This window comes from Drosophila hydei, unplaced genomic scaffold (assembly GCF_003285905.1).
Source record: "Drosophila hydei strain 15085-1641.00,03,60 unplaced genomic scaffold, DhydRS2 tig00000060-arrow-pilon, whole genome shotgun sequence".
Lineage (NCBI taxonomy): Eukaryota > Metazoa > Arthropoda > Insecta > Diptera > Drosophilidae > Drosophila > Drosophila hydei.
In genome coordinates, this window is record NW_022045656.1 from 4,058,311 (window position 1) to 4,331,506 (window position 273,196).

At 39.8% G+C, this 273,196-nt stretch overlaps 27 protein-coding genes and 1 long non-coding RNA gene across 38 annotated transcripts; 14 read left to right on the top strand and 14 right to left on the bottom strand.

Moving 5' to 3' along the window:
- Nucleotides 1–8,170: 8,170 nt before the first annotated feature.
- On the top strand, nucleotides 8,171–79,949 carry LOC111594729 (putative polypeptide N-acetylgalactosaminyltransferase 9). Of its 4 annotated transcripts, none has more exons than XM_023308164.2 (12): nucleotides 8,172–8,314; nucleotides 29,538–29,599; nucleotides 40,503–41,459; nucleotides 47,857–48,225; nucleotides 48,289–48,453; nucleotides 50,298–50,491; nucleotides 70,904–71,122; nucleotides 72,909–73,051; nucleotides 73,365–73,455; nucleotides 73,651–73,761; nucleotides 77,947–78,054; nucleotides 78,116–79,949. In XM_023308164.2, the coding sequence occupies exons 3-12, from the start codon at nucleotides 41,003–41,005 to the stop codon at nucleotides 78,275–78,277; spliced, it is 2,019 nt and encodes a 672-aa protein (XP_023163932.2). In that variant the 5' UTR covers nucleotides 8,172–8,314; nucleotides 29,538–29,599; nucleotides 40,503–41,002; the 3' UTR covers nucleotides 78,278–79,949. The 4 variants fall into 4 exon arrangements, with proteins under 4 accessions (XP_023163958.2, XP_023163932.2, XP_023163949.2 ...); XM_023308181.2 differs by lacking the exon at nucleotides 73,651–73,761 and adding an exon at nucleotides 74,173–74,271; XM_023308173.2 differs by lacking the exons at nucleotides 8,172–8,314; nucleotides 29,538–29,599 and adding an exon at nucleotides 39,461–39,537.
- Nucleotides 55,307–57,416, bottom strand: LOC111594751 (imaginal disk growth factor 6). The gene is made up of 3 exons (XM_023308203.2): nucleotides 57,188–57,416; nucleotides 56,109–56,684; nucleotides 55,307–56,044 (listed from the first exon to the last, which is right to left on the bottom strand). Exons 1-3 carry the CDS (start codon nucleotides 57,327–57,329, stop codon nucleotides 55,392–55,394), a joined length of 1,371 nt encoding a protein of 456 aa, XP_023163971.2. The 5' UTR covers nucleotides 57,330–57,416; the 3' UTR covers nucleotides 55,307–55,391.
- Nucleotides 79,950–80,446: 497 nt separating the features above from the next.
- Nucleotides 80,447–81,217, bottom strand: LOC111594935 (trypsin-1). Its single transcript, XM_023308430.2, has one exon. It carries the CDS (start codon nucleotides 81,215–81,217, stop codon nucleotides 80,447–80,449), a length of 771 nt encoding a protein of 256 aa, XP_023164198.2.
- Nucleotides 81,218–81,705: 488 nt separating this feature from the next.
- On the bottom strand, nucleotides 81,706–83,106 carry LOC111593776 (cilia- and flagella-associated protein 161). Its single transcript, XM_023306798.2, has 4 exons — nucleotides 82,883–83,106; nucleotides 82,304–82,819; nucleotides 82,136–82,240; nucleotides 81,706–82,069 (listed from the first exon to the last, which is right to left on the bottom strand). The coding sequence occupies exons 1-4, from the start codon at nucleotides 82,976–82,978 to the stop codon at nucleotides 81,875–81,877; spliced, it is 912 nt and encodes a 303-aa protein (XP_023162566.1). The 5' UTR covers nucleotides 82,979–83,106; the 3' UTR covers nucleotides 81,706–81,874.
- Nucleotides 83,107–92,822: 9,716 nt separating this feature from the next.
- Nucleotides 92,823–103,160, top strand: LOC111593252 (putative inorganic phosphate cotransporter). Of its 2 annotated transcripts, none has more exons than XM_030226159.1 (5): nucleotides 92,823–93,389; nucleotides 101,055–101,227; nucleotides 101,303–101,866; nucleotides 101,928–102,452; nucleotides 102,516–103,160. In XM_030226159.1, exons 1-5 carry the CDS (start codon nucleotides 93,326–93,328, stop codon nucleotides 102,750–102,752), a joined length of 1,563 nt encoding a protein of 520 aa, XP_030082019.1. In that variant the 5' UTR covers nucleotides 92,823–93,325; the 3' UTR covers nucleotides 102,753–103,160. The 2 variants fall into 2 exon arrangements, with proteins under 2 accessions (XP_030082019.1, XP_023161684.2); XM_023305916.2 differs by lacking the exon at nucleotides 92,823–93,389 and adding an exon at nucleotides 98,722–99,267.
- Nucleotides 103,161–103,993: 833 nt separating this feature from the next.
- On the top strand, nucleotides 103,994–105,846 carry LOC111594924 (sodium channel protein Nach). The gene is made up of 6 exons (XM_023308421.2): nucleotides 103,994–104,355; nucleotides 104,418–104,708; nucleotides 104,763–105,211; nucleotides 105,270–105,396; nucleotides 105,463–105,566; nucleotides 105,626–105,846. The coding sequence occupies exons 1-6, from the start codon at nucleotides 103,994–103,996 to the stop codon at nucleotides 105,844–105,846; spliced, it is 1,554 nt and encodes a 517-aa protein (XP_023164189.2).
- Nucleotides 105,847–106,805: 959 nt separating this feature from the next.
- LOC111592557 (alpha-amylase-related protein) lies at nucleotides 106,806–108,482 on the top strand. The gene is made up of 2 exons (XM_023304853.2): nucleotides 106,806–107,475; nucleotides 107,526–108,482. Exons 1-2 carry the CDS (start codon nucleotides 106,831–106,833, stop codon nucleotides 108,351–108,353), a joined length of 1,473 nt encoding a protein of 490 aa, XP_023160621.1. The 5' UTR covers nucleotides 106,806–106,830; the 3' UTR covers nucleotides 108,354–108,482.
- A 1,819-nt stretch (nucleotides 108,483–110,301) lies between these two features.
- Nucleotides 110,302–116,519, bottom strand: LOC111592564 (serine-enriched protein). Of its 2 annotated transcripts, XM_023304873.2 has the most exons (8): nucleotides 116,108–116,519; nucleotides 115,814–115,972; nucleotides 115,420–115,458; nucleotides 114,564–114,681; nucleotides 114,174–114,505; nucleotides 113,976–114,116; nucleotides 113,716–113,766; nucleotides 110,302–113,541 (listed from the first exon to the last, which is right to left on the bottom strand). In XM_023304873.2, exons 1-8 carry the CDS (start codon nucleotides 116,276–116,278, stop codon nucleotides 110,584–110,586), a joined length of 3,969 nt encoding a protein of 1,322 aa, XP_023160641.1. In that variant the 5' UTR covers nucleotides 116,279–116,519; the 3' UTR covers nucleotides 110,302–110,583. The 2 variants fall into 2 exon arrangements, with proteins under 2 accessions (XP_023160641.1, XP_023160651.1); XM_023304883.2 differs by lacking the exon at nucleotides 115,420–115,458.
- Nucleotides 116,520–120,741: 4,222 nt separating this feature from the next.
- Nucleotides 120,742–128,600, top strand: LOC111594431. Of its 2 annotated transcripts, XR_002751130.2 has the most exons (3): nucleotides 123,257–123,376; nucleotides 123,462–123,545; nucleotides 128,565–128,600. It is a non-coding gene; the product is annotated as an uncharacterized LOC111594431 (long non-coding RNA). The 2 variants fall into 2 exon arrangements; XR_002751131.2 differs by lacking the exons at nucleotides 123,257–123,376; nucleotides 123,462–123,545 and adding an exon at nucleotides 120,742–120,982 and having other exon boundaries at nucleotides 128,565–128,584.
- A 50-nt stretch (nucleotides 128,601–128,650) lies between these two features.
- LOC111593842 (ALK tyrosine kinase receptor) lies at nucleotides 128,651–135,610 on the top strand. Its single transcript, XM_023306891.2, has 8 exons — nucleotides 128,651–129,832; nucleotides 129,895–130,591; nucleotides 130,663–131,155; nucleotides 131,219–131,406; nucleotides 132,065–132,242; nucleotides 132,303–133,336; nucleotides 133,403–133,610; nucleotides 133,672–135,610. Exons 1-8 carry the CDS (start codon nucleotides 128,981–128,983, stop codon nucleotides 135,323–135,325), a joined length of 5,304 nt encoding a protein of 1,767 aa, XP_023162659.2. The 5' UTR covers nucleotides 128,651–128,980; the 3' UTR covers nucleotides 135,326–135,610.
- Nucleotides 135,611–141,114: 5,504 nt separating this feature from the next.
- Nucleotides 141,115–158,332, bottom strand: LOC111592648 (putative fatty acyl-CoA reductase CG5065). Its single transcript, XM_023304998.2, has 12 exons — nucleotides 158,091–158,332; nucleotides 145,999–146,685; nucleotides 145,539–145,887; nucleotides 143,444–143,560; nucleotides 143,267–143,371; nucleotides 143,056–143,199; nucleotides 142,863–142,997; nucleotides 142,682–142,802; nucleotides 142,319–142,618; nucleotides 142,123–142,255; nucleotides 141,802–142,059; nucleotides 141,115–141,725 (listed from the first exon to the last, which is right to left on the bottom strand). Exons 2-12 carry the CDS (start codon nucleotides 146,100–146,102, stop codon nucleotides 141,578–141,580), a joined length of 1,914 nt encoding a protein of 637 aa, XP_023160766.1. The 5' UTR covers nucleotides 146,103–146,685; nucleotides 158,091–158,332; the 3' UTR covers nucleotides 141,115–141,577.
- Nucleotides 158,333–164,007: 5,675 nt separating this feature from the next.
- LOC111593519 (putative fatty acyl-CoA reductase CG8303) lies at nucleotides 164,008–174,297 on the top strand. The gene is made up of 6 exons (XM_023306311.2): nucleotides 164,008–164,176; nucleotides 170,912–171,289; nucleotides 172,309–172,813; nucleotides 172,869–173,310; nucleotides 173,395–173,652; nucleotides 173,789–174,297. Exons 2-6 carry the CDS (start codon nucleotides 170,975–170,977, stop codon nucleotides 173,919–173,921), a joined length of 1,653 nt encoding a protein of 550 aa, XP_023162079.1. The 5' UTR covers nucleotides 164,008–164,176; nucleotides 170,912–170,974; the 3' UTR covers nucleotides 173,922–174,297.
- Nucleotides 168,777–170,510, bottom strand: LOC111593526 (stress response protein nst1). Its single transcript, XM_023306323.2, has one exon. The coding sequence runs from the start codon at nucleotides 170,347–170,349 to the stop codon at nucleotides 168,916–168,918; it is 1,434 nt and encodes a 477-aa protein (XP_023162091.1). The 5' UTR covers nucleotides 170,350–170,510; the 3' UTR covers nucleotides 168,777–168,915.
- Nucleotides 174,298–175,148: 851 nt separating the features above from the next.
- LOC111594621 (putative fatty acyl-CoA reductase CG8306) lies at nucleotides 175,149–180,834 on the top strand. Its single transcript, XM_023308015.2, has 7 exons — nucleotides 175,149–175,535; nucleotides 178,760–179,344; nucleotides 179,404–179,513; nucleotides 179,567–179,759; nucleotides 179,813–180,070; nucleotides 180,190–180,447; nucleotides 180,506–180,834. The coding sequence occupies exons 1-7, from the start codon at nucleotides 175,528–175,530 to the stop codon at nucleotides 180,642–180,644; spliced, it is 1,551 nt and encodes a 516-aa protein (XP_023163783.2). The 5' UTR covers nucleotides 175,149–175,527; the 3' UTR covers nucleotides 180,645–180,834.
- Nucleotides 180,835–181,208: 374 nt separating this feature from the next.
- Nucleotides 181,209–195,625, top strand: LOC111594609 (AF4/FMR2 family member 4). Its single transcript, XM_023307989.2, is given in 8 exon segments — nucleotides 181,209–181,528; nucleotides 189,080–190,838; nucleotides 193,843–194,037; nucleotides 194,099–194,433; nucleotides 194,435–194,503; nucleotides 194,506–194,671; nucleotides 195,425–195,478; nucleotides 195,540–195,625. Coding segments are annotated over 7 exon segments (2,577 nt in total). The 5' UTR covers nucleotides 181,209–181,528; nucleotides 189,080–189,109; the 3' UTR covers nucleotides 195,569–195,625.
- Nucleotides 195,626–195,897: 272 nt separating this feature from the next.
- On the top strand, nucleotides 195,898–199,179 carry LOC111594613 (F-box/LRR-repeat protein 7-like). Its single transcript, XM_023308003.2, has 4 exons — nucleotides 195,898–196,622; nucleotides 196,680–196,849; nucleotides 196,905–198,533; nucleotides 198,598–199,179. Coding segments are annotated over exons 1-4 (1,965 nt in total). The 5' UTR covers nucleotides 195,898–196,457; the 3' UTR covers nucleotides 198,599–199,179.
- A 507-nt stretch (nucleotides 199,180–199,686) lies between these two features.
- On the bottom strand, nucleotides 199,687–202,442 carry LOC111593188 (endophilin-B1). Of its 4 annotated transcripts, none has more exons than XM_023305810.2 (7): nucleotides 202,261–202,442; nucleotides 201,675–202,108; nucleotides 201,552–201,615; nucleotides 201,391–201,426; nucleotides 201,094–201,284; nucleotides 200,055–200,280; nucleotides 199,687–199,984 (listed from the first exon to the last, which is right to left on the bottom strand). In XM_023305810.2, exons 1-7 carry the CDS (start codon nucleotides 202,336–202,338, stop codon nucleotides 199,856–199,858), a joined length of 1,158 nt encoding a protein of 385 aa, XP_023161578.2. In that variant the 5' UTR covers nucleotides 202,339–202,442; the 3' UTR covers nucleotides 199,687–199,855. The 4 variants fall into 4 exon arrangements, with proteins under 4 accessions (XP_023161578.2, XP_023161594.2, XP_023161586.2 ...); XM_023305826.2 differs by lacking the exon at nucleotides 200,055–200,280 and adding an exon at nucleotides 200,581–200,842; XM_023305818.2 differs by lacking the exon at nucleotides 201,391–201,426.
- A 157-nt stretch (nucleotides 202,443–202,599) lies between these two features.
- LOC111593205 (mediator of RNA polymerase II transcription subunit 16) lies at nucleotides 202,600–205,199 on the bottom strand. Its single transcript, XM_023305851.2, has 2 exons — nucleotides 204,385–205,199; nucleotides 202,600–204,320 (listed from the first exon to the last, which is right to left on the bottom strand). The coding sequence occupies exons 1-2, from the start codon at nucleotides 205,159–205,161 to the stop codon at nucleotides 202,668–202,670; spliced, it is 2,430 nt and encodes an 809-aa protein (XP_023161619.2). The 5' UTR covers nucleotides 205,162–205,199; the 3' UTR covers nucleotides 202,600–202,667.
- Nucleotides 205,200–205,699: 500 nt separating this feature from the next.
- LOC111593175 lies at nucleotides 205,700–208,847 on the bottom strand. Its single transcript, XM_023305785.2, has 2 exons — nucleotides 208,278–208,847; nucleotides 205,700–207,016 (listed from the first exon to the last, which is right to left on the bottom strand). The coding sequence occupies exon 2, from the start codon at nucleotides 207,014–207,016 to the stop codon at nucleotides 205,796–205,798; it is 1,221 nt and encodes a 406-aa protein (XP_023161553.1). The 5' UTR covers nucleotides 208,278–208,847; the 3' UTR covers nucleotides 205,700–205,795.
- A 677-nt stretch (nucleotides 208,848–209,524) lies between these two features.
- Nucleotides 209,525–212,522, bottom strand: LOC111593123 (F-box only protein 42). Its single transcript, XM_023305728.2, has 3 exons — nucleotides 212,055–212,522; nucleotides 210,586–211,997; nucleotides 209,525–210,530 (listed from the first exon to the last, which is right to left on the bottom strand). The coding sequence occupies exons 1-3, from the start codon at nucleotides 212,254–212,256 to the stop codon at nucleotides 210,087–210,089; spliced, it is 2,058 nt and encodes a 685-aa protein (XP_023161496.2). The 5' UTR covers nucleotides 212,257–212,522; the 3' UTR covers nucleotides 209,525–210,086.
- A 1,873-nt stretch (nucleotides 212,523–214,395) lies between these two features.
- On the top strand, nucleotides 214,396–216,066 carry LOC111593133 (tektin-B1-like). The gene is made up of 3 exons (XM_023305737.2): nucleotides 214,396–214,680; nucleotides 214,740–215,171; nucleotides 215,223–216,066. Exons 1-3 carry the CDS (start codon nucleotides 214,469–214,471, stop codon nucleotides 215,878–215,880), a joined length of 1,302 nt encoding a protein of 433 aa, XP_023161505.2. The 5' UTR covers nucleotides 214,396–214,468; the 3' UTR covers nucleotides 215,881–216,066.
- Nucleotides 216,067–216,270: 204 nt separating this feature from the next.
- Nucleotides 216,271–217,864, top strand: LOC111593927 (tektin-2). The gene is made up of 3 exons (XM_023307006.2): nucleotides 216,271–216,601; nucleotides 216,663–217,094; nucleotides 217,153–217,864. Exons 1-3 carry the CDS (start codon nucleotides 216,390–216,392, stop codon nucleotides 217,808–217,810), a joined length of 1,302 nt encoding a protein of 433 aa, XP_023162774.1. The 5' UTR covers nucleotides 216,271–216,389; the 3' UTR covers nucleotides 217,811–217,864.
- On the bottom strand, nucleotides 217,815–220,238 carry LOC111593911 (protein arginine N-methyltransferase 7). Of its 2 annotated transcripts, XM_023306994.2 has the most exons (4): nucleotides 220,209–220,238; nucleotides 218,420–220,126; nucleotides 218,209–218,360; nucleotides 217,815–218,147 (listed from the first exon to the last, which is right to left on the bottom strand). In XM_023306994.2, the coding sequence occupies exons 2-4, from the start codon at nucleotides 220,085–220,087 to the stop codon at nucleotides 217,880–217,882; spliced, it is 2,088 nt and encodes a 695-aa protein (XP_023162762.2). In that variant the 5' UTR covers nucleotides 220,088–220,126; nucleotides 220,209–220,238; the 3' UTR covers nucleotides 217,815–217,879. The 2 variants fall into 2 exon arrangements, with proteins under 2 accessions (XP_023162762.2, XP_023162754.2); XM_023306986.2 differs by having other exon boundaries at nucleotides 218,420–220,226.
- Nucleotides 220,239–221,776: 1,538 nt separating this feature from the next.
- Nucleotides 221,777–222,929, top strand: LOC111594107 (ficolin-1-like). The gene is made up of 3 exons (XM_023307265.2): nucleotides 221,777–221,973; nucleotides 222,040–222,639; nucleotides 222,732–222,929. The coding sequence occupies exons 1-3, from the start codon at nucleotides 221,801–221,803 to the stop codon at nucleotides 222,847–222,849; spliced, it is 891 nt and encodes a 296-aa protein (XP_023163033.2). The 5' UTR covers nucleotides 221,777–221,800; the 3' UTR covers nucleotides 222,850–222,929.
- A 10,095-nt stretch (nucleotides 222,930–233,024) lies between these two features.
- Nucleotides 233,025–238,087, bottom strand: LOC111594058 (paired mesoderm homeobox protein 2A). The gene is made up of 4 exons (XM_023307182.2): nucleotides 237,835–238,087; nucleotides 237,576–237,774; nucleotides 233,417–233,634; nucleotides 233,025–233,359 (listed from the first exon to the last, which is right to left on the bottom strand). Exons 1-4 carry the CDS (start codon nucleotides 237,916–237,918, stop codon nucleotides 233,036–233,038), a joined length of 825 nt encoding a protein of 274 aa, XP_023162950.1. The 5' UTR covers nucleotides 237,919–238,087; the 3' UTR covers nucleotides 233,025–233,035.
- Nucleotides 238,088–247,638: 9,551 nt separating this feature from the next.
- LOC111594919 (putative gustatory receptor 59d) lies at nucleotides 247,639–248,870 on the bottom strand. Its single transcript, XM_023308410.2, has 2 exons — nucleotides 247,854–248,870; nucleotides 247,639–247,791 (listed from the first exon to the last, which is right to left on the bottom strand). Exons 1-2 carry the CDS (start codon nucleotides 248,868–248,870, stop codon nucleotides 247,639–247,641), a joined length of 1,170 nt encoding a protein of 389 aa, XP_023164178.2.
- A 187-nt stretch (nucleotides 248,871–249,057) lies between these two features.
- Nucleotides 249,058–250,291, bottom strand: LOC111594909 (putative gustatory receptor 59d). The gene is given in 3 exon segments (XM_023308399.2): nucleotides 249,058–249,220; nucleotides 249,279–249,662; nucleotides 249,665–250,291. Coding segments are annotated over 3 exon segments (1,173 nt in total). The 3' UTR covers nucleotide 249,058.
- A 6,117-nt stretch (nucleotides 250,292–256,408) lies between these two features.
- LOC111592694 (kinesin-like protein Klp59C) lies at nucleotides 256,409–258,583 on the top strand. Its single transcript, XM_023305067.2, has one exon. The coding sequence runs from the start codon at nucleotides 256,586–256,588 to the stop codon at nucleotides 258,437–258,439; it is 1,854 nt and encodes a 617-aa protein (XP_023160835.2). The 5' UTR covers nucleotides 256,409–256,585; the 3' UTR covers nucleotides 258,440–258,583.
- Nucleotides 258,584–273,196: the final 14,613 nt, after the last annotated feature.

Consider the following 273,196-nt stretch of genomic DNA (forward strand, 5'->3'; position numbering starts at 1 on the left):
AACCAGTTAAAAATAATTTATATATTTCATATGTTATAACAAGAGTTTTGTATTATTTTAACTCTGAAATAAAAAATAAATATTAATTGAATTTCAAATCTATTGCGAGTATCAAAAAATAAGGCACTTCAAACACGTTTTATGTCGCTTTGATAGAGTAAGAAGTTCTGTTAACCTATTCCAAACTTCTTAAGTCTTTACTATGCTGCCCCAGTCGTAACCCGTTCTATTCCATTGGACTTTTCATTCTCAATCAAAACAAAAGAAAGAAAAATGATAACAAACTCGATTGCCATAAATTTGCGTCGTCTTCAGCTGCAGTTGACGTTCAGCGTTTGTTTCCGTTCTTTTTTTCTTGGAAGCTGCTTCTTTGACACCTTACCCAATCCGCATTTACCGCAAAACACCTGTCCGGCGACGCCTCTTGCCATGTCCTGTGTGTCACATTTGTCACAAGCCATTTGGGCCACCCTACTGCACATTAGGGTAGGGTGTAGCAAACACACAAATAGAAATAGAATTTGCTGCCAAGCCATGTCATTGCCTGCTTCTGCCTCTCTCGCACTCTCTTGATAGCAGCTGCTCATATGCAAATCCTTTCGTGACTCTGCGCCAGCTACGTGTCCTGGCAGCGCATATCCTTGCGTTTACTCCTCATCCGCCTTCACATTCGCATCCGTCGCGACTTATTTACTGTTTTTCAAATTGCGCTTTGCAACTTTTTGGCTGCCAGTTTTAGCTTGTCTGTCGGTGTGTATGTGTATGTACTATTTATCTATATGATATGTATGTGTGTACCTGTATGTGTGTGTGCTCAGCGAACGTTTCCCGCTTCCGTTATCCATGGCAGCATGTGTTTATGGTTTCTTAATTGTCTGCAAAAGTTTTGCTTTTTTTTCTTCTATGGAAATCTGACAACTTTTTCTGTTCGCTTTTTGTTTTTTTTTTTTTTTTTTATGGCGTTTGCCAGCTCGTTGCGGCTGCTTTGCGGCTTTTATATATACACATTTTTTATATTTATATACATGCATTACATATTGTTTCTCTAATAATATGTATTGATGAACATATTTTCTGGTTTTTGTTATTTTAATTTTTTTTTTATAAATTTAATCAAATTAATTTGAAGTTCTTTCATCTCAAGAGCCTTTCAGCAGTTGTTGTTTTCTTTTTTAAATATTTTATGTACACAAAATATGCTGCATAATTAAGCCGCTTAATTGATTATGCACTCAGTCGAGTGCATTGATAAATCGTTAAACATTCAAGTATAACTTTTATTGAGACGCCTTTATACTCTAGCATAGCTTAAGGAAATTTGAATCTAATGGTGTATTAATAAACTCGTAATGGCTTACAGCAATCTGCAGTTACAGTAATATTAAAATACGAACGGTGCATATTCCAGTGTTGTGGGGCTACTTCTAAAACTGGAAGAGAATGTTACATTTGAAGCATATAAAATAATGGCTATTGAAGTTGAAAACTTATTCAAACTTTTCCTGTAAAATTAGCTGAATGTTGTTAAAAATTTATTAGTCTCACTATGAAAAAGTTAGGATACAAATTAATATAAAAAAGAACTGAAAGCTGGGTTTAAGTCGTAATCGTATATCTATATATATATATATAGTTAAAAAGATATTTCTGAATATACCAAAATAAATTAAATTTTACTTATTTATAATTTATATTAAAAATATAATTTTTAAGAGCTTACACTATTTTATATTCTATTCGTATATATATATTCTATATATTCTATTTATATTCTATTTTTATTTTTAAAAATAAATAATATTTAAAAAATAAATATAAATAATTATTTAAACTTCATTTTACTTTTAATTAATTTTGGTTATTTTATAGATATAATCTCAATAATAAAATACATTTATATTGCCAAAATATTTAATAGATAAGATAAAAATATTCTTGTTAGTAAAGGAAATTGACTGATAACGTTATTAAAGTGTTGAAAAAGAAAAGAGAAGTGATTTTTTGTTTTCTCGAAAAAATACCAAAGTCAAAAGCCAATATTATTTTTAATAAAATTAACAAATTAGTGTCACAAACAGCTTAACGTCGCTCAAGAGCTTCCCTCTGCTAGGGCAATAAATGAAAAATCAACAACTGTTGAAATATGGTGATGAATGTAAATGTTAAAATCAATATTCGAGCAGTGCAGTATTAACTGCACAGTAATTTGCCATCCAAACTTTTAACACACAAACACACGCATACACACGCTTACATTCACAGCCTGATGTTAGCAAATTGACTAGTGAAATTTTCTTGCTCACAAAAGTATGCTACGAAATTCTTGTTGTGTGCGTTCTGCGCCTGTGAGTGTATTAGTTATGTTCGTCTATTTGTGTGTGTGTGTGCACGAGTGTGAGTGATTGTATGAGAATATAGAGAATCTAATTGGATTTGTGCACGTTCAATGAACTGAACACTAAAAGTATTTTATATTGTTATTGCACTTGAGCAATGCCAAAAACGTAGCAAGAAACGACACTCAATGAGTGTGATACCCTGCATGAAATGTCAGTGGAATATGTTGAATTTGCATTTGGCAGACGTTGTTCATTGAGCAAGAATATTGTAATTTATATTAATAATACAAATAATACAATTAGCCAGATTGCAGCTATGCAAGCTGGCTGCTAATACATTGTTTAATTAATGTGTTATAACTTTGGCTATATTATTGAATCAAGTTTCAGGTGAACGATATTTATTCATCTGAACGATAAATATTCATCATAAGCTTAATAAACTTTTGCTTAACTACAGAAACTTTTAACAAATTTCATAAGTTATAAGTTAAATTAGAGAAAGCTTCTGCGTGCAGTATATTATATTATGTTATTATATAAGTATATTAATTTTGTTAATTTTGTAAGCTTTGGGTCCTGTGATTATTGATTATTACCAATCGATAAATAAATAAGGCTTAACACACAAAATATGAAGAATTTGTCCGTAAAGAATATACATTTCTATCACCTATACACCTATAGAGAGCTAACAATAATATCAATATTTGCTCATGATAGTGGGGTCGTCTTATTTCTCTCTCTCTATACAAGGCTGACAGGGTATTCGTTAGTCTAAAACTTACGTTAGCAATCTGCTGGCGTTGAACACTTTATTGCTTTCGCTACAGTTGATTCACACAATTCTAGAAGCTATGCAAAGAGCAACAGCAACAAGAACTACTTCGATGGCCATCAACAAAGAACTGATGCTGCAATAAGCGCTGCTAATGCCACGACTTCCTCTCTGACACGCCTACCCTCTGCCCTGGCACCCCTGTGTTGCGTCCTCTACGTGCAACATTTGTAGGCGACACGCCTGCAATTAGGTGCAAAAACACGTACCAAAACGTGGTTGTCATTGTTGTTGTTGTTGTTGCTGCTGCTTATAGCCGCTTCAATTCTGCTGCTTTCCGTTTATGATAGACAATCCTGTAGCTTGCAGGACCTCAAAGCTCGCTTAATCTCGCTCGACTCCTTTATTTCGTTGGCCTAAATTGTGGCCCGCAGGCAGCAAACTTTAATGAGACGGAAAAAGCGGGCGCCAATCGCTGCAATTAAAATTAATTACAGTATTTGTCAGCTTTGTGGCCTAACTGGCCACCACAGGGCGGGCAGGTAGCGGGGGCGGTGGCGGGGAGGCGTGGCAAGGCGCGTTGCATTGATTGCAATCGCGATCGTTAATTAAATGTCGAAAGGAATGTTGTTGTTGTCGTTGTTGTAGTTGCTTGTTGCTGTTGCTTGTTGCTGTTGCTGTAGCTTGTTGTTTTTGCTGCTGCGTAAAGATCAGCCAGCTGGGATAAGACCAAGCTGCTGTTGGTTGTTTGTTGTTTGCTGCCCGCTGCTATTTATAGCCGCTGCTGTGGCACGCAACGCGCTGCAATGCGCCGGGCCGCGCCGCGCCGCGCTCTTTATTATCGCCCTTGATCTTGGCTAAATCGAAATCGCCTGCATTGCGTGAAGTGTTGCAAATGAGTTTTTGGTCCGGGGCGTGCATTGCATTTTCAATTGGCCAGCAAATTGGCAGAGCACCAAATCAGGTAGTCCAACCAGCCGTTGCGACGCAGCTGGCCAAAAGCGCATAAAAAATAAATTCATTTAATATGCATGAACTCTTTAAATCGAAAATAAAAATGAAAATGTGTTGCCGCTGATAAGATGAAAAGCAGTCGTATATCGATATGTTATCGATGCAACCATATTTTATTAATGAATATACATATATTCATATATTCATTTCAGATGTATTAAATATCAGAATATTATATGTAAATTTTCAAGAAAAATCGGGAAGCTCGTTCTCTGCTTACCGGAAAATAACCATTTCAGATCTTAGCTATCTAATCATGATCGTGGAATCTAATAGCTTGACAAATAATGATGATTCATTGATCTGCGTTAATTTAGCGGATGCTTAAATACTTTCCTACCCAAACTTAATTACAACTTGAGACTCAAGTTTCCAACTCTTCGTTAACAAATTTATGATTCAAATATTTTTGAAAAGAAGAGTAAAAGCAATTGCGTTTTATAGATTTAAAAATATCTTAAAGTCCAATAAGAGCAAAAATTATGTACAAACTGGTGATGATCACTGATGATGAAAGTTAGTCTGAAAAATAGTTATGTAAAAGAAGAATGGATCTAAGAAGAGATAAATGTATTTAGAAATAGCCATTCTATAGTATTAGTTGATATTTAAAAAATGATCAAATATAAGTTATAGTCGATATGTTATCGAGAGATAACTTAGCGTAATCAAAGTTTCTTATCAAATTCTATAGAATTATATCCATCAATATCTTTCTTTAAATATGATATGATATAATGCGAAAAGTATATATAACAACAAATCATTTACTTGTTATCTATATATATATATATTGCTATATATAGCTCCAATAAAGCACGTAGTCAACGAAAACCAATCTGCATTTTTAACAGAAAGTTTTTGTAAAATGTTTTGTGGGCAAAAAGTAAATATGTGAAATCCATTTTGAAATCCCTTGGCTTCTTCGCTTTAGACTTAATTGAAAACCTCAAACTGAGTTCAGTCACAAAGTTTTGGTTTAGATACAATTGAAGTCTGGTGAAACTCGAGTCAAACGAGGTTTCACTTGGCTAGTTGGCAACCAGGGAACATCTTCATATGCACTTTTGACGTCGACTCTGGTCGCGAGTTAGCACAATTTCTAAACAAAGGCGGCAATTGTCGCTAGGGAGCCGGTAGGGTTGGGAAGGCCGGGAGAGGGCTGTGTTTGCCAAATAAAATGCACTTGTGCATACGAAGTCAAGTTTATCAATAGACGGCAGGGCAAACAGTGGAAACTTTGTGAACTCGTTTCGAGCCAACTTCTGTTTCAGTTGTGCAAAAACGAGAAAAGAAAAACTTCGAGTGAAATAAGAAAAGAGAAAAAAGCGAACGGCAGCGAAGTTGATTGCGATTCTTGTCCTTTTCAAATGAAAATGCAAACAGAAATGAAAAGTGCAACTGCCGTTAACTGGAAAAGCGATCCGGGAAAGCGTCGGAAATTGCTGCAATCCAAATGCAGTTTCGATGGCGTCAAAAATTGTCAATTTGCGGCCCAGTCGAGCCAATTGCCAAGTGCTTAAAATCGATTTGTATATTATCTGAAGAAGTGCATCGACCATCTGCCATTGGCTATTGGCCATTGGCCACAGCAGCAGCTGTGCAATCAAATGAAATCTCAGGAATTTCCATCTATTTTTTAATAAAGATTAATTCGTTTCGTTTACTGTGCACAAATGAAAGTTTCGATGGGCACTAGCTTAGCGACGAGTTCTAATTGGCTGAAAAAGTATTAAGTTTTTAATGTGCTTTAAAAGCTATTTTCTAATTAATTTAATTTGCTGTAACCTGAACTGACAAAGTCTAAATAGACTGAAATCACATAAAGTCGCACTAAAAGCTTTTTAATGTGCTTTTAAAGGTGCTGCGAACATTAAAAGGGTGATAATTTCTGCACAATCTAAATATCTAACTTATTCGATTTTAAGGAATACTAGGTTTCTTTGTTCTCAATATATATAAAATATCAAAGCTTTTTATATATTTGAAAGCATTAAAGCAGCCTCTGACTGAGTGCCCATTGTAAAATCTTACAGAGCTACATTATTGTAAAAATAGTTATATTATAAATATATGTGAATAAAAATATATTCTTATCTATAAAGTTTTTAATCGAAACGCTTTATTAATTGTTAATATTCAATCAAAAATTTCACCTGCATAAATATTTTCAATTCGAACCGATAAATTTACCGCAATTCCCAACTTTTACTAGCCCGCCCCATTGCCCACCCTTTAGCCCCTGTGGCCAATACACAACAAAACACAACCGCAAATTCAAATGAGCCACGTGCATTCGACGCAGCGTCAAGTGCTTTACATGCAACATGTTCGACGCATCTTGAATGCCGGCTACGTTTATTGTTTGCTGTGTGCTTGTTGTGTCAGAGATGCGCTGCTCAGAGCCAACATGTTCGATGCGGTTGCCACCACTTGACAACAGGTTAGAAGTCAATGCTACAAGTTGGCAGTGCTGTAAATATAATAAATAATATAATTTCAAAATTAATTAATATGTAGTAAATATAAAAAAATATTGAATAATGCGATATCTTTGTAATAGATACTGACTTTAAAATCAAAAGAACACTTAGAAATATATAATAAAGTATTGAAAGTTCTAAAACTTAATATTTGTAATAGAAATAAAAAAAATATTCTCAAGAAGCTAATTTACTTCCGACAATTATCTGAAATTTTTATGCTTTTTAAATAACTTTAAATTTGTGCTTATTTCACTTTTTAGTATACCTCAATGTCGCCTTATCTGTTACTGTTATTAGTCACAAAAGGAATGAACCTCACTTAAGCCACAATCAAACAATTTATGCAACTTTTCGGTAGTATGTGAGTTCTGATAAGTGAAAATTCCAAATTAGATTTATGGCCCATTGGACCAGACTTATTAAAGATATTGCTAAGTGGCCATTCATGAACCTTACGATAATTGCATTTCCTTAGTACACAGTAAAAAAATTTGGTGATTTATATTGCAACCGATAAGAAAATTGGTAAAAATTAAAATGTTTTTTTTTTTTAAAGGAAACCGCAATGACACACTGATTTATGATTGAAAAATAAAATTAAATAAAAAAATTAAACAGTTAAATATTTATTTTTATATTTAAATATTATAAAATAAAAAAAAATGAAGTAAATGTAATAAATAAATAGAAAAACTACATAAATAAAAGAAAATGAAAGAATTTATTAAAAATAATTTCATCAGAAATCTGAGGGCTCACGCTCAAAAGGTGAGTTCTTAGCACTCAGTTACTCATGCCCCGACAACTTAAAAATTTATGTTAAGTTAAGAAAAAAAAAATAAATAAATTCAACATATAATGAGAAATTTAAACCCAGAGCTAGTTTTTTACAGTGCATCCTCGGGTACCGTGTAAAGATAAATTAAAATTTGCTTCAATCGTTAAGAATTTACTGAAGTAGCTAAAATTGGTCTTTGTTTTTGCTTTACTTACTATTTATAGATACAAATATCAGATTGGGGTATGCGGGTCAAAAAGTAAAAAATATGTTGCCCGCAGAGCGTGGCGGCCTTTTATCGCTCAAGGCTTATCCCAAACTGACCCGCACACACATACAGTCACTCCCACGTCGAACATGTTGCGTGGCCAACCAACGGTTAGCCGGCGCAAGGCAAACCGTTTCGCTGCACACACAAGTTTGAGTCGTATGCGCTGGGTTGGCTTTATAGACAGTCGATTTTTGAACGTTGAAGCAGTTGGAAGTGGGGCGCGTGCGAAGCCTAACGTTAAATTTCATAAATTTCTTCGACAATTCTCGCACACAGGTGCAAGCGTTCTGTGTGTACGTGTGTCTGCGTGCGTGTGTATGTGTGCCAGGGCGCGTGAAAAATCCCACTAAAATCGGCAAAGCTAAGCAAAGCAAACACAGTCAACTGCTGAGTGAAAATTATATATAATAAGCATAAAATAAATTATTGGGGTGAATATTTACAAGTTGTATAAATTTTAAAATAAATAAAAATTTTAAAAAATTACAACATAGTGCAGTGAGTGTGATTTTTTTTTACCGTAAAGCCGCAGAGGCGTTTGTTTGCTGTTGCTTTTGTAAGCGGCGCAGCCAACGTTTTGACAGCCAAATCAAAGTAACAGCAGAGACAGAGGCGGGAGCAGAGGCTCATCAGTAGCGAGGAACGCTGGTAAGTCAGTCGAATTGAACGTCAAGTGTCGCTGCCACGCGACCAGGAGCTAAGCAACAACAAAAACTTAACGAACTGACGGACAGACATGTCGGAGCGCAACGAAATGGTTGGCATAGAACCTCGGCGGCAGGTGCCGCTGTCTGTTGTCTGTTTGTTGTTGCTGCCTGGCGCTGCACAACAAAACATTTCTTTTGTCATTGTTGTTGTTATTGTTGTTGCGTGTGTGTTCCGCGTGGCTCCGTTAACTTGAGCTGACATTTACAACACTCCACCCCCCCTCAAGCATTCTCCTGTCCTTCTACACCACCCTTTGCGTGCTTAGCTAGGCGCATTGTTGTTGCTGCTGTCTGCTTTGCTTGTTCTTGTCTTTGCGTGCGGCTTCTTCGTCTTCTTCTTCTTGTTCATTGCTTTTATTTTGGCGTGCATTGACATTGTTTTTGCCAGTTTTGTTTTTGGCACTGGTTCGCCTCGCTTCGTTTCGCTGTGCTTTGTTTTGCTTTGTTTTTGTTTGCAAATTATTTTTATTGGCCACTTCCTTGACTTTGTTTCTGCGCGCTGGCAAATAAGAAAAATCAATATATTCTTATTTGATTTTCATGCCCAAGCGAAACCAGCTGCTGCCTTTTCTTTTGTTTTGTTTTGTTTGGTACTGGCCCGTTGCCACCCTTTTGCAATGCAACCCTGTGTCTGCCTGTTCCACTGGCGCGCTTTCCCGCCTCTGCCACTGCCGCTGCCTCTGTCTGGTTGCGTTTAGCCGGTTTGTTTGGGTTCGTGTTTTATACAATTTTCTATTGGCCTAGAATCGAGCCAAAATTTTATTAATTATCATTGGGGCAATTCATGAGAGACAAGCCGACGAACCGTTAGCTGACACACTTTTGGCCAGGAGAGCGGCGGCAAATATACAACCAGCACATATGTAGATGAAATGCCAGATAAAGACTCTTGTCTCTTAGAATACGCTAATTAGACTAAATTTTTATGCTAATCTGCATAATTCAATTCGATGTAGAAACTAAATTTTGATTGTTTCCAAACATAAAACCCTTTAATTTAGTTTTTATGGGTTGTTAACGTTATCTGAAAATCTGAACTGCGTTTGTCTTCCTCTTTTTATTTGCTTTTTAAATTAGTCGAAAGGTGTTCCAAATTCAATGTTTGCTAATTCTAGTTTTTTATAATTATTTGCAATCTATTTTAGACTTTTTTAACATATTTATGATTTTTTAGCACCTCCTTCTTGGAGCTTGAAAGAGTGTTGGTTTATGAATATGCGAAAAGTTGGCTTGTTGAGTGTTTCTGTGTCAATTTTCTCAGAGATGTACTTTGAAGCGGTAATTCCCTTTGAGATACATCATTTACTTGTATGTAGAAGTTGAAGAAGAAGAGGAATACATGTGTTTTTTTTTTTTTTAATTTAAGCGGAATACATTAGCTTTTAGCTCTGTAATTGTGAAATTCTCGCTGAAATTCTCGCTGAAATTCTTCTCTGAAATTCTTTCCTTCTTTTGCTTTCATAAAATTTGCAACATTTCTAGCTTTCATTTTTTGTTTTTATTTTTACTTCAACTACTCTGTTCATGTTTCTTTTTCCTTGAGTTTTCTTCACACTCCTTTCTAACTCTTTTTTGTAAATTTTTATAATTATAAATAAATTCTGCTCCTAACTTTCGTATGTGCTTAAAATTTTCTTTTTAATATATGAAAATCTGATAAAATTATTATTAATAGCAACTTGTAAAGTAACATTTAGTAAAACGTGCTAATAAATCTAATCGCTTGAAAACATTTGCTTGTACTTAAAATAAGTGCTCTATGAATACAATTCCCTATATATAGATAAAGTTTTTATTTGCTCCCCTTAAGTATTATATTTTTGCATTTTTATTGGTAATGTTTGCATTTTATTCTGTTCTTGATGGCATTGTTTCCCCTCTGTGATAATTTAAAATGTGGTTAAAAAGTTCTGCGTCAATTTCTTGACTTTCCTCTCGCATTTTTGTTGTTTTTTGCATTCGTAGGATTTTATTTCTTTATATATGTATATATGTACACATATTTCCTTTCGACTTGTCGCAAATTCTCAAATTTCGTTGATGAAACCTTTCGTGGCCAATTCACATTTTGGCTACGAGTAAGAGCTAATGTGTTTGTCCGTCTGCCCGTCAGTCCGTGTGGCCCTCTGCTACACACATACATCATTATTTACTCTTTCATTCATAATTATTTATTTAATAAAATGCCACATTCATTTACGTTGAAAACGGGTTTCATTCCCTCAGCTCTCTAGTCGGGATACCTTTTATTTCTGTTGCTTGTGGACTGCATCATTAAGAAGCAGCAGAGGTAATTAAATTTAATTATAAATGTTGGCCGAAAAAGCTGCCAGTCTCTGTGCCCGGGTCTGTGTACAAGTTAAAGCTGTTGCCATTTATGTTAATTTCAATAAATTAATCACAATGATATTACAGCTCTTACATCATGGCTTGATCACTCTCTTGATTTATGAGATGACCAGGTGTGAGATAACACAACGCAAAAACACGAAAAAACAAGTCGAAAAATAGTTTAATTGAATGCTAATCTACAAAACATTTCGCACGTTCAACACGTTCTTTATGAAATAGAGAGCAACTGCATTTTATCGACTGAACACCTGAATAAAAGAATATAAATTACAATATATATATATATAGAAGTCCATTTTGTCTCGAGTTTCAGCTTCTTCTTTCTTGCACACGTTTCGCGAGACGATCGAGAGGAATTTGCATAGATAGCTACGACGCTTTGTAGATCTCTTTTAGCTTGCTGCTGTAATCTAATGTCGTCCCAAAAGACTGAAGGCACGTATGTGTTGTGTTTTGTGTGTGTTTGACTATAACTGTATTTGCCACTGGATAACTGTAGCACTTCGAATGGCAGCTGAAAGCGGAAACTGCAGTTGGATCAGGGAAGCTGCAAGCCGTGAGGGGAGCTTCAGCTCAGTTCAGCTCACGTAGTGTCCGATTGCCAACCAAGTTTGTTTATGCAAGACTTAACCTCAACTCGTGTCTCTAGTTGCGAAAGAACTTTGTGTAACTTAAGAAGAGTGTCTCTCTAACTTGGCACAGTTGCCAACATAAGTATGTGAACACGCGTTCATGCTTGTCCAGCTGGTGTAAAGTGAATTTATGCATATAGAAAGGTAAATGATTATTCTTGACTCGATATGTTATCGATAACAATATTCTCAAATAAAACATTTTTTTAGGTATTTGTTTCCTCATCAATTTAATTATTAAAGACTTAAGTTTTATTTTTGCAAGTGCTTGATACATTTTAGAGTATATAACACTTATCGACTTTTAATAAGTATTCGATTAATTTATTACTATTTTAAACTTAATCTGTGAATAGTGCTTTAATGCTTTTGGGCGTTTAACTATGCGTGTTTCTCACATATCTAAGTGTATAACGGACTCAATATGTTATCGATAACAATTACTTAAATAAATACTTTATTATAATACTTAACGTTAATTTTTTTTATGTTTTAGTTTACATTTCGCACGCGCTTCGTATATTGTGGAGTTTATAACGCTTGTTGAATTATAGTCAGTAATCGATTTAATCGATAACTATAGAAATTCAGTTCTTTGAATAGTTTTTAATAGTTCTGAATTGCACAATTGTTATCGATTTAATGTTTATACATCAAAACTTGTTAGTTTATAGATTAAGCCATGATTAAATCTATTTTTAAATTTATTTTAAAGACTTTCCATAATTTACTGTCGAGTGATTGTAGTACAAAGTTTCTAAACAAATTTAATGACAAACTCATAATTTCTTAAGCAAATGTTGAACTTTCTCATGGATCTCCAAAGAAGCTAGGAGTTATCTTAATTGTGGTGCATCTTTATTAAGCTGCCAACAGATTTTAAAGACCTTAAATGATGGCTATTAATACTTAAATAGCCAGCTCTTGTGGCCATAAATTGTTACTCTGTGTGTCTGCATTTTAATTATAACTTGGCCACGATTTCGGCATGAGAGGCAAAAATGCGTTAGAGAAGAGTTGAGAGAAGCAGCGGCTAGCCAATGATGAACCGGCCGAAGCAGCTGAGAATGCAGCCAAACGTAGCCGAGTTGAAGTTCGCAGCTAATTGCCCAAAGCATGAAAGGGAATAATCGGGGGGATGCGGTCGAGAAGTGGATGTTGTGAATTTGAGGCTGTGCAGCAGAAGGGTCTGCAAACTGCAATGACAAGACAAATGTTACTACAACCTGCAGCTACAAGTGAACAACTGCAACAACTGCGACAACAACTACAGCAACAACAATTGCTGCTGATGTTGTTCTTGGCAGGCATAAAAATTCGTAGCCAAACCAATTCGAAACCAATTTCCTGGCCTTAGAGTCCACTGCAGCGGGTGGGCAGGCAGACGGACAGGCGGGCATTTGCATAACTAGGAGGAAGATAGGCCTCCATTTTAAGTGTCTATATGGTATATACCTTTATATATATATATATATATATATATTATATATATATATATATATATATATATATATACATATATATATATATATATATATATGTGTAAACGTTTAAGCTACATGTGTTTGTTGGAGCTGCTGCTTAGCTGGCTTAGAAGTCGAAGTGAAGACGAGTTCATTGAATTCTTTGCTGCTTTATTCGCCAAACTCGTAAATTTTCAACCAAATACACATAAAATTCAAACCAAACTGGTTCCTGCAGCACAGCCACAAACAACAATAACAACAACAACAACAAGAGCATTAACAGCGATTTATACCAGACCAAAGCCATATAGTCTTTGGGTCTCTTTTTAAAGGTTTTTGTTTTTGGTTTTTTTCGGGGCCTGCATCTTTTGGAATGCGGCAGTCATCTTCAGTCGCAGCTCTGCAACTGCAAATGCAACTGAAGCCTCATCTTTTGCTTTACATACCCTGTAGTAAACAGCAAAATGGCATGACCACTTCAGTAGGTAAATATGTATTTTCATGTGAATCCATCTAGATGTATACATTTCGTTATCTTCATTACTATACATCAAATTTATTAAATGAATTAATCGATCATTTCTTTCGATTAAGTAAATATCGTTAATTATCGAATCTTGCCTTAAAATGTAATTGACTTATCTTTAGAATGCTATGAGAAACTACTGCTAATACTAATATAGATATATTTGATCGATTACTTAAAAATCTATACATGTCGAAGATAACCTCAACTCTAATTTTTTTACTTTATTTATTAACAATTACGTTCCATAAGTTATAATTGATAATAATAATAAATAAAATTATTAATATAGAAAGATATAGTTGCCATATATATCAGCTGTTGTAAGGCATATGATCAAGTCTTAGTAGTAGTCATATTTTTACAGGGTATCCGCTAGTAGTTGACTCGTCTGGCTTTGCCTTCACGAGTACTTAACGAAAATGTCGGCCAAGTCATCCTTATATCATTTGCTCTTTTAGCATTGCATTTCACTTTGCTCTCGGTCGGATTCGTTGCGGCTACTTCGATTGAGTAGCTGTCCGCATTTGTATCTGCATTTGTTGCCGGACAACTGTCTGCCTGTATGTCTGTGTGTGTGTATATCTGTGTGTTTCTGTGAAGCTGATTTGGTGCTTCTGCATCTCTGTGCGAGTGCAGCTTTTGTGGTGAAAGCGCAACGCATTCGGCTTTTGGCCTGCCCATAAACCCGGCGCGACTCGATTCGAACGACCCACATCCACATCCAGTTTTTGGGTGTCGAAGAACCAGCTGCACCTTATCAGAGATCGTATCAATGTCAAGTGTCGGCTCACACACACACAAAGACTGGGACACACATACAAACGCGCAAACAAAAGTGTCCAGAATTGAGAGCCGAAAACTAAGTAGCTCAAATATTTGGACAATTTCGTACACTAATTGGACCCATCAGCATGAGACTTGATGGCTAAGATCTGAGACCTGCGCCTAATCGCTGTTGGGCACAAAACAAATATGGAAATCTAACAAACACGCAGCCAGCACACACAGGCAGCCGCTTAGACATTAAGACGAGACGAGGCTCAGACGTGAGGCAGGCCCAAACAATGCCAAAAAAAATTAAATGAAACGAAAGATACACATCTGTATCCGTAGCTCAGACTGTGTATCTGCGGCTGTGGCTGTGGCTGTGGCTACTGGACCAAACTGAACAAAAGACAGCTCAATTGTAGCTAGGGATCAGCATTGCGCTGGCTACCTGTCAAATAAAAGATATATGTATACACTGTAGAAAAGAGCTTATGAACTATGCCAAAAATCTATTGAAATATTTATATAAATATATTTAACCATATTATTTAACTGTAATTATTCTTAAAGAAACCTTTATTTTCAATATAATTTTGATTTCATTTTAATTTGATTAAGACTCCAAAGTATTTTTTGCTGTGCATACGCCATGCATTATATGGATTGTTTGCCCCGACTCGCCATCAATCATAAATTTGAAGATCTGAGCCTAATAGGAATTGTGAGTTAGCAGCGGAAATGAAGTTGAGCTTTGGCCGCTTAACGTTAACTGTAATTACGCACGCAGTAATACGGATAGAAAGACAGCTGTATCTACAATAGATACTCAGCTATATTTACAGATATATTTGTATCTCGTGACGCACAAACTAGTTGTATGCAGCCGCAGCGGCAGCAAATGGCCACAAATAGCCGCATAATGACCTTGTTACTCAACTGTCAACTGTCAACACACGCAGCAATAACAACAACAACAAGAACAACAATCAATACCTAGCCACAATTTATAGTTGTCGTATCTTTGGCCATAAATTGGAGCGCCTGGCACATGTCACGCAGTCAAAAGGCAGCCCAAAGACAGCCCACAAGAATGTTGACCAAATGGGGCAAAAGCCATCGCCCTATAAAGCAAGGATCAAGAAATAAAAAGTAAAAAACAATATAAGAACCATTTATTGTTGTTTGTGTCAGCAAATCTATATGCAGCTATCTCGAAATGGAGTTGTTTAAGTTTTGCATACGAAAAAGACGAGGATAGGATAGTTACTTCAGGTTTCCGTTTACCAAAACATCTACAGACTGAGAAATTGCTTAGTAATGTTTTATTCATCATTCAGTTAAGTCACCTTTTGCAAAAACTATGTACATAATATTCACTTATAGAAAACACAAAACGTTTTATGGATATTAATGTCTTCAAAGATTGAATTTATTTTAAAAAGTTCTGCATCACTTTACGCTTTAACGCAAGAATGTATTACTTAATATATAAAAAAAAATTTAATTCATATTCTACCTTTAACATTAGCACTTATAGAATAGACCTCTTTTTTATATTAATACCATACAGCAACGACTTTTCTTATGTAGGTAAGCTCGAATCATTGTCTAACTTCATTTACTTCATGTTGCTTCCCAGCAGTTTTCCATGATTAAATTTAATAAGCCATTTTGAAGTAATTTCTACATTTTGGAGTTGGGTTAATTTGACAGTCACTAATGTGACTAACTGAACCATTTCCGCAACTTAACACAGTTGTCACTTGGTTTCACTCATTTAATTCATTATTCACCTCAATGTCATGGTAACTTTAATGATTATTTCGCACCTTCACAGCTTTTTAACTCTTCGGCCGTCACTTGAGCAAACCAAAAACTCATTTTATAAGCTGTCACTGAATGTTAGTCATTTTATTTATTACCAGCCCATCCAGCAGGAGCACCTCTTCGCCAAGTACCCAATGCTTACACCAGCCCTCGCACTCTCACTCTCTAATGTGATTTGCTCAAAAAGCAAGTCACTTTATTACTTAGCCATTAATTTGATGAGTTTTGTTTGCTTCTACTAGCCTCCATGGTCACTTTAATGACAACTTCTAGTCTCACACTCTTAATTTTCTATAGTGAAGGCGAATTTGTTAATGTGATTAATTGCAGCTAGCGTCACATCTTATCTCGCTTCTCACTTTATTTTACTCACGTTCAAAGTCCACGTGTCGTCCTCTACTGTCAAATTAATGCGCCTTCAAGCGGTGCATTCCGTGGCTATGTTTACGAGTACCTCGCAATCCCACTTGTTGCAGACGCTGCGCTGCTGCCACATGTGGCAGCCCCTTCGTTTCGTGATGTGCCTTGGGTCAGTTTTGAGTACTTGGTGGTTGGCGGAGAGTTTCGAGTGCTGCATAAAAACTCTTATCGCGCTGAATATTTTGTTGTATTGTTTACGCGGCGGGGGCCATAAAATATGACCAACAACAGCAACAACAACTCGGCAAACACAAATAGTTGGCGCGATATCTGACGGATACACACAGGCGGCGACTTCCTCGTTGTTGCTAGCTTGCTTATTGTTTTATTTCATGTTCTTCCTTTCTTTATTTATTTATTTTTTTTTTTTGAGTTGAGTTTAAGCATACAATGGCCGGCAGCCAGAATAAGAAGAATCTTAACATGTAATGAATTACGCGAGAAGGAGCTTGCCCCGAAAAACATAAGTATATATTATATATGCATGTACTCCATGGAGAGTGGATATCTGAAATACACAATAAGAAAAAGTGGGCTAATCATTAGAGAAAAAGAAACAGATAGAGTCAGAGATATTCAAACAAAGATACAGTTATAGATGCAATAATATAGTTATAGATTGAAATGAAGAGATATAGACACAATAAAAATATATGAATATATATATTTTGATTAACTTCATGTATATTGATACATAGATATTTGCATGATCCTTACACATGTTTAGCTATATAAATATTAAGATACTTTTGTACAATAGATATGAAACCATAGATACATAGATACATTCTTGCATAGATACACAGATTATTTAGAGTTACAGGTAGACAGAGATAACGTACGAAATGTAGTGGGAGATAAACATAAGTAGAGAATGTGAATGAGTCATCTTCAACTCAATTTCAATGAATTACCACAGTGAGTGGCTTCAAAAATTATTATTATTTTTTTAATTTTATTGTTGTAAATATTTATTTAGAATTCTTAAATTATTTCATAGCAGGCTTAAGCACTTCATTCACACTACAAACATTCTTGCAGTGCACGAAAGCATAAAAGAGCTCTCAAAAAGTTTTGTTGTATTGTATGCGAATTAGTTGTTGTTATCAGGATGAGCATAGAGGAAGCTGTGTTAGTTGGGAGTATAAAACATAATTCTAAGGCAAGTTTTGACAAAAGGTCGACGTGCTTGTTCTCGTCGTTGTTGTGGGTTGCTAGTTGTTATTTGCTAAGTCGACAGCATTGTGCGATAGTCGAGCAAAGTTTCTCTTGTTGTAGATGTAATAGTTGCGCATTTCGCAAAAAATATTTAAGTTTTTGCTTTTAAATAGTTTTTCTCATAAAAAGCAATTGGTTTGTATGAAAAAATATTTATAATAGATGCATAAAGATGAACGTTTCTAATGACGCAAACTAACCTTCAGTCACAAATCAAGTTGGTCGGGCAAAGAGACAGCTGGCAACAACAACAACAACAACAAAAGCGTCAACAACAATCAAGCAGATGATTTAATAAGGCAAGAGGCCAGTCAAGCAAACCTGTTGCAATGTTTTTGGCGCTCACTGTATGCGCCCGCTTGACTAGTTTTTAGTCTCGTATATATATATATTATATTCATAATGTCCATGCATATACCCAACTCTATGACTCTGAACATGGCTCTATGGCTGTATATCTATGCTTGTAGCTGTCTTTTTTCTGTTGTGGCATTAGCAATGAATGGTTATTAAACCGTAACCGCAGCAGCACCAACAACTTGGCCAGGAAAATGCCAATGCGAATATGGCTATAGCCAACTGTGTGTCGTGTGGTGTGTGCTTTTTCTTCTTTTTTACCATTTGACCAGTGACATTTTGATGAGCTGATAAAAAAAATGCGAGTTACAAACAAAATAAGCTCGAGATGAGAAGATGATGGGAATTATTATTATTATTATAATGATGGAATATAGTTAAAAGCTACCAAGCTGATATTTTTTTAATGACAGTGAATACGATGGCCTTCGGCAAAGACAATTCAAAAAGCTGTAGCTGAATGGGATTTGCAATCGAAATGGTATTCAGTATGAAATAAGATTAAGATTAATCTGAAATGTGAATGTCAGACAAATGCGTGAATTTAAAAGCCGGATATAAACCTTAGATTGAATTCCTTATTTTATTATACAAAAGTTTGGATAAAAATTGAAATAAAATAAAGTTAACTAAAATGAGCCTAGCTGAGGCATTTTGCTCAATGCTGTAATATTATTTATTGCATAAAATTATTTGTTATCTGAAGAAAAAACTAAAGCAAATATTATTTGAATCAAAAATAGCTCCAAAAAAATCAAAAAAAGGAGAAGCTTACTTTCAATGTGGTTCACGCTCTGACGCTAAATCTTAAAGTCCACACTCGAGCCACACAATGTAAATGCCAAGTTTGGCGTTCATGATGAATTCATTATACCCTATGCTGTGTGTGTGGGTGGGGGTTGGAGAGGAGACGGGCATTGCAACACTTTAGAAGCAAAGCGTATTGACGTATTGACGCATTTGCGGCCTTCGGGCATTAAACTTTGCCGCTGTGCGCCACGGGCGATGTTTTTTTCTTCAACGATTGTGGCAAATGTTGCATCATCATTAACACATACACACGTACTCAGACATACACACACACACCTCTGTTCAATTGTTCAATTTGTTGCTGCATTCAATAGAAAACGCATCAAATGCAAAGTCATCAACCATTGCTGCTGCTGCTGCTGCTGCAGCTGCTTCTTCTTCTTTCGCTTCGACTCACCTTTTGGCTTTGGCATTTTTCTCATTTACAAATGTTAATGCTTAATACACTGTAACGAGCCCTGTGCAGATGAGGCCACAGGCTTGCCGTTGAGCCAGGGTGCAGGCCATGAGTCAGCTAACCAAAAATGTCAGCGACAAAACGTTAACGTTTGCAGAGAGCTGTTAAAATGGGCTGTAGGCATTATTGTTATTGCATTGGTATACCCTGTAAATTGGGAAAATGATTTATGATCAGCGGAAGCTAGTGAATGCAACAGCCTAAAGCATATTTGCTTTTTGAGTAGTCTCGTTTGTAATGCCCGCTATGTCCAAATTGTACAGGTTATAATCTTGGCAGAGTGTCTTCATTACGAACAGAAAGTGTGAAATAATTTTGCTTTTAATTAGTCACTTTTATTAGGAAACAAGTTATGTGAAGGTAAGTTAATTAAAGTATTTCACATAATTTCATAGCTGCTTACAGGGTAACTGCTGGGTGCGGCACTTCCAAGCACGGCACTCTTACTTGTCATTGTTGTTGTAGCTGTTGATGCCTGCAATTTATCACATGTTGCTGCAACAGTCGGCCGCATAAAAATTTGTAAAATGCATTCAGGTGCCGCCAAATATTTGTGGCATGCCGCGCAGTTGCAGCTAGCCTGTGCATCTGCTGCTGCTGCTGCTGGTGCTGCTGTAGTGTTGGCTTTACTTTCAGTAAGTCATTAACTTGCAGTTAGGTAACCAGGCAACAATCCCTGCAGCTGGGTGCATGGGAGTAGAGATGTTGTCGAGAGATGTTGTCTGCCACAGTCGGTTGATTGAGCCGTAATTAGGCAGCTCGCAATGAGCTGCCGGCTGCTCTTTGGGCCAACAGCTTGGCCAGCTATGTGGGTCGGCGTTGTAAATTAATGCCCCGAAAATGTAACACACAAAAAACCCATTTATATATATATATATGTATATCGGTATGTATGCTAAATAAACGAAAAGCTAGAAAGCAAATCAGAACGCAACGTGCGCAGTCAATTGGCATGGAAATGGGCGGCTGGAAATTCTTGGCACGTTGAAAATTAACCAAAAAAAAGAAGAAAGAAGAAAAAACTGAAGAGAATGACAGCTACAACAACTATTCGAACTGGGCACGGCCCAAAAGGTTGACCAAGAAACGACGTGAAGCGCGTCGTCCGAGTCGCAGGTGAACAACCGTCTGATTGCCTTTTGAAGATTTTTACAGCTATTTATTTACACAAGCCCCATAGTAACTCTTTCTCTCACTTTCCCTCTCTCTTTTTCTCTCTGTGTCTCTGTCGCGTTTATTTGTTATGTGCTTGCTGCTGACACCTGGTTTGTTTTGCAAGCTTCTGTTGACTGAGCGCTCTTATTATATTTGACCATTTGTTTATAAACAAATGCAAAAGAAATGAAGAAATACTAAAATCAACAAGAAAATGTGAAAACAAAAGGAAAAGCAGAAAATCCATTTGCCAAATGAAAATGGCTACATTTTCGACAAAGAAAAATTTGAAGTATTAGAGAAACAAACTAGAAATAACGACTTTGATAAATGTGTTGAAAGAGAAACTAAATTTATCTCTTTATTTTATATTCTTATATATGGAGTAAAAAATAAACTTTTAAAGAATGATTTATTTCAGTTAAATTTCTTTATAAAAATAATATCATTAAGAGCAGTATATATTCATGAATATATACAGACAAATAAGGATTGGAGAAATGTTAATTCATAAATTTATTAATTTTAGATTACCCTAATGAAGTAAGTTTTTAATAAGGTAATAAAAGTTTATATATATAAACTAATATAAACTAAAACTATGCAAAAATCCAGATCTGTTTGTGTTGTGCTAGATTCATATTAAGATATATATCATATTAAGATATACCGTGTAGAATCGAATACAGAAATGATTATAATTAGACTATACTATATGAATATAATATAATATATTACATATAGTAATATTTTTATATATTTTATATATATATATTTTATATATATTATATATCAACATTACTCCGCATTTCTAAAATATTTACAAACAAACTTTGAAAGCCAGAAAACAATCTTTGTAGCTCGTAGAATATGAAAATACATATATTATGTCATATGATATTTTAAGATAACAAATGGTCTTTGAACCGGATTCGCTTATTTATTCCTTTCGCTCTTAGTTTTTGCTTTTCTTTTCTACAAATTCTTAGACAAAGCATTAATCTTGGTCCCTAAGCTTCATTGTATTTCTTGACATTGAAATTCTAAAGCTTTCGTTTTTAAATATTTACGCTTAGCTACTACTCAGATTAGCATGCAGCTAAATATCAATTTTTAATGTATCTATAATTAAACATTATTATTTTTGGTCTGCTTCATTCAAATCTCGCTGTTTTTATCTTAACTTACGTAAAGGCCATTATTCCCGTTTCGTTATGCTGGCCCCAAAGCAAAGCAGCTGAATTCCCCAGCTAAAAAGCCCTAACTTAATATTGAAAAAATATTTTTACGTAAAACATCGTCTTTGCGAGAGGGTCAAACGTGGAGAAATAAAAGAAAAAGTTTTGCTAAAATAATAAAAGAAATAAATATAAGTTTTGACTTGGCAATTTGTTGGCTTATGCAATGCCAATGTCTTCATCAATGAAACTGAATGCTTCGTGTGATTTTTACAAAGTTGCCTTAGTCATCGTCATTATCATCATCATCTGCTGCTGCTGCTGCTGCTGCTACTGCTTCTTCTTCTTGATTATTAGCTGGAGCATCCAAAAGCACTTTCACTAACTGCTTCGCTCTGCCCTCGGGGCGCTCTATCGGGACTTTGGCTTGATTATGATTGTTATTGTAGCTGTTTTTGTTGTTGTATAATATGTTTTGGAAGAAACTTTATATGCATTATGCTGACCACAAACATATTAAATGCCAGTTGATATCATCAATGCACAAAAACAATAAATGTTTACATACGTCTAAATACATATGCGTTCGCCCATAGCGATTACAATGTGTATATGTATATATCCATATATATGTATTTTATTTATTTTTTATTTAAATAGTTTGTTATCTGGCTGCAAAGCGGAAATACCCATTCATTTCTATATATCTATATACGGGTTTGTGTGTGTATTATTATTATTATTATTATTTAGTTCAGTTTGCCTATTCAGAGCTTCAGAGATTGAATTTTGAGCGTATGAAATACAAACCATTCCATAACTAATACAAATTAAAATGCAAATAATGAAAAATTCTACAAAATATTTGTCATGTCACATCAAGTAACAACAAAAACGACATCAACAGCAACATCAACAATATCACTCAAATTTTTTGGCATCGAAAGGGCAAATATTTGTTAACAAAATGTATAAATAATAATGCAAAAGAAGCAGCAAGCGCAACTTGCACAATTTCGTGCCATATGCAATGTATTTAAATAGACTCGTTTGTATTTATAAAATACCCTGTACAAATTTAAAATTTAATTATTGGGTATATTGAGTTATTCAATTAACTTCTAGCGCGCAAATTAACTTTGGCAAGCTATTTGATTCAGTGAAAGATTGATTAAATGAGAGATTGATTGATTGATTGATTGATTGATTGACTAATTGACTGATTGACTGATTGACTGATTGATGATTGATTGATGGATTGACTGATTGACTAATTTATGATTGACTGATTGATTGATTTATTGATTGATTGATCGACTGAATGATTGTCTACGTCTTGTCTATTAGCTTTTCAATCATAATATATGTGTTTATAGTTACTGGCTGATAGATGCAGTGACTGATTGATTGATTGACAGATTGTGGATTGACTTGCAGATAAAGTGTTGTCTATTGATACCAATTACTTCTTATTTCTTGGCATATAATTGACTGATTGATAGTGCGAGTAATATATTGACAGACTGTTCGATTGACGCTAACATACCTTGAGGTCTATTCATATTAGAGTTGTTGTAAGCTGTTTGACTGACTGAATAATAGACTGTTTTTGTATAGATAATAAAGTGATTGATTGATAAAATGTAATAAATTGCCAGTCAGTACAGGGCGTCACCTAGTCAATCAGCCTCACACCCTGTCACATACCTTTTAGTTACAACTGAACGCATTCATTATTAAACATTCATTTGTTGATTATTCATGTATTGAGCTTAAAAACACACATTATTTATATAAATATTTACCTGAATTAATGATGACAGTTGGGCTTGTGGCTATTTAGTTGCTGACTGCTGTTAACACTCGCCAACAAAGTTTAGTCACTCTTAATGCGTGGCTATTAATAAATAAAGGCAGATGTTTTTTATAAATTGATATTCAATTGAGAGCTTTGGCAGTTTCCATGGGTAATATTAGTTAGTTAAGTTCTCAGAAGCATTGAGCCTAAAAATGTTTGCCAAAAAGTCTCAGTTCGCACAAATTTCATTTCAGTTCTTATGAAATGTTCGAAAAAATTCCTCTAGAAATCATCAAGTAAATAGTTTAAAATTTGTGCTAATTTATGCCAGGAATTTGTCCAACTGTTAAGAATGCACTGCAAAGGTTTTTAACTTGGCTTTCTCAGATATGCAATTCATTTGAATAAACTTGTCGGGCTGCCAACTAAAAATACATCCGACTCTCACCAAATGCAGCTGGCGTCTGCAAATGCTTTCTTGTCTGGGCCTTTTTAATAAAAGTATCTAACGAATACAGAACGGGCACACGCATTCTTGAGATACGAGTTTGGTGCTGACTTTGAAACGAGTGGGCAGTGACTTTGTAAACAGCCGTAGCCAGCCTTGTCTGTGGCTCTTTGTTGGGCGTCTGGGGCTTGAAGACGTTGTGCACGTCTCGCTGAAAGTTTTACAATCGCAACTAATTAGCAAATGCATGCTAATTTCCTGTTTTCAGTTGAAACCAATAGAATTACAAAGTGCTGCACGTATCGCTTTATGCAATTAGCTGCAACTGACATATGTTAACAACCAAAAAGCAGAAAAAGCCTTTGTCTACGGTCTGCCAAAGTTAAAATACACTTGCAGAAAATATGTTTGTTACAGATGATGATGAGCAGATATAAGCAAATTTATCACATTTAACTACAGGTATAGGTTCAAACTCATCGAAAACTTATTGAAACCCCTTTGGTATCCTGGTCTGTGCCTAGCTGAAACCTACCTAAGAATATTTCTTTTAATCAGGAACTGCATTGGAATCTGGTCGCCTTGTCCAAGGCTAGTTAAGCAACTGCTTTGGCAAGTGTATAAATAAGCGCATTCGCATATTTCATAATGAAGTTGTTGTGGAACAAACGCCCCGAACAAAAGGATGGCTTACAAAGGGCGCTCGGCGCTCGTTTATCACATCAGCCCATGCCCCCACAATATGTTGGTAGCCCTGGTATAATTACTAGTCTTATGCAGCTACAGCCAGAGGTCGAGGCTAGGCAATTGCACTTGTATTTAGCTTTTACCCTGCTGCAGCTCCTGCAATCGATTTGAGTTATTGATTGTTACGACGACGACGACGACGACGTTGACTCCTCTATGCTATGATTAATTTAACGTTGAGTCAGGCTTTTGGTTTGGCCTGGCTTTTGATTTGAAAAATTAGTGCATGAAAAAATAATAAAAAAAGAAAAAAAGAGGAGCGCAGGAATTGCCAACTGCAAATGAACATAAATCAAACAGTTGGCTGATTGCATTCGAAGTGCTCACAAATTGCATGATTTGCAATTTCTGTGCTGCAGCAGCAGCAGCATCAGCATCTGAGAGGGACTCCAGTTGCAGCATTCCCCGGATGCTGACACGACTTGTCCGTGCTTCGTGTGTTGCACTTGGCTGCGGACCTCACGTTGTATTTACGTTGCGCAAATAATTCGCATTTTTGTTGCAAGTCGCGACTCTTTGCGACTGCACATAAAATTATTGCCTGGCATTTTTATTTGCCTTTTTATTGTTTGCCGTCCATTGTCCTGCCTGACAACGTTTATTGTTTTGTAATTAAATTTTTTGGACAAGCAGCAACAACGTCGCTTGCAGCATGCCTCGCAATGTGGCAAAGCCATTGTCCAGCTCACTAAATCTTCATTTGCTTCGAGTGCCGTCTAAGCCAAAGACAAATTACTTGATACGGTCCAACTTCTGTTTGACGCTTGCAAAAACCAGATGCGAAATGGCCCCAAAAAAAATTATGGTCTATAAATTAAGACCCACCATTTGCTACAGGTTCTGTTCGCATATAGAATAGTATCTGTCTTAAATTTAACAATTCTTATTTGTATATAATTAAAGTGATCAACCATAAAGGGGAATGCACGATATTCTATATACAAATATGTAAATACATAGACATATTTCTGTATATTTTAAAATTCGTTAATCTTCTGCGCTGATCTCATTCTCATGCAAGTTCAATAGGCTTAAATAGCTTTTTTCACTGTCTCGCTCTGTTTTTATCTCTCTTTCGAATCACATTTTTTCTTTCTAATTAAATTCTTGTGTCTCTTAGTAAGTTTTTAAAGTAAGCTAAGTGTTTTGTCAAGCTTTTTGCCATCTTTGCTGAAAGGTTTTATAAGAAGCCTTAAGCTAATTTTACTTTTTCTTATTACCCTCACTATCTTGCCTTCCTCTCTGTATCTTTATTTTTGTAGCGCATCTCTAAACAGCATTAAGTTGTTCAATTTCTTTTCTATGCGTCATTCTTGAAGGTCTTAACAGCTGTTTTCATCTAAATGCCAAATGTTTATATACTCTTGGGACTCTTGGCATGGCAATGGGCTTTAGTTAGCTAGGCAGTCGTTAAATCCAAGTCCATAAGCCAGGCCCAAAGTACATGGCGCTAACCAAAATCAATAAACATAAAGGTCTGGCAAATTATACGCTTGTGGAGAGAGCACAAAAGAGAGCGCGCGAGAGAGAGAGGGAAGCGTGCGAGGCAGAGAGAAAGAGTGTGAGACAGTCACAATTCAAAACAGGTTAACCGGCTATGTAAATTTGTATTAATATTCAAAAGATGCGATTGCGTGTACAATATCAACAACAACTAGTATTAATATGCATATGACCTTCGCCTCGGATGATGGACAGCCGAACGTTGCGAGAGCAAAGGGTATACGGTATACGTATATATATTGGTTAAGTTATATACTATATGCATGTAAATTGTGTTTTATTGAGTTATTGGTCCCGTGGCGAGTATGCGTCCTCCAATCAGTTGCAAGGGCCATAAATTGGAATTAAAATCGGCAATTGCAGCAATTAATTGCGCTTAATCAAGACGTTGAATATGGCAAACGATGAGGCAGCAACAAAAATTACTATTTGAGCGAAACAAAAGCACATAGAGAGAGAGAGAGAGAGGCAGTCCGGCGGAGAAGTAAATAATATTATGGCCATATCGAAGCTATTTTAATGGCCATCGTCGTTCGAAGGCATGAAACAGAATGAAATGCCTCGAGCCAAACAAAATACACAAACAAAAAATACGTGTGCAGAAAAAGAAGAAAAAAATTAAAAGAGCAGAATTTAAACCAAACGAAAATATGGCCAAGAGGCATTTTGTTTATGTACATTTAAGAGTGTTTATGATCAGCAACATTTTGTGATCATTAGTAAATAATTTACGCCATTTACAGGCTGAGAAAAAAATCTAAGCTGGAAATTATTTATTTTTAGGATTTATAAAATTGTCAAATACTCTACTTTGAAATTATTTTATTAAATTGTTAATTGTTGAACCTTAATATTACATATAGACAAATTATTTATTCATTTATAATTAATGTTAACATTTTGCTTAATTATTCAAATAATTTTTTTTATAATTTAAACTATGGAAACTATGGAAATACTGGAAATGAAAATATTGTAAATGAAAGCAGAAAATTCTTGTTTTTTTTTTTAATTCTTTGTTTATTTAATCCTGAAAATTAAACAGAGTTCTCCAGATAATATACTTTTTCTCAATATTAAAAAATAAATCTTAATATAATTTCCCATGTGAACATATATATATATATAATGACATATAATGAAATTGAAAATGAATGAAGCAGAAACTCCAATTCTTTATATCCCTGTAGCTCATAAGAGTTCAGAGCTATAGGACAGAGAAAAGAAAAGTTTAGTAAAAATGTTTAAATGTTAAATTTGTCAAAAGAAAATATAATAATTGGCATCAGTAAAAAGTTTTGGTGAATTCGTATTGCAGCTGCTTGTCCTCTTCAAAATTACTTTAAAATACACGTACCTCTGTTTTAATAGGGTATCATTAAAGAGAATTTCGCAATGATAAAGCGCGCACCCTTTTTGTGGATCTGTTCATGTAAGCTGCTTTTGCTTATTGGGCCCAACATACATTTAATGAACTGCCAAGGCGCAAATCTTCCAACAATGTTGTTGCTCTTATTGTTGTTGATGTTGCTGCTGCTGCTATTATTGTCGCTGTTGGTGGGCGCCGTAGAGCGTGCGAAATTTGTTTTAAAGCCTCTTAAAGGCAGCAGCTCACAGCACTTGAAAACAGAAGCTATCGCCATAGCCATCGATGTTGCTGTTTTTGGGGCCAGCAGCATTTGTCAATTGAACTGAAATTAAATTAATTATGGTCAACAGAATTTGGTCAGAATCATTAATTAGTTTGGCCTTTGTGCTACAGACAGAGCCAGAGAAAGAGAGAGCGAGAGAGAGGGAGATGGAGAGATTGAGCGCTGTAATCAAATTAATTAATTAAGTTTAGGCACAGGCGTTTATTAATTATATTATACGCTGTTTGGTTGTCGATTTCAGTTATAGTCGCCACGCCTAGTTCGACAACGCCCCTTCTCAAGCGTTGCTAATTAGACTAACCTGATTAGCTATTGCTAAAAAAATGTATAAACTTGTGTGTGAGAGTGTGTGAGAATTTGTGAGTGTCTGTGAGACTGTGTGAGACTGCGTGAGACTGTGTGCAACTGTGTGAGTGTGTCTCGGTCATCGAGAATACGTGTCCAGGCTACTCACACGTACGCACAACAGCAACTACAACACCCACACATTGTTGCTGGCCTCTTGAAGCTGCTATCGTCATGCGATTTTTATCAGCCGCTCACTACGGACAAGTATTAAAGTTGTTGTGGCTGCTGTTGTCAAGACACAACACCTTGAAGCTGTTGCACATTACAGCCAACACGTAACCGGTTGGGCAGCCGCCAAGGTGTTGAAACTGATAAGCTGATTGGCTGTATAGGTAAAAATAAAGGAATCATGGGGAAAAGCAGAAACAGTTACAAGAAAAACTATAAAAAATGCAATAATTTTTTAAAACTTAAAAGATGACTTTTTAAGATATCTTATGATAATCTTATGTAAGGATCTAATATTATAATACCATGGAATAAATAAATGACTGGGTCGAAGATCTCAGTAACTTTCAGTGGTCTTTAGGATCAAAGATCTTCCAGATATTTCCGTATTCATTATTAAGAAATTGTACTCCAATTACAAGCAAAAATAATAGTTTATTCTTCAATATGTATTTAGTGCTAAGATCTAAATTCTCTTCAGATACAAAGCTTTCTGCAGCGAAAATAAATAACAATAAAAATTGAAATGTTGTTCGGCTCGCTTATTTATTTATATATTATTCATGAAGTTTGTGGCCAACGTGTTATTCTATGAATTTATTTGGATTTTCGCATTAAAAAATCAAAGCTTTACATTAACACATTATTTATTTTTATACAGTTTCAATGTAAATGTAATTAATTTTCTAAAACTTTCATACCTTCAGAACGGAATCGATTCTTTTGAAACTTTTTTGACCCAAATATTAATATAATTTAATTGCATAAAATAATTTTACTAAAATTATTGTAGAATATATCAATTATAAACATATAAGCGGGCTCGATAGGTGTCGATCTATTAAGCTTTATAAACAAATTATATAAAAACTAATCTAATTTATGGCAAAATAATTTGCACTAATTTAAAGCCAACGAATACAATTAGAATAAATATTTATGTATTTGCGTGCACATCATAAATAATTATGCAAAATATGTTGCAAGCACACACCTTTGCAGCGGGTGGCAAGAACAGAAAACAATTGCATTTTAATTATAATAAATTAAGTTTTAGCCACGCATTTGCATAGCAAAATAACATAAAAAACTGTGAAATATTTATAAAATGTAATATGCAGAAGTGAATTTATTATGCTTTTGGGTTAAAACGTATTGCACTGCTTGTCCATAAATTATGGCAAAAAGTTAATTAAATGGAAAAAACTATCAGGCAGCAGCTTTATCAGCTATCGGCTGATAATAAAAGCTTATCAAACTGTTACATATACTATAGTTAACTGCATATCTGATAATTTATGTTATTCACACATTTCTTTCTTACTTTGCAGATAAGAATTGCTGAAGCCATTGAAAATACATTTATTTAAAAATAAATAAATTATTGATGGAGGTGAGTTCCGAAAAACGAAATAATCTGGAATCGAAATTGCCATTCTCCCCATTTTGGAGCTCAACAAATTTTTGCCAATGTCAATTTGTAGCAGGGAAAAATAGAAATATAATAAAAATAATAATAATAAAAAAAACAAGTTCATTGTTTTGGACTCAAACTAATAAGCGCCGAATAAGGCCAGCAATTTAGCGAACTCTCGACTGCAGTTGCCGTTTGCCGTTGCCGTTGCCATTGCCGTTGCCGTTGCAGTTGCAGTTGCCAGTTGGCTGACTGTCTGCCTCTCGAGATGCTCCCAAGTAGCTTAACATTGTATGGCATTGTCTTTGCTGCTCACTGCGCGCTTCTCGCTTCTCGTTATTGTGCCAAATGGCCATAAAAGGTTAATTGGGTCCTTAGCAACTTGGCCGACAACAAAAACAAATGATGCCAACATTCCACGCTGCTTACCTCAACCTCTGCCTCTGCCTTTGTCTTTGTCTGTCTCTGTTGCTGTGGATGTGTTTACTACTGCTGCCTTTGCTGCTGCTGATGCTGCTGCAATATAGAAAAATCTTAATTAGTTAATTAAAACAACAAACAAAGGCGAGTTCGAGCCTCAGGTCCAGACAGTGTCCACTGCAACTAGTTCAGTTGGGCTACTGCATAATTCATGCGCCTTTAATGACAACCACAAATCGAGCAGGACACCAAAGTCAAAGCCACAGTCTAACCCGAAGTTGTAGCTACACAACGAGAAAATTTACGGAATTTTTAACTCAAATTAAGTACAAATGTTCTCCAAGTCGAAATATGTTAGACATCAAATGAAATTGAAGCAGTGCCGAAATTCCGCAACTCGCTTCGCTACAGTAGTCCCTCGAAGAAGAGTCTGTTTCCTTTACAGAAAATCAATAAAGCTGAGTTTAACTATATCGTTTTTAATACAATTAATTTGTATTTAAGCGAAGTATCTTTTTATAATTTCAAAATATAATTTACGCTCACTTAGAGATTATTAAGGACAAAAAAAGTCAATGTTTTCAGTATGAGTATATGAATGAGTATAGTGAATTCTTTTACTTTAAACTATTACTATAACCTCCAACAGGATGCCATGTACAAGAAGGTTACACCCTATATAGAAAAATCTTAGTTATAAAAGATATTTTTACTGATCGCTTTCTTATATTTTGTAATATTGAAATAAGAGTTCCTTGACAATTTGTAACCAATCAAAAGATACTGATCACAAAAACCTATATGAAAACATCCCTTTTTCTTTTAGTGTAATTGGTTAGTGCCCAGTTGTTGGCACTTTGATGTTGGCTGTGCTTGTTCTTCTACTTGATGCTGTTGTTGTTGTTGTTGCAGCAGCAGCAACAGCAGCCTTACGATAGAGACACGTTGTCTGCTATAGATCCCCTGTGTTTGCCTGCGCACGTTTGTGTGTGTTTATGTTGACTCAAATCCCCGGAGGTGACATTAAACTATGAAAGGCATTTAGTTTAGCGATTTATATAGGCGACTTTTTGACAGTTTTATGTCTCTCGCTGTCCACAGGGCGGCGTTCAAGGTGCAGATTGAGGATAACGAGCTGAAAACCTATAAAAACAACAACAAGAGCAGGAGCAGGAGCAAGAGCAAGAGCAACTGCAGCCTGCTTGGTTTATGCTTCATTAAATAGCCAGGCAATGTTTATATTTCAGTGGCTAAGGACCTCGTTATCCGCCTCAATCAATGCAATTGCGCGGAAGCGATTTATGGGTGCCAACCACTTGAAGCCCTTTACAGCCATTACAATTGCAACATTTTGCTAGCCAAGTGGACTGAGAAATTCGCAATGTAATACAACAAAAAACTATAAAAGAATACGTGAAGATGTGTAAAAATGGAAAATATGGCAATACATTTGGCTTCAGCTGGAAGCTTTACGATTGCTAGAGCACAGAATTGCATATTCTAAGCCATACGAAAGGAGAGCGAGTATTGAAATATATATTTATGGAGCAGTCAATTGAAAACGAAGTTGTCTTTTAATGTAGTAGCCAGCTTTTAAATTCCCAAATAAAAGCGAACGGAAAAGGCGATGATAAAATAAAATGACAAGAGAGGTCAGCTTGTTAGAGAAAAGGAAAAGGCGAAAACAGAGAGAAACGGGGCAAAGTTTTATGAGTCCTTAAAAATAATATTTTCAGCTTATATTTGAAAATTGTAACAAGTTCTTGAAGCATTTGAAATGTATTAACAATGTATCATTAGGTAAGCGAAAAGATCTTAAAACTTCAGAAGACTTTCTTAGTATAAACAAAAATTTGTTCCTATGCCAGCTATTCAGTCCTCTAGTTCAGCCCAGCCAATTTCTATATAAAAGTCTTTTAACAAAAGTTAATTTCATTCATGAGAAATTTTATTTCTATAATTACTGAGCTCTAAAACTTAATAATCCACAACAACTTCCATTTATGATTAATGTTCTGATCTATTACCCTTTTTATTCATACCTATTCATATCGTATGCCATTTTGCTACGATTTAATTAAGCCTAAGCACATCAACATTTGACCTGAAATCAATGCCAGGCACCAGTTCAAGTTCAATTCAAGGTTAAAGAAACGAAAAAAAAGAAATATTTACCATGCGTAGCGCTTGTTTAACTAAAGGTTTAACCTCTTGACTTTGCAGATTCACACAAATTGTTTGGCTTTTAGTTAACCCTTACAGAGAAAACAAAAGCTCCAATCGTGCGATACCATTACGGCCACAGCACTAGGGAAAACCCCACCAATGAATGTGTTTATCCACGTTTATATATATACATATATATGTATATAACTATATATGTATATGTATTTATATATGTATATATCTGTGTGTAGGGGAGTCTGATCGGGTCTCTATCACGCAACCCAAAGTTATTTGTTTTTTTTTTGACTATTTTTTGTGCCGGTCATAAAAAATGACCAACTGCCATTAGGGGCACAAAAATGAAACCATTTTTGTCATTTGACAGGCAATTTTCGAGCGTTACATTTTTCGATTTCTCTTTCGTAGCCCCCGTTACTAGACCGCCCCTCTCTAATTTGTGGTGCCAACGCACAACAAAATTACTCGACCCGCAGCTAGTACCAAGAGATATGAGAGTGTGACTGTGTCATATGTGTGTATGTGTGTGTGCGTATGTGTGTTATGTGTGGATTCTGTCAGTTGCGCCCACAGAATGGTTGCTGGCCATAATGTGTAGACCGTTCTTTGCCTTGCCTCTCTCTACTCCGGGCAAAAATCTGTGGATAGTTTATCTAGAGCTGAAAGCATTTTTCCAGCCCATGCACATTTCACATGAATCCTTAGGCATTTCCTCGGTGTCTCTCTCTCTTTATTTGGCATACTTAATCGAGTTGCGACATTGAAATATATTGACTTTATTATCCAAGCGCTTGTGCGAAATTGTGTGTGTGTGTGTAGGTAAGGACTATCATTTGATTAAATCTAAATCTGTTTATGAACCCAAGTTTTCTCTCGCCGGGCCCTCTTATTAATTTTAACAAGAAAGCTGCATAAACAAAATTAACGCTGATAACTTTTTGCAGATTTATTGCGCTAGTTGGCCAAATAGTTGGCGAATTAGTTTTCATCTTTTTATTCTTATTTCCCTTTTATTCAATTTGCAAAGAGTTGGGCAGCCAGTTGGCCAAGGTCCAAGCCAGAGGAAAATGCAACTTTAAGCGCAGACGGCTAAGGCGAAATGCTGGAATAAAAAACAAAGTGAAGTGAAAAACGTGAAAAACTGCAAGTTGTAGTTGTTGCTGCTGCTGCTGTTGTTGTTGGGGGCAACTGTTTGCAATAAGCCTGAATAACCGAATGAATGCCTGAATGGTTGAATGAGCGCTCGAGTGGTAGACAAACGAATAAATATGGGGGTCGCGCCATATAGCAGCCAACAGTTCCGCTCAGTTCAACTGACCTGGCCAAGAGCGTAGCTGCCCATTTGTAGTCAAAGGCGGCCTGCCTGTTGGTATTTGTAGAAATTTCCTGCATATGCAAATGTAGAATTGATTTCTGTGTTGGCAGTTGCCGTTTTTATGCGATATTTTTCCTTTGCATGACCCTCGATTTCGTTGCCCATTTTCTTGCTTTTGTGGATGACCTTGTGCTTAGTCAAGTGCAAGGTTGGAGCCAGTTCGACCAGAGACAAGTTTTTCGCTAATCAGTTTTCAGTATTCAATTAAGTAATTTGTTGCAAACTTTCAACGAGTTTTTCTCGAGACTTTTCACAACTTTTTTCCTCTCCTAGTCTGCGCATAGCTTAGCTAATCCATTGACAGCGTGTCTCAATTAATCAAGCTGAAAACTGAATGAGTGGCAAAAAAAAAGTACTTGGGGCCACATGTTTTGCCTGTAATTTCGTGCAATCATTTAATTGCGATTTAATAGCGCGCTCATCCTGTAATTTGCTTTTTTCTTCACATAATGAGAATCGCATCGAGCGGCGTTAGGTAAAAGCATTGTAAATTGTGGAAAACCCGAACCAGGAGCAAACGCGTACGTGTGCAGACAAAAACATTTAATTACATTTGTGAGCATAGACAGTCATGACTCTGACAGGAATCTATATAATGGATACCCGAGAAAAAGAGAAAGAGTGTGTGAAAAGAGAAGGAGAGAGGGTGAGAGAGAGAGAGCGGGAGAGAGTGCTATTCGTGTGTGTAGCAAATTAAAGGCTATAAAGCATGCGTGGCATGCTGCATTGGCTGAGGATGCAGTTGCTATTGAACTGGACAAAATGGGGAGATCCAACTGTTGTTGGTCTCAACAAATTAACAGTTAAGCGCCAACGGTAAATAATTGTCAAAGACAACGACAACAGTAACAGCAACAGCAACAACAAGCTAAAGTGGTTGCTGCTCCAAAACGCTATTCGTGCCCCATTTGAGAAGATGTTTTTGCCCCCGAATGAGGTTTGACTGGTTTCTCTTGTGGCACATGCACCAAATAACCAAAAGGAGCCGCAATTTTCAAATCTGAGACTGGGAAGACCTGGAAGACCTGTTGTCTGCAGATTCTGTTGCCGTTGCCGTTGTTGTTGCTGCCTTCATAGCTAACTGGCCAGGCTTTCTGGTAATTCTAGTCGTCGTCTCGCTTCTCGCTTGGCGGATGTGCAAATATTTTGATTAAATTTTCTCCGTGGCAACTTTCTTTGCACCAATGTGTGGCAGCTCCTGTGTTCTCTGTGTGCACTGTGCGTGTGTGTTGCAGCTGCCGGTTTTCAGTTGCAAGCAACACATTTCCTGCTTCTGCTGAAAACACGTTTTAGCTTTAGCTTCTTCATCTACATTATCATCCTCATCATCATGGTCATCATTATTTATATCATCATCATCATTACTTGTAGCTGCGGCTTGATGCACGTCTTCGCCCAGTTGCGCTGACCTTTTGCTGACACGGCTCACAATACAAAATCAAAGCCAACATTGTTTCCAATTTTAACGTTTTGCCATTAATAAAACTTGGCTTTTCCATGGCATTGATGGAGTTTCCTTTTTGAGTGTTTATTTTTAATACAATCAATTTATTTCTTTCTTTTATTTCAATTTTCAGCGTATTGTCTGTAGTTTTGAAGTACCTCAAAGTGTTCTTAACTCATCTTTGTGAATAGTTTTTGCTCTGTAGCCAAAGAATTCAATTTAAAGTATTTATGCTTTGCGACCTAATATACATATAATTCTTGGTTTGGATTTCTATTTGTACATTTTGTTCATAAGCTCACATTTGTCTCTTATTTAATTTAAAGTCACTGTCTGTATCCAATTCAATAAGCTAAAGACATGTTGAGAACTTTATATAAGTTTTTCAAAAACTTTTACTAAGAACTTGGCACCACTTACCCCACTTTTTCGGCAAGTGCACAGCTGCGATTTGAGTCGAATTTTACTCCCATTTTCCCCTAAGCTAAAAACTGTCTAAAATTGTAATTGGCCGGAGGCAAAGTTCTATTGCTGTCGCACGTAACTCATTAGCAACTAGAAATTTGGCTGGCAAAAGTTTTCTTTCTTTTTTTGTGAGCCGAAATGCAAATGAATATTAAACGCAGACTGCGGCTGCGTTTTAATAACTGCGGATTAAGTCTGCATAAATAATAATCATAATAAACTGTGTGGCAGCAATGAAAACGCGCATCAGGGCGTAACAGGGACGCCGCCACGCCCAGTCCCTCTACCCGTTTCTCTTCCGGAATCTGGGCAAAAACTTTTTGCATAAGAAAATGACAAATGATCGGAGTGGAACTTCTGTTGGGTGGTTCGAGTATTAGCTGGAAAAGTTACAGTGATGGCTTGAAAGGGAGAGAGAGAGGAAGAGAGTGCGAGAGAGACGGCCATGAAAAGCGCGACAATGAGGTTTTCCTTTGTTGGGGTAGAAAAATTCTTGGACTTTGTTTCGCGCAATTTGCGATTCTTTTTCTTTCGCTCTTCTTTTGCGTAATATTTCACTGGGCTTAAATGGCAGGCGATGCTCGCAATTTTTCTCATTTCTTACAAAATAGTTGGCTCTTTGGTTTTAATATCCCGGCTAAATGTGCGTCTAATTATGCCAACAATTAAATGCGAACTTTGATAAATGAGCAGGAACTCGCAGGAGGAACTTCATTGACGGCGGATCATCCTGAAGCAAGAATTTACATGCCAACGGCGTGCCTGACTTAACATGCAATTCAATTAATTTTTATCTTATCTGCAGAAGAACACTGAAGAGAAAGGCAAATGAAAAAAGTCTTCCAAGAACAACGCACAAATTACTGCTACGCTTATCAGTCAATTAGCCGAGAGATAAGGCAAACAAGCGACGTGAACATAGCGCAATTCCGAGGGTAAAAAACTGGGCTCTCGACTCTCATGGGGATTGACAGTAAAACATGTCAGCCCGCAGGCCTCGGCCGAAATGTGGGTAACAATGCCACCACGTTCGCTTATCGAGTTGCGCTGTCAACGCATATCTTTTAATTTCAAGTGTTTTCCTGCTCAACTTCTATCTGCCTGTCTGCCTTTGACTCAAAGCTCAAGTAAATTGTTTCCATCTATGACAGAATTTGTGGCAATAACAATCGGATTGTCTTGGCACAAATGAGTAATGAAAGCTACTGTTGCTGCCTGCAAATATTATTTCTGTAAGATATATATATATATATCTAGACTCAATTTCTGTTGAAACCGCAGCTCATTTAACCAAGCAACACGCAAAATTGTAAATACGTTGTACGCATTAAATTTGATGGTGAAATTAATTTGAAGATTCGAAAACTACATTTTATAGTTAACTCAATATTTGAAATGAGCTGACTGTGTGATAAGTTGTTTAGTCATACGAGGCCTTAGCAGCTTACCCGCTTAGTCGCAAATAAACATTTATAAATGGCAAATGTGATTGCTTGAATATACGATCTACAAATAGAATCTTACTTAGTAAAATATTTATACACGCTTAATTGGAGTTTGTTTGCAACTTTGTTAAAGGTGTACGCTAGCATTTATCGCTCACTCATTAATTGGAACAAATTTAGTCAGTAAAACATTTTGATCTATGAGACGGGATGATACTTTTTTGATGGTGCTTCCTCAGGCTGCAGCTTATCAAAGTGGTATTGATGTATTTGCTAATAATAATGAGTCAATGAAACATTTAAAAATTAAGCTAAAAGAGATTTGAATGTTGGGGTTATGGAACAATGAGACTCTTATGCTGCAAAGCGAAGGTGATAACAAGAATCTTTGCAGATCGAGGACGAGAGTCAGGCAGAGGCAGGGAGAGATATTTACGCTAAAGAATATGACACATAACATACCCCGTAAAGATACCACATATGCGCTTGCTAATAATGAAAGAAAATGCTATCTCAAATAATAATAATAAAGCAAATGCTGTCACTCATTGTTCTTTCTTCACATGCTTTAACAATTTGGGCGTGTGAATATTTGTTGTTGGCTCATAAAATTAATTTTGTGTTGCCTGTTGCCCTATCTGAGTTTCCTGTTATCTCAAGCATTAAACTTGAAGCCCTGACATAATTTAAAAAATACGCTTGACAATACCTGATGCGACCCCGTTGTCAGATACTTATCTCTCGATTACGTACACTTTACTTTCCATTTCAATTGGATCTCAGGTGGGTAAACCATTTGCCCTCGCTAATCAAATGAAATTGATAATTCAGTATTAAAGTTTAACTGGAAAATAAATAGATATATATGTGCATTTGCTTATGTGAAATGAATATAGTTTTATTTGAACGGCAGCACATTGCGTGCATTGCGCATACGCCACGTGGCCCAGCGAGACGTGAATTTTAATTAACAAAAGCATTTAAATGGAAATCGCTAGCACCGCAGGCAACAACAAGGACCATTTGAATGGCCAGCAGCTGCAATCCGTTCCCAAATAGCGAATTTGCGTCATTGTAAATCGGAAAAATTCAAAAATACAAATAAAATACCAAACGAGCTCTGTGCATTGCATGACATCTCATCAATTATAGATTGTCTGATCCAAATAATTGTGTATGTGATTGCTCTTGAAGTAGTTTGCAAAATAATTTGACCAATAGCTGCAAATGACACGAGTCCAAATCCCTGATTATACGCGCCACCAACTGTCAAACAAATTAGTTGCAAATCCCCGGTTACGAATATAAAAAGACTGTACATGCATGTGGACAGCAATTGTTGTTAGTTTGCGATGTTATTCTAATGCTTATTTCAACTGTAAGCCACTCGTTCGCTCTTCTACTTTCGCTGGCCATAAATTTTTCGCTGTGGCTGGCAACTCTAATCGCTCCACTTTTTGCAGAAACTTTTACAGCTGAGTGAGGACATGACATGTGCTCCCTCTTGCTCTCTCTCATTCTCTCTTGCATTTTGCTGCTCTCTTTTGCTCTGCTTTTCAATTTATTTACACACACAGACAACGGAAATTGCCAACTGTGGTGCAGGGTGGTGCTGTGGTTGGCTGGTTGGTTGGCTGGCTGGTTGGAGGGCTCTGCCAGGTCGGCGATGCCACTTGAACCCAACGAGCCATAACAAAAGGCACACGAAGTAATTAACTTGTATTTATTGTATGCACACATCAGAGTGAAGGGGGCAGGGCGCCCTCTCTCTAGTGTGCGTGTGTGTGTGTGTGTGCGTCTGTCTCTGGCATGGCTGGCTTTTCTAATTGATAAGCTGGCCCTGGCTCTAAGCTCAGCATGTTCATTCAATTACTTGGCCTAGACCCAAGGCTGCATTTGACCAGCTAACTGCAACCGATCTGCTGCGCGCATTACGCGGCCCAGCTAGTACTTAATGTTTATTACATTTTCCATTTAAACATCAGGAGAGGAAGAGACGCAGTACCTCAAGGAAAAAATGTTGAAACATAAAAGTAAACAAGTACTCTTTTTCCTGCTCTTCAAATTCACATTTCAATCAACAACAAAAATTAAAAATATACAACATACATTACATTTAATAAAGAAACGGATATTGAACTGAATTGAGTACTTGTGTATTTTAGGCAAACTTTAAATATACCGCTACAGGTAGCATTTAATCTGAAGTAAAGATAAGGAGTTCACTTATTATCGAGCAGTATATCTGTGTTGCTATAAATAAGTATTGATAATTTAAAATTGGCCCCGGCAAGTATCGAATATTTTGCATTAAAGAAAATCTATTGATAAGAATTGATTGAAAAAATTGAAATTAAAAATTAAAGATTAAAAACGATTTTTGCGATTTCGTACGAAATTTTCAATTTAAATTCAGATATTAATTGATATAATTAAAAAATTTTGTAAGCTTTTACGAGTAACTTTAAATATTATAAATATTTTAATGAATTTTTAAATTGAATTGAAAAAGCATTGTGGAAAACCAGAGGAAAAAGGTTTTTATAAAATTCATAAACAAGCTTGAGGGTGTGTGAAGGTGAAGGTGTGTAAAGCAAAACGTGTGAATTGTTTTTATTAAAAATAGTTCCACATTGAAAACAATAATAAAATTACAGCACATTGAAATCAGACATAAAATTGCTTTGAATTAATTATTATTTAAGGCAAACAAGCAGAAGTATTGAATTAAAATGTTGTTTCTTTTTTCTACGTTATTAGAATAAACCAGCAAAAACTTATAACTGAAAGTCTAAGCCGGATTTGTATGTTCTTAAAAAGGATTAAGTAGTAATCCTTGGATAAATTGATTACTTGTTTAATATTTTAAATACTACTTATTTAATTTTTATAAGGAACAGCTTATAAACTGTGAAAATCTCTATCAATCTCGCCCTCCCACTACGACTTCATGCCAAAATTAGTTGCCAAGTTGTGTGGTTAAAGCGTATTTCAAGTTCGTTAGAGCTGCGGCTGGATTCTCATAGTAGTTGTTATTATCTTTTGGCTTGATGCAACAACGTGGCACGCAACTTCTCGCTGTGGGGCATCCACTTGTCGAAGACACCGGCACTGAGCTTGGCGATTGCACTGAGGGGCAGAAGCTCAAGTGGCGTGTCATTTACCTGGCGACCGCCAGAGAGATAGAAAGACTTTGCAACTTGCGAGGGCCTTAGCGATGCTATTCCAAGTTGTGCAATTATATAATATTGACATTAGTTGCATGTTGCTGTGTATTTAATTGCGGTGCGAGAAGCTATAAAAAAAAAAAACAAAAATGTGGAAAATCAATATTGCTCGAATAAATGGCAATCATTTGATTTGCGTTTCAATTTAATGGCTTAATGTGCAGCTGGCTTAAACGTGTGCAGATTGGACTAAGTAAAGACAGCAAACTAAACTCAATTCCACTCAACTCGATTCTTAATCTGAAACACTCACTATTTCTCATTCACTTTATGTCTAATGCTCTCTCTCTCTTTTTCTCTTTTTGTTTTGGTTCATTTGCAGGCTGAGTGCACAAGGAGACTGTTAAATTGACTTAACCAAACGTGTGGCGTACGGAAAGGACACAACGTCGCATCTTGTCCATTGCTTCCTCTTCATATCCAACATTCAGACTGATTCAACTGATTGTGAGAGAGTGTGTAGAAAACTTGGAAACTATAGCAAAAGGCATTTCAAGTGGAATGGCAACAAATTGAAATACGTGTCCTGCAGCAGACGTGCGGCAACAACAACAACAACAACGACAACACCAACAACTGCAGTAGATAACAACTAGAACATATCAGCCTGCCAAAAATTGTGCAGCAAATCAGCTGGCATTCGTTTTTGGTGCCACATATCCGGGCATTGATTAATGTTACGTATACGTCGCGTACGACAATCGCCCTTTAACTGTGACCACTCCACAATTTCCACAGGCCATTAACAACTGCAACCGGAATTGCGGCCATACATACAGCTGTCGCATATACACAGAAGAGCTTCCACCAAAAACTTTCATCATGGCATTCATTTGGCGACGTCGCTCCACAACAATTGTAAAGCTGGTAGCATTGATGCTGGCCATTTGGTTCTGCATCGCATTTGTCATATACACGGATGACACGCGTCGGCGAGCGTCCGTTCAGGAGAGCAGCGGCTTTGGTGCCAGCGGCAACAATGGCCTGAATGCTGGCGGTGGAGGCGGCGACCCTGTTGCACTCGCTTTAAAGAACGGGCCCATTTCCGAGGAGGAGGAAGCAGCAGCCTTCGATGCCTTCGCTGGCAATCGCAATGAACTAGAGGATGTCGCCGATCGCGCCGCTCCACAGGAGGCGGATGTGCCGCCCACTGCAAAACATAAGCGTGTCAAGGTGATACCACGGCAGCAGGCCGTCGACTCCTTGCACCGCAATGTTGCTGCCGTTGTCCCTGTGGAGGACAAAACGGCCCATAAGCAGCCACCATCCAAGGAAGACGGTAAGCTAAGCCGGCATATTAATTAATATTTAATGCCCCAGCCATATTTCACATTGCATAATTGAACTGTGCGCAGAATAATGCTATAAGTAATGATATTTTGCATTAATTCTGACCGACCAAGGCAGAAATATAATTATCGTAATGCTTAGCAAGCCATTAAGATAGATTAAATATTGAATTCAAATTTATTTCTAGCCTAAGTTATGTATTTGGTAAGCATTTAAACCTTGAGCAGCAGATATCTAAGGTTTTATTTAAATATTTGATTTGACTGACTAACAGCTTTATGAGCGGCGCATGCACTATATACACTGAACCGATTATAATGAATTGGACTTTAAAGCATAATTGTTTTTTCGAGTCGATTTAGATTTGTTCATCTATGTTTATACGAAAGTAGAGACTAGAGTATTAAAATAGATATCATATATTACAGTCGGGCACTGCTGATTTCAATTAAAATACAATTACTTGATTATTGAGCTGTTTGCTGCGATTTCTTGTCTGATTTATGAAAATTGACTAGACCAAACCGTAGTACTCAGCTTTATATTATATATATATATATACATTTACAAAATATATTTTTGATTGAAGCATCAAATCCTTACATCTCTTGGTGATCTGACTAATTGACTAACTGATCTATCTAAGGCTCACAACCCAAAGAGATATTAAAGTCTAACAGACTATTTTTTTCTATAAGAATAGTGTACAACAAGTTTGACTGAGAAATGCTTATTTTAACCCAATGATAAACATATATAAACATAGATTATCTGATAAAGATAATTTTTGCATTATTCTTGTCTTAAAGCTAGAGTTGAAATTAAAAATTAGTTGTTTGCTTTTTAGATATTTATGATTGTAACCTGCTTTAAGAAATATCAATTTAGAATCAGAATAGAATACACCGTGAGAATTCTTGAGAACTTAAGAGTAGCTATAAATTCTTTAGCAATGCTGACATAATTTATAGCCTCATCAGAGCACAATTTTGTGATTTGCTAACAGGCCCCTATACACTCCCATTGCTCAGCCCCAAGTCTGGAATTGTCTGTTTCTCCATCTCGACCAAGTTTATATTTTTGATCCCAATAAATTTGCTGCTGCTGCTGCTGTTGGTGCTGTTGCTTTTGCTGCTGCTGTTGCTGTCACGTTTCTGCCGACATGGCATTCGACTTACAAATGTGCAACATTAATATTTATATTGAAATCAGTTCCAGATTAACCACATTTCTCGCTACATCCATCACAGTTAGTGGCAGCCGCAGCTCGCACCGGATTCAACTTGTTTTTGCTTCATATTTTACCTGATTCTTTATTTTTCTTTTATTTTTTTTCCATACCCACTTCGTATTCCTGTAATCAGTTTTTGCTAATCTCGACTCTGTCTGCGTTCCCATTCAGCCGGTTCGCACTTCATTTTCACGCAATCGCTGGCTCTCTCTCTTAGTCGGTCTTTTCTCTATCTCCCGTCTCTTTCGTGCTTGGACTTGCATTTTAGGTCAAGCAGTCCGAAATCGAACTTAGTCTATGGATAATTCCACATATGGCTGTGGCAGAGGCACAGCTTCCGCCTCCTGGTGTCCCCCTTGTTGTTGCGTGCCTTTAAGAAAATTTCTAACAAGTTTTACAACAATGTTAAAGATGCCAACGGCGACAACTGCAACGAGGCGGAGAAGCTGCACTTAACAACTTGCAATTGTTGCCAAACAGCATTTTCAATGGCATTCAGGCTAACAGGGTGTATGTGAGAGGGGGAAATGAAATTGACTTTTGGAGTGGTAAATAGAGAGACCAATGCCTCATGCCTCATGCCTCACGCTGTCAGGCAAGGCATTCGCATTAAGCATATTAAAGCAACAGCAACAACTCTGCCACTAATCAGGCACAAAACTCTCAATAGAGCGCCCTTAGGTTTTGCTCAATGGATTGAATGACTGCCTGTCTGACGGACTGGGGCTCGGCTGGCTTTGTGTGCTGGTCAAATCAATGAAGCAGTCAGCCGTAGCTTGAAAGAGCGCTAGTGGCTAAGACGCCGCTTGCATGTGGTACACGCATTTAAGATTGCATCTGTTTCCGACTTGGCTTTAAGCTGCAGTTGCCTGCGTGTCTGTCTTAACTATCGTGACACGAATACGCCTAAGTCAACGCGACGTGTTTGCGATAGTAAAAATATAATTTCGTGTCACAATATGCAGTTTCCAGTCAACTCAGCATTTTAATGATTGACTCAACTTGGCAATATATGAATATGTTTATAAATATGTTTGCAATGCTTTATATGAATTAGATTACATATACGAGAGTCGAATGCATAACCTAATTGATTGACTGATTGAGGAGGAAGACATTGATGCAATCCTAACTTGCCTACATATATAACTTGATATGTTTGTTTAGAATGAATAAATAGAGTGATGTCAAAAATGTAGTTTAATCGATTGATTGATAATCAATATTCAGGTTGAAGCTGTTTGCTTTAGGTTAATAGATCGACTTTGGAAAAACTGTAAATTGGAATTAAGATTAATGGAGTTTGTTGTCACTGCATGCGCAATGGTAAAAGGCAGAAGAAACGTAACAAATTTAGTTTGAAAGAAAAGGAAAACAAGCAATTTCTGTGATAATTAGAGGTCTCTTGTATCTGCACTAGCAACCGTGCTTGAACGTATTTCGTGTCGTGTTTTGTTTTATATGAGTTCGTTCGCTGTCATCTCTGGGCTTCAGCATGGGTTTATTGCCTGGCGGATCCACACAATGCACGTATTTGCAATTTCGCATATCATGTTTGCATCTCTTGCGAGGCCTCATCAGCGACAGAGGTGGCAAAGCTACAAGTTGTTGCAGTTGCAATTGTCTTTGTTGTTGTTGTTATTGTTGTTGTTGTTGTTGGCTTGCTATTTGCTGATCCTGTCGTGCAGCAGTCGCCCCGTGGCGTCAAAATTGTGTGCAAGCCTACAACGTTTACCAACACTCGACCACGCATATGAGACTGAAGTCCAGGGCATCTTCTGTTTTTGGTTTGCTGGTTCCTGTTAACCGACCACGGCCCCATTGTCTGTCTGTGCTTTGTGCCCTGTGTGTTCGTAGCTGGTAATTAGTGTTGTTGTACTTATTGCCTGGCCTTGGGGCGCTTACCACCAAAAGACGTGGCCAACACGACGTTTATCGCGCGCACGCATCAACCAGGCAGAGCCACAGGAGAGCCCAGTCAGTCAGCCAGTCAGTCAGACTACCAGCCAGCCAGCCAGTCAGTCAGTCAGCTAGTCGCCGTCAAAGTGCCTGCTGGCCATGTCTTTAATACGCGCTCTATCTTGATCTTGGGCTGGTTCTCGTATGCTTTCGCCTTGCTCTGCTCTGCTCTGCTCTGTTTAGTGCCTCTTATGCGGCTGGTGGCTGATGGCTGGTGGCTGCTTGTACTTGTTATTTTTTTACAATTTAGCAGCGATAATGATTTTGTACATACAATGCAAGTGCCACGCCCATCCGCTCGAAGAGAAACAAGCGTAACGCCTCTGGGAACAGCTGCTGCCACACTGGATTGATTGCGCGCGTCCAGTTTTGCCCCATTTTTAATCAATGCTAATCCCCCTTGCACTGTTCATAATAACATAACGCTGATTTAAGTGCGTATGTGTGTGTCTTCCTGTCTATTGTCCTTGTTTGGCGTCCCCGGGCAAGCCACCTCCCCAGTTTCCAGTTCTCAGTTCCCAGCTCCCAGCTGCTAGGTCCCCAGCTATACATTGCGCAAATAACGCTACTTTAGCATATTATGTTCCTTTTATGCTTTATGTCGGAGCATGCCAGGCCCGGCTTGCGTAGGCACCTCGCAGGCATTTGTCTGGGCTACACATTGGTCCCGCTCCACCTCCTCCATACAGCTCCACCCACAGCGACGCTCCCTCTTTTGTCTCATGCAGCTCGCATAACGGACGTTTTATAGCTTCCTGTCACGCTCAGGCGTGTCCCTGGAGCGCTCCTTCTGTATCCTTTTCGCTACCTAGCTGCCTGCTATACTCTCGGCTCTCTCTTCGACTTCTGGTTATGTCCATAAACTGCCAATAGATATGAAAATTATATAGATGGCTAAAACATACGCAGCCGTCGTATTTTATTTGCCTATACAGTGGATGCTCACTAAATGTGGCCTGGGTAAGGCAGATATAGCTCAAATGGAATTTGATAGATAGACATATGTTTAGCTATAAATTCTAATAGAAAAGAAAATGTATAAGAAATCAGTTTCGTAAGTTTTTTAAAAGGTTTCCACATCACCGACCTGCCATAGTTCCCTAGGGATCTGTAAGACTCATTCTCTTCTTCTGCTATAGTGGCTTTGACAAAGTACATACTTCTTCATCTCACATTAAAACTATTAAATTCCTCTCTGGAATCTTCAGTAAAACCTTTTCTATCTTACATTCAAGATAATTTTAATAAACTTGCCATAAACTGACTTTTATAACTCCAGACTCTTCGCTAACCTTGCCTTTTTTTATTACTTCTGTTCTCAAGTAAACTTTTCGCTTAGTTCGAGCTTTCACTGTACAGTCTGAAATGGGTTCCATATCATTTTCGAAGAGTTTCTATATATCGATATGCTATAATTGGATTGTGCTCAGGTGGCTACATTTGAATAGCAATGCGCTGTCGGAGTTCTTGCTTTAATATTCCATGCTCCGCTATAAATAAGTGAATCAATAAAACACATAAAAACCCAAAGACTTGGGCCTCCATTTGCTACCTCGGTATGCGTCTGCCTCCACCTCCACCTCCACCTCCACCTCCACCTCGTGCTCCTGCATAGAACTTCCTTTTGCGTTTCGGTTTTATTGTTTTTTATTATGATGCGTGTGCGCGCGCACAGCATGCAAAATGTTCATTACAACAAACAGGCGAGTGTGTAGCTTAGTCCTTGCTAGGAACCAGCCTCTATCCCTTCCTTCCTCCGCCAAGCTCTTGCATTTCCCGCAATGAAGTTGTAACTGCGACAAATCATAAAATTTATGTGCGAATCCCTCCTTTTTTACTCTATGCCCAGTTTCTTTTTTAATGGCTTTTGTTGTGCGACCAAAAATTTATCGCCGCCTGATTGGCCTCTCCGTTCCAACTGCCACAACATTATGTGGCTAACACGAAGCGGGACTGGGCTCTGGGACTTGGGACTGGGAGTGGAACTTAGACTGGGCTTTGCTTTTATCGCTTTTTATTTTGCAGCCAGCTTTTTATGTTTATTGAAATGATTGTGGTAATTGAAATGTTTTTCATTGTGCGACACACACACACATACACACATTTGTCGACTCACACAGCTCATACGATGAGCGCCAATAAGTGTCACTTCTGGCTGACAAATCTCATAAAAAGCAGCAACTGGCAGCCGGAACAGAATCATATTTCCATGCAAATGCAAATAACAAGATAATATAATGCACACACAGTGAGCACGCCAACTCACACACACACACAGAGAGACGCTCACGCCAAGCAGAAGAACTCATTGAGCTTGTGCAAGATGGCACAGACAACACGTATACGCACCGTCGCACACTGATGCAAAAGTCAACAAAGAGACGTTATAGTTGATCAATTTAATCAGCAATTATCATCAATGTCATCTGAGCAATAATTTCATATTATTTTCTTATCTACTAATAAAACATATTTTTACATTTTGATTCCAAATTTATACAACTTTCTATATAATTTTCTTTAAATATTTCTAAATATGTCTTCTATGATTTTTAATATATTTAAAGTCAAAACAATAAATTAATCTATCTTAACATGCTGATATAATTCGTGTTTCATGACTTTTCTTTATATTTTTTGGGTTTATTTTATGTATAATATTTCTTCAGTGGTTGCTTTTTTACTCATATAATTTGTTAAAATATATTATGTAAAAGTGCACAAAAATTGAATCTAATTCTCGCCAGCTAAGACTCATTTTCTCTATATTACAATAATCCCTTAATTATTTGGCTAAACTTTAAAATTACTTTATATACACTTTTAAGTTTAACTCTCTTTTTAATATTAGTATAGTATATGTTATGTATAAACTTTTAAAGTATACTTTATAAGTAAAAAGTGGAAATTGTTTTTATCCCACTGTGCGCTTGACTAGCAAATTTGCAAGCCAAAGCATTTTTCATTCACGACGCTGATGATGACAACTTTTCATGTCAAATGCATTTGCGATTTATCTTCGCCGAGTGTCGCATGTTGTGCCAGTCGTAAATTTCATGCACAACAAAGCAGGGGCAGCAGCAGCAGCCGTCGCCTCCGCCTTATCCGTCCAACCAAAAACAAACCCTTGCAATTTTCAGGCACATTTAGCAACAACTTTTCACTCAACATCTTTCTGTGTCTTCTTCTTTTTTAGATAAAAGTTTTTTGGATGCACCAGTGGCTAATCTAGAGGATAATCCTGGAGAGATGGGAAAGCCTGTCAACCTACCCAAGGACATGCCGCCGGATATGAAGAAGGCCGTGGATGATGGCTGGTCGAAGAACGCCTTTAATCAATATGTTTCCGATTTAATATCCGTACATCGTTCGCTACCTGATCCGCGCGATGCCTGGTGCAAGGACTCCGCGATGTATCTGAGCAATCTGCCCAAGACAGATGTCATCATTTGCTTCCACAACGAGGCGTGGTCCGTGCTGATACGTACGGTTCACTCCGTGCTGGATCGATCACCGCCAGAGCTAATTGGTGAAATTATTCTGGTTGATGACTACAGCGATATGCGTGAGTGTTAATATTCTAATTGTGTCAAGTCCTATTCTAATCATTTCCTCTTCACTCATGCAGCACATCTCAAGAGGCAGCTGGAAGACTACTTCGCCTCCTATTCTATGGTAAAGATTGTGCGTGGACCGCAGCGCGAGGGCTTGATACGCGCTCGTCTGCTGGGCGCCAAATATGCCAAGTCACCTGTGATTACCTATCTAGACTCGCATTGCGAGTGTGCAGAGGGTAAGTGGAAACGTTTCGATACCCTCTAAAAATCATAGACACTAACAGATGCGTGCCTGCCTACTGGTATGCAATGCTTTCTTGCTCGTAGCTCACTCATTGCGAGGGAAGTTAAAGACTTGTTTAGTTATTAAAATATAAATATATATATTTATGTATATATTCCCAAGCACATACAGTATGTGCTTTGCTTTTCGGGTAATTCCGCTTCGAATCTCCGGATCGATTCTCTCCTCAAAATTGTTTGTACTGCCTAAAAGTATGCAATCGGGTTTGCCCCTTTTAATTGTTAGCTTATGTTTAATGCAATATTTGAAAACTGTTGGCAAAACGCACTAATTGACTGGCAAATGGTTGGCGTTGTTTTCATTGGTCTAGCCGTGTTAACGGTAAATTAATTATTTAATTAGACCACAAATGGTGCACAGACTATTCTCGAAAATGTTCGGGCTTCAAATACAATCAATATTTGTTGCCGTAAGAGGCGAAAAACAATAGCGTAAAATAAAACTATTATATTTTTGGTTTGCTGTTTGCTGTTTGATGTTTGCTTTAGGCGTATTTCGCAAATCCTCAAAGTGCTTTAAACGTGGCTATCAATTGTGTTGTTACATTTGATAGCCCAAAGATGAGATTCGGTGACAAAAAGCAAAAATAAAAACAACGTTGGCAATAAAACAAAGCCAACTAGTAAATCACTTAATCTTCCGTTTTGTTTGGGCCGCACTCGAGCGTTGATAGCGCTGATTGCTTTGCACTCGGCTCTCTTTTTGGCCAAAATTTCATTTTGTCTAAGGGCAAATGATGGAAGGGCCAACACACAATCAATTTTGTTTATTGCACACGAAATGAAGAGTAGGAGATATATAGACAAAGAGAGAAGAGCAGAGGCAAAAAATAGTATCGGAAAAATTTGATTCAAAAAATGTTCATGCAGAAAAACTTTCAACTCAAAGAACACGTGTGCGTGCGTGTGTATGTGTGTGTTTGTGTGTGCTAAAGTTGTTGAAGGAAAACAATTTTTGGTCTTCCCATTTTATTTTGACGTTGTCATCGTTGTCGTCAACGCCGATGATGGATGACACGAGCTGGGCACGAAAGGCACTTGGCAAAAGCAATTAAATCAAACTACAAACAACTGCACTTATAAAGGATCTACTACACTGAGAAAAAGTTGGCTAATAAATGTTGCAGAATATTTGTTTATATTAACTATGTAATAAATAAAAGTTAAAGTTAGGATGACAGAAAACATAACTCTTTATTTATACTGAAAGAGACGTTGTTCTCAAGTTCTTTAATAAATTAAAACAAGTTTATTTGTTAACTGAGAAAAATTCAGCAACATACATACAGTGAGGAAGGCAAAAAACATAATTCCCTTAATTATATTGAAAAAGACTTTGTTACCTTTTTTTTTAATAAACAAATCAAACAATTTATTTGTTAAACTGAAAGGAGCATAAACATCTCCGCTTATTATTTTCAACTTACATATTTCTATTTTATTTTTAAAGCCAATAGTTTCCATCTTAAGTTACCAGCTTATTACCAAAAACTTACCAAGCCAATCTATCATATATGTATGCATATAGTTACTACAATCAGCAATCAATCACACGCTTTACACTTTCCTTAAAGCACGATACATCCTCATTTTTTCTTCTTGTACTCGAACATATTTCATATTTTCACAGGTCGCAATGATACTCTCCGCATATAAATCTCCTCCTATTTCTTCGCCCTTCCATTTATTAATCAAACTTAAGCCAATCTCTGTCTCCCTTTCTTTCTCTCTCTCTCTCTACTCAGCACTAAAGCCATTTGTTGTTTTCCCTTTGCAGGTTGGTTGGAGCCGCTTTTGGATCGCATTGCGCGCAACTCGACCACAGTCGTCTGTCCCGTTATAGATGTTATCGATGATACGACCCTCGAGTTCCACTATCGCGACTCCAGCGGGGTCAATGTGGGCGGCTTCGATTGGAATTTACAATTCAGCTGGCATTCGGTGCCGGAACGTGAGAAAAAGCGCCATAACGTAAGTCCAAGCTTATTAAGTTTACTCCCCCTCACTCAAAATTCAAATGGATTATTATATAAATATATATATATATATATACACATATACATATATATATATAAATATATATATATATATATATATAAACCTCAGACAGCGACCACATCGAAAATTTACAAACAGTTCAACTTTGGGTGGGCTCTGTTTGGTTTTGGGTGTTGGCTTAAGCACATGCCATTATCCTGCTGTGCGTGCTTGTGTGTGTGTGTATTATATTTGCTTTAGCCACGGTTAGGTTAGCAGAACTAACCCCAACCTTTGCGTGGTATACCAAAAATCCGTTTTGCAAAATTCGCGCACACCATGGAATACATGAAGCCCGCTTAAAGCTCGAACGTGACTGTGAAATCCGAGTGTTTGCCATGAAGTGAATGTGGCCATCAAAGCAAACACCCTCTCACACACACTCACACACGCACACCCACACACAATCAGCGAGGACTCTGGTGGTTATGATATGGCTTCGTCGCAGATTCATTTGGGAATTTTCTATTCTGTTCTGTTTTTTTTTTTAACGCATCAAAAATGAGCTGAGATAAAAGAGAATCAATTACCTATGCAAAGAATATTTAACAGCTTTAAGCTGAATAAAATGGTTTATAGCGTTTGCTAATTAAAAGTTTATTCTATTGAGCATAAAATGTAAAAGAAAATTCACTGAAAGCCTAAGAGAAACTTAAAATGGAAATTGAATATTTATTAATGAAATTGAAATTGAAAAATTAAATGAATATTTATATATATATATATATCTATATATATATATATATATTTATATATATATATTTATATATATATATATATATATATATATATATATATATATATATATATATATATATATATATATATATATATATATATCTTACTTGAAAAATCAATTTAGTTGTGCCATATATAGCATATATACTATTTACTATATATTATGCAAAACTAAAAACATTGAGAAACTTGCATTTGTAGACAGACAAAACTTGTTAGTTTTAGATGCCACACTAGAATCGCAATCATATTTATTTTACAGATCAACTTGGCTTATGCAGTTAGTCTAAGTGGCATTTGTTCTAGACTGAAAGTTTATGTTGTGTGCAAAGAACTTGTTGATATTAAAATTTTCTAACAACCTGACCAACTTTGAGAGGTGCTTGTTTTAAGCAAACCAACAGAAATGTTGGCAAAATATTTATCGGGCTTGTCATAAAAAGTTCGTTGGCTGTGTGCTGAGTGCCAACATAAACAGAGAGCAGTCCCAAAGACCCGCTTGGCATGGAAACGCATAAATTTGAATTACCTGTTTATATACGCTCGACACCTGCAGCTGAGGCTGAGGTGCTGCAATATGCGTGGATAATATTTGGCGTGGATAAATGCGAATATGAAATGTGAATGGTTTGTCAAGCACTCGAAACGCAATTCTAGTGGTTGCCATCCAAACATCCAAACAAACACACAAAGAGGAACACACACACACACAAGCTCACACACTGTACTGGCCAAACGTAAATGCTAGTTTAACAAGATTATAGCATTTCCAAAATTATCCAGCAGCTAGCTGAAAGGCTTTACTTGCTCTTTTGCTGGCTGGCAGCTGAATGTTTTTGTTTAAATATGTTGCCTTAACATTTTAATTAAACAATTCGCATTCGTTCTTAATTACACGATTTGTCGTATAATTGCGAGCAGAGGCATGTAAGCGATATTACGCATACGACGCGTTAAACCGGCTGAAATAATGTGAGGAAATTGCAGAGCAGATGGCAAGAAGAGTCGCAGTGTCAAAGTGCAGAATGAAAAGCCAAAAACTGTTAACAGCAAAAATTCTCAGCGGCTGCTGCGACTGTTGTTGCAGTTGCAACAGCGTCGACTGTGGCGTAAATATCTGGCATAATTGTTTTTACAAGCGCCAAGGGAATTTATGAGAACATTGTTGCCGAAAATCCATGCCACATTTGTGGACAGGCGGCGCTGGGGTTAAGAGATGCGACGGGGTATACGCTATATATTTTGAGAGCTATTGTTTTTGCTGTTGCTACTGCTGTTGTTGCTGCTGCTCCTGTTGCCACTTGCCGCCTGCAGCTGCACTTAGCAGCTAAATCAAGTAAAGCATTTCCTGAGCTCCACATTGGCAATTTGCCGGCAACGAAATGGGAATGAGCCATAAATGTTGCCTATGGCTACGGGCGAGTGTACGTGTGTTTGTGTGTGAGTATGTATATATAGACAATGATAATGGATGCCAGAACTAGGCGAATAGAATCTATGTAGCACACAGAAAATACAAGAAAAATTCCACGCAGCTGCGACAAAATGCAATAAATGACAGTCGAAAAGTTTCCGCTGCTGCCGTGACATAAATTGAAAAGCTCTTTTATACCCTGTAGCCAGTTCCAAGAGGGGTAATAAACAAGGTCAACTGCAGTGGACGAACACACCCAAGTTGTTTGTATCTGGGTCTCGAACTTCTTTGAAATTTATAAGCATATTAACTATGTATGCAAGAGTATCAATAATTATCGGTTTTTTGTGAATAGTCTAACTCATTAAATATGATTAAACAGGTCAAATATAATATGCCAACTTTACATCAGTTGAAATATATTTATTTTTGTATATTTCTTACAGAAAAGATTTTTCTAATTATCGATGGCATCTAGATTTCAGTATATGGAAATATGTTCGTTTACAGAAACACACATGTGACATCTTACAGAGCAGCCACAAGTCTAGCATCGTTAAACTGAAGCTTATTTTCAATATACATAAAATACTCGCATGTACTGCTTACAGCTTGACAAGCCAAAGAAGAAGCAGCAGCCGCAACAAACAGCGTGGATCCGTGCTGTTGGGTTACCTTCAGGCAGCTGTTGACAGTCTTAAAGCCCTGCTCTTAACTTTTGCTGTGTGTCCAAAAAGTTGCTCAACTTGTAATGACAGCAGCAACAACCACAACAACAGCAGCAGCAATAAACATCGCATGGAGTATCAAAAATATATATTCCGTAGCCAGGACTATTCGTTGATGTTTGTGTTTTAGAGTTGTTGTTGTTGTTGTTGTTGTTTACGATCGATATGTTTGAAAAGCTTACGAGCTAAAATGTGCGTGAGCGTGTGCATGTGTGGGTGTATGTGTGTGTTCAGGTATCAAGACATGATTGTCGAGCGAGTTTCGCAGCTCTCTGATTACACGTGAGCGCAGCAGCCAGCGCTAACGGCTAATGGATTTGGCATTAAGCTTGGCAGCTGCCATCCGCTTGGCTGCCCAGCCCAGAGTCCTCCCTTTCTTTCTCATCGCCTCCCAATCAGCAAAATTTGGCAAAATGCTCAGTTTTTACCATCGAATCTGCGCTGCTTAAGTTTTTGGTCCTAGGGGGCATAAATCAAGCTCTGGGCAAATTGTGAGCTTCGCATTGAGATGACTTTAATGCCACCTCGTAAATAATATTTAAACAATGCAAGCGCAGAACTCGAAGCAAACTCTCGCAGCGCACAGCGAATTTTTTTTCAGATTTCTATAACAATTTTATTGCCATTCTTGCCAGCTGGCGCATTTCGACACGCAGTTACCTGCCACTTGCCTGCCACCTGCTATACGTTTTCTACTTATTTTACCTTTTAACTTGGTTTGCTGACTGACTTTTTCATGATTCATTTTACTCTAGCAGCTCTTGGGGCTGTTCTACTGTGCATAAGGAAAATATTAGGGAAAGTTAAGCGAAATATTTCTTACTCTTTGCTTTGCTTTGCAAGTGCTATCTCAGATTGCTTTCATTAAAAATCATTATCTCTGATTACCTTAAATATTATAAGATGTCCAAGACTTTATTAAAAATATTAAATTTCCTTTATTGAAAATCTTCTTCTGCTCATGCAATTAGTTAAAAGCAGTTGCTGGTTCGGTTTCGTAGTCCAAATTTTCTTTTATTCTACTCACATTTATTTGCACATTTTTGCTTGCTTTCTGCTCGTTTTGCTAAAGCATACTTCTGGGCGCAACAAATGGCCTACAAATCGTGAGTTGGGAAAATATGCAAAAGCTTTGCATTTCAACTGCTGCAACAAAATTTGCTGCAGAAAATTTTTCGAAGCGCAAACTAACTAAAAATAATGGAAATTCTAGAGCTGCTGGAGCAGCCAACTAATCCGCTCGCGCTTGTTAGTTTATTGTTGGCCAAAATCCAGACAAATATACAAAAAGTACACACACCCACACGCACGCACTGAAATCTCAAATAACCCAAAGCTTAACCACACACACATAAACAAACAAACACAACGAAATTTCATAAAAATTCCAGAAACGTGAACATGTGTTTGAGTCAGGTAGCATTTAGTGGGCGGAGTTGTGTGTTTCAGCAGACAAATACTAATCCAATTATTTGGGAAAAAATAAGTTAGGTATGGGCCACTGTGGCGTATACGCAATAATGCCATAAACGCAATAGAGACTATAGAATAGAGGCCATACAACTAAACACTTTATGCAAGGCCACAAACAAGCATTGAGTTAGGGAATTAGAGAGCAAGAGAGTAGGAAATATAGAAAAAGAGAGAGGCAGCAAGAGAGAATGAGTGAGAGAGAGATACATCTACAAGTTCTTTAGTCTGCATGATTATCTTAAATAACCCTTAAAATAAGTAAAGACAGAGCGATATTAATAGATAAGGCTTGAGTAAATGATGTTTAGGCTGTAAGAAAGAAAAAGAAAGAGTGTAGAAGAGCCTAGCATCTCAGACAGCTACTACTTCATTAGACTGCTCAGCCAACTGCTTCGAGTTCATATGACTTTCATCTTTAATGTTTCCTCTCAAAGTTAAATTTTATAGATAGATGAGAAAAGTAAATAAAATTGCGCAAAGTCTAGTTAACCAGGCGGTATTTAACAGCCCTCAGAATGGGGTACTTGTCGTTGGTGCAGAGTCCTCGGAAGTCATCTAGAGACAAATCGTATAGAGCCACGCCGCCCAAATTGTTGCTGCGCACATAGCCGGCCTTGTCGGCTGCGGTGTCGGGATCTTCAAAGCTCACCCAGATGCCATTGTCGCCCTTCTTGTCAGCTGCACGATAGGCATACGAACCGTATCGCTTGGCGGGGTCTGTGACCCGGGTAAGCGGCGCATTGGCGCCCTTGGAGTAGGCATTGTTCTGGTTGGGCAGCAGGGCACAAGTCTCGGGCCAGCTGTAGATGCCGTGCAGCTGCGTGTTGCTGCCCACAGGCGCCTCATCGACCACCTTTGCCACAGGCGGCAGACCGGTATCGCCTGAATCATCAGTCATTTTCCAGGGCCTGCCGTAGGTAGCCACGCCCACATTGATCTTGCTAGACGGGCAACTGTTGCGCAGCCAAAACTTAACCTGAGCGTCCACATTGAACTCGGGATTGCGTTCGCTCAGATCATAGATGGGCGCCGTGTAATCAGCTAACTCTGGGTTGCGCTGCGGGGTGAAGAAGTCAAAGGCGGCAAGGTTCACAAAGTCCAAATAGTTGATAACAGCGGGCACATCAAAGAAAACTAAAGAGGGGCAAGCCTTTTAAACAATATGTTCTAGAAAGATCTGAGGCCTTAAGAAACCTACGTGAGGAGTTTACGTTGGGCAACACGGTTGTAGATAAAAGCAGGTTGTCCGGACGGAAGGCGTTCTTCACATCGCGCAGCAGAGCAGTGAACTGTTCCTTATGCTCCTCGGAGCGCTCATCCACAACGAAGTCGCTGCTAAAGACCTTCTTGAAGCTCTTCCACACGCTACCCAAGCCGCTGTGCACCTTCTTTGGCTTGTTCTTGGGGAACTGCCAGGCAATGTCCAAGCCATCAAAGCCGTAGGTCTTCACCAATGAGTAGACGGTGTTCACAAAGCGTGTGCGACCCGTGGGATTCTCCAGCAGCTCCAAGTACTTGTTGGGCAAGTCCTTGGCATCCTCGCCAGTCTCAATGTCCTTATCGCCACCCACGCTGAGCAGAACACGCAGATTGGGATACTTGCGCTTCAAACGTGTCACAGTGCGGTACAGACCCTTGCCCAGATCCAAATCCAGCTGCTGGTTAAGACTCACTGCTTTATGCGAGTCACGCTCGATGCCCGCATAGCCATAGATCAGATAATCGCAGAACTGTAGTGCGGGCTCCAGATCATCAATCACCAGTTTACCAAGGCCTGAATACAAAGCAAAGTTTCTTATACAGTGAAAGAAATGATAGGGCTATTGTAAAGCTAAATGAGTGTGGGGCACTTTTAGGTATAAATAGAATCTAAGTTACAGATTGATTACTAATCATATACAAAACTAGTATTTAAATTGTCAAAACAGTTTTCATTTTATTTTTTTTTTAATTATCTCTTCTTTAAGTTCACCCTTTTTAGCGCAGTGTAGTCGAGGGGAATTATTTAATTATTGGGTCTATTCGTTATCGCCCACTCTCGCGCACTCGCGAGAAAAACAAACAACTAAACCTAATTTCCAAAACTCGCTGATAAGCCGTACTTTGTTTCCAAGCTGTTCGACTTAATGCACAGATTTCAGTTTCTTTTTCTTTATATATGCCACATAAGTATTTATGTCCAATTATCAAGTGTCTCTCAGCTCTGCGAGTGTCTCTAGGGATTACGTAAGCACTTTGTCTGGCCCTCGTTGTCTGCAATTTGCACTCCGCACTCACCTTCCTTCACAAAACTCGCCGAGTCATAGTAGCAGACCAGGTGTCGCTGTGGTCCCAACTGCTGCTGTCCCACCTTGCCAGCCTTGGCGCTGGCCAGGCACAGGCACAGGCAGAGCGCCAGAAATGCCACAGTTCTCATCATTAATTCTCAAGAGTGTCGCGCTGTCTCGAACTGAAACCGTGTAGAGTAGTGTTTGCCGCTTGGCCGCCGAATTGAAACTGAAACTTGTGCCGATCGGAGCGACGATCAAAGCTGTGAAGGTTGAGATGCTGTTGTTGGTGTTGTTGTTGTTCGACTGAGTCAATATATAAAGTGGCTGCGGACGACGGTCGTCAATAAAAAGCTCAGCTCGTTAAAGTAAATACAGTGAGCGCTTGCTTTAACGAAATTTGTATTTACATATTTATAACTTTTGATTTAGCATGTTAAATGAGCAAACGATCGCTTATGCTAACTAATTTGTATATATACTAAATTGAAGCTTAAACAGCAAGTTTCATAAAGACGTTAGTTTGATTATATTTTATAGTCAGTTAGGGCTACATGGAGAGGTCGTTTTGTCTATGGGTGCATTCATTACTAATAAAAGTATTTAGCGAAGATAATAAAACCAAATGCCACAGTCGCGTTATATAGACAAAGAAACGTACATACGCCACGTTGGCCAGTCCTTCAAGTAAAGAGCGAACCGACGCACAAACAAGTGCAAACCGACAGAGAGAAAGAGAGCAGAGTAAAGAAGGAGACAGCCAAGTTGCTCGTCACACCAACACACATACAGCACTTGCTGTTTATACGCCCAAAGTGTTGTTGATACGCCAAGCCGCCCGTCCTTTCAGTCTGGTCCACAGTAAAAAAGGGAAGGAAAGGTAAAGTTTACCTATAAAAATTGTTTTGGCTGTCGTCGTCTCTTATCCTTATGTGCATGTGTAATGGGCCTGTGTGGATAAGTAAATGGTTTCTAATACCTTACACACACACACACACACACACAAATGGCACACACACATTGCACGTTTCATTTCATTTCTTGCGCTTTAGGTTTATGCTATTCTGATTGCCTATGCGTGCGTTTTGAGAGCCTTTTTCCAGTTTTACTTTTACGTTTACGTTTACGTTGTTGTTGTCATTTTTGTTGTCGCTGCTATTGTTGTTGTAGTTGTTGCTGTGAAATCGTGCATAACATGAAGCTAGAGCATTTTTGCCTCGTTGCGTCGAGTGGTTTGTGAGCTCTGTAATACGCTGCGTATGCGAAATTTTCTGCCTTGCGCCCCAATGACAAATGTTGAGCAGTCAATTTACAAAGCATCCTGACTGAGAGTGTATTTGCCTGCGTGAGTGTGTGTGTGTGTGTAATGTGGGCTGAATGTGCCGGCTCTTTAATATTAAAGGCGATTACGCCATTATGTCAAAGTCAATGGGATTTTTGCATCCATCAGGGCACAAGCCACACAACGCGATTCCGTATGTAAGCCAGTAATTTGATTAATAAACTAAGTCCACTCATTTAATATTAAATATTCTTTACATGAATTATTCCTTTAATATAATTTTCCGATTTCTTTTACAATGCTTATTATTCAAGCATTTATCGAAGCTGTTATGCCAATTGTTGTTAGCCAACTTCTTGGCACCTTATCGAGCAAACTTCCCTTTTAATTTTCCAAGTTTCTTTTGGTCCCTTGTTCTGTTTACAGTTACGCACAGTGCGCACTGTAAAGTTTTCCATCATTGCCAGCTGCCAAAGCTTGAGCAATAAATCTGAAACGAATTTGGAGCAGGTTTTTTACACAATAGTTTTTAGTGTACCGATTTTGCAACATACATACACTTATATATACGTATTTGCTTTGGGTCTGAAATCCCATTTAAATGCTGATTTCTTTCTCTCTAGTTTCGCATTTAGTCCTGAGCCTAAGCCTAAAAGGCCTTTGTTATCAGATAGCGTGGTTGAGGCAATTTTTTAAATAATCTGCAGAGGGTATAACAAGGTATCATGGTTTGAGACTTAGCAGTTTCAAGCACATTCGAGCAAATATTCTTGTACTGTAATTGATTCCAAATAAATCGAAATTGAAATTGCGTTTTAATCATAGCTTAAAGACTATAAGTTCTGTATTTTATTTTATTCAGTATTTTATTTATTAAGAATAAAATAGATTATAGTATTTTGTATTCTATACCTCAGCTTAGCTTATGTAAAAGAAAGCTAGACAATTTCATTATATATAGCCAAGTACACCCGCCTGAAACTGACTCTGTGTTATGCGCTTTGCTCGGTCTGAAAGTGTTTTACACAATCGCTTTTCGATCCACTTTCTCTCTGTGTTTCTCTATTTCTGTCTTCTATCAGCGCTCGATTATGTTTCATATTTCATCGGGTGGGCCATCAGTTTCATTTATTTACTTTTAGCTTCTGCCCTCTCTGATCTACATGCCCTCCAAACACATGTGATGGCTGTTTAGGTATTCATGGGCATGGCTACAATGTGTGTGAGTGGAAGAGCGTGTGCAAGCGGGATAGCTAGATTTAAAACGTAGCTCTCGACCCTTATCTCCGACACCGGAAGGGAAGGTAAAATAGAAGTTGCTCCAGAGCCAGTTGGCAGTTTCCGATGTATTTACATAAAATGTTTGTCGATTGTCGATTTCAGTAAAACGCAGCGACGCTTCCTACGCTCCAATTTTTTTTTATTATTTGCTTCTGTTGATTGTTGTTTGGTTTTATTTTGATGTCACACACAAAATTTGCATCTCTGAATAAAATTTGTTTTGCTGTTTGTTACACTCATTGCAGAGCATTTGTTTGCTATTTTCGTGTCTGCCAATTATCACCTATTTATGGCGTATCTCGTTTCATTGCAAAATTAAAGGCAATTCGTGGGCGGGGCGTGGCGCGTGGGCGGCTAATTGTAATTGCTGCTGGCTGGCACTTTGAGCATTTACATAAACGAAAAGAGCAAACATTTGGCTTGAATTAAATGCTCTTCTTGTCTGAAACCCACAGAAAAATTTATGCTTAAGCCAGCTGAGCATATACTCAACAAGAAAACACAGACGTCGGTGGGGAACGACTAGAAGGTACCTGAACCGCCTCTCCGTCAAGCCGATAGGACATGCCTTGATGCTTACTTTTAGGGATTAGGGTGTTCACAAAGCAAAACAATCTTTCAACTGCAAATACGTTACCAAATATTATATCGATTTTACCAAATATTATATCGATTAGTCTTAGATTGTTATTGATTTTAAAGAAATGTGTAGTAACCATTCTCTCTGCCCACAAGCAGGCTTAGGAATAATTATCCTTTATATATTTATGGCTTTCTCGTGGCTGTTATCTGAGCAGATAACCATTACACCTCATTCATCCATTTTCGATGAGTGTGTAACGGCTTTTACTGGCTAACGACAATCGCAGCAGCTGAAATTGAATTTAGTTTGGAAATTGGGCAACCCAATGCTGACGCAGAAAAAAACCCTAAAGCCTCTTTTGCCCCACAAATCCCAATTGCGCAGCTTTTGGCTTTAGAACTTTTTTGCAGGCTTTTTTGTTTTAATTAATGCGAGGCCAGTTTTGGGTCTGGCGCAACAAACCCTTTCGGCTAACCTTTTTTTTTGATCTTGTGGGCTTTTCTGTTTTTTATTTTTATTTTGCAAATTAATTTGGCTCAAGTAGAGCGCAGCGGACAGTGTTATTACTTACACATTTCCTGGAAATTACATGCAGTTTAACTTTTAATTGAAATGTTGTAACAAGCGGTGGGCAAGCAAAAAAACTGGGATCCACAAGCCGCCCTGGCATAAAGCTTAGCCTCTCTCTATATATGTATAAGTTATGTATACATTTTCCGGGCTCTGTTTAATTAAACGTGCAACCGACACTGAAAATCTGTGGCTATATTTTACACTCGCCTGAAAGTCTGCTGCACATTTGTTTGGAATGTGGCACAAGTGGCACGGAGCATGCAGCATGGAGCACGGCACACGTTGCACGGTGCTTGTTGCCCCGCTTCTGAGGGCTTTTGTGGCGCTTGTGGTGTGGCCCGTTAATAATGGCGAAATTATGTTATTCCAAATTATAAAATGGCCGCCAATTTAATGCGCTTAACTGGCACTTGACGCTGCGACGATTGAGATGGTCCCGTGATGCGATAGTCAAGTGATGCGATAGGCACGCACTGTTGGTATTGTAAATCAATTGTTCGAAAAGTGTTGTAGGCATATATTATGTATATAAAGTTAACCTAAGACAATCATTTATTAAACAGTTTTATACGCACAAGAAAAAATATAGGTAACAAAACATTCAAAATTAATTTCATTAATGAAACATATTAGAAATTGTATAAAATTTCTAGCTTGACGGCAAATATAGGGAAATAATTTTTACTTACTAAAATTTTAAGTAAATAAAATTTATGACAAAAGTTCTTTACTGAACTTTGTATATAACATGTTTAAATAATTGGAATATTATTTATTTTATTATTTTTTATTTATCTAATTTTATCCCATTTATTTTGTGTTTCGTATATCTATTTACTATGTGGAATTATAAAAACTAAATTATTAATATTAATATAATTTATAATATTTATTGCAATACATTTGGCTCAAAATGTCTTTTTAATTTAAATTGTTCAATAATCAAATAATTTGAAATCTGAATATAATATATTTCCTTGACAAGAATTTTAATATGTTCAAACATATATTATAATAACAAAGCTATGTGTATTAGAGACTTCCAGGCTAACTCCAAATGAAACAGCAATATTATTGAAGCCATCTCCAGGTCTGCCTGGCCGAAGGCTGTTTGAAGTTAGTAGAGCCCTAATAGGGAGAGCGGAAACTGGAGCTAGAGGCAGGGCTCAGTCTCTCATAGCTTTGCATATTAAGCCGTGCAGTGGAAGCACTCGAAAATATTGTTGGCAGCTCGCAGCGATTGTTGTTGCGCTCGTTGTTGCTGCTGTTATTATTACTGGTGCTGGAGCACCGAAAACCGCAGTAAGTGGTGGTTGGGCTGGTTGGCTGGCTAGGGCGCACAATAACAAGATCACGCTGCAATCCCAATAGGGCTCGCAAGTGTATTAATTTGCACCCAGGCAAAGAGCCCGAAACGAGCCTGTGAACAGACGATTTCTGCGTGTATGTGTGTGTGGGGGAGGATACTTGTGTGTGTATGTTCGCATGAAAAGCGTTGCGTTGCTGATGCTGGACAGCAGCTGGACGCAACAGTGGGCGCTGTGGGCGTGTCCAAGCCATTGCCCCAATGTGATTTGTGTGCTGGACCATTTTTTGCAGCTGCATCAACAGCAACAGCAACAGCAGCAGCGGCAACATATGCAAATCACTCACTCAAGCGAGAAGAAGGGTAGCCAAATACTAGCCCCACATCCACACACATCCACACACACACATCAGACTCGTAGTGTTTTTGGCTGTGTATGAAAGTCTGCTTACGTGGCGCATGATTTATTAAAAAGCGCTCGTAAAAATGCACAACACAGACGAAAAGAAAAAAGAAGTGGAAAAACAGCAAACATTTAAGTGTGGTATGCGTGACTATCAAATACCCGAACTACTTGCCACATGCCGCATGCCATATGGCACATGCACAATGAGCTCTGAGTAAAGCGAAACTATCTTAAATATTTAAATTTAATTTTTTCGCTCGAAGTACTTCTGCTAGAAGCTTTTGCCAAGAGATAAATGGGCAGGTAAATGAATATGGGTACTTAAAGTTGGGGCGATGAAGTGAGGAAAAGACATAGAGCAACAGATTGATGGATAAAAAGATATCTGGACTGCAGGATATCTGAATAGTTGGATAGCTAAATAAATCAAAAGACAGAAAATAAATATGACTACAAATATATAGATATATGAATAAGTATAAGGATGCTTCCAGATAGATTACATTTATCAAATGAAAATCATGCTTCACTTCACTGCATACTAGTTTCTTATGTTTTATTAAGCATGCAGCAGCTCTCAAGAAACTTTTGTCTAGACCATTAGTATGCTCATCTAAATATATTTCAGCTCCAGTAAGCACATCTCTTGCCTGTCTGAAGCGCTGTGGTACGGGTATAAACTACGACAAACATGATAGTGTGTGTGCATATATCACTAAAAGTGTAGTGTGTGTGTGCTCAGCAAAAATGCATGAGAAAGCGCTATGGAAATAAGCAACACTAGCGCCAGCACTAGCACCAGCAACAGCAGCAGCAGCAGCAACTACTAAAAGTAGATATGAAATTTTTAAAGTCTCGTTATTCTTTCTGCGTCGCATGCACTTCAAACAAACACATTTTGATGTTCAGTCTGAATGCCGCTCCCCAGCCACCCCTTCTTCTCCAGCAACTGCTGCTTAGGCCAAGGGGGCATGGCCGGAGCGGCAAGTGGCCCCACTTTGCGAGCCCATCCATCAACTGCCAGCAGTCGGTTCATTTTTAAGCAATTTTCGCAACCGATATTTTGTGCATGGCAGACAACATTGTGGCGCTAACCCACAGCTCCATCTGCAAACCCTTTATCACCCCAGCAACCATGACATGCAGATAGATGACTATATATATATAGCTATAGCTTTGGCATTTTTGCATGGCAAAGCAGCTCAGAGTTGGCCGGCGTCTCTGTGCCTCTCTCCCACGACATTGGCTCCTGCATCATCATCATCATCAGCAGCATCAGCAGCATCAGCAGCATCAGCAGCATCAGCATCAACATCAGCCCCCTCTCCAGTCTGCTGGCTACCAAAAAGTGTAGCAAATGTTTGAGTTGCCTGCACATCGACGCGTCTGCCTTCAGGTTGGCTTTATTAATTGGCCAACAAATGCATATTTTGAATAGTTCAGGCGCCAACTGCCAAAAAGCCTCAGCCCTATCCAAACTTTGAAGCGTTTGATTTTGATGCATTTGCCGTAAAGTAACTTTTAAATAGACAAGTTGTTAATATACTTTACGTAGTTACAATCGATGGGGCATACGTTTATCTCTCTCAGACTTCAAATTGTGTTCAAATACAGTTTGGAACTATTAAAGTTTATATATATAGTATATATATAATTATCTATATACGCAATATAGGTATACAGTCTTGAAAGTTTCTCGATTTTCCACTGGTTAATGTGGAATTAAAGTTCTCAAATTTGGCAACACAAGTTCGGGCAAACTTATAAAGTCCTCATCTATTTTTGTAATGCCTCTTATCGATTCGGACCAAACTTGTGTAATTAATGTGCTGCTTATGGCCTGGTTCAATGGAGCTCACTTATCATCATGTGCGCCATAAACTAGTAATAGTCACGTACTTAAAGGCAGTTTCCGTAACTCTTCGCTCCGTTTGGAGCCCTCCCTTTCTGGCCTGCCTCTCTCATGCAAATCGAGTGCGCGCTGCGCATAATCAAAAACTTCATTTTCAGCAATTTTGGAGAGCTGCCATCGGCTGAAGATGCGGGTGAGTGGGTCCAGCTTACGAATTTCAGCCCACAGATGGCCCGTGTTTCATGCACACGTGCGCAGCGGCATCGCCCCCTCTCACTGAATTGTAATTATATTATGTCCAGCTCCATCTGCTGTTTTACTTTAAGTTTGAATAACTGCGCGGCAAATTAAATAAGCGGCTAACTTGACACGACCCTGCTCATTTCCGGTCTGGGGCAGGTCGCTCTCTGCCGCTTTGCGGCACGTGATGTTGTCGCCATTTTTGACGACGTTATTTAGTATTTGCTGCCCGAGACAGACGACGAGAGCGTCTTTTCTTTTAATTTTCATAAATTTTACTACATGTACTTCATCTCTCTTTCTCTCTCGCTCTCGTTGTCCTTTTTTGCCTCCTTTACTTTTGTGTGTTTTGGCGTTTTGCACGTGCGCGCGTTTTACTGCTTAATACGCAGCGTTGCACTTTACTTTTATTGCACTTTTAGGACGCGCTGCGTGTAAAAACGAACAAAGTTTTCCACGCGCTCGAATCTCTGCTGCGTTTTATGAGCTTAGCAGAGACGTCGCTCCAAAGGGGGCTTCACTCAGCCTTATTTGCTTTTACTTTAAAAGTTCTTTAAAAACGCATGAAAAAGGATAAAAACTTTTTAAAATTTCTCTTTTTTTTTATTATGTAATATAAAATTTACAGCAAGTCTGTGCAATAAAAATTTGATAGAGCGCAGTTCTGGTTAGATGAGCTAGTTAAATCACTTAATGAGCTATGGATATATTCTATTACATTATATATTGATAATTGGTAATTATAAAGTAATTATTTATTTTCATTTAAAATTATACTTAACACACTGCTTTACCTGAAAACTCTTTAATATTTAGATAATTACTTTTATATTTTAATTATTCCTGCTACGAATTGTACTTTTTGGAATACGAATCTTGTGTTAGAGGCGGCTTTAATTAGGCAGACACTCGATTGTATGGCCGAATATATCACATTTCATTCATTTGATTTAGCTGGAAATGTTCACAATCTCATCGTAGTCGGTGTCTCATATCCAACGACCCCATTTTTGGTTGTCCTGACGACGCCCTGGCCTCGAGCTGAGTAGCAGACAGTCGAGAAGCTGTTGCTTGGGCTTAGCTGTGCTGGGTTATGGTTTAGTGTGTGGGATACTGATGCTGCTCCCTCATCTGCTGCGCCAGCTTCAGCTGCTGCTGGTGAACGTTAAGCACTCGCTAACGGTCCAGTGAACCGGTAATCAAAGCAAAATCACCAAAGCAGCGCAGAACTTTTTATGCTAATTTGATGCGTTTCATGTAACAGTTGCCTGCCGGTCAACGATTGTGGGTGTTTGCGTGTGTGTGTGTGTGTGTGCAACATTAAACATTTTAATAAGCTTTTTAAGAGCTCGCCTTACTTTAAGCGTGGCTAAGCGGGTTAAGCCGCAGCAGCAGCACCACTTCGGCCTCTAGCCGAATTTGTAGATGCTTTGCTTTGGCTTCCCTACAGATCTCAAGTTGTACTTAAAACTTATACAAATGTTAACTTTCTTCTGAGCGTGGCGACATTTTAGCGCTCGTGCGCCGTGTCTCATGCAAATGCGATGCAAAGGAGCATGAAAACTCTCAAGTAGGCGCCTGCCACGCCCACCCGCTGAGCGACACTTTAAGCTGCAGACAACAACTGTATATGTGCGTGTGTGTTGAGGGGACGGGGGCGTGTCTACGAGCACTTGTCAAAAGTCAACTTCACATTATGTCAAGCAGCGTTTTCCTTCCTGCGAGCTTTTCTTCATATATTTTCTTAAGCATTTCTGTTGCTGCAGGCAGCCGCTGGCAGGCGTCGGCCCGCAGGCACTTTGTGCCCTTGCCTCCACGGAGGAGCCCGAAGGGAGGCGGGACCTGCGAGCTATCTGCGCTGTGCTGCGCGCCTTGCCCGCTCGCTCGCGTCTTTACCACATAATGCGAGGTTGACATTTACGATATTCCTGGGCATATTTTTTTGGCGCCTCCTGCTGCTTTTCGTGACTGTTTTATTTGATATTAATGTGGTTGCTGTTGTTGTTGTTGGCAGCCCGCAGGTTAGCACATTATTTCCATAGCACTCATTGCGGCGCCTGTTTATCACACACACAAACACACACGCAACTGGGCCACTTCCTCGTTTTCGCCTGCTTAATTTGCGGTTGCCTACGGCGAAGGATTCCGCGAGGATTTTCTAGTAAAGCACTCTCACCATCCCCTACTCTCTTATGTCCCCGTCTCTCCCTCCCTCTCTCGCTCTGGTCTGGCCGCTCTGCACTTGACGAATGGCTTTGGTGGCCAAAGGACCCGTCATTTTTCAGCGAAAATTGTGTCACTGTCTGGCATAATAAATGCCGCTAGATTTATTTGATATCTAAATAGGCTGTCGTTGCGCGACGCATTGAAGCCATGTGAGAAATGTGGACCACTTAACATACCCAGCAGACAGCGTCTCCAACGGGTAGCCCAAGCAGAGGCGGATGCCTGCCTGTGGTCGGCAGCAGCCTGAGAAATTTCGGTATAACAAATCATCGGAACATCTTAAAAGCCATTAATTCAGTGGAACATTATAGAAACCGCTTGTATTATGTAGGAAAGCGAGAGCCATATAATTTGATATATATATCTTGGTATAAGAAATCATCGGCTTATCTGTAAAGCCATTAATTCAATTATTGACTACAGAGATATACATTTGATATATAGAAACTTGACAATTTAATGGGACCAAGTTTTAAATAATGTTCAAGCATTAAAGAGCTCCAATGTTTCTGAAATGAAAGATATATGCAAATAATTTCTCTAAAATAAAAATATTTATAAGCAAAAAAAAAAAAATATATATATATATAGAAAAATAAAAGCATTTCAATATTCAAATTCCAATATATAAACTCTAAGGATATTTAGGCTTTCTTTAATGACGATATCTCTTAGTCAGTCACTTCATATTTTGCTTGCCTGCCTAAGTTAAAGCTCTTTTCTGATTGCCTATGCTAAGACAGAGGTCTTTGTTTGGGCAAATCTACACAAAAATTGATTGATTGGTTTATAAATCAAGTAAATTTGATCGCAAGTGTCGAGAGGAAGCCTTGGGCTTTATGCCTTGGGCCTGGTGAATCCTTTGAGCCTTTGAGCCTTTGGGCATAAACTTCTTGCAGCCGCAAACAAACTCATTTCATATGCCGCATGCCTCATGCCGCAGGCTGCACTCTGCCTGATTTGTTTGCTGCTTCCACACACACACACTCAGACGCTCTCTCACACACACACTGACGTCAGAAAAAAGTGGCCATATTTATCCGTTGTTGAATCATTTAAGCCGCATTATATGCGAACGTTGACGACGTATGGCAAAAGCGAAAAGTTATGCGACTTTGTTTGCGCAGCAAGAATAAAACAGCAACTGCAACTGCAACTGCGACTGGCAGTGCAACAGTAGCATGCCACATGCCACAGAGAATGCCACAGTGAGTGCCACACAGAGTGCAACTGCAATTTTTCTCATCTTTTTGGTGTTTATTTATTTATTCAGCGCTGAATTTTATTTCATTTCAGTTTATTTTCGCAAGAAACTTATTTTCGTTTTTACTTCAATTTCCCGTGCGCATGAAACAAAACCAAATGCCTAGCAGACAACAGTGTGAACGAACTTTGAATACTCTGCACTAGTACAAAATTGTATTTTGACACAACTGAGAGTGAGAGTAGCTAATATAGACCTGAATATACTCTTTTATATACTCAGCTCAAATACTCTTTTATTAAATATATCGTATATTTATATATCATACCCTTTAAAATTCTAGAAAAAAAGCGATATACACACGAATATGTATGTATAACAAGGATGTTGAGCATACAAAAAAACGCAACTATAACAATAAAATCCTTTACATACACATGCATACATAACACACACACACACACACACACTCAGCTGAAGGCTGCGTTTTTGTTGCTGCTGCTTTTCACTTTTGCCATTTGTTCTGTCACTTCCGGCGGCAGCAACAAAAAAATGTATATAAAATGGAAAACAACAACAAAATGGCCGCCCGCACGCTGCTTCCGTTGGTCTCTCATAGCCTATACCTCTCTCGCTCTCGACTTATATTTGCCTACAACATTGTTGTTTTTATTGTTATTTTTACCCCTTTCTATACCACCCTCTCTCTCTATCTCACTGTGTCTCTCCCTCTCTCGCTCTTTCTTTCATTGTTGTCTTGCGCCAGCAGCGTTTATTAAATGTCACACTGCGAATTTGCCAACGGCCGCCAAAGGCATTGCTTTAGCCAGCTCCATCTCCCCTGGCCGCTGCACTCTACTCATTCCTATCTGCAGCTCTTCGCTTGCCTTGACTATCTGACATCCGTCTGGCATTCCGGCCTGGCCATGACGCGCACACACACACACAATGGCACTTGTCGCGTTTGGAGATTTCACTCAGTATTCGCTCGATGTTTGCTTGTTTGTGCCTCGTGCCTCGTGTCCTGTGCGACGCTTTTGTTTTTTGTTGCTGCTGCATTTTCTATTGTCGCTGCCTTTAAGTAACATATTTTTAGTTGCTTAGCGATACGACTCGCCCGCGCCTGCTGCCGCCCTTGCGCTCGCACTCACTACAGCTGAGGCACTGCTGACAACTCCCCAGGCAGCCAGTCGGTGACAATTTCATTTATTTTACGCTTCCTTTTGCCTGGGTCTTTTTAAAAACAAAATCAAACTTTGTCGACTTTTTGGATTTTTGTTAGCTCTGTCCACATGCCGCCTGCATGTGGAGTGTTTTCAGCTGAAACTTGATTATAAATGAACAGGCTATACCCTAACAAAAGTCAGCTCAGCTGCTTTAACTGAGCTTTAAGTTATCTCATTGCCTGAGTCGCCTACAATTCTGTTGATCGATGGGTTTTACTGATATATCTCAATAGTTTACAAGTAAGCTATTGAGTTTTAGACTTGTTCGCAAGATTGTGTAACTTGAGAGCTTAAGCTATATCTTTAAGTAAACATTAAGCATTGCTTAAGCCTTAGCTGAACATAAAGTAAAGTGTTTCTAACTGAACTTTTGGTTATATCCTTAAGATAGTCCTTTCTTAAACATATACACTTTAAGTAGTTGAAGTTTCATGTAAGCTTTAAGCTTGCTCAATCGCTTTTTACCAAACTAAGCGCAGATTTCTTTAGCTTTGCCTTGGAACTAAACTTAATTTAATCAAGCTTTAGGTAGAATATTAAGAATTCTGTCTTTTGTCACGTTGCTCACTTTGCTTTGTAATTTTGAATTCGTTTTCATGTGAACGTTGTGCTTTTTGCTTTTGTCGATTTACATTTCTTTTATGCCCGCCGTCTGCTGCATATCACATTGCGTATACGCAATGTTGTGTGTGATTTTCATTGCCTTGGGCCGATGTCTGTTTTGCATATTGAAATCGTTATAAGAACGTTCAAAAAATTTGTTAAAAGCGATACGCAAGAGCAATTAACTCATGTTTATTAAAATTGTTTTTTCCTTTTTATAAATTATTGGCGTTTGTGAAGTTGTTGTTTACTACTCATTTATGTGCGGCAAATGCACAGAGAAAAAAATTTGATATTTATTTTCAATTATTCGGCATGACTGAAACTGCAACTGAAATGCAATGCTGCAAGCAGCTGTTGCTTGTTGGCTGCTGCAAAACAAGCAAAAATTGTAATTAAATTGCAATGAAAACGAAATGCAATTCTCCAATTAAATGCAAAATGTGGCACAAGATGTGCTGCAGCAGAGTAAATGGCATGCCAGCTGGTCAGAAGGCAGTAGCAGTAACAGCAAAGTAAATATACAGTGCAAAATATTCAATTACAAGCAAAATTTGTGGAAATCCAAAACAAGAAAGCAAAGAGATAGAGGATGAGACATGGAGCTGGTGCGAAACAACATGGGAATATATGTACCAAATAAAATGTAGCCTCAAGAGTTTCAAGCTGTTGAAAGTATCCGAAACACAGAATTCCACAGATGCTGTTTAGAGAGGGAAGCCCGCAGCGAACGGGATGGCTGGGGCTGGTTTTAGAAGTTTGCTTAGGTGTTGGCCACTTGAGATGCCAAACGAGCCAACGTATAACTCGCTCCAGCTTTCAGTTAGTGGAATTAAATGTGCTTATACGACTGCACTTGGCCAGCAGAGTTTTTAGATATTTGTTCGTTAGTTTGGTCAGCAGATTGTTTATACTTAAATCTTTCATTTTTCATTTATTTGCAGAGCACATCGGAGCCCGTCTACTCGCCGACAATGGCTGGAGGTCTGTTTTCGATAGACCGCAAGTTCTTCGAACGACTGGGCACTTACGACTCGGGCTTCGATATCTGGGGCGGCGAGAATCTGGAGCTGTCCTTCAAGACCTGGATGTGCGGCGGCACTCTCGAGATTGTGCCCTGCTCCCATGTGGGCCACATATTCCGCAAGCGTTCGCCCTACAAGGTAAGTGTCCAGACCAGGCCTCTCATTAACGCAACAGCACAATACGATAGCAAACCATTTGAGAATTAAAAACTTATACATGCAGCCAGCTACGATGAGTGTGCGTGTGAGTGTGTGTGTTTTTGTGTGCTGTATTCTGTTTGTTGTGTGTCGTGTGTGGCTCGAGGTCCGTGTTTGGTCAGCAGTGGCCCAACGGTGGCTCCCTCTGTGCACATGTCGCACATGCCAACCGCAGCAAGCAGCTGAAACTGCTGCAGGACATAAACACGAAACCAGAACTTCGACATGGACTGAAACTAGGAGCAAGGACATGGGCTAGGCACTGCGGCCGCTGTGCCACAGTCTTTGGCTGCTGCCTCAATTATCAACGGTTTACGCTTGACAAAAGTTTGGCAACTGTTGTGTATGGCATGCATTAAGCTGCAACGAACTGTATAGATACCTGCCACATGCCACATGCCGCATGCCGCATGCCACATGCATACGACTCGCAATAGAAACGGCCAATAAGCTGCCGAAAATGACATCAACTCTGGGTGGAGGCACCCTATGCACCCCATAGAGGATCTCATAAAAGCAACTTCACTTTGTGGGCAAATAGGCCATTAGCGCGCATCATCAGCTCTCCATGTTTTCTGCATTCGACAAACTTTGTGGGCAAAATTCCAATTGAACTTCAGCAATTTGACTCCATCAATAAGTGCGAAACTAGCTACCGGCGCTTTAACTTTGAGCCTCGAACTTTGACAGTTATGAATATGTTCAATAGCATATATCGATGACCTGATTATCGATATATATTCACAACTTGATATGAGTCTTTTTCAAAGTGTATTATAAAGACTTTATTAGATATAGATAAGGATAGATAGCTAGGCTATTATACATATGCCTTGCTTGGCCAACAGCTTTTTGCCTATGAAATCAAACTTTTTTGTAATCGATAACTCTTCGATATCAAGTTAACCTTCTTATATGACTAAGCAGTTAAGTTTTGGTGCAGTAAAACAACTTACTATAAGCATACAAATATTGTATCGACAGCAGATAGATGCCTTAATAGACAGATAGATGCAGCTGAAATACTCTTGAATGAAATATATTTATAATGGTTAAGTTACGTTATTAGTTTGAAAATATTTACCTTTGTCAATGCATCAATATAACTAAAAAATCGATAAGTTTTTAAAGAACTTATTGTCAGTGAAGCGAGTCTTTAAGCTGCCTCTGGCACAAGCTACTGCATATTAGCCACAAGTCTCCACAAAGCTGGCAAGGGCAACAAGCATAGGCACACACGCACACAGGCAGACACTTTCAGACCCACACACGCACAGACATAAACAAGCACAATACACAGTTGGCAAACATAGGGCAAGAGGCAGACAATACGTAGAGAGGGCGAAACTGTGGTTGGTGAAGACAGATAACCACAGAGACGCACCGCAACAGCCACCGGCAACAGTAGCAGCAGCGGCAGCGGCAGGAGCAAGCGGACAACCAGCAGAAGTTGGTACACATGACAGAAACGGACTCATTCAGGTAATTAGGCTGCCTGGCCCCGCCCACCTGGCCCACAAGAGGCATTACGTTAAGCTGCAGCGCCAGATTCAGATTCAACTCCATTGTATAAGAGCCGATTGTTTGTTTGCCAAATATTTTCTGTGGCTTTTGGCGCCGCGCACTTTGCTGTTGTTTTTGTTCTCATTTGTCAGTTGCAGCCCAATTGTTGCTATGTAAATACAGCTATCCTTATCTCTGCGCTTCGCATCTCCTTCTCTTTCAGTGGCGCACTGGCGTGAATGTGCTGAAAAAGAACTCGGTTCGTCTGGCTGAAGTCTGGATGGATGATTACGCCAAATACTACTATCAGCGCATTGGCATGGATAAAGGCGACTTTGGTGACATTAGCGAGCGCCAGAAGCTGCGGTAAGTAGAGTGAAAAATTCAATAAAGACCTTTAATAGATTGTATAGCCAATTGATGCTAGCAAAGGAACTTTTGTCAACAGCCTGGGCGAACAAAAGTTAAAGAAAGCTTAGTTAAGCAGATAAACAGAGATAAATTAGTTGTGAGCTGAACAAGCAGACATCATGAAGTGATTATATCAAGCCAATATAAAATCAAAAATGTCCACAATTCAGCACCGCAAAACTTATTTAGTGATAGCTCAATATAACTCCAGTATATATACCAAAGTCTTACACGCTAATTAACTTCTTTCCGTACTCACTATCTGCAGCGAGGACCTGCAGTGCAAGTCCTTCCAGTGGTATTTGGACAACATATATCCGGAGCTCTTTATACCCGGCGATGCAGTGGCCAACGGCGAGGTAAGTTGCACAGTTTACGTTTGGACAAAAGAAACACGCAGCTATTGTTCAGCATGTGGCATGTGGAGAATGGCTATATAACTGAGATATGGCCCCCAGACCTACCCCGCTCGTTCCTTCCGACACTCAAACAACTAACCCATTAATGTGCCAATTTTATGGATACACATACACGTTATGTTTCCCATTTCACAGATAAGGAACTTAGGTTATGGCGGTCGCACCTGCTTGGACTCGCCCTCGGGCAAGCGCAACCTGAAGAAGCCCGTCGGCCTATATCCTTGCCATCGGCAGGGTGGCAATCAGGTTTGTTACCACTGGCAACAGCAACAGCAACAGCACAAAGCAACAAAGCACTGCGACCGCCACAAACTCCGTTGAAGCACAAAACCGTTAAGATACAACTATATATATACCCCTCTCTCTCTCTCGCTCTCTCTGTCTGTCTTTTGACTGTGAGCTCGTGTACAGATTGTTTAACTCGAATTCCCCTTCAAAAAACATTTACTAATTTGACTAAAATGTACATTTTTGGCACAAAGGGCGATACTTTTTAATACCTCGATAACAGATTGCAATAACGATAACGATAACGATAACGATAACCCTGCTGCTACCCGTTTTCTAATATTATTGTCAACCATCAATCGTTATTGTCTCTGTCTCTTTCTCTCGCTATCTCTCTCGCACATATGACAAATCAAACTTAATTTACAGATAAGAAGCATTAATACGAACATGTGCATCGATGCTCCAAAGACCGGGGACGAAGAGCCTGTCAGTGTCTACGAGTGCCACGGCCAAGGAGGACATCAGGTATCCAACTCAACATCCATCATTGCCACGCCCCCACCGTACATCGTTACGCATTATTGCTTGGGATCTATCATATATATATTTATGTATATATATTATACTATTGTTGCATTGGTTTCGGCTATATATATAAATATATATGGGTCTCTCTCTCTCTCTCTCTTGCGACTGCTTCGACCACCTTCTGCTTGTAGTTAGACATGCGTTCGCTTGCTTGATTAACCTTTGGACTTAAGTTAACACTAAACTGCTACCGATATTTGTAAATATATAAATACATATATTTATGGACTAAAGTGACTAACATTTTGATTATACACTGATATAAAATACAACAGATCCTCTTCGTTGCACTCTCAGACTTTTGTGGCTGAGTTATGTTTGAGTTAATTGATGATGAAGCCCGTTAAAATTATATTTTGTGAATTGAGAAAGATTTACACCTAACTCAAAATGTCTTTGAAGTCACACACAATTTCTTCAAGAGAATCACGTATTCAGATAATTTAGGCAACGCCAAATATCGGACGTGCATTGCAAAACAAATTATTTTTTTCGTATGGCTCTAATTTTTTTTTCATTTTGTGTCTTTACAAAATAAATAAATATGCATTTATTTAATATGTATTGTATATTTATTTATTTTATATATATATTTATTTTTTCTTTTGTATTGCATAGTTTTTTATTAACATTTTTTTATAGTTTTTTTTTCCATTGAAATTAATACCTATTTTTATTTTATATTCCATAAATCAGCTAAATTATTAATTGTTAATTTAAGTTTTTAATTTTTTGGTTTTCCCTTTTTTCTATTTCGACTGTCAAGATTAATGTCTAACTACTTTGCAGCTGTCCTAAACTGATCTATTTTTAGAATTAAAGGTTTATTCTATATAAGAACTAAAAACACTTTCAGTCCCTTTTTAAGGCTGCTCTCGCTGTCTTCTGTCAGAAAGTGCTTTGGTTAATCTGTTCTAAGCCTAACCCGATTTTGAACTAACAAATTCGTTTTTTAGAGTCTGTTCTACATGTGCTCTGTATATAATACAAGTTTGAATTTTGATTGTGGTTCTCCCTAAAGCGTTCTACGATTCTGGCCCTGGGACCTTTTCAAAATTTTGTTGATTTTTGAACCAATGTATCCCAACGTATCCTCCTCTAATCTGCAACAAATTTTTGATAGTCCTGCGGTTTTGAGCACTAATTTCACGGAGTTTGTGGTTTAAGCAAATGTTGTTTTGTTTTGTTTTTATTTTATTTTCTTTTGCGTTAACCTTCTCTTCAAGTTTTTGACACTTAACGCATTCGCCTTCTAGCCGTAGCCTGAACGTAATTGTCAAGAAATTCAAAGAAAATGTTGCCAAAATGGCGTGCAAACTGCATTGACTGTAATACAGGAAACGACACACTCATACACACAACACACACACCACACACACACATATATACGCACACACACACACATAGTCACACGGAATGGGAATTGAGATTTATGCCACGTTGCAAAATTAATTAAATCGCAATCATAAATAAAATGACAAAAATGATAAATCATTTCCATGGCTTTGCTTTTGCCAGCTTCGTGTTGTGTCTGTCTGTTTGTCTGTCTGTGTGTGTGTGAACATTTTACACAACCTGCAACAACAGCAACAAATGCAACAGCAAAAACTGTGACAATTTTACGAACATTTAATAACAAGCATTTCGACAACAAAAACTGCATACGAATCAACTATCCACACACAGACACCCAGACACACTCTAAGCATACACACACACACACACTTATATATATACAAACACACAGATGCATTTTGCGGTGGGTTCTATGTTGTTTATTCAACATTAAATAGAAAGTGTTGACCTCGTTGCACGTCGTCGTGCAGCGCACAAAAAACGCATGAAAAATCGCCAGGCGGCTGTTTCGCCACGCCTTGGCAAGCACCCGCCGCCCCTGCCCCACGCCAAGCAGCAACAGTATGTGGCACCTTCGACGGCCTCCAGCCCACTCCTGCGCTCTGCTCGCACAGCATTGCAACAAAACGCTGTAAAGACATGAAACAAGTAGCAAAGGCGAACGACTCCAAAGGTGCCGACTACATAAATACCCTGTAAAACGAAGCTACAGCTATTCAGGCATGCAGATGAAACTGTCAAGCTAGCTAATATGCCCCACTTCAGACAGTTCAAGGGTATTTAAAGGCAGCTCGGCTCGCGACTGAATAAAATAATCAACATTTGCCAGCGTAGAGGACACACTAAAATGTGTGGGCGTGGCAAATTTTAATTTCGCTTGCAATGCAAAGAAAAAAGAAAAGGAGGGCGGTTGGGTGTTGTGGGAGTGGCGCCAGCCATTGCACAATTCTTTTGACTAGTCAAAGGATCTCCCAGCAACAACAACAACAACAAGGAAAGAAAAACCCGCGCAATATAATGAAAAAATTTCCATTTTAATTTTGGTTTTTTGCGAACGAGGCTAGCAAAAAAATGTTTTGCTGAGCGCTTATAAAATACTAAAAGTTGGCGAATGCATATTTAAAAAATACCAAAAAAATACAAACATCAGAGGAGGCGAGCTTAAATGTAAATGGAAAAGATACACACATAATTAAAAATGTAACACGCTGCAGTAGCAAATAAAAAAGGGAAAGAAGAAGAGGAGGGGAAGAGGAAAAGAGTTACCAAAAGAAAAGCCTTGGAATGGGCTTTTAAGAAGGAAAATGCATGTTAAGCTGAGCAAATGAAGGGCACAAAGTATGGGCAAGCGAGGGGCATGAGCAGATGGAGGAACATATGCGGTAAACGAGTAAAAATGTAAAATGTAAATATACAGTGAAGCCTGAGTCTAAGCGAACAGCGAGCGTAAAACCGTCAGAATTTTAGTTGGCAATTTAATCCACAAGTATTTTCCTTAAAATATTAATATGAGGAGAGCAAAGAGCTCATATAATGAAAATAGTTTATAAAGATATAAAAGTTAGTTAATAGAGTTAAGCATTTTACTGTAGCAGCCAGCAGCAAGCTGATTTCTTGTTCTGATTTTGTAAGAGAATAACTTTATTGAACATCATTTTCTATTAGAGTCCGACTTTATGAGGGTATTTTTTAGCTTGCCCTAAGCTGCAGCTACAACTTTTGCTCTTAACCAATTTCCGCAAATGGCATTTGAGTTTGGTTTGGCGAGGGGCTGGAGCAAATGTCGGCGCAACGAAATAATGTTGCAACATTATAAATGTGTGCAACCAAGGCACAATAAACAAGCCGAAACGGCATTCACGTGGCCAACATCATCAGCGTGGTCAGCGGCAACGGCGGTGACGGCGGCAAAGCGGAAGCGGAAATGCTAACACACAACAAAATGGCGGCCGTGCAGGCCACGGCCAGAACAAAGGCCAGGCCAGCAGCTGGCAACGGCAACGGCAACGGCAACGTGGCTCAAATTATAAAAAATCATGGCAAAACCACAGACAAAACACAGACCAACACACACACAGACACGGACAGTCGACTGGTAGCAGCTTTTGGCATTTAATTTAATATTAAATAATACTAAGTAATGCGGCTACTTGGCTTAAACGTTATGCAACAATTTCTGGCACTTGCCGTCACAATTTGTTTTAATAACACTGTTTCTCTCTCCTCGCCCTGTGCCCCGCCCTTTCACTCCTCTAGTACTGGATGCTTAGCAAAACGGGCGAAATACGCCGCGATCAGGCCTGCCTGGACTATGCGGGCAAGGATGTGATACTCTTTGGCTGTCACGGCTCCAAGGGCAACCAGGTGAGTATGGAGTATATCCGATATATAGTCTATATAATTCACTGAACTCTCTCGTGTTTAGTTCTGGACATATCGTGAGAGCTCGAAGCTGCTGCATCACGGCTCTTCGGGCAAGTGCCTGGCCATAAATGAGGCCAAGGACAAGCTCGTCATGGAGGAGTGCGATGCGTCGCATCTGCGCCAGCATTGGATGATGGAGAACTACGACAGCAGTAAATTGTGAGGCTACTTTTATGCAAAGGGCACCGTCCTGGTGGACAGCAGGAGCAGCAGTAGCAGTAGCAGCAGCAGCAGCATTAGCAGCAGTAGCAGCAACAGCAACAGCAGCAGCAGCCGAAGAAGGAGGACCAGCAGCAGCAGTAGACGTATTCATAGTTTTTAAGCGAAGGTCACGGCCCGCGAGAGTTGTGCAATAAGCATTAGCAGAGTATTTGCCATGGCTTTTATCTGAAGCATCAACATGAACGAACACGCACGCACATGCACACACCCAGATATAGTTGGAGATACAGTAATGTTGCACATACTACCAATTATTTATATTAAAATTCATTTCATATGTCTCAATGTGAATTGAAGCATGCGATAAACTTAGCGAAATTAGTTTGTAAGCGCACAAGCACGAAAGAGAACGACTGTTGTACAGTAGATCCTAAGTTTTCTAAGCATAGCACATTAATTATTGTATTTATATATATATACTATATAGTTCTTTAGCGATTTAAGCTATAGAGTTCAACTGGCAAGTCGTAGCGCAATTTTTGCATTTACAAGTTAAAAACTTTTTAGCACAATTTTTTTATTCAAAGCAAACTTTGTGTGTGTGTGCGTGTGTGTGTGTGTGTATGTATTTGACAGGCCAATAGCTGAGTTGTGCATGCATAAGTATGCATACATATATGTACCAGATATATTTATCTTGTACTATTTATGCATTCTCCAGACATCTAAATGGCTTTGCAAAAGTCAAATTCCAAATATGTTTTAGTCAGTAAGTCTTGCTTTAAGTCTATTGTTGTTGTAGTTTATTTTTTGGAAAGCATTTGGTGATTTTGCCCCTCTCCGCCCCTCGCCCCTTGCCACTCGCCCCTTGTCCCTTTTTATCATAGCATTCCCAACCGCCTACAAGTGTGTACTTATCTGGCACATCAGTTGCTCTTATTTATTTTGTTTTTTTAAGCTCGATGTTCGTTTCGAAATTATGAGAGAAGACAAGCAGAAACCTATGCCAAATTATGTTTACGAGGGTTCACATATATATTGCATATATGCATTACAACTTATATATATACATACATACATATTCATTTGCATTTTGTTATGAACTCGACAAGGACTACATATCCCGTTTGTTAGACAACGCCAGCTTACACAGTAGATACATTTCGTATGTAGCGTATATCAGCAGCAGTTCAGACAGACTTATGGATATCACTAAAGTATAGAGCTAGGTACTTAATCTTAAGACACAAATATGCAATAGTGCCTTCTACTTTTTACTGACATATTAATGCTAACGTACTAAAACTAAACGACTATAGAATTGTTCGCGCCCCCAGCTCTAATGGGTCGTCTTTTAAGTCACAAACAGAGCCGACTGTAAATACCTACATATATATATAATATAAAAGTGTACAATTTTATAGCGCAAATGTAAATAATCAAACAGTTAATAATCCTGCATACATATATACATATATCAAGCTATTGTTGTCATGTCATGCCATGTTTGATTTGCGATCGTAGGCACGTTTACATTTAGCGTACAAACCAAAAGCCATAAGTGTGGTTAAGAAACTTTTGATAATGATTCAATAATACCCTAAGCGCGTAGTGAATGTCTAGTACTTAAGCGATTACACAAGTTGTACAAGGACACACAAATAAAGTTACAAATAAACAAAAAAAACTGTGTTTAAATAAAAAAAGGCAATGACATAAATTGTTGTTCAAAAATTGTGTAAATCCGTTCAAATGAAGCTTTCTGTTGTTAATGTCTTGTGAATCATTTATTTTGTGATTTCACTCAATACACAATATGAAATAAATTTGATTTAGAGTTTATAGTGACTCTTTGCCATAAAAGGTTTGAGTATAAGATAAGACTGTACTAAAATTCGACTTCGAATTGATTTGACACAAATCACCTTTCGTAATCAGGTTTGTGTGCTGGATAAGCACCTAAGCAAGAAAAACTGCAGCATACTTTTAGGGCTAACTGAAAAAGAAATCCAATTTGATTGGAAGTTTCACTAATATATAATATATTTTCATTGTTTCGAATAAAGCTTATTTATTTCACTTACATTTAAATTAAAGAAATAATATTTTGATAATAATAAATACTTTATTGGTTTTCGCATCAGGTCTATATCGAAGTATATCAGTTTGGCTAAACATTTGCGTTTTGCCTGATCCAGGACCTTAGGGCGCCGACATACGTATACATGGCTGGGCGACCCTTGGCGCCGCATCCGAATCCCCAGGATACGACACCAAAAAGCTTGCCATCCACAGTCAGTGGGCCACCGGAGTCGCCCTGACAAGAGCTGATCTGTCCACTGGGATGTCCTGCGCACACCATACGATCCGTGAGTCCTGGTATGTTCTGGGCGTTGCAGAAGTCACGACTCCAGAGCTGCACCTGGGCAAACTTGAGGCGATTGGGCAGCTGCAGATTCTGATTGACTGCACCAAATCCGCTAATAGTGGCCAAGGTGTCGGCCGCATAGTTGGAGTCTGCGTTGGCCAGCTGAATGGTCTGAATGGCGCCGCCCAACTTTACAGGGCTGCTAAGCCGTATGAGCGACATGTCAAAGTCCTGGCTCTGCGCATTGTACTGCGGATGTATGATCAGCTGAGCGATGTCAACAGTCTGACCATTGCCAGCGCCCAGATCGTTCGTGCCCACCACCGCCTTCATCTGGCTGGGGCTCTGGCCAATGGTGCAGTGCGCCGCCGTTACGATCATCGTGTCGGATATCAAGGAGCCGCCGCAATGATGACGTCCCCTCAGCTGCAGCGACACTTGGTGCGGAAATTGGCCCGGCGCTGCAAACTGGCCGCCAATGATGCGGGACACCTCCGCACACCTGACTGGAAGGCAGGCCATGCTGAGTAGGAGAAGCCAAAGAGGAGTTAGTTGCTTGTAGCCCAAAGACATTGTAGAATCTGAGTGTGTTGGCTGTGTGCCAAAGCTGATGGTTTTATACCTGCCGGAGCACGCTGTGGGGACTCTTTGGCCTTATCGGCCTAGCTGCGGGAGCTCGGCCGACCCAGTTCCGTGTGCGAAATCGTGCAGTGACCCTGCCAAAAACAAGGTCAAACTATGTCGTCAGCTAGAATAGTTTTCTAAATGATAGGGCTTAAATATGCTGCTTAACAATTTAGTCAAGATCTTAACGTAGGTTTATAGACATGCAATAAAAAAGTGTCATGCGTGAGAATATGGAAGATTATCTATGACTAGATAAGTAAACTGTGTAATTATCATAATTCATAGATGCCAAATTTATTTTTGCATAATATTCTGCTATGTTATATAAATGAAAGTACCAGATTATCAACTTGAAAGGAATTTTATTTAATTGAATTCTGCTTAAATTTCAAACATTTATCCAAGAGTTTCTATGATTTATGTTGCTTATAGCTAACATATTGGGACAGCTCTAATAAATTGTTAAAAACAGAGTCCAATTCAGCCAACTTATCACAGCGGGAACCTGGAATAACCCTGTTCCTATTGCGAAATTGATAAATAATATTAAATGTTGTTGCCATGGCCTTCCGCGTTTATTGGTTTAGGCAAAGCACGAGTAATTTATACGTGTTTTGCAAGTGTGTGATGGCCATTGCTAATCATCCAGACGTTCTTCCAAATTTCGCGCTTGAAAACATTGCGATAATTCTGAACAGAAACCAGAAACTCGGGACCAAAAAGGGTTTGAGTCACAACATTCTCTGCGGCCAGGTTGCGATTCGTGGCGCTATGGACAATGACCAGCGGTGCGTTGCTCTAAAGGAAGAGTATTAAAGAGCATTAAAGAAGAGTATTCTGTAAATATATCGCTGCGCTACTCACGGGCACAGTTTCGCCCTCGCTCTCGAAGCGTTTGCATGGATCCACATGCATGCAGAACCAGTTGGTAAACGCCGAGGGTATGTCGCCATCGGGGCACAATACTTTCTGCAAGAATTAAATACTCTACAGTTAACAGAGTCTATATGCATATGTGTGTGTGTTACATACACTGCGATGCACCAGACCCAAGGGCAAATTGATTTCGCCGTACTTGCTCGAGTTGAAGGTCGTGTTGATCGCCTGCGAGAGGTTGTTGCGCTTGGGCGCGCTATAGAGCAGAATGGGATCGTCCGATGGGGCGATGCACTCCAGTCTAAAGCGCTGTCCATACTTCAGCTTCTCGCCCGAGCGATCCTGGTCATCCCCGCTGACAATGCGAAACGAGTTGCGCACGCAGGGCCGCTCCGACGGTGCGACAGTGAGCTCGCAGTCCTCGTTGATGGTCTGACAGAAGCGTATGGCGTACTCATTGATGACCACCGACAGAGCGGGCTGCAGCTCGGACGTGTCCATGTCTTGTATGTTCATATAGATGGGCATCAGCTGAATGGTCGCCCCGATGGTTATGTCGTGCTTGGGCGCCGCCAACTGCACCTCCTTCTGAAAGTTGTCGAAGAGCGTGCGCGCCTTCTCCACCAGCAGCTCGCCACGATCCCGCATCTTCCGAAAGCTGACCATTTTGTCCTGAAATCGAATTCATTTGCGATCATTTAACGACTATAAATGCATTGAACAACTGCGACGCACCAGCTCCAAGCAGTTGTCCTCGAACCAATTGCCAATGCGCACATTGGGACGATATCGATTGGAGCCCGACTCGAAATTGGACACTGAGCAAGGCATCGCGTCTTTTCTATTCTATTGGAGAAACAGTTAATTACATACAAAATTTATAAAGAAAAATATATATATGAATTGACAGAGATTTAACGTTTTATGGAAATTATTTTCAGAGCTGTTGTGGCTGCGAGAATTTGTTTATTACGAATACTTCGAAAACTATGAATAATGTGAATGAAAACTTATTTTGACAGTTTAGACAAAGCAGAGTATCTAGAGTTGAATAATGTATCTGTAAGTTACTATTTCTTATCGATGAGATGTTCAATCAGGTGTCTTTGAGGTTCTCATTTGGATTATCTTATTGATGCTTACTTTACTTTATGCAGAGCGAGGTTTATTTTATAGTTACTTTCTATGCTCTATCTGAGCATTGTATACTTTTAGACATTATCTATAAATATGCAACTTGTTTTACGTGGCGTATGCGTGATGTGAAGTGAGTAATAATTCTATAAATATTTAACAACAAAATCATTTTTCTGCATTTACTTAGTAAGTTTTTAAGAAGATTTGAATTGAGATAAGCAGCTGACTAATTACTTGATAGATGCAGAGTAGAACAAGAAGAACAATAGACAAGAAATATAAAACATTTCAGTAGACAAATTTAGATAAGATGCATTTAAATTTTTTGCTGCTTTTTGTCTTAGACTCTACAGCATTTACATCTTAAATCTATACTTATTTATTGCTTTCTACAATATTTCAATTTTATCTGATGTCCTGGCGGTCCAGAGAATGTAATCTCAGCCTTTGCCTGCTGTCATTCATAGACAGATTAGATGCGGGCTGCTTTGGATAGAAAGACAAAAAACTTTTGCATACTTTAGGCCGTTTTAGTTAAATAAAAACATAGGCCGGCGTGGCGTATGCGTAATGCGAATTATGTATTAGCCAGCGCTATAAATATTTAATGATTAAATTATTTGTGGGTTCGTCTGAAAGGCTATTTGCAATTACTGAGCAAATATTTAAGAGCATTTGCCTTAGATAGCGAGTGACTGGCTAACAGCCTCCGTGGCACTGTGTGGAAATGTCGTCTGGTGTAATACTTTGACACGAGTGATAAATAGGTAACGGTAAACAAGCAATAATATAAACAACAATAAATATAAATATCACAGCGATTAAGTAGTGCAGGGATGTGGGGCAGGCTGAGTGCTGAGTGCCGTTGCCTGGTTAGATATAACTCACGAGATAAGCGCTGTGTGTGAGGAACACAGGTTTCACTTGGTGCTTTTGCCCCGGCTGCTATCTGTATAGGCACGGCGTGCACTTCACGTGAACGTGATCGAGTCGCTCGGCCGATTCAGAGCACGTTCCTTATCAAACGGCAGACTGAAGCAATGGGCTGTCACTCAATTAGACTGGGAGAGATTTATGGCCGCCATTCCGCCTTTGCCAGCTTTATGGCGGAGTCATATTTGCCTGGCCATTATATCACCATTAGTATGCCATTATTATTATCGGCTATCAGCGCCAGCTCCAGCTCCAGCTCCACACGGCTCCACATTTTTGACTCTCATCATTTTCCCTTTATCGAAGCGATCTCTGATAATCTTTAAATGTATTATGATCCAACAAAGTCAGAGCACTGACAACAACAGTTGACAGCTCAGCAGGCAAAAAATAATTTGCTTTTCGTGATTTCACCATTTGGGAATTTGCCAACGCCATAAGTTAACACAAATGTTTTTTCTTTCAACTTTTGTATATGAATCTCAATGAGTGTCCAACGTATGAAAGCTTGAAGAGAAAGAAATGTTATGTCGACTTACTTAAGGCTTTGCTTGGTGCGTTTCCTCTACATCATACAGCTAAGGGCTTTATTTCTTGACTGAAGCTTAAAAGCTTTGCTTTTACGTTCTTCCTTTCTTTCTGCTCACTTAACGTCTACAAGTTCAGCAGCTCGAGTTCGCTGCTTTGAGTCTCCGTTTACTTCTCTTGTTATAAGAAGCTTAAAGCTCAAATGTGCTTAAAGCTTCTATCCTGCATTACATCCACTTGCTCCAGTTCCTCTTCCTTCATTTCCCACTCTTTAGATGATATTTTTGTAATTATGATTGGTTCGTTCTCTTAAAATTGCAATCTTCTATATATTTATTCACTCGTTAAGCTCTTGGAAGTCGGCATCTTCAGCCATCTATAGTATATACATATATCTAATCAGCAGCAGATAGAATGGGCTCCAAATTGCGTTGTTCTATTAGCTAATATATCTATTCTATCAATGTCAACTCTCGCTCTATGGTTTTTAAACATTGCTAATTAGTTTTCTGCTGCTCCACAACAGTTTATAAAGCCTTCTTGTGGCTTGAAACTATTTGTACTTAACTCTGCTAATTATCAACTCTTACGGCACTTAATGATAGCTAATTCCATTCGACACGTTGGCTATATCAAAGTTTTCCTTTAATCTGTGCTGTAATATAACTACGCAATCATTTGATGATTTGCCTTGTGTTGCCTGCTTTACTGTAGCTCTTAAAGCGCTGTAATACCTTCGTAACGCCATACGCCGATAATCTGGGAAACAGGGTGCCTCAAAACATGCTCGACCGATGTGAAGAGCTTTCATATCTATAAATAAAACTGATTCTTTAATAAATTATTGGCTGTCGGCCATTGTTTTACAATATTTGTTGAGCTGATAATTTGCGGTATTCACTTCAAGTGGAACCAATCAATGTGGGATATAAATCTCTGTTGATAAAGCTGCGTCCTCTTTAAAAAATTACCTTATCCCAAACACACGCCTTTTTTTCAAAATTAATAAGTAAAATTGTTGCAATCGAGCGTGAACGACTACCTAATACCGGGTCACGTTCCGAAAACAGTTAACTTTATTCCGGATTTCCTTCAGTTCACTTGGTGAATCATATAATTTACAGAATATTTTGGCTAAGATCGTCAAATATTAATGTATTAATAATATATTAATATATTAATAATAATAATGCGTCTATGCATTATTATTATTAATATATTAATATATTATTAATACATTAATATTTGACGATCTTAGCCAAAATAGTCTGAACTATATAGTTTTAACTATTGTCACTCACCAGAAGGCATAGATATCGATCTTGAAAGGGGTTAAGGGGTTAATAGTTAACTATCATATCTTAGGTCAAGAGAAAGACAATTATGAAATTTGAATTTTATACCTCAAATACTGAAGAATATATTATAGCTTCAATAGCGGCAAGACGAACATTGCACAAAACCAATAAACCCATTTCACTTCATGAACGAGCATAAAAATCGCTGTTTACTTTATCAATAGGCCGGAGACATCGAAACAGCAACGAAATTAATTGCGTCAAGCGACGGGCCCATTGGATGATTAAATCGTCATTACGACTATTCAAAAATAAAATGTCTATAGGCATCTAAGAGTGGGCCGCAGTTCTACGTGCGTACATATAGGCCCAATGCATGATTACAAGTTGCCATAACTTGATTTCATTTTAATTCAATGTCGTCACCAGGAGGAGACAGCCCCGTGCCCCAACTTATAGCCAATTAAACTTATCGTATTTGACACAAATATTATAAAGCTGTTTTCATCGGGCAAACAACTTAACTAACTGCGAAGTTACCTTCAAGAAGGCCACTTAAGCGGGATATCTGCGAATATTCCCTAGTGCGTAGGTCCAACAAATGACTAGAAATTATCGTAACATATGTATATATAAAATAAAATGATATATAAAATAAAATTTGTTATACACAAATAATAAAGTAAAACGCCTCAATATGTGGGCTAACTTAAATCTAATTTTAGACTAAAAGATCTTTAATTGTTGATGAGATGTTGGCTCTATATCCAAATCCTAACTAGCATAAGACTTGAACTACTTTAACAGATATTAAATTTGATATGTTTTCCATAACTTTAGATTTAAGATGCAACTTGACTTTTACTTGTATAGCTCTTCATGGATCTATTGAAACACTAAATCTCGCAAAAAGCTCAAATGGAGCTTTTTCTTTTGATAGCCTAATCCTAATCTAGATCAACTCGTTTGACATGGGCAAGGGCCGATTATATTTCTGTGAAATACGAGACTCAATAAATAATTACTACCTGTGCGATAATATTCACATTGATTTAGTTAAGTAGCCAAAGAGTTATATATAATATTTGCACTTCTGACTGTATACCCCATCCTCTAACGGTTCTTGAGATTGCCAGACAGCTTATAGTCGATGCAGCCTTGTTGCCTGGCAAAAATGTTTCGCCTGGAAGTAGATGTGGCAGGCAGCTTAATACGATTGCACAATAAAAGAATCACGTGACTCTACTCGTGTCCATTCATGAAGTCCAAATCGGGAGTTCAATTTTTAACAGCTCTGCTACTATTTGGAAATTACGCGTTTTTATTGCACGTTTATGGCGCTAAATCCGTTTTATATTATCTTTAAATAGGTGCAAGTTTCGCTCAATGCCAACCTACCTACGGTCAGCTTGTTTTGCCTTTTATTGACCTGAAAGCTTATCGCTTGTCGCTTTATAACTGTAAATACCAAAGATGTTGTACATACGTCTCAAGAATGCTATACGTGGATCATGTCGTTTAATTGTAGCGTGCAATTCGGTTGGCCGTCAATATGCGAATTTACTATGTAAATGTGTTTACAGTTAACTGTAAATATTGTAAAAGATGTCATACAAAAGGCTTAACCTTGCTTATCAGACGGGATGCGCACGCAGTTGCGTAGTCTCCCCCGCTGTCGGCAGACGTTCAACGAACGTTCTCAACTTTAGAATGTGCTCGTACGAGCACGTGACATCTACCAAGGCGGAGAGAAGGAAAGCGAATTCGGGAGAGAGCAAACCGAGTTGAAGCTTGCATGCAACCGGTTCAGCTTCAGTTGTTTTTCTTTCACACTTACATTTGCAAACGAAGTCATACCAAAGCAACAGCAAGAGTAAGCTAAGCTCACGTGCAATTCGCCTTAAGCTGGAGTCTGAGCGTGCGACAGAGTCAGAGATAGAGAGACAGTGAGAGAGAAGCAGAGACGTGGACAGCGTGAATGGTGACAGTTAAAGCTTCGTTTGCGGCAATCGTCGTAGGCACTAAAAACATCATTTAATAGTTTATAACGCGACCGCCAATAAACACTGTCATTATCACCATAACTGCTATCCGCAAACACGAAGTGCTTTCGTTAGCTGTTCGGTCGAGTTCGGGTGGCTGCGCTGATGAATCAAGCTAACACAGCGACGTCTTTTTTTGATAGCCACCTCCCACCTGCGCCTCTGTTTTAATGCGACCGAAAGGCAAACAGAAACAGAATTATAAAAACGTTCAATTAGCTCAGGTAGTAAGTCATTACAGCGCTTGTGCTCGGCCAGGCCGGTTCTCTCTGTCATTAACGGCAACAGCGACGCAGCTGCAGCAACTCCCAATCAGTCCCCGGCAAATAAGAAAGTTATAGCGTAAGCGCGTGATCTCGAAATATATTTTACAATTACAAAAAGTTTATTGTGCTGCCTGTTGGAAACCCAAAAATCGTGAGTGACACTTTTTCTATAAGTTTAAAATAAAAACCGAGAACTAAATTGTTTACACATACACATTTCTGCAACGTAGCAAACGCTATTTGCATTGTTTTTTACGAAGTTTTAGTTCGGTCTCTGTTTTTGTCCGCTAATTCGCTGCGGCCAACTCTAATTCGCCGCCTGCGCAGCGCAGCGTATAAGAAATATGAAAAGTAAATGAAAAGCACAAGATAAAAACAAAAAATGAAACAGCTGATGCTGAACTGATTTAAATAGTTGATTTGTTTGGCACGTATCGCAAAAGGTGAGCGAGTTTTTAAGCTCCAATTCACATTATTTGCAATTAACTAATTACGTACATTATGCAAATTCGCGGAATTTTTAGATAGCAGACGAAATGCCAAGAACAGCTGAGCAACTGTTAAATAACATTGGCGAATGTTAAATAACATTGAACTGCAATTAAGCCGAGTCTTCGTAGTAGTCGCCTTCGCTCTTGCTCCCGCCTGCTATCTTATGCCGCGCATGTTAAAGAGCTCATCAAGTCCTTTGCATGGTTATCAATAATTAATGTTAATCGTATGCAATTAATTGCCCAGTTCCTGGCAGTCAGTTAATTAATGTCCATTTGTAAGCCTCATTCAAGTGAAAAACAATTCAACTGGTTTTAGGCCATATACCAAGTCAAGTGCAATGCGCTGGAATCTCAATGTAAGAGCATTGGCTCAGAAAACGTTAACAAGTCGATTCCGCTCGATAAGCTAATCAAATACGCACACTCCAAAGTCAAAAAGTTCCCACTGTGCTAAGAAAACAAATAGCAATATAACAAAAGAAATGTACTCGCACAATCAACACTCCACAATACCCTATCGCACAATGGGTCGCATCTAGAGCCAGTCAGTCGAGACGAATGTGTTCTCCCTCGGCCTTTAACTGTGTGTGTCTCTCTCCCTCTGGCGCTCTTAACGCTTGAACTTCAAAGCTGGCGCCATCTCAAACAACCTCACATAGTGAAATAGAAAACGAGCATAGCAAAAAGTGCGCGCAATTATCGTGCGAATAAGTTGCGAGAATTCAAATAAAATAGAAATTTGACTCATTTACATTTAAGATTAGCTGACAGTGACACTCGACAGAGAGAGTGAGCGAGATAGGTATTGCAAATTGCTGCACGTGAAGCGCATTTTGATGCGAAATTCAGTTTTTTTTATATTTTGAAGCACATGTGGAAAATTTTGAAGTTTTATAAACAGGGGCCATAAGCATTAACGGTTATTGACAGTCTGACGTATATAAATGACGAGTTGACGCAGCACAAAAATTTACACTAGTATAAGAAATAAAACTGGAAGACCCGTTTATAGGGTTGCGATAAATCTTGATGGGTTTATAATACGAAAGAAACAGCCTCGTAAAATATACTGTGCACACTTTATGAGCTGAATTAGGGAAATTTTTTATCAGATTTGAAATTTAGTAGGAACCTCAATTAAGGCGAGAATTTGATTTTGAAATTAAAGAGAAAATGAACGTTTATTAAAAGAGAGCAAAAAATGTTAGAATATAAATTTCGCAAAATTATGATCAAATGAAAGAATAAATAATTTGCAATTCTAATATAATCTGGAAAATGCATATATTTATATAAATATAATATATTCATTGAAAATCAGTTATATCAGACATGCATATTCTATAAGTTCTTTGAATTTCCCAAGTGTTACACGATTGCCAAGTGGGAAAACAGTGAAGTTCTTACATCCGTTGGGTAGTGCTCGTGCTTAATTTCGAGGCACGAGTGCGTCAGTTCAATTCAGATAAGTGCGTTTAATTTACGACCAGTTGATAGGGCAGCACTGCGCCTTGACAACTTCCATTATTAATAATATTAAGATTAGGTAATATTTTAGCAGTTCATTTTTTTTTTTTTTTTGGTTATTGAACAGATTGTAACGTGTCTATAAATCCATCAGAGGGTTATTCGCAATATGTTTCTAGTACCTGGCAACTGGTCAGCTATCACTCTTAATAACAAAAAATAGCACTCATAAATATTTTTATGATGGTTCCTATCTATAAAAAAGAAAGAATAAGAAAAATATTGAAACGAATTCAAAACACTTCAGGCACACGCTCTTCAGCTTTGACAAAGTTGTTCAATTGTTTCCTATTGGCCATAAATTGAATAAAACAATTTCTTTCAAATGCTTCAACGTTTTATTGAGTGGCTTACTGTTAAAGCAATAACTTTTATTTATCACCTGCAAACGATTACAGGTTCCGCACTTCGTTTTACATATATAGAAAAGCGCGCTGATTGCTGCCTACAGCTGCCTTATATTCATTATACGAACTCGTGTACTTATTTCTAGCTATTTTCTATTTTCAAGCCCGTTTTTTCGATGCATATCAAGGGCTTATTAAATAAATACACATTATACAAAGCCCAAGTCCGACTGTCAACTAAATTACACTGGACTGCAAAAAGCGTCATCTATTAACATGTCATAGCTCTTGAGTAAACCCTATTTTGAAATCAATTATGAACACAATATATTAATAATTGGACTGTTTCTCAAAAAACCAGTTGCAATTAGCTATAGAGTTTATGATAAACTAAAAGTTGACCTCCACAGCTCGAGTGATAATTGCCTCGTAAATTGAAAAGGTGTGAACCATATAGTATATACATATGTAAATATTTTAAATATTGTAAAACAGTTTAACGAAATGCTTTAAAGTTCTCCTTGTTTTACTCCAAAGAGAAACTAGTTGACAAATCTTCGAGTAGCTGCGCTTCAAATAGACTTATTTACGGTCCGAGTGTTATATTCATCATCGGCGTTTAACAGCTTCGAAATATGCAAAATCATTCGACATCTGATTTTATTTTGATTTATTTTAAGATCAACAGCGAAATACGCTAATTGCTCTAACTGACAACTATTTTGTTGACAAAAAAGTCGGTACAATTCAAATACTATTGGCTTATAATAAGTAGATGGTCCCGCAAAATGGAAATATATAATCAAATATTAAAAAAGATGTTGATTTTAATAGGATTATCTAATCTAATGATCATATGTAAGAGAAGAAGTGAGTGAAGTTGTTGAAGAAATTTTGAAACCGATCTTTAGAGAATCGAAATGCCAAAGAAGAAATCAGAAGAACACAAATCGAAATATTGAAGAACAAATGTTTTCTTTTATGAACTGAAACATTGTTGAAAGAGCAGATCTGTAGAATGAAAATCGGGGATTTTGAGGTTAGCCAGTATTATGGTTGATTTCAAGCGATATTGCGAGACGCTTTTGCTTTGTATTTTATCAATATTCTTGGAAATCTTTTGCTGAAAAACAATAACCACAACGAGGTAAACAAATCATGAAACAAACAAACAAACAAAGCACTGTTCAGGTTTCAGTCGCCGAACTCAAACCTTCGGCTCAAACTCAGCTTCATTTGACTTGCGATACTTTCTAAAATCCAATTTCGAGCTGTTGTGAGGCGAAAAAAAATACTAATTGAAATTCCAATCGAGATTCCACTCAATATAATTCCATAGAATTGGACACCTACAGAAGTCGCATGATAATTGATTTACCTAATGAAATTTGTGCAAAATCGTAACCAGTTTATATTTGTTTATATATGTAAATCATTATATCGTTTGTGTTTTTTTGGGCCTACAGAGAAATTCGTTGTAATGAGTTATGGAGCGATCAACAAATTACATCATCAGCTGGGGATTGTAGTTCGAAAGCACGAAAACAGCTGAGTTAATGACTTATTATTTGGCATATATATATATATATAAATATATATATGTATATATATGAGTTGTAAGAGATAGACAAACTGGAGCTATATACATCAAATAATAATGTAAATTTACCAGAGTTTTTGATCGTTGGCTAGACTCGAGCAAATATTGAGTCAGCTGACAATTAGATATAGAATTTATTAGATGCACAACTGTACCACAGAAAATCGAAAATTCTATAAGAGTTGAATTCAATGTCGCATATTTATCTATCTAAGCTATTTAAATAATAAAAAAGACCCCCACGCAGCAATTTTTGGCAACTCATTGCAAATATTTGACAGAGAAAAATATATTTGTGAAGCTCATCAAAAATATAGAAACGTGCGTAGGGAGATCTGAAATCGTGCGGCTGCTTTTCGCGTTTACTCGAGCAATTAATGCCAATGATTCGCAATCGACAATTTATCGAACTAATTTGCTATGTTTGCTCTGATCTACACTGCTTACAGATTAACGTGTCTGGATCACTGGATCGGCCGACGAGACGCATGCGCAGACAATAACCACAACCAAACAACACAATACAAAACAAAAATTAAACGTGCAAACAGACGTAGAGACATCTCACTCACTATCTCTGCTCTCTTTCTCTGCTTCTCTGTCGCTGTCTCTGTCTCTGGCTTTGACTCTGTCCCCATCTCCGGCTCTGACTGCGGCTCATTTAAAGGCAACGCGTCTTGCCGTTAATCGTTCAGAACATTTCAAGCTGCGCGAGTGAACGAACTAGCTAAATTAACCGCAAAAGTAACAATAACAAAAACAAGTCCAAAAACAACGACAATAAAAGTAATAATATTATTAAGTGCCTTACGAAAATGTCTTAAAAAACAAGCCAAGCGACGTGCTTGACCAGAGCTAAAACACTGTTCTACTTTTGCAACGCTCTCGACTGCATTTTTCAGTGCAAGTCGCGTCAAAACCGCCAAGAGACTGTACTAGATTAACATAAATAAAATATATATATATTTAGTAAATATATATATATTAAGTAATATACAAACACACAATGTCTGCATCGAAGGAAGCCATTTGCTCGAGCTCCGAAAAGGAGCCCGAAAAGCCACAGCTGGGTAAGTTTCACATGATATTCCGTGTATAATTAAGATTAGATACCATCTCGACGTCTATTAACTGAAACTGTTTCTTAAGTATAATAATCAGAGATAATATAAGTATTACTGTATTCTTAATTTCTGGCTTGTAGTGTCGCAAGTAGAGCTGAGTTGACTTGATTCAAGTGCTAAAATCTACTTCTACACATTCAGTGTGAAACCTTTGTCAGTTACAGCAAATTTAGCTTGGCCCACTTTCAGAGAGGTTCTCTTTTTTATATTGATATCCTAGGAGCCTTTATAAATCACAGCTAAAAATCATTTTGTTAGTGTTTTGGAATGCCAAAGTTTCACGAAGGCCTTAAAGCATATGTAAAGCAATACAATTTGAATTTGACTCGAAAAACTTTCTTTTATTAAATTTTATATAACAAGATATAAAGTATAAATATTTAATACATATATATAAATTTATATATATATAATATAAGTATTATATAAGAGTCTAACTTATTATATCCTCTAGACTTATCTCAACTTGCGAAGTTATTTTTTGCGGTGTAGTCATGTGTGCAGTTACTAGTAGTTCAATTCCTCATAGAAGTGCCCATCAGATCTTATAAATAATGTTAATAGATTATAACTTTGAGGGAGAAAAAAAGTCCCCGCAGATGAGTTGATAGTCAGGCATAAGTGAGAACGCCGCGCAATTGTTATATAAAGTTAAATGTTTATTAAGATGGGCTTAGGGCGCAATTCTTGATCAACTGAGTCGTGCCAGAGGGAATTGTAATGTGAATGTGAATGTGAATGTGAATTAAGCGCACTTGAGGCTGATTAAATTAGATAGGCTCTTCAGCTTCAGCTAATTCCGTCTGATTTGCATAATACAATCAGCCCCGGCTCGTCTCTCCGGGTGCTCCACGAAACGGAAGTTATTTGTTATGCAGTGCCTCGCACATTTTTTTAAGATTCACAAAAATAAGTATACAAATAAATAAATTGTCACAACGAGACGAGGCTTTATTGCTGCCGCCAACGCGTGAGCCAAATTCACAATTCACAATGAACGTGAGGCGGGGGAGTACGTAACCCAAGCGGTATTCAAAAAGTGAAGCCCCAAATAGTTGTTGACACAAAATGTGAGCCTCAGCTGTTTGTCTCAATTTCCCCCATTTGTTTGTCTGCTTATGGTCTGCGCTCGATTGTCTTCCTACATCGCCATAGCTGCGATGCGCGATCTTTTGACACAGTTTATAGATCAGTTCCCCCTTATCCATTTTTGGCGAGGGGAGCTCAATGGCTGTCCGTGGAAACCGGTTACCGGCAATGCGCTTCGATCTGCCCAAAAAAAAAATAAAAACAAAAATAAACGTTTATACGTGATATTAAAGATATGCAAATGAATTGCAGCAGCAATGAAATGAGCAAAATATCAACAATTAATGAAACTAGTTTCTTTTAAGCGCAAACCAGTCAAGTGTTAAGGTCAAGATCAATTGAGGAAATTTGCTAAGCAGTGTCAAGAACCTTGGCATTCCCCAACGCTCTTAAGAGCTCTTTTTGCTCACTTTCATTTGCCAGAGTGAAAGGGGGCGTTGCGATTAGCTAACAGCTAAATTGATCCACTGCCTGACTAAGCGATACCCTGTAGAACGTGGTGACTGTCAACGCCAAAGCCAAGTGTTTTCATGCAAATCAGTTCTCTTCTTAAGTGTTTCTCATTAATCATTGTACATTTATTTTAATTAATTAACGCACAAGTATTTCACTATTTTTAAGCACTTGCTCTGCGACCACAAACTTAGCTATCAACAAAAATGCAGCTGTTTACCTCTTATAGCTCCTAAGGCACGTTCATTACTGATCAATTAAGCAGTCAGCAGAGTAAAGAAATGAATTAAGCTATTTATTTACTTGCTCCTATTGAAAATTCATTGATTCTTCTATTTATCTACATGAAGTTGATTGCAATTGATCAAGCGAAAAGTGAAAGCACATTAATTAAAAGTAAAAGTTAGTGAGATGCACTATATATAATACTAACTGTTATATCTGTGCAGCGTGTGGGTTGGAAAAGAATGTGTCGACCCAGCACAGCCGTCGTACAGGGTATATTTTGGTGCATTTTCTTCTTTGACCGCAGAGCGTGGCGTTTGGCAGCTTGACAAACTTCGAGATGATGTCGCGAGCTTTTTGGCCCCGGCACTCGACATTGCATTTTGATCAGATTTTCTTGATCAGTTGAATTCGTCATTTCGCATGTCGACTTTCATTATATGATTCGTATTGAAATAGGGCAGGTTTCTGGGAGCCGTTGCAACGGCGCTCGCAAGTGCGCGTTAATTATCACACTCGCCCACACGGTAATACATATATTTATGTATATATATTACCCACATATTTGTATTTGTACAGTGCCTGGATAAACTGTTGCACTATATTGTGCAATTCTTGACGATTGTTCTTAACGAGCGTCTTTGTAATGCAATCTACGGCTGAGGCATTCCACTTAAATTGAAAAATTGTCGCTTAAAGATTTTACGACTGAGCTGTCACGTTCAATCGAATTGAAGCGGGCGGGGAAAGACAAAAAGTCACTTAACATAACTTAACTTTTATTTTATGATTATAAAATCGAGCAGCTTTTTCGACTCTTTCGGCGAAAATTAGTCATGTTCCTGATATTTATATACACAAATATATATAATTACATGTAAGTTCAATTTAGCAAAGCCGCAAATAGCGCAAAAGGCATTGAATGAATGAAGCGACACACCTGATAAATCGAAATTACTTAAGCGTAGAACAATTTTTTTGGCGTCCACTGTAGTTCAGCTAAAACGGAAACAATTGAAACGATACAAAGCACAGATATAGCCCCTCTATGATGAACGAATTGGAATTAATTTTGAGCTTTTCACTAATTATTTTATTTTATTTTTTTGCTGTCAGATGAGATCATCAAATTGGCCTGCTTAGGCCACAAAGGGCGCCACACAAGTCAGCTAAGTGTGCCTGGCCTCTGTAAGCTCGTCTTAAGTATTTGCAAATATATAATATAAATATATATAAAAATATATATTTGCCCAACATTTTTGCACCTGTCACGAAAACCTATGCTTGACACCAGTTGTTAATTTCAGTTTATGACATTCAAAAAACTCATATAAACAAGTTGCCCAAACAATATAAAATATTAAAAACAAATAACAAAGCTAATGTGTTGTCGCGCAAAAGTTCCCCAGACGATCATTCCATTTCATTGTTGTATAAAAATACTTAACTTCAAAAAGTCGCAAATCTGAACAGATTGTCATATAATTGCGGCGAGAATCAATAATATCACAATATCAAATGAAGCAGAGTAAACATATGGAAACATTACAGATAAACGAGACGATAAGCCTACGTTAAAAGCTTACGTAATTCGGCGATTACGTTCCAGCCATTACATCAACCGCCGTAAAGTATGCAACAGCTTTTGGGTAGAGAACTGGCTCGAAAGCTTTAAGCTTTTGGCTCTATTTCATGGTTCACGTGCTGCTTACTCTTAATGACTGTTATTAAATAATTGTGCTCACAATTTCTGTTGTTGTCAGTTGCTGTCGCATGCTTTGTTAATGACACGGAAGTAGAACAAATGCAGCTGCTATTTTTATGATTTTCGCGTTTGTGCTCTTTTTGACTAATTGTTTATTGCTTGACTGTACCTGCCAACAAATATTTCCATTTGAGGTTTTGCCAAAAAAGAAAAAGAAATAAAAAAAGCTGACATCACATGAGCATCGCGTGTCAAGGTTCTTCTATCTTTCTCTTTCTCTCGCTCACTCTTTCTACATCTCTCTCGACTTGTTGCCTGTGCCATGAAGACAATAACAATAACAATAACAATTGCCCACATTTCCAGTTTGTGCACAATCGAGACGAATTTTTATTGGGCTACACCAACCTGACCATAGTCCAGTTGAACTGAGCAGCTCATTCGGTAGTCGACTTGAGCCGCTCTCTTGCTCTTGGCTTCACATTCTCTCTCTCTATCCCTCTTTTTCGCTTGAGGCGAAACGTTCGAGAATCAGGCGACAAACACGTGCACTCGCCGCATGCCGGCAAAGTTTCTCGTCTACCGCTTGAAGCTGACTCGAGACTTCGAAAACAACATGTGGTTTGGATTTTTTATGACTTGGCTGTGTATAAGCGTGTTTGAGTGAGTGTGCGGTCGTGCCATGACTGTTCGTTTAATGGGGTATATGCACTAACAGATAAATATACTTTTGTTAAAATTTATTGCAGGTAAATAGTAAAAAATAGATAAAGGAAATGTTACATAAGAAATTCAAGAGAAAAAGATAAATTTGAAACTGATTTCATAATTTAAATAAGATAAATTTTATGAGTTTTAGCAATCATTTAAGCATATTCTTGATATAAGTGCACTTTTTTCTTCATTTAATATAAATAAATATTTAGTTACATACAAATTTTGAATAAGATTCTAGAAACATATTGTCAACAGTTTATCAACGATCATAAAATTGAATTCTTGAATTTCACACTGAATTCGTTTGTCGTTGCAAGCTGTTTTAGTAAACGTTTTAGTTTTTAGCTTAACTATTTTTTTGCGCATTTCTCCAAATTAGCAAGCACCTGACAATGAATGCAATGAATTGTGATTTTATAATGGGTACACGGAGCGCCTAATAGGCGATTAGAGAGGGGAAAGCAAGGGCACTGCTGTGGGTACCATTTAGCGGCACTTAGCACACACCCTGTAAAAACACAAAAACCAATCCCCCTTCTTGACACTTGGCGCCAGTAGCTGCCCCCAAGTCGCATGCCGCTGCCTTGCTGCGGCTCTTATTTCTAAGGTTTCCATACTTGAAGCATTTTTCCCAATAATTTCTTACTACATACGTGTATGTATATGCGTATATATACATCTATTATGTATGTCCAAAGTCTGGTCGCGCATTTGGCAAATAACATTTGGTTTTGGCATAACTCGAGTTAGTTCTTGTCGAGTTTTGCTTCAGGCATCACGAGATGCTGACGTCTAGCAGTTAAAAATAGATCTTCTTGGCGTATTATATATAAAGCAATTGACATCAATCGAGTTAGGTTCAACAGCTGATGATTCAGTTTTAGGCTGACATATGCTTGGACCATACCTCCCTTAGCAAATGGTTGATGTAATCGTGGCGCCTCTCTCCCACTCTCACACTCTCTCCCTCTCTCTCTCTCTCTCTCTCTCTCTTTCCCTGTCTTTCACTCATTCTCTCAATCTGAGACGCTTGCGCCTCGGGCGTTCGGCGATTTCGGCCCCGTTTATTATATAGTCGGATAGCGCAACAGTTGGCGCTCAGTTGCCGCAAAGGCGCCCACAGAGTCAAGAGCCACGAGCCAAGAGCCAACAGCTGAACGCGAGCGCCGATTCCAAATTGGATTTGAACACTTCTGCCTGAGCTACAGCTCAGTCGCGTGTATACCTTCAGTCGAGTGCAACGCGCGTATCGCAAAAAGTTCATTTTTAATAAGCTCCATTTGTAATATCTTGACCCGCGACATGTTCAGGCCCGGCCCACTGCACAGATAGACAATGAAATGGTTTAAACGAGTGCGCAAAAAGTCTAAGGAAAACTAAAAAATCATTTGCAACAGCAGAAGCAACGGCAATAACAATTCGCGAATTTCGTTGAGAATTTTCGTCCAACACATCGCGAACTCGATTCGAATTTAGTTTAGTTTACATTAATTTATTTTTACAACTCGAAAACCTCAAGAGGCGGGCACAGGCAGACGGACGAGATGCCCTTTCGACGCAGCAAGCTCAATCATCGCCATCGCGATGGCCATGTCCTTGTCTGGGATCAAAATAATCTGCATGATAGACCCAAGGGTAAGCCTCAAGTTGCAATGTACAAAGTGCCATTTAAGTCACTTTGACACTAAGTATATTGGAAATTTGATTTACACCAACTAAAAGGCTTTCTCTACTTATTTTTTTACTTAGATTGAAAGAATAATAGTCGAAAACACGTCTAGGTATGGATGAAGTTGCAGATTTTTATTTAATTTACAATGAATGCATAGCCCTGAAAATATCTGAATAGATAGAATATATATATATATATATATATATCTGTTCTGTCTATAATATACAATGTTAATGTATTTAAGTATCGAAAAATGCTTAAAAATATATACAAGAAAATTAGTATAACTTAAGCAAGTAAATAAGAGAATATGTAAGGTTTCCTATCATTAAAGGGTATGCAAATGCGATGTACATACTCTTCCATTCCCCTGCTCTCGCGCTCTCTGCCAGCCGCACTCTCGCCGACTGCTAAGATCCGCACACGCAGCGTATGCGTTATATTTATAGCTAAAAGCTTATTCATTTCGCCCATTTTAGAGCATGTATCGGGAATAGTCGGGGCATGCACGAGTCGCTGGTTGCCCTGTGCTGACGCGCGACTCACACGTGCTGCATATACCGTACTGATTGTGCAACATGCGAGAGAGAGAGAGAGAGTGAGAGGTTGGGCAGAGACTGTTTTGACAAATCGCGCGATTTAACGCTGCGTGCGCACAAAAAAAAACGCAAACGAATACAATTATTTTCTTTATAGACTCTGCTTATTTTTGCTTTTTCCGATTCAGCAAATGTGTAGCTCGAATTTTCCACAGTACTCTATATCATATTTTGTGGAAAAATGTTGTTGGGTGGAAATAAACGCAACACAGAACAATTCGAAACATAAGCACAAACTTATCGGTCTGTTGAGCTAGCTACAAACAAAAGCGGGGAAAAAAACTGAATGGCTGAAAGTTCAAATTCCATTTGCCAAGCTGGTTGAGCATTTAGGAAATACAGTTGTGCCTTCCAAACTCAACTTGAACTCTAGAATGTACAATAGGAAACGATTTGTGATAAGTCCCAACGGCCAAGCGACCAAAAGTTTGCTTAGCCAGGAAATTAAGTATCACGTGTTGTCCGCCCGTGCGAGGCGACAATCGGCTCTGTTGTCGTATGACACTGCAAAAGTAAACAGGCAATCAGTTCTATGTATATTTAGTATCGGAAAACAACAACAGTAACAGAAATAACAATAATAATTATGAATCGCTCGGGCCAGGTCTACAAATAGCTCGCAGCAACGTCTCGAATTTCGAAAGGTTTTTTTTATAGCTGGAAACGTGAGGTAATTAAAACGGTCCAGCAGTCTGCGACACATCTGCTTGGCATTGAGTCATGGATATACTATATGCAATCTTATCTGATCTGTATGCTACTTATCTCATTATTATCTCATAGCTGAGACCTCGTTTTCAAACTGTTTATACCCTGTGTACATGTTTAACTATGGGCTTAATAGAATCGTTCTGACTTTGCGGCAATAATTGAAATAGCTATATGATAATCTATATAAAAATTAGCATTTTACAGGTCATCTTTAAGTCGATCATTCTTTTTTTTGTGACGCATTTCTATTAATCTGAGAATTTAGTATTTGTGTTTATTTGCTTTGTTTACTCATATCCGTTGCAAGTTCGTTAAGATCTTTGCACAAACAAGTGCCGACAGACTTTGCGATTTAATTGGCCGTAATTAAACGTTTATTCGGATGAATCGAATGACTCTCTTAGAGGTTTACTATATGTTGGCTCTCTTATACTTTGCAGGCTGGGCAACCACTCGCTACTTTGTTACATTCATGCTCTTCCTGGGCATGGCCAATGCGTACGTGATGCGAACCAACATGTCGGTGGCTATTGTGGCTATGGTGAACCACACGGCTATTCAGAAGGGTGAAGAGGTGCTGGACGATGAGTGCGGCGATCGTGAATTGGAAGTTGTAAGTTGATCGACTATAATGCTATAACTAGTTTGCTAAGCTCTCTTTTCCTCTTCTTCTCCCTTACTCCCTCAGGACAATGGTGAAGACGGAGAGTTCGTATGGAGCTCCAGCCTGCAGGGCTACATACTGTCCTCCTTCTTCTATGGCTATGTGATCACACAGATTCCTTTTGGCATATTGGCCAAGAAATATGGTGCTATGCGCTTCCTCGGCTGGGGCATGCTCATCAACTCAGTGTTTGCCTTCCTGGTGCCTGTGGCTGCTCGCGAGGGCGGCGTCTATGGCTTGTGCGCTGTGCGCTTCATCCAGGGTCTGGGCGAGGGTCCCATTGTGCCCTGCACTCACGCTCTGCTAGCCAAGTGGATACCGCCCAATGAACGCTCTCGCATGGGAGCTGCGGTCTACGCAGGCGCTCAATTTGGTACGATTATCTCGATGCCGTTGTCTGGTCTGCTGGCTGAATATGGCTTCTCCGGCGGCTGGCCGTCAATCTTCTATGTGTTTGGCGTGGTGGGCACACTGTGGTCTATTGCCTTTCTCATTCTTGTCTTTGAGGATCCCACGTCGCATCCACGCATCGATGAACGTGAGAAGCGCTACATCAACGATTCCCTATGGGGCACGGATGTGATCAAGGTACGCGACGGCTTTAGCCAGCCAATTCAAGCAGGTAGCTAACGTGTTTTCTCCACTTCAGAGCCCGCCCATTCCGTTCAAGTCCATCATGAAGTCGCTGCCCTTCTACGCGATTCTCTTCGCTCACATGGGCCACAACTATGGCTACGAGACACTGATGACGGAGCTGCCCACCTACATGAAGCAGGTGCTGCGTTTCTCTTTGAAGTCCAACGGTTTGCTCAGCTCTCTGCCCTACCTGGCCATGTGGCTCTTCTCCATGTTCATTTCGGTGATTGCGGACTGGTTGATCAGCACGAACCGCTTCTCGCTGACGGCCACGAGAAAGATCATCAACAGCATTGGCCAGTACGGACCTGGCCTGGCTCTAATTGCCGCGTCCTACACGGGCTGTGATCGTGCCTTGACTCTGGCTATACTCACAATTGGCGTTGGTCTTAATGGCGGCATCTACTCGGGCTTCAAGATCAATCACTTGGATCTGACGCCACGCTTCGCGGGCTTCCTCATGGCCATCACGAACTGCTTAGCTAATCTGGCGGGTCTGCTGGCCCCTATAGCTGCGGGCAATCTGATCAATGATAAGGTGAGTAAATAAAACTTCAATTTATAAGAATTCGAATAACTCTGAGCTCTGCTCCCTGCTTAGCCTACGATGGGACAGTGGCAGATTGTCTTCTTCATTGCCGCGTTTGTTTACATCATTTGCGGCACCTTCTACAACATCTTTGGCTCCGGCGAGCGTCAGTTCTGGGACAATCCCGACAACGATGAGCAGAAACCAAGCCTGGGCAGCAGCAGCCCGAACCCTGCAACGACTATCGGAAGGCTGAGCAATGGCAATTCAGCGCCGCTGGCCATTACTGCCAGCGAGTCAAGGCAGTAATTACCATTACACTACACTACACTACACTACACACCAGCTAGTTTAAGTCATTATTTTAGTTAATTATACTCTAAGCCAAAAGTTGTTGTTACCGCATTAGAATTGCCCTAAGCCTTAGAGTCCAAGCAGCGGCGTATAGAAAGACAATAACCATCAGTTGTCCACAAAATTTAAATACAATTTCAAATCTGAGCACAAAGTAATTCAAGTCACATTTCGTTTGTAAACAATTTTTGGCAGTGCAGTGCCTGAGACGGGTATTCAGTTGTCTACCATTTAAAATGCGTAGTTTTCTTATTGTGATAGCAAAGAGTTAAGTTTTTCTTTTTGTAAAATGTCAATTCAATTGAAGTGAGTTAAGTAAACAAATATTGTTAAACCATGAATAATGTACTATATACTTTTCTACACATCTATATATATATATATATATATATATATATATATATAAATATATATATATATATATATATATATATATTTATATATATATATATATATATGAGTCTGTATATGCAAACGATTCAACGTACAAGAAAAAAGACATTAAAAGTTTGCAAATAAAATTTACGACTGCTAAAAACCAAGCTAAAACTGTTTAGTATATTGATTGCAATCAGAGCCTGTAAATGCTCTGGTCATATTTCAAATCTGTTTCTTCCAATCAGCAGGAATAAAAAATAGAAGTGTCTCTAGAGGAGTTGTGATGGAAAGGTAAGTTCCACGAAAGTTAAAGCTTCTTAAAGGGCAGACAAAAGGGAAAAGAGTAAAAGAGAAGAGGCGAGAAGAGAATATAAAAAGTGGGAAAGTAGAGAAGAAAAGTAATAAGCTAAATACTAAATGGCTACAAAAATAAAGAAAAAAGAAGAGAACACAGAAAGAGTATGATGAGAGAAGAGAAGATAAGACGGGCACTAGCGAGGGTTCTAAAGACAGTGCAAGCTGCTTTTAAAGAGTATAAGTTGTTCGCAGACTTAAAGAGATCCCCTGGCGAATCGTCTAAAGAGTATTTAAAGCTGACTGCACCAGTCTTAGCAAGGATTCCCCAACATGTGTCCATATCGCTCGCACAGCGTTGCCAGCTTAGACACCTTTACCCACTGCAGAGCCACGCCCTACACTAATTCGATATTAATAATCAGTTGCTCCCATGTCAAATGCCTGCCACGCCCACACAAGCAGCATATAAAAGCGCGCACGTCGCTTGAAGTACACGAAGTACAGCTATTGCCAGTGCAACAATGGGCCACGAGGAGCAGCTAAGTCCGGAGCAAATCGATCCAAAGATTTCCGCCTTGCGTGGAGCCCTGAAGCGCACCTGGTGTGATTTCTGTGCGACGAGCAGCATACATGGCTTAAAGTACACACGTGATAAAGACACCAATCGTGTGGTGCACCTCATGTGGAAACTCATCTCAGTCGTGATGTTCATTTGCGCCATTGTCATGACGCATACCTTCTATGCGGACTATCGCAGCAGTCCGACTCGCATGAATGTGGAGAACGATCACACGCCCGTCAGCAAGCTCTACTTTCCGCCAATAACCATCTGTCCCGAGGTATTGTTCAACATGGACAAGTCCAAGGCGTACATCGAGTCGCTGTGGGTAAACCCATACGATACACTGCTTCTTTCATATAGATGGATATATTCTCCTGCTTTAGGAAGCTGCCGCAGGGTGTGCGAGCGTCGGACGTATTGGAGCACCTTCACATCTTTAGCGGTTTCATGCTGGACGATGCTCGCTTTTCTGCGACGGAGATTGAGCTAATGGAGTCCGTGCTGCTGCAGAATAATTTGAGCATGGTTCAGTTCGTGGAACAACTGCGCTGGGACTGCCACGAGATATTGCATCGTTGCCGCTATCATGGAGACATTATGAACTGCACGCGTTTGTTTCAGCTATCGAAAACGTTCTTTGGACACTGTTGCTCCTTTAACCTGCGACAGGACGGGTAGGTCCACAACATATATCCATGTGTCATATCTGTATTCTACCTGCCCATCAGGCTCAATTTCACTGCCCAAGCGGCCGCTGGGGGTCTGGACAATGGCCTATCCTTAATCCTGCGCTACAAGGACGAAAACTACGATGCCCTGAAATCCTATTCGCTTGGTTTCAAGCTGCTGATCCAGGAGACGGACGCCTTTCCCAGCGCCCATGCCGATTGCAAATTTCTGGGCCTCAACACCGAATCATTTGCCACGCTGCGCGTCGTGGAGACATTTTGCTCCGATGCTGTCAAGGCTCTACCCATAGCGCAGAGAAATTGCATCTTCAGACATGAGTTTGAGCTGCGCTACTTCCCCAACTATGTCTATCCCAACTGTGAGCTCAACTGTCGAGTCAACAACATGGACAGGCTGTGCGGCTGCCACACATATTTCTTCGAGTTCAACCGCACCAAGGACCGGGTATGCACATTTCGGGACATACCCTGCCTGGTCGATAATTTTCGTATGTATATGGATTACTCGCTTACATGGCTTATATATCTCATTCTATATCCATAAAGCCGACATCATAACACGCAAGAAGAAAACGCAGTGTCCGTGCCCTTTGACCTGTGAGCACTTTGACTACGATGTGCAAATCTCAAACTTTGAACTTATGCTCAATATGCCTGTTGTGGATCCCTTCTAGTAAGATTCTAGTATTCGCTTGATTGTCTGCCTGATCCTATGCTGACTATATATTTGCCTTTACAGCACGGGAATCGAGAAAAATGATGCTATTATTCATATATTCCTCAACTCTCAGGTCTATCGACGTGTGCGCGTCGACTTGCTATCAAATATGGTCACCCTAGTCTGTGAGTTAAGTTATCGATATCAGGTTAATGGGCTGAATTCTGAAGCCTTTCTATTTCAGCTAATCTGGGCAGTGCTTTTAGTTTGTTTGTGGGCATGAGCATGTTGTCTTTGGTGGAGATTATTTACTACTTCACAGTTATACTGCGCAAGAACTATATTCAGGAATGTCATGCACGTCAGAAGTTACAAAGCTGGCACAAGCGTCCAAACTTTGCCTGGCCACCTCACAAAAATAACATTCAGCAGAAATCTGTTTTTTATATCTCAGGTCGTAACTAATAAGCGTGCGATTGATAAGCGCTTCAAACCTCAGCCATATATTACAAGCCTTAAATAAAGCGTAATACAGAAGTGCAAATACTCTTTAGCAACTTATTTCAAAGCAACATTTTTTGGCTTCACATCATTTGACACGACTTAGCCACAATGTCGCTAGCTACACTTGGTGCACTGTTATCTAAATAATTCCAAAATGTCTAGCAACATTTGAGGTTAGCATCATTAGCTAAATGTTGAGCATTGCAACATTTAAGCTTTGCAGTAATTGTTAATCAGCTACATTTTAACCTTTGCAACATTTAGCTGAGCTTGGTAGCAATTGCCATATTGAGCTTTTTAGTGTTCCGCTGAGCTTTGCAACAACCGCCAGTCAGCTACACTTTCAGCCCTGGTTTTAGAACAACATCCACAAGGTGCCTATAAAAATGACAGTCTGAGCTCCAGCAATAACATTTAAGATTATACTAGTAAGAAGTTAGCAACATTTCATTTTCCTTTGAAACATTTCTTGTAGCGCAGCAACATGTTGATATAGTATTGTGATCTGACTGAGGACGCAGAACTACTGAATATCAGTCACTGAAAATGGATAATTGAGACTAATTAAAGATAAATTGAAATTGTGTGTTGATTGACGGCAATCACAGCTTTGAATAGAGTATATTCATTTTAACGTTGGCCGTGTCAAACTCAATAGATTGTAAATATAAATACAGTTAGCGTCGCTTCCCTGTCACGCATATCAGTATTTGTTATCTTTGCACATATTTTGGTTGCTTTTGACTCATGCCATTGGTCTAAGCCTATTACCATAGGTCAACATGACAGTTAGCTGCGGCCCTCATAAATTTGCGTAAAATTCGCCAATCGCCGGGCTGTAAATTGGCTCCACACGAAGCTTGCAAATCCCTGGTCAAGTGTTGATTAGATTAGGTTGCCTATATAAGAGGGGATCGTCGTGGCTTTTAGTAACAGTTATTGGCCATGCTTAAGTTGACATTAGTCTCCCTGTTGGCCACTTTGGCGCTGGCCCAGCACAACCCTCAGTGGTGGGGCAATCGCAACACCATCGTCCATCTCTTTGAATGGAAGTGGGCGGACATTGCGCAGGAGTGCGAGGACTTTCTCGCTCCCCATGGCTATGCCGGCGTGCAGGTGAGCCCCGTGGCCGAGAACATCATATCCGAGGGTCGGCCGTGGTGGGAACGCTACCAGCCCATTTCCTACAAGCTGATCACACGCTCCGGCAACGAGCTCGAGTTCGCCGACATGGTGCGTCGCTGCAACGACGTGGGCGTCCGTATCTATGTAGACGTGCTGCTCAATCACATGTCCGGCGATTGGGTAGGCACTGCCCGTGGCACAGGCGGCTCGGTGGCTGAACCCAGCCGCAAGTCCTTCCCGGGCGTGCCCTACACAGAGAAGGATTTCCATCCCAGCTGCGAGATCTACGACTGGAACGATCGCTTCCAAGTGCAGCAATGCGAGCTGGTTGGCCTCAAGGATCTGGATCAGAGCAGCGACTACGTGAGGAAGCAGCTCATTGAGGTGCTCGATCATCTGATCACACTCGGCGTCGCCGGCTTCCGCGTGGATGCGGCCAAGCACATGGCTGCCACGGACCTGGACGTAAGACTTAGCGTAATGGAGGCAGTGTCCAGGCCTAACTTGCCTTTCAGTATATTTACAGCAACACGCGCAACCTGAACACAGACCATGGCTTCCCCAACAATGCACGTCCCTTCATCTACCAGGAGGTCATCGATCATGGCCACGAGACTGTCTCGCGTGATGAGTATACGCCACTGGGAGCCGTCACCGAGTTCCGTTTCTCGGAGGAAATCGGCAAGGCTTTCCGCGGCAACAACGCGCTGAAATGGCTTTCGAGCTGGGGCACCGACTGGGGATTCCTGCCCTCCGATGAGGCGCTCACCTTTGTGGACAACCACGACAATCAGCGCGACGGCGGCCAGGAGCTCAACTACAAGTCGCCCAAGCAGTACAAAATGGCCACCGCCTTCCATTTGGCCTATCCCTACGGCATCAGCCAGGTGATGAGCTCCTTTGGCTTCGACGACCGCGACCAGGCGCCGCCCCAGGATGCCCAGGAGCGCATCATCTCGCCGCAGTTTGATGCCGATGGCGCTTGCACCAATGGCTGGATCTGTGAGCATCGCTGGCGACAGATCTACAACATGGTGGCCTTCAAGAACGCCGTCAGGGGCACCCAGATGAACAACTGGTGGGACAATGGCGACAACCAGATTGCCTTCTGTCGCGGCTCCAAGGGCTTTGTGGCCTTCAACAATAATCTCTACGATCTGTCGCAGAATTTGCAAACCTGCTTGCCCGCCGGCGAGTACTGTGACGTCATCTCCGGCAACCTGGTGAATGGCGCCTGTACAGGCAAATCAGTGACGGTGGATGGCAGTGGCTACGGCTACATTCACATTGGCGCCGAGGACTTCGACGGCGTCCTAGCCCTGCACACAGATGCGCGTTTGTAAGAGCCGCATAAATAAAAAGGATATTCCAAAAAGCTGTTAATTTTCTTGTTTTCAAATAACGACATTGAATCGGGATTTATTTCTCAATTGTTACAATAAAACGCACATAAACTATAATTTTGGCTAAACGAATGCCCGCACAAACACATATATATATATAATACTTATGATAAGTTCGATAGTTCGATAACTGCAACGATAACGATAGAAACGGTACAAAGTATAGACTTGAACTGTATAGAACACGTTTCCAACTGCAATTGGACAACTCACACACTCTCTCTCTCTCTCTCTCTCTCTCTCTGCCTCCCTCCCTCCCTCTTTCACAATCAATATTCATTTATAATTATTTGTGATAAAAATGCTTATAGCCACGCCCGCGCACTCCACATCCAATAAATCCGCTAGGTTAAATGTCTGTAAATAGAAGAAAGTCGCATTTGTGAAATTTGTAGTTGGCTGCTTTCGCCCTCTCTCACTCTCTCGCATACACAGGCAAATCAAAATTGATGTCTTATCGCTCTGGAGTACTACGAATTGTTGTCAAGCGTTTCGGTTTAGTTTTTAAAAACAAGCAACTACAAATTAAAATATGGCAACATTTCAACTACTTGCATTCATGTTAGTTATACGAACAAAATTGTTTAGATTGGCATAGCAAGGTATGTCACATACATACACAAACAGATGTGCATCTATGATCTTATGCAGATGTGGCTCATGTTGTTGTTGTTGTTGTTGTTGTTGTCAATGTCGTGTAAGTACAATATATATATAGTATATAGAATTAAATGCTTTATATGCGTAAATACCTGTAAAATGTTGATATCTTTTTCTTTTCATTTCATTTCTGAATTTTTTGCTTTTATAAATTATGCTGACAGTTGATCTTAGTTAATAAACTTATGATTTTCTTAGACACCACATAGATTGCTTAAGTTTAGTTTCCTTTTTTTTTTGTCACAAACAAACATGAAGTCCAAAAAAGTGCTCGAACAACATGAAATATTATTTTATCCCAAATTGTTTTTTTTTTTGGCTCATTTTAAATATAAATTTTAAATTTTTAAAATATTATTTTTCGGCACAAAAGTTTTGCTTTTAAGATTTAAGTACGGCCCCAAATCCAGCTTTAGATTTACCTAAGCATATATAGCATATGCTTAATTTAATTTTAATCTGATTTAACGTTTCTTTCTTTAATTTAGTTTAGTTTAGTTTAGTTTAGTTTAGTCTTAAGTTTAAACAATAAACGTTATCCCTTGCAATAGCAGATTTTCATACATAAAGAATTGATCATTTAACAATATTTTATTTATATATAATAGCTAGTCCATCAAAAATTTGTAATACATATTTATTTATATATATATGCGTGTATATATCTATATAACAGGAACCACGTAAAATGCGCACATACTCGTAATATTTGTTCACAATATACCACAAACATTACAACATTTAGTTATTAACATTAATGCAGTTATGTATATATAGATAATCATTTACCTTATACATATATATATATATAAATGTTTTCTATTGTTTAATTAGTAATCAGGTAAATCGTGGGAGGAATTATTGTTTCACATATATTTTGTAGATTTTTTAGAATTTATTTGTTTTTTTTTGTTTTGGTTTTTTTTTTGAGATTTTGCAAGCAGCCAGCAACAAATTTATAGTGTAAATTTTCATTTGTACCTCGCAAGCATGAACCGAGTATTATCCTTGAAGACGATAAAGTGTTAATGCATAGTGCTAGCCTACATGTAAAAATGATCTAACTTAGCCTATATATTATATATATAAATAGATTTATTCAAGGACTTCTCATTCACAATTACAAATACTTATCATCGAGTTTTGAAACGGCCTAAAAACCAGAACCATTTTATAAAGTTTGATCTCCGCACTGAGTTTTTTAAGAACTTACGACTAGGGTTTCCGCGGGAGTTGCTTGTGGCGAATCCTTGGATTGAATAACACTTAGATTGTCGAAAAAAATTGTGTGCCTGCTGACAAAAATATCGTCGCACAGTGCACACACAGATTGCTGCCTGGGATTAGGTAGTTGATCCAAAGATACAAATGTGTCTTTGCTTCAGTTGAGGAACGAACATTGATGCAAATTTAAGAAACGTTTCTGACTATATCGATCTCTATGACTAGGCACACAAACAGTAGAGTTGTATCTTAGTATATATTATTGATTCGTGCCCTCGATCGCCGTTTAGAAACTCTTGCCCGCATCGTGGATGCGCTTGCGGCGACTGTCCCGGCGCCGATAGCGATCGATGATGCGCGAACGATGCCGCTCCGGGCACAGCGCCTCCGGGGAGCTGTCAACTTTCTTCATCACTATGCGGAATGTAAATGTGTGCTTGGGCGAGGCGCTGGCCGCCCGACGCGGTGAAGGCGGCTCGAATTCGCTGCCACTGGAAAAGCCACAGGATCCCAGCGAGGCATTGGCCGGGGCTATGCCAATGCCAACCGGAATGCCCACTCCAACGCCAACGCCAATGGCGGGCATAGCAGCCATGCCACCCAGAGCACTTGGGATGCGTGGTGCATTGGTATAGCCGGAGACGGAAGCGGAGGCGGAGGGCGTGGACATGGAGCCCGTGGAGAGCTGCTGAGTGAGCACCGAGCTGGGCCTCGGCTCGAAGATCGAGGCACAACGCAGATCGGTGCACAGAAATGTTTTGACCTCCTCCTCCCGCTGCTTGATGGTCAGCGGAAAGTGCTTTTTGCTGGGATCAGCATAGGGGCTGCGCTGCGGCTCATGGCCATGGGGATAGGAGGAGCTGGAATCGTAGCTGTCACGCGAGCTGTAGTTGGAGGAGGTCTGCTGTGAGAGCGGGCTGCGTGCCCGCGAGAAGGCACTGAAGGGCGAGATGTGTAGCTGGCGAAAATGCTCCGCCTTCTGCTTCTTGGTCATGGGAAAATTGGGAGAACGAGCCGGCGTAATGCCACTCGTCTCCGAAGGCGTGTAGTCGAAGTGTGTCTCCAGGGAAGACTTGCGACCACATGAGGAGCCGGAACGTTGGAAGGTTTCCGCATCGACTAGCTCAATTGAGCTCTTGCGCAGATCAATGTGTCGACGACGATCGTCCGTGTCGACGATCTCAAAGCTAGAGGTCTGATCCTCGTAGCTAGTGGACTGATATCGCGATATGGACACATCGAAGCTGGTGTCACGCGAGGAGTAGGGACAATCGAAACTAGATTCGGCTCGACTAGACTTGCGATCGCCGTCGACCATCTCGAAACTGTCGCCGCCGGAGTCCAGGCGCTGCAAATTGATCAGATCTGTGTCCGTATCGACGCCCGGACTGCGTAGCTGTTCCAAGAACGGCGAGCGCGGCGGATCGAAGGACGAACGACGCGATGGCGGCTCAAACTCAATAGTAGGACACTGCAGCGGCAGCTTCTCTGGCGCTGGCGGTGCCGCTACAGCTGCCGCTGCCACACTGGCTGCTGCCTCTGCAACGGCACGAGCCACCGCCTCGGCCTCCTCGGTTTCGCGCCGCAGTGCCTGCAGATTAACATAAACTGGCTCTGGTGCATAGGCTTTCAAAATCTCCGTAAGCTCCGCGCGCAGCTCCTCGGGTATGATGAGATCATTCGAATCGGACTCATGCTCTTCGCTGATGCGCGGCTCAATGGGCTCGCGGCTCTCCGAACGACGCGTGAAATGATGAACGGCCGGTGTCCCATTCTCGCCATTGAGTGCGACCACCTTTAGGGAGTTGGTCACATCCTCGACAAACTGTGCCATGGCAGCATCCGCTTGCTCCGGTTCGCCTTCCTCGGGCTCGTCTTCCACCTCCAGCTCGGGCTCGACCAGTTCGCGGAGTCGCTCATGCTTGATATAGGACTCACCTACCTTCTCAAAGTGCACATTCGCCAGCTCGAATGGCAGCTCCTCCTCTGCTCCGCTTGCACCTACCTGATCCTGTACGTTGCCCGCATTCGAGTCCGTGCTGGCACGCTTCGAGCCGGACGCCGAGCTGACTGCCGATGACTTTTGCTGCTGCTGCTGCTGCTGTTTCTCCTCCTCCTCCCGACGAGCCAGGCGACGCAGCTTCAGCGACATCTTTGTGTAATGTGCAAACTTCAGTGACATCTTCGGCTCGAAGCCCACCTCGGACATCTGCTTCTGCACGGCACTCTTGGCGGCCGTCGACGAGGCAGCCGGGCTGGCCGAGAATGTGCTCTGACGTATAAGCGGGCCACTGGAAGAGCCAGACTCGGCCCGCGTGAACGCATTGGCAAAGCGATTGGTGCGCGTCGTCAAGTGCTTCGATGGCTTGCGCACAAAGGCGAGAATCTCACGCATTACGCTCTTCTTTTCGGGCTGCGGCTGTGCCTGGGCGGCTTCCTTTTCTTTCTCCCGAGCTGCTGCCTCGGCGGCTTCACGTTCGCGCTCTGCACTCTTGTATGTCTCGGCGGGATTGGACACTGTAATGGGCGGTATGGGACCCATGGGACTTCGCTTCTCGCTGGCAAAATACATCGGCGTGAAGAGACTTATCGAGTTGCGCTTCAGCCCAATGAAGCCGGTCTCCTCTGGCTCCGTGGCCATGTCCTGCACGTGCACAGTGGATGTGGGACTGCGTCGAGTGTTCGATGGCCCCGCCTGGCAACTGAAGTCCGAGGGTGCGACTGCGCCCAGGGGCGAGCGACGCTCCTGCGTATGGATCTGTATGCTGAAGGTTGGACTGCGTCGCTGTGAATCACCTGTGGGACTACGCGCCGTCGGACTAGGCTGCTCATTCGGGGATCTCAGGCCGCTGCTCGGAAACAGCGGGCTCCGACGGCCCTGCGGACTACGATCGTTGAGGCCTGCTGGGCTGCGCCGGCCCTGGCTCTGGGCGCCCAGAGTAATGGATAACTGGCCGCTGTTCTTCCGTCGACTGGAGGCGCGCAGGGTGCCCTGTCGCGAGAGCGTGGTGGGCGTCTTCTGTGAGCTGCTGCCTGGACTCTTGGATTCTGGCTGTGGCAGCACCGGACTTTTAGGTGTCAGCGGGCTGCGTTTCTTCTCGCTATTGGCAGCGTTTGTGTTCAGGGTGAGAGTGGGAGCATTGGGACTACGTCGTTCGGAGGGGCTGCGACGTGTGCGGAACGATTGGGACTTGGCTTTGCGTATCTTGGGCAGCGATTGGTGATGGTGGCGATGGCGGTGCGGCTGGTTATGGGACGAGGAGGAGGAGGGGCCGTTCAACCTATGTTAGTTGCTGTGATGCGGACCACTGGCGGGGTCGCTGCTGCCGCTGGAACTGAGCGTGGTATTGGAGCCATACGGATCCAGCGAGCTCTGCACGGACATGGACCTTCCTTGATTCTGACGGGCGCGCCTTACTCGGCTAGAGTTGGGAGACAGTTTTCCGGGGTCGATACTTTCTGGGTCTGCCTGCAATTTGTAGAATCAGACATAAAGGGGGACAACAGGATGGATAGCATAGGCGATGGGCGACAGATGGTTAAAGAGCACATTGACAGACAGAGAGAAAGGCAAATGGACAGATAGGTGGACAGATAAATGATGCAGCATGAATGATACTGAGTTATATAAACAACAAAGCAGCCAACAGCAAATGGACGATTAAGCACACAACCCACCTGGTAGGCCAGAGCATTCATGATTATTGCATAGGGCACCAAGTTCAACGGATGGATCTCGCGCATCAGCACATTGGCTGGTATCTTATGGAACTGTATGTACTCCAGAAATGTGCCCAATATTTCCTTGATGTCAATGTTCTGCAATGGGGAATTAGATTAGATCTGGCCTGGGGAATCCTTGGTGCATTCACTTACCGGATTGTTGTCGAAATACTTTTTGCTCCACATGAGCGCTGCCTGGAACTTGGTAAACTCGTCGGCACGCAGCTCCTCCCGGGCGAGTATCAGGCGAACCACGTGCTGTGGCAGCAGTGTGAAGCTGCCCAGATTTAGTACCTCATTGCCATGCTCGTCCACAAATTCGAGAACCTTCTGCACCAGCGTCTTGGTGCACTTGTATTGTATATAACGCTCGGCGGAGGCCAGCAAGGCGCACACGGTGTCCACATTGATGCAGCACTGAACAAAGCCAGCGCAGGCGCGACGCAGCTCCTCGAGTCCATAATAATCAGCAGCATTCATGACGCCTAAAGGCGCAACGAAGTTAGTAAAGAGAATACTTAAGTCATTTCTTTTACTACTAACCCAATAAAGTGCGCGGCTGCAGGGTCACACAGCCCGTGTGAATGTACTCGATCAGCTGACGGAAGACATCCGGCTCAAACTCCTCAATGATCAGCGTCTGATGCTGTTGACCAGAGGGCTGTAAAAACAATTGGATATTAGCAAATGCGGTTTCCACTGAGCTGGCAGAGACTACGGCTAACATAGGCTAATAGAACAAGAACACTTCAAACGCAAGCTTTGTGACTGGTTGCCACCGTTAGCCACATAAAACATTAACTGTAGGCATACTTCTATAACACAGTGTAATTATAGAACTGGAACAAACGGTAGGTGCAGGGCTAAGAGACATAAATATATATACACATGATATTAGAGGTAGTTTATTTAATATATTTGAAAGCGATAGAGGATAGACGATATAATATTACTTATAAGCAAACTGAGTTGAAGTATAGAGGAGGATTAAGCAAGTTTAGTTTAAAGAACTTTTCATGGCAATCAATCAAGGTAAAAATCAATTTATTTTACGTTTCCTACTTCGAACTTATTTAGTTTTAGATGCAGTTTGGATAGAGTATTACTAGACATATATAAATATATACAGCTTATGAGTTAGTCTCTCTGCAAAGCCTGCCTTAAAGCACACATACTATGAACAACATATACACGCAAAGTAAGTACAGTGAACCCTCGATAGCAGCATTTTTGTCCTTGTAAAAATAGATATAAATAGCAAGCTTATAGAGTCAAAGTGTTCACTGTACTAGTAACTAGAACACAACTACTAATAATAATTAACTACTTGGTATACACACACGTACACACACACATACACATACATAGAGCTTGTCGCTTTGGTTAACTAAGCGTTTACCTCGGGTATCGGAGCTAATTGTTGGGTGAAACCGGTTCTCTATTATTATGGATATTATTTTTTTTATGTGTTTTAATTTTGCGGTTTATGTATGTTGGATGTTTGGGAATGGAGTCACAACAGAGAACGCACAAAGAAAGTTACATAGATATTATTGAAGGTTTTTAGTAAATATTTACAACAATGTACAGAAATGATAAAACGAATATCAATTGAGTTCAAATCGAATAGATGCCCCAATCTGCATACACACGCACACACACACACACATACTCGCACACACACGCGCACATTCACACATACACAGAGATACAAACACATACGCATACACATTGACACTTGGATGGTATCCAATTCCTCCCCTTTGAAGTTAATCGATTATGAGACTACGAACCTGTTGTGCCGCATTCTGTAGATTGAGCAGGGGTTCCGAGGAGCGCTTGAGGAAGAGTCGCAGCTTGTTCTCCTTGGTGGTTGTCTCCCTCTTCCGCTGCGGCGACGGTGCAGCGTATAGCATTTTGGCAAAAACGCGCGAACGCGACGCCAGCACAGCCTGTGACAGGTAGAAATCATAGTGAGGAATAGGGGTCTGAACTGGATGCCACATCGATTACGCAGTGACCTGGTTTCAAGCGCATACGCAGGCACACTCTCACATATAAACATGAATATACATATTGACACCTACCTTGACGGCGCAGACGGGCTCGCGGGTGTCGCCAACGAGGAAGGTGACATCGCACAGCTCTGGCATTGAAGCCAGGAACTTCATGTCCTCGGCGAGTCCCGTTTTATTCTCGAACGTTGATAAGTCCGGCTCTGCGTCAGCCATGCCGGGTAGTATCAATGCCTCGGGCATTTGGGTTTACTGCAAAACAGAAAGGGAGGCGCTCAGTTGACATTTAAGCATTGATTTCCGTGTGGGTTGCGTGGCTGGCTCGTGGGCTCCTCAGGACTTAGCTCGGGCTTTGGGCTTAGTTGCCAGCCAAAACGGAACTTAATTGAAAAAATGTTTATATATAGCACACACATCGAGGCTGACTCAACGTGGCCAGCGCTGATCCTTTAAGTCTGCAAGGACTACCCGAGTAATTAAATTGTAATTCAGGCACACAGACAACCAAAGACAACAACACCAGCTCCACAGTTGTGCTCGTTGGTTGTCTGTGTGCCCGTCTGTGGTTAGCCGTGCGTGTAGCACCTGCACTGGATGTGTCCTTGAACGGAGAGAGGCAAATAAATTACAGTTACAATAGCGAGAAGAGCCACAGCACAAGGACCACAACAACACCAATAACAACTACATCGCATATGTCCGCTGCAGTCGAACATGGCCGACTGCATAATGCTCGTTCACGATATAATAAAAGAAAAATATTCTAAATAGAATTTTCTAACAACATTAATCAAATGAAAATAGTTTTCAGCAGGCATAGATTGCCTCTAGTCAAGACTGAAATTTGACATAAGCCAATATGCTCCTTTTACACGGCGAACGAGCATAATAATTCCCCACAATATGAACTACAATTGTAAACAGTAGCAACAAGAAATTGAAAAATGTACAGTCAGCCTTGGCAGGCAGGCAGGGCACTCGAGGGTTTTGCAGGGCTTTAAAGTCGTGGACCGAAAAAGAGTGTTGAACATGCAGTAAAAAAGTACTTAAAAATGGCTCCAAAATTTATCAAAAACTAAAAGTAATTGAAAAAGAAAACTTTCAAGTTTTGAATGTTACCTGAACTTTTATCGTTTGAATTTAGCCTAAAGAAACCCTGTTGAATTATGTAACGGAAAAAGAAAGAAGATGGAAAAGGATTGCCTTGTACTTACCTGTTGCAAATTGAATTTGATTTGTGGCTCAGATAGAGAATGGTATAAAGTTCTTAGTCCAACGGATGTCAAGATCCGTTAGCGTGCTTATTATTATATCATTTTGACTGCAAACATTTGGAAAAAATTGAAAGAAAGCAAATTGCAAGGCCAAGAAAAATGAAGAGTGAAAAGTGAAATATAAAAAATGAAAAATGAAAAATGAGAATTTACAAAGTGAATGCCAAAAAGAATTTATTGAATTTACAGCATGCGAGGAGAGAGCTATGGCAGCTGGGGGTTGAGGATTGGGGGTTGTTGTGGCTTGGGACTCCCAAATTGTGCTGTGTATAAGTGTGTGCAAAAATTTGTATGTGCTACGCATAAATAGAAGGGACACGAGATGCTGGGACGAGGGCTGTTTGTAGATTAAATTGGGATTTCAAATTGAGCAACAGCTCAGCAAAAGATTTTAATTATGCGAAATTACTTTGCTAAGCGCTGTCACGAAGTACAAAATATATGTGTCTAGATCTATATATATGTATAAATATGTATATATTTATATATATGCGTGTATATAGCTAGATGTGGTCAAAGCTCGTCGCGTTCTCCAAGTTTGGGGCGTCACTTTCACTTTTCACAAATGCGTGTGTATTGGTCTGAGTAGATGTATGTATGTATGCATGAGTGTATGAGTGTCAGTGTGAGCGTGAGTGGTTGTGCGTGTTAAGCAACCAAGGCAAAGAAAGCAACACACACACACACGCGCGCACAGGCACACGGTCAGCAGCAAATTGAATGCAAAAAGCAAATTTATGAAGGACTCTGTAATGCGACTACAAATGATGCAAAATAAACAGGCAACGAAATTGTATTTTGTTTTTATCTTTTTACTTGAACACACAGACACACACGCACACAACACACACACGCACACGCTGTACACACAGTGAAAGCGCACTAGAAATGTTATGAACCGTTACAGACGAAGCACGGGAACGTTCTGCACACGCAGCAGCAGAACCAGATACTTTTTCAGTGGCATGCCCCGCAATTATTGTGTCTACATCAAAAGGAGTTTCCTTCGATATGTCAGCTAGCAGGCAACAGTCAGCGTTGCTCCATTGCGCATGCCCTGCACCAATCGATATATATATATACATTCAGTCCAAAGGAGGGGCAGTGGGCAGTCTCTCTCTACAAGGGCAACAGTTTGTCGCGTGCTGCCACAGCCACTTGTTTGCATTCGATTCGTGACATTCGTTTCTGGTACAGGCTGCTCGGATTGTTTATGTGTCCAGTGCGCAGGTGCCGCAGCACAAAACGTAAACAATGGCCCACAATCTGACAGTTGACAGTTGACGGACACACGGACACACACACACACACATATACGAACAGGACTAGGGTCTTGAGACTGGCTTGCTTGGCCACTTGACATGCGCCCGACTCTGTGCCTCGATGGCGCCTTAAGGCGTGTTGCACAGTTTTTTCGTGGCATCGAATGACGATAACCGCACAACCAGGGGCGCAACGTAAACAAACAAATTTGGTGACAACACTTGAGCTGGCAGCTACTTGAGATTTGAAGGCGACAGCCGACAGCAACAGCGACAGCGACCACACTGAAAACCAAAAACCCAACCAACTGATCTGAGCACAGTGGGTGTTATTGACAGGAGATGGTACAAAAAATACAATATGTTACGAATTACATATATAAAAATTTATAATTAAGGAATAATTAATAAAAAATTAGTTTAAATTAAATTAAATTAAATAAGATACAAATTATATTTAGCTTATATAATACAATTAAATCATAAAAATATATATACACATATGCATTTTTTTAGTGACATCCCCATATAAATATAATGCGTATTAAATAATAATATTTTAATTTGGCTATTTTATTTATTATCTATCCATTTTTTTATTTATTTCATGTTATTCACATTTTTGTTTCTTTTTAGTTCTTATTTCCTTTGTTTATTATTTCATTTAATTTATTTTCATTTGTGTGTCCTGTTTTTGATATACTACAGAATCCTACTATTATTTAAATGTATTGCTTATGCTTGGGCAATATAAATAAATAAATAAATCTCATGGTAGAGTAACGGCGAGGTGAGGTAGTTGGTGGTGAAGCTGAAAATATAATTATTTTATTTATTATTATATTAAATTATTATTATGTTAAGTATATATTATATATATGTTATATATATAGATTTTATTTATATTTAATTTTATGGCAATATAATTACATTTATAATGTATATATGTATATATAATTGATTAAATAAACTTATATTAAAACAATTAAGTGTGGGAGTGACTGACTAGCAGATACCCTGAACTCTCTGCTTAACTGGTCTTTATCAAAATCCAAAAATAATACGAAATGCTCAAAATGTTTTATTTGTCTCCAGTTTTCGTGATATTCAAGTTAGTCATAAAAAACTATATCTAATTAATAAATATTAGTGACAATAATAAAGTGGGTTGAGAAAATCATAAGCTCTTACAGCTTGCGATATCCAGCAGCATAAAATAAAAATTTAAACCCGCTTGATTTTATAGTCCATCAACCAATGTAGGTCCGCCACGCCTTTTTCTATATTGTCACAAAAACATTTTATCCTGAATTGCCTTACGCATTAGGTTCAGTGTACAAAAATATATATTGTTTAAAAATAATTATAATGTATTAGTAATTAATTATAAATATATACTTAATATAATATAATAATATATTAAATATATATTTATAATTTATTAGTAATACTTTATAATTATTTATATATATATATGTATATAAAATAAAATATTCTGCGTGTTTATGTGCTAATCTATCTTGAGGTTTTTACGACAAAAATAAACACATTGCGCACTGTAATTAGTGTCGATCATTCAGCTGAGGCACGTTTCCGCTTGGAGTAGGAGTAAAAGTTCATGAGTGTGCGTTTGTGAGAAGGAGTGAGGCAGTTGGCTGCAGTTCATTTAGTTCATTCGCAGCTACCACAAGAAATATTGTCGCAGGCAGCGCTAAAAATAGCTCAGATGCAGCAACAGTTGCAACGGGGCATAAATCTTATGGGACATGCAACGTTCGAGGCACAGCAATGCCTTGATAGATTCTGCGCGCAGGTAGCACAGTGAGAGTGGATGGATATTCTCGCAATCGATGTCCGAGTAGCCGCACACCCGCTGTGTGTACGTGTGTGTGTACAGATGCTCACAAGTCAATTGCGTTGAATCCACTTGACGCGACGCCAGAGACAAGACTAACAAACAAACAAACCAGAGACGCCAGAGCGGAGAGTGAAGCGGGGCTAAATGACAACAAAAACAAGAACAAGTCAAGGATGCTGGCGAGCGGCCGTGAGAAAAATCTGAGAAAAAGACAGAAGCAGCGGCAGCGATTGGGCTTCGTCTGGGGTCGATCTCGCCGACGCGCGTCGCCTCAGTTGGCAGTCGTCATTCGCGTCTCTCAGTTGTCGCCTCGACGCAACTGTCCGATATATACGTAAAAGAAGCAAAGGCGAAAAATAATAAATAAAATAATATATAAAACTTAATGCCGATTCAAGCTACGTGCGCGGATTTAAGTGAGTGTAATTGAACCGAAAGTACAAGTTGCAGACACGAAATACGAAATACGAATTTCGCCAGCTACAGATGCAGATACATTTGGAATAGAGTCGAGTCGAAGGGCGCGTGTGGCTGGCACGCGTCGCATGCCGCTGTGAGTTGCCCCACCCACTAAAATTGTTGTGCATGAGTGTTGTGTGTATGTGTGTGTGTGTTTTATAAATAAATGTGTGTTACTCTTGCTGCTGTGCATCCACAAGATAGACGCACTCAAATACAAAGACGTCGCTAGACTCGTGACGCTTTTATGTGCAATTCGCATAGTTTGCAATTTGCGCCGCTCTAAACATTTTACAGTCCCGTTTACGGCTGCGAATTTGCACGAAAAACCGAAACTGAACGGAGGAAAATCTCAGCCAGATTTTCCCTTGCGATCGGTCTTTGACGCTGCGACTCGTCGATGTCGTCGTTGTTTTTCTTGTCTGCGACTGTCTCTAAATATATTTTAAGTATGTATATATATATATATATATATATATATATATGTATGTAATTCTCGTGTCTGCGCGCACTATATAGTAGATATACTTCTACTCGATTCTATATAAATACAAGCGTGTATGGGAATATATACGTATATATGTGTGTATGTAGCTGTGACTTCCGTTTGCGATCGTTGCTGTTGTTGTTGTTGTTGTTGATGATGTTTTTCCATTTTGATTTATTGCTTTGCCATTTGAAATTTGAATTGCTTGACTTTGCTTAAGATTTTCTATTAAAAACTATGTGAATTATAGTTCCAATAGAACTTTTAATGGTAGCTAATGCTTCTTGAATCCGTGTAGATCAAACTATTTGTGACGCACTGCCAAAAAACTCATTTACGATAGTCTAAAGCTGTTGCACTTATGTAAAACTAATACTGTTTTCATAAATCTGTAAACACGAATTTCTGATCAGAATCTAATCATAATCAAATCTTGAGCGGAATTCGAATTTATAAATAAAATATAAAAAAAATTAACTAACTAAATCTTAGGTTTAATTGCATAGCTAGAAGACTTTAGGAGCTACAGACATTGCATTGTGTAGCTAGGTCCACAAAAAGTCTTATAAGAAATGTTTCACTTTTTAAAATGTATGTTTATTATATATGCATAGCTATATGCCTTAGAGAATTCTTTATTGTATTTCAGAATGCCTCTGCCTTCTAAATAAATTTTGCTATATTTAAAGTTAAACTAAAATAGAATACAATAAATTATTTTTTTAAATAATAACACAAAAGAACAGGTCCAAAATTAAATGTTTAAAAATAGTTTCAATTGACTTAAAGTTAATTATAAAACTTTAATAAGGAATCGCAGCATGCAGTCTCCTAGAAGATGCATGCAACAAGATAAACTCCAGTTAATCGTGTATTGCAAAGAACTATTCGATTCATTGCTAAATCAATCAAATGCAATAAACCGGCAACAGGATGCAGCAGCTGTTGAGCCACAGATTATCCATGTGCTAGCTGCTTGGATGATAAATGAATTTATGCCGCATCCGTGCAACTGATTAGATGAAATTACAGACGCACACGCCCAGCAGCTGCTGCGACGGCGGCGGCTTCTGCAAGCTGAGTTGGTGGCGAGGACACAAGTGTAGCCAATACGTTGCCACCATTAAGTCTGTGACAGCTATGAGCAGCTAAAAGATATTGCTATACTATATAGTTCATGTGGAGCCAACGGGCCAGCAGGGCAGTGTGCCTTTGGGCACACTTGCACTTGAGGCGCGTTTGCGAGGCGCAAATTGAAAAAGGAAAAAGGAAACGTAATGCGGGCTAAGCTGACGCACGGCCATGCCCACAGCGAATACGCCCACTGTGTGTTGTGTGTTGGGCATGGTGTGCCTGTGGCACGGTGTGCGGCACGTTCCGTGTGGCACTGTTGCCATTTGCCATGCAGCTAAATTCAATTTCCAGCAGTTTGCATTCATTTCCCAAACGCCGACCGACAGAGCGCGCCACTGAGCCAGCCTCCGCCTCTGACCCACTCAGGCTCACTCTCTCTCTCGTTCTATCTCTCCCTCTCGCTCTCTCTGTCTCGCTCTCTCTTTCTCTGTCCCTCTTTAACGCCTCCCATTCCCCTGTAAGCAGAGCAACAGCTTTTGCCGCCATAAGTTGCGCAGCGAGTCCTTTTCCGCAGCGAGTATCGAAAATATCCTCTTTTCGTTCTGCTTCCCTCTGTGTATCCTGCACGCAGCTCGATTTCAGCGCAGGATATTCGTTTAACCTGCGCCTCAGCGAGAGCCAGACGCTGTCGGGTTCGTCGCCTCTGGGCTGCCTCTGGATGCTGCTACGGCTGCTGCTGTTTGTGCCGCCGCTGCTGTTGGCCCGCACGAGAATTTCCCAATTTCAGTCTTCGTTTGCCGAGCGTCGTGCGCGCAAGTATCCAACAGATACACGGATACACAGCGACTCTGCCACAGAGCGCAGCATCTACAACAACTGCAACAACAGCACAAGAAAAAGCAAGAAAAAAAGAACAAATTTTCAGCTGTAAGAGCATTGAAAATTTGTATTGTGAAAAAAACCATTAAAAATAAGTGCAAATGTGTAAAAGTGTAAAAGTTTTTTTTTCCAGACAACAAAAATTAAATAAATTTAGCTTAGAAAACGCTTTGAGTTGCCATTAGTCTGTTAAGCTGACCGAAATGTGCGCGTTATGGTAATTGAAATGATATTTGGCTATATAATATATATACATACGTATGCTTATGCACATAGATATTTGGCAAATGCTTCTGTGGCACAGATTTTGGGGAAAAATTTTGTGTATAAAAAGGAAAATATTATAAAATATGAAAATGAAAAAGAAATTGCTGCAAAGAAAATTTCATTACTTTGCTACTGTGTGTGTGTGAGTACGAGTGTACGTGAGTGTGTGTGTGTGTGGTATATGCTACATGGTGTGTTTTTGTGTGTAGTATCTTTTGTGCGCCTCTGTATCTATGTATCTGTGAGATACGCAAAACAATTTGTCTGCGCCATTAGTAGCGAACGATTCTCTTGACGTGTGTGTGAGTGTGTGTGCGTGTGTGTTGGTGTGTGTATCCTGCGCACAGCAGCCGACGCCGACATAGCTGTGCGCTGTGTTTCGCATTGGGGCTGGTGATGGTCTAAAGCCTTGGAGCCCTACAGCAGACACCACCCCCAGCACCACCAGCACCGCCAACAGTAGCCGCAGCAGCAGTAGCAGCGCAACATTTGCGGCGTTGACGCAGCTTCAACTCGTCGCAGTTGTTGTTACCGCTGTGTGTGTATCTGCAAACACACACACACACACAAACGCACAACAAATTCTAAGCTCGCATATTTTTTTTCATTTCTTTTTTTTGCAACAGTTTTTGTTTGCTTCGCTTTGGCTTTCAATACAAATATGTTTTTTAATGCTTTTATTATTATTTTGTAAAATAAGTCGAATTAGCTTGTTTAAGATAGTTATATTGAAAAGTAATAAAGGAATGAGAGTACACAGATAATCCTTTCCACGTTTCCTGGAGCTTGCATCAGTTTTCAATAATTGTTCGCCACATTCTAAATTGCACTTAACTTGAGGTAAAATTATGCAATGTATTTCCGAGAAATTTCTTACGAACTGCATCCAATTATTTTGTGTTTGCTAATGGTCGAACTTAATAATTCTGAAAACTGGATTTGTATGTGCCAGGAAATTAAAATATTATTTCAATAAATTCATAATCCATTATTAAGTTGGCCCTTTAGCTCGGTATAAATTCTGTTTTGTGGCTTTTAATATGAATTTACCTAAGCTATGTATTTTTAGCTTCTAATCCAGTCAAATCAAGTGCAAAACCAAAAATTTACCTCTGAATTTGCATATTAAATGAACTCCAAGTACAACAATAATTTTTAAGATGTTTTATCCAAAGCCCAAGATACCTGAAGTCCAAATTGGCTTTTAGAAAGATCTGAATACAATTATTAATCATCTTTTGTTCATAATTAAATTATATGAGTTATTTTATATTCAAATGTATAACTCTGAAAGATTTTATACAAACTAAAATTGTTATTGCAATGCTTAATCAGTGGGTGGCTAAGCCAGTTTAACTAGCGATTGGTTCTATAGCTCTGTATAGGACACATTACAAAAAAACTCTTAATTTAAAAATAGTTGTTTAGGCAAAATTAAGATAAATATATAAAATTCCTGTAGCATGAAAATTCCATTCGAAATCCGAACAAAATTCTAGTACTATTCAGAAAAATAAAGGCAAGTAAAGTAATTAGATTTACGAAACTGAAATTTTCAAATTTAATAATCTAAATCAATATTTGAAAGCATATATATATATATATATATATATATATATGTATATATATATATATATATATATATATATATATATATATATATATATATATATATATATATATATATATATATATATTTATATATATATATATTTATGTAGTACCTTCAGCGTTGCTGTTCATTTTATTAAATTACGACTGCAGTTAATTGAAAGTTAAAACCAATTATATTTACGTTACTACCTGAGAGCTTATCTCCCCTCTTCCTCCCATTCTCGGCCTGCTGCTTTAATTAAGCCGGAAAACCGCTGTAGTTGCAGCAACTTGGCTAGCGACTTTTTCCCAGTAAATCAGCGCCAAGTGGCTGACGCTGGAAAACTTTAGCCTCCTCCCCATACACACACACACACTTACACCCACACACACGCAGGCATACATATAATGAAGAAAGAAAATTGACATATTGCTGCAGTTCCTGTGCCCTGCTTGATGATCTCCTGTTCCACTTCACAGAAGCTGTAGAGCCTGTAGAGGCATCATGTCCCCAGTTCATCTGCACTTCTACGTATTTTGAACCCATTCTGTCTGCCACTCCCACTCTGACGCCCACGCGCCCACTCCCAGCTGGTTGACATGCAAGTTAGTTAGTTCTGCCTTGGCTAGTTAGCTCTAAATATAAAAAAACGCTTCGGCTCTGACAGCTCCTCTTTAGCTGTGGCTCTCGCACAACTTTCAGCTTCAATTGCGCTTCCGTTTCGTACTCGCTGCGTTTTGGTTATTGCGTATACGTGCCGTGGTACCGAGGTGCTACTCGCTACTTTGGCCACATTTCGCTTTTATTCTACTATTCAAATTTGTGTCTGTGTGTGTGTGTGTTCTTGCAATTCTATGTGTATTTACGATTCTGTTTTGTTGTTGTTTTCGTTGTGCTGGTTGTACAACTGCGGCAGCCATTTTGTATAGCATGCTTAGCGCGTACTATGAAGTTATATACACTCACACACAGAGAGAGAGAAAGGGAGAGCACGCGAACGCCAGAGAGATGAATAGTTAGAACGAGTGAGGGAGTCAGAGAGGGAGAGTTATACACACTCTCGCACATAGCGAGTGAAATTCCTTTTCGTTTTTTTTTTGCAGATTTTCGGCATCTAGAACCAAAATTTCCCAACTTTTTCGCTTGGAATATTTTATATTATTTTTTCTCATTTACTTTTTGCTGTTTGCCTCGCCAAAAGCAACGATTGCCACAACACGACAATCGACAACAGTTAGCCAATACAAGAACAACAACAACAACAATAAACGATATACTATACACAGCCAGCAAGATAATGGTCCAAAAGAAAGTTTCCAATTCGAAATACAAGAAATGCATTTCTGCCTATGTCTTCGCCCCTTGAAAAAGTTAAGAAAAACAGCATGCAAGAGTAGCTGAGTGGTATATATATATATATATATATATATATGTGTGTGTGTGTGTACAAGCTGAAAGTAAAATTTTAAAAGTCATATTATACGACGCCCCTGAAATAGTCTGTAGCAAAGCGAGTAGCTGCTGCTCTTGTTGATAGATTTCAAATTAATATATAAGCAACATCTTTTGTAATTGATTTGCTATATATATTTCACATATTTGTATGTATATGTATATTTATTCACATATATAAATCTCAGCAAAAACTCAAATTCAATTACAATTTTTTCAGACACATGTATGCTACAGTTGCTTGCAATAAATTTTATTAATAAATGGAAAAAATTTTAAGCATGATTTCATAAGTGAAATCAATTTTGCAGAGCTATAAAATATTAAAATATTCAACACATTTTTAAAGAATGTGAGAATTTTCATTGATTTCGACTAAATCTACTAGTCTTATTTTTTATGATATTTTCATAATTCAAAAATTTTGTTTCGCCATTGTTAAACACCTTAATAAATGATAAAAGTTGCCATATATAAATATTTAAGTAAAATAGGAATCTAAGGATTAAGAAAATTCATTTTAAACTTATAATACATAAAACTCACTTAATTTGCTTTTTAAAAGCTTAGGTCAATTAGTTTGATATTATTCTATTTACATATAATAATAATTTAAATCTTCTTTGCAAGCGCTTCACTTTCCTAAAGCTGCATATAATTAACAGAGCAACCGCAAAATATACCGAGAATTTTAGTAATTGTTTGTTTTAGCTGGAACTATGTGGAATATAATTAGTTGCAGGACAAGCCTGAGCCACTATATTGAAAGCTCTCAACTAGCAGAGATATGATAAACGTATGCATTGCCCAACTGCGGGCTGTGTTTACAGCTAAATATAGGTGCATGGGCAAATATTTGAAGAGCTGCATGCGGCACATATTCACCTGCCGTGCAATTATGGACCTTATATCATTGACCCATTTCCGGTGGGCTTTAGGCTCCATTAACAATTCAGGCAGCTTGTAAAATTGTTGGAGACAAATTGAAAACGGTACTCGACAAATGTCAAACAATACGAATCATCGATTTTCTTTTTTGACCGTGAGCTGGGGAAGGGGCCAGATGAAGGGCGGGGGAGGGGGGATGACTTCCTTTCAGGGCCTTTATTGCATTTTTTGTGTTCTATTGTGCAAAAATTGCTCAATGCCTGGCGGCTGGGCTCAAAGTGCATTTGGTAGTTGACAGTTTCTGGATATTTGATGTTATTTGATGCAGAGTCCACGGGCATTAAAAACGAGGGAGGGGGCAGTGCAACTGGCTCCGTGGGCGATTTGTTGTACACCAATTGAATTGTTGTGCTCATCCAGCGAGCAGAGAAACGGTGAGCTCTAGGTTCCAAGAATTGGAATATATAATCTACCTCCAGATTTGCATCGCTAAAGTCTTTCAGAACTTCGAGTACTCTGTCAGGAATATCGAGGTTTTTACCTTCGTTTAAAGATTTCCATTTAAGAAATTGACTCAAATTTGTTTGAAAAATTTTTCAAATCTTTGAATGGCATATTTTAGGTTTTTGGTTTAGGTCGTTTAATGTAGGGCTTTAAGCTTAACTTTAACGACTTTCTACAGAGTAGCTATGCAGTCTTAATGCACTGTTAAGCTATAGTGTATCTTTGTGGATGGGCAGCAACCACAGCAGATTCTAGAAAAGCAATATTTTTGCTTGCCCCGAGACAATTCTTAGTAGTCGAAGCAGAGTAAAATCCAGTTGCTACCAATCGATCGCAATGCTATCGCAGACTTCAACTCGTGGAGGTAACGACAATTATAAAGAGGCAGCTAAGAGGGTAACAATTGGGCGTCTCGAAATGTCATTACGTGGGCATTTGTAGCGGTATCTATGCACGCACTAAAAGTCAAAAGTCATGAAGCGTTATTAATTTGCATACTCCACTCTCTGGCTCTCTTTGTCTCTTTTGCAGATTGCCAAACCCCAACAGAAGCAACAACAGCAGAGCTAACAAGGCAACTTTACACACACGCCCACAAACATCCACATACACAGATACACACACACGCACACACACCCACACACATACAAACACACACATTTGAGCAATGTGCTGCCTGCATCTGAAGAACTTTAAATGCGCGATTCGTGTGCCCGCCCAGCGGTCAGCAAATACATTGCCCAAGTGCCACAAGAGCTAAAAAGGCAGCAACTGCTTTCACTCAAAGCTTAACAGCAGCAGCTGGACTTACTCAAGCACAACAACAACAGCAACAGCGACAGCTGTAACAGCGCCACTTCATAGATATTCACAGCGACTCACGCACACACACACACACACACACACACACAAACGATCCCACATACAACTACTCGCACTCGAGCGACATGCCACGCCCACTGGTGGTCAGCCTTCTCTGGCTGCTGCTGCTGCTGGGCGGGCCGTCGGCATTGGCGCAGCGGCCGCTGCTGAATCACACCTTCAACTCGCTGCCAATGTCGCAGCATCAGAGCAACAGCTACAATAACTACAACAGCAACAACAACTATCAGGGTCCGGGCAAGCAGCTGCGCAATGGACGGCTGCACGAACAGCCGCAGCCGTTGCCGCTGCCCACGCTGCCGGGCCTGGCGCAGCCCGTCCACGTCTATGATGATTACGAGGGTGAGGCCAGTGCAGGTACTTTTGGCTCGCGCCCGCCGCCCGGTAGTCGGCGCGATACGCGACGCCGTCAGAATCTCTCGCATGTGGGCGCTGGTGGCTTGCCGCGGCCCGAGCGCGGCAATGGGCAGCGCGGCATCGAGTCGCTGCGCAAGGAGCTGATGAAGCCCTCAGTGGGCGGTCCGGGAGGTGGCATCAGCGGCAAGAGCACCGGCTATGCCTCCTACTCGGCCACCTCGTCCATTGGCAAGATCGATGGCTTAGGTGGCGTAGGCTCGGCCGATCGCTACGGAGAGCGACTGCGTCAGCCCAGCGGCGCAGCCGCCATGACAGCTGGACCCTATTCGACACGCATACCGCCGCTGTATGCGGGCATGGACAGTCAGCCGATGCGTTCGTATCCACGCAAGAACTCCATTAGTGAGCTGCTCAAGCTAAAGAAGAGCTTCAACCAGGCGGATGAGCCAGTGCGCAGCGTCACTGATGGAAATATGGATGGCGACACCGATGGGGATGTGGATCAAATCGATCCCATACAACAGATCAAGGAACGCATACGGGACACAGCACCCAAGCCGGTAAGTTGAGGAGGAAGGCCCACTCATAATCTATTCCAATTTAACTGTTCCTTCTTCTATAGAATACCTATGCACCACATACGGAGTCCACGCCCTCGACAGAAATCGAAGATTTGCTGGGCGTCAAGTGCAACTTTGAAACGCCGTGCGCCTGGGAATGGACCGAACATCTGCCCGATGGCTTCCAGGTGATCAGCGGCACAGAGCTGGCCAAGAAGAACATGACTGGCCTGCTGCCAGGTCCTGTGGCGGACAGCATAGACGATGCCAATGGTCACTTTCTGTACGCCCGAGTGCAGCCGAGCACCCGGCAGCTGAACCTCACGTCGCCCTCGTTTAGCACCACGTTGGAGAGATGCTTCTTGGAGGTCTATATGCATCAGAGCGACATGAGTCACGGACTGTCACGTGTGGTCGTGGAGCCGCTGCATCCGCAAGAGAGCAGCTGGGTGCCGGCCGAGATTCAGGGCGACAATTTTCGCCAGTGGACACACAAATTGTTCCGGCTCGGTCGCATCTCGCGCGACTTTCGCATCAAGTTCGAAGTTGTGCCCGAGCTGAAGCAGGGCCAGAAGGCGCATGTGGCATTGGATAATCTGCGCATGGTCAACTGTTTCCCAGAGGGCACCAAGTCGGAGAAGTGCAGCACCTCCCAGGTCAAGTGCATGATGAACAAAGTGCCCGTTTGTATACCCTTGCCACGCATTTGCGATATTACGCGCGACTGCGACGATGCCGAAGACGAGCTGCAGTCATGTGGTAAGTAGACACGCTCGATTAATTCATTATCGCCCAGCGGGTTCAATAGTTCAAGCTCTGTTATCTCTCAGACAAGATACCATACGGGGGCCGCTGCGACTTCGAGGATGATTGGTGCGGTTGGCGCGACTCGGGCAAAACAACTTTGACCTGGTCACGGCACACTGGCTCCTCGCCCACCCACGACACCGGACCGGATGGCGATCACACGCAGCAGCATCTGCTGAACACCACTGGCGGCTACTACATGCTCGTCAACATGAACCAGCACATCAACAACTCTGATAAGAGCTCTATAATTGGTTTTGCCAGCAATGCCATCATGCTCAGCAAGACCTTCAATCCGCCGCCGTCGGTGCATGGCAACTCGGACTCGCCCTATCGCAACTCGTGCGTGGTTCGCTTCTATATACATCAGTTTGGCAAGAATCCGGGCAGCATTAATCTGTCCGTTGTCGAAATGAAGGAGAAGGAGAACATAACCACCACGCTCTGGTGGAGCAGCAAGAACCAGGGCAGCGACTGGCTGCGCGCCGAGTACGTGCTGCCCAACATTACGGCCAAGTAGGTTGAAGCGCTCCACGTCTTTGGGATGTCACAGTTTATATTTGCATGCTCTTCCTACAGATACTATCTACAATTTGAAGCACGCATGGGCATGCGCATCTTTTCTGATGTGGCCGTCGATGACTTTTCTCTCAGCCCCGAATGCTTTGGTCTCAACATACCCGAGGAACATCTAAATGGATATAACTATTGGGACGTCAGGCACAATCTGAAGAGTCCTGCGCATCACGACTTTGAACATACAAACTGTAAGTAGGAAATCTGTTTATAAAGTTATCATTCTAAAAGAACTCCATTGAAAATGTGATAAGAGTAATAAAATCAGAGGGAGATATATTAGTCTATTAGTGGTCAAGTTGGCAATAAGCTAACAAGAAGATCATAGATTCAGGATGCTGATGTTATTAGTCACATACGCCTGAAGCAATAGGCTTGGTATGACATGATATGACATGATATGACATGATATGACATGATATGACATGATATGACATGAAATGACATGATATGGCATGATTTGACATTATATGACATGACATGATATGACATGATATGACATTATGTGACATTATATCACATGATGTGACATGATATGACATGATATGACATGATATGACATGATATGACATGATACAATATGATATGACATGAGACATGATGGCATGATATGACATGATATGACATGATATGACATGATATGGCATGATATGACATGATATGACATGATATGACATGATATGACATGATATGACATGATATGCTATGATATGACATGATATGACATTATATGACATGATATGATATTATATGACATGACATGACATGATATGACATGCTTGGAAATATATTTTCCTTTAAGTAAGTTCGCTGACACTAATTAATGCTTCCTTTTATTACCCCCTACAGACTTAGAGTTAACAACATGCGATACGAGAGGTATGATAGGACCTACACAAGCCCAATGTGAAGCCGCCTACAAGGAGCAAAACCAAAGCCATGTGTTGCGCGAAGTGCATGTCGTGGAGGATCAGAGCACCTACAAAGGCATGCAGAAGTGGAAGGTGCCCAACGAGGGTCACTACACGTAAGTTGCTCAAGTCCATGCCGATCTCGCAGCGTCTAATTGCAATTGTTTCCTTTACAGCATCATTGCCAAAGGCGCCAGTGGAGGCCTGGGCTCGGGTGGCGTGGGCAGCTCGCGTGGTTCGGTGGCTGTGGCAGTGCTGGAGCTGCTCAAAAACGAGGAGCTGTACTTCCTGATTGGCCAGCAGGGCGAGAATGCCTGCATTAAATCCATGAGCGTGCACAAGGAAGCTGGCTGCGGCACAGAGCACGAGCTGGATTTGGGCCAATACAGCTTCCGCTCCAAGCAGGACATGGTGAAGAACATTTACATTGAGAATGGCGCCGGTGGTGGGGGCGGTGGATCCTTTGTCTTTTTGCTCAACCAAGCCAAGAACGAGGCGGTGCCGCTATTGGTGGCCGGCGGCGGCGGTGGCCTTGGCATTGGCCAATACATAGACGAAGACTTTCAGCACGGCCAAAAGGCGAAGCCTTTGCAGGCGCCCGAGAGCGGACAGATCAATGGCGAGCCGCTGAACAAGAAGACTGCCGGGCCCGGCGGTGGCTGGCGCGCCAAAGAGGATCAGGCACTGAGTCCCACCTACGGTGCTGCATTGCTGCAAGGTGGGCGTGGTGGTCATTCCTGCTACGTAGAACTGGCTGACAATGGCACCACGGTCCACAGACACGGCCAGGGTGGATTTGGTGGCGGCGGCGGTGGCTGCAACACCGGTGGTGGCGGTGGCGGTTATGCGGGCGGCGATGTCTACCTCAACGAGTCGAATGGAGAGGGCGGCAGCTCCTACATCAGCAGCAGCCGCAGCCTGCGGGATGCCAGTGAGATCTTTGCGGGCGCCAGCAGCGGCTCAGGTGCCATCATTATCATTCCTGCCATTGAGGGTTGCGGCTGTGACTATCGCTGCGTGGCTTTGGATGAGTTTAGGTCCAAAGTGCGTTGCATATGCCCGGATGGCTGGAGTCTGAAGCGTGACAACAACACGGCCTGCGAGCGACAGGAGGAGGCCGGCAAGTCATCCTTCCAGTATCTGGTCTCCATTCTAATGGTCTCCCTGGCCGTGCTCTTCATCTGCATTGCGGCACTCATCTTTATGCTGTGTAAGTTGAAGCAGGGTATTCCCGATGGACAACTTCATTAATTTAACTCGATATTTTCTGTTCTAGACAATCGCTATCAACGGAAAAAACAGGCTAAGCTGCGACACAAGATGCTCGTTGAGCAGGATCTGCAGCTGAGTCGCTTGCGTCATAATATAGATGACTCCAATCTGAATAACTTCAATCCCAACTATGGCTGCGATGGCATACTTAATGGCCACATCGATGTCAACAGCCTGCCACAGGTGGCACGCGAGAGCTTGCAGTTGGTCAAGTGAGTCTACTTCTCATTCCTGGCAATTCACATAGCTAATCCTAATGCTTTTCCCACTTAGTGCATTGGGCAAGGGCGCTTTCGGCGAGGTTTACCTGGCGCTCTACCGCCATCGCGACGGCGATGCTGTGGAAATGCCTGTGGCTGTAAAGACGCTACGTGAGGATCCCAAGCGCGAGAAGGAGGAGGATTTCCTCAAGGAGGCTGCCATAATGGCCAAGTTCAATCACCCGAACATGGTGCATCTCATTGGCGTCTGCTTCGATCGTCAGCCCTACTATATAGTACTCGAGCTGCTCGCCGGCGGCGATCTGCAAAAGTTTCTCCGCGAGAATCGCAATACACCGGAAAGACCCTCATTGCTGACCATGAAGGATCTGCTGTTCTGTGCTTTGGATGTAGCCAAGGGCTGTCGGTATATGGAGAGCAAGCGGTTCATTCACCGTGATATAGCCGCGCGTAATTGTCTGCTGAGCAGCAAAGGTCCAGGTCGCGTCGTCAAGATTGCTGACTTTGGCATGTCCCGGGACATATACAGATCGGACTATTATCGCAAGGGCGGAAAGGCGATGCTGCCCATTAAGTGGATGCCACCGGAAGCTTTTCTCGATGGCATCTTCACTTCGAAAACGGATGTCTGGTCATTTGGTATACTGCTCTGGGAGGTGTTCAGCTTGGGCCGCTCGCCCTATCCCGGCCAACATAATACGCAGGTCATGGAGCTGGTGGTGCGTGGTGGACGTCTCGGCTCGCCCACAGAGTGCCCCGTGTCCATATACAAGATCATGGCCGACTGCTGGAATCCCACGCCCGAGGACCGACCCACTTTCACCAGCCTGTTGGAGCATTTAACCGCTTGCACCCAAGACGCGAGCATCATGAATGCGCCGCTGCCCAATATACTCGGACCCACGGCCGCGGAGCGTGACGAAACGGTAATACGGCCGCCGAATGGCGAAGAGTTCTGTCTAGCCGTGCCGGACTACCTGGTGCCGCTGCCTGGCAACGGCGTGCCGCATGCACCCGGCGCAGCAGGCTCCTATGCGCCGACTGCACAGCGTCAGCAAAACGCATGCACGCCGCCAGCTGTTACCTCGCCTGCCGCACCCAAGCCCGCGTTGCCGGAGCAGATGGAGGGAGCTGGAGCACTCGGCGGTGATTGCTGGGAGACCTCGTTTATTTTACCCAATTCAAAGAGCGATCAGCCGTTGCTTAGCGCCGGAGCGATCACAACCATGGCCAGCGGTGATTCGCAGCGAAATCTGCAATCGTCCGCTGTGGCATCCGCCATAGCCACACCAATTCTGCGATCGCCCACGCATAGCGACGAGGCGAAGCTGATTAGCTTGGATACGCCGCAACCGACGCCGACGACCATACAGCCGCCGCTGTCCTTCGCCTCCCAGCTAGATGGGATTACGCTAGATCCGGCAGCTTTGAGCAAGAGCCTGGCCAACGGTGGTGCAGCAACTGCGGCAGCAGTTGCCGCCGCCAATGGCAGCGCCAAGCAGTCCTATGCCAATGTGCAGGTGCAGCTGAAGGGCGAACAGGAGCGTGAGTGCGCCAAGCTGAATGGCAGCCTGCCCACGGGCAATGGGGCGATCATCAATGGGGAGTCGGCGGCAGTCGTAACGGTAAATGATACGCCCTTCACCATACAGGGCTACACAGAGCGGTACAAGGACAACAACAATCATTCCGAAATCAGTTGTTAGAGCAAATCTAAGCATGGCACGAGAAGTTTTCGTAAACAGCAAAGGCTTTGAGCTTTCGATAAATCACTTATCGATAAATTGTTGCAACGTATCTTGTTTTTTGGGACCCCGGTCCACTCACAATTTGTTTGAGAACTTAAAACGCATAACGAATATTTAAAAAAAACACTCGAGTGAGACGTTCACAAAATTGAATTGTAATTTATAATTAAAACTTTGTGTGCGTAAAGCACACACATAATTGCAAATGAAAAGAGAAACAGAAACAAATTATAAGAATTAGTTGGAAATTAGTTTTAGTTTTAGTTTAGCTTAGTTTTTGTAAGCCGTTAGTTTTGCCAATTGCAAGAGGTTGTATATAAGTATGTATTTATCTTGGTTTTGCTGCGATTATTCACTTCTTTTTTTATACACTTATTATTAGTTTAATTTTGTAAGCTGATGACTGAAATGCTAAACAATATTCCTAAAACAACAAATTTGCTTATATTTTATATGAATACTCCAGACAACCACAACAAAAACAACAACAAGAAAATGTACCAACGCATATAGTCATTTATTAATTTATTTTAGCTATTTTTATTTTAGTTTTAAAATAAAAAATGCAACGTAGTCCATATACAAACAGCGAGCATATATATAATATTTTTTTTTTTATTATTTTATAGTATTTTTGTTGTTGCTTAATTTTTGTTTTTTATTTGATTTTGTTTTGTGTTTGACCTGTAAATAAAAGCTTCCGTCGTAGCATATGAACTTACGTATTTTATATCTAAGCTAACTGTAGCATGTAAAATATATATACACATAAAAAAATATTGAGTAAAAAGGAAAATAGAAAAAAAAAACTACAATTTACAGGGTGATTTTTATGAAAATTCAGTTGTATGTTTGAAAAACGAAAATTAGCATAAAATTACGAGAAAACAAAAAAGATGTTTTCTTTTTTTTATATTTTTCAATTTATGTTGAGCGCCATATTTCATTTAAGAGATAAAAAATAAGAAAACATTAAATGGTTAATGACAAATTTTTGTAAAATAGTTTCAAGTTTTGCGTTGGCCAAGCAAAAGCGAGCAGTAACTCGCATTTGTTTAAATATTTAACAAGCAAAAAAAATATTATTGAAAAAATGTTGTTTCTGCGTGTGTTAAATTGCAAAGGTCGAAGCTCGTGGGCCGAGCAGAGGTGATTATTCAAATTTTTACATTTAGTTCAGACGAAACAAACAAGCTTTAAATTATATAATTTTTATAAAAATATATATACACAATGACATAAAATATACAAAATGAAAAAAAAAAAACAAGCAAAAAAAAAAGAAATTAAAATGAATACATATTTATATTAAACAAGGAACAACAAACAAAAACTCGAAAAAAATTATACAATACACACAAATAAAAACACAAAATTAAAAGTTTATGAAATGAAATTCAATGGACGCTAAAAATATTAACGAAAACATTTAATTTATATGATGTATATGTATATTAAATGTAAGCATATTCAATGTGTGTTTAGGGCATATATGTATGCATATATATATATAGATATATATGTATATGTATATATATATATGTATATGCATATATCCATAACGAATGATAATATAATGTATATGTATATGTTTTGCTTATGTACAAGTACATTTATATGCGCATACATCTATATATACATACATATATATATATAAATATATATATATATATATATATATATATATAAAATAACTATATATGTATGAGAAACTAAAACAAAATAATGCTGAATACGCAAAAATGACAAACATAATAATCGAGTATGTAAATTACATAGGTCTAACATCCGACGAAACCAAAAAAAGAATGTGTACAAATAAAAATTAAAAGAAAAAAGTAATAATTATATAAATATGCAACACATTAATTCACAGAAAACAAAAACAACAAAAAAATGGAAAAGAAAAAGAAAATATGCTTCAAATATATCTCAAACATTCACAGCTAACAATTTAGAATCTAACTTTAAAACTTACTTTTTGCTCAAGAAGGAGATCGCAAACAGTTTGTTTTGCATTAGTTCATTGCGATTTGCAATGAAGAGACAGAGACAGAGAGAGAGAGATGAAAAGTACATATAATAATGATGTATATCACACGGAGAGATGAACATTTATACTACATACTTACTTATATGTGTATCTATTATGGTTGTGCCGAGGCATGTAAGGGCGTTCCCCAAATACAAATACATACCTACGAAAAAAAACTTATATATGCGTAAAATATAAGCGAAATTCTCGTACTCAAGCTAAATAGAGTTTAACATTTTTCACCATCTTTTCGTTACGTTTTTCAAAAGTATCGTTTCCATTTTGTATTGTATTGTATAGAGGTTGTAGTGGATGGGTCGAAATTGCATTGCATCAAGATCGCTCGAATGGTATACCATTGATAGCTCCTCCATTGCCAGCCTACGTTCCCTTAGTTTTTGATATCTCCACATCGTAACCTGACAAACTACTCACCTTGTGTACCTAAAGTCCAGAACCTGACAAGAGTTACTTACATAAATACATATTTATCACAAATACCATACCATATACCATATACCATATACCATATTTAAATGTTGGCGCGCAGTTCTTGATCTATTCAAAACTCATTTTTAGTTTAGTTGCAGACCATCCACTGCTGCCCAAAATAAATCGAGAGATTTATGATTTCAAATGCATATATACATATATATATATATATATATATGATATATGTATATATTGCCGCCAACCAATATCAGTAGTTTTGGATACACTTCATTGCTCCACAATAAAATGTCGCAACGAAAATTTATAAAACAAATATATATACAAGAAATACTTAAAAAAAAAACAAATAATGATATAAGTATATAAAAACAATAAATAGTATTTTTTATATACTTAAAAATGGGATAAAGATAAAAGAAAACAGTTGAAATTATAAAAACCAAATAAAATTAAAGGTACAGGCGTAGACCTAGCTCTAGCTATATAAATATTAAATATAATAAAGTAAAATTGAAGGTTTTCATTTAAATCGTAAATTATTTTGTTACATTTAAAGCAAAACAAAAACAAATGATAATGTTGATGATGAAGAAGAAACAGCAACGTAAAGACTAGAAAAAATAAAACATTTTGTAAGCAAAAATGTGAGTTTAGATCGTGAGGCAGAGTTAAGGAAAAGTGTGCTAATAATATATAATATATGACAATTATATATGGAAATTGTTAAATGCGGTCGGTGCAGGGGCGCTTGAAGGAGACAAATTGATGATCGAGAGTTAAACTAAAATAAACTAAAAGTAAAAAGCGCTTAAGCATACAACAAAAGTCCATTTAGTATTTACTACATATTAAACGATTCACAGGCAAAGCACATTCATAACCAAACAAAATAAAACACATTTAAGAAAATGAAAGTTTTGCTGAACAAATTCTCAACTGTAGCTCTCACAATATTTTCGAAATATAACTAAATGTGCTGATTTATGATTTCCTTCGAGACACTTTCAAAGTAAAAATACAAAATAACAAGAAAAAACCAAGAAGTCAAGAAACCAAAAATATATATTGTAAACCACCTTTTCTCAAATACTCTACATGTCTCAATATCAAGCCCCTGTGAACAAGTTTGTGTGCAATTTAATTGGAAACACAAGCCGAATTTCAATACATTTGTATGAATCATTAATTTGTCCTTGTTTTGTCTGAACGATGCGAACTAAAAAGTGTTTAACCGCTCTTTTAATTCCACAATCACAACATCTGACAAACAAACCTCTAAAAGACAAAAAAACAAAAAAGCAAAAAAAAAAAAACAAAAATTAATATATATAAATATATATGATATTGCGAAATCGGTAAAGCCAAAGTAAAGACAATTTTAAAGATGGATAGCGTGTAAGCGCATGAATTGTGAAAATTGCAGTGAAAAATAAATAATAATAAATGAGAATTCATGTGTACAAAAAAAATGAAAACGTCTTTTGATTGCCCTTGAAAACCCATTAAAAACAATATTTATTTATTTTTTACAATTTCCTTAATGGTTTTTTATTTGTTTTGTTTTTTTAATAATTTTTTCTTTAGTTTTTTGTCTTCAGTTTTTATCGTCTTCGGCTCTAATGAAAATTACTAAATTCAATTATTTGCATGCCAATAAGAACTAAAATCTTGAAATAGCGTTTTACAATTTGTTTATTATTTATTTTAGATTCTTTTAGTTTATATTTCTCTAGGCTCTAATCTATATAACTGTTATAAAAAAAGAAGGAATAAAGTCAAGATTTCTAAACTTTTCGAGTTAACTGCAACTAGAGCAAAGGTATTTACCAAATAAACTAAACTTTTGTTTTCTTTTTCAATATTGGAAGTGTTTTTTATTAATTATTATAAACATAATATTTCATAAAATCTAGAACATAAAAAATATATAATAATTGCACGAAATGTCTGTTGTCTTTTTATATAGTTAGACCCCAACCTTACGAGTTATGTGAAAGCAAACGAATTTCGGATAGATGTGGGAATGCGGCGCAGGGAACTGATAAACAGACGGCAGTCGGTTGCAACTGACTGCGCAATACTCGCTCAAGCAATGAAAAACAAACAACTAATGTTTTTTGGAATTTGTACAAGAAATAAAAACTTTTGATTAGTTCAATTAATCAGGTCTGTAATCTAGCCAAAAAAGAGAAAGGAATATTCAGCTTTCCAATTCACACTTCCCACCGTGGCCCTAGCAACCTATGCCTAACAGCTTTAGCTGAGCCACAAAACAAATATACTCGCTTCCACTGCATGAATGGGTATAAAACATTGATTAGAATTGGATGCACCTGTTCTTTGTTTTGCTACTAATTGGATGGAATGTTCTTACTATATGTTCTTTGTGTTCTTCTTCCTCCTTTGCAAGTTTAATTTATATATAAATTTAATAATGACGTTTTGCTAATTGTGTATACAATCTCATGTCAAAAACTGCGCTCAGTTATACATATATATATATATACCTTGATATATATATATATATATAGTTTGTATATATCGTTTTGTATTTTAACTTCAGTTTTCTTTTGTTTTGCTGATTACGATTAATTTGTAGGCTGCAAATGCTAAGAAATTATGTTTGATGTTTATATAAATATATTTTTCGTTTAATTATTTATTGGTTTTGTTTTTGTATTTTGTTGTGTGTTGTTGTTTTTTGTTTGTTTCATTTTCGCCATATTTGTCATAATATAGTACATATACATAAATTGAATTTTGTATATTTATAAACTGCATTTGTTGTTTTAATTGTGTTTTGTTTTCTTCTTTTTTGTGGTATATAATTCTGTTTCGCTTGTTTTTTTTTGTTTTGTCATATATATATATATATAAATTGAAAACTTAATTGTAATTGTAAAAATGTTAAAACTAGTAATATAATTTATAATTAATATTAGCATAGTTTACGTTACGTTTATGTAATTTAAAGCAATAACAAGCCATTTTCATATAATTTTTGTTTTTTCTCTCTAATTTGTATGTTTGTTTTTTTGTTATTAAATTTGTTAAATAGTTTTGTTTTGTGTTGCAAAAGTATTCGGAATTACTAATTACTGCAAAATTGCTTCATTATCTTTGACGTAGTTATGTTTACTATATAAATTTAATACGAATTTATCGTCTTTCCAAGTATTTATTTGTTTTTCTGTTCGTTTGTTTTGTTTTGTTTTGTGTTTTCGCAAAGGTGGAATATTTTATTTTGTATATATTATATATACGCTTTATTTGATTCGTATTATAATAGTATTACTTTTACTTAGTTGACTGCACAAAATTTACAAAAATTACGTCTTTAACTCGCCAACGAGAGAACCGACACCCTTGGAGAGGCATTTAAATATGTATATATATACATATACATATATATTTATATATATATGTCTGTATCTCAAAAATTGCACATCCGACCGGTGGGCAGGTGTGGGCAGACACCTGGCACCGCATCTGTATTTGTGTGTTTTCGTCTTTTCTTATCCACGGATGCCATATTTAATGAACCCGATTGTTAGGTTTGTTTACTCGTTTAACATATATAAAAATATGATTATAATTATTTGCTAAAAACCTCTAAAACGTATGCCATGTTGAAGGCATTTAGAAATTGCAAAGAAGAACATCACCAGACAAGATTTATGCTGTTGCTGTTGCTGTTGTTGCTGCAGTTGTCAGCCGGATTATTACAAAAATGGTATTAGGCGCGCGATCTTGAGCACATTTTCCAGAAACGCGCTCCACAAATCATTTAAGCGCTTCGAGCGTGACATAAGAAAACGCCAGGTGAGCAGCACAGCAACCACCTTTATCAGCTGATGCAGATAGTACAATCTATAATGATTGAATACAATAAAGGTCAAATCAATTAAATTGCAACTCGAATGTGATGTGAACAATTTGCACATACCTGACCATACGCTTTCTGCTGGCGGGCAGCGATTCGGGACGCTGCTTAAATAAAAACTCCCTAAAGCCCAAAACATAGCGCTCCACATATTTATCCCAGTTTATGTTGCGCACATCAAATACAAATATCTCACGATCCTTGGGACTGAGCGTGTGCAGCAGGCCATTCACATTGTCGTCCTTAAAACGCCATTGACGCGTGGCAAAATATTCTAAGCATTCGACAGCTTTGGCAATTTTGTTTTGTACGTTGACAACACTGAAACGATTGCAATTGCATTAGTATTGAAGCGCGCTGCCAGTGTGTGAGTGCTCAGCTTACAATGGCTTCTTGCCCATAATGCGCGCCACAGCATCCAGTATGTGAGCTGGTAGAAAATGTTTTAATATACAGTTCAGCGTGTTCATTGGACGATTCATGCGCAGGTCACCAGTTGGATACCACAGACAGCCCTCTGAAAACAGAATATAGAGTTCCTGATCAGATGAGATCTCAGTTAGGAGAGAAAGAGACCTACCCAAGGGATGTTTGCGCACACTGGACATGGCATACGTGACAAACTCAGACCATATGATGGGATTACGTTGGCCGGTACAACAATTGTATATGAGTAAATTATTGGATTTACGCGTCGCTGTGCGCCAGGCAGCGGCAATCATTAAATTAATCACAATATCAACAGGTACCATATCGGCCACGTAGTTCTTTTCGCACATCATTGTACGGAAGAGGCCCTTGGCCAGCGCCGAGACTAGACCCGTTGGCCCATTAAAGTTATCCACCCAACCGGCAAAGGGCTCATTCAGGCTGGCAGTCACTGTAAATGCAGTACATTTCGTTAAAATATAGTTGCGAATCGCATGGTCTGCAAGATACATACCAATTGAGGGTCTCACAATGGCAACGGGCAGGTTTCCAGCCTCCTTAAGTAACATATGCTCCGCTAAGGCTTTTGTAAATGTATACGTATTGGGGCGCTTGCCAATGAGGCGCGGTGTCAGCTGTGAGAAGAAGATGATCAGATTAATTATTTAATTACATATTTTCATGTATATACACACCTGATCAAGTATATCCTCCGGAAGCCAGTTGATTAATGAGATGATATCATCGGGATTATAGGGTGGTGCATAGATAACCTCTGATACATCGGTTCTATCGCAATTGCAATAGGCAGTGGATACATGAATAAGTGCCTGAAAAAGTATTATATAAGTAATGGGTTGCCTATAAGTTGAGCTTAGATACACTCACGTCTAGGGACATCATGCGATGACAGAGTTCGACCAACCGCTTTGTGCCCAGCATGTTGATTGTGACTGAAAGCTTGAGCTTCTCATCGAATTTCACAGTGGCAGCCGAATGAAATACAACGGAAACATTGCGACAAAGTAGGCTCTACCAAAGAAATAGAGAATAGTTAGTATTGACTCTTTTCATCAGCGTCATCATCATCAACACCTACTTGATCGCTCTCTGAGATGCCCAGTTCCTCCGATGTTATATCGCCGGATATGGGTATGACTTTGCTTAATTCCTTCGGCTTCTCGCGACGCAATGATTCGAATAGCTAATAGTTGAGCGAAAATCTTAGTTAATTAGAAGTTGATCTTGAATTTGATTATTATAAATTTAATTTTACCGGTGCATTTAGGAGTTCCGTAAGGCGCGCCGAAACCTCTTGGCCGCGCTTCGGTCGTATCAGCAGATATATATTTCTTATATCCGGACATGAACGTAACAGTTTCTCAACAAGCACCTGGAAATGGAAAGAAATAAGCGAGATGAACAAGAGTGAAATATGTATTGAGAGGCTGATTGGCATAGGTATTGACAGACTGACAAACTGATTAGCTCAGCAGTTGATCAACTCATCGATTTAACTTTTGATTGATGCTGATTGACTAACTGTTCGATCAAAGAACAGTCAAGTGAAAAAGCTACAATACAAGTTATAAGTTACCATTTATGATACATGAGATCATAAAAATTAAGTGCAAAGTGAAAAGCATTAGCAGCTAAAGCTGATGCAATAAAATTAGCATTTCCTAATCAAAACAACCTGACGTTTGCTGGTGTCTATTTTGTAAGAATAAACTACGTCTCAAAACACAATGTGGGGCACTTTTTTGAAGCACTTTCTGTTGATTAACCAATTTGAGTACAGTCACTTCTGGGCAAACAGAACATATTCATTAGGCCGTAAACTATAATTACGGTCAGTCAAGCGGAGCTCGCGCCCTTCAGGCCGTTGTGTCAAGAGTTGAAGGGGCCGCTAAGTGAGCAGTCAAAGTACACTGAATGAATGGATAAACACCAAATCGAATGTTATCAATGGCCATTCACGAAGGACGTTGACTGGATGTGCACGCAGCCAGACACGCCCCAAATAACAAAGTGAAAATTGTATTTCAAATAACAAAAGAAGACAGCAATAAAGACAACAGGGCGGCGCAGCTTGGGGGCGTACTCTATTGTGACGTACAGGTAGCAGGTTATGGCATTTAAATTACAGTGCCTGGCAACTAGATTACAAAATCGATGCGAAACAGCATTGAGCGCTTACAATACAAACAACGTTTGCCACACTGTACAATTGAGTGGCAGTCTGAGCGGCACCGGCGCCAACGATTACATGTCATAATGACGCAGGCAGGAGGCATGCAACCAGCACACACGCACACATATGCAAAACAATGGCTGAAAATTGGCACAACAGCTACAGGATATGTTAGGAGTCAGAGTGATGTGTGTGTGTGAGTGTGTGTATGAGGAACAATTAGAGCTTATGTGACATGTGTGCGAGTGTGTGTGCATAGACATGCCAGTACGATGAGTCAACACCAGACTTTCCGGCAGAGATGCGACACTCGACATCTGAAGCAGCCCACTCACACACCCCGTTTGTTGTTTGTCTGAGATGTTGATTTGCATGTAACTAAGTATTTTGAGAGTGCAATAGAATAACCTCAATTCGTTGCCAGGCGTGGCCAGAGTTCAACACTCCGCACGATGCAAATAACGCAATTGCATGCGCCGCACGTGGCGTATGCGTGATGAATGGTGCGTGCAGCCCGCTAAAGTATGCAATAAAAATTGCTAAGGCCTAGCTACAGGCGAGTTTGAGTCGACGTTCAAACTCTAGTTAATATTTAACCAGTCCTCGCAAAAAATATAGTCCAATCACTGTGTAACATGAACATCGATTTTTCGATTACAATATACAATCGTAAAATCAGACACGACCTAATAGGGCAGTCCCGATTTCAAGGACTGAGTGTGAAGTTATTCGATTGTTTATTTTATTTTAAGAAAGCTAAACGTCAGCAGAACAATTATTCGATAACCGATTAACGTTGTTCTTTAACCAATTAGGGATTTTTCGATAATGTATTAACAGTTATTCGACAGCAGGCTTAAATAATTGTTACCCCCTGGACAGTTACAAGTGACCAATTATTCGATTGCTTAGCAAAAAGCAAACATTCGATTACTTTAAGAAACGATATCTCGAATAGATCATTCACAATTTTCATAGAGGCTTAACGATTCGATAATCGACTAACGATCATACGATACTAGCTTAACGATTATTCGATAAGCAATTAACAACAATTATCGATAACCGATTACTCGATAATAAACGGAAATAACTCCTACTACTATGTCTCTCCCTGTACTCCCACCCTATTATCAATGCTAAATACAAAATATAATCAATTAATAGATAAACTCACCTTGCCCATAAAGCCAGTGCCGCCCGTAATGAAAACGCTTCGTCCAGCGTAGAACTGTCCGATGGGCACGTAACTGGTATCATCGACTCTGTAGCGCTCGTATGGTGACTGCAGGCCCCCATTGCTGGGCAGCGCTGTGGCCGGCGCAGCGCCAAGCAGAGCCGCATTGAGGCCAGCTGCCGCACCCGCACCACCACCGCCGACAATACCACTGCCATTGCCCGCACCACTTCCGCTGCCGGCGCTGGCATAGCTGACAGCTGCGTGCGCCGCAGCAGTGAGTCCATTGCTGCGCTGATGCGAGTGAGTGCCGTTCAGCAATGAGAACGTAGCATCGCTGTTGTTGTTGCTGCTGCTGCTGTTGCTACTGTTGCTGCTGCTGCTGCTGTTATTACTGCTGCTGCTGCTGCTGTTGCTGCTGTTGCTGTTGCTGTTGCTATTGCTGTTGCTGCTGCTATGCGGTTGCTGTGCGGGCTGTGGCGACTGTTTGAGGCTGTTGCTGTTGCTGTTGCTACTGCTGATGCAGTTTTCCGTTTCTGTTTTGTTGGCGACGGCGAGTGACATGTTTGTTGCTGCTGCTGCTGCTGCTGCTGGGGTTGCCGTAACGTGTTGCAGTTGTTCTTGTTATCTTTTATATTTCAGTTATTTAAATATATATATATATACCTATATATATATATATGTTTTACCCTTAAAGTATCCCTCGCACTTAGCTTAGTTAGGAAGCAGTTGAATCATTTGCAATGTGCGCTCCTCAAATTCTCCTTCAGCTAAAATTAATGTTTTATTGTTCAAGTTACGCTTCGGTTTTTCTCTTCTTTTGGAAGTGTTTTCTGGGGAAGTTGATTTAGTTCTTGTATTTTAGTTGGAACACACCGCTGCTAATTGTGCTTTAGCTTTAATTATTGTATTGTTTAATTGCCATTAGGTTTCACAGAATTTTACTGAAGTTGTTGCTGCTAGCGCCGTGAAACACTTCCATTTTCGCAAATATACATATATAATATATGCGCTATCGGCGTTCAGCTGGAAAACTAGAAAATTTCTAAAAGTTGAAGCTAAACAGAGTCAGAATCTAGAGTCCTGTCTCTCTTGTTGCCTGTATGTGTGGAAGAGATGACAAAAGCTGCAGAGCTGGTAAATTGTGCTGAAATGAGAGAGAGAGGAAAAAGGATTAAAATAATTACGAATTTCATTGAACATTGAGACAATCTGAGAAAATAGGGAAAAGTGAATTTGAGTGCTCCATAAAGTAGCGAAACTGTTTGCCATTTATTTTTAGCCGAAGCTGGAAATAGAAAGTGAGTTCAACATTCAATCGAGAACCCACATCACAAGCTGCTCGCCCGTGCCTGTCTATCTATCAAAGTGTCACACGAGGCGAGAGCCTGGGCCTAAATATAGACGTCTTTGACAGATCATGTGGCAAGTGCGTGAGGAAGCCCCAAAACGGATGCCATACAACAACTAAGCAAAGCAGACATCAATTTTGGCCAAATGACGTAGATGGTGGTGCGATTTTTATCCTTGGATGGCAGCCAGCAACAAACAAATTTCATGACGTCTGCAAGACACGAACTACACTCAACTGATGTATATACATTTATATATATATGATGTAATACATATGTACAGGCAGTTGGTATCCTTTTTGCCACTAGCTGCAACCGCAATTTAATTTAACGCACAATAGCACAAAATATGCAAAGCTCTTTAAAGACTTTAAGCCGCTTAGGTGGCCAATTGAGGAACTAACCAAACAGAAAAGCGGCTAAAACCACACGCTGCTGTCGATATCGATGGCAGACTACGAATGCGCACTCCGTTGCCTGTGAGCGGGCATTCTATATCGACGGAATCGCATCGAGTCGATTCGAGCACTCATTCAGCTTAACTGCTATACAAATACGCTACATCAAATAAAAAACCCCAACTAGTCACACACTGATGCGAGACACAAACACGCCAAAGCTCGACGCTGGACAACGCTGGCAAGCGGAGCTTGCAAAAGCTCACTAATACTAATGCAGCCAGCTAAGTGTGACATGAAAGCTCTGATGTGCATCATTTTGGAATTAAATGAGAACCTATAGGCCCCGCCAAAGGAGAAAAGTAACAGCTACAAATCAAGCACACGTCATCTGCCTAATAAGTTAGAGTTGTAAAATATTGAATGAATCTGTCAACAAAATGACGACAAGAAATGCAAATGTTGCTAAGTGATTGTTGTTTTGTTAAGCTCAAACAAAAATTACCATTTCGCTAGAACTGCGTGTGTTTGTTCTCTCTGTGTGAGTGTGTGCGCCTGGGCTAGACTGCGAAACGATTCCGTAACCCTTCTGGTCAGGAAACACACCCAGCTCTGAGGGCAGAGGCATTTATATCGATCAGAGTTCAAGTTGTCACACACATGTCAACAGCATCACATGTAAAACAGCATCTCCGCCGTGCAAACTTTGCACCTAATAGCCAAACGGGGAAATTATTGCCATCGTTAATGCGTTAGCTAATTACCGAAGGCAACAACAATGAAATTCAAATTAAACGCTGTTCAAATGTTGAATGTGGACAGGAACTGGGTACACGTCACATTGCGACGCATGGGTTTTTTCTTATCTGTCTTCATAGGTATGTATATATATGGAACATCTCTTCGAAATGCGGACATATTTGTCTGAAATGCGTCTCAAATTCAAGTCCAACGCGGAGGGCCAGCCCATGGCTTTCACTTTTAAATATCTAAATTCCGCAATATGTTGTTGTATTTTATTTCATTTTTTTTCAACGTATTTAAATTTGGTCATTTTTTTTTTGGTTAGCCAAACTTTCGTTTTCATTTGAGGTACAGCAAAAAAATCTATTTCCAGAGAGTTTAGAGAGCTAGAGCGAAAGAGAGGGAGAAATAGACAGAGAGAGGGAGACTTGAATTTTTTCTGTTGTTGATTTTTTAGTTTTTTTCTCTTTGGTCATTTGTATTTTATATTTCTTTCACTGACGCAGCGTTTATTTTTATTGTTGTTGTCGAGTTAAGAAATGTGTTAAATTGGCACAGCTCTTTCATGATATTATCGAATCATATCCGCTGTTTCGAGTGCCCATCAACTACCACTACAGAGACAGCTCGCTAGCTGCCGCATAATTAAAGTTTAAACACCGCTGACTGATACGGAGTGGCTCTCATCACGTAACTGTAAATTTATCAATGGACCTTCCCAGGGAATCCAGTTTTACCATTTTCGGTCAGCCCCAAAGCGCAACTTCTTCTTCCGCCTCATATTCTAAAGTGAAATTTCTTGAAAATCAACTTTTTCATCGCATGATTTGGCGCTCGCCCTCTCGCTCTAGCACGCTCTCGCTCTCGCTCTTACGCTCTTTCGCTCTGCGACTCTCTTGAGAGCGACTTTAAAATTCGCGCGCTTAAGCAAAGGCAGAGCCAACATGAACCGCCGCACCACTGCATCGCCTCAAAATCGAACCACACCTCTGCGCGTGTTAACCAAACATGAAGACCAATCTGTAGCTGCAGTATTTCGTATAACTGTGTATGTACGTGTCTCCGTGTGTGTGTTTGTGTGTGTGTGCGTTAAACGGTAAACATTCAACCTGCCTTGACAAGGTAGTTACACTGTTATGCCTGTGTATTGTTTGACCCATTTCCTATAATCGTGCCGCATATCATCATCGTCAGCGTCATCGACTTCGACAACGGCGACAGCAGCAACAGAAACAACAACAACAACAGCAACAATAACAACTGGCCCTGGTCTTTCATAAAACCCAAGCTCTCGTCTTTGTCTGTCCATTACTTGGCTACATTTTAGGCCAATACCCTTGGCAAAAATCAGACAATAGCCGCTTAATCAACAGCTCTGTAACCCACAGATACTCTTTCTCTATTAATTAGTAATCTATATAAATAGATTAATATTTAAATATAAACAAGATATATATCATTAAGGCTCTACAATTCAAACTATTTTGTTTTTCTTCTAATAATCTATTTACAAACATTCCTTGAACTAATTAAATTCCATAGTTATATTAAATATATTTGCATTAACTGCCTTATGTTAAAGGTTGAAGTATAAATATAGATATTCAGCAAGCGACAACTAAAGAACATTTATCGCCAGCGATAAGACATCTATAGATTACTGTTTCACCTGACAATTGTGGACGTATGAATGAATATGCATTAAGATTATTAAATATTTGCATGTCGAAAACTGGTTTACTTCGCAGCTATTAGAAAGTGCAGTTAAAGTCAATAAATAAACTAATAAATGCACCTTTACTTAATTAGTCTCAGCTGGCTAAGCAGACCCTTAGCCAGCCGCTGAGTCTAGGGGTAAAAGTTCAACGCAAAACTTAATAGTTTTGGATGAATTGCGGAATTTGAACAAAAAACTTCATTAATTACATATGGTAAAAAAATAGTAAGTTTAATTAATAAATTTATGAGCGACTTCAGTAATAATAAAATTAAGTAAAATATTTTGATTGGCTTTTTCTTTCGTCTATTTTCAAATTTAAGTTTTCTTTCTATGCTGCCTTGCAGAGCATCAACTATTCGTTGGCTGAACTCAGACCGCATTTGAAGCCACTTTGCAGCTAGTTCTTGCCTGATTTTCTGGTTCTCTATTTCCAAGGGGCCTTGTTGCTTTCGGATTACATGGGATTTTCTTATTGTTGCTGTTTGGGTGAAATGCGGAAGAATTGCCTGACATATATCTTATGGACTTTGGCCATGGACTCTTTGGTCAGTTCTACTGGCGGTTCAAAAGGTGTCAACTCTTGAGACGCTGTTTGCTTTGGCAATTTTGAAGATTGTTTCAATCGGATGACGACGATGGAGATGATGATGACAACTACAAACGAAAGTTCAAATAGACATATTTTCACTTTTCGACAATGGGGCACATTATGTAAATGTAAGTCCCGAGCGGATGCTGGGCACAATATGGCATCATAATGGGTCTGTGCCCTCTATTCTATTGAACCTTTCGAGTCTGACGAGTGTCTCTCGTTGCTGTTGCTGTTGTGCGAGTGTGTTGGTTTGTTGTTTGTTATGTGTGTGTGGTGTGTGGTGTGTGCCGTGTACCCCCACCCGTTCTCGGGCTGCTTTTACAGTTATCGTAAGTTATCTATGCTTTGTGTGTAATTGAATAAATCTGTGACATCTGTGACTCTGTGCTCCGAGCTGAGCTGAGCTGAGCTAAGCTGAGCTAATCTGTGGCCACAGTCCTCTGCATCTGGCAGTGCCCATAATTTGCGCTTTTGATTAACAAACAAAGCGCTTCGCAGTTTACAGCATAAAAGTTAAATTTAAGTGTGTATAATGGGGCCCCCGGCTGAGTGAAAACGCTGTCGCTGTACACAGGCACAGGCCCCCTATCTCTGCCCGCTTCTTTCCAGCTTCTCAGTCCCCCAGTCCAGGCAAATTTTCAGTCCAGCCCAATTGAAAGTCAGCTGACGGCCTCTCAAAGTTAGATATTAAGTAATTTTACAATTAGAATTTATATTTATATTTATTTTTAGCCCCAAACATGAGCTAAGACTATATAATACGCGAACCTCCAAAGCTAAGAACAATGTCTACAGCACCAATTAAATCGTACCCGACTAATTAACCAAAAAAAAATTATATATATATATATATATATATATATATATATATATATGTATCACGCCCCCATCGCAAGTGATTTATGAAATTGCGTTGCAATTTTGTTAAATTGAAATTTATGAATTGTAAAACAGCACGTGAGATTGATTAGAGCATAGAAAAGAAGATGTACTAGCAGATAAGAGGCTGAGCAACCCGAGGAATTATAATGCCAGACGATTTTCGGATAAGAGTTGAGGCTCATGAACTTGCATAGAAAGTGCTTCAAGTAATTAACCTCCCTTGATAATCAAAATAGACAGGAAACTCTTATGAAAGCTAGAGGGGCATACGTAAAGTTGTCTAGTACCCAGTCTAGATTTAAGAGTTCTTTGAGATTAGGCTCTAGAGAAAAGAGGAATACAAAATATTGACTAAAGAATAATGAGAAGTTTTATGAAACAGAAAAGCTTTATGAAAAAAGTATAATAGTAGAAGACGAAAGAACTTGGCAAATAACTAAATAATATTCAGTATTTACCCAAGATGCGCTATAAAAAGCGAAATTTAAAGCTCGTTGAAAAGATAAAGAATAACAATAAATGTCAAACCGGAAGATAAAGATCGAAAATCGAAAATATTAGTAGACTCTTGGCTTAACGACTTTTCATGTGTTGATCGCAGTCGAACGATAATGGAACGCTTTATAACCGTAGATCCCATATAACTGCCTGAGCCAACGTATCCAACTACGTCACAAGTAATAAACTGGGCCATCAAATATGCCAATTGAGGTCGTGCCAATGCACACTGCACACAGTGCCCACTGTTAAAGGCCTGGCAAACCATTTTAGAATTCTGGCAGAGTGTAAAGGCTTAGAATTCGACTCGAATCGATTCGGTATTCAGACATGCGAAAGTGCTTTGGTAAGCGAATGAAATTTCGCTGAAGCTGATACAAAAATCATGGCACGTAATCAATAGAAATATTTAATGAAATTGAGTGGCATATATATGATACATATACATGCATGTCTATCTGTATATATGTATTTACTTATATATATATAAGTATTTCTTCGTCTGAGATTGTGGAAAGGTTTGGAAAAGCCCGCGGAATTTTGACTGCATTTGCGCATGCGCTGTAGTCGTATTTAAGTGGGTCAAAGCGTGTGGTCAGACAATGTCCGATATTATTTATATATTATATACATATATATATATTTATAAACTTGTATATTCATATATGTATATTCAAATTATTGTGGCTGTAATGGCATTTACAAAGAGCTACGCATAAAGCGCAGACGTCAGCGAAACAAGGGTAAATAGCGCCGAAAAAAACCGTTTTCGCAACACCTGAAAACGGAATTGCAATGTGTTCGAGCTATAGCTGAAAAAGATGTATCTGTATCTGTAACGCTGTTGTGTATCTCAAAGTCTGTGTATCTGTTACGGTCTGTAGCTGACCGTGATCCATGTTTATTTATTATGCTGCGTCTTCATATTCGTAGCAACTGTGTGAGTATGTGTGTGAGTGTGTGCAAATTTTATTTGTAAATATGCAATGATTAATATTACAAATATCAAAAACAAAAATGAGCGAAAGAGACGAGGTTTCGAAAACGCTGTTGTTGTAGCAACTTTCTCGCTGTCGTCTTTAGTTTTAGACTAAATATTACGTCAACGTTGCATAAGCGAACATAAACACCTACCCTGCCCCGCCCCCTCTCAAATATTTGCCGCCGTTTGCATATTTTTAGCCACGCAGGCGGCCTTACACTTACTTGTTAAAAAGAAAAAGAGTTAAGAGTTAACTAAAAGTTAACAAACTGAAGCGAGCAGAAGTTGAAACTTAGTTTTCGACTGTTGCTCTTGCTGCTGCTGTTGCTGTTGCTGCCACTGCTGCTCTTGCTGCTGCTGCTGCTGCTGCTGCTGGTGTTGGTTCCAAATTTCGATTCAGATCTGGGTCAATGACATTTGCGAACACTTTCGTTTTGGGCTAATTGCTGCAAAGTGTTTCGGATTTGAATTCGATTTCGATAGCAGGGCGGGTCAATCATGGAGCTTTGAATGAAGGCGTGCTAATTTATTTCTCCTTTTATTGGTTATCGATTTTGTTGTTGTTTTTTTAATTTTTTTTTAAAGCTGTGACACACAAAAAACTGGCAACTGAAATTCTGCTCAAGAAATTTCTCCAAATATTTTCACTTTTGCGCGGAGTCGCTGACGAAGACGCTGACAGAGACGGAGACAGCGCATGCGTGTGTTTGTCTTCGAGTCGCTGCGCGCATGCGCAAAGAAATCGAACGGCCGTGAGAGAAGTGAGAGAGTGAAAGAGTATGACAGAGAATGCACGAGAGCCACGCACACACGCACACACACACAGAGAGTAAGAGAGAAGGGGGGAGAGAGTGAGCGCGCGGCGCGTTCTATATGCTCGCTTATCGTTTATCGCTGCTAACTCGATTATTTTCGATGTCCCGTTGTGTCGGATCGATCTAGCAAGACGCGTGCGCTACGTACGCCGGCTGGAACTGAACTAAACTTGGATGCCAAAGAAGTGAAAGACTTTATGCAGCGTCAGTCAACGTCGACAGCGGCAGCGACAGCGACAGCGGCTGTGGCAGAGGCAGCAACTGAACCAGAGGCAGAGGCAGAAGCAGCGACACGAAAGGCAGCCACAAAGCGCACAAAAGAAAGCCAGGGCACAAGGCGGGAGGGGCGTACAGCGGTGCTCAGCTGGCTCGTGAAGAGCGACACGTAAACGACGTCGACGACGCCGACGGCGGCGCTGGTGGCATGCAACAAGCTTTAATTGAAAAAGCCGCAAAGAACTGTGAAAAACGAGTCGTGGAAACGTTGATGCCAGCAAGTGTGTGTGGAAAAACCTGCCTGCGCATGCAAAGAAATTTAATCTGAGAGACAGACCCAGTCCAAGTCCAAGACCAACGCCAAGACCAAGTCCAAGAGCCGAGTCCCAATAGCACTGACATTGACCAAAGAGGTCAAAGTACACACACACACACAACCACACATAAGCTTAGTAAGCGCAGAGTGCTGTGCGTAACGGTGTTGGCCCACAAAATGTGTTCGCTGTCTAATTAAAAATCGTGGCACACGTGGGAGAAGTTGGATTTGGTGTGGAGCAGAGCATTCCCATTGCCGCCGTCATTGTGCTGCTTGTCCAGCCGCATAGCAGTTCAATGAACTAATGTTGGCATCGGCGCCCCAAGCAGTGGCCATATGATCGATAAGTGCAGCGTCTGAAGCTGATATTGCAAAAGATGAGCAAGCGATATAGAAAGCGATAGAAAAACAGCGATAACACTGCAAGTTAACAGATAAGAGATGAATGCCTTCGATAATAATAGTGATGACACTTTGATGAAGGCTTAGAAATGAGCTAGCTTCGATTATATAGAAGTTCTTTCGGATTTGATACAGGCATAGCAATGCTTGAGCTTCGCTAACAGAGAAAGCTGTAGTAATATTTGAAATAGTAATCATAGAGATTTCTGAACTTAATGCCTAACAGGTAGCTGAGCTCGCTTGGAATCAGATAAGCGTATAAGCTTCCATATAATAAGATAAAGAATATTAAAATTCGTTAAGCCACAATTATACGCAAAGATTTATTAAATGGCATGTGAAACTGTCTATAAGAATCGATGATAAGCCAAATTAACAGCAGTTCGGATTAAGTAAGCCTAAATAACTTACACAATTAAATGGGAAGCAATTATCGCGCTGTTACAATAATATTTACTTTTATATCTGGCTATTTACTTAAAAAGCGGGCTATTTGCAGTGCCCTTTACCCACATGCACCTCAGTTATTATATTTTTTGTAATTCGGTCATCGCTGACCTCATTAAAAGGTAAATAATATTAAATATTAAGGCAATGATAGCCTACTACAGATATATTTAGCAGAAGCTGTTGTTTTTTTTGTTTTGCTGCTCTCGAAAGCAATTGACGGCCTACAACTGCATAGCTGATTTGTCAACAACAGTCGGGCTCGAGACTGTTGGGCGGATGCAGTATGCGCTGACAGAGGATTCTTGAACGTTGAGCTCTCCATTGATTTGGCAAACAATAACAAATACTGTTAAAAAAAAAAGAGAAACTTAAAGCCCAGTGCAAGGCACACCTCAAAAACATGAATTACACGCAACTCAAGGCGCTGTTGAGCACGTATTCAAGGACACTGAAATTGGGCTGATGAACCGTGCCGGCTGTGGGCTGGGCAGTTGCCTGGACGGGCTGACGGAAAGGCGGACACGTGCTAAAACCGGACTGCGAATCTTTGCTTTAATATTAGAGTTGATAATTGAATGGGCACACAGGTTGGCTGAAAAAAACGGAAATTGCCGGCAAGCGTTTAGTTTGCTTAGCCAATTGGCTGGCCCAAGACGCAGCGCTGGGTGTGTTACGACCAAAGACAAACTAGCAGCTGATTTCGCTCAGTGCTCCAAATCTTGCGCAGTTGCCAGGCGGCCGAAAAGCATTGCCTAATTTTAGGCATAAATTTCAATCAAACCGGAAATAGGCCGAGGCACTAAATTGTTGTTTTGCCAAGTTCGCTCTCCGCGCTCCCACTACATCGTGACAGCACTGTAACAACCCTATCTATATATATATATATACATGCTGTCAATTGAATGTGTATTGTCAGTCGTATATAAAATGCGGCACTTGCTCCCACATGCTGTGACCCTTTTAACCCAGAAGCACCCAAGCGTCAAGCGTTGCCGCACAAGCCATATTTCAACAGCCACACACGCACGAACACACGCACACACACACAAACACACACACACACCTACACCTATACAGAGTGTGGTCAAGCCGTTTAAATCATTATGCTGACGCCTCAGAGCTCGAATAACATCAACGGAAATTTCAATTTCTGCTCAACATCAGTTTCAGTTAGTTGCTGGGGCGGAAATTACAATTTTGCTTATTTCTTTTTTTGTGTGGCATATATAAAACTATAATATATATACACTAATGCCTCAAGCGCCTGTGAGCGTGTGTAGGTGTATATGAAACCCGCCTTGTTGCTTGTTCTTTTTTTAATTACACAAAGTTACGGCATTAAATGGCGCCCTGTTGACAGACAACGAGCGTTGTGTCCTCGTCCTCGACTGGCAAAATGGCAAACACTCATAGCCCACACACACTCATATACATATGGATATATATACAGACACACATACTTTGCGGCACAGGCAGGTGGACAACAAAACGAGAAAAATGACATAATGCACTTGAAATGTTATCGCCTCGCTGCTGCCGCTGTCGTTGCTGCTGCTGCTGCTGCTGCTGCTGCTGATGAAACCGATTGCAATTTAATGTTCAACAACAACAATGACAACAGCAGCTAACTCCAATACTAAGAACAAATAACAACACTAACACCAAGCAACACACACAAATCAATAAGAGCAATCGCAGCTCTCATTGCGTTCAAATTTGTGTAGCATACTTTTTGGGATGTCATGCGGTCGGCGAGCTGAGTTGCTGGGGTCGACGTGATAGGGCAGGTTGGATCGGGTGGCTGGAAGACGCTACTCTACACACACGTACTCACACACATCTTTATGCAATAGGCTATGAGTCGCTGTCGCTGCTGCTGCCGCTACCGTTGCTGCTGCTCTCAAGGCTTGGCAAGCATTTTTCACGCATTTTCGCACACATTTTCACACGTAACACTTCCTAAATAACTCGCAAATATTTTTGTATATTTTCTCGGGCTTTTCTTAACTTTAAGTTCCCAATAAATTCTTAATTATGGCACTGCAGCACTTATATATTATTCCATATATATTTTAGTAGTAGTTTTTTTTTGCACCACGTCGGCCGCCTTGAAAATCAATTGGGAAAATGCCTGTTTTTTCTTTTTGTATTGCTCCTTTGCTTTGTAAGATTTTTCACGCGCCTGCTCTCACCAACACTAGCACATGCCAATACACATACACAGACAGACACACACAACACACACACCCCCACGCAGAGTCGCTCTCGCGCAGCTGTGCCCATTTACTACTAATTTTCTACTGCCTTTTTTGACTGCTCCCAATTTGCCTTTCGCTGCCGGCTTTTGTGCGCGCCGCAAGGGTGGCTACCCAAAAAAAAAAACAGTAAATTGTCAGTGTTATATAATATATTGACTCATGTGATATCTATTGATTGATTCACTATCTCATAGACATATCTAATCGCAGCAGATAAGCTAATTGAAGCATTAAGTGTTATTTTTTGGTTTTTGAATATATGTAAACCAAAAAGTTCCATTCAGCGCGCTTCTTTCAAATAGTTACAAATAATTGGATTTTTCAGGTTTTATTTTTGTGTCACATACTTTTTGCCGTTGCCCATAAAATGCGGTGCACGGCAACACTGTGCTGGCTGAAGAAGCTGCTGCTGCTGCTGCTACTATTGTTGCTCTTCTTATTCATAATTTGCGCTCATTCTCTTTGACGCTCTCTCTCTCGCTCTCTGACTTTCGCTCCCTGGCTGCTGTTTGCGGAAGCAAGCAACGGAAATGACAGATTTTGCGCTAAATTTTTTACGACCGCCGCCGTTTCCAATAGCGATGAGATAATAAACCCAGCGACATACATTCCGATTGCTTCAGTAAGAAAACTCATGCGCTACCCCCCAAAACTCATTCACACTCGCTCTTTTCGCGTGTCTCTATGAGAGACAGTCTGTGTGTGTGTGCGTGTGAGTGTATGGGGCGTGCTGCAAAGGTGTCTCGAGGCTCTAAAAATAAATGCCTGCTGTAAGCTTTAGCTGGCAACATATTTGACAACAAACTGGGCACTTCTTCATAATTAAACACTATAAATACCATATACGATTTCAGTGGGGGAAGAGCGGTGAGGTTGTGGGCGGGGGTAGAGTGGCAAGGGGCAAGGGGCTAGGGACGTTGTACATACCGGCACAAAAGTGAGGTTGGAATCGTCAGTGCTGGATGCTGCCTGCTGCCTGCTGCCTGGCGCTGAACTGAGCTGAGCTGAGCTGAACTGAATGGAACAAAACGTTTGATGAATCGACTGGTTGTTGGTGTTGGTGGTGTCGAAGGAGCATTCACTTGTTTCTTACAGCCTCTATTTTCTGTTGTTGTTGTTGTTGTTGTTACTCAAAAACAAGAGCAAGAGAGAGAGAGACAGAGAAACAGAGTGACAGAGATAGAGAGGGAGAGACACACACAGATTTCACACGCGACACACGTTTGAGAATTTTAAAAAATAACAGCGCCCTGCCCAGTTCTGCGGGGGATCGTGGGAATGTTGTAGAAGACGCGTGTTTCTTGTTGTTGTTGTTATAGCTCGTTGCTTTAGTTTTATTTGTTTTTTTTTTTTGTTTTTCTTTTTTGGCGCTTGAGCAGCACAGCTCGAAATGCGACTAGAGCGACTGGCGACAGGCAACTGGGCGACTGGGCAACTGCTGCTGGGCCGCAAAACCGGGCCGCCAGCAGCGAAAAAATTTCACCAAGCAAATTCACGGGGGCTGGCGGCTGCGCGCACACACACACACACGTACACACGCGGAGACAAAATTGTACACCAACACCAACACACGCGTACGCTCACTGAGTGAGGGCAACTCCCACCCTCTTTTTGCGCCCCGGTGGTGAGTTTTTGTACAACAACACACGGAATACACCCTTCCACACAATTGTTGTTGTTGTTTTCGCTTTTTTCTCTTGGTTTTCTTTTTTCTTTTGGCTCGTTGACTCGTGGCTTGCGCAGTTTGCGCAGTGCCCGTCGTTTCCGTTTTGCGTTCCCTTTGCCTGATTTTTCCACCACCGTCGGTGGGGGTTTTCCTATTGAATGAAATATACTTTTCGTGCTGTTGTTATTGTTATTGTTATTGTTCTTGTTCTTGTTCGTGCTGTTGTTGCTGTTGCTGTTGCTGTTGCTCTTGTTGCCGTTGTTGCTGTCAGCGCATGCGTTTTCAGCGGCACGAGAAAAGAGAACATACAAATTATACGAGACGCGGCCAAAAGAAATTTTGTTTGCCTACGACTTTTTGTTTGATATAGTACTCATATCTCAACGTTACAAAAACTTTTGGCGCATGCTGAGTTTCAAATTTGTCAACGTTGCCAGGGTTGCCATCTGGCGCCCCAAGTCCAGCCAATGGCGTTGCCACATCTTGTCTTTACATACCAAAATTCAAAGTTCAAAATTCAAATTCAAATTCAAATTCAATTGTTTTCTGTGCCGCATTGAGATATCTTGAATCTGTCATCAATTTCAATTAATCTACTCTGTGTTGACTTACAGAGCGAGACCTTCGACTGTTCGAAAACTATTTGGACAATCCCGAAGGTCGCATTCCATGCAATGATATGTGCATTGTCATCGCTCTGACTTTTAAGCCTCACCACGTTTATGGTCCACTACGCATAATAATCAATTTCCATTTAGTTAAAACAAAGACAACTGGCAAAAATATGATTTGGTCTAGTCGCTTCGTATATACACTGTACAATTATGTGAATTGTTAATTTGAAAATGTTTAAAAATATAAGCATTAGAAATTTACCTTAAGTTTATATATAAAAAATATAAAATATTATTATATAAAATATTATTATATTATATTATATATAAAATTAATTTTTTGTATTGAAAATTCCGATAATGGTTGCATTAATAAATTTAGAATAAAAAATCTATTTTCGAAGATTGAAAATTTGGAATATTTTTTATATACTGTGTAAAATTAAATATATACTCTTAAAATTTGAAGTTTTGGATTATTAAAATTAAAAATTTACTTTAAATTTTAATATATAATATATATTTATATATACTTATGATATTAAGTTTTTAAAGTCGAGTCAACCTTTAAAATAATAATTATTAGGAATAAAAATCAATTTTCAAAATTGTAAAAATATCTTAAATTTTTTAATTTTTGAAAAGTAAATATTATAACAAACTTATTTATGAAAGCTTTAAAACTTTATATCATCTATATCTATATTTATATCTATATCTATAATCTAAATTAAATAAATATTAATTGTAGGATAAATAATTATTTAACATACATGTACTTCATATTCTAAAAGAGTTTGATTAATATATTTGAATATATATATATAATTTTTGAAGTGTTTCAATAGTTTATATAATTATAAAATATATTATCTCAATACAAAAAGGATTTTTAAAATGAAGACTAAATAATCTAATGTTAAATATATATGTTTTTGATATAAAAAGATGATTGCAAAACGCTTTTTTATATATAAAATTCACTTAGTTTAGCATCATTAATTCAACAATTAGCTTCTTGAACTTATAACTAAGCGACTTTAAATTAATTAAGTAAATAAAAAACGAATTTCATTACTCATGCACCTTCTGTGACGTCGTCTGCCATAATGACGCGAGCCCTCTGATCTGCGTATGTGTGTATGGGTGTGTGTGTCTGCGTGTGTGATGGTGTGTTGCATTTCCAAGTGCAAGAGCTCGACTTCAAGAGGTGACGCGGAAAAACTCGCTGCTGGCTGGCCTCAGTCACAAGTTAGCAAAAGTGACTAGGTGGAAATTCGATTAAGTCATGATAGAGGCTCTGCGGTTGGGCATTAAATTAAAATGCATTTTCGAAATGGCCACTCAAACCTATTTACAATGTATATGTTAGTTATATGGCTAATGGGCGGCTTGTTATGACCCATTTAAACAGTTACATGCCGCCGAAGAGAATGTGAGAGAGATGAGGATGTAGATGCGAGTGAACGAGAAATTAACTGACTTTAAATTGATTTCTATCTGAATAAGGTTAAGTTGTATTTGGTTAAACGCTTGTCACACATGCGCCTTCCTTTGCAATTCTCACACTCTAGGCATGTCTGTGAGTGTCTGATTGGAAAGGGATACTAATCAGAAATCAAAGAAAAGCAGGATGTAGATGCGTGTGAGTGGGAAACTATCTGAAATGAGAAATGAAAGATGTTGGCTTCAAGTTTTCGTTGCACACAGACGACGCTCTCAGTGTTTACCAAGCTAATATTTACTATATGGCTGCAATTGGCCGGCAAGCATTAGACGTAAGACACAACTGACTAGGAAGTGGAAGAGAATAAATATTTTCTGGTTTTGTTTCTATACTGTATACCCTGCTAGGCGATTCTAATTATATGAGCTGCAGTAAAGTTCCTTAGCTTGCGCTCGCAACAAATTATGGTAATTATCATTGAGCCTAATTTATCATTAGCATATATTAAAAATAAAACCAATCACGTTTACAGCGTGAGTAACAAAGTGCGTCAGAAATCCTACAAAACAATCATCACTCCCATCAATTACCTTTGCAAATGCTAATCAAATAATGAGCACAGGCGATAAAAATTAAATATAGTGTTGCTAACTACAATGGAAACTTTTCTCTGAGTGGGTCAAAAGTCTTTATTTAATAACAATTCTAGGAAATATGTTGTATTTTTAGCCTGCTTGGGATATGTTTATATTCATCATATATTGTACACATTACTTTTACGATTTATCGTAGGTTTTCTTATATCATACTTTATCGTAGGTTTTCTTATATCATACTTTATCGTAGGTTTTTTTATATCATGTATTATACATAATTAGGTTCAAGCTATGTTGCCGACAAACACTTTTAATCCCCACTCACATACAGAGTGTACACCAACCTACACACTTGCGAGCCACCCACTTTCTATCTTTTGCGTGTCACACAAATTACTGTAAAATTGTATTTTAGACATTTCTTTGGTCGCGTATACGGCAAAGATCATAATACATTCAACCTTTGTGTGGGACCCTAACTCGAATCTAGTCACCATGTGGGCTTCGTTTTTCAGGTCATTTGCAATTGAGCCCAGCTGAAAGACAAACCGCCAACCTGGCTTTGCTCTAAAAATAGATTTGTCAACACTATAAAATATATAATAATGTGTCAAGAAATCTACGGGGTATTTACTTGCAACCATTGCATATCCGGAAATGCCATTCATATTTTTCAAATAAAACTTAAAGCTCAAACACATCTGGGTGAAACCCAAAGCAAGCAACCTTTACAAATAGCATATTTCGTATTTTCAAAATTGTTCGTGAAATTTTATTTAACACAAATTTTATATAATAATATTATAAATTATTTTATATATTATTATTATATATTATACTATAAAATTCGTTACAATTTTTAAACTTAGCTTACACATTTATATGAATGTTAATTAATGCTAAAAATTGAGCTTACAATAAAATCTTACATCAGGCGGTAGATTTCCTAACGTTTGTTTTGAGTATATTTTTGAGTCATCTGATTGCTCCATTTCTCGTATTCTCTAGAAATAAATATATATGTGTATGTATGTCTATCTCTATAAATCATTGACACCAATTAAATAAACAAGAATTGCGCTTAAAAGTGAAAATGCAGGCGTTTGCAGAATGTGGTTTAATAACAATATCGTATATAATAAATTTGACCTCGCATTTGCTCCAATTTTGACAGCAGTTAACGGTTTCTGTTTTCAGCTAAACCAAAGTTAAATTGCTGACTAGAACTGGGCCAATGGTAAAGCGAATGGGAAACAAACTGCGATATAACTTTTAACATCGAAAAAAGTTAATAAACAATATTATAATTGAATTATATTTCATCTGCTTGCTTTACTTTTGTTTATTTTTATTGCACAATTTAATAAATATTCATTAACTTATTTGCATTTAAATGGCCTAGTACAATACCAACTGATTTGTTGAATGGTTTGTTTGTGTTTTTTGTTTTTGTTGTCGCATTTAACTAGCTCGAGAGTTGAGTCCAAACATAACCTCAAATAAACACACTCAAAAATGCGTCGCAAACGAGACTCAATCGCACTCGTAATAGATACCGTAATGGAGATAAAGATAAACAAGAGATTGTTGCTAGCTTTCTCACCAAGTCAACTAAATGACTAGCGCAGCTTAGCGGTACTTGTTTTTGTTGTAGTTGTTGCTTTTGTCTGCTGCTTTGAGCTCTTCGACGTCCACATCGACTCTTCGCTCTGTCTTTACGCTTTAACGTTGTCTTTCTCTCTCTCTTCTCTCTCTTCACTCATGCTCTCCCAGTCTGCCGCGCGCACTCAGCTTATTATTTAGTGTTCCGATTTTCATTACGTTGTTTCGTTTGCCATGCGGACGTCTTCATGCTATACGTGTTGTTGTTGTTGCGCTGCTGCAGCGCTGGCGCAGCTTTTTGTTTTTGCTTCAAGCTGTTTTCATGCTCGTTCTCAAATTGAAAAGAGCATATTGATTTTGTCTATCTGTTTGTTCGTCGGAATGCTATTGTTAGTGATTATTGCTTCAGACTTGCTTCGAAATGTGCTTAAGGCTTCCTAAAAGTGTGTCGAATCGAAGTCTTTCCTAGATGATATGTTATCTATGAATATATATCCGTTTAAAATATTTTGAATATAGAAGGAATTGATATATAAGACATCTCTACAGACCTGATAGTTGAAATGTAAGCTGTTTTATTTTCTACTCTCTCCAACTCTCTCCATTTTGCTTTTTTCTCTCAATATCCATATCTCTCTGTTTATGCCTCTCCCTCTTTCTATTTATAGCTTTAAATTTTACTCCATCTACATCTATATCTCTCTCCCTCTTTCCCCCTCTATCTCGCTCGCTGTCCATATTAATTCAGTTTCTTTATAAAACTTCATAATTTTTTATGCATTTCTGAACGAGTATGCAGCAGTCGGTAGCATGCGAAAGCATCATTCATTGAATGTTTTTGTTTTTGTTTTTCGTACTGCCTGCCTGGCGGGTATTTAAAATTTCCTCATGTCGATGCCGCCACGCTCAGTCTCGATCGCAGTCTCAGTCTCGGTTTGTCTCGGTCCCAGTTTTGGGTCTCAGTTTTTCGGTTTCGGTTTCAGTCCGAGTTGAGCGTGCGTCGGCATTGGCAGCAACTACTCCTCCGTTTTCTTCGATCAACAAAATTTGTGTTGTTATTTGGATTTTGATTGAATCCAAGTTTTTTGGTTAGTTTACGCCACAGTTTATATTATATATATAAAATAAAAAGTTTTCAAAACTGTATCAAGTGCATAGAAACCATCAAGTGAAATCCGCGTCGAACGTAAAAGCCTTGAAAATTTGTGCCGTGCCTAAGAAATAAACGCTAAAACTATTGAAATCGAATTGAGAATCGATTGCCAAACAAAACAAAATCGATGCGAAACGGAAGCGCGCTGACGAAAGCGCCTACAACGAAGCCTTACGGCTTCTTTTTTTGTTAACTATTTCTTTGAAATATTTGAGACAGGAAAAAATGAACTAACTGATCTATTGATATATCGTCGTTGACTTTTGTTGACTTTGCCTCTGCGTCTATTGACACGCTGCCTTTTCACTCTGCCTCCCAAGCCCAATTTTCAATTGTTGTTTGTGTTTTCCGATAGATGTGTGTGTGTGTGCGCCTGTACGTGTGTGTGTATGTGTGCGTGGATGTATGCGAAGTTGATTTGTTTTTCACGTTTTGCGCGCTCTTGCTGGAAAATTCATTGGCGTTGCGTTTGGTCTTTTATTTAATTTGAAGGTTTCGGTTTTTCGGTCTCTCGCTTTTCCGTTTTCGCCTGCTCAGCACAATTTCTGTCGTCATTTTTAATTTTTTGTATGTTTTCGACAGCGTGGCCAATTTTGTTTTATATGATTTATTTCACCTCTGCCCAGAGGCTATAAATATATATATTTTGATGGCACAAACCGGTTGGGTAAACACAAAAAAATAAATAAAATAAAACTCCTTTAAAGTGTGTTTTATTTATTTATAATTTCTTTTGACTTGACAGCAGCCGCTGCTCGAAACAACAAAATTCAATTGTCTATTTGTTGTTGGCAAAAAAAAAAAATAAACGAAAAAAATAGAAAATAAATACTATAAAGTGCGAATTGCTCGAGTAGCAGGCCGCTATTTCACACCCATTAGCGGAAGACATTGTGCTTTCAATTAGGCGCGGCAAGTTCGTTGCCTAAGTCTTTTGATTTAGCGACATTGACAAGGCATCAATTATGTCAACACACACACATACTCTACAATTTGATTGAACCCGTCAAGCGTATGCTGTTTCAATGTTAAGGTCTGACAACAATATGCAAATGGCAGAAAAAACGTCAACAGCAACAGCAAAAGCAAACGTCAACGCAACAACTACAACAGAGTAATACGCACTATAAAAAAAATAAAAAAAAATAGCGATTTTTATTTGTGAAGACTCGTCCCCAATTTGGCTATCAAGTTCAGCAAAAGCATGCCATGCATAAATAAACAAATTGTTACACATTTTGTTGCTATGCCGGAAGCAGACACACTCAGCCGAATATCAATATATATCTATATATATATATATATATATGCATATAGCTGAGCATCTATAGCAAAAGCGAAAAGTGAGATTCGAGAGAGATTTCATCCGTTAAATAGAAAGTGCCAATAAAACGTGCTCGGTATTTCTTCTCATAACTATATTCGTCACAGATTTTTGTAACTTTTATCTTCTTTTTCGCCCTTTTCGTTATTTTTTTGCCAGCCCTTATAAACGTCACCAAATTGCCTTTTCTGCTTGTTGTTGTTGCATTTGGGCAAACAGGTCAAATAGCTAAGCATGTGTGTAACTGAAAGAAATTTCAAAAGATTTAATATGCATAAACGATTTTGCTCTCCTCACATTTGAACATTGTTAGCCATAAATACCCGCAGTTAACAATAATATATAGAAACACTCAGCGACTCGACGCTCTGTCATTTTGTTTTAAACGAAATTAGCAAGCGAAACGCAAACCCAGCAAAATTATGCAAATCTTCAAAATGGGCTTTTGTATATATATATATATATATTTGTATATATATGTCTATATACATATATATAGAAGCATATATGTAGTTGATTGTTGAGGCAGATGCACACGCTCGTACGCCAGTTTATCTATATATGAAGTAGACCTTTAGTATTTGCCCGACCCATAAGCAAATAATATTTAACAATCCTGCCGCTTCATTGCGCATTGTGCTGCGAGGAATGCATAAATGGCAATCTTCTCAACATTGCTTATATAATACGTATACGCATTCGAACAGCTGTAAAAACAATGCATACCCTATAAAGTAAGCCTGATAAGTAAGTTTGATAGGAAACGCAAACTTTTGAGACTGAATGCGGAAAGGTAGACAGAAAGAAAATGAGTTATTTGAATCTTTATGCGTCTGGCCTTTATCGTATTTGAATCTATCGATGCAAATTGATTCATATTAAGTATATTTTTGATGATATGGAAGGCAAAAATCGAATCTAAGTTCATTCGTTGTGTCACTTCCTGGGATTTCTGCAAGACAATTGCAAACTTTGCTACAATTTAGGGAATTTAATTTAAAGTAGGCCACATATACATAACAACAAACAAACGGTATTATTTTAGGAATTAGTTAATCAGTTAAAGCTAGATAAATTCCAAAAATTTCATTTCACATATTCAAAAAAGTTTGTGATGAATGTGGCTGTCGTAGTTTCTACGTGATTTAGGTGCTAAATAAAGCTTGAGTAAATAAGGGCTTTCCAATTCATCAATTATTTATGTTAAATTCACGAATATATTCTATATGTGGATATGAAAAGTCTCGGGGCATACGTTTTGCGTTGCAGTTCATTGACTTTGAGCTTTGAGGCTTAACCGACAGCGCTTATATAAAAGCGCTTTAGGTCAATTAAAATTATGCTGATGTTGCCCAAGACCTGGTCCACATAGAGTTTCATTGGAAACCAGTTTGAGGGCTAAGCAACCAACAGCATGATGCGGCATTCTGCGCCTGAGATCTTAGTTAGCAATTCAATGCAGCGGAAGCATAGTTTACATAATTCTGAGCTCAATGTCAACATTGAAAGCGCCTTGAAAAACGGAAATATATGAAGAGAAAAACAAAACTGAAATCGAAATAAAACCGAGTCATTGGGCAATTAGCCAATCGGTTGGGTAAAAATATATAAATTTTGACGGCTTTTCATATGTGAAAATTGAGCACTAAACGAAGGCTATTGCTAATTAATTAAAAGCCAAAAAAACGCAATTATGATAGATATTAAGAAGTTAGACACATGTGCAATTAGCATTAGGTTGTCAAAAGGAAACAAAAACTAAGGAAATATCCACTGTTATCTGGGGCACTGGCTTATCGATGCACGAAAGCGAAAACGAAGTCGATACTTGTCCCTGACCGTGCAGCTTAAACATTAAAAATTTCAAAATTAAGTAACATGATAGAAAAATTTTTAAATTTGATAAAAATAATCAAAGCAGCCACAGCAAACCCAGCAATCTGACTAGCTGCAGACTTAAACAAATCTTTTATTGTATTTCGAGTTACCTTTCAACGCGGCCTTGACACAAATACACACACGTCGAACAAATCACTGAAAATGATCAAAATTAATCTCAGACAAACAAAATAACAGAAATGAAATAAAATAAGCACAGCTACGCAGTTTTTGCCACAATACGCCTGGGACCTTAGGCAACCACATAAAAAAATGTAAAAAATCCAAAATATAGTGAACTAAAATCATGTGGCTCGCTTTTGTAGCTTACAAATATTCGCGTAATTATCTAATAATTGGTTAAAGTACCTCGCTTAACACACGCCCCATCAAATCAAGGCAGTCCGGCCATATGTGCAACGTCTAAATACCAAGCGATACATTCATCAGCTCCTTGACTTTTACAACGAAACAGTTTGCAACACTTCATTACTTAATTTTATAATTTTTATTGTTTAGCCCTAATATTATTGCATTAGAAGAATTTCAATGGCAATATACATCGCCATCGTTATTGATTATCAATATCAATCGTTGACAGCATTGTCATAGTTACTATTATTTTTCTATTGCTACTATTTCCTAATATAATTTTATCAACATGTTCATCATTAAAATCATATAAGCTTATGTCCGTATGAGCGCTATAGATTTTCAATTTTAAATGTTTTTCCTGTATAACATGCTCTACGAGCTTACCTTTTTACGAAACTCATGAGCCTAGTATCGACGATAAGTTTCCTTAACGATACCATAATCGTTGACAGCACTGTGAATAATTGTTCTACTCAGCAATTTTATTTTAGTACTCAATTTCAATTTTCCTCTTGACATAAGAAATCTCTATCCTGTTCATTGCTATTTTCCCAATATAATTTCCAACATTGTGTTTATCATTAAAGTCATATAAACATATCTCCTTATGAAAGCTATAAATTTAGAATTTAAAATGTTTATTCCTGTATAATACCATGCCCTACGACGAGATCTTTTTACGAAACTCATACCTTGTATTGACGAAATTACCTGGTTAACATAGCGATGTTATTTTTTTAATCTCCATACAATTACATACAATAGTCATTATCCCACTTTGAAATTAAATGAAGAAAACCTATTTAAAGGCTGTCAACGCTGTTCCCACACCCACAAGCGCCACGTCGCTGCGTAAACTGCGCAATAAGCAGAGCTAATGTAGGCATGCGTGTATAAATGTGTGTAGCAGATACCCTCCCAAGTTAGCAGTGCCCGAGACTAAGTGTCTAGCTTCACCTACCGCAATATTTTTTTTATTTAATATATAAATAGGGAAATCGTCCTAAATCATTTATCAAGATAATTTCTTTGGTCCTTTAAAATTTTCAGATTAATTGGCAGTCTTTGGTTTGGGTTCCATAGCATACTCAATTCCATTAGCATACTTGCTTCAAGCAGTGAACATTACTAAAGTTCTGCCATGCATCGCAAACGGTTTGACGACCGTAACCAGTGTATTCACTGTGCGGTGTGAAATGGGTGTTCACGTTGAGCATATTGGAAAAGCTGTCGGTTGGTGTACGCTTGCGACTTAGACTTTTAGATCGAAGGGTCATCTTGAAGCGTGGCGGCTCCACAAATTTACTCTGGCCTTGGGTTTTGCGTGCGATTGCCCGCTTTACACCATCAAACCGTTTATAGACAGGTCGTGGCAAGCCCTGCCAGGCAAGCTTTGTTCGTGGTAGCTGCTCTGGCAGCTCCATATCCTCCAGCTTTTCCTCCACTTGACGATCTGAGTACTTTGTTTTTGGAGTGTTGAACACATGCGATTGAAGCAAGGACGTTGGCTGTTTCGTTTTGTCCATTTTCAAACGATTGAAGTCATTGAGAAGCACAAGTTGCTTCTCCATGCCGCTGGGTCGACGACGTTTGGTATTAGCCAAATCTTTTGTTGGATGCTTCTGAACAGCGTTCTGCATCGGTCGCAATGGAATTTGAGTTTTTACTGTCAATTGCTGGGAATGAGTCTGGAAACGACGTACAGAGCTATCATACGGCAGTGTTGGCTTAATGAAACCACGCCGATCAGATTTCTTATAACCGGATGAGCTTTCATCGGACTCGGCGTCCGGATTGCACCGCTCATTCGGACAAGTGGTCCAACTATGCCAGTACTTAGCCTCTTGCTCTTCCGTTTTCCGTGCCAACCACTCTTTATCAATGGCCTCGCTAGCAGGCTGAGAGGTTTCTTCTGCTTTGGGTAGCTTGTAACCTTTTCGCGATTCTCGCAATTCACGCTCTTGACGTTGTTTCTCTTTTTGTCTGTGTTCACGACGGCGTTTGCTATAATCCTCGGCACTTTGATCCTCGTTAGGTCGTCGCTGATGCCTCTTGCCGGGCTTGTCTGCCCCAAAGATATCACTGGTACGCTCATACTGGAGCTGAGACGGCGACTTTGGCTCGACGCGTTTTTGCCAGCGCCGTCTGTTGTCCTCGATGATGCGTTCCTGGCGACGCTGATGATCGATAGTATCCTGAGTGATCAAGCGTCTAGATTCTGGATCCCTATTACCCTTATAGGGAGAATCGGTCTGGTCATAGCCTTCACCTTGATCGTATTTACTGTAGTGCTGATTACCATAACGCGAATCGGCAAACTTGTCATCGCTGTACTTTTTATTCATTTGCTTGAGTGCGTCGTCACCACGCTTCGCCTTCCAGTCTTTTGGCTCGTCAGAGCGAAAATGACGTACCTGGTTGTGGCAGCCAGCGGTGGTGGCGATCGAGCCATGGATGTCCCTAGCCATGCGGGAAACTCGAAATTGCCGAAACATGCGCGTGTAAAGTTTCAAGCTCTTTACCATATTCATTGCGTCAAAGTTTTTTTCGCTAATTAACCGTATTGAATTTCGAGATATGTTTTAAAGGAATTTTTTGATTGGACTTCCAAAAGTAGAGACCAAAATTTTGTGAACTGTATTCCCCCAAAGCTGAACTTATACTAACTACTGTAGACACACAATCTGAAAGACTAAAGAAACTCCATCAAGCAAAATAAGGAGACAACCATCATGGCCTACTTTAACTATTTGGAATTCTAACAGCCAACTTTATAAAGTGTTCTACAAATTTTTGACTTCAAAGGCAAACTGCATCGTTTGTGTTGCACTTTAAATAAAGCGAAAAGCAAAAATAAATCTTTTTCAATATTTTGATATCTCAATCGAACACTTGAAGACCTAAGCGCATTAAATTTGATATAAGGGCTCTCGTAAGCGTATGATCATTTTTTAGCTTCCCTGACTCAATGGCAAATAGAATTTGATAAAAATAAAACAATAAATAATTTAGTAAAATAAAGCAATGCCATACACAGGATTGAGTTCCTGAGACTATTTAAACTTATTGATATCTTCTTTCTATGTCTCTCAGTTCACAACCGTTGACACACCCAGCAGCAAATTGGCGCCACCCACAAATCTAGAGCCCTACACCATGGCCGTCATAACGGAGCATGGCAACAGCAATCGCCACAACAATAACAGCGATAGCAACAGCAAGATCGGGATTAGCAAATCGGACACTGATGCGGCACCGCATCCCCAGCGACAGCTGAGTAATGCATTGACCATACCCGAGTTCTTTGCGCATAAGAACATTTTTGTGACTGGCGGCACAGGATTTCTGGGCACAGTGCTGATCGAGGCGCTGCTGGACACACATCCCGACATTGGCACCATCTACGTGCTGGTGCGCGGCAAGCGGAATCACGATCCCAAGGAGCGCATAAATCGCTTGCTCCAGAAGCCGGTGAGTATCTTGGAGCACACGTTGATCTCTGCCCTTTTGTCATGCCCCTGACGCCGCTTTGACACTTGGCTGACCCATTTGTAGGCCCCGAGCCTCATTATTTTGAGACAATTACTGACCGTCTTTATGGCGCGTTAATTTGTCGAAGCTGAAGTGCCTTCCGCTCGGGCGTCTGGGTCTGCCTCTCTAGCAGCTCTTTGTAATGCCAACCATTTTTATAACCGTACCTACACACCTGTATGTATACACCTGTATGTGTATGTGCTTCTTTCAGCCACACTCTCTTGACTCTTTTCCATCATTATAATTTTAAACGCACTTTTAATAGCATAATAACAAATTGTATTTCGGTTTATTTTTATTTTTATTTTTACTCGCTCTTAAGCATACTCCAAACATAAAGCAAAATAATAAATCCGATGAAAGTTTCAGTTTTTTTAAGTTTTTTTTGTTTTCTTTGTTTTTTGTTTGCTTTTTCCGTGGGCTTTGTAATTATCACATTATGGAATAGGTGCTATATAAGCACTGAAATGAACATAAATCAAAGATGTGTATATTTATTTGTATTTTATTATTTTATTATATATATTTAATTTATGTTTTTTACTTCTTGAATATAAAAAATATTTTTCAATTTTCCTCTTAGAATTTTTCTCCTTTATTTTATATTTTAATTTAATATTTATTAAGGATTATATCTGAAATGAGTAAAAAGTAAAGATGGTACAATAAGTTCATTTATTTATTTTATTAATATGTATATTTAATTTACATTTTTTATTTTATTTTAAAATATAAAAGATTCTTTTCTTTTATTATATCATCTAAGATTTTTTCTCCTTTATTTGCTTTAATATTTATTGAAGATTATACCTGAAATGAGTAAAAATTAATGATGGGACATGTTTATTTATTTATTTAGTTTCATATATATTTAATTTAAATTTTATATTTTATTTTAAAATATAAAAAAATCTTTTATTTACCAAAATATCATCATTTAATCTTCTGCCCCACAGATCTTCCAGAAGTACAATGAAAAGACCTTAGCCAAGGTGGTGCCAGTTGTTGGTGAACTAACCGAGCCGAACTTTGGCTTTGCCAACGAACTGCTACAGGAGCTGCTCGACCGAGTGAATGTGATCTATCACAGTGCTGCGACAATCAGATTCAATTCACATTTGCGCACGGCGATCTTCACGAATCTGACGGGCACCATGCGGACCATTGAGCTGGCCAAGCAGTTGAAGCAGCTGTCCGCCTACATTTACTGTTCGACTGCCTTCTGCAATAGCAACAATCGTGGTCTGATAACCGAGGATGTGTACAAGTCACAATTCGATCCATACGAAATGATGAAGATGGCTGAGAACGATGAGGCTTGGGTGGATTTCACGCAGCAAAAGTGCAAGAGCTACCTCAAGGATCATCCCAATACGTATACGTTTACCAAGAATCTCTCCGAGAATCTGCTCATGGCAGAGATGGCCGGTCTGCCGGCAGCCATAGTTAGGCCATCCATAGGTGAGCCTAACTGAAAGACTATTATCTCTAAGTAATGAACTATCTGCTATTACAGTATACGGCACACTGGAGCACCCCATGAAGGGCTGGGTGGGCAATGCCAATTCGGGGCACTTGGGCTTTCTGGCTGGCTTTGTCAAGGGCATCTTTCGCACCATGTCCGGCAGTGCGAGTGCCGTAATTGATATCATACCATGCGACTATGTGATCAACAGTTCCCTGGTCATGGGCTGGTATGTGGGCACACGTAACATCGATGAACCGGAGATAATACACTGTACATCGGGCGAGGTGAATCCTCTCACCCTGTCGCAGTTCTGCAATATAATCAACGATAGCGTGGAACGTCATCCGCCCAACAGTTTTGTCTGGAAGCCATCCACAAAGCTGCGCAATGGCTGGCGCTACAATCTGTTCTTCTATCTGTTCCATCTACTGCCCGCTATGATATTCTATATACCGGAGAAACTGTTTGGCATTGGCATGCCGCAGCACACGTAAGTGTGAATTCCCTTCTAGTGTGATGTGATCCGATCTCAATTTGTAACTCTCTCTCTCTCTCTCTCTCTGTCTGCTTGCAGCGCCTATGAGTATATGCGCGTCTTTCAGAATGGCACCAAGGCTTTCGATTACTTCCTGGACAAGGACTTCCGGTATTCCATGAAGAATGCACTGCGCGTCTCCTCGCTCATACACGAGAGCGATCGCAAACGCTATAACTTTGATGCCAGCCGCTGCGATTGGTCAGAGTTTATCGATCGTTGTCTAATTGGCATTAGGCGTTTCTACTTCAAGGAGTCAGCAGTGACTACGCAATGGCATCGCAACTATTGGAAGGTGTAAGTGGTCAAATTGTTAATTGCCAAGCTCTGAATTTAGAATACTGTTTCAATGTATCGAATAAGTCGTAAACTATCAAGTCCGATATTTTATTTATCGATTCTTATTGATCACTGCTCATGATCGTCATTTCAGCTTCAACATCCTGTACTACGCCGGCTTCGTAGCGATCTTTGCTATACTCTACTTTGTGCTGACCCCCTTCTTGGGCTTCCCCATTGGATTTACCATGGCGCTCTTCGTATGGGCCTTTCTGGTCTGGTTGTAGGATGATCTTCAATGGCATCGGTAGATCATACGTATTGTGCAATATTCTATCACACATACACTCACACACATACACACCCACTCACGTTCAGCTCAGTCGTTTCCATTGTTCTTCATAGGGTATCATCATGTAGTTTTACTTTAAGCTCTCACACTTGAGTACAAGTCAGCTATATAGTAAAATCAAATAAACGTATCTATCAACAAAAACAAAGCAAATATATATACAAATACAAATACAACACAATGTAAACAAGCCCAAAACTTAGCTCAAATCGTAGTCACATAATAACAAATAGTCCTGGTATATAGTCAAATAGTTAAATGTTTGTGCACTTGTAAATTACGAAAACTAAACGTAAACGATTAAAATATGAATTATGTAAACTATTAATGAAATAAATATGACAATTTAAATGTTAAGCTAAATATCAAGAGTTTTTTTTCTTTTAAATTGTTCCCAATGTTATAATACTGAAATTTTGGCAGCCACTTTATCTGGGCTAGGTAAACCTGTTAATTAGACAATTGAACAACGAGGAAACAAGTTGGAGTCCGTTGAAGTTTGGTGTTAATGCTGTCCCAAAATTACTTTTTCTATAAATTTTATATAATTAAGTACTGTTCCCAAACAATAATTTCATCATTCATCATCCTTAAAATGTTTAAAATATGTTCCTAAACACTAAATTATTAAATAGTATTTTTAATTTTGATTATTTCATAGTTGATAAGAAACTTTTTTAAAAGATCAAATAATAGTTTTCAATTTATATATATATATATATATATATATATATATATATATATATATATATAAGCCGAATATGTCATTAAAATATTTTTCACTAATATCCACAAAAGATACTTTAAAATTTCAGATCGAAGCTGATTTAAATAAAAATCCCTAAGGTATGCTGCAGTTTGTTCAGTTGCCAACAGCTAAATAGTTTAGAAAATCGTTTTAAAGTTTACTAACACTGTAAAAATATACAGTAAAAATATTTTAAAATTTCGGGAAGACATATTAATGTTTACTTAATTATTATTATTATTATTATAATTATTATTATTTTAATAATATTTGTATTTTGAATGTAAATATATAATTGTAACCCCATGTCTGAAACGCCACTGCATAACTGGTTTCACACTTCTCGTCATGATAATGACGTTGTTTCTCATCGAGTCGTAGACGCGCCGAGAGAACGCATTGAGACGAATCAACGAGAGCCGACGAAACAGTTTCCATTCGGCCGGCGAACGTGCAAGTTGTACTCCACGCAGAGTTCCGAACGAAACAAGCATACACATCACACGCCAATACAGAGAGCAACGTAACTGTTCACAGACACACATACGAGCATATGCATGAATATAAGTGAGTGTGTGTGCGTGCATATTGTTTACTGCCGCAGCGACAGCGCTTAAACAAACAACAAAGTGAAGAGGAAGAAGCGACGACAAAAAGAAGCTCAGTTTAGCGAAGTAAAAGAGAAATTTTCGGCTCTTCGGCGTTAGATCCAACCAGATCTATAAAGCGAACGCTATATATATTGAACTGAATATCAATTCGTGCATTTCATCAACAGCTGTGCTTCGTTACAATGGCCAGGTAAGCAAACATTTTTGGACATGGACTGCCTAAAAGGCCATCTAACAAATAACTCAGGCTAGTTTGACTACTTTCGTATATATATTTTTTGTGTAAGTGTGTGTGTGCGTGCATTAATTATTTGAATTTAAACATTTGGTGCAAAGTTCAAATTCGCTTGCTAAAATCGCAATAAATTTCAATCTCTAAAGTTGCAAAACTATAAATAAGCCCCCCAGCAGATGCATTTTCCATGCACTGGGCGGGTACGCAATTTTAGAGAGTTAATTTCTTCAAGCACATATGGAAGGCATCTGGGATCTTATGTCAGAGACCCGACACTGAGCTACTGATCAATATTAGCATTCCTTTAGGCAATTAAAAAAACACTGGAAACCTTAACTAATATTTACGACTAGTGATATAACTGACAATATATATAATTAGGGGCGAAATATGTTCACAAATAAATTTGAGTATTTTAACTTTTGACACTTGGGCATTTGTATGATAATATAAAATAATTTATATTTTATATTAAGCTAAACTTAAATTTTTTCAAAGTAAATTGCTCTAAACAGATTTGACTTATCGATATCTGACGTTAGAGTTAGAAACTTTTACATTTGCTTACCTTAAAATAATTGCCCTAACTTAAAGTCAGAAAGGTTTGTAGATCTTACAAAGTTTATCAACTTACAACTCGTTATACTTGTGTACATAAAATTAGATAAGTGTGAACCTTTTTTATAACCCTTTTTATTAAAATTTCGATATGGATAATAAGTAAAGAAAAACTATTTTATAAAATCTGCGAAACAAATCAAAATGCTGAACCGAAGAATTCCAGAAATCACGTTTTATAGTTCTGCTTTTTGGTAAACCAGTTAAATTGTTTTATATTTGCTTTTTATGGTTTCTTTTACAAGGCAAGGAATTTGAATATGAATCAATGTTGTTTAAGTTGCATATATGTACATATAGGAATTAGCTAAAAATGCTGTGCAGATCTGCTCCTAGTCAAGTCTCTTTTCGCTTTTTAAGCACTTAACTGCCAAACCCATATTGGAAGACATTTAAGAGAGCAACTTCTATTCATGACGAATTGTCAATATGCATAGTTCCAAGTGTGAATTCGTTTAACAAATTGAAACTTAACATTGTTCGAGGCACTCAAATTCAACACGCCTTTTAAACTTTGACCTGGGCAACACCTAAGATTTATTTTATGTAAGCAGCAGATCTACCTGCTGCATTATGAATGACGATAATTGTTGGGGCTGAGTGAACAGATTGCTCCAACATCTCTCTGGCTGGCTAGGCATTGATACAGGAAAAGCAAACACGACGTGGCTGAGAGAAATACAACACAAAAACAATCCCTTCGAGCTGCCTGTGCTGCTGCTGTCGCAACAAGCTCCATTACTAGCAATTATGTCCGCACATAGCAATTAAAACTCGGATGCTTGGCTATAAGGTCTCATACGTCCAGACAGTTCACAGTTAATGACGGATCCTAGAACCTAGAATTAAGAAAATTAGTTGATTAAAGTTATTTATAGATACGGCCAGAGAGTCTAGCCTACACATATGTGATAGCTGCTACCTACACTTCTATAGTACATATAGAACGAATCAGAATTGACCTGTTTGCATAAATCAAGAATTTCATTTCTGGCCATAAATCCCCCGTTAATTGCCCAAGATAAGTGCTGTTCCACTTGGCCAAGTCTTGGAAACCTCAGCTAAAATCTAATCACTGCATGGCTTAAGTCAAGATAAAGAGACAATTTACTGTTGCCTCAACACAAAATGTATAAATAAAAGATATAAAAAGTTAAGCAAAACCAAACCCCAGTCGGAAATTGGCTAAGGGATTGCAAAAATGAAATTTGCGAATTTGCAAATTTGCCAAAAGCCGCAACATTTTTAATATATGTTAAATCGTTGCCACGTTAGAAGCTGTGGCTAACAAAAATTGGGTTCGGCTCACCTGCTAATGGGCTAGAAGGCAAAGTGAAAGCTTTATTCAGTTGACAGCTAAAGTCAAGAGTTTCAGAGCCAAATCTGAAGTTGGCATCAAAACTGTTTTGCCATGACTGAGCAGCTTGTGGCATTTGCAAGTGCAACTGCAGCTGCAGCTGCAACGGCTTCAGCTTTGAGCTCAAGTGTCTGCAAATTGATCGAGTGAATCCAAATATTGCGCAGCTCCAACATTAAATTGCCATTTGTTGGTCAATCAAAACACAGAGAGAGAGAGCAAAAAAAAAAAACAAAAACAAAAACAAATAACGCACACATCATTTGCATTGTTCATTATAAAATCATTTGCCATGACCAGACGAGGCAACAGACAAGTCGGAGACGTAGCCATCATTAGGGCCAATTCGAAACTGGCTAATTTAAATTACGATTGCGTGTCTCAAAAACGAAGACGGCTCGATAGTGTCTAGCTAACTATGGCCTATTTAGTACAAGATTAATACATGATATAATACCTTATACAATTAGAGTAAAACGACTTCAATTAGCTGTGCCTATCTCAAGACGTCTTGCTTGCAGTTAGTACTACATATTTATATTAAAGTCATTTCGAACGAATTACTATTATAACACTGTTATCATAAGGCTATTTAGTAATACAAATACTAAACTAATGCATTCTATAATAAGACCTTAGCTGAACATTGTTTTTCCAACTTCGACTACGTGATTGCACATATTTACATTTGTAACTAAGCAAATTGCTCAATACGTCAATACTTCCATATTTATAATGGCAATATCCAAGCATATTTTTGCTTAATTAATACTTTGATATTTTTCCACCCATTTCAAGTACCATTGATCTGCTGTGTTTTATACGTCCGCAGCTCAATTTGAATTTAGTTAAGTAGATAAACATGTAGGCGACAAATAGCAGCTAGAACTCGCACACTATATTCCCATATATAAGTACATTGTATACGTATATATATACTAAAAAACTGGTTTTGAACTGTGGACATTGGAGCATTACGTTACGGAGAAATGCGACAAACTTGTATGATTCCATCTTGGAGCTGCTGCTGCTGCTGCTGCTGGTGGTGCTGCTGCTGCTGCTGGTGCTTTTGTTGTTCACATTTGAAGCGTGGGGAAAGTTGGTGTTATGCAAGAGAATCTGTTAATAAACCAAGTTGCAGCAGTTATATAAATAAATTAAAAATTTCCACTAAATCAACACTAATCGAATGTTACCAATTCAGTTCGCCTATCACAGATTTCTATGCGGGACGCAATGTCTTCATCACGGGTGCCACGGGCTTTGTGGGCGTGACCATCGTAGAGAAGCTGCTGCGAGATGTGCCCAATGTGGGCACCCTGTATCTGCTGATGCGCGCCAAGAAGGGAAAGAGCGTGGAACAGCGCCTGGAGGAGCTGAAGAAGAACTCGGTGTTTGATCGTTTCAAGGAGCTACAACTGGAGTCGCGCCTCTCGAAGATTGTGCCCATCGAGGGCGATGTTGGGCTCGAGCATTTGGGTATTTCATCAAAGGATCGTGAGACCCTGATCGACAACGTAAACGTGGTATTCCACTCGGCTGCCACGCTGGACTTCTTCCAATCCCTGAAGGAGACAACAAACATTAATTTGCGTGGCACACGTCGCGTCGTCGAGCTATGCAAGCAGCTGCGTCATTTGGATGCTCTGGTGCATGTGTCAAGCGCATATGTGAATGCCTATATTACTGATGTGGAAGAGAAGCTATATCCCTCGCCCGATGATCCAGAAAAGATTATACAACTGGCCGACACACTTAACGATGAAGCGCTCAAGGAACTGGAACCCAAGTGAGTTGACCATGTGAGCCAGCTAGCTGGACGTCATTCATTTTGAATGCCTCTTACAGATTGCTCAAGGATCATCCCAACACTTACACGTTTACAAAGCATTTGGCGGAGCACGAGGTGGCCAATGCAGCATCGCAATTCCCTTGCGGCATTGTGCGCCCCAGCATGAGTAAGTCAATTCCATTTTCGGAAAAGCTTTTTTTCATAGAAAATTTATTCCAGTCACGGCTGCGTGGAAGGAGCCCATACCCGGCTGGACCATTTCAAAGAACGGACCACAGGGCTTCTTTATGGGCGCCTCCAAGGGCATTTTGCGTCGTCTACCCTTGGATCCTACAATCATTATGGACTACATCCCCATCGATGTGGTGGTCAATGGCATTATAACCACGGGCTACTATGTCAATTCTTTGAAGTAGGTATTATTAGGTATTAAAAAGTTAGGTAATTAATCTCTGTCCATTGCAGAACCAAGAATGCAGGACGTCCCGCCGAGCTGCAGATATTCCATTTGACGTCCAGCACATATAAGCCATTCCGCTTCGAGTTTCTAAAGGACAAGATCAATAGCTATTTGCATGACTATCCACTGAACAGTGCCGTCTGGTATCCCAATCTACGTCTGGTTAAGAGCTTGATGCTGTTTCGTCTTGGCGCTATACTATTCCACTTTATACCCGGCTTCTTCCTCGATTTGGTCACCAAAATAGGCGGCGGCAGACCGATGTGAGTTCGCTATGCCTTTAAGAATCAGAAATATCTTTTGCCCCAATGCCTGTATAAAGAAAGAGGAATAGTTGTTAATTTTGACAATGATAAAAATAACAAATTGCTTTCACTTACAGCTTGATGCGTCTTCACAAGAACGTTTGGAACTCGTTGAATACCTTGGAGCGTTTCATATTCACCGAATGGCATTTTGATAGCAAGCGTCTGCTCGCCCTATCCAAGACGATGGATAGTGCGGACAAAAAGAAGTTCGGCATAGATATTGGAGAGCTGACATGGGATGAATATTTCGCTAACACAATTCAAGGCGTGCGTCAATATCTGAGCAAGGAATCGCCGAAGAATCTGGAAAAAGCGCGTCGTAAAGATAAGATGTTAGTATATGATTCGCAATTTCATTCGCATTATTTAATTCTCTGCCGTGTTTTGTAGTCTTCTGGGACTTCATGTGGCGCTGCAGCTTGCCTTTTACTATGGCGTCTTCAAACTGATTGTTGGCTTGACGGGCGTTTCCTCTGCGAAGGCTGCTCTCATCTTGCCTTTGTTTTACTATCTTTTTGGACTGATTTAGGGTCATTGTACATGTGCGAATGTATGTTGTGTTGTTTAACAATTTCTCAAATAATATTTATGATTAATACAATTTAATCAAGGTTTGGTGTAAAAGCTCTTCACTTATTTTAAATTTAAAATAAAAGACAAGCAAACAGCATACCGCATTTTGCAAGCAAACCAAAGTCTGTCACTTATTTAAAGTTTTCGAGTGTTTCAAATTATTTTGAATCTCTTCTATGCTGTGTTTGTTCTTGATGATTTTATAGTTATTAAGCGCCCTGTGTTATACGATAAAGTTATTCGTGTCTTTTAATGTATCGATATGAATGGTACAGTTATCTATCGATTGTTTGAAGTCGCTACTGCGCCTACTCTTAGGACTCGATTGGCTCTGTGATCAATTTTATAGAAGATGCTAAATTGAAGGTCAGCCTTCATCTTCTTGCTTAACTGTCATGTATTAGTATTCATTTTGTTATTTAGATGTACAATTGTTTGAAATAAGAAATGTCATATCTAGTAAGTAACATGAAGTGTCGCTGTTAATAGCAGTTCAGCAAAATGTTAAGTTGCAGACACTGTTATCAATCAATCAGCTGTTTCATTTGCCACACAGTTCGCGGATCAATCGGATCGCGTAGAAATTAAACGAAAATCAAAATAATAACTATTAAATTCCAATAATCGCTTTGGCAAAAACGTAACGAAACGGAAATAAACGAAGTGAGCAAACGAGTGCAAGTGTGTCTTTTTGCAGCAAAGTGCAAAAGCATTAGTGAAAGCCAAGCAAGGGCCAGAAAGAGAAAAAGTGAAAATACAAGTTGATGCAATCGCAAAGTGCTGAACAGTAAACATAGTCACAGGGCGCGTATTTTACAAATATTCTTACAATTATTATTGGTAAGTAAATAGAATTAACAAAGTTAACAATATATATGTATAACGATATATTTATGCACTCAACAAGTTGGTCGCTCATGTTTCGATGTGTACACACTGGTCTTGCATTTTGGGCCATGTTTCGTGTAATTTCTTAACCTGGCTGGCATTTTACATTTTATTTGAATTATGTATTTTTTTATCTATTATTGCGTAGCGCTGCTACCAATGTCACCTGTTTTAATGCGCTCACTCTCTCACTCGCACTCACACATATACAAACACAGAGACGATCTGGCTGGTTTTTATCTTGTTGTTGTTGTCGTTTTTTTTGTGCCGTTAATACAGCAGCGTCGTCGCTGTCGTCGCTCTCTGCGTGTCTCTTTCGCACTCTCGCTTCCCTGTGTGTGTGCGTATGAATGTTCGTTTATATGCGATTGCGAATGTGTGTGTTCGTGTTGGTATGTGTGCGATTGTTTGTAGGTATTTTTATATGAATATTTCCGCCCCCGCCCCATTACCAAATGATAACACACAAAAACTGTGACAGGGTCCGGAGCTTAGAAACGACGGGGTCCGACGTGCCGGGTCTGGCCCATTGCCTATTTGCCATAATGGCCTTAATTCTTATGAAAATATTTAAATATGTGTACGCTATAGATACGCATGTATTTGTTATATTTTTCCACATAATTTCTAATCTAAATGTGCAAATATTGATTTTCTATGTGTGTCTGACAGTTTTCAACATGCTTTATCAATGGCCCTCATTGTTTTTTTTTTTACCATATTTCGGCGCTAACAGGTGCCAAAGTCGTATTCTGTCGATAATTGGGAACGTGACACGACACTTTGTTATAGTAAAAGCATTTGAGCTGCAACAATTATTTTGGGAGTATATAGTCTGGGAAAATTATGTTTTGAAGAGTATTTATATACTCTAACAAAACGGAAATTTGTTACGTGTCAACTAAAGTTTTATCGAAAAACGATTTAATAATAAAAATAAAAACCAGATTGTTTCCATTAGTGATAAATGTATGATATGGAACCCGCATGTTGATAAGATTTTGTTGTTCTTTAGATTACAGTAAATACTGATGCATAGTTAATCTATTAAATCTATAAATTTATCTATATAGACTTGACTGTTGACATTTAAAAAACACGAATTGGCTGAGTGGGTCTCAAACTGTGATCCTCATAAAAAGGTATGACTTCCCTATTGTATTGATACTTACATTTCTGCAATGTTCCATCTCTAAGGAATATTTTGTCCTTCGCTATGAAATTCATCGAATTGGTATGAAAGCTCTCATCCTTATTTAGTTTCAGCTTCTGTTCGGTTGCTATCGATATATCGCTGCTTTTGTGTTCATCGCGTTTTTTTACTGAGCCTCATCTTTTCATGTAGTGTAAGCTTTTATTTTTTTTACATTTAAGCAGAAAGCAGAGCGTTGCTTGTGTTGTTTTTTTCTCAGTTGACGTCTTTGTTTATATACGTCGTTGTAGCTGTAGTTGTTGTATCTGCTCTCGCGCTTTGCTCTTTGTTGCTGTTATTGCGGGAATTTCCCTGCATATTTCCCTACATACGTACATTTTTAAACTATATACATACGTACGTACGTATTATATTTAGTTCATAGTGTGATATGTGCGCGCAATGTTTGTAATTGGTGCGGTTCCATAAGCTCCACTTGGCCTATCACTATCGCAATATTTTATATATATATATATATATATATATGTATATGTAATTATATATTATACACATGCATGTGTATAATAATATAAAATTGTCGCCAAGCACGGTACTAAGAGCGTTTCCCAGGCTCGCGGCGATAAGCGGCAACCACACCTGCCAGAAATCCCTTCTCCCCGCCCCTGCTGATTGTCATTTATTTATTTTTTCACGCCCAAATGAGCAGCGTCTAAATATAACTGAAATTGACGTTGTTGTTGTTGTTGCTACTGTTGCCTTTGACTCCGCTTTGATTATTTGCTCATTTATGAGGAGCCAAAGAACCCAGATAGAAAAATCCCGAAAAAAATAAAATAAAAATTAAAAAATTCAAGACAACAAAAAAGTATTCATAAATAAATAAATAACCCGTATTAATGTCTGCATTATCGGGCCCAAGTAATGTCTCAGGCAAAAGCAGGACAGGCGAGTGGAACCACGTTTCTGCTGTCTTTTTTTCCAATTTGAAATTCGCGCTAATGACGTCAGTCAAGGCCTGACGTCTGCAGAAAATTCCGCAAAACGCCTCTTCAAATTATTGGCAAGCAGCACCCGCACAAAAACAACAACAAAAATTGAAGAAAGAAAAAGAATAAAAAAGGCAAAAAGAAAAGGAGAGAAATCACAAAATAGAAAATAGAAAACAGAAAATAGAATATAGAAAGAAAAAAATAAAATTATTCTCGTTCCATTTTTGCGCGTTGTTTCCATTTCATTTCATGTCTTTGCATTTGATTTATAATATTTCGTTAATACTTGTTCAATTTTCCTCAACGTATTTTTTCTCTCAAAGTGAAAGTTGTTTTCATGTTGTAGAGCAGAGTTATCTAGTAATATTCATTCTAGTTTTTCTACGCATTGCCTTCGGCCGATCCGATCCGTATGTTTTCTGTTTCAGAATTGAATGTCTCGCACATACAGCAGGGGGATACATTGTCATTTCCCCCCTCATTTTTGTTGTGTGCAAAGATTTTTTTGCTTCGTATTTATTTATTTATTTATAATCATTTTTCCTTTTCTGTTTTTTTTTTTTTTTTTTTTTTTTTGACAAGTCAGACACCGAGATTTCCGGTCAATGCATTGATACTTCAAATTGTTGGCCTTCAAAGACAAAAGCAGTACCGTAGGCTGCGAACCAATATCTACTGTAATGTAGATTACTTAATTGATAAAAATAAACGTGATATACTTTTGCTGATAGGGGAAACGTCAGTACATTTAACATTAAAGTTCAATTCAAAGGGTTTTTAACTATTCGAATGCTATTTTGATAAGCTATCAATAATATTTCTAGGTATTCCATGGAAACTGATAAATTGCAACATACAATTTAGCAGGAAAACTAACTTTGGTGATAGCATTTACATTCAATTTAGCAATGCGTTTAACACGAGTATTAATTTGTTGCATTTAATGTTTATAAACAAACTAATTAACACTACATAAAGAATTTCGTTTACAATTCTTTAAATTAAAATTAAAAAAAAAATTTGCATTAAATTTGCCAATAAATTTGTATTTGAATTATTTACTTACTGCGCTATTGACATTATCCGTAACATTTAGTTTACACTTAACCTTAGCCTGAACATAAAGTTCTAATTCATATATCTACTCAAAAGACTAATCCAAATGTTAACATTAACTGTCAGTTTACCATCTCCCCTTACATTAACCTTTAAATCTATATTGTTTCGTGATTTGAGATGAGAAAAACCCCCAAAGAATGCAACATGCTTGTAAACATCGGATGACCAACTTTAAAATCCGCTGATCGACTGCGCGGAAAACCCGAAAACACATTTTCTCATTCTTTTTTGCTCTTTCGCGTTTGTTTTTATTTTTATTTGTTTTCGATGTAAACCGTTCGAAAGGCACGCGAAGCGACGCCAACATTTTTTGCACAAAAGCATTTTAATGAATGGAAATTTTGTTCCGTCCAATTACAAGAGGATTCGTTCCGAACCGTACCGAGCCGCATCCACACATAAAACTTATATGTGTTGCCATAAATTTAATTACTTTGTAAACTTGTGCAAACTTATTTGTTGTTTTGTACTCTGAACACAAGTTTAATGCTTTTCGATTTTTGCGTGTGTCAAGACAAATAAAACACGCTGTTACCTGAGCATACAATACTGAATCTATAGAGTATATGAATATATGCATATACTTATTTGTGATATATACGAATACTCTCTGTTTTCTTCTATATACTAGCTGCACTTTTTGACGTCGATTTCCTTTCCCAGTTGACGACTCGTGCATATCTCGTATAATACACATCTGTATACACTTGTATGTGTATATGTATGTCCATATATATATCTATTGCAAGTATTGCTAGCTAATTGTGAAGGTCGTTTACGTCTGCAGTCGTCGTTCACATGTTTGTCTACGCTACACCCTCGCTATAAGTCACACGAAACTGGCAAACAAAACGAGAATAAGAGAATTAATTGAAATTAAACAAATTTTCATTAACAACCCCGCAATCCCCCTTTCACTCTTCTCAATCAAGATATGCCCAGTAGCCCCCAAAAAAATGTGTGCTGAAGATGTTATACACTATTAGGTAGGGTATACAAGAAGTATTGCTGTGAAAACTATATACCAAAAATAATATATTTTATTTATTGTAAAGCTCGTGGCTTTTTAATTTGAATTTACTTCTTTTAGGAAAGTTAAAGTTTCATAATTTCATAAGTAGGTAATTTAAAAAAAATTCTAGTTCAAAAAACTAGCAAATTTAAAGAGTATTTTAAGCATCTTATACTTTTCAACGATCAAAACTGTTTTGGCTTTGCCAATTGCGAAAATTAGTTTCATTGTGGCAAGGTCATTTATGCTTATAGTAAATTAATAAATATCCATATTTCAGTTAGCCAAATATGCTTAGAGATAGAGAGCCATGGGAGCTCGAAGTACACACAGAAAATATTTAGATATAATTCGCACTTTAAATCTAGGTAATTTCCAATTACTGAAGTATTCCTACTAGTGACTCTGATAGAGTGTTAACAACTTTTCGATACTGTATCTAATATAAGTACTATATATTTTTAAAGCTATGGATATATTTTAGTCGGGTACACGACTAATTTGCAGCTAGAACAACATTTTGCAAGTGATTTATTACAGACCTCCTCTCTATAATAACTCTTGAGAGAATTTCATCTAGTGTTTTGAGCTGAGATCATTAAGCTATTCAGTTGGATCACTCTTGATCTCCACTGCAGATATTTTGTAAATCGTGAACGAGCATTTTGCAGTCGATTATGCCCGACTAAATCGTACTAGTTGCCTTTTACTCTTGTTTTCTTTCTTTATTAATTGCTGCTTAATTTTTAATTTTCTCACCATCTTCTTAATGTCTTTTTTTTATCATATTTCGCTTATGGGGCGGACATTGAAATAAACAAATTCTGGAATATATATAGGTGTATATATGTTCGTATATGTGTAGAAACAAATTTTGTTGGCTGTTGTCTTCGGATAGATATAGAGAAATATAAATATTATTTATGTCTGTGGCTGGCCATTTTAATGGCGCCATGTTAAATGTGCCATATCCAAATTTAATGCCAATGCTTTATTATTAATACGTTTTTTGTGCATAAATGTTTGATTTTTATTGCTATAGTCGTATATTTTATGATAAATATGTATGTGTGTGTGTGTCGCAAAGTTTATTATTTGTTTTTATACTGGCTGTCAGTTGGTTTCTATGTTTCCAAAAGCTCAGGTGAGCCGAAATTCCCGAGCGAAAAGAGAAATGCGAGGGCAGTATAAATACTTTCACAGTTTTAATTTCTATTTAATCCTCGTGTTGATGTCAGCGATTAATTTTGTTCTTTCGGTCTATTAGATGCCAACGTAGCTATTAAATAGTTTTCTTTCAGCCAGACATGTTATTTTTTATTTTTAATGAATTTCATTCTTTAACAACTCTTTCACCTCAGCATATCATTTATTTTCTATTTTGTTCCTTTTGTCGTTGTTGTTGTTGCTTAGCTAGATTTCAGAAAAAATTTCATTCAATTATCGATGCTTTTGTGCAACACCCACACAAAAGTTTATTTTAAGAAATTTATAAGAAACAAGAAAGAAAGAGAGAAGACGAGAGAGAAAGAGAGAGAGAGAGAGAGAGAGAGAGAGTACGCGAAGGGGGAAAAATGCTATGCCAAATTGCTTGACTGTGTGCGTGTGTCAAAAATATTGAATGATTTAATTGATTCGTTTCACTTGATCTTAATATAAAGGCAACGCCAGATATACATATATAAATATATTTATATATTATATTGCCCGACTTAACAAGCTGATTAAAGGTTGATTTTGTGGCTATCCGATATATCACGCGATATTTTTAGTTGTTACATTACGCATACGTCACATGGTTCAGTTCAGAGCGCTGAAGAGGAAATTACAATTTCTTTTTGTTTTTTTTTTTTGTTATCTGCGGGCATTCGTTGGATGCAAAAAAAATATATACATAAATATTCTCTCACATAGGCATGCATGTGTGCTTGCGTGTGTGATATTTTTTTGGCTCTACTCTTTTCGAATATTTTTGAAATTGTTTTCAGTTAATCGCTGGCATTTGAAGCGTTCAAACGCGTCTGAAAACAAACAATTTTCGGTCAGGATTTGGTGTTGATAAGCGAACTTGTGCTGAATAATAATAATATACTTATTTGCCGTATAATTACTTATTAGAAGTGCGCCTGGAAACAGCTAGAAAATTTTTTAAAATTGTGAAATATCTTTATTAAAGTTTTCTAATATGCAATAAAAAGTGCACCTGCCCATTAAAAATATGGAGCTATATAGACTAATGGAAACTGTTTATTTTTATTTAATATGCAAAAAAAATATATGCAAATTATAAACAAATAAAGGAAACCAGAAAAAACTGAAAATAAATGTAAATGTGAAAGGAAAAGAACACAATAACAAATCGTTTTGCTGCAGTCAAAATATATAAAGTTAAAACTAAAACAATATATATGTACATAAATAAATAAAAAAGTAATAAAATATATATGTATACATATAGATATATTTGTTTAGACGAAGCTCAACAAAGGCCATTAAAAGATTTAGAAACGTCATCGATCAAATTAATAAGGAAAGAGACAGAAAACAGAGCTCGCATTTTCCGCGAATTTGCAGCTGTTGAACTGCATATCTTAAATAATAAATTATACTATTTAACTATTTTATCGAAATCAAAATGTAAGTCGATTAAAACGTATAATTTTCGCCAGCAGCTTTGAACTGGTTATGATAAATTGCCTTTCTTTGCCATACATCACTGGGCCAGTTATATATATATATATATCCATCTGTTTCGCTGTTTACGCTTTCTCTTTTTTATCTATAAATATGTATATTTATGTCATCCTTGACACTGTCCTATCAGCACGCGATACTGAGATTTAGCTAGTATGACTTCTATGTTTGCTCACTTAATATTATTATTTTTATTCGAGTTTTTTCTTGGCGATTTTTCCATATTATTTTTCTTTTAAAACCTGAGCAATTTTTTATGTCGCGTATTGTGTCATAAATATTTTTAAATTTCCTCTGTCATTTGTTTATTGTTTTCGGCGCTTAAGCAAATTGTTTGAAGCTCTTTGATTTTGTGATTTTTCTCGATTTTCCCGATTTTCGGATTTTCTTAATTTTTGCCAGGTTTTTTTTGCATTTGAACTTGCCGACTTAGTCGCCGTGCTAAATCGGGCCATGAACTAATTTTGCATTTCTCCCATTGTTTTCCATTGCTAATGCAATTAGCTAACTAACTCATGTCTTGATTGTATTTGCAGGTCTGCTACAGTGACAAATGATGGCCTAAAATGGCGGCCACACCACCAATACCGCCCGGAGCAAATAATTTCCAATTAAATGGCAATCCTCCGCAACAGCAACAAGAGCAACAGCAACAGCAACAGCAACAAGCAAACATCAGTAACAGCAGCAGCAATACGCCCACCATAGTGGAGGCACTGCAGCAACACTTTCAATTCAAGGCACTGCTCAACGCGGACGAGGATCAGCAACAACAAGAGCAGCAAAGGAATAACAGCAACATTTTCAGCAACAGCAACAGCAACAACAACAACATTAGCCGCAGCAGCAGCTATGAACAGCTGGAGGAGTCTGCTTGTAGGCCCAAAGCCAAGCTAAGCTGCCAGTGCACAAACATTAGTATTATGCATCTGTTTCACGAGATGAAGCAGGAGTTTCCCACGCTGCCCGATGCTTTGGTGACGCAATGCGTCAATGAGAATTGCCATCAGCGCGACAATTGTATACAGATGTTGAAGAAGGAGCTGGTGCTGCATCCCTCGCCCGTACAGTCATATCCCGCTAAGGTGGTGCAACAGCAGCAGCATTTGCAGCAACAGCAGCGCCAAGCCAGGCCACCGACGCCTTTGAAGCCTTCGCGGGCTGCACCCACCCAACCACCGGTTGGTGTTGAAACGCCGCCAGGCACGCCCATTGCTCGTACACGACCCACCACGTTGAATTTGCCGCGTCAGCTAAACGCACAGCTGCAGCAGAAGATACAACAGCGACAGCAGCAGCAGCAGCAACAGCAGCAACAACAGCAGCCGCAGCGACAACAGCTGACGCCTAGCGCGCAGTACAAGCCGCTGCGTCGCGCCCCGCCGCTGCCACCGTTGCCGCCGAAGCCGTTGGCAGTTGCTTCGAGCAGCTGCTCCAATGATTCCTCCTGTCTCACCAGCCCCCTCAGCTCTAGCGAGTCGGAGCTGTCGCTCAATGTTTCCTTATCATCGCCAACGACGGCGTCGGTCGCTGCTGCGGCGACGACGTCAGCTGCGCAGTCAGCGGTGCCAGCTACTGCGCAGTTACGCTCGCCTGTGCGACATCGTTCAGTCATCACGCTGCAGCCGGAGCCGCCGTATGCGCGCGAATTTCTTAGCAACGCGGTTAATGCAATTTCGCCTTCGCCAGCACCCACGCCCCCATCGCCCACATCCGGTGGCAGCACTCCGAGCGGTCGCAAAAGCTTCACCTCACTCAATCTCACGCTGCGCCAGCCGCAGATCAGCAGCAACGGTGCGGCGCCCTCGACGATCGACATTACGGCTGGACCGGCGGCTAGTGGGAACGGCAGCAGCGGCATCACCTACTCGAGCAGCAGCTTTGATGCACGTCGCGGCACCCACAAGAATTTCCAGTTAACCGTAACGGACGAGGGCAGCGTCTTCAGCGCAGGCTGTGTGCGTCCCCAGGTGCCGCTCTATGCGCCCTGCCCGCCGCCCCCAACCACACCACCATCCCAGCCAGGAGTGCTGGTCACCGATGGAGCAACGCCAACAGCACGACAGCAACAGCAACTGCAACTCCAGCTACAGGATCAGGCCGTAGCAGCAGCTGCAATCGCAACTGCCGAGATGCCTGAAATATTTCCATATCCCACACAGGCGCAGAATCATGTTGTCGCCTCCAACTACAACAACAATCATCTGCTTAACAGCAACAATAGCAGCGACAACAGCCCCAGCGTCACGCACATGCCCCTCTACGAGGGTGTTGTGCCGGAATCGGATCGAGAAGGTGAGTTCGAAGATAAAGAAAGATGAGCTCACGACATCAGACAGTGTTATCTACGAAGCAATTAATCGCACAGATTAGCTCTGATAGACGAGCAAGTGTAGAACTATTTTTAATCAAACTCAGCATTTTTCAGTAGCCAATCAATTAAAATTTGATATAATTTTCGATTGCTTAGACACTCAAAGCTGACCTCTAAAAACTAATGCTTAAATGAATGTAGCTGATATGCATTTATAGATAATGATATATAAATCAAAGTTAGATATATTTCTAATTAATCAAAAAAAAAAATGATTGATATGCGAAGCTGGTGCTAAGAGTGAAGAACGCAAGGAAATCATCTTTAAAGGGAGCTGTAGAAGTACTTATATATTCTAAATATATTCTAAACTTAATATAATAATTAATATAATAATGTAAAATATTTCTGTTCGATTTCCAGAATAGTAAAACTTTGGATTTGTTTTTAGCTTATGAAGATTCATTTAACATTATCCATTTAACATAATTAATTTTTTGTGTAAGCATGGCTTCAATATTAAACATGATCGGCGAACAACCCAAAGTAATTTAGATACTAAATTATTTTTAGAATTTCACATGTTTCGCAAGTCTAAAATCGCATTCGTTATCTGCGGCGCAATTTTGGTTTCAGTGCCCGTTTCTCCATACGTTATTTATAGGGGGTTTTTTTTTACTTGTTGTTGTCAATATTCTGTATAATAGGTCTAATCGCGGCAGCCCTTATCAGGCAATTCTGTTTACAGTTGATAACAAATTGAATTACGCCCCGAATGTTGCGAACAATGTTACGAAATGTGAAACTCTTTAACTAATATTTGCCGTACATAATCACACGAAAATATATGAGCACACGACTTAAGACGACACAGTCTTGATGTTAGTTCAATAATTACATTATCAGAAATGAAATAGTAGAGATCGATATCTATCGATTGTAGACAAAATGTGCTCGAACATGAAAAAGTAGAGATCAATATTTGTAACTTATTCAGGGCATATATATATCAAGAAATACATCAGATCACCATTTACTATATCTGGTTGTCATAAAGGCCTTTAAGTTGCCTAATCACCTGTTTCTATTCACACAAATCGATATTTATCTGTGTTGAATACAAGTCTGAAGCTATCAAAAATGATTTGATATATCTACCTTTAAGCATCTATGCAATCAGAGCAATGCGACAGTTAAGCCACGCCATGAATCCCAATTTAATTATATAAATATTTGCTAAACTGCCATAAGTTATCTGTTACGAAAAGCAGGGATATACTAGATTGGTATTCCAATTTCCGCCAAGCATACGGGTTAGATTAGTGCTCATATGTACATAACTAGCTTTCTTGGTTTGATATAAGAATAATTGGGCTTATCATTCGTTTGTTATATTCTAGCCAAATTTCGACTGGTTTGATGCTGCTAAATTTTTTCGAAATTTTCCACTCATTTGAAATGTTCTACAATATAAAGCTGCTAATTTTATATATTATTTTTTAATTCATTTTCTACATATAAATAATATCAGCTAGCTTAACTGCCACGAAGATAAAATATAAATCTTAATAATAATCCGAATAATCTTTTCATGCATTTTTCAATTATCATTTTCCTTTTCGATTGTCCAACCTTCTCGAATATGCAGATAGCTTACCTATATAAACAATTTACCTAGGTGTATATATATACAATAATATATGAAATGTAACGCCCACGCTTCGATTTCGTTGTGTATATAGATTGAGTCGGACACATTATTTTCTGTAGAAATGTCTCTTGTCTGTACATTTGCCATTCTATTTCGTTTTGTTTCATTCCATTTCGTTTGGTTTCGATTCCGTTTATCTCGAACAATGTGCCGCCACCAGCTGCGCATCTGCCGGTCTTCGACTTAGTCCCCCGTCTCCGTTCCACATTTTATTTTTACAATGATTACGCTCTCGCTCTCTCTCGTTCTATCGCGCTCTCATATTATTTTCTGCAATGTATTTGTTGTTGCTGCGACTCGTTCAAGTTCAGGGCGAAAATGCGAAGAAGACGTCGGCAACAACTTAGTCTGATTCCGAATACGTATTCGAGTCCGAATTCTAATTGGATCGTATTTGATGTTCCACTTGACACATTAAGCATACGCAGAGTACGCATAAGTGCTTTTGATGTAATATTGAATTCGATCGATTATAATAAATAAAATTAAATTGTCACGAAGTTCTCTGAAAACATGCATATATGTATATATATAGAAGCACTTAACGCATTTGCTTTTAGCGAAGCCTTTAAATGGCGACAGTCAATCAAATTAAAACAACACTTTTTACGCTTTTACTTGTGGGAAAAATCTTGGAATTCTTCTTATCCATTAGCTAATTAATTTATCAATTAAAATGTCTACACAGCACAAAGCACAACCAAATGACGTACAACAGCATTTTCATTTGCTTTCTTTGAATATGTATATGTATATGTTCATTATGTCAGCTTGATCCTCCTTTGGCCTATTGCCCTGTTTGCTATTTCCGCTAGAAATCTATCAAAATGTCTAAAAATATTTGTCTGCTTTTATTTAATTTTATTTAAACTGTTTGCTTTTTTCATATTTTTTTTTTTAGTTTGTTAAAATCAAATTCAAAAATCGTTTCAAATCGGGCGTTGCGCTGCTTATTTTCAGTCAAAAATAAATTATTATTAGATTGATTTCTTGGGTGTTTGCGCATTTTGACTAAATTTAAATTTGTTTATGAACTTTTAGCGAGCGCAAAAATGCGCGCCTTTATTTTTAGCAACAAACAGAGTAATAAAATGTGAGCTATAGAGCCATAAATATACCTACTGTATATATATATATATATATAAATATATATATATATGAGTGCAAATATACATATGATTGTATATAGATAAATATAATTTATATATATGCTTAATATATATTTAGGTAATTAACTCAACTTACTGATCGATATATCCTCATCTTATTTGCAGCGCATTCAGCGACCATTGAGCGCCAAAAGCTGCGACGCGACAAGCTGGCCAATGCGTTGCGTGAGAATAAGAAGCGTCTGCTTATGCTGGAACAGGAGATCAACATTTTGACCGAACCGGTGCCAGTGGGCGAATCTGAAAGACTGGATAGAGATATCAAGAAACTGACTGAGGATTGTCAACGGCTACTCAATGGTATTGATAACGGTTTTATCGATTAGAAGTGATTGGAAATAACAGTTGCTTTATTTCACAGATCCTCAGCTGAATGGCAATGCAGCCGCGCCAAATTCCATGAATCGTCAACTCTCGGCGCCCTCAGGCTCACACCAGCAGCAGCAGCAGCAATTTCCTAGACAGCGTGTTGCTCCTGGTAGTGCTCGGGCTCAGGTGCCGCCCAATTCGTTGCGGCTGCACTCGGTGCCCGCGGCGCAGACTCAGTCTCATCTAGATTTTATGCAGCAGCACAGCAGTGCGCCCAACTCGGCGTGTTTGACACCGCAGCAACAGCAGCAGCTGCAAATGGAGATGGAGCCGCCGCCCACCTATGCGCAATACTATCAGTTTCAACAATTTCTGCAACAGCAGCGAGCAGCTGCAGCTGCAGCAGCAGCAGCAGCGGCGACAGCAGCTGCACCACCAGCATCACCTGCAAGAACAGTTTCCCAGCCACGCGCCAGTCAAGAGGAGGAGGAGGAGTCCCTGTCCGAATCGGAGGTGGACGAAGGCGAGGAGCCACTGGATATGTGGGCCTGCAACTTGTGTACATTCCGCAATCATCCGCAATTGAATATATGCGAAGCCTGTGAAAATGTTAGGATCCAGCCGGGTATGATACGCATTGTGCCTAACTCTGCTGAAAACGCCACAGCCACGGCCACGGCCACGCCCACAACAACAAATGCAGCCAGCGCTGGGCTAGAGGCCGATGCTAATCGCCAGCAGCCATACGCTTTGCACACGTGACAGATTGCTCGTTTTTGATCATTTGATTGTTCGCTGGCTTGCCTGCTTATATCATTTATAAGTGTACTAATTGTCAAGCTACGTTGTTCTTTGTATCAATGCAAAGTTCTCTTAACATGCATGGGTTGCGCACGTTGTCTGCATGTTGGCAACTTTGAAACTGTGATAGCATATATATTTTAAATTAGTTTCCAGCTAAGCAAATTAAATAAAGTCATGGCACGCATGCAGCCTCTATAAATACACTAAAAAAAGTAAAATAATTTAAAAACAAGCGAAACTTTTGCTCATCAGAAAGACACGACAAAGCTAAATACGAAACATATAAATAAAAACCACAAATAACAGGTTACATTATTAAACCGCAACTTATAATATCCATAAACAATTCAGTTTATGTTTTATTAATATTTATGTCAAATGCATATGCCTCATTACCTGTTTTATTGTTAGCGTCTGTATTACTAAGCAAACAAAGTTTATTATTATTTTAAGCAGCTTGCATAAATAAAGAAGTTATTATTTAAATATTTACACAATTTGTTGTTGTTGTTGTTGATGTCGCTCCGCTCACACGTCACCTAAATTTATATTAATTGCAACTCTTTTCTTGCAGCGCCGATTCATAATCGAGAGGACATACATATAACGCTCTCGCCCGGCGAAAATCGTAAGCATTTTATAATGTCAAGTAGTAGCCTGGTACTTAACATAGCTTTGCTCCATTCCAGGTATTATACACTCTTGGATTCTTTCGTGACAATCGGCGAAACTCTAACAATGAAAACTAGACAACACACTTAATTTACTTATTTATTAAACATATTTATTTGGCTTTTTTGTATCATATTAATGTATATATTTAATGCATACGCTGCTGGCAGCGTTTACTACAGTAATGTATTTTTTATGCTATTTGTTGATATTCTGGCTTAAGAATCGAAGACTCGGTAGAACAACTGTATATAAAAAACTAGTAAATTTAATACGTAATTATGTACATTTTGTCAATATAATATATTAGGTTTTCTACAAGGAATACAGCAAAAATCGAATATGCAAACATTTTTGTAAGCTTTGCTACAAAAATATGTTTTAACTTACGAAATTAAAGTGCGAATGAGAAAAATACAAATTTACTGTTTTATTTCAAACTAAAATCAATCGGGGAAAACACAAACGCCCACACTATCGATAGATTTTATTTCGATAGTTAGTAATCGGAGTATCTGAGTATCCGTTAACCTCATGCAACAGGCAACAAAAACGAAAGCAAAATTTGTGGCGCATATTTGTGTAAAAGCAAAATAAATTCTACGATAGATGTGGCTCTGCTTCTGCAGTCACAGAAGAACGCACAATTATTAAAGTATATAGACTTTCACAAACTTAAAATTGAAAACAAAAATTCGTTTCTATGAAGCACCAGCGACTGATAAGAGCTGTTGCGATAGCTAGGTAGAGATGTGTAATACCAAGTAACCGGCTACTATCGCTGAACTCAATGCAACAGACGGATTGACACTGATTACCTTTAACAAAAAGTGCAAGGAAAAGTTGGGGTGCATATTTGTGAAAGAGTTAAAAGTTATTTCTACGATAAACGTAGCTGTGCTTCAATTGTCGAACTAGAATCTGAAAAGTTGAAGATGAACGACGTGGACAATTTTTTCACAAATGGTCCGCGCATTCCTCGCAAAAGTGTCAATTTTCAGCAGGTACTGCCTAAAACGTATTATTTTCTGGACAATGAGGCCTACACCGAGGACCACATTCTGGTTAAAAAGCTGTATATGTTTCATGTGGCGCCAGCGGTAAGTAATAAGAACAAATATTATCGAAACATCAATGCACACATACGACTGGTTTAGCTATCAGTGAAACACCTGAAAGAGTATTTCATGACGTTCGGAAAAGTGAAGCATTTGGATCTGCACACTAATCTCCAAACTAGCAGCGGTTCCGGCTCGAAGGTCTCCGCTGAGAAGCTAAAAACAAAATGCGGCGTTATTGTCTTCGACGATGCTCAATGTGCTGCTAAGTGCGTATCTCCATATACTAATTATTATTTATTATTAAAGTCTCTGATCTGGCAGGGCCTTGCGTCGCAAAGTACACTATGTGAAGAACGCTCGACTCTCGGTAGTGCCCAGCGACAGCTGGCATCAGCCGGATGTTTATGACAAAGATTGCAACAAGCCAGGGTCAGCTGATGGAGATGAACCGCTGGCTGCCATATTGAATCTCAACGATCATTGCTTAGATCACATATTTCGACTATTGCCGCGGCCTGACCGCATTCACTTTGCTCGCGTTTGTCTTCGTTTCCGAGAGATTTATATTCAAGCAGCGCCAGCACTGGATAAGTCAATCACATTTGAGGAGTTTGCTGACTTGACCATGTGGGATGTGCGTGATTTTTTTATGTTGTCCGGTAGCCATGTAAAGGAGATGGTAGGCGTTATACCGCAGCGCCATATCAAGCGTCTGGCGGAATATTTGGGCAGCAACTGCATAAATTTGACTACTCTAAAAATTTCGGCCAATAAGTTGCCCCTGAACATCATGGAAAAGATATTTGCAAAACTAGATAAGCTGCAGATCCTACAATTACGCGGCTGCGATTTAAGAAATGATGCGCTTCTCGCGCTAAAAAATTTACCAGAGCTAAAGGTTCTCGATCTATCGAACAATAACCGATTGACCGGTCAGAATATGAATCGTTTGCCACCTACCATTGAATCGCTTACTTTAACTAGGTGCACCAGCGTGCAAGCGAAGCTGTTGATCAAGGCTTTGAAAACGTTGACACAGCTGAAGGAGCTACACTTGAAGGGGATTTATGCAATAGGCTCGGCATTTAAGCAGCTGGTCGAAAGCCAGCGATTTCACACACTGGAGGCGATGACAATTACCAATAGCTCTGGCTTTCTCATGGGCAATAGCTATGAGTATATTGCCAAACTGCCAAGTCTCAAGAAAGTTATTGTGTACAGCCACGATAGCGACACCCTTCTAAGTCCCGAGCTGCTGTCCTGGCTGGTAGAGCACAAAGCGGAGCAACTGGAACATTTTGAGACACGTGGGATGAATTGTTTGAATGGATCGATGATGGCACAAATCGGCAAGCTAATTGGGTTGCGCACGCTTGCAATACCAGGAAATAATATAGTCGGGGCTCGAGAGATGGAGGCTCTGTGCACACTGCAACAGCTGGAGGAGATCAATCTGAAGTATTGTGACAATATTACCGATCAATCCGTGCTTCATTTGGTACTGTCTTGCCCCAAGTTACGCGTTTTGCGTCTAGATAATTGCCGGCAGCTCTCGGAAAAGCTCTTATCTGATATTGTATTCAAGATACGCTTGCAAATACAGCAAAAGGAAACGGAACGGCCGTTGCCAATCAAGATTTTATTATACGGCTGCAACATAAGTCAGCTGAGCCTAAAAATAGAAGAAATGGCGGGCAAGGACATTATAAGTGTGCCATACGAGCCGCCACCAACAGCAGATCTCCACTTCTTCGACTCGGCCGAGATGTTGATCTTCGACGACGAGGTATGCTTTGGATCGGATGACATATATGATGTATTTAGCGATCATGATTACGAAGATAATGAAGACTTCGATAATGATGAAGATTATGAAGACTACGATGGCTTCGATGATGGTTACGATATCGTTGAGATGGACATATCGGATGTGGAAGATTACTGGGATTAGTAAGCGAACATAATATATATAATATATATTTTAATCTAATACTTTCTCCCGACTTTTTTGCAGATATACGAGGTGCTGTTATTTGTGAATTCATTTCGCATTTTCTTTTGCCAAACGATGCTTACGATTATGTTACTAAATATAGAAATGGTTATGTACCAGTGAAACAACTGAAATTTCGTTATTTTATTTGTTTGTTTTTTAATTTATAATCATTTAATTATAGTTAAATACATTTTTTTGCATAGTTTATGGTGTGCTTTGTATTTGCTTAAAACCCATTTTCTAAACGCATTGAAAACCTAAAAATCGTTGTTTTTCCATTTCCTTTTGCATTTGCATTTTAATTTATTTTTTATTTTATTGTACGCTTATTATTTTATTATGTCATTTTGATTAAGTGCCAAATGCGGCTTGGCGTGGCTTGGCTTAGCTTGGTGTCTTGGGTACTTCTTAAACATTTAATTGACTTGAAAGGGCGGGAAATTGCACCGAAAATTTAACAAAGAAAGAATAAAAGTTAAATGTGTGTTTAACCTAAGATAAATTATCAACTTTCGAATATATAGCAGTATTAACAATTCCATAAATACAGATATTTAGATATAGATTTACATATATATATATATAAATGTGTTTAAAGCACAGTTTAAATGTAACTAACGAATAAACAACTATCAAAATAACATAAAATACATATAATACTTTGTTCAATGTGAGATTGAAAAGCTTAATAATATTAATAATATTAGTAAAAGGCTTCATTATGTTCACGTTTAGCAACAATAATAAATGTTTGCAAATTTTCTTTTAACATGTTCCTCTTCGCACTATATAAATATATAAGTATATACGTAATAAATATTATTGATCTTTATAATTGAGATTTTAGGAATTTTGTAAAACAATTGAGTTGCATATATTTAAGAGATTCTTTGTTAGCCAAATTGAATTAATAAATATATATATATATATGTGTATATAGATATTGAAATATTTGATTAAAAAGCTGAGCAAGGAACAGGAATGGGATGGGGCAGCTAGCTATAGGTATCTAAATGCTGGTGCGCTGTGGAATGCGTTTAATGGTTAACATGAGGCACACGTATCAAACGACACGGACTTTAAGCTACGGCGCATTGCTCTCTCTACTATAATATGTTTGTATATGTGTATATTCTGATAAATTATTGTACTCTCTTGCATATGTATGAACTAAGTATGTAATTGTCCAATTGCCTCTGCTCTAAATGAGTATTTATGAGTTAATTTTCTTGTTTGTCTTTTAATTTTGGTTGCTTGCGTTTTTTCTGCTTTCCAATTAAAAATCGACCTTCTGTTCCTCATCGAGCATTTCGACAAAGGCGCGCGGCACCAAGCCCTTCATCAGACCCTGCTTACCGTACATGTAATCCTCATTAACCGGTGAGCATTCGGTAACAAAGATGACCTGCAAAAGTGGAGAGAACATATTAATTAAGGCTGGACAAAATATGGTGTATTAGCGTTGGGCTTCTCACCTCGTTGGCGCTCAGATTCAATTCGGTGTGATCCTTGGCATCGTAGGAACACAGGACACGGGCACGCTGCATTTGATCCGTGGCCACGTTCAATTGCATGGACTGATTGGCTTTTTGTTGGCTGTTATTGCCAGGATTGCGTGCTCCACCGCCCATGCCGCCGGCGGCACTGGACTTGGCGGCCTCCAGCAGGTCGATCGGTGTATAGGGCGTTGGGCCTCCCAAGCTGATGGAAGACGCAGAGGCAGAGAGGAGAGTTTAAATGGCTTGAGTGTGAATGATTGATTGATTTGATTGTAATTTTGGATAGGTAGAGCTACAATTGGAGTCGCTTATCAGTAACAGCATCAGCAACAGCAGCAACAAGGAAGCAAAACAACTCTACAAATGGACGACTATTAGTTTCAATATAACAACCAATACAAAAGCTTAGCCTAATATATGCGTATACGCATATGTGTTAACCCGTTTTCAATTTTGATTCTTTGGGACTTTCGCCTTTACAGATTGCTTGCTTAAATTAAACTGTGCTTATGGCGCTCGTATCGAACTCTATCTCAAAGTCTTCCAGCAGATGGGTGAGCGCCTTGACCGGACCAATGTCAATGCTCTTAAAGCCCGACTCAATATCAATATCCTGCCCGTTATCATAATCGAAATCGCTATCTATTGCCTTGGCTAGTGCAATGGAACTGGTGTCTGAATCACAGGAATGCGCCGAAGCTATGCTGGGAGGCCCGTCGACATCTTCGCTATTGATGCGCAGGCGAGGCTTCGCTGGCTGCATTCTGTAAGACCACAAAACAACAACAAAAATACCGAAAGGTCAACAACAAGGCAAACACCACACACACACACTCACACACACACACGAATAAATGTCAAAGTGCAAGAGATATTTGGTTTTGTTTAAGTGCCGCCTACACAAGTACACAGGTACTCAGGTACTCAGGTACACAGTTATGCAAATAAATAGCTAACACATATAATTACGAATTTGTAAGCAGCTGCAACAGCTGTTTGGCGACTCTCCACTTACTTGGCCAACTCGCGTTGCAGCTGATCCATTACGTCGCCGCATTGCTTATAATAGCGCACCTGCGTCTGTATGAAGGCGTGCAGATGACGCAAATGCGAAGCTTGCGAAGTGCTAATCCCGTCCAGCAACAGTTTTGTGATCTCCGATTGCCTGTCAAACTCCGCCTGAGCCACGCGCAGATCGCGCTCCGCCTGCACAAGAAAGGGATCAAGTGTTAGAATATATATTAAATAAATTTCTCCAAACAATTCAAGAGATAAAAAGTGAGCGTTAAGGAGGCGCCTCTTTGGGCGGTACCTGTTCCAAGGCGGCTTCTGGCGAAATGCCATCTTTCTATAAATCAAATAACACATTCCACATAGAGTAAAAGCAGCACAAAGGTAAAAGCAGAGGCAAAAATCCATTAATCAACTTAATGCGACAATTTCGCTAGCCAAGTCGCAATGGAGCTTACTCACCGACTGCTGGCCCAGCATGCTGCGCGCCTTCTTCACCCGGTTCTTGCACGCATCCAAGTCCAAGCTGCAGAAAAGAAATGACATCTATATATGTTTGCAATAGAAGGACAATAGCTGGCTTACCGCTTGGTCTCTAGTAGGCCGCGCTCCTTGCTAATGGTCTTCATTTCGCCTTCGAGGAATTTGCGTAACGGTTGCGTGAAGCAAATGCCCGAGGTGGCTATAAAGTCGTGTTCGCACTGTCCCAACTTCTGCTCCGCCTGACCCACTTTGATGAGCGCCTGGCCGTAGGGCATGTCCTGGCCAAAGTCACCGCCGGCCTCGATCATATCCAGCGCCAGGTGCTCCAGGTTACTTAAGCGTTTCGGTTTCGATTTCTCAATCTTTTCGAATATGTAATCCTCAACACGATTCTGTGGATTGGGTATTAGCACCGATTCGGCGTCGCGTACTATTTTCTCAGTCCATGACTTGGTCACATCGGCACGTTCGGCCAGATTTTGAAAGTGTATGTCGTATTCGGTGCGCTCGGTGGTGCCCAATTTCTCCTCGGTTAGCTGCATAAAGGGCAAGGGTAAACGCAAAAAGTCAATCGCGTGCGCAAGGCTCCCACCCCATTCCTTTCCCTACAAACGCCACCCACACCCACAGGCCGAGGCCAGAGCCCAGGCGCAGGCCTCCAACTAGAAGTGGTTGCCTAAGCATTTACCTGCACCACGCGTGATATTGTGCTGCCCGCCTCCTTAACCAGGCTCTTCATGTTGAAATTGGACAGATTTATGTTCATTTTTAGTAGCAATTATCTTAATTGAATTAGAAACTTTATTTGCAAGCCAATTCTTGTTTGTATTTATCAGTAGTCTAATAAGAAACTAAGATGCCAAGCAATCGATTGTACTCAAGTGTGTGTGTGATTCTGTGTGACTATCGATTACACGACCAGTTATTGTCTGCACAACTATCGATTGTAATTTTTTAACAGCGAATGTTTCGCGCAATTAGACATTTCAAATTTATTTGCAAATAAAAGCGATGTTTCTTTTTTGTTTTTTTTTTTTATTTTCAATTACTTTTAACAGCTAATAATAATTATATTCGAATATTATGATTATAATGTTAATTGATTTGCTTCCAAAAACCACCGCAGTGGCAATGCAACCATTTGTTGCACCACGCTTTTAACGCAGACGTCTTGGCCACTTTGTTGGCGCTGTTGACAAATCCACAGCGGGCGCATCTTCGTATGGTGCTGGGATTGGCACCCAACTGCAAATTGCTGACACCATCCTTGATGAAATTGGCGAAGACGACCTGCTCCATTTCGATGTCCTGCAGTCCGACTGGCTCCACCAGTGAGGTGAACGTTAATTGTCCAGATTTCACAGCCGCATAACCCTGGGCACTAAGCAACGTTGTGGGATTATATTTGGATGGCTGTGGTATGAGCAGCTGCTTGGACAGCAGACTGCATTCGTCCAGCAGTAGTTCATCCGGCTCCGCTGGATTCTGAGCCAGTCGCGTGAGCAGCCTAAACAATATGGCCAGCACATCGATGTTGTCCATCGTTTTGGTATAAACAGGCAGACACTGCGGATTTAGTAGCCCCCAAATACGGATCATGACGAGCAGCTCGCGCAAACTGCCAATGGCGACAATGTCGCGACTGATATCGTAGCTAGCCCGCTTGCCCGAGAGCTTACTCTTCATCACCTCCTCGGGCAGGCGATTAAGCATGTTGAGAGCCAGATCCGTGACCCATTGGATGAGCTGCTGCAGGCTTTGCAGCATCATGGGCTCGACGGTAAAATCTTTGGGATCTAGATTAAGCAACACCGTGTCGACGTCCGGCACAGATTCGGCCAATTTCATGGCCAAATTGTCCGCCGGCCCCTTGTCCTGACAACCTAAATCCGACGGACGCAGGAGACTCTTAAACGTGCTCGAGATGGCGTGCAAAATGATGAGATTATCGAATTCCTGCTGCTGTGCCCGGCACAGATTGCTCTTCAGGGCCAAGAAATTCGCATAGTAGAACTGACGCACATAGGATGGCTGACGCGTAAAGTTGTCCGTCAGCTTGTCCACAAGCGCCTCCAGATTGCCTAGATTGAGGAGCAGCACATCGCTTGCGTCCACGCCCGTCACAATGCAATACTCGAGCAGCAGCAGGAGCAGCTGCATGGTGTTTGTATTTTGCTTCAGCATGGGCGTTTGCATGGCATGCAGCTGGGCGTGGCTGTCGAAGATGATGAGCATTTGGCTAGTGGGCGTCAAATCGCCACAAACGAATTTCGTTTCAGCATCGTGTTCGAATTGCGTGTGATTCAGCTGCTTTAATGTGCCCGGCTCAAGGACCTGCACGCTATTATCCTGCAATATGGCATATAGTTGCTCGCAATCCGCAGCGATTAGCCGACTGCTGCACAGCTGCGAGATTCTGGCGTTCAACTGCAGCTTAGCCACCTGTTCCCAGCTCTCGCTGGGCACATAGTCCGCGGGCTTACTGCTGGCGGCAGCCACAGTTGATGACTGCTGTAGCAAGGCGTGCACATTCTGATGCCGTCTCGTCAATGTCCATTGCTCCAGCAGGCTGGCGCTGTCGCCCATATTGAAGACCACATAGATGACATCCTCATTGCCCGCCCGCGTCCACAGCAGCTGCGCAATTCGCTTGCTTTCCAACGTGGGCGAGGGCAAAGTATTCAAAAAAATGCTGGCCAGCGATTCGGATTTGATGGCAATGCGTTCGCCCTCGAACTGCAGCGAGACCTGAACATATGACATTGAATAAATAGTATAATAATAATAGTGGAATATTAATGTCGCTGCTTACCTTATAGCAGTAGATCAACTGTTGCTGTTGCTGCTGCTGCCAGCCTGTGTTGTACGCAAAATTTAGGGCTCCGCTGGGGCTGGCCACAATGCTGCAGTGTTCAATGTAGCTGCGCGAGTTACCAATACTGTGAGTTATGGGCAAAAGCTCGATTTGTTCGCTGCTGGCATTGCTAAGCGGCAGTGGTTCGCTCACCTGGCCGCTGTTGTTGTTGCTGATGGTCAGCTTTTGGAGCTGGGGCAGCGAAAAGGTAGCCAGCAGGCCGGAGGATGTGAGCAGTATGCAGCCTTCGGTGGCAACGCCGCCAAAGCCAGTTAGTGTGGGTCGTTGTTCAAGGCGCTCAAATTTCTCCGCATAATAGGTGTGATCCTTTTTCTGAGTATTAAAGATAACGCCTTTGCCATTGTGAAAGAACTTCGCCCGAATAATGTCTTCGCTGGGTATGTTGGCGTGAAACTGTAGCTGCCAGACGTTCAGGGCCTGCTCCTTGGGCTGCCAGATCTCCACACGACCGCCTATGTAGCCCAGCAAAAGCTGCTCTCCGTTTGCATTCCACTCCAGCACATTGATTAGGGACTTTGAAGTGCAGACTTTGTAGTACTGCCAGGGCGTCACGATGTCACATACATAGACGTGACTGGAGAGGCTCTGTAGGGCGCTAAACGCAATTATGTTACGTGCGGAGACGGCGCACAGCACCACCTTGTGTGGGAAGACGCTACTTTCTTTGGCATTGCCAAATTCACGTCGACTTTCTACTTTATACAAAATTGTCATTTTGTTTACGTTTATGCTCAACTATAAGCGGTGCAATGCTAGTGATGAGCAATGAAATAATCGATAGATTTTCAGTTTGTGTGAATAGGGATATTTGATATGCCTTGTTACCCAATAAACAAAAAAGTATGGCAACTGGTGGCTTTTCAAATATCGGTAACTTATTCGCTAGTTTCATTGAATGAACTAGATGTTAAACTTAATAGTGTATTTATTTACATTGTTTCAGTTAAATTATTTTGCAACCTTGTATTTTTAATTAATTGCAAAGACTCAATATTATACTCGAACACAACCACCTGAAAATCGAAGTGGCGCCATTCGCAATGAATTATGTGACTGGCAAATTTTAAATGTTAAATTTAAATACAATGTAAATTCACTTAAATTGCGAAAACAGATGGCAGCAATGTGTGCAGCTTTGTAATTTCCTGTAACATTTTATATTGTTATATTTTTGGAAGATTGCGCGCGTGTTGTTAAATCATCAGCCAGCAGCCGAGAAACCGGCTTCTAGTTTTTTTTTGAAACGAATATCTTTTGTTTTTCACAGTTTATTGAACTCACGTTCGTACATTAACTTAAAAGCAATAAATACAATGATTACGAATTAAATTATCTAAAACGAATGTAATTAAACTAGGTTCACACAGCGCAGTCCCTTCAGCAAGCAACCGCTGAAGCTGTCGCCGTCGATGAAGCGAATGCCATCGACCAGGCAGGATTGCAGGCTGCAAGGATACTCGGCGCCGTACGCACTGCTCTCCCAGCTGAGCTGGAGAACGTAATGGACCTCGGGTGTCAGGACGCAGGCCTCGTCGCGGCTCCAGCTCAGATGCAAATCACAATTGTATTTTGTTGTTTGATTTTGGATGATGTGCGTCCACACAGGCTGATCGCCGCCATCGGGAAACAGATCGATGCGCAAGGATTCCCGATACTCTTGCGGCACATGGCCCATGTAGCAGGTGAGACTGGGTGCAAGTCGGCTGTTGAGCACCAGACCCAGCACCGAGATGAATCTCGAGCACTTCAATCCCAGCCGCCAGACATGCGACTCAGCATCGATGGTGAACGGACGGCAGGCCTTATAGTAGCAGCGCTCGATGAGCGTGGCCGGTGGTAGGGGTGTAGCACAATCTGCTAGATCTGCTGACCCCGGCACCTGCTGCCAGGTGGAGGCATCCCCGAGCCCCGCATCATCGCACTCCTGCTGTGTCCACTCGTAGACATACCAGAGCAGCAACTTGTGGGGCTCCTTGCAGGCAGCGATGATGCTCTTGACACACTCCTTGGAGACGTGCACATAGTGCTCTTTCAGATAGCTCATGTACTGATCGTTGTTCACACAACAACGCATGAAGAACGACATGCAGACGTCCAGCAAACTGTCCAGTCCCATGCACACGCTCAGCTCTAGTGCTGGCAGGACATTGGAGAAGCGCAGCTTGCGCGTTATAGCTAGTAGAGCATCCGTTATAAGCTGATCCAGCAGATACTTCTCGGCGGCATAGTACAACTCAATGGCGGCCTCCAGCTGCATGCACTCATAGTCCACGGTGCCGGTGTAGATGTACTCCAGTAGGACTTTAAAGATCGGCGCACTGATGTCATGTATCTCGATCTCCGGCTCCAGCTCCTGCAGCGGTCCATAGAACATGGCCTCAAAGACCGGGCTGGCTGCACTTAGAATCAGCTTGTGTCCCTTCAGCTGCTGCTCGCACACATGGAACACACAGTCCGTGTGCTTCTCTGCGTGCAGAAGCTCTGCATACCGCCTGCCCAGCAGGTTGGCCACGTTCGCCTGCTCCTTGCGATGGGCCACGGCCAGTTCCAAAGCTGCGGCGGCGCTCATCTGCTAACAGAGAGTATATATATATATATATTTCGATCATTGTGTTTCAGTTAAACCTATAAACCGGTTCTATTCTCTCCCAGCACAGCATCAATCACTATCGATTTTGAGCTCTGCCTCTCGCCTAGTTTGCATCGCAAATTAGGACAAGCCGACACGTGTATGAAAAGAAATTTGAATTCATTTATAAAATACCCTATATATATATCTATTTGGAAAGTCTTTGATTATTATTACCAATTCATAAGTTATTTTACAACCTCATTTGATAGAATATATATCCACATCTAAAATCTATTGATTATTATATATTATTCATACAATATTTGTCTTTAAAATATTACTATATGTTTGCCTTATACTCGCCAGGTATACTAAAATAGTTCATACCATAGCTTTCTCTCTTTATCACTAGACTTGTATGTCCATGCTATATAAAGATCTTTTGATAAAGCTACCTAAAACATTTCGGCAAATTTTTCATGCTATCTTTGAATCTTTTGATATGTTCACGTATTGAATATAAATGATAAGATATCTGCCTTTATCGCTCCATGATAAATTTGCAGTATTATCTCTAGATCTTTTAAACAGGCAGAGGATTTCTATTAGGTCTAGGTTCATCTTACAATACGCTTCGTTACCAGTTTCTATTCTGAATATAAATAAATACAAAGTCAATCTCTTTTTGTGATAAGAAATGCCTCTTAGAAATAAATCAACTTTGATTGCCACTAAAAGTTGACGTAAGCCCTGGCGAAATTCCTATTGTCTCGATTGGACAGTCGAGAGCATGCATATATACTATATACTTTGTTTATCAATAACAAAAACTTTATATATACAGATATATGTATGTATACACTACTATATTTGCGTTCTATCAATATAAAGCCGGCATGTCGCGCCCATTACCCGTGTCTCTGTGTATAGTGTGTGATTCTCATTATTTATATTTCGCGCATGGATAATAAATAACCGGTTTAAAGTGTTTACATGGAGGTTATAGCCAGACATAGATGCCAATGCAGAGCGCTTTACAAAATATTATTATAATAATTGAAATACAATATTGCATTCGATTATATATACACATAATACACATGTATATCAATTGGATTATATATCCACAAAATGCATAGAACTGATAAGACTTGCGTGTGTAGGATATCTCAATAATATTTAGACAGCATGGCTTTACGTCTGGCAGAGTTACTCATGTTTCATGAGGAAATTCTATTAGCTTAATCTGCACATTAACCTTTGATTATTCCTGTATAAATATTTGACCGATGTTTGAAAGCTGCTGCGTAAATTGTTTTGATTTCAATCTCTCTGGGAATCGATTAACGATCGTGATACGTGATTCGTAATTCGCTGCTGAGCACTTTACATAAGAATCTTTTATTGTTGTTGTTGTTGACGTTGTTGTTCATGTGCTTATTATAATTTATATTTTAGTAGCTTTTTTCGTGGCCTCTGAGTTATATATATTTATTTTGTTGATAATTTTCGGTGAACGCTAAAGCACACCTTTTATCTGCGCATAATATTTGGCACTGTGACAAGTTCCTGAGTATTTATAATTTAATTCGGCACGTTGAACACTTTTATTTTCGTTTGTTATGCAAAAAAAAATTGACATTAAACGCAAATTTAGTGCAATTTTGATTGAAGCTCGCACGAGCTAAAAGTTAAATAATTTGTTCTGAAAAGGAGCTGAACTTGACCGCTTTGCCAGCTGCTACTGCAAGCTGAGCTGTGAGAGCATTGATGGACACACGAACCGTTCAGCGCAAAGCGCCACCTTCAACTGATCATTTGGCACACGCAAAAGCAACTCTATTATTTGACGCTCTCTGGAAAGGGGCGCTCTTTACCCGCTCGTGTTCTTAGTCTTGCTCTTGAGTTCGTTTTGGCATTTGGCTTCTGCTGCTTGACTGCCGTCGTGCTGTTATTCGAGTCTCTCTCTTCCACTGCTGGACAAGCGAACTGTTTGTCACAAAGCGCCCCCTGTAACTGATCAATTGGCAAGAAGAACTGTATCTCTCTCTGGAAATTGAACTCACTCTCGAGCCGCTCTCTCGCTATATTAAACATTGCTGGGGGCTCGTTCGCTTTCCTCTCTTTCTCTCTCTATTGTAATGTTTTTAAAGAATATTGAGTATGTGTGAGTTCATCCAGCATCCAGTTAAGATTACAAATTAAAGCGGCTTCATTTTGTGTTGCCAATGATTGGCACTGCCGAGGCGCAGCCTTGAACCCTTTATAGCCTCTTCGGCAGACAAAGTTATTTCTGTAACTCATATAAACGCACACTGCACTAGGTAAGGTATATCAAAATGATGGCTAATGCTGTAACAGACACATCAATTAATATTAGCAGCAAAATATAAATTTTGTAACTCATTTAATTATGCTCTGAGAAATATAGCTGAGGCATATTTGAAATATTCACATAAATTACAAATTAATTAAGTTGTAATTAACTATGTGCTATATATATAAAATTCGTATTTTTTTGTTTTATTACATATTTATCTATTAGTCAAAATAAGTTGTAACAGCATTCATAATTCGGCTTGACTACACGCGTCACCATTCGTTATATTTCTACCTGCCGAAGGCAGATGCTTTGCCATGGCTTTTAACTTTGGCAATTGGCTGTACAAACTGGTATATGAAATCGACAGTGGATGGGGGCCGGTCCCTCGACTGGTGAGCGCGTGTGTGCTCTGCCGTACTCGTTACGCTTGCTGCCCCGAAACACATGCCACAAATAGATGTGAACAGAACTCGACTCTATATACATACATACATATATACGAGGTTCATCCTGTTTAATCATGCGCATTAATTATAATATATTACATGTTAACTCAAATTTAATGTCTAAACGCAGGAAACTAATTTAAAGGATATGAAAGATGCAGTTACGTCAAAAGTTGTACGCAGATTTCAAGGATAGCAATAGCTTAGGATCATACATATATAGCTAAATATGCTCTGTGCAATGTGTGGGTGTTTGTGTGTTAGTGCATGTGTGTGGGGGTATGGCTCGTGCCAGCGCTTAGATAATATCACGTGGTACACTCAGAAAGTGTATGGAATTGGACACATGGTGCGTGATGTCCGTCAACGTCTCCTTGTGAACGCCTCCAAATAGGATCAGCTCTCCGTTGCCTGCTATTAGGCTGGACAATATTAATCGATCGGGCGCTCCGCTCAACACACCAAAATTCTTGTATTCGACCCAATCCAGGCCTGGCTCATTGTTCGCATCACGCTGCAACAGGCTGGAGATGTCGCACACAAACAGCGACTGGACATTGCAACGGACACGCTTGGGAGAGGGCGCGCGCAACTTCTGTGGCTCTACATGGGCGGGGGCGTTGCGCCGCGAATTCCGTATGGCATTCATTTTCTCTTCCATGCGACGTATGCGCTCGCTATGATCCCGCGAAGCGCTGCGCGAACGACCTGGCACATTAAAGGCGGCCATCCGAAAGGGGTCCTAAGAGAAGGTAATTTATGAGGAGAATGAGATCAATGATATATGTCCGACATACCTCGTAGTGCTCGTCAAAGCGTTTGGGCAGCAGTGGCTCGTTGTCGCGGCAGCGTAGGGCCAGGTTACGTTGCAATCTCTGTGCTGCATCCGCGTCTCCATCCGCTGCAGAAGGAGAAGCCGCTGGTGCTGCGGCAGCTGCCGCTGCAGGCGGTGAATGCAAGTCGCTTAGACGACCGGATCGCGGCTGATAGTTATTGTTGTTGTTATTGTTGACATTGTTGTTGTGCATAAATTGTTGCGCCTGCTGCATATTCTGGTCTAATATAGCCCGCCTGTTCGCCAGGTACTGTTCCTGCGGTGGCAAGGCGGCAGCACCAAAGCGTCCATTGCCACGATGTTGTTGCTCCGGCAACAGAGCTCCGGGTCTACGCTCTGGTAGCGGAGCACGCTGACCAGGATGCTGGTGCTGCTGCAGCTGTTGTTGTTGGTAGAGTGGCGGAGGCGGCGCTGGCGCTTGACCCAGTCCACCGAAACGCAACGCACTGCCACCAACAACGGGCACGCGACTCTGCTTCATGATTTGAAAATCCAAAGGCATTTTGGGCGAAGGGCCCACTACAACCAGAAAATTATTGACTCTGCACCCGGGATTACACCACATGTGGACAGCGCCAAAGTGTTTGTTGCGTACGTTCAGCTGCTTCCAGCTCCATGCATCACGCGACATGTCCAGAAGCCAGGCATCCGTGTAAACTCGATTGGCGCCACCGCAGCCGCCAACGATAAGCAGATGATTCTTGTCCAGCTCCACCTGTATTTGACCGTAACGCGGCGAGGGCCGCGTGTTTCCAACAAATATGGGCTGCCACCAGCGCTGCTCAACCAGATCCAGCACCCAGGTATCATTGGAGTTCACATTTATATCATCCTTTATCTGATAGCCGCCAAACACAACCATGCAATTGCCATGTACACTAGCCGAGTGCCCGGCCATAGGCGGGGGGCAGGGCAGCGAATTCCGGGCAAGCCAACGATCCTTAACAAGATCGTAGTAGTGAAGCTCATCGAACAGGCACCATGGTTGATAGGGTGGGTGTAATGAAGGATAACGCCAGCCGCCAAACAGCACCAGTTTGTCACGCCAGGCCACCATGGAGGCGCTTCCCTTGGGCGAGGGATATGTGCCCGTGGCCAGGGGACGCGACCAGCGCATGTGCGTTAAGTCGAATCGCCAAAGATCATTGAAGGTCGTGTCCGACGACGAGCCGCCGCCAAACACAAACATCGAGTTGCCCAGTCGCACAGTTGAGTGAGCAAAGCGTCCTGCTATAATGGGCATAGGCGTGCCCGTTGACAAACGAGGACTGTTTGCCTCCAAGGAAGCAGCTGTTTGTTGTGAGTAGATCTCCCATCGAAGTCGAAAGTCTGCCAAGCCTTTTTCTAAATTTAGCTGCGAACGCCGTACCAGATCTGTAAGATGTAAATATAATAATGATTGTTGATCGTTATGTTAATACTTTCACATACTTTTCACAATCAGTTGCCAGCGCTTGCAGACGAGGCTACAATGCTCAAGATCGCCATAGGGTGGCAAATAGGTGAAGATGAACTCGAGAATTTCGTCGGGCAGGACATTGAGGCTGAGGGTAGGGGGATCGCATTTGGTATGGCATGTTGTAGATGTTGCATTGTCACAGCTATCATTCAGATTGCGATTGCACGTGGCCATTGTGTGTGGCGTCCTGTCCTTGCCTCCTTTGTTGTCCTTCACCTTCAAGTGCAGCTTCGAGCGTAACACACCAGCGTGTCCCTGTAGCTCACACCGCGCAGTTTGTATCTGTTGTTAATGGCGTTGACCCTCAATAGCACAAAGCGTGTCCTAAGCACACTCCTCTATAGCTTTAAATGTCCTTTTTAAGCGATTTTTCGCCTAAAAAACTGTAAACAGCAGCAGTTGCTGGTGATGGCAAATAACTTCAAATAGCTATCGCGCAGACGATGTAACATATATCGATAACAAACATATGTTAACTGATATCGCAGAAAGAATCGATATTTATATTACTTTTGTTCATAATTAATATTATTTGATGTGCCTTGAATATATTTTTTTTATAAATTATACAAAACAAGCAAATCGTGATGGTGTTAGCTCAAGGTAAGAATTCAAGATTACAACGTAAAAATTTAAAAATGTAGTAGGCCATCTTATGAATCCACACTACACTGCCAAGCAATAGGAACATTGAACACATAAAACCTTAACACTTTAAATAAATTTATTATACACATACAAAGAAAAACATAAAACTTATAAAAATGGCTTTACATTTTATATCAACCACGAAGAAGCCGATGCAGCACCGAGTTGAGGCAAATGCCCGACGCGCTCATGCCGTTGCAGAGCGTTTCGTCCCGAATGCAGCTGAGGCGGACTTGGAGTGGCAGCTGGCTTCTACAGATGTAGTTAGAGTCTTTATGCATGCGTGATAATCGCAGCGAAACAGAGCGAACCTTCCACGCTCGGAGCTAAGAAACGAATTGCTTGTATTGGAGAACAATCGGTAACAACTGGTAAAGCTCATCCAAAACGCATGGCAGAAGTTGTTGCGTCTCGAGCTGGTGCGTTCCTTGGTAAATCATGAGTTGAGAAAAAGAAAATGGACGCAATTGATATTGACACAGAACAATGGTCTCTTACTCGTCGCTCAAATATTATATCATTCACTGTGGATCCCCTGCGTCAACCCAGAGAGTAAGTTTACCTTCCGTTCGATCCCATTTGATTCCTAATTGTGTGACTTACAGCTGCCTTTCCTACGATGATTGGCTGGAGTATTCCAAAAATGTAAAGCAAATTTAAGATAACGAAATAGAAGAAACACTGGTCATACGGGAATCGCTTTTCTTACCAGCATATTGGAAAGTCAGGCGCAGTGTAGAGTTTTATATACGTAATCGTATTTTTCAAGTCCGACAGGCGTACAACGAGCTGGATTGGCAGCGTACTAAAATGATTGATTCATCAATGTGCGAGATACAAGAACTGGAGAAGGCGTTGGGTGGCTCGATAAAAGCCCTGAAGTTGGCCGAAACTCGTACCAAGCGCATTCCCACAGAGCTATGCTTGTGCGAAGTGCTCTGCTTGGAGGTTGACAAGTGGAAGGAGATCCACCGTTGCCTAGTGAACAAGCTGAACGAGTCAAGAGTTAGTTTGAATCTGTTATCGAATTATGCTAAAAAATTGAGGACGTTCTCCTTAAGAAGCAGCGCACTCTGAATTGTGAGATAAAAGCACTTGAAATGCTTAAGGTCTTTAAGGAGAAGAATTCTGTCATTACGGAAAACAATCCCTGTGCCCAGATAGACTTTAACACACACAGAGAATATTACAGCAAAGAACTGAGAGACTTATCCCAGTATTTTTCATTTATTATACATATTAATAAAATAACGGATCATATCTATGCGGTGTTGTTGTTTTCGGGTATGCATTTGAGCCCTTTTCAGATCCCTTTCAGTATATAGTATTTAAAATATAGCATTATACAAAGCCTAGCAACAGTTTTATATATAAAGTAACGTTGCCATTAACAATGGTTGAGAGGCTAAAACTTACCAATCTAGTAGCCAGTGCATAAACAAATGTATAAATTTGTAAAGGGCGCCATTTAAAAATGTAAAACATTCATTCCCGTCGCGGACATTGTAGAGAACACTAAGAAAAAACGAAAAAATATATACGAGAGGGCATAAAACACAAAACATTTTATACAAGAAGGGACACTATCACACACAAACTACACGGGAAGACACAATTTATATATATATATATATATAAATATATATGTATATATATAAACCAAAATATACATTACATGTGCAGATTATTCGAATATATACATATATTAAGAAAAAGTATATAGATTACATACGCAAAGATGGCTTTTCATTCGTTGGCTACCATGTCCAAGCCCATTCCGCATATCTCGTTTGCTGACTGGAAGTACCGATTCGGCTGTCTTAGCAAAGTGGCTAATGCACGACTAGCTGATACCGATGCTATACGCGGCGTATCTCGCACGTTGCAGAATGAGACGCTCATCGAGCAGAATTGGGCGACCCATGACTCGAACATTGCAATGACTGAACGGTAAGCTGCGCTAGATGTTGACAATTTGACGAGATTGTAAATTTTCTTTATACTTTAAGAATTGGTGAACTCGATAACTGGCTTGAAATCATTAGGAAGGCGGCCGACCGCCTCGATGCCGAAATCCATTCATTACAGGTGGAAAAGGATTTGACCGAACGTGAATTGGATTCGTTTGCTGGTCCTATCGGTGTCATTAACGACGTGTTCATCAGTCGAGATGGCCGCTTGCGTTCCGAGATGACGTACGATGAGGCAGATAGTGAGATTAAAACCGAGCTGATGATATTGGAAAATAATCAGCAATTGTTGGCAAAGTGTTGTAAGAAGGCATGGGAAAAGCTGAGTGTTCTTTCGGAAGTGCGCATCAAGATAAAAATGGAGCTTGAAGACAAGCTGGAGGCACTCCGAGTAGATAGGACACAACGCGAGCTAGATTCGAAGTCAATTGTGATATCCCACAAACCGGAGGCAACGCGCACTCCAAAAAAGTGAGTGTTTGGAATGTAGATAATTATAGTCTAATTCCTTGCTCTTTACAGTTTTTACTCATACGAGAACTGGTTGGATCATACCAAAAGCATTAAGCGAATGGCCGAGAACGAAATGACCGATGCAGCTGCAATGCGGGAATCGCTATACGTCTGTCGCCAGAGGGCAATTACACTACTGCAAGCCCAACAGGAGCGCACAGAGCACATCATACGGAGGCGGATATTTGCGACTCAGCAGGCGCGTAACGAGCTGTATTTTCAGCAGACAAAGTTGAAGGATGCCATGCAGAGAGCTTTACATGATATTGAGGGGCTAGAAAATTCGTTGATGGCAAAGAAAAATAGCTTAAAGTTGGCCGAGACGCGCCTGGAGAATCGTACACAACGGCCGAATGCAGAACTGTGCCTGGATACGGCCTATGACGTGCTTTGTGTAGAGGTAGAAAAACAATTCGAAATTCATCGCTGTCTTCAAGAAAAATTGGATGAGTGTAGGTCAAACTTTAATCTGCTAGCGCAGCATACCCAAAAAATTACTCTAGATATGGAAAAGAAAGATAACGCGCTAATGATCGACAAACGGTTGCTTGACATAAGACAGGAGTATAAGGAAAAACAGAAGGGGCTGGCCGTGATTAATCCGAATGCTCAGACCGATTTTAACATTCAATGTACAAATACGCAAGACCTTATTCCCAAGACCTAAATGTGTTCATTGACAATACTCCGACTATGTCAGGTATAATCCGAAATGTATTTCTCGCCTATTTAACACGACTAGGATCATTACAATTGGAAAATCGACACCGGGATGTCTGTGGAATGCTCCTTTAAAGCTAATGTACTTTATATAATTTTTGACTAATTACCACTCAATAAATACTACCACAAAACAAACATGAATGTTATATTGCTTAATAATACATGGGAGGGCTAAGATCCGTAAGCTTCTGTTTACTAAAAAAGGTAAGATATTGTATCCAATAAATATAAATATCACATTAATACTTATGCTTGCCTGGCAACTAGTTTGAAAACTTGATACCTTGGTGATCTAGTAACCATGGTATAAACGACGTTCTAATGCTATAAAATACACAAATTCCATTAGTTCCCGTTGTGAGTTATTGTTGTGAACACGGATTTTGTGTCCATAAAAACTGAAGTGTATATAAAAATTTATTTTGAAAGGAATACATAAGGTGGGCTTTTAAGATGGCTTTACAATCGATTGTAACTATGGAGAAACCTTTGCCGCACATCTCGCTGGCTGACTGGAATGCACGAATGGGACGTCTTCGAAGCGTGGCAGACACTCGATTGGCAGATGCATTCGCCTTTCGGCATTCATCGCGGATGCTTCGCAATGAGAGCCGCATTGAGACCGACTGGGCGAACTATGACACAAATGAGGCCCTAAAGGATCGGTGAGTTGAAAGAAGGCTATTTCAAAGGTATCTCCCTGATAACTTTGGAATATCTTCATAGCATTGATCAGCTGAATAGCTGGCGCGATATCATTTCCAAGACGTTTGACCGCATTGAAGTCGAGATTAAAATGCTGGAGGAGGAGAAAGCACTGACGGAGCGTGAGATGGATGCGTTGGTTGGGCCCATTTCTGTCATAAGCGAGGTGCTCACTACGCGGGACTGCCGTTGTCCTTCGGAGCTGACGTACGATGAACCGGATAAGGAGCTCAAGAACGAACTGATGGTATTGGAGAATAATCAGCGATTGTTGGCAGATCGATGTATTAAAGCTTATGAAAAGCTGACTCGGCTGGAGGAAGTACGGTACAAGATCGGCATGGAGATTGAAAATAAAGTTGAGGCAGTGGATTTGGACCTTAAGCAACTTGAGCTAGATCGTTATTCTCCTAACTTGTCTTACAAGCTAGATGCCTTGAGTAATCCCAAAAAGTAAGTTAATTAAAAATTCGATTTGTCTCTGCATTAACTTCTCGTTTATATCTGGCAGCGCTTGCTCATATGAAGCTTGGCTGAGTCATGTGAAGAACATGAAGCTATTGGCAGAGAATGAACTGGCTGATACATCTGCCATACGTGAGGCGCTTTTCGTTTGTCGCGAGAGGGCTCGCAACTTGCTGCAAGCGCAGCAAGATCGTGCAGAGCACATCATTCGAAAGCGCATCTTCGAGACTCAGCGTGCTCGCAACGAGCTCCAATGGCAGAAACTGAAGTCGAAGGAAGAAATGGACAGGGCTGTATGCGAAATAAAGACGTTGGAGGAAGCATTGAACGACAAGTTGGAAATGCTTAAGTTGGCCGAAACGCGCCTGGACAATCGTGCTCAACGCAGTGGCATGGAGCTTTGCATGGATCAAGCACACGATATGCTCTGCCAAGAGGCGGAAAAATTGCGTGAAATACGCCGTCTGCTTAAACAGAAGATTCAAGATGCTAAGGTTAACTTCAATTCAATATCAGATCACGCGCAGCGTATCGATGTGAATCTAGCATGCATAGAACATGCGATGATGACTGACGTTCGTGCCCTGGACTTACGTACACGTCTCAAGGGCGGTGAGTACGGTATTAAGATAATGAATCCAAATGAACAGATGGATCGCAATATTGTACTTACACACATGGAGGACGAGATACCCAAGTCTTAAGTGCTATTTATGATATGTATTGCCGTAATTCGTGTCCAAATTCTTGTACTTAAATTATGTCTGCTTTTATTAGCTTTTTTCCCGATTTGTATGTAGAGAAAAATTGAAATTTAGCTCTCCTAGCAAAGGCCTAAACGTTATGCTCCAATCCAAATAATTTTGCTCTGTTTTTGTTTGGTTTATGAAGTGTACTCCTTGCCGCACAAACATATCCCACTTGATGTACTGACCCGGTTCCACGGGCTCCAGGGGTCCGGTGCTTACGATTGACTTGGGACTATCATTCGGCGCTAGCTGCCAGTCCACCCACAACGCAATGCCATTACAGCTGCCCTTACTGCAAGGAGTATAATAGAGATTAGTGTATAAGTGACTATATCGTATTATCTGCTACCCACACTGCTAGCTTAATGCTGCCCTGGTTATTCTGTTCCACACCAAAGTTGGAAAAATTAACGCTGAGCAGTTGCTGCGGCTGTGCCAGAGCACGGCAAGGATATTCCCAGAGCGGTTGCGCTTCTACCAGCGACAAGGCTTGTTCAGCTGAGCGCTAAAGAAAGGGTTTGAAAAGTTAAAGAAGAAAAGTTAAATATTCCAAATCTTAGTTACCTGCACCATGTCGTCAAAGAGCCTCAGATCGAAACCCTCGCAGCTACCAATGGGCGCTCGTATCTTGTGCAGGTCCAGAAACTCTACGGGCAGCGCAAAAATTCGAGCTGCACAAGGCGATATTTCTACAGTGGCAGGTAAGTTAAGTTGCTGCAGCTGCAGCAGCAATGTCCCAAAATAAAAGTTATCCCACGGCAGAATAGCATTCAAGAAATAGGGCTCAGCAAAGATGTGTGTAATAGTATTTAGCTCTTTTGGCTCTAACTGCTTAAGGTTATCTAAAAACTTAACGTTTTTTAATTGATTGTGCTTAGCCACGGACTCGAGCAGTCGGCGCGAGAAGCGATGCGGCTCCAGGCAGTGCACGATGGTTGCACCCAACGCAGCGCTAGCAAGTCCGAGCAGGCAGCCATCGCCCATTACCAACACATGTGCAGGTTTTGCCTGCACTGCCTGCTCCAGATAGGCCAGGTACCGCTTGTTTCTAATACTTTGGTTAAGCTGGCCAATGCGATTTCGGGTGTAGGTCATGTGCAGATCACAGCTGCAACTATGTCGCCGTGCTGGCTTCTCTGGCTTGTTCTTGTATGCGTCAAACCAGAGCGAATATTCGTCATGGGAGCACCTCAGCCAGAACTCTTCACCGACGTCATGCATATGCAGAGGCTTGGGTATGTAGTAGATGGCCTGCATCCAGTGATCCCGCCAGGGCACAATGTTGGCCAGCGGTCGCTGTGTGTCTTTGCGATTCGTACTCAATTTTTCCAATTCTGGGTGGGCCCAATAGGGTGCACAACTTAGCATCTGCTCACCGTTATCATCCAGCTCAATTTGCCACCAATAGAAAACCAATTCAACGCTGCCAGGTCTACTGAGCTGCATGCGTAGGACATTCTCTCGCTTCCGCTCCAGTGGTTGCTTGCGCTGAAAGTCAAAGTGAAAGATTTGCACGGGCTCTGAGAGCACTTGAAATAAATTGGGCGGCAGTTGGGAAAGCTGCACATCGTGAAGCGCAGCCTCGCCGCTGCACTGCAGCAGCTGTGCCGGTGGCCGCAGGAGTATGTCGCCATCCAGATTGGGTAGGATCTTTAGGCTGTTCCATTGCGACGCCAGTGGTGATTGCGCCACCTGAGCATAGCACGTAGCCCGCGCAGGTATACATAGCGCATCTTCAGTTAAGAGTTCGTCGTGGGCATGATTGTAAATTCCAATGGCTCCCTCACCAATCAGTTCGGTATCCAGCAGCTCAGCTACCAGTAAATTAGCTTTGTGAGGCATATCGACGCCCACGATTATGTCTGTGGAGCGTTTCCGAATAAGGCGCACATTACCGGCATCATTGGCTGCAAGAATGCGTGCTGCACAGTTCGCCATAGGCATGAATGCCTCGCAGGCTGTCACAGTATCTGCCCCAGCACGTAACGCCATCATGGCCAGAATTCCAGTCCCAGTTCCAATGTCCAGCACATGAACTTGTTTGCCCGCACGACGCATATCCGCGATTGTTTTGCGTAATGCCGCATCATACTTCTGGTTACGCTCCCAGTCGTGCAGCATATCACCAAAGCCAGCATTTGCCACCTCCTGATGATAATCGTAGTCATCGCCGCGCTCTTGCCATGTGTTTTGGCCTGTCATTGGGTTGATCACTTGTGAGAAGCTGGCCATGAATCGTATATTCTTCAATGTCAAGCGTTGTAGAACTTTCTGCATCGAGAATAAAATACTTATTATTTACAATATAAATGTTTATATTATGTGTATTTAAATTTGAAAAATAATCACACACGGGTATTCAGGTACAAGTCACATTTTCATCTGCAGCAGGCTGTTATTTAACATAAATGTAAAACTTAACATGCCTCAGTTAAATATCGTGAATATCGATATATCCGTAGGTATCGTGAATAAGTCTGAATTATTCAAAATTCATAACGGATACAAAATAAGAGCTGTAAAAATATATGCAAGAATACTGTTAATTGAAGAAAAACAACGAAACATATGCATTTATAATGAATTTTATTGGACAATAAGAAAATATATAATATATAAGGCTTTTAAATTAATTAGTTTAGAACTCTTGATCAAGCCTGCGTCGGACACCTGACATAAGCTTAGTTCGTTGCTCTAAACTCAGATATCTCAGTCCACGTATGCGCTGAATTGGCGTCTGCGCTACTTGTTCATAGTTCAAATTGAGCTCCGTATTGGTCCAAGAATATCGTTCAGCCGACGAGTACGTCGTGCTACAAGCGGCAATGGTAAAATCAATCGGCGTATGGCTTACCAATCCATTATCCTGATCTGGGTCGCCACTGAAAATATACTCAATTATGGTTATCCCAATTATAAACAGTATAATGTAGCTTGCTTCGAACTGCATAAATGCTAGGGGACTGTCCATTGTATGGGATATGTTTCTAGTTACGATTTCAGAAAGCTACTAACGTTAAGAAGGCATGGCTTAGGCCTTTTATACAAATTACAGGTAGTTCAACTGGGTCTCCTTGTAAAATAAAGGGTTACTTAGGTAGTTAACCTAGCGATCTGTAAAATGGATCAACAAGTGTAAACATTATCATAAAATCTTAATCTGTTTGTTTTGATTGGCAACAAAAAGAGTGTGTCCCTAAGATTGTCCTAAAAGCTTATACGCTATATATATTTTTATACTCTCAACCTATTGAAAATTTGAATGCAATGCCAATTAAAATTTTGACATGAGCTGCTGGTACTTTAGTTTGATAGTAGAATGTGACTCCTGTTGAATGTGTTTTTTTTTTCAAATATTTTTTTTTCATGCAGGAGATGCTCTTTAATTATGAAGATCATGCGGGGAATACCATTTTTCAGTAAATTACTATAAGTTTACACTTTTTATGACCAAGTATTTGTATAAACGCATGTGTGTAAATTTTGTCAACTGCTGATCCTGCGTCGAATATCAAAATTTGATCGCTACTGATTGTAACTCTCGCTATATGCTAAGGTTTATCCGAATTAAAGGTTTAGATTCGGACTCCCTTTTGGTTTCGTCAAGCTGATATAGCTTAAGCAATAACGCATTGAATTGAATGTTTTATTGTTTCAAGGTTTTGTATCTGAATTTTACTTAATTTTATTACTTGTCCGACGGTAACTAAATAATTTATGTATGCGAGGTGTTAACGTGTTTATGTGTGGTGTATTGTGCCTACATAAGCACAGATACAAGGTATCTCCTAGTCGGTCAATAGAGGTTGTTCCTTAAGTACTCAAGGGGAATTTTTGGACCATTCAATTGTGCTGATAAGCTCGTATATTTGTTTGTTATAAACGACAAAAATTACTCAAAACTTTCAGTTACGAGACAATCATCATTCAGCACTAACTGCAACGATGCTGTCAAGAAATATTTGTACAATATTTTTATTTGTATACATATCAATAGCTAAGTGTGAAGATGACAAAGATGGAAATTTCACAGTTAAATATAAAAATAAATCGGAAATACATTTTATAATGAATGACTCTAATGCATTGTTGCTCCAAGCACAGCTCGAAGCGATGAGGTGAGTGTTTTAAATTAATCTTAATTGTCGAAATCTAGCAGAGTGTATATTTGGCTTGTTTTTTAGACTTGAGCAGAGAAACCTATTTGCAGAGCTTTCAGCGAAAGTAGACAAATTGATGGCAAGCAACTTGCTGTCATCTCAGTTTCCTGATAGTTGTGCTAAAGCAACGGCAATGAGTCGACGTAGTGGAGCTTATCAGATTGTTATTCCGGACTATAGTGTCCACCCCTTCATAGTTAGCTGTGATGAGGATACGCAGAACGGCGGGTGGCTCGTCATACTGAGGCGTGAGGATGGAAGCCTTAATTTCTTTCGCTATTGGAATGACTATAAAAATGGCTTTGGCAATGTGAGTGGTGAGTTTTTTATAGGCCTGGATAAGTTGCATCTTTTGACCAAAGAGAGGAACCAGGAACTGCTCATCAGCATGGAAGACTTCAAAGGCAACAAAAGGTATGCAAAATACACTCAATTCTCCGTTGGCAGTGAACAAAATTTATATGCCTTACAAACCCTGGGCGAATACTCCGGAGATGCTGGCGATTCTTTGAGTCCACATCTGGGCCAAAAGTTTACAGCACGTGATCGAGATAATGATAATTATAGTCGAAACTGTGCAGAATTGTATACTGGCGGGTGGTGGTACGACAAATGTCACTCAAGGTTTGTATCGTTGACGGTTCAGGAAATTGAGAGCAATCTATATATGTAAAAATATATATATATATATATATATAATTTTTTTTCTTTTAAAGTAATCTAATGGGAAAATATAATGATAGCACTCATGGAAAGGGTATCAACTGGTTGCTGTTTTCCGGTCATACTGCCTCGCTTAAATTCGTGCAAATGATGATAAGAAATGTGCAATGAATCGAAAAGAGAAATACTCTCAGTTTGAACGCTTTATTGTAATTTGATTAATTAATTTAAATCGTATCTTTGCTTTTGAGTGAGGGAGAAAGTTTGCTCTCTCACTTTTCATAAATAAAGTAATTTTTTGTGAATTAAACAGCTGAGTTTTACGTACGCTTTTGCATTTCTAATCAGTGCTGAGTTCACAATATATATGTATTTCACGTCAGCACAGAGCACTCCAGATTTAGCCTACTAAGCGAGAAATGCATGAGTATCAGTGTTATATTTCAAGATAAGAGCTGAACTAAGTGAAATCTTTAGAGTCGACACAGCAGCAGCTGTGCCGAGACAGTGGCTGAGAGTCGCCACAGATCGTTATATCAACCTGATGCCATCTGCATTGAGGCTTTGCGACGACTTCTTAATAGTCCTGGAAAACCAGAATCCAATGAAGGACTTTAAAGGACAAAAATTCGAAATATATCAATAAGCTATATATATATATATATATATATATATATATATATATATATATATATATATATATATATATATATATAAATTTATATACATATATATATACAGATACGTTGCAAGAGGTGCAGTGGCTGTGTTGGTAGAGACAGCGCTCGTTGGCGTTTGGTCTCGGGTTCAATCCTCGCGGCGACGAGACAATTTTTATTGTTTTATTTTTTTATACCCTGATCCCATTAAAAATGGGAAATCAGGGTATAATGGTTTTGTGCAAATGTATGTAACAGGCAGAAGGAGGCGTGGCAGACCCCATAAAGTATATATATTTTTGATCAGGACGACAAGCCGAGTCGATTGAGCCCTGTCCGTCTGTCTGTCCGTCCGTCTGTCCGTCTGTCCGTATGTGTGAACGCGTGGATCTCAGCATCTATAAGAGCTAGAGACTTGAAATTTTTTTTGTAGGTCCGTGTATAGCACGCGCAGGTCAAGTTTGTTTCAAATATTCGATAACTATTCGCATTTAATTGTTATCGAATAAAAACATTATTGAAATGCAATAAATAAATTATATCTCAAACATCTTAGGAGCTAGAGCCTCCAAATTTTGTATTTAGTCTTATGTATATTTTATGCAATTTTGATTTTTGTTAGATTTTGGATACCGGCTCCAAATTCCCCCAAATTCTTAAAATTTAAGTTTAGTTGGAACTAGGGCCATTATGTGAAGGCGTTTGCATCTCAACCAAGCCAATAGGATATGTAGATCATATGCTGAAAATTTCATTAAAATCCATTAAGTAAAACAGAAGTTATTAAACAAAACGTTTGGTCAATTTGCAAAAGCACATGTCAGCAGCGCCACGCGCACGCATTTTTCCTATGCGTGTGCACACATACATTCAAATGCGTGTATTCTTTTCTATTCCAAGAATTGAAATTGCGATTGAATTGTGCTGAATTATTAGCTGCTACTTATGTTTAAATTTGCAACACTTCGCGTATGAAGGACAGTGGCTGCGTTGGTAGAGAGGCTGCTCGCATGCAGCTTGGTCCGGGTTCGAGACCACTGGAAATGAAATGTTTTTTATTGTTTTATTTTTTTTTTAGTTATGAAGTGGCGGTGTTGGTATAGTTTGTGCACGTTGCGTAAATAATCCGGGTTCGAATCCTGGTCTCGCAATGTCGATTTTTATTTGTTTTTTTTTTTTTTTTTCTTAATACTCGATACAAACTACGGAAAATATTACAAAACTCAAAGGACTGGGATCAGGGTATCTCCTAGTCGGGCACCCCGACTAGAGCTTTCTTACTTGTTTTAATAATGAAGTGGCGGTGTTGGTAGAGTTGGTGCACGTTGCGCAAACAATCCGGGTTCGAAACCTGGTCTCGCAATGTCGTTTTTTATTTGTTTTCTTTTTTTTTTTTTGAATACTCGAGACAAATTACGGAATATTAAAAAACTCAGAGGACTGGGATCAAGGTATCTCCTAGTCGGGCACCCCGACTAGAGCTTTCTTACTTGTTCTAGCTAGAATAAACAAGTTTTGAAGTTGGTAAGCCAATGAATTCTGCTGATTGCAAAGCTTTTAATTGTTATATCGATATGCAAGTCTCTTTTTATTTGTTGAAGCCACAAGAGTTCACAGTCAATTCGTTTAAGTATCCGCAATGACCCTTAACCTTCCAGCAGGTTGGCCGATTTGTGTGAAATTGTGACCCATTGTATTTTTCCCCCTGAGCAGCCATTAATAGTTTTCCATTTTTTACAGCTTGCAATGAGGGAAATGCGAAGAAATTGCTATTGTGGAAATTTTACGCTCACGTTTTGCCGCGACATATACATATTTTTTCCTTTATTTGTTGCATCAAGCAAAGCGAGAAGAACAAACAGGGGTACAGGAGCGCTGCAGGAGCCAATAATTTCCTGCTCGATAATTTCCAAATGAATGCGTTCCGCAAATAAATTCTCCTTTGACAGCGGCAAAGCGTTGAAATTTTAAAACGAAATCACGTTTTGCTGTTGCACACTTTTTGGCGTATGCACATCTGCTCAGCATGTACGTGAGAAAAGTTGTGTTAAGCACACACACACACACAAGCACAAAAACCTATTTACATACTCTGCATAGACGAGCTTACATACATATGTATGTCCATATGCATATTGGGCCGAGACACAGGTGTGCCACGGGGTTGCATAAATAAAATCAAATGAAATAAATCATAACATAATTTTCGTAACAAATTCGTTTTTGCAAATCTAATTCCTTCACTTATCGAACGTGTCGAAATTATATTTGTAGAAATTTTCAAATCTCCTCTAAACTTTTGTTTCTTTCTTTTTTCGGTTTCTTGTCAGCGTGTATTTTGAGGTGTAGTTTTGAAACGAGCTCGTTTGTTTTGGGTTCAATTTAAATTTTATTTAATCTGAAATTTATTGATTTCACAGAGAGTAGAGTCAAGCTTACGACCTGTTGAATTCAGTTTTGAAATCAAAATAGCATTATTTTTAATATATTCTAAAAAAGCTTATTTTGTTTCATAAAAATTAATATATTTAGCATATTTATTGTATCTGGATAATTGAAAGAGCTTAGGCTGATAATTGCTTACCAAATCTGTTGCCTTTAAGCTCCTTTTGTATTATGAGCTAGTTCTTTATTTTACTTTAAACTTGTTTTACAAACTAGTTCTTTTTGTCTTATGTTGTTAAACATGAGTTTGATTTTTTTTGCAATTGGCATTATAGCTAGAATGGATATTAAATATACGATAAGGCAAAAGCAAATCAGATTTCTTGTTTGCATGGAACGAGTATGTACTTAACAGAATGGCAAAGCATTGAAATAGTAGTAAAATCCATTTAAATTAGCATCCACATGTCAACACAATTATGTTGGATAACAACGAGTACGATTTATGTGCACGTGAAGAGGGCGCAAGTTATACAATGCACACATACATACGCACGTACCGGATGCGGTGCTGTAGGTTGGTAGGCGTGGCCCGGAGCTTGGCAATTGTCAAAATTGCCGCCATAATTCACGTGTTGCCAGCAACAGAAACAGAAACAACAACAACAACAAAGTCAGCAGCGTCATTCAATTGAAGCAAATGCTCAAAATGCAAATTACGCAATGATTTACATTTCGATTGACATATTTTAGGCGAACTGTTTGTAGAGCCCCTCCACCCAGGCACTGGCCGCTCCACCCTTTGCTTGTCGACTCATGCATTGGTCGTAATTCAAAAATATCATCCAACATCTTATCAATCCCAAAAATTGATGTTCATGACGTGCGTTGACAGACAAATGCGTGCATGTCGTATAGATGAATATTGAGCCAGAACTGAATCAGCTTTTAAATTTAAGTCAGCTCTGATCGGAGCCACGCCTTCAGAAAAGCTTAGTGCCATCCTTTTGTCCCTGGCCAGGCAGTCATCATTAGTTGGGGTTTCTTATGGGCGCAGTTCCCACAGAGCACCAGGCAGCCTGACAGGCAGCATAAAATGCTGAAAGGACATATACGCGGCAATGCCCTGGACGTATTGAGAGTGGGTTAACAGGGTATATATGCGACGATGGAAACATTTTCGATTATATTTGAGACTTTACAATTGAAATATGTATGTTCATTTATTATGAACAATTGACTTGACTTGATTTTTGAAGCATAACTTTAAGATGTCAAATTTGACATTCGAATCAGAAATTAGATTTTCAATTTTAATTAGATTTTCAAATTGCTTATCATTATTTGCTTTGTTTTTATATTTGCGGATATTTGAAAGTCGGTCATCCCCGTTTAGCTGTCTAATGTCGAACTGGTAATATTATGAAATTTTGAAAGGCGAGCTGAGCGCTGCTGCCACTTGAATGCAGAAGCCAAGAATGCTCGCCAACACAATGACCGACCTGACGGCCCACAATGGCTGCGCCGCGACGCGTTCAATGGCGCACAGCTGGTGGCCAGGTCCCCAGCTGGATGTGGTCATCAATGCAGCTCGGAGTCAAGCGTAAGAGCATTCTGAATAGCTTGACTTGCATTTTGCGTTGTCCTCCACATAAATTCCAAAATAACAATATGGCAGGCATTGAAGCGGGCAGCAATGGTGAATGCGTATGAAACGTATGTGTATGGACCGGACACGGACAAACTTTGGCCGGCGCTTGCAATAAGAGATGACAGGCCAAAAAGTTTTAATGACGGCGCCGAAGTCGTTGAACCAAACTTGCGTCTGCAGCAGCACCAATAAAATGTCCCCTGCTGCACAAGTTTGCATAAGACACAACAGTTGAGTCCACTCAACTGTTCAAACTGCTTGCGGACAACTAGCGAAACAAAAGCAAAATTAAGAAAAAAAATATGTGAAGCAGAAACTGCAAATCTATTTGGCATATTACAAGCCTAGTTGGAGCCTGGCCAAAACACAAGCTTAACAAAAGCAGGCCGTACGTAGGCTGCAGGGATAAAGCTGCACTGTTTTCGGCAAGTGCTCACACGTCTTGCTTGTATTCCTTATTGTTGTGTATCTTCCCCCTTTTGGCTTCAGAAGTGGGGCAAAGTGAAAGTTCATCTTGGCCGTCGGCGGCTGCAGCAAAACTTTTCTTTTTTTCCGCTTTAAATATGTTTGCAGATTGTTCATGAAAAGTTGCTTACTAAATGCACTTACTAACACACACACTCGCACACGCAGTGGCAGAGGCTGTTTTGTTTTCAAGTGCAAAACTTGACACCAACTTATGATGGAATTCCATTCCAAACCACGCCAATGCCTAAAAGAAAGCAACCAAGTAGTAAAAGCTTGCGCCAGACAACCACAAAAATGCGAACGAATATTTTGGCTGCTTAATACACGTTGACAAACTAGCAAATTTTTAAGAGCATAAAGATTTTTCAATTTAGTGAAGAGTTAATAATATATAATAATATATAATATAATATAATATACCTAATATAATATACCTTTTTAGCTACATGAGCGAGTATTAAAGTACAGCCGGAACAGCATGAGAAACAAAAGTTTTATTTGGCAACTTCAGCCTAAGTGAACGCATTGGATTTAACTTGATAGTATTTAACGTACAAACAAGCTTCTAAAGGCCACACCAGGGGGATGCTGAGGCAAATGCGTTACTTCGATGTAGCCACCAGAGTAAACCACCGCAACTAGGCAAGTCGCTGCCACCAGAGGCATCTGAATAACCGAAATAGTTGGTTAGCGAATTCATAGGGAAAACACCGCCATAGCTGGGATAGCCATAAGGCAGGCTTGCAGCGCCATTTGAGAGGAAACAACACTAAATCAGTTGGATTTTAAGCGATGGTACTCAGAAATATGTCTGCTCGCTGAGTATATTATATATATATTAACCAGAGGCCTATAACGTTTTTAGGCATAATTGAATTGTAATCCAATTTAATATTTGATTTGGGAACCGTCGCTTCACTTCGTTTTCAAGTATAAGATTAGCCTTAGGCTTTAGCTAGCTTTACTCTAATATTCACTTTATTTAGCAAACTTAAATTAAGGACAATAAATTGGGGCTAATTTGAAAGTATTAGCGGCCGTAGAAGCTACCATAGCCGCCATTGGAGGACGATGCTGAGGCGGAAGCGCTGGCACTGCTGGAACCACCGCCGCCACCGCGATAACCGCCATAGCCGGGATAACCGCCTCCGAAACCACCAAAGCCGCCAGGAAAGCCGCCGCCAAATCCGCCGGGATAGCCACCGTATCCACCAAAGCCTCCAAACTGTGGCAGTGCCTCCAACACGCCAAAGAGCGCGATTATCACCACAAGCAAAACACTAACAGCTCGCATTTTGGGTCCGATCTCAAATGAATCTACTTTGAAATGTGCGTGTCCCGCTATGGAGGTGGCCCATTTTATACAAAAGATCGTCTCAGAACTGGATCTGTGATTCAAGCTGTATTCTAATCACTTGACTTAGGCCCCCTTTAAGAACCGGTTTGAGGTTACGGTTTTCGCTCTGTGTTCAATTAAGCTCGGCTTTGGGAATCACAGTGTCTGCTGCTCTGCTTGTTTTTTTTTTGCTTACTTTTTCATAATATATTCAATTACGTTTTGCTCGTTTTTGTTTATCACATTCACAGGTGCTACAAAAAAAAAAAACAAAACAAAAAATAGAAGTAAAGTTTGTAAGCAAATGTTAATCAACCCATCAATCGGGTTTCTATACATTTCCAATTTCTATTCGGGGAGCTTTTTTCAGACTGTCTGACCATAATAAAGGTCAGATATACACTTGAGTGTAGTCATAAATATCTATGAGCAATCATGGAAATATATATTACTGAAAATAAAACAATTATGTGTTGATCATGTGATGATCATGTTAACCCAACCCGAGCTTCAAACTTCAAACGTCAGGCGTCAAACTATTATTAGATATTCAGAAAAAATAAGGAAGTTAGGTTGGCTTTCCATTCTATTGAACTATCATCTGACAAAATTGTTGAATATGTCCAATCACCAGGGTTGCGCCATCATGTATGTACGAAACTGGGTTCAATTCTGCTCGGCATTGTTTCCGGAAGTGCTCGGGCAGAAGTGGAGCGGATATAGATTGCTAAGTAAAGTTCCCTATACATTATATCAAATGGAAAAGACGCCAACTGTATATATGGTTGCCTTTGGAACGCCTTTTTTGCTTAATTGTGAAGTATTGGAATTCAGGGACGACTTGTCAATTAAGTGCATAACAAGAATGAGCTTAGAGTTCATAGTATATTTTGCCCGATCTCAGATTGAATGTGTTGATCATACGTTTGCGCTGACCAACGACTTACTCGCTAGCTGCCTAGATAGCAAATTTGATGTGGGTAAAATGCACGATTATAGCATGGATTTTATAAACAAATACTATAATAATTTTACGGTGATGCTCTATATAGAACATAGGGAAAATCCTACTGCTAAAATATTTACCAACAAATGTTCAAACTTCGATTTTAATATCTGGCTAATATTGTTTGTAGCAATATATTTGTTTATAGTGATTTTTCGTAAAAAATTTTTGTAAACACGAACAGATAAAATAGAAACACACCAACAGATAAATAAATAGTGGAGTCAGATAGAAAGCTTCGTCACGCAAAAACAAAGAAAAACTGGTTTTTTAATTGGCCTAAGAAGGTTTCTATATATATTGAGAAATTCGCACATATCGACTAATTAAATTGGGAAACACCGATTTGAACTGAGCCTTGAACTATATTTCTCAGCTCTTATAAGTCGTAACTCATATATGATATGTTCTTCCATACGATATCATAATGCGACAGCATTGTCTGTGGTTGGCTCACAACAAAACTAGGGAGTATTCGTCATTGCACACATGCTTAAGTACCACACAAATCTCATCACCCTTGTCATATCTGTATAGGTTTGAGTAGCTGTCAAGAAGACTGCCACTGCAACTTCAACTGCAACTGCGACTGCGCATCGGGTCGGGTCGGGAAGTCTTTCATCTGACAGAACAGAGGGCAATGGAAGTGCCTCCTGTTGTTTCACTCTGTCAGGCTGTGTCACACTATGTAGGAGCTCTCATTCAACTCTGTTTTGATATATGCGTATGAATAATTGCTTTTTAACAGAGACAAAATTATCACGCAATTATATAGAATGCGTGCAATGGGCCGACTAAACTGTGAGTCCTTCTGCTTTGATAGAGTATTTTGGTTATAATGTTTTTTTGGCAATGAGATGATACTGAATAAGGAGACTTCAAATTTCGCATCTATGTGATAATACGGGATGATTGAGGCTTAAAGACCTAAAGCGCTTTCATGCAGGCAGGCTGAGCGCTTGAAGTCGATTCGCAGCCGCTGCTGCTGATCAAGAATACTTATTTATCAAGGGGGCGGCCACGATTTCTTCTGGCTGTTAGATACATTTTAATCAAGCCTGAATCTTAAGCTATTATAGTAATGTTGAAATATGTTTCCAGCTGCATTCGATACATAACTTAAGTTTCTCTTGCTCCAGGGACAGGGTTGCCTTGTGGGTACTGGAATTTCTTGGACAACATTTGATTTGACACAAGTTGAAACTGCCTTGGTTTCTCTGCGTGCCTCTTACTCTCTATTTCAACTTACATTGCCTCAGCTTTGCCCTGCAACATGTAGCATGTCAGCAAATGTCGTGGCTCGGTTAATTTGCCATCCCTTGACGTCTGTCTGCAACTATTTTGCCGCATCGCAATAAAGGACAAAACGCATTTTTGCCTTTGTGCTGCCTCTCAAGCCATATTGTCATTTAGTAAATATTGTAAAAATGTGGAGACTACACACACACATACACGCGTGGGCACACCCTGATTCCATTTCTCTTACACTTGCTCTTTATGCAAATTAGTTGCAGATATCGCTTACATACCAAATGTTAATTTGCATTTTTTGCGGCCTGTCACGCTGGCCTGAGAAAGGAATTTTTATTTACATTTAAACTTTTTCGTAGTACTTGTTAACCTTTTGTCTATTAAGCAAATGGCACACAAGTGAACACACACACACATACACGCAGACACATGCCAAGGAAATTCCCTGAATGTTGCCGTATTGTTTTGTGCTATTATATTACAAACTTATTATGCCCTGAATCCATTGAAAATGTATGAAAACGAAGGTGGGATAATGCGAGCACATATCGTAGATATTTAAGAGGCTTTATATTTTGTAATATATATGGTCGAAGAGCTATGGAAATCAACACAGTTACTGCACACATTTAAGTCTGTAAAGAACTTTGGGTTTTAATATATTTTGAAGATATCAAATTTGTCATTTGACTTTTCACAAAGTAGCAAATAGCAATGCCGTCTGATACTTGAGGTATCTTGTAGTCGTGCAGACCCGCTTATAGACTACTCTCACTTACTTATGTATGGACTTGCGTGGAGGCTTTGTTGTATGATAAATTAGATGGGCTTTTAGAGATTTGCACGAAATCCTTTGGGAAGCTGCTCCAGCTGGCGGTGGCTTTAACTCTTTCTCTCACAACAAAGTATAAAGTCATTTGGAACTTAATCTAAGTTCCATAAATGCCTTAATTTACCTGCTGTCTGAGACAGGTTTCAGCATATTGTAGTTTCCATTCATTATGCCAATCTGTCCTTTTAATTGCGTTGCCCGCAAACCTAATGTACTTGAATGCTGTTGTGGATTGGAAAAGTTTACCAGCGTCTTTTCCTTTTTGCTTCTCGACTTTAATTAAGTTTTATTATACAAATTTACACATGCGTATGATAGACACACACACACAGATGGGCACACACATGTAAGTCTTGTAATCATAGGTATGCATATGAATTTTTAATTAATTCATCTATCAAAGTATATAATTAAATCAGCGATGTTAATTTGGCAAACCTGTGACAGCTAAATAATTGAAAAGCTCTGAAAGGGCGAATTATGCATAGTTGATGATTATAAATTGGCTTGGTTTTTTCCATAAACGGTTTTTTACCCATTTATATGTATGAATATTTAACCGTGAAACGCAATTTAAACATAAGAAAATGTAAAATGAACTTTGGATTCTCGAACCGCTGAGCTCATTCACATAATTTTTAGCATATTTTATTTAATGGTCTACTATATAAATATAAATATTAGTCAGGTAAAAATTTCATATAAATAATATTAAGATAATGCAATTGTGCTAATTGAAATACATTTGCAATGTCCACCGTGTGCCTTATCAGAGCGAGGGATACGCATTTTTCGCATAGTTTACACAATAGTTGGGCGCTCCGAAGAAGGAACACACGCCATTGGCACTGCTTGGAGTCGCACCGAATCCTCCATAGCAGTTCGTGTAGTTCTGGCAGGAGCGCAGCTCAAGTGGTGCAAAGTTCAGGGCGTAGGCGCCGGGTGGTGCACTGTGAGTCAAATTTGGATACTTGTGCATATTGTTGGGCACTGGAGCTGGCACCAGCTGCGTAGCCGTGTCCAAGAGCGGACGACCGAGGCTGACGCTGCGCTCATTGCGTCGAAATTTGGCTCGACGATTCTGGAACCAGACCTAAGATGGATTGGGGCTTACAAATAGTTCTGTGTCTCAGAGTTAGACTGAGCTTACCTGCACACGCGCCTCGCTCAGATGCACCTTGGTGGCCAGTTCCTCGCGTACAAATGCGTCAGGATAATGGGTACGTTCAAAGACCTTCTCCAGCGCTGTTAGCTGTGCTGAGCTGAAGGTGGTGCGATTGCGACGCGGCTTCCTGGAGTGCCCCGAGCTGAGATTGTTGGGGTAATCGACGGCGCCACCACTACCGCCGCCACAACCGCTGACGCCGCCTACAACGGAAGACAATTATAGAACGATTAATAAGAAAATCTTTGGCTTTTATTAAGATTCGTGGAAGACCCATAAATAATCGATTAGAGCCCGGACATATACTATTAGCTTGACAGCCCAAGAATTTTTGGGCACACTTTTATGTTTCTGAACACATTAAATTTTGCATTCTCGTTGATCCTTTCGCTGGCTCTATACCCAGCGGGAAGGTCATAAACATTTGGCATGGGTCATAAAATACACTTATCGACAAACGTATGTATATTTCAACATGGTCGCGCAGCTGTCTACTAATTTTAGGTGGCAAGCCGACGAACAAAACAAACGCCACAAATTTACGATCTATTAATTAAACTGAAATTGTGACATTAAGCGAACAGCTACTTTCACTAATTGATTTCAGACGAAAGACAAAGATGACAAAAAAGAGCAACGAAATAGAATAAGCAGAGTGAATGCATAAATAATATAATTTTATATGCAAAAGACTTTGGCTACAACCAGAATCCATTCAATATGCCTAAGAAAGGTTTCAAGTCTTTGGACAAAATTATATAAAAGCTAGTAGAAGGAATCGCACAACGATTTACTTATTTTTAGAAATCATAAATTTTCTCTTTAAATTGCAGAGTCAGAGTCTAAGCAGCTAACAAAATATTCCTCATTCAAATCGTTATGCATTCATAATAGCTATTGTGGCAAAGAATTTCATTTTTAAAGGAAAACTTGTAGTTAAAGCAGCCACAGACACAATATTCATATCCCTTGTCTTAGGCTTCGTACGAGACCTATTTTAATCTGTTAAGCATAAACTGGAATTTAAATATGAAAACTACAACAAAATAAATCTATGCTAATAAGTTCAATTTAAACTTCATCTCAGCATTTTCCGTTTCCCTATTCAAATTTATACGACTTTGCTTTGTTCACACAATCATTTCCTTATTGTACCGACCATTAACTCATTTCTATGTTATACTAATTTTAAAATTCTAAAGATCGTCAAATTATACATTGTAATAATTATAAAATTTATCGAAAAAGTTAGCTTAACATAAAACAACTATAACTACAATAAAAGAAAAAAACTTAGATTACAAAGTTATATTTATAAAGTTTAAATAATATAATTTAAAGTGTATATAATATTTAGTTTAATTTGCAATTGACCTCAGCATTAGTTAATGATGCGATTATGCACGAGTTTATGTTACAAATTTCATATTAATTATTATTATGTTCTTACAGACAGTTGGAGAGTCAAATGTTGAATAAAATAAATTCCTAATTCGAGTAAAATAATACTGCATTTTTAACAATAATAAATAATAAGTATGTAGCTCAAAGATATAGAAAATCATATATGCATCTGAATCCTTAAAGGCTTGCTAACACTTCTCGCAAAAGGACGCAGCTATGTTTTTATGAGTATCATGTTATATAGATATGTATTGCAATGTGCGATGCTTAGCTCGTAAATGATAAATTTGAATTGAAATGAGCTGAAAATTTATGATATTATGCGTACGCATGCCAAAGGCAATGGATGCAGATCTCTATATACATATATTTATGTGTACGCATTTATATAGCTAGATATTGTGATTTATTTAGGTAGCTGCAACTGGCTGTACACTTGTGGAGAGCTCTTGCATGACATCTAGGTGCCATATGTGGGCGACATTCGCTCATTTATGCCGCCGCCAATTGCACAACCAAATGGATGACAGCCTCATCTTTGTTGCTTTGCGAAAAAGCCAAGGAGCGTGCGGGTTGGCTCCGGTTCGTCTCCTGGCCTGGTTTTAGGCCCGTGCTGTTGTCAGCGGCATAATTTGCTATGAAATATACGCGTCTCATTGTCATTGCTGGCAATGGCAATGCTATCAGGAGTCAACTCTCAATCGTTGGCCAGGCACACAGTTTTTGTCCCTTTTTGTCCCCTTTTCAGCTGCATTTCCGACTGCAGACAACACTTCAACATTGTCAACATGACAAAACGTAATCAAAGCTGACATGATATTCCCTCAGAGGACGCATGCCTTTGAACAACCGAAGCGCCAAACAGCGCGGCCCAACGACTATATTTTCCAAGTGGAGCATAAAACGACCAGCCAGTCGCAGTCGCAGTTGCTGTTGCAGTTGCAGCCCCTATCCCACGTTTGCTGTAAATGGTTGAGACCAGAGAGGCGTGTGTTTATTTTTATCATTGCTCGGATTGTAACATGTGCCAGTCTTCAGTTCGACTCGCTTTCCATTTTCCTTTCCCTTTCCCTTTTTCTTAACCATGCCCATGCCCATGCCTATCTACAAATCTGATTGAGGTTTCCCTTTCGATTTGGAGTTCTCGTGCTTCGTTTTTTATTTTATTTTATTAAGCTGCAACTGTTTTTTATCGCTCGTTGCTCGATTCGCTGGCAATTCAAATTAACCAGCTCGTTTTCCCACTCCTCCCCTGGGACCCCATGCAGTTGTTCTTGTGGAGCGCCTGGCCTGATCTACGATGCCATCCCGCGGACAGCTCCGCTGACAAATTGAGACAAATGGCGTGGGTAAAAGATTTTGTTGGGTTAAGTAAAAAAAACCGACTACACGGAATGTATAGCCTGATGATTGCCACCCTGAAGCAGACGTGTGGCATGTAGAGATGATAAACTATGAAATGCCTCCAAACTACCTTAAGTGAATAGTAAACTATAAAATTTTAAAAATGTATCAAAATTTTTTTGCAAATTCTATTTTGGTTTATGAGTAAATATTTCAAACCAATTTAAAGGTATTCTGAGGTGATAAAATAAAAAATCTATCTTACAGAAAACATCAACTTTCAAAACATGAAATAAGTAATAATTTCACTAATTTTTTAAACTTCTGGTTTGATCGGGGAATCATTATTCTTAATTCGTAGATGTAACTTTTTTTTTTTTAATTTCATTAGTAAATTAATTTTGAATTTACTATAAAAATCTTGATAAATATTTTCATAAATATTTTTATTCTTTGTACTAAAACATTCAAATAAGCACAATACTCATTAAAAGACTAAAAAATTTTGGAAAATTTGGGTTTTTGTGATTCGCCCTTGTGGGCATGGATATAATCACTATATAATTTTCTTTCTTACACCTTTCTGTTATGCAACATATCTTATTTTTAGATTTACCACTCCTCAGGTGGGCGTCTCTGGAAAATCTTGTCACTTTATCAGACCTTATCTTACATTGCACAAAATATAAAAATACACTTTAAATACGGGAATGATTATCGAAATGATGATGCTACTTTAAAACAAGGTTCTTCAGATATTTTAAAAAATTGTTGAAAATAAAGTCTAAAGACAAAGAATGCAATTTAGATGTTTTAATTGTTGTTATAACCAAAACTCAAGATATATCTAAAAACTGAAAAATATAAACAATTTTGTAATAAAAGATAAATGCTTTAGTAAATTATATAATATTAAATTATATAATAAAATTATATAATAAAAATAAATTATTAAAATAAGTCAGCAAATTGTAATTCTATTGGATAACTAAGAACTTATCGGAAAGGTTTAGCGGGTTATGCAGGGACTAGAATTGAAAATTCACGTTTTTCGAATATTTTTGGCGTAAAAACTATCAAAAAGACAATATTTATTTTCGCTCTTAACTGCCTTTAATTTAGAAGATTTTAAAGCATCATTATTTGTCAGTTAAATATCGTATTTATTTTTTATGAACGTTAAATGTATCCGAAAAATGAATGATTTTTATTTATGGCCTAATATATCTAGAAAGTTTGACATGATAGTGGTTCTCGAGAGGGTGTTTATTAAATTAAGAAATTATCACACATGTATTAAGTTTCGGTTTGCAATACGTTTGGAATTCTCTGCATATTGCTGTGACGCATTCATTTTAGCCTAGTTTTCTGTTTAATTAAATAAACTGTAACTTACCAAAGTTATTGGCCAACTCCATGGATAATTTGCTCTTGGCGAATGCATCCTGTTTCAGTTCAATGAGATTGTCCACGGTGAAGCGATGCATTTTCTCGAGCTCTCGGCGATTTGTAATTTCCTTATCCTTGACATAGGAGGCTTGATGCAGCTTCTCTTCCAGCTCCACAGGCTGCCCAGGCGGTGCGGCATACGTAGCCTCGATGGATGCCAAGGTGTGAGCTGCCCCGGAACCGGGTCCGGATGCATTGGACGTCACCGACGGCATTGTCGAGGCGGCATAATAGAAATTGCCGGCATTGCCGACGGGTATGGAATGCAGCTGCTGCTGATAGTTTAACATGGTTGGTAAATTGAATTTAAATTCTTGTACAAATCACTTGATCAATCACTGTTTTGCCTAATTGGACAATTGTTAATAATGATGAACGTAATGATGATGACAACGAAATTGTGAGGCAAGAGCAAAGAACACAATTCAATTAGGCATGCGAATTGTGAGTTGAAATTCTTCATTTGTCTTTCTAATTGGATGCTGATTGAATTAATTTATTTTGTTGTCTCATTGCGCTGCATCTTCGGGGGCATCCTGCGCGAACTTGGTTAATTGGATTAGTACACAACACATAAACGAGTTAATTACGATAATTGTCGCGACGATACTAAACCGTGCCAAAGTCGTGTGCCCACTGAAATTAGCCTCAAGATGCGAGCCTCCTCAACATATCCATCCACACACAGAGGCACACATGTTTCCACTCTTTTCATCTCAAGTATGTTTGCTCTCGTTCTCTCACGATCTCTAATTATAGCAGCCATCTGCCATTGGCCGATCTCAGCAAGATCAACGCCTGCATCCGACATTTTGAGTGGGCGTCGCCGTTTGGAGAAAAACTCAAATGAAATACGAGGTGAAAAGTAGCAACAAGTTCTGGGCATTTAAGTGGCAATAAATACCAATTAGTGGTCGGATAATGCTCCAGTTGCAGTTGTCCTTGCTGGGCAGCTGTTGTTGCTATTGTTGCTGTTGTTGTTGTTGCTGTTTGTGTTCTATTTTCACAGGATGCGTTGCATCATGTTCTTGAGTTGCATGCTGCGCATAAATCTTGGCACGCACAATGTTTGTCATCCTTGTTAGCTAATTTCCATAACCACAACATGATGTTAATGTTTCAAGCCATTGCCAGGCATGTTGCATATGTGACAAGCAGCGAAACGGGGGCAAGGGGCGTGCGACGTGGGCGGAACTGTCAGTTAAGTGCATTATACGGCTGCTAGTGTTGTTGATGTTGTTGGATCTCAATTGCAGTTGCCGTAGGTGCATCTTCAACATATTTGTTGCATTATAATTGATTCCGTTGATATATGATCAAGAAGCAGAGTAGAGAGCATGTAAATTTGGCTCATCTCAGGCAGAATCCAGTCATGGAAAGTTAGCTAACAGTTAACTGCTTAACACACATTTGCTCATTAGACGCCGCCACAAACTATCTACTGAAATTATAATATTTCTGACAAGGCAACTCTCATGCCCTCAAATTGAGCTGTCACAGAAGTTTATCCAAAGTACTTGACACTCTACTGCGGCCTCGATGTAGACCGGCTTTTGCCGTGGTTCTGGGTTTGGCTTCACAAATTATCTCACGTTTTCGTGTTCAAAGTTCTTGAGAAATGTTGCGGTGTGTATTTTTAATAAAACTTCAAACTTTTGCGCTACTTGCTGCGCTTTACAATGTCTCTCCAACGTTTTTCTTCAGTTTCAGTTTTGAAATTCTTTGTCACGAAACATTTCTCGCGTGCAACTGAAAGCAGTTGGGCGTGGCCGGGTCCTAGTAATACGTCTTACCTGTAAAAAACACACACACTCACTTACACATATAACACACACACACACATATATATAAATATATGTATAAAAAAAAAACAGCAGAAATTCTTCTGGCAACTTGGAAACTTGAGCAGACACTTTTAATGTTGTCAGATAGCAGAAAGTAACTGCACTTGGCATGGTCACAGTCGAGCATGAGCTTGGGTTAGCCGGAATGCCTCTAACAACGGACAGGCATCTCAATAATACAGTAGGAATGCTCATGATGTTGAATTATGTGTCCAAGCCAGGCATGTGTGTGTGTATACAACCGTATTTAAATTTATGTAAAGAATTGTGGTTCTATTTTATGGCTGCTCCCAAAAGTATGCAATAAATAAATATTTTCCACAAGTTGCCAGGAAAGAAAAATTCCATTTATGTTGTTGGCTGATTAAACTGAGAGGCTCACTTACCAATATTGAATGCACTTTTTGTGTGGCTAAATAAAAATGAACAGAATATGTATATAGACAGATGCAGAGCTGCTGCTCTTGGTGCACTTTCCCAAAACTTTAACTCTGGCGAACACCATTTGAATCATTCGCCGTTGCCACTTTTCACATTTCACATTTCACAAGTCTGCACATGTTACGAAATTTTCATAAATACGCCATTATGTAGAGAAGTGGGTGAGGTGGGTTGAGGGGATTTGCCATCGTGACCAAAACCGCATTGTGGTGTTTTTCGTGTTGTGCGGTTATGGGGCATGCAACATGGCAAAAATAAATTGCAATTCACGAACAAACTGCATGGAGATGTGTGACAACAGATACGACGACGAGAATCATGCAACACGTGGGGCGGACCCCTGGTCAAATGCTAATTAAAAACCATTCACGAGCGAGCGAGATGCCAACAGCAGAGGGTGTTACTTAACACTGGCAACAATAACCAAAAACCAATACCAATACCAATACCAATACCAATCTCAATATAACCGCACAGCGACATCGATTTGCATAAAATTAAACAAAGTGGCACATTTTCAATTTTGGTCTGATGGAATCACAGTGGCTAAGGAATCGAAGCGATAAATATTCAATGGCCGTTGACGAACCCTGCCAGTTGGAGGAGAAAAATAAGAAACCAGAAGGAGCCTATGGCCTTCAGCCTGTTGCCCATAAATGTCCAGCTTCAGATGCCAGTTCGGCACTCATAAATTATGCAAGCGATTTTAAAATTGAACTCTGCTTTGGCTCAGCTCTGCTTATTTCATGGTCACATTGAAACAAGCTCGGGGTGTTCCAGCGAGTAGTGCTCAGCTCCAAAATACTTTATACACGAAGTTGCCAAAGAAAACCTGATAATTTTACCTACTTCTAGTTTTTTATTTAGACCTAATCATGTGGCTATCAAGAATGCTATAATCAATATTAAGAATGAAATATGAGCGCGAATCTGCTTACTCTGCTTGCCTTACAAATTCGCCTAGCTCAATATACCCACATATTAGAATGGATACAGGATATAAAGCTCGGGCAAAAAGGCTTGCTGCTGACCCAACTCACAAGTAACTATACGCTTCATGTGTAGGTGTGGGCGTTTGTTTGTGTGTGTGTGTGACTAACGAAATGGACATGTGGCCGTTTTGGGAGGGCGTGGCAAACTCTTAGCATGCTTTTAAAACTTGCTTCTGCCGTGGGGACTGAAATATTCATGCGTTTCATATAGTTTCGCAGGGGCCTATGTCACAATAAAAGTCAAAAAGCTTTTCGTGCCGTAATTGATGTAAATCCCCGCACTCCCAGAAAAAGGCGTATGCTGCAGCTGCAGGCCGTCAGGGGGCGCCACAGTGTATGCACATGTAATTGATTTTCTGTTTACGCAACTCCCAACTGCTTGGTGTGTGTGTATGTGTGTGTGTGCGAGTGTTTGTGGTATGTCAAACAGCACGCATCCTGTGTGCTGCTTCCGGTTATTTCTTGTTATTATATTTCATTGCCTGCTGCATAGACGGCATTCGTATTGCGAAAAACAAAAAGAAAATGAAAGAACTTTTCGCAGAGTAAGTTTTCTGCTAGAAATGAGATGGCGCGAATGATGGATCGAGGGGCGCTCTTAGCTGGAGGGGCATATGCCAACACTTGTTTTCTGTTAAGTGATTTAGGCAAAAGTTTTCACCCTTCGCTACCCGCTGGCTGCTGTCAGCCAGCGTTTCGTTTGGTATTCGTGTTTGGCATTTTGGTTAGACGACACGCTCGACGTGAACATTGAAAGAGGGTCGAGGGATGTGGTGTGAGATGTTAGCTGTGAGCTGTGACGATGGTGCGGTGTGTAGCTGTTTTTTGAAATATCGGAAATGTTTTACAAAACTTTTGCCAGCTATAAGTTGGCTCACTGAATAGCTGCCACATAATCGCCGTCAAGTGAAATTCATTTTCTTGACAAACAACATGAACTTCAAAGACCACGTTTCCAACTGCCCGCCGCCCTTCTCTATATGCGCTCTCCTCGCGCCTCTCTCCCAGGCCCAGCACTGGGTCGGTCGGCCCAGTTCCACTTTCTGTTCACGCGCTTATTGCTGTCTCTTCCGACAAGGAAATTGAAATGCTACGTGTGTGTGCAACATTTACACCTGGCGGGGTGTGGCGTGGCTTAGCCTATTAATTGTGGCTGCAAATTGATTTAACCGCCAAATTACTGTTAGTTGTTGTACGTGCGCAAGTGCTTTAATCTCTTGAGTATGATATTGTAAAATAATTGATCAGAATTCAATGTTCACGCGATTAATTGTCTGCAAATAGCAAGGAAAAAAGAGCAAATCTGAATCTCTGCCAGCTGCCATTGTGATGTCATTAGTTGATTGCAAATTTCCAATCAATTTGTATCTTATACTCTACTTTTTGTTATACCCTCTAGCCAGGAAGCGCCCCAGGGGGTGAGCGCATGCACAATTTCTGTCTCGCGGAAGTTCAATATTGGTTAAAATCATTTCAAAATATGCGTTTGTGGACAGGGTATCTCCAGCTTACTCCTTTCACTTGCTTCTCTTAGCGCTTTTATTTATGTCAGCACCGCTCGACTCAGTCAGCTGCAAAGTCAGCTCCATTTAAATTTCGCTCACGTTTGCTGGCGGATGAACTGCAGAAAAGAAAGAAACGCGAATGGAAAAATCAACGGATACGGATGTGAGGTTCCCAAACCCGAGACTCCGGCTGCCAACTGGCTGGCAACTGGGTATTGAAGCCGTCGCCTGCAATCAGATGCAATTAGAGCGCCAAAAAGCAAAACAGTCAACCGTAGAAGAAATGACACTGAAATTGAATTTACAATGACAAGAAAAAGCAAACAAAAAAGTGCAAGTGATTTTCAGTTGTTACTTCAGTTCCAATTCGGGTCAAGTGTTCGGCTGAGTGCCTGAAGATGAGCCCGAGATATTGCTCACAAAACATGAGTGTGTTGACAAAATGCAATCATCCTAATGTGTAGCATTTCACGTGATTAATTTCGCTTTATTGACTAGACATTCGAGTGAAGTGCGCTGTCAAGCCCTCAAATGCCCATATGCTAAGTAAGCCTTTTCAGTTTGTTCTATGGCCCACTTGGCTACCAGCTGAACTGATTCAGAATCATGCCTGAATTACTCTTTAAGTGCGACGCTCTAAGATATTTATAACAAACAAGCTTCGGTGTTGCCTCTATTTTTACTACGGCCTAAATGATTTCCAATTTGATTTATTAAAGTACAAATCAAGAGCATATTAAATAAGAATTTGCGTATGCCAAAAATGATTTTTAAATTTGTTTGGAAAGCTGTTACTTTGAACAGGAGACTAAAGCACATTATTCTATATTTTATAATATAATATATAAACAAGAAATCTCCTACTTTCCCCTCTCTCTCTCTCTCTTTCTACTTCATTTTCCATCTAAAGGCTTTGAATTTGAGTGGGCTTCATCCTAGTCGCAGACTCATCTTTTCTTCACTCATTCCCTCGCCGTGTTCCTCTCAGTAAATTCATCCCATCAATTTATGGATTTCGCACAGAAAGGCGTTACTTTTAGGGCGTTTCATTTATATTTGAGCTCAAGCCTGGACAGTTAGAACGAGTATCTTAAAACTTCTGCGCACTCTGAGGCATCTCGAGCTCGCAAGCAATTTGGGTGCAAGTGCACTTCACAGTTACCGCTGCAGCTGCATTTGCATTTGCATTCGCAGCATCGCAGCATCACAGCTGGCATTGAAATAGAAATCATTATTATTGTAACCCACTCAATTCAGTAAGCATTCATTTAATGCCAGCCCGCAAACTAATGAGTGGGCGTGGCAGCATCAACCATTATATATATATATCATACATACCTTAACCAGCTCAGGAGAGCATAAATCAAAGTGCTGCAACTTTGTTGTAGCCACGGAGTTTCTACTTATTTTGGTTGGGAATATTTCGTGTGCAGCGCTTAGTGAAACTCATGCCCACCATGGATTAGGCCAGGATGATATACGTTTCGCGCGCGTGAGCAGATTCCACATCCAGCTTTGCGCCATAAAGGTAAAGGCATTTCCCTACCGCCCACGTCGCCCACCTTTTTATGACAAGCTGTCCTCCATTGCCGTTCCGGCGAGGGCACTCGCTGGCGTTGATTGTGTGACGCCAGTGCCGCATAAAGTCAGCGCCAGGTGGCGCCAATCTCAATGTGAGTTTGTGTTCGTCTCTCTCTCTCCTCCTCTCTGGGTGTGTATGGGTATCTGCAGGTGTCTCTACATTAAAAGCCATAAAAGATTCATAAAATGCATTTCGCACGCCGAAACCAAATATGCCGCAACATTCACGACGCCACATCCATAAATACGAACCATATACGGCAGCAAGCGCCCATACAGACATAAATTTTAAAGTTTGTAATGTGCAGGTGTTCATAAAATGTATTTACGAGCACCGGCTTGTACCAATGTGAGGTGTGCAGATGCTTGTACGAGCGTTCCTTAAGAGGCTTTGCGCCCCAAATGATGGGACAGTTGCATTTTTAACCCTAATGAAAGCAGCTAAGAGCACTAAATAGCCAACCTTTCCATAATGTAAATATTAACACAACTTATGGCCTCTATAAGAGAAGGTTTGCTTATCATTTGCAAAGCATTTCGCTTAAGCTGCGAGAACTTTCAGCGTCTGGAAAAACTTTATCACGTACGCGACATTTGGCAATTGCTGAAAATTGTGCACAAATTATATCAATTTCGAAACGTAATCATTGAATCTTATCAATTTTCTGGCTGCCTCTCCTCTCTACCCCTCGACCATGGCACAGACATATCCGGCCAGACGGAGACGTTGTAAAATGTGAAAATCAAATATTTATGATACTTTTGAGCAAAAATTTTCTGGCCTTCGGCAAAAGCAAACTACAAATTTTCTTTTTACACCACGTCCTTCGTATACTTGCCCCCGCCCAACAAACTTCGTTGGCTGAATCCACGGTTTTGCCTTCGGATTTATGTGCGTGCCTTTTGAAAATTCAATTTAATTTTCAGTTTTTCTAGCACGGGCCATGAGTTTTCCAATGCATGAGCCTCGACTCGCGGATGCCTCGAATACACTTTTTTTTCTTTAAGTGTATGATTTGATTTCGAAGGTCTGCGCGTTCAGGCAGTTGCACATTTCTCTGCGATTGCTGCATAAACTTTCCCAATTTCATTGCTCTCAGTAAAAAAAAAAAGGTTTAGTAGCTCTGGCAAAGCTATTGCTGAGATAAGAGTCTAATTGTTGTTATTACATAATTACATAATTACAATATCTTTGTCACGAATCAAGATTTTGATTACAAAAATCCAGCTTAGGTTATGGCCTTTATAGAGCTTGTATCACTCACATGATTTTCACGTCATTCTAAATAAAGCTTAAGCGCCATGAGATATATTCTGAAGTCGTCTTTATATATCAACGGCCCTGAAATAAAATTGGTTTGTTGATTTTGTACTGAGAGTACAAAATATTATGCTAATATTCCAGGCAGACGAATAGGCGCCCAAGATCAGCCCTCTCAGTTAGGAGTGTCTTTGCTGTCTAGATTGGACTAGTTTTATGCATAGTTATATTGACATACGCAGCAATGCAAATAAGTACATTAGCATAAGCATCGGTCCATCTGAATGCGGTCGTATTGATAACAAAGATGTGGCAAGCGTTAGCCAAGCCAGCTGTCGGGGCCAACTGACACTTTAAGCCAAGGAAAAGCAACTCGCCTGACCGCTTCGATGTAAAGCATTTGTACATATTATTCCAATCGGGGCATTTTGCGGAACATGTACTTGGATACTTTGGATACACATAGATAAGCCCCAATTGAAGTTGCATTTGCCACTTGAGCGATGCTCGCAATGCCTCATTCCATTGGATGTGCCAGCAGCGGCAGCAGCAGCAGCAGCAGCACTCACTGTCCTGAGTGTTGTCCTTGTCGTGCTGTTGGTTTTGGCTCTGGCTTCCCAGTTTGAAAATGCTGCAATGCATTATGCTAAAATGTCATTGCGTGCTTATTGGCGTTACGCCCGTCTGTCTAGCTGTTGGCAATGCATATTGCCATCCGGATGAAACAGCGACTTATGCTAAACTGACAGCCAGCAGCATGAGCGCCAGTCCTGCCGGAATGCTCGTGGAAAATTGAATGGAAGCTCGTTTATTTTGTTGCCATTTGCCATTGTGGCAAAGAAATTGACGCTCCATCGAGCGAGCGCTGCTGCGACAGGATTTGTCAGTGTCGTTGGGCGTGCCAAAGTTGCCAAGTTATAAATGCCTGGCAATCGCAACACAAAGGATATCCCCAGCATTACCACAAACCCAATACAGTTGCCAGCCACTGTATGAGACTGTCATTATCGTTTGGCTTGCTCGCAATTACACATGCCATTGACACAGTTACCTCCATATGGTTGGGATGCCTGCTTTCGGCTCACCTCCCCCATTATTCTCGCAGAGATACCGAAATAAATGCCAGGACATAGGCTCTGGTTACCTTCTTTTGCCTCGGCTCAACTTCAAACTGTCTCTGTGCCTCTGTCCAAGGAATATTGTGTTTTCTTTTGTTAGCTGTCTCATAAATTGCCCAGAGCTTCGTTTCGTTTACGTTGAAAAGATATAGCTGCAGCCCCTCACACACAAAGCCACACACGCGCCGAGTCTTGTCAGGTCGATAAAATCCCCTTTAAAGCAATAGCTTTAAGCTACCTGTAACCAATAAACTCGAATGGAATTTTTGGCTGGTGTATTAGACTGATTGTCAAAGCTTGCTTTTCACTTTAAAGTTCAAATTTTATAGATAGATTCTATGAACATATTTGAGTCCTTTAATTGGACTCTTTAATGGATTGCAATTGACTTGTAGCGTAAGTCTTTCGATCTGAAAAAAATTTGATTAGAAGTGATTGCAATCTTTAGTCTATGAGTGGGTGAAATATTCAGGACATATGTTCTAGTTGGTAATTATAATGAAACACGCATTGATATCTGGCAATATGCTTCATTCGTGCGACCATTTGATCATAATTGCAGCCTTTCAATGTTCAGCTTCCTCCCTCATTGTATTTCCATGATTTAAGGTTTCCTTTAGACCAGCCTCCCAAAGGCCACCATTAGAAACTGATCACAATGGAGGATGTATGTATGGACTAAAGCGTTTGTATTAGGGCACAGGGAGTTGCTCAATCAGTATTAAGATCCATTTGTGACGAGAGCTTATATCGATGATCGCCTCGTCATTTCCATCCAAATTGATTATTTAAATGTATTCAAATGTCAATTAAATTTATTCAAATGCCAATGGGCGAGAGAGAAGTCAACAGATATTTCTTTAATTTTCATGAATCTCGATTAGCATTCGCCTGCCAATGAAATTGCAGTAGTACTTCAACTGCTACAGTAAGCTGCTGGCATTGCAACCAGAGATTGACTGGCTTATTCATCAAGCAGATGATTTTACTCTATTGGAAGATGAATTTGCATCAGTTGACTGTGACTCAAAAAACAAATCATGTCCAACATAAGATTGTGGTGGTGACTTATGCACGATCTGTATTCAAACCGATATCCGATTTCATGGAGGCAAGGAGTCAGCGAACTTGAATGACATTATCCATTGCCTGGGGTAAAGATGTTGAAGAGGCAAGCAAAGGGCTTATCTCTAATTCCAAACTGAATGTTCTCAATGCATAACTAAATATCAGTACAGATATATTAAGTACAAATTGTGAGTATGCTATTAGCTATTTTGTAGTTTATATTGAACCAGGACCAGGGAGTGAGTCACTATTGAGCTGAGCATGGCAACTGCTGTCGACCGATCCATTTTATAGAAATAAAAGAGCTTCAATTTTAGTGGGTTGCGCGCGAGTTGCAGTTGAAAGCTTTCGTACTGAAAGCAAAGCACAATCCATTAGATCAGGTAACTCAAGCATGGACATGAGCTTCACTTACCACCACCTCAAAGCGCTCATCTAGGCCCGGTGCCAGTGTGGCGAATTGTTGTAGCAAGGTCAACATTTCTGCATGAACATCTAGAATAATATAAAGATTGTCCATGGTAATCAGAATATCCGCAAAGTAGACGGTGGTTTCGAAAAACTGAAGCACGTTTGTTAAGTTCCAACTGGAAGAAATATTCACGCCGTTGTAGCCAACAATGCTAAAGTATATGGTAGCCATCACGGAACTGTAAAGAATGGCGGCTACACACAGGCTCTGAATACCGAAGATGCGAGCTGTACTTTGTAGAAGGTTTTGCAATTGAGATTGCGTTCGGGCTATGCCATCCAAGTGCTCGGCCAGATGGCAGCATCTTCTCATGCGAGCAGCCTCACTATGTTCAGCCTCCAGGGATTGGGCCTCTGCGAACACTGCCCTTATCTCTTGATTGAGCAGACAGTAGTGACAATAGACATTCAGATTTATAAAGTAGATATGTGAGATGATGACATTGACTAAGGCTGTCAGCGTATACAAGAGACCAATGCTGATGGCCAAGTAAATTGTCATGTAGTTTTGGAAGAAAACTAGGGTTAGTACGACTTGAGAGACTTCCGACATAAAAATGCTCACGCATTTCATAATAACTCTTCGTCGCCACATTGTCATAACTTCAGGTTTCCGCCAAGCCATTCGACTGAGCTCATTTATTAGTTTAATCAGGTGCTGGCGCTGCCACCAGCGACTGAGCAAAGTGACCAGCACGCAGCTCACTCGCGTCACGTGGATGACCAGGTAGAGGTATTCGTGTAGCACATCCGCTTTGGACCACATCGTCTCCATTAGCTCACTTTTACTCAACAAGATAAAAAAGCTGAAGAGCACAACATTTGCTAAAGCTGCGTATATCGATGCTCGCCGCGTGATGCGCGCTCGACCCGTTGTCACATCAATATCAAAGTTGAGGACGCCAAGAAGCCGCGAGTAGAAATACACCATGCGTAGCATATACTTCGTCGGTTCAACCATTTTGTGGCACTGATGTGAATTGCACTTTCCAATTGTCTGTGGGCCCCTTAGATGCAATCGACTGATTAGCTGATATGACAACCTGAAAACAACTAATTCCTTAATGGAGTGACTCTATTTAGCTATTGGATGAGCTTTTAATATAATTATGTCCAGTCTGTCCATTTGTTTATTGAAGGTGGTCGCAGTTAATATAAATATGAATTTTTGAAATCATTTTGTATCAGAACCAGAGAACTGGTTACCACTGAGCTGGCCAAAGCAACTGATTTCGACTTCTCCATATTGAAGAGTCCCAGCACAGGGATCTTCAGTGGGTTCCATGCCAGCTGCAGCTGAAAGCTGTTGAACTATATGAAAACGTAAAGATGATTTCATGTTTAGTAAATTTTATTTCAATTGTCTTACCACAATTGCCAGTCGCTCGTCCAGGCCCGGAGCAAAGATCGTGTTCTCTGAGAGCAGCCGCAACATCTCAGCGTGCGCATCCAGCAGGGAGTACATTATATTGACTGATATGTAAATGTCTGTAAAGTAGCATACGAATTGGCAGCTCAGTAGAAGTAAATTGCATACGTTCCAGTCTAGAAGAACAGCGCCTGTCAGCTCGCAGAAAGCTAAGTAGATCGTGGCTACGCCCATCATATAGTAGCTGATGGTCAAGAGCACGGTTTGCAGGCCAAAGGAGCTGGTTAGAGTTTGGAGCAGTTCTTGTAGTTGAGACTGGGTTCCGGCTATCGTCTCCAGCTGATCGGCCAGGGCACAGCACTTGATAGCAAACACAAACTGCACTCAAACTCCAGCAATCGTATCTCGGCCAGTGCTGAGCGCAATTCCTGATTGAGCAGACTATACTGAGCATGAATGTTGAGCAGACTGAAGTAGTAGTGGGCTATTATGATATTGACCAGCACTGAGAGTATGTGCACCACCAAGACAATGAGTATCAATTGAACTGTGAGGTTTTCGTAAATCTGTTGTATGAGGACGCCCGATTGTAAAACGTCCAACAGAAATGCGCTCAGAGCTTTGCTTATGACACCGCGTCTCCACAATCGCTTCACGTGGGGCTTCCGTTGGGTCAGGCGTTGGACGGCGTTCACAAGATGAATGAATTGCTGGCGATGCGTCCAACGCGTTAGCAGCGTCACGCACACGCAAAGCACACGCCCACCCAGCATCACTAGGTACAAGTATTCGTGTAAATGTTTTGCCTGCGGCCACAAGGAAGCCACCACATGCGTGCCACACAGCCGGGGCAGCCAGTAAACGCTAATACCGTTCACGATAGCGGCGTAGATCGAGGCTCGTCGTGTGATTTGCGCACGACCCGTTCGCCAATCGATCTCAAAATTGAGCAAGCCCATTAACAGTGAATAATAGTAGCCGAATCGAAGCATATAATTGATCAGGTCGAACATAGCTTAGCGCTTAGCACTACAATACTGAACGTCCCGACATAAGGAGTGATTGAGCTCAACTACAAATAACTAACAGTGGGTTGACTGCGCAGTGGCAATTATTATTTTTTATTTGGCATTGCATTACATAAACCGAACTGAGCGGAACGTTACTGACTGCATAATACGCGTTCATACACGCTCAAAGTAGCATAAAAAAATCTAAACAACTCTGGTTGACTCTAGTTTCAAAGCTTTTGAAGACATCTTTATTAGTATTACTTATTTATTATATATATATATATATATATATACATATGTGAAACGTATATACTCCTTACAACTGGCGTAATAAAATCCTTCCTATCTTCGATGCAACGTGCTTTGTTATCCCCACTTACATCTCTCATCAATTTGGCTGTCATTAATTACAGTTCGTATGTCAGGGCATATACATATGCGACAATAACTTTCACAACCCATAGACATTACACACACACACATACATTGAGAGCTCTTTGATTTGAGGCTTTCGTCGGCCATTTTGTGGCATCTTTGTACGTGTATTTTTCATTTCCGCCTCGTCGTTGCGGTATTTCCGTTCATTTTTCACATATTTTACAGCTTTGAGCCTTTGCTCATGTGTGTAAGTAGCGCGCCAAGTGCCTCATAAATGAAAACTCGCTGTGCTTTTCCATGCTTTTCTTCTCATTTTCTTCGCCGTTCCTTTTCAATTCTTTGCAATTCATTTTTCATGTTGGCGTCGCCGTCTTTGTCGTTGTCGTTGTCCTTGTCGCTGTCGCTGGCTTTGCTTTAAAGCTTTTCGTAATCCGTTTAGAAATTACGTTTCTCCTTTCAATATTATGTTTTATTCGTGCGCATTGGCTACATTGTCAATATTTTTGAACAATGAGCTGCGGATGTTGCCGTCGCCGTCGCCGTCGCCGTCCCCTTGGCCGGGCATTAATCTTAAGCGCAGTGCCAGTCAGTCACCTGAGCAGCTCAAGGCGAAAGTGGCAGCTTGCAAATACCCAAGAGTAGTAGTGCCTTTTAGTGTTTGGATTTACCTGGCCATAGCAGCAACAATAATACAAACTACTAGCTGCAGGCGCCATAAGGAGTCATAAACCACTCAGTGGGCAAGTGAAAATACCGCAAATATTTGCCGCTAGCCAACTCTGGAGCAAATCTCACTCCAACTCCAACTGCAACTCCGACTCAGACTCTGACTCTGACTACCAGCTAAGCTCTCGCTCTCTCTCTTTTTCTCTTATTGCTTTTCTTGTGGAGCTTTGGTTTATGTGCTCTACTCTTCCGCCTTTTGATATATGGCGTATACGGCATCGCATCCACCTTTCCCCAAATTGCCTTTTTCGTTAGCTGTGTTGGTTTGTGCGGGTAAAACCGAAAGTGCTGCCATTTATTTTATTGCCACCTTGGCGAGAGCTGTTGCGGCTGTGACTGCGGCTGCAGCTGCTCCGCTTGTCCAGGTGGACAGCTCGACAGCCAACGGGCAATGAGTAAAAACTTTGAAAGCTGCCATAAAATAAACGAAAAACGAACAAGAAATGCGAGAAAAACGAAGTGACCCAAATGTTTTCGTTGTATTTTTACAGCATTTGGATTTGTGCAGCATTTGGTCCGGTTTTTATGATGGGATTTTTAACGAAATTTGCTTGTCCAAATTGGAACGGTCGGTCGGAGTGTCAGTGTCAGCAAGGTTAAGCTACTCATCAGCTGCGGGTAATCCGTACTTACCTTTACCTTACCAGCCCAAACTACAAGCACTTGCCAGCTCATTTTAGCCAAGTTGTTTGGTTCATTGGTTCGATGGCATTTCCAGAAGTTGGCACTCAATGCGAAACTCCTTTGGCTCGGTCGGACAGCTGTTCGGCATGCAACCTAATTGAAAAGCAATGTTCTTACATAGTTTATGCTTAAAATACGATTACATTAATTTCACACACCACAAAACAAATGACAAAGTCAGCCCTGGGAGGGCGGACCCAAAAGGGTTGTCGCCAACGGATCGTTGCTGTCCGCAAGCTGACAGCCAAGGCTCCAAAGTAGCCTAAACTTGTTGAGAAAACTCGAATGGACAGGCACACACACACGTCCATACAGAGCGAGAGAGACCAGCTTAGATGGCAACCACTCGAAAAGCCACTCAGTCAGGTGTTAAAACTAATTTACGACAATTTGACCAACAAACAACAATAGGAACCCTTGCCATCTTGTGGGCGTATAGTAGGTGTGTCGCATCAAGTGCTTCACATATTTCACACATTGCATTGAAAAGGGTGCAAATTGGGACAGCAGCAGCAGCATCATCAACAGGCATCCAAATCGAACGCTGTGACCCAACCAACCAACCAACCATCCGAAGTTTATCCTCTTAGAGTAGAGTATTTTGCTTAACGCTGACATTTGCAGCTAGTTCTGACCGAATAAGTTTCAGTTTTCCACAGATTTAATCGCCCCAAAAAGTTCGGGCTCAAACATGCGAAAGGTGAGCTGAGTAGTTGAGTAGCCGAGTTGCTGAGTTGCTGAGTTTTACGCAAATAAATGCAATTCATTTTGCCCTAATTTTGCAGCCTCATTGCAAAATAATTTGTGTGTAATTAAAGCAGTTACGCCCCATTGGCCGGATGGGCGGTTAGATTCGCGTTAATGATTGTTGCTAAAAATTTCAAGGCGTGCACAATTAGTACGTATTACTGCTGATAAATGAAGAAACTTTCGTTGCGTAATTGACAGTGTTGTACAACGATATTTTAGCAGCAAAAGCTGTGTTGAAACTTGTAATATTCATATTCAATTACTTCGTTATCAGTGAATGCGCTGTGATGAAATTGTGTGTGAATATTTTATATAAATAATTTTTTTCGTTTTCCAACACTGCTGTAGATATATCGTGGTAGTATTGTTAGCATTTTATACATTTAAAATTCTGAAATTCGCAATACTGTTTGCTAGTGTTGCAGAACGTAACCTCTACAGTATTATACTATACAGAAGCTTTACGGTTTAGTGTTGAAAAACTATAAATTTAATATAAAATACATATGTCTACACCGAATTTCGTTAAAAGTATCTAATCTCTGTTGTGTTCCGCAGTTCATATTTATTATTAAACGCAAATAACTGTTAATTGAAAATGGAAATTAAATGAACGCCTTTTTATCACGGTAATTGCTAAAGCCAGCGCACAGCTGTCGATCGCAGACATCGTCCTGAACAAAGGACTTGCCCAGAGTGCTTCTCAGCTCGGCGTCATAGGTGGCCTTCTCCTTGATGACCAAACTGTTCATCTGCTGGCGTCTAGCTTCCTGGGCCAGCTTTTGCAAGCTCTGCAGCTCCGAGGTCATCGGGCGCAGCAGCGAGACGCGCGGTGCATTGTACGGCGGAGTTTCGGTGCCATGGCACTTCATCCAGTTGACCACGCTGAGGTTTAGTTGACTTAGTTATCTAACAACTAAATATAGTCGGGCACTTACAAGTTGTTCATTTTGGTGTATTGAAAGAAACTGTGAGCAATAACTGATGTATGTGTGAAGCCTGCAGCTCCGTTACGGACTGGAACTGAAAACAAATTGATGTTCGGCAAAATCTCTACGAATATGCCTGCTGTGTTTGGGCATGTGCCCTCATATATTATGTCTATGTGATGTCTAAAAACTCTGTGTTCAGCTAGCTCCCGTTGTAGCCCTACTCCATTCACCTGGTCGAGCGCCAATTAATTGCAGGACCATCTTAAATGGAGAAAAAAAGGTGCTCACAAAGCTAAAGCCACAGTCATTATATTATACATTTGGCCTAATGAGATTTTTTATGGTAATGATGTACAAAAGGAAAGCAGAGAAATAAAGAGAGAAAGAGGCGGAGGGGTAACCGATAGAAAGTGGGAGGAGATGTGAGGTCGGAAGCGTACTTAGCACACGCAAGCTCTTTCTTAATTATTCACATTGAACGAATATGGCATTAAATCTATGTAGAGCGAGAGGCAAACATTTTGACACCTTTATAGCTCAATAAATTGGAGTCGATTCGCAGGTATGCGAAAAACAAAAACGAAACCAGTTCATTAGAAACGCGCTGGGAAATTTTGATTACACTCGAGATGTCAAAGAGGCGGGGCCCAGGCGCTGCCAGGCGCTGCCAGGCTGACCCCAACTGCGCCGGCTGGCCTGCTGCAACGTGGCACGTAAAGTTTACAATTACCAGACTTTTGTGACTCGCATTGGAGTCATTAGAACTGAAAAGTAGTAAAGCACCAGCCGCAGACTGGTCTGCAGTCAGGCGAAGGGGTGCGGCATGAGCTAGCCAAGCAGCTCCTTGTGTAGCATGCCATTAGAGCGATATGATCCTTGACTGGCCTCGTCTCCATTCTCTAACGTCGCTTGGCTGGGCTGCTTATGAATAATGTTTTAATTTCAGGCTTCACCCGTTGCCGACGTCGCGTCGTCGTCGACGTCGTCGCTCGCGCTTGGGGTTCGTTTGCCCCTGTGGCACGCAATTGCATGTTGAATGCATATGATTCCACCGATGCCCATACCAAAGATGACGCTCAACTAATATGCGAAAATTATGGGTTGTAATTTAAGAGGCACTTTTGCTTATTTTTTAATGACATCCCATGTTTTTACAAGTACCTTAGAGTTTAGTTTCAAGCAACATTCATAATCGGCTGTCTGAACCGACAACTGTGTGTGTGACTTGGCGCGAGTTTGCGTCGCTTAGGGGCATTCATACTAATTAATGGAGCTCTGTATACTATAAGAAGACGTACAGCAAACAACGTAAAAACATGAAAATTGACTGCATTTTGAAATGTGAAATTAATTTTAATTTATTTGAGTATTAAAATAAATAAATAAAAAATATTTAGTGAAATCAATTTTAGCGTTTAAATTTCCATTTTTAAATTCTATTTGAACAATTTTCATGAGCTCGAGCGGATTTAAAGCAGGCGCGCAAAAGTATGCAACAGTTTTGTGTGCAGCCTGCATTTAATTCCAGAGAGCAACCATTTTGCTTTTTGCGGCCGCTTCCGTTTCCGCCGCTGAGCTGAAATTCTGTTGCGTTTTCATGAATGTGGCTTTTTCTACTCGCTTTTTTGACTGTTTTTCTGATTTTGTTTGGATTTCATTTGATTTGGCAGCTGGTTATTTTTGCAATTGGATTTGTCGCCCAAATTCCCAACATTTCTGACATTTGCTCAGCGGGGAATTTGCAAGTGTTGTTATTGCATTTATTGCAATATTTATGGTTTCTGACGCAGTGTCAGATGCAGTTGTGAAACCAATCGAAATAAGAAACAGGCGACAGCCAGCTATTCGGACACGAATTCTACATGAAATTAGGTATGTACCTATTTAAGCTGGCTGGGCGTGGCTACGGCAGAGGCAACGGCAACTGCAATTGCCGCAGCCTTCGGCCTTTGTCTACCTCAATGTTTGCCCAAGATGCAGCGACACTCGCAACGTGCCCGGGGCTCTGTTTAATATGCACTCAACTGGCTCGACATTGTCGAAGTTTCGCCTTTCACATGCGTTCACTCGCACCTCGGCCGTAAAGAGGAAGAGCAGGCAAAGGGCCTGTAACTGAACGACTTTTCACTAAAAATAAGTGTTGTGCAAACATTCTGCGGTTATAGAAATTCTGCTGCAACATCATCTTTGTTTCCTCCCCCAAATGGAAAGAGGGCCATGTTTGTCAAACTATGAACTAGGTCCTGTGACACTATGTGTGCCACAGCCAAAGATGTTTAACACTTGCAGTCATTCAGCCAGCGGGGAGGTTAGCCCTATTGACACGCGCTCTTCGAGGGCAGTTGGGCAAATGGAGTATAAGCGGGGCACTAATTGATGTATTGAAACTAGTTTATGCTAAGCTAACGCAGCTTTAAGAACATTCCTTAAGGAACATGCCAAAGGTGTGCTTATACCTAGTGCCTTATCTGGAATGGCTTCTTCTCAAAGTTGATAACTCAATTTGTTAGAAATCTTAGATACCCCATTTCAACTTATTTTGACTTAATTTTTCTACTTTGTCTTTCAAAATTACAAATTTACAAATTTACAAATTTTGATTTTAACAATTTTCTATCACTTTTTAATTGCACGAGCTGTATTTTATGTCTACAAGTAACTTTTCGGACTAGTTTTTTGTCAAAAAAGGCAATATTAAAATTTCCTTCATATTTCAGTTGCTGAATTGTTCAGAAATTATTTGCACGCACACATCTGTATCTTTCACCAACAACTTTGTTGTAAAAATCAAAATTTTTTGAGCACCGTCACAAGGGTTTCGGTCATGGATTTCCTATCCATAAATCAGCAGGTGTACATACGTCGCTCCGATGGCCGGATCCATCAGGCTGGCATCATCAAACTGGACGGGAGCTCCAACAAAATTGTGACTGTGGAGTGGATCGAGGGGAACGTAACGCGCGGCAAGGAGGTGCCGCTCAATACGATAATCAAGCTCAATCCGCAAATTTACCATTCGTCTTCGATAACACGAGCAGTAAAAACCAATACATTGGCGTCCATACCGCCGCGGCCGACTCATGCACAGGCCAACTCCCAGGGCCCTAATGGATTAGTGGTACCACGACAACGAATAACCATTTGCAAAATGCCCGCGAAGGCACCGACTATAACCGATTCTACCAAGGCTGATGTTGTCGTAGAGATTGAGCGACTTCGTGCCAAGCGCGAACTACGCCGCCAGCTGCATGATGAGACGCGTGCGTTACGTCAGTCGTTCAAAGACGCAGATCCCAACAATCCGAACTGGGAAATAGCACGCATGTTACGCATGCATAGACTGCAAATGCACTTCCAGCCGCCGGAGAGCTTTGCATGCACTCCGATCAAGCAGCATCAAATATTGGTGTGTGTGCGCAAGCGTCCGCTGAACCGACGGGAGCTGAATAGTTACGAGGTGGACGTGATTAGTGTGCCCAACACGGAGCTGTTGGTTGTTCATGAGCCGCGGAAACAGGTCAACCTGACCAAGTTCTTGGTGCATCACAACTTTCGCTTTGACTACACTTTCGACGATGACTGCAGCAATGCCCAGGTCTATGAGCGGACAGCAAGGCCGCTGGTTCGACACATCTTCGAGGGGGGCATGGCCACCTGCTTCGCCTACGGCCAGACAGGCAGTGGCAAGACTCACACCATGGGCGGCGAATTCACGGGCAAACAACAGAATAGTCGCGATGGCATCTATGCCCTCGCTGCCGGCGATGTTTTCCAATACCTGCATCAGTCAAAATATGCTCATTTGGGTCTCAGCGTGAGCTGCAGCTTCTTCGAGCTGTATGGCACCCGGTTGTACGATCTTCTGATGGCTGGCAAGCCGCAACTGCGAGTGCTGGAGGATGGCAAGCAGAAGGTGCAAGTGGTGGGCCTCACCGAGAAACCAGTGGACAATACTGATGACGTACTGAAGTTACTGGACCTGGGGAATAGTGTGCGCACCTCCGGCCAGACCTCAGCCAACTCCAAGTCATCTCGTTCGCATGCCGTCTTTCAGATAGTGCTGCGCGTTGACTCAACGCATCAGTTGCATGGCAAATTCTCGCTTATCGATTTGGCGGGCAATGAGCGCGGCGCAGACAATAGCAGCTCGAATCGCCTAACGCGGCTGGAGGGCGCTGAGATCAACAAGTCCCTGCTGGCGCTTAAGGAGTGCATTCGGGCCTTGGGTCGTCAGTCGACACATTTGCCTTTTCGCGGTTCCAAGCTGACCCAGGTGCTGCGCGACTCGTTTATTGGCGGCAAAAAAGTGAGGACTTGCATGATAGCCATGATCTCGCCCAGTCTACGGTCTATGGAACATACGCTGAATACGCTACGCTATGCCGATCGTGTCAAAGAGCTGACGGTACACTCCCTGGTCAAGGAGGGACTGGAACCCGTGCTCGATATGAATCTAGGTCAAAGTAACTCGTTGCCAGACATTAAGAACCAAGAAAATCAACTGAGTGGATTCTCCTCAAACGCCTCATTACCTGGCATTGACAACCATGCTAACCATGTGCACAGCATCTGGAATGCTTATACGGTCGGCACGGCCCTGGAGGACGAAAATCTAGCGTACTTCAATGAGGCCACCGACAACTATGATCAACATGTTCCAAGCACAGAAGCGACATAGTCTAATATTCGAAATAGCACAAGTAAAATATTAAGCATTCGAATGGAATCCGATGGTGCGACTCAGAGACAAAAACAAATACTCAGAAAAAACCAAAATTTGGCATAACGGTAAATAAAGTGGAGCTTTTTTATGTTTCTACTGAATGCCGTCGAATATATTTTTACCCACATGTGAACTCTAGACACGCTTCTAAGTGAGTGTTCATATGATTTCATTCAATGCCAAATTTGGACTGAAGTCGAGCCGAAGGCAAATGCGAGTATTTTTCCGCATAGTTGCGCATTAAGCCAAAACTTACTTTTCCTTTCAATATTCGTTCAGAATCTCTCACAATTTTTTCTTTCTTCTTCCGTGGCTCGGCACATGGGGGAAGGGCGTCAGCGACAGCTGTCAATATACAATATTGAGGATTATGATGGCAAAGACACGTCTTACGCGTAAGCTTTGTGTCAATATATTAAATTATGGCTTAAAGGCTTTGCCCGGGCGACTTAGTGACGTTCAACTTTTTGGCTTTTTGCGCAAATCCGCCAAACAACGGCCAAACTTGGGGGCCAGTTCAGGCCGCGACCAGGTCTGCCATTCAACATTAATGCGAGCTGCGAAATTTAATTTGCCTATGCATTCAGGCAGGTAGATAAATGTTAGTGTTTCTTTTTTTTGGCGTAACTATTTAATTTGCAATCAAGCCGATAATAGATACAAATATTTGCATAATGCATTCAACTGAAAACATTTCAATTTTGTTATGCATCCAAATAAATATTTATAACTTATCTGCAAATAAGTGTGCGAAACAAAATATTTGTGCAGCAAAGTTATGCGGCAGCTGCAACTTTTGCCATTAACATTAAAAAGCAATTAAAATTACTTTAATCAACTAGAAGGCAAAATAGTATGCAGGCTTCCTCTCTCTCTCTATCTCTCTCTCTTTCACTCTCCTACACAGCCTCCTGTACGCTTTCTGTCTTGCTCCAACTTCTTCGCTTCATGTTGCTCATACGCACTGTGCTCCGTCGCTGAAGTTTAATAAACGCAAAAGAACTTGCACTTAACAAAGCTGATGAAGGGAAATCTTTTTAATTAAAAAGCAACTGTTTGCCACCATATTATGGTTACGCCCACTTCCCACATTCTGCCACTATAAATTACATTTTTTGCTCACATTTCACTGAAGCTAATTTTGCTTTATTTGCGCTGAAGTCATCATTTTCTCCTCTAGAAATTTATCTGTTATATATATTTTGCTCGTGAGCGTTAGTGCAGAACGACTTCGCAAGTTTGCATTTAGTTTGAGATTATACAGCAGTAATAAGATTATTTTATTTTGCGTAACTGTCAAGTCTTATAAACTAAAATGTGTTGAACGCTTGCTGCTAAATAATCAGCTTGATAAACAAAGTTAAGATTAAGACTTTTTGTTTATTCGTTTTTTTCTTCTTGATATTCGTTTTGCGCTGCTTTATATAAATCAATAAGAATTGCCGGACCTAAAGTGCGAAAGTAATAAAATTCAATTCAAGAAAATCAGGTTGGCGTATTTTATTTGATTTACAATTTCTTCTCGTTTTTGTGGCAAGCACATTTTGTGCCGCTGGCAGCCACGCCCACTTTGCTGGTGCCTTCAAGTGTGACAAGTGTGATAAGTGTCGGGGAAAGCAAAGTGAAATGAGTCGTACAATTTGTCATAACTGCGAGGGATGTCGAGATAAAAGCTCACAAGTAAGCACAGCTGAAGAACCTCGATTCGATTTGCGAGCCAGAGGCATGTGTCGCCGACCGGAACTAGGTCGAGGTCGTGTCTGCCACAAGGCAATCAGTTGCACAATTGGCAAAAAAAAAATAACATTTGTCTCTCTCACTGTATTGCTTTCTCGCTCTCGTACATGCATTCTATTTGTCTCTCATTAATGAGCTGTCAACAGACGCTGAGAAAAAAATGCCTCTGGCCAAACAAATTTGTCGCGAGAGTTTCATTAGCCAATGACTGTCGACTGTAGACTGTCGACTGTGTACTGTGGACGTTAGTCAACACTGTCACGGGGCTTTGCACTTAATGAAGCTACGAATTGGCACAATAATTTGAGGTTTTACAACTCATTAATTTGGTGGACAAGCAGCTGCCATTCCCATAACCATATTTATCTAGATCGCTTTGAGTTATATATTTCGTGCAAGAATCCAATTTAAAACAGATCCTTTGAGCTGATTGAGAACTTTCACCAATTAAATCAACTCAGCAGAGGCCTGCAGCAAAGTTTTCTGTCTCTCACTTAATGCGGTGTTGAGCAATGCTTTCAACGACGATTCAAAAAGGGTAAATAATATAAAACAATAAGCAGACAGCTCCGCAGAGAGCTGGAGCATGAGGCAAATTGAGATGCCGAGACTTCGAGGCTGATACGAATAAAAACTTGACGCATTTTTATGTGTTCGCATTATTTTTGCCACTGTTTGCAGTTTATTACATTTTGACAAAAACACACAAACGAAAAAAAAAACTTTGTCGAATTTCCCCAAAACAGTTTCAGTTACATTTTCCGCTACGACTTCCTACTGTCTGAGTAGATATGCCTTTACATGTGTGTGTGTGTGTGTGTGTGTGTGTGTGTGTGTATGTGTGTGTATGTGCGTATATGTGGAGTGTTCCCCCTAGAAAACAAGTCGAGTCGAGACGCAGTAGCAGTTTATTGTTGTTTGGCTAAATTATGTTGTTCTTGGTTTTACTGCATAAATGGGTAACAAGAAGCAGCAGCAAAAGAAGAAGAAGCAGAGCAACTGCTCGCATCGTAAAGCATCCAAAACTTTGCAGTCACCGGGTGCTATCAAGTAAATTTGTAACAGTAAAAAGAGTCAATAAAGTTTCACAGCTCATTGTTCATTGTTCATGGTACACTTGGGCCTGCCGCCACGATAATTCGCATCAGTTTTGAAAGTGGGAAATCAATATGAAATTTATGAGGCCACAGAAAACTTTACCCTCCAAGACTGGACGCATGTCAAGGTCAAGTGTGAAGCGACAAATTTAAATTAAAAATAAAAACACAAAAAATATTTATATGTATATAATTCATTTTATACACTTGATGTGTTGCCCTTGCTGTGCCAGTGGCTAGGAAATTGGCTCAAAGTCACGCGATTTATTGTGGTCCTTGCTTGAAGTATTATTTTTTCATTTAATTGCTTTGACTGGCATTTGCGGCACTCATGTTTTGAGGGCACTTAGTATTGATTGAAATGCAATGAATAGCCAAAATACAAAGAACTGAAAACATTAATTGCAGTTGACTCATAATAATAATTAATGAGATGTCGAGTGAATAATTGGCAGCATAATTAATATATTTATTTATTTATATACCATGATGTGAATGAAATAGTATTACTTAACTCAATTGGACATATAACTCTGGCTTACCTCAAACAAATAAAACGAGCTCTATAAACTTATAGGAACTTTTTTGTTCGGCCCTAATGGACGTGAATCTCCCGCTGTTCGCTGGATAATGCGTTGACTTAATTGCCCTTGCCAAAAACTGAAAGTCTTTTCAATTTGATGCACTTCCATAACTCAGACACACACAGGCGGACAAAGAGGAATAGTGACATCATTTTCCCTTGAATGTACGAATGTGTTTGCTAGTAGTGGGGTTGCCTGAAATGAATGCACCCCTCTGATTTTGGTGGCAGCGAATTTAGTTATTATAAGAGCATAATACACAAATATGTCCTTCCTGCTGGCTGTTGGCCCACACGCTGTCCTGGCTGGTATCTCTTACAGCCATTATTCGGGGCCTCCTGCAGCGCATTTGCATGTTAGTTGTGGGTAAGGATGAAGCAGTCCACTACTAGCTTAGACATTATAGCAGGGTAAAAAGGGTATCATATAAAGAACAGTATCTTGTGACATTAAGTAAACGTAAAGTTTAGAGTTCATCTGCAACTATTCATATATCAGTCGAATTAACATTGAATTGGTCTTTTGTAGGCCTCGACTTAAAGTCTCAGACTAGAAGCTGGAGGCAGATGATTTACGATTTTATCTATATAATATGACGTGTATTACAGGGTATTTAATAGTCGATCAGTTTGTTACTCATAAGTCGCGTCTTCTTTTTGTAAATCATTTTATTTGCGAATATGCATATTTTTCTTCGCAATGGGTTGTTGTCGCCTCTTGGTTTTTGCCGAGCAGCAGAGTGAAAGAGTACCGGAAAGAGGCAGAGAGAGAGAGGGAGAAAGGAGAGACAGGGAAAGGGAGTGTGGCAGACATGCATAATTCAAAACGTGGCGGGAATATTTTTGTGTGCTTGCTCGTGTGTTGGCCACTTTTTATGCTGGTAATTCGACTATGGGGACTTTGGCCCATGTGATGTGTGGTTGTGTGCATGTGTGCATGTGGGCGTGTGGACGTGTGTATGTGTGTGTGTATGCGTGTTAACGCAATTTTCGCTGAAAAAATCCGCTGCTCGCCGACGACTACTTTACCGTTCTTACCCACTTGTTTGACATATTTTTCACACAACGTCTGCTTGTTAAATTGTTGGCGGCAATTTTGAGGTTAGCGTGACACCGACCCACGCAAGGATACACATCCACACACACGTACACACTCCCACACACACACAATGGAATAAAGTTTATGTCTGTACAGTTTCCAGGCGCATGTTGGCAAGTTAACTCGCAGTCAGAGATTTTCCTGGTCTTTTTTAGTTTCACACTTCTCACATTTTCCCCCTGTGTAACTTGCCCCTTAGTCTTGAGTCAATTATCGTGCAATGTATTTTTCATAAATGCAAGGGATTTTATAAGAGGGTTCTTAAACGGATGTTTTAAGCTGTGATTCATTGCCCAATAAAGTCTTAGCTTAGAGTATTAGAAATATCTCTGGAAATAGCTTCTAAATTTGAACTTCCTTTTAATTACTAATATATACATATTTTCGCAGCACTGACAGTGTTGATAAACATGCAAATTGAGTTTATCTACGGGCGCTTTCCAAACGTTTTCCATGTTGCTTCACGCGAACTGCACAAAAGTGTTTGCATGTCTAGCGCTTGACGGCTTAATACGGCGCGATTTGGGTTAAGACAAGGCAACGCCCCTGAAGCTCGCCGCTAACAAATGCATTGGACTCAATGCGAATAGGCTCTGTTAAAAATCGAAAATAAATTTTATGGTAAGTTCAGCAATTAAGTGCTGTTATCTGACCCACAAAATGGGCAAAAGTAATTAATCGAGCCGCTCTTTATGATCACAATTTCGGTTAAATTTCAACTAAAGGCCAACAGCTGCAGGGAATGCAGTTTAAGCACACATTGCACTAATCCTTTCATTATAACTGCTAGTTCTTGAGCTTGGCATGAAATTGCAATTTATTCGGCTGCTCGAATGAGCCTCTGCTCTGGGCATGTTCTGGGCACATTCAGCAATAAATGTAATTCGTAATATAAATAATTCAGTGCCAAGAGGCAGAGGAAACAGTCAACAGTCGGCGGCAACTGGCAATGTGCAAAGTGCATAGACATTTTGCAGACAAGTAACATGCAGCTGCCAAAAGTTTATTGGCTCGAAGCTGAAAGCAAACAAACTGCCATCAATGCTCGCAACAGCAGCAGTACAGGACAATTATCATGGTAAATATTTTCGATGCCGAGGCAGCCGACAGCAGAAAGAGAGCAAATAACTGACAGAAAGAAGCTACAGACAACAAACAAGCATGTGGCACTTGACGTATGCATAATATGAATAGCTCGTGCAGCATGGCGTATACTCAATATAGAGTTTGCAGTCTTTAATAACAATAAAACGACAAATTAAGCAATGCAATTAAGCAGCAAAATATGAGATATATGAGACTACAAAAGCCTTTTCATTTGATATAGAAGTTAAATATACATTTGCTGAGCATGAAATCAGAGTTTCTCTCTTGAGTGTCAATTTTTAGCACATCTGACAAAATTTTAAATCTCCGACTCTGTCATTGCCTCATCCACTTGATGTTTAGGGCAGCTCTACGCCTTCTCCCTCTCTCTCTCTCTCTCTATTTAGTATCCAACTATCCATTTAGCAAAATTCCAGCTGCCTGGAGCAAGTTGTTCGAGTTCTTTGGCCAGCACTTGGCAACAGTTTCAGTTACAGTTGCAGCAGATTCGGTTTCGACATCAGTTTGAGTTGCAAAGTGCATTAGACAAAGTAATCGATAGACACATTTCACGGCCCGAGCTTATTTGTTGGCCAACGAATAAGTTTTTAAAAGGATTTCTCGTGGCTCTCACCAGCATTAAGTGGGTTGCTTTAAAATTTCGATCTAGTATCGTACTAAATGCCTGCTGATGTATGGCTGCTAAATACACACACACATTAATGCGACTTATCAGTATCAAATTGAAATATTTGCACTTGAGTGAATCCGCACGCGTTTCCTTCCTGCCTCTGTTTGTTTACATATGCGCGAGTGTGTGACTGTGTGTGCCTCTCTGTGTGTGTGTGTATCTTCTCGTTGTGCTTATCAAATTTACGTAGGTAGCTAAAGGCATCTGCAGAGAATGGGGGAGCTCTCTAGCCGTTTTAATGCCAGGTTAGGTAAACACTTACAAAATGAATTAACTTTAAGCCGCAAAATTTGTGCCCGTGTGTAAGTCCCTTTACGCATGTGTGTGTGTGTGTGTGGGTGTGTGCGTGAGTGTGGGTTTATGTGTGTCTGTTTACACTTGTGTGCGTGCGCACATAAATGCTTGTAATTGTTTATTTACATAACCTGACTCGATATTAAAGGCGTTTTGATTAACGATGCATCGCTGAGCTAAACTGTGGACATTAAATTCTGACAGCGACAATATAAGATAAACCATCCACACACACACACAGTTGTATTCATTTTGTTATTTAATACATTTATTTGTCAATAAGCCCGAGTTGAACTTGCTGAAATATAATATGCAAATTCAAAATGTCTCGATCGGGCAAACTATGCAATCTACTCATATTACAAGTTCTTTGACTCAGAGCACACAAATATTTTTTACCAAAAACTTTTTAGCCAGCTAAAAACTTTGTAATTTCTACGTTTCTCAGAGCGTTTCGTATAATTTTTCTTCTTTTATTTGGTTTCATTTTTCTACGCGTTTGCTTTTGATTTAATATGCGGCCGCCACTTTTCTGCACAATTGCGAAAACAAAAATTTGACTTTACTTACGGCTCAGACTGTGTCCGGGCAACTTATGCAAATGACTTATACAGCACATTTCTCTTGAGATCCACCGCCACCCGCCAACCGAACCAATTTCTACACAGCCTCCCATCCAGATGCGAAGTCAAATAAATGCGAACTTTTGTTAGTTTGGCTTAAGTGCCGTGGCAAAGGTGGGGCGGGGGCGAGGGCCAAATGCTGGGGTGCATTTCGCTGGGGGTCAGTTGCCTTTGTAAGCATTGTTTTAAGCGCAGCAAATGGAGGGTTGGACTGAAGCTAAGGACTGGAAAACGGTTGCCATAAAAGTACAAACGCCATTGAGTACGATGCAGAAATAACTCAAACGTCTCGAATGAAAAATATTTGGCCGCATTTCATTTGCATTTCGCCATGCGCCAAACCCGCCCGAATATCTGCAGTAGAGATTGAAACGGACTAAGTGTGTGTGTGAGATAGGGGAGAGAGAGAGAGAGAGAAAGAGAGAGGAAGAGAGACTTAAACATACATTGGAAAATCTGAAGACGCTCGCAGCCAATTTGTGGCCACTAATTCGGTCGTCTTGAAGCACTTCAGTGTGTGTTCTGCGAGTAAGAGAAAGTACTCGGCAGACTTTTAACGATGTCATCGCTATAAACTTGTGCCCCTATTCGGCTACAGCGGCTTTTCTCTCTATGCAGCTCGCAGTCTACTCCCTTTCTCCCCAGCTCTGTCTCGCTCTATCTGCCCACCCTGATGTTCCTTTATCAATTACGTTGGCTTTTTAATGATTTCGGCTTTGCTAAGAGCGCAGCAGAGTCCTTTTGGCCGCCCTCACTCTTCGCTCATTTCCTTCTTTGCTTTTCTTTCGCTGACAAGTGCACATTTTTCTTAGCTACCTAACCCCCAGCAGCCGACCTCCCGCCACACAGTCGCTAGTCCAACCAGCACTCATACGACGTTCGCTGTTTTATTGCTCAAGAAAAAGCAAACTTTGTGCTGCTTCTTCTGCTTAAAAAAAAAACTTTTTTACATTTTCAGGCTTCGTGAAAATTTTATTTTATTTTATTTTCATTTTCATTTTTTTTGTGTTTTTTTTTGAGTATCGGCCAAGTTTGAAGAATGCAGCATTTCATTTTTTTTCTGTTTGCTCAGTTAGCTTTTCAAATTATTCAGCCGTAAACACTTTTGAAAGTGCCTCTTTGGCTCTTCTTTGTATTCGCGAAGTTCGAAACTTGCATTTTTAATTAATTAGTTGGTGTAATTATTATTCGAATCGATGGCGAGTAAAATATAAGTAACATTTACAATCGAGTAATTAGTGCAAAGAACACGCTCGGAATTCAAATTTAAATCTCCAGCTGAACCTTTGCCGAGCTTCCTTTTTATAGAAATGCGTTTTGCTTTGATGTCTTTATTTAGACGCCAGTGGTGCTTTTATATAAAGAATTTCTATGAAATCTCTCGTACGCCAGCTCTGATTCCTCTTGATGTGTGCCACATTTCAATGTCTGTTTCGAGGCACACTGGCTCTGGCACTGGCTTATCGCACTGCTCTAATCAGTTCCACATGAGAACCCGCCTTGAGTCTACCGTCGCATATGAAAGTATTTATCACTTAATCTAGACAGCGGAGGGAACGAGGTGTATATATATATACATCACAGAGCTGAACACGCTCTGCAAATAAACAGAAGGCGCAAATGGATGGCAACTTGTTGCAAATGCTTATCAATTAATAAAAATCATTGCCTACTTTTTTGCGCTGTCCTTCCCCCAGGGGAAATCCATTCGCTGCTGCTGCCCTCACATGTATTCGTATTTGTTTATGTGCTGAGCATTTATTTATTGCCAGCGTTACGCTTTATCCCCATCATTTATACCAATTTCGAGCCAAATAGTTGCCATATGTACGCAGCAGGCGGAGAACAGCAGCAACAGCCGTTGGTTAGTTTATGTTCGCGTTGGGATTGAGGCGTAGTATTTAATACAAATACAAGTGATTCATTTGCTTGTGGGAAACTATGTGGCCACATTCTCAAGGACCTCAACTAAAGCTGCAAAGGCAGCTTAACGATTGTGTTAAGTCAAAACAATATTTGCACAGTTTAATCGAATTTCATATGTATTTCAGAAATTCATAAACGAACAATGATATCTGTTTAGACATGTTGATTTAAGCGTAAAGTTTCTGAATTAACATTGTTTTCTTCACTGCACTTTTGAGTTCTGTCGCTACTCGTGGTCTGTGCAGCAAACCCGACAACAATTAGGAAACTTTCGGAGTCTTCTTTAATTGTTGTTGTCGCATACATAATAAACTAAACGGGCAGGAAGTTTTCGGCCAGGAGGAAGAGTCAAGCTGAAGTAAAAGTGCTTAAGCACTTTCTGCCTCTAATTCACTTGAGGCCGTAAAAGGAAATAGAATAAATTAATATTGGCCCCAAACGGGATGCCGCTGCCAGCTGTTACCCGGGATTTTGGGGCCAGAACTCCAGGCGCCCGTGTCCAGTGCGTAATTAATAAAGTTATTACCTCCGACGGGTCTAGCTCTCTCTCTCTCTCTCTCTCTCGACTGGAAACAGCTTACATGTGAACACCATTAAGCTGTAATTATGGCTAGCTGGCGAGCGTTGCAACGGGCTTATTGCCTGGTTTATTGGCAGCCACTCGGGAAGCACAATTGCAGCAGCGACAACAGGGCCACACTGTAACTTTATAAGTCCCAAGATGTGAGGCTCGATATAATTTGATACGCCATTGAATTGAAAGAGCCTTAGGAACTAAACTTGCTATTGATTTCCAGTTACAGAAGCCATTATAATGTCAAGTTTCTGTGCTGGCGGTAGCTAAATTTTAAGCAATGATAAATCAAATCCCACGCACAACGTATGTGTAATGCCTACAGCTGGCAGCTGACAAGCTAATACAGCTTATTGAAAAATGATTGCCTACGTTTCGGCGCGGCTAACCACATTGAGGCAATGAGGCAGTGAGGCAGTGGGGCACTGAGCCACTGAGACACTGAGACACTGAGGAGCTGGTATCTATTCTAATGATTTATGCGGCTACATAACATTTATTGCACATAATTCGTGGCAAAGCCGGCTCGGTCTTCATTTATCTAAGCATTCGCAGCTTTCGGCTGGCCGACAAACATTTGCTGAATAATCGAATGCCATTCTTTAGTGTCGCTTAAATAATATTTATTTACCGCCAACGTCAAAAGTAAAACTTGCACGTACTTCACCTTCGCAGGGGTAACAGAACTAAGGACGCAGAGCTGTGGAAAGCGTAGAAGGGGGCGGACTTGTCGTTAACATATTGTGGCATATTTATTTCTTTCATGCCGTCGCTGTCGCCATTCTCTTCGCACGTCAATTCCGCAAGAGAAAAAGAAGAAAAAATAACACACAAAATGAGAGGCAGCCAAAACGAACGAATTCCTTTAGTACGTGCTCTGACATTTCATTGTTGGGTGAGACGTGGAGGTGGAGTGAGGGGGCGCGGATGTCAGAACGGGCACACGGGTGCCATCAATGGCAGAGCAACCTTCAAATATCGCCTCCAAGCCAACTCGATGTCGATACAATTTCGTTTTGGCCTGTATTTCCTCAAAGTATTTAGCCATTACGTGGGGTATGCCCGCAAGAGACAATCAATTGGAAATGTTTAAGAAAAGCTATCACTGGATACATAAATTAGTTATTAACTATTTTAGATACCAGTTCACATAGTATTTCTAACAATTTCTAATTAACAAATGGCAATTTCTGATGACTTAGCTTTTACTAGAGTATTTAGCATATTTAACTTATATTCGACGTCTGCTTGAAGCATTGTTAGAGTATTTTAGTCACACACTGAACATCTATTTCACAGGTAGCTGGCTTTGCTTGTGTTTTTCTTTTCTTGTGTATTTTTGTCGCTATCGCAATGTGGCATGTCAATTTATTTGTCAAAGAGAAAAATAAGGCAGGTAGAAGTGTAAGCAGGTAGAAAAGAAATGGCAATAGCAATGGCAATAGCTGAAACATAAAAGCGTCACAGATACGAGAGCAACCGGCGAAGGCGAAAACAATGACAGCCTTAAGTTGAGCTACATATATGTGTGTGTCTGTGCGTGTGTGTGGGGGTGTGTGTCTGCATGTGTGTATATATGTCCAATCGGGGGCGTGACTCGTATGTCTACCTGTGTGTGTATTGGCAGCTTTAAGCACTCGCTGGCTATGCCTCCCAGCTAAGCAATCGATATTTATAGTTATGGTAATCGCAACGAAAGAATCGAGCCCTATTCGCTCCTTCCCGCCCTTTCGGATGGGTATCACGTTAGTCCAAAGATAAGAAATAATATCGTACGTTGGCATGAAAATATTTTCAGTCATATAAAATGCTAGACTCCATCACAGTTCCCGGCTTTGCCATTTCCTTCCCTCCCGAAGGCCAACGATTTTTTTCCTGCTGCTGCCGCACGTGAATAGTAACATTTGCTTCTTAATCTAAGCATTTTTAAAGCAAGCACACTTCGGCATCTACCTGCCACATTTTGCGTTCCCAGTTGCCGAAATTGGTAGCTGACAGCGATGCAAACTGACAGCTCAAACAGTCAGTTCTAATAATAAAAGCCGCTTGACATGAATTCTAAATGGCAGCTCCACTGAAGACAGCTTTCTTAATTAAGATTACAGCCAAAGCAGCTGCTCTGTCGTTAATTATGAGTAATTATGAGAAAAGGTTAACAAGCTGCAAGCCAAGTCTCAGCAAATATATATATATATATCTATATCTATTATAGGGCGATATATGTTCAAAGCTAAACATCTTTGAGCGCATCAATCATATGCTTTACATCTACACACTCTATTCATTCTTACCAAAGTCTTAAGTACTACTCAGCATATATGAGAAAGATTTGTTTCAAAATATGCCTTTTCAACATTACACTGTAAATAAAAAATTATATATAGAGAAATTTAGTGACTTTGAAGTTGGAATATATAAATTTAAATGTTTTACATCTGTGTCAACGTGGGAAAGCTATTTTCTTCAACATTTTTATAGTAGATTTTGCCATTAATTAAGTGATAAACTTATCTACAGTCCGATATAATCTCGTCCACTGTTGCTTTGGCAAATTATGATCAATTTTTATGTTCCATAATTTTGAAGCTAGGAGCACATTGACCTGCTCTACTGACCGAATTATTGTCTATAACATTCGTACTTGTTCTTCTCTGTGTGCGCCCCCATTCCATGGGGTTTCAGCTACGCTGTGGCGTCAACTGCCTGTGTAGCAGTTTAAGTTGCTCAGCTCATTTTACCGATAATGCGCTGCATTATTGACAGTTTATTAAATTGATTTCGTTTCGAGTTTAACAAAACATGTCATGCTGCATCGTCATCGGCATCAGCGGTATCATCTTTAACTTCATCATTCAAGGCGCACGCACAACTTGCCCTGACAATAGCAGCTTCTCCAATTGCCCCCAGCCCTAAGCCAATTGAAGCACGATGCGAACGGATGCTGCTCCAGCTTATATGTGACTTTTTATTGCAAGCAAGTGTGTGTGTGTGAGTGTGTGTGTGTGTTGGGGCTAAGTTAAGTGCTCATAAAATATTTGCAAATGTTTGGGATGTGTGCTAGGAAACACTACGCTTTAAAGCATACTCACGGCACTGAAGAATGTCGATTTTTTGATTCTAATGCTGTCAATTAGGCCCTGTAAATAGTTAAACGCTTTTGCCAAGCAACGTGCCCATCCACAGACTAAAAATCCACAATTGTGCTCATCTCCTAACTGCACCACAAAAACAAGAGCTTTTTGTTTTATTTTGTTTTGTTAAACCCGAGTCTATTGGTTTTTCACTTTTCGGTTTTGAAAGTGGTCAGAAAGTTTATACGCCTTGTGCGTGTCCATAAGTAATTGTGTGTGTGTGTGCGTGTGTCTGTTGTCCGCAATGAACTCGGTCAGCTCTCATATAAGTTTTGAGGGGGAGCCTCTTGCTTTTGCTGGCGAAACTTTTAACAAATTCATTAGCCAAAAGAAACGCATCATTTTACATTTGATATGCGAAAAATGTGAAATGCCAAAAGTTTTACGAGTAAACAATTACGAAGCTGACCAAGCAGCTGGCCAAGATGTCAGTTTATGAAAAGGATAAAATCAACCATTTGCAATGAAGGTATGGACATTCATAAATTTGCTGGCATTCATTAAAACAGAATGCAGCTGCACTGCAAAGACGCAAAGTGCAAAACCTTAATTGAAATATAAGACAGCTTCTGAATAGAGAGGCACATATGCAAATAAATCAGTTGGAATTTATCAAAGTTTTGGAAATTTGAATATCTGATGTTACATTTCGTATTTACCCACTATCTGTAACAGCTTCCAACTAAAGTACATATGTGTACGAGTAAACTATGTATATTTCAATTTCGCTTTTTGCTTTTGTTTTTGTCTAGGCGCTGTTTGTTCAATTCCATGAAGGAGAAAATCAAATACAAATAGCAGCAGCAGCAGCAGCAGCAGCAGCAGCAGCAAGCATGGCCAACCCATTTGTAGTGTTTGTCTCAATGCACAGTTTGCCAAGCAGTTGGCTCTGGTGTAAAACAGGAAATGAAGTATACTTTTAGGCGCACTTCACGCACGCAAGCCAATACGCACAGACACACACACTGACACGGACCATACATATACTGGTGAATACGTTTACATAAGCAGAACGACGTGTGTAACGTACCAAATTGTTATTTATTTTTAGAAGTGCTTCGCTAGCAGGTGCGAGCAGGTGTCCTCGTATCTGTAGCTGTATAGCCATAGCTATGCATCTGTGTGCCAACACACGCACAGCCATACATTCGCCGTCACATTTGCCAAATTTACCGTGTAATTATCAGGAAAAACGAGAACGGCGCTTAATGCTACCCAAAATGCAACAAGAAATTCGCAAACAAAAAGTCCCTGCTGTCTGTTGATATGCAAATTTTGTAGCTTTTCATATGTTTGCCTCTGTGTTTGTGTCTGTCTGCTGGCGCTGCTTTGTTTGCCCAACTGGCACATGGCCGACCAGCCAGCCAGCCAACCAGCCAGCCGAGCGCCTAAATGTTCGAAATACGTTTTGAATTTTCAGCTTTTCCCATTTCCATATCATTTTTGGTCATTTTGTTACTCACGTAAGCCGATACTCAGGTTGACTGCATCGACTACCAAATGCAGCCAGAGCTAATAAACCAATTCCAACTGCGGGTTAGACACAAATTCATAAATAATTTTATATTTATAAATTACAATTAATTTGTGACTCGTATTATGTGTAATCCGTAGTTGGTTTTTTATTACATTTTTTACTCCTAATTGATTTCGTCGATAATCTGGCACATCGCGCATACGCCCCTTGTGTCCAAACTGTAATCAAACTAAATAATTGTTGTCGTTGGCCGTGGCTGCGATAATGTAATCAAATTGAGTAATTTTACGATATGAGCTAATCCATTTGGAAAATCCCCATACGCATAACAAAATCAGCGCTAAGCGCCTTTGTCATTTGATTTAATTACACAAAAAATTCAGCCTAATGCAGA

Excerpts from the sequence above, each read along its gene's own strand:
- LOC111594729 (XM_023308164.2), top strand. The coding sequence starts at position 41,003 with ATGGCATTCATTTGGCGACGTCGCTCCACAACAATTGTAAAGCTGGTA. Across the intron at positions 73,052-73,364 it reads AGCGAGCGCCAGAAGCTGCG|CGAGGACCTGCAGTGCAAGT; the intron begins GTAAGTAGAGTG and ends CACTATCTGCAG. Across the intron at positions 73,762-77,946 it reads ATCGGCAGGGTGGCAATCAG|TACTGGATGCTTAGCAAAAC; the intron begins GTTTGTTACCAC and ends TCACTCCTCTAG.
- LOC111592648 (XM_023304998.2), bottom strand. The coding sequence starts at position 146,102 with ATGTCACTCGCCGTCGCCAACAAAACAGAAACGGAAAACTGCATCAGC. Across the intron at positions 145,888-145,998 it reads CCACAGCCCGCACAGCAACC|CAACAACAACAGCGATGCTA; the intron begins GCATAGCAGCAG and ends CAGCAGCAGCAG. Across the intron at positions 143,561-145,538 it reads GCACTGGCTTTATGGGCAAG|GTGCTTGTTGAGAAACTGTT; the intron begins GTGAGTTTATCT and ends TTCCATTTCCAG.
- LOC111594107 (XM_023307265.2), top strand. The coding sequence starts at position 221,801 with ATGCTGTCAAGAAATATTTGTACAATATTTTTATTTGTATACATATCA. Across the intron at positions 221,974-222,039 it reads GCACAGCTCGAAGCGATGAG|ACTTGAGCAGAGAAACCTAT; the intron begins GTGAGTGTTTTA and ends CTTGTTTTTTAG. Across the intron at positions 222,640-222,731 it reads TACGACAAATGTCACTCAAG|TAATCTAATGGGAAAATATA; the intron begins GTTTGTATCGTT and ends TTTCTTTTAAAG.
- LOC111592564 (XM_023304873.2), bottom strand. The coding sequence starts at position 116,278 with ATGCCCGAGGCATTGATACTACCCGGCATGGCTGACGCAGAGCCGGAC. Across the intron at positions 115,459-115,813 it reads TACAGAATGCGGCACAACAG|AGAACCGGTTTCACCCAACA; the intron begins GTTCGTAGTCTC and ends CCATAATAATAG. Across the intron at positions 114,506-114,563 it reads GCAGCCGCGCACTTTATTGG|GCGTCATGAATGCTGCTGAT; the intron begins GTTAGTAGTAAA and ends TTGCGCCTTTAG.
- LOC111593188 (XM_023305826.2), bottom strand. The coding sequence starts at position 202,338 with ATGAACATAAATCTGTCCAATTTCAACATGAAGAGCCTGGTTAAGGAG. Across the intron at positions 201,427-201,551 it reads GCATGCTGGGCCAGCAGTCG|AAAGATGGCATTTCGCCAGA; the intron begins GTGAGTAAGCTC and ends TTTGATTTATAG. Across the intron at positions 201,285-201,390 it reads CAGAAGCCGCCTTGGAACAG|GCGGAGCGCGATCTGCGCGT; the intron begins GTACCGCCCAAA and ends TTTCTTGTGCAG.
- LOC111593252 (XM_023305916.2), top strand. The coding sequence starts at position 99,177 with ATGCCCTTTCGACGCAGCAAGCTCAATCATCGCCATCGCGATGGCCAT. Across the intron at positions 99,268-101,054 it reads TCTGCATGATAGACCCAAGG|GCTGGGCAACCACTCGCTAC; the intron begins GTAAGCCTCAAG and ends TATACTTTGCAG. Across the intron at positions 101,867-101,927 it reads GGGGCACGGATGTGATCAAG|AGCCCGCCCATTCCGTTCAA; the intron begins GTACGCGACGGC and ends TCTCCACTTCAG.
- LOC111594058 (XM_023307182.2), bottom strand. The coding sequence starts at position 237,918 with ATGTTAAACTATCAGCAGCAGCTGCATTCCATACCCGTCGGCAATGCC. Across the intron at positions 237,775-237,834 it reads CCGCCTCGACAATGCCGTCG|GCTACGTATGCCGCACCGCC; the intron begins GTGACGTCCAAT and ends GCATCCATCGAG. Across the intron at positions 233,635-237,575 it reads GGAGTTGGCCAATAACTTTG|GCGGCGTCAGCGGTTGTGGC; the intron begins GTAAGTTACAGT and ends CTTCCGTTGTAG.
- LOC111593123 (XM_023305728.2), bottom strand. The coding sequence starts at position 212,256 with ATGGCCACGTGCAATCGCAATCTGAATGATAGCTGTGACAATGCAACA. Across the intron at positions 211,998-212,054 it reads CTGGCAACTGATTGTGAAAA|ATCTGGTACGGCGTTCGCAG; the intron begins GTATGTGAAAGT and ends TACATCTTACAG. Across the intron at positions 210,531-210,585 it reads GCTTTGACGAGCACTACGAG|GACCCCTTTCGGATGGCCGC; the intron begins GTATGTCGGACA and ends ACCTTCTCTTAG.
- LOC111593526 (XM_023306323.2), bottom strand. The coding sequence starts at position 170,349 with ATGAATATGGTAAAGAGCTTGAAACTTTACACGCGCATGTTTCGGCAA.
- LOC111593205 (XM_023305851.2), bottom strand. The coding sequence starts at position 205,161 with ATGACAATTTTGTATAAAGTAGAAAGTCGACGTGAATTTGGCAATGCC. Across the intron at positions 204,321-204,384 it reads AGTTGATCTACTGCTATAAG|GTCTCGCTGCAGTTCGAGGG; the intron begins GTAAGCAGCGAC and ends TCATATGTTCAG.
- LOC111593776 (XM_023306798.2), bottom strand. The coding sequence starts at position 82,978 with ATGCCTTGCTCAGTGTCCAATTTCGAGTCGGGCTCCAATCGATATCGT. Across the intron at positions 82,820-82,882 it reads AGGACAACTGCTTGGAGCTG|GACAAAATGGTCAGCTTTCG; the intron begins GTGCGTCGCAGT and ends ATTCGATTTCAG. Across the intron at positions 82,241-82,303 it reads TGGGTCTGGTGCATCGCAGT|AAAGTATTGTGCCCCGATGG; the intron begins GTATGTAACACA and ends TAATTCTTGCAG.
- LOC111594613 (XM_023308003.2), top strand. The coding sequence starts at position 196,458 with ATGAACGACGTGGACAATTTTTTCACAAATGGTCCGCGCATTCCTCGC. Across the intron at positions 196,623-196,679 it reads TGTTTCATGTGGCGCCAGCG|CTATCAGTGAAACACCTGAA; the intron begins GTAAGTAATAAG and ends CGACTGGTTTAG. Across the intron at positions 196,850-196,904 it reads GATGCTCAATGTGCTGCTAA|GGCCTTGCGTCGCAAAGTAC; the intron begins GTGCGTATCTCC and ends CTGATCTGGCAG.
- LOC111594935 (XM_023308430.2), bottom strand. The coding sequence starts at position 81,217 with ATGTCTTTGGGCTACAAGCAACTAACTCCTCTTTGGCTTCTCCTACTC.
- LOC111592557 (XM_023304853.2), top strand. The coding sequence starts at position 106,831 with ATGCTTAAGTTGACATTAGTCTCCCTGTTGGCCACTTTGGCGCTGGCC. Across the intron at positions 107,476-107,525 it reads TGGCTGCCACGGACCTGGAC|TATATTTACAGCAACACGCG; the intron begins GTAAGACTTAGC and ends CTTGCCTTTCAG.
- LOC111594621 (XM_023308015.2), top strand. Across the intron at positions 179,514-179,566 it reads CATTGTGCGCCCCAGCATGA|TCACGGCTGCGTGGAAGGAG; the intron begins GTAAGTCAATTC and ends AATTTATTCCAG. Across the intron at positions 180,448-180,505 it reads GCGCGTCGTAAAGATAAGAT|TCTTCTGGGACTTCATGTGG; the intron begins GTTAGTATATGA and ends CGTGTTTTGTAG.
- LOC111593133 (XM_023305737.2), top strand. The coding sequence starts at position 214,469 with ATGGCTTTTCATTCGTTGGCTACCATGTCCAAGCCCATTCCGCATATC. Across the intron at positions 214,681-214,739 it reads AACATTGCAATGACTGAACG|AATTGGTGAACTCGATAACT; the intron begins GTAAGCTGCGCT and ends TTATACTTTAAG. Across the intron at positions 215,172-215,222 it reads GCAACGCGCACTCCAAAAAA|TTTTTACTCATACGAGAACT; the intron begins GTGAGTGTTTGG and ends TGCTCTTTACAG.
- LOC111593927 (XM_023307006.2), top strand. The coding sequence starts at position 216,390 with ATGGCTTTACAATCGATTGTAACTATGGAGAAACCTTTGCCGCACATC. Across the intron at positions 216,602-216,662 it reads AATGAGGCCCTAAAGGATCG|CATTGATCAGCTGAATAGCT; the intron begins GTGAGTTGAAAG and ends ATATCTTCATAG. Across the intron at positions 217,095-217,152 it reads GCCTTGAGTAATCCCAAAAA|CGCTTGCTCATATGAAGCTT; the intron begins GTAAGTTAATTA and ends TATATCTGGCAG.
- LOC111593842 (XM_023306891.2), top strand. The coding sequence starts at position 128,981 with ATGCCACGCCCACTGGTGGTCAGCCTTCTCTGGCTGCTGCTGCTGCTG. Across the intron at positions 131,156-131,218 it reads CTGCCCAACATTACGGCCAA|ATACTATCTACAATTTGAAG; the intron begins GTAGGTTGAAGC and ends CTCTTCCTACAG. Across the intron at positions 131,407-132,064 it reads CGACTTTGAACATACAAACT|ACTTAGAGTTAACAACATGC; the intron begins GTAAGTAGGAAA and ends TACCCCCTACAG.
- LOC111594919 (XM_023308410.2), bottom strand. The coding sequence starts at position 248,870 with ATGGTTGAACCGACGAAGTATATGCTACGCATGGTGTATTTCTACTCG. Across the intron at positions 247,792-247,853 it reads ATGAGCGCTTTGAGGTGGTG|TACGAAAGCTTTCAACTGCA; the intron begins GTAAGTGAAGCT and ends CTTTGCTTTCAG.
- LOC111594751 (XM_023308203.2), bottom strand. The coding sequence starts at position 57,329 with ATGATGAGAACTGTGGCATTTCTGGCGCTCTGCCTGTGCCTGTGCCTG. Across the intron at positions 56,685-57,187 it reads GGCGAGTTTTGTGAAGGAAG|GCCTTGGTAAACTGGTGATT; the intron begins GTGAGTGCGGAG and ends CTTTGTATTCAG. Across the intron at positions 56,045-56,108 it reads GCCCAACGTAAACTCCTCAC|TTTTCTTTGATGTGCCCGCT; the intron begins GTAGGTTTCTTA and ends GCCCCTCTTTAG.
- LOC111593519 (XM_023306311.2), top strand. The coding sequence starts at position 170,975 with ATGGCCGTCATAACGGAGCATGGCAACAGCAATCGCCACAACAATAAC. Across the intron at positions 172,814-172,868 it reads CATAGTTAGGCCATCCATAG|TATACGGCACACTGGAGCAC; the intron begins GTGAGCCTAACT and ends CTGCTATTACAG. Across the intron at positions 173,653-173,788 it reads CATCGCAACTATTGGAAGGT|CTTCAACATCCTGTACTACG; the intron begins GTAAGTGGTCAA and ends TCGTCATTTCAG.
- LOC111593911 (XM_023306986.2), bottom strand. The coding sequence starts at position 220,132 with ATGCAGAAAGTTCTACAACGCTTGACATTGAAGAATATACGATTCATG. Across the intron at positions 218,361-218,419 it reads TCTTTGACGACATGGTGCAG|CGCTCAGCTGAACAAGCCTT; the intron begins GTAACTAAGATT and ends CCCTTTCTTTAG. Across the intron at positions 218,148-218,208 it reads GGCAGCATTAAGCTAGCAGT|TAAGGGCAGCTGTAATGGCA; the intron begins GTGGGTAGCAGA and ends TACTCCTTGCAG.
- LOC111592694 (XM_023305067.2), top strand. The coding sequence starts at position 256,586 with ATGGATTTCCTATCCATAAATCAGCAGGTGTACATACGTCGCTCCGAT.
- LOC111593175 (XM_023305785.2), bottom strand. The coding sequence starts at position 207,016 with ATGAGCGCCGCCGCAGCTTTGGAACTGGCCGTGGCCCATCGCAAGGAG.
- LOC111594924 (XM_023308421.2), top strand. The coding sequence starts at position 103,994 with ATGGGCCACGAGGAGCAGCTAAGTCCGGAGCAAATCGATCCAAAGATT. Across the intron at positions 105,212-105,269 it reads CTGCCTGGTCGATAATTTTC|CCGACATCATAACACGCAAG; the intron begins GTATGTATATGG and ends ATATCCATAAAG. Across the intron at positions 105,567-105,625 it reads AAATATGGTCACCCTAGTCT|CTAATCTGGGCAGTGCTTTT; the intron begins GTGAGTTAAGTT and ends TTTCTATTTCAG.